The 288,358-nt window shown below is 39.7% G+C and overlaps 1 protein-coding gene and 1 long non-coding RNA gene across 5 annotated transcripts; one reads left to right on the top strand and one right to left on the bottom strand.

Moving 5' to 3' along the window:
• Positions 1-163,637: 163,637 nt before the first annotated feature.
• Positions 163,638-278,755, top strand: ADRA1A (adrenoceptor alpha 1A). 4 transcript variants are annotated; one of them, XM_014737800.3, is made up of 4 exons: positions 163,638-163,983; positions 165,255-166,803; positions 263,086-263,471; positions 267,942-278,755. In XM_014737800.3, the coding sequence occupies exons 2-4, from the start codon at positions 165,924-165,926 to the stop codon at positions 267,948-267,950; spliced, it is 1,275 nt and encodes a 424-aa protein (XP_014593286.1). In that variant the 5' UTR covers positions 163,638-163,983; positions 165,255-165,923; the 3' UTR covers positions 267,951-278,755. The 4 variants fall into 4 exon arrangements, with proteins under 4 accessions (XP_014593286.1, XP_001494636.3, XP_070112608.1 ...); XM_001494586.7 differs by lacking the exon at positions 267,942-278,755 and having other exon boundaries at positions 163,639-163,983; positions 263,086-263,734; XM_070256507.1 differs by lacking the exon at positions 163,638-163,983 and having other exon boundaries at positions 164,626-166,803.
• LOC111772504 (uncharacterized) lies at positions 189,654-195,077 on the bottom strand. Its single transcript, XR_002806396.2, has 4 exons — positions 194,884-195,077; positions 193,153-193,457; positions 191,656-191,871; positions 189,654-190,474 (listed from the first exon to the last, which is right to left on the bottom strand). It is a non-coding gene; the product is annotated as an uncharacterized lncRNA (long non-coding RNA).
• Positions 278,756-288,358: the final 9,603 nt, after the last annotated feature.

Here is a 288,358-nt window from a genome sequence, read left to right as displayed (position 1 = left end):
AAACGTTTGTGAAGTATTACTCTGTAAGCAAAAAGTAAAATTATTTAAAAGAATGGAGACTCTAAAATGTTAGTAACATTTAAGATGCATGCTGTGTAATGCATGGGACTCATGGGTGGCTCCACAGAGAGGGTGGCACTTGACGTGACTCTTGAGGGCTCGTGAGGGCCAAGTGCAATTTTATGTTTGGAAGAGGAGAGGAGCATCTATGATGGCCAAGTGTTATGGAACAGTAAAGTCTGTTCAGGGGAGAGTGAGAAATCTAGTGTGTTTTGGCGATAAGGCTGGAAAGTTAGGCTAGCATCCGATTGCAAAGTGGTATTAGGAAGCTTGAGTTCTTTCTTTTGAATAATGAAGAGCCATTGAAGATGTCACTTGGAGGAGGTAATACGATTCGATCTGACTACTGAGATAGGTAAGCTGTACTTTCTGGTCCCTCACCTCCTCCGCTGTGCCTCACTTCCCTATTCACTACTACGCTGCAGGAGCATCCTGGGTTTTTCAGCTTCCCTCTACTTTCAGGAAAGTCTCACTCTTAAAGTAGTCATGCACCTGTGTTCCCCTGAAATTCATATATTGAAACCTAAGCCCCCATGTGATGGTATTAGGAGGAGGGGCCTTTGGGAAGTGATGAGGTCATGAGAGGAAGCCCTCATGAATGGGATACATGCCTTTGTGCAAGAGACCCCAGAGGGCTCCCTCACCCTTTCTGCCATGTGAGGGCATAGTGAGAAACTGGCCGTCTGTGCATCAAGAAGCAGGTCCTTACCAGACACCAAATCTTCTGACGCCCTGATCTCGGACGTGCCAGCCTCCAGAGCAGTGAGAAATAAATTTCCATGTTTATAAGCCAGTCTGTGCTAATTTGTTATAGCAGCCTTAATGGACTAGGACACACTTTATTTAAATGTGTTTCTTTTCGCTAGACATTTGCAATTGGAATGTTCTTCACCTCTCTGACCCTCTTAGACTCTTATTTCATTTATATGCTCACACATATACATTTAGATAAATTCATTAATGCGATTATATCAGATAAGCTTTTTAGTGCATTTTAGTAACAAATTTGATTCCTTCCATAGTTTATTTTCATGCATACATAAGCATATAGTGTCACATCCACACTTAACCACATGTGTAGGATCTCTGTCATCATTTGTTTTACAGAAAAATGGGATCATATTATACACACTTTACTGAGTGTGCATTTCTTTCTCATAAATAACTGGAAGTATCTCCAAATTAACTGGCATAATTCTGTCATTCTTTTCAAAACTACACATCTTATAATTTTTATGTAATAGGTGTTCAGTCATTTTCTTACAGATAGATTTACTTTGTTTCCAGTTTTTCATCACTACAATGTAATGAACATTCTTATATATATTTGTTTCATTGGGATACTCCAAAGGCAGGGTTGCTGCATCAAAAGATAGGTGTAATTATAATGGAAATAGGAAGTGGTCAGATTGCTGTCCGAAAAGGTTACAAGGCTGCATTTCCAGGGGCCCTGGGAAAGAACACCCGCCGTCCAGGTCTCCACCAGCGATAAGAGCAGCTGTTTTTGACGGTATTATTGCCAACTTGATGAGTATAAAATGACATCTTCTTATTCTTTTAATTTGCACTTCTCTGACCTCTAGTGAATTTAGCATCTTTTCACAACGGTATTCTTGTCTACTAAATTTGCATTTCTATGTATTGTTATTTACATCTTGCTTTCCAAATTTTTATCTTTTTCTAATCCTTCTTGACACAGGGCTAGCTGATGGGTCAATTTAGATTCTGCTCAGCCTCTGTTGACTCAGTGTCCCTGAGTACTGTTAGAATTCTCATTTTAAAATATGAAATGACTCCTCTGTGTAAGTCTCTCCCTTGAGAGAGTCAGTGTGCCCTGCTCAAGCCCGATAAACTCCACGCAGGAGAAACCAAGAGAATCACTCACATCCCTCTTCTGGAGCAAAATGGGTGAACAGAACACAAATTCCCAACTCCTGAAACACCTAATGAGTTAGGTTCCTTATCAAGAAATGCAGGATGCAGCTACAGGATAAACTCTCTCTAGCTGTGTTAAACACCACCTTTAAAAACAAGAACTAGCTTACAAATCAAGAATTCCCTGGGCATGACAGGCTATCAGAATGACAGATGTGACTCTGGGCCATCTCAAAGGACCCTCTGATAGGGTGGCGAGTATCTCTCTTGTTGATTAGCCCGTGTCTGTGCTTGCCACTCTAATCTAGTCCAGCCAGCTGCAGCAGCAGATGATTACCTCGTCAATACGGAACACAGCCAACTGCCGAGGAGGCGTTGGTCACTACGCTGTCACGCAGAGCAGTCGCTGAGACCAACCCTTTCCCCTGGAGCCCTTTAATAATTAAAGCGATGTGGATTGTTCGATCTTGTCACTACAATGAAAAAAATCAAGAGACTCCAGCCTTGTTTTTATGACTAGCATCATCTGATTTTCTAAGGAGGGGTTGCAAGAGAACTAATGCCCACTAGCAATTCTCTGCTCCAGCCACCACCCAAAATCATCCATCTGCCCACTGCATCCTCATCCAGCATTAACCAAGAGCACAGGCTGCTCTAACTGGTTCTAACCTGTTTTCTCCAAAACAACTTTAAAAAGAGACCTCTCTGCTTCCTTTTTCAAAGCATTAATACTTTTAATACCAAAATAATTGTAGAACCACAGACATTAAAGTGGAAAAGACCATCCCTGTATGTTTGACAGGTCCCCAGATCAAATCAAGAGAGATTAAATGACTTGCCCAACCACAGTTAGTCGACGTCAGGATGAAGACCCTCACATGTATGTGCTGACTACAACACGAGTATTAGAACATTCATGGATGATTTTCAGGGAACACTTGAAACCTCTCCAATTGCATGAAAATTTTATATCTTCTTTTTTTTAGGAAAGAGTCCATAGTTTTTATCAGATTCCCAAATGAGTCCCCGGTTGAAAAGGAGTTGAGTTAACGGTGGGGGGAAGTTCTAGGACCAGGTACCAGGAGGGGACTCTCATGTGGATCAAGGACAAGTTAGACATCTCAAACATACACAAGAGGACCCAGGCAGCAGAAGGCACAGGAGTTTTGGTGGAGGAGCAAAGTGGATTGCAGTTCTCTTCCAACTTTGGTTCTCTTCTCTATGGGCTCTTTTCTCTCACGAGGTGAATGTGATCCGAGAGAGCTCCGAGTCTCCTCTGTTTGGGAATTTCCTTCCTTCTTTGGCGGCCGAGGGACTCTATGGTAAGGCTCAGGGGACGGAAGCCTGGAGGAATGGCCCTGGCAGTCTCCATTCAAGGTCTCTCCTGTCCTTCTCAACTGTCACTATCCATGGTGAAGAGGAGCCAGAGGCCAGCTAGACCAGATAGGACCAGGGACAGAAGGCAGAGCTGACCGGGCCCTTGTCCAGCCCTTCCTTGACCCAAAAGAGTAGCAGGAGCTGAGACTTTCATGCTATTCAGCCCAGTTCACCAGAGCAAGAGACCAGACTGAGGTTCACGTAGAAGCCTAACTAGTAATAAGGCACGCACGTTCACCTGGAGGGCCTCTCTGTGCATCCCTCGGAGGCCCAGCTCAGGAATAAGTGGCTCCGTGGGGATATAAAACTTGGAGACTGGCCGCATTCGACAGGACTAACATAATTTACTATTAATTGTCCATGGCATCTAGCTGCATTCAGGCGTCCAGCAGACATCATTAGTGGGTTGTGTGGGGAAAAGCAAACTCAGTTTAATAGCAATGCCAGGAAAACCAGATTTGCAAAGTAAGTCTGACATATATTGATGAGCACACTTTTATACACATACATGTATGTGCATATGTACACAGTCACATATTTGTGTGTGCATGTGTAAAATACTTTCCTGTGGTAAATAGGGAGAATTTTAAGCTCCCCTCCTTTAGGTGAGCCATACCACTGGTGTTCTTCAATAATGGAAATACTCAAGAAAGAGAGACTACTCTTATATCCTCCTCTCTCATTATATCTGGTTTAATGTTCAAATGCCTAGCAAGTCAAAGAACAACGTGGTACCTCCTTCCAGTAACCAGCAAATAGTGTCTGTGGCTGTTAATCCTGTGCTAGGTCCCAGGAGTCGCATGCCTAGTGGGGCTTCAGCTCCAGTCAGCTTTGGTTTTAAAGCCACTGCATCAGTATCCTGTGCCTTAAAAGATTATTCATCTATTCTATCAGTATTTATTGAGGGTTCACTTTGAGAGAGTCCCTATTCTAAGAGCTGGAGACAGAGAGCTACCATTACTACCTTTATAGAGCTTGCATTTTGGTGGAAGGAGACAAGCAAACAGATAAGTGAAAGCAATTATGTGAGATGACAATAACCGCTATGAGAAAAAAAACAGGAAAGAGAGATGGGGCTGCCACAGTAGGGAGTGATGGTGTGTGTGTGTGCCGTTTAAGATAGAGAAAGCCTCACTGAAATGGTGGCATTTGAACAAAGACCCAAAGGAGGAGAGAGTGTGCCATGTGGATGTCTAGGGAAAGAGCTCTAGGCAGAAGGAACGGCAGATGCAAAGGCCCTGAGGCAGACAGTGCATGGAAGCCAGTGTGGCTGAAGCAGAGTGACCAGAAGGTCAGAGAGGTGACAGTGGGCCACAGTCTGGCACCTGGGAGTGGAATCTGATTCTGAGCTCTATCCAATTAATTTTTTTTCCTGAGCTGCTGTACAAATAACTGAATTTTTTTCCAAAGAAGTGAAACATGAGAAAGGTAGTTTCTAGAAAAAAGTTCTAGGGTGGTTTCCTCATAATCTCTCTCGTTTCTTTCAATTCTTATCTCCTTCAGAACTTCTTTACCTCATCAGCTGTCCACACTCCTGTTACATGGCTTAAGATTTCAGCCTTCAAACTCAAAGCTCAGGGGAGACCCAGAGGCACCTGTATGTCAACAAACTGGACCCACGTGCTGGAAAAGAAAAGTATGAGCCTTTGGCCCACTGTCAAGTCATTGAGGGAGCCGCCCCAGGACCAAGGTGGTCACTGGCTCCACGCACAGCATGGACCAGGCTCCTGTGTCTGGCATCCGGAGAAAGGCCTCTTGGCTTGTGTTCACCACCCGCTGCCAATGGCCATTACTGTACCCACTGCTGCTGTCCACACCTGGTGGCCACAAGCAAATGGGATATCAGAGCCGGTCACTACTTCTGGGCTTCGTTGCTACGCCATGGTAGAATCCTGGCGAGGCCCACTTCCCACCTTCTTCCAGATCCGCTTGCCTCCCTCATGTCTTTGTAAACCTCGGTTTCTGGTTGAATACTGTCATCCCCTGTGACAGTTATCTGATCTAGAATCTGGGTGGTCACCAGATTGTGTTGACTCTTCCTTCTAATCACACTTTGAATCCATCTACTCCGCTCCGTGTCCCCTGCGGTGAGTATGACTCTCTGGTCATTGCTGTCCTGGCCAAATGACTCACGTGGCCTCCAGCTGTCTGGCCCAGTCCATTCTCTGCAGAGTAATGAGATGGTCTTTCTAAAGGGCAAATCTAATCGGATCGTTCTTAGGATAAAATCCAAAATTCTGCTTATGGTCAGCAAGGGCCCTGTGTGATTCTTTTCCTCACCTGCTTCTCCAGCTTAATATGACTCACCTATCACCCTTGTGTCCTAGGTCCCAGCCATTCTGCCTTTTTTAGCTCTCAGACATGCCCAGTTACTTCCTGCCTTAGAAACTACCCTTTCAGGATCCTCTACCTGAAACACACTTCCTTGTGGCCTCCTCTCCTCTCCTCTCCTCCTCACCTGTGTGTCTCCACAGGTGTGGTGCTTCCTCAGGAGCACCCTTCTGCATACCTGACTAAGTTAGACACCCCTCCTATATGGCTTTTTAGCACCAGGAACTTATATTTTCTGGGTGGCACTTAGCAAAATGGTCATAGATTCATTATGTGGTTGTTTATTTACTGTCTAGACTATAAACCCCATGAGTGCAAGGATTCACTCTTTCTTCTGCCTTGTGTTCCCAGCACCTGATAGAGAAAAATTTTGTTTATGATCCTTGTTAAAGATGGTAAGGCAGACATTTTTCAGGGGGATTCCTGCAATGGGGTTGGTAGTAGAGGAGAGATCAGGCTAAACTCCAAATACAACGAGGACAATGGAGACTTACAGCCACGCAGAGAGTGGGGTCAGCGGATGGAAACTTAGTAGGAGGAATCATCAGGGAGGGGGCATTATTGCTAGACCCGCTCAACAGCATTCTTGCTGCAGGCGGCCGGGGTGGTCACACAGCCGGGAGAGAGGGATGAGGAGCACGATCAGATCCCGAGGGTAGGGGACTGAGGCTTAGCAGAGCCTGGGTCAAGGGCAGAGTCTTCGTCACACCTAGCACAATGCCTGGCACATAGTAGGTGGTCAATAAATATTTGTGAAGTGAATTAAGTGGCTGAGAATCTGTTGGTGGAGGAATGAGTGTGATTAGCGAAGAGAGATGCCCACTCTAATTTTACCCCTAACATGACCACAGATAGTCAAGCTCTTCTCAAAGCCTGAAAATTGATTTTATTAATTTGAAATTTCCTTACCCACGTCTGAAGTTGAATTTTCTTTGAGTTCATTTCACTACACAGCAAAATAAAGGGCCTTGAAAAAGTATAGATTCCCACAATATATACATAATTCTCTGAGTGAGTTAAAGAAACCATAGTTATAGATTTAGAAAGCAACGTTTCCTTGTAGAAGAGTATTGCTTAAACAATGTTCCAAACTAGGCGTTTTCCTTTCTTCAAAACCAGCAGCAAAGGTTGCAAGCCTCTAACGGAAGCCTGAAATATTCGCAATTTTTCCATCAGTCACTTCAACGTTCTAGTCAGCCGAGCCAGCTGCTTTGCCCAATAAACAAGAAAGTAATGCCTCTTCCTATTTAAAATCATGGCTACAAATTTTAAAATCATTTCACGGTGTGTGGACAGCCACGTTACGCTGCAAATGTATTACTATAAAGACGCAGGGTGCCTTAAACCCATTCTGAAAACAAAGCACATTCAATCAGCTTCTGGAGATTTTTTTGTTCTTGTTTTGCTTCTGCCTCCTATTTCAAGCCCTGCAAGGTTCTAGCTCACACAGCTTGTGTCCTCCTTATGGCTTCTGGGATCGATGGAAGGTCAATGGATTTACTTTGCCTAAGAAAATAAGGCACCAGTGACCTTCCATCGATCAAAACGTGATTCCCCCAAAAAGCCTAATCTTTTTCCAAAAATCAAAAGATTCCGTGACCTCTTAGAGCACTGCTTAATTCTCAGACAGAGAAACTATTCTTGCCCTTACCTGAGCTTGCCTGCATTTTCTTTTTTCTTTGGTTCCGAACTTGTACTTTTTCTTTTATTAAGTGTTGTGTGCTTGGTTTAAAAATGCATCGTGTTTTTTGTTTTTGGAAAGGAGTTGAATTTAATAAAGCTGAATATAAAAATATTTTAAATTTATTTTATAATTGTATAGTATGTCACAGTTTATGTAAATTTTAAAAACACAAAATAATACTAAGTAATGCTTATAGAACTATTCACATGAAGTAAAGGAACAAAAATACACAAGGGAACAACACACCAACTTCAGGGTAGCAGAGACCTCCTAAAAGAGAAGAAAAAATAAGAGAAGAGGATGTGCTGGTGATTGTAATTTAGCTGTAAAATTTGTAACATTCTAATGGTATGAAAAAAGGCGATTTGCAAGACTGTAAGCAAATGTGGTTAGTGGCTCCCTCCCAGAACCCAGTCTGGAAATGTGCCAGGGTGAAAGTGGCATCGATGGACCTAAGTAATTAAAGGTTGGCAGAACCCTGGGGACATCTGAAGCAGGTTGGCTTGAGAGGGAACTGCAGGCCAGATTGAAGGAGAGCTGGGAGCCACAGTAAGGGAGAAGCAGAGGGAGCGGTCTTAACTGCGCTCTTTTCTCTCTCAAATGAGCCCCAGCAGATCAGCCCCATCACTACTTGGAGGAAGAAACCCTGAGTTTTAGCGGAATGCTGGAGCTAGGGATGGGTGACATCCAAGTGAGCAGGGGGCCAGCAGGTGGGGGAGAACAGATTACACCCGAGGGAGGTGACAGCCCTCTGGCAACATGAGTTCACAGAGAAATACAACGACTGTCCAAAATTTAGCTGGAGAACCGACACAAGGTGAAGCACAGTTAATTAATTTAAAGTAAACGAGAGAAATATTCTTCAGGAGGATGTTGTAATTTGAAGCAGGAACAAAGAGTTATAAGGAAGGGGTAATTGCAAATTATTATTACAGTAAGAAATTGAGGGGCTGGCCCTGTGGCAGAGTGGTTAGAGTTCTGTGTGTTCCACCTCAGCAGCCCAGGTTTGCAGGTTCAGATCCCTGGTGTGGACATACTCCACTCATCAGCCATGCTGTGGAGGCATCCCACATACAAAGTGAGGAAGGTTGGCACAAATGTTAGCTCAGGGCTAATCTTCTTCAAGCAGGAAGAAAGAAAAAAAAAGAGGAAGATTGACAACAGATGTTAGCTTAGGGCGAAACCTCCTCAGAAAAAATAAACAAATAAACAAAAACAATAAGAAACTCAGTAGACGAATTGAATATCAGAATGAATATAGGCAAAGAATGAGCTAGTAAACTGGAAAAACATGGTAAGGAATTCTCCCAGAAGATATCAAGTATGGATAAAAAGAACAAAATATAAAAGTAACGTTAAGAGGGAGGACAGAAGACGCTTCAGAAGAAGCGAATATAATGAATGGAAAGGAGAAAATACTTGAAGAAATAATGATTAAGAATCTCCCATAATTAAAGAAAGAAGAAAGACAACAGATTGAAAGGATTTAGAAAATGTCAATAGAATAGATAAGAAAAACCCATACTTTGATATAGTATAGTAAAATTTAAGACCATGAAAGTCAAAGAGAAGATTGCTAAGACAAAGGAACAAAAATCAAATGGATATTAGACTTTTCAGCAATGATATTAGATTGAGACTAGGCTGATATTTTCTACATGTTGAAGGAAAAAATAAATTTGAATCTAGAATGTTTTCATCCAATTGAGTTTTTGTTGAAGTGCAATAATTCTCAAGCATACAATTGTCTCAGAAGGATGAACACACAGATTGTCTCTGAAATCACTCTTGGAAGAAGTATTCCAGCAAAAGAGAACACATCCAGAAGGCACAAGGAGGTATATACAGAAAGTCAAGATGAGTAAATAACTAAAGACTATTAGTGGTTTTCTAAGTGAGCATTGGCAAACAGGGGAAGGCTAAAATAGAATAATTTGGATGGGAACTGAAAATAACTAGAATGATGGAAATCAGAAATGTTGAATTTGTATATGCTACTTTTGAATTTTCTGCTATAGAGCTAAGTGCATGGTTATCAAACTGGACCCAAACTAGACAGACTTGAAGGTGAGGACTCAGCAGGTGAGTGGTGGGAAAAGAAGGGAGGAACGAGAGGTCTGGGCATTGTGATTTAGTTTTAAAATTTGTAACATTTTGATAATTTGTAAATTGTACTTCTAGAAAATAACCTTAGGCTAACACTAAAATCATTATGTCAGGGGCAAGTGTAGTTGGAATGGTATCTGCTGCAATGCTTGACTGCCTTTCTCCTTTGCCTGAATTCTGAGCATAGAAAGTGTTGGGAGTGGCCTCACAGCATTTAATCTTAAACCACCAGTATAGATTAAAGGACTTCTATGGCAGAATTATCCATTTTCTCCTTCAGGGTCATCCCCTAGAACATTGTATGCTATCACGACACCTGATAATCAGATTCAATCAAGTTTCAAACACAGGACATCAGACCTAGGGGAAAAGGTCAAATAGCCTTGGTCATTGTTATATGGCTTAATCCTCCAGTTCTGATTTTTACATGATAGGGTTGCCAGGTGAGATTTTCCTTCAAGCCAGAAAATAACAAATTTATGCTATGTTTGCATACTGAGCTTTCTGAGTCCAAAATGTAGTTTTAGTCCATAGTACTGAAATAGGATGGTACATTGTCTAAACCAGATTTCTTTTCTTTTACTTCCAAAGTATTTTAGGTTTCAATCTTCAACTTAGCATTCTGTTAACTATCATTTTAGAATGCATTTTATTACTTAGAAAGTATCCATACTTGGTACAAAATACTTAGAAAATACAAGAGTAGAAAGAAACAAAAGTTAACGCTAACCATTCAACATTGTTGTTCATGCGCTTCAATTTTTCTTATCAATTCTGGCCTACAAAGCAATACTGAGTAGTACAATAGGCGCCCGTATCTTCAGGGGACATGTTCCAAGACGCCCAGTGGATGCCTGAAACTATGGATAGTACCCAACCCTACATATGCTATAGTTTTTCCTATATGTACATATCTATGAAAAAGTTTAATTTGTAAATTGGCACTGTAAGAGATTAACAACTATAACTGATAATGAAATAGAATAATTATAATAATATACTGTAATAAAAGCTACCATAGATCTTAGCAACCTCAATATATAATTTTTTTTCTTTCCTTCTTAAGTCAAGAACTTTCCCCATTTCACTTAAAGGAAGCATTTTATGGGCTTCTCTTTGGCATAACTGAATTGCCAGCACCACTACTCTTACACTTTGGGGCCATAATTAGGTAAAATCAGGGTTACTTGAACACAAGCACTGTGATACCCTGACAGTTGATCTGATAACGGAGACAGCTACTAAGTGACTAATGCGTGGGTAGCGTGTGCAGCGTCAATACACTGGACAAAGGGATGATTCACACCCCTGGCGGATCAGCGTGAGATTTCATCATGCTACTCAGTGCAATTTAAAACTTATAAATTGTTTATTTCTGGAATTTTCCGTTTAATATTTCTGGACCACAGTTGACTGCGGGTAACTAAAACTGCAGAAAGCGAAACTGGATAAGGAGGGACTTCTGTATACAAAGCATGAAGTAAAAGTCAAATTCTCTAGGTCTAGTTTCCACTGCAGCACCTGGCTTTGGAACGCCATCTGACTTCTCTAAGTCTTGGAGAGCTTATGCGCCAGAGGGTGAGGATTCCAGTCATGTGCCACATATCGATGTTTTGGCCAGCAACGGACTGCATATATGACAGTGAGCCTATAAGATGAGCACCACATAGCCTAGGTGTGCATCTAGGTTTGTGTAAGTACACTCTACAGTGTTCGCACAACCATGAAATCACTTAATGATGCATTTCTCAGAATGTATCCTCGTCATTAATCAACGCTTGACTGTACAATGGCACCTGTCTCATTGAGTTGCCGTGTGGATGAAGTGGGAAAAGGCAGCAAAGCATTTAACTCCAAGTCTGGCGCTTAGAAAGTGTTCAATAAAGGTTTATAGTCGTTAATATAATTATTACTAGAACATAGATTCTAGATAAAACTAAGAAGCCCTGGAGATTGTGCCCAGTAGTTCACATTTTTCCTGACTCTCCTCACCAAATCCAAAACAGTGGCTATGGCCAAGGTTGTATTTAAACAGATTATTGACATTAAATGTATTACTTTGTGTTTTCTATTCCAAAGTAGAAATTCCTGTATATTAACTTTGAAGATAACCAGGGGAGTAGAGTTACCAGAGACTACATGTTAAGTCATTTAAATATGATGCTCTTTCTCTAAAATTGACATATGATAACATATAGTGAAATGCACAGATATTAAGTGTTAGTGCAATGAGTTTTAACAATTCTGTATACCCATGTAACAGAATGTAGAACATTTCCATCCCCCATGGAAAATTCCCTCGTTTTCCTTGTCAGTTCCCCACACTGTCCCTCATGCCTCGCCACAACTGTCACCCACTGTCTGTTTTCCGTCTACATAGAGTAGTTTTGCCTATTCTGGTATTTCATATACATGATTCACAGCTTGTACTCTTTGTGTCTGGATTCTTTTGCTTGGCATAATGTTTTTGAGATTCATCCACATTATTATATATATAAATATCATCCCTGATACTTTCAATTATTCAAAGTTTCAGGGACCAGAGGGAAGAGAGTCAAAAGGGCAAACATCAAAAACTTGAAAGAGCTGAACTGAAATCCTGACTACTTTCAGTTGTGTGACTTCGCACAAATAACATAATCTCAGCGCTGGCTGTTCTCTCTAAACCTCAACTTCCCCAAATTAAAATGACCATAAAAATGCTCACCTCATAAAGTTTCTGTTAAGACTGAGATAAAATAAGCGAAAATATGGTGCTAGACACATCATAGCTGTTAAAAAAAAAAAAAAAAGAAAGGCTTGTTGCATCTGAACATAGCAGGCCAGTCACAGATATTGACCAGCCACACGTCCTTAATGACCAACCGCAGAGGAGAGGAAAAGGAGCAGAAACTGGTTTTCTCCATCAAACATGACAGTATGGACCTTATTTTCTCCCCTGGAGTAGGTTTCCAGGTTTAAAAGGGATTATATAGAAAAATAGATGATGTCACATTTAAAACAAGTGAGCCAGCAGTTAAACACACAGAGCCAGCATTCGGGCTTCCGAGGGGCTTCTTCTGTAAGTCTCATCTGTGTCCTTCAGAGTGTGGATTCGTCCGTTTCCATTTGCTTTTCCTCAGGGAGGGCGGAATTAATTTGAAAGATTTAAAGATAGGCATTCTCGTTATGTTAAAATATCGTGGTGTTCTTCAGCAAGATGCTATGACTCAAGCACAAATCTTTTTCAAGAGAGAAAAGCAGAGCCAGTGGATCTGGTGGTGTTAAAATGTACTGATAAACAAAAAAACATCATTTTTCTGCCTATGTTTCAATCAACTCAGAGAAATTCTTCCCATACACATTAATTATTCCAAGATGTGGGGGATTTAAAGGGTAATAATCATTTCCAATCGTTCGTGCTGTTCTCTAAGATCTACCGGGCGGGGGAGCACTGTATGGAATTAATCTGGGAATGAAGACCGTCTGAATACACTGAGCGTTTAAATACCTTGCAGTACGTTGACACTTTGTTAGCTGGTTTGGTGTGACAGGTCAAATTGCCATTTAGCTGAGACATTTCTACATTGATAATTCTTGGACTGGGCAGCTTTGGTGAAAAATATACTGAAGCAACCATTTTCCCTCTTGTGGTGAATTTTACATCAACAGAAAGAGATAATACAAGTCAGTCTCTTTTCTTGCACTTCCAAATAGGGTTGACCTTGTTAGAAATCTAATTATAAAACACATGTATGAACCATAATGAGCTTATTAGGGGACTGCAGCACAGATAAAGAGATGAAAATAATTTCTCTCAAATACCTACAGAGTTAAGAAAAATAAATATGCCAGTGACTAAAAGGATACTTTATATCTGTAGTCTTTTTAGAGTTCATATATATCTATTTGCTTCTCTGTAGACAATGCTAGGAAATAGGTAGAGTGAGTATTATGATCTCTACTTTATAAATAAGGAAAGGACTAAGAGTTTTCAGAGGACTGATATTGGAAGAGATGAAACTTTTTCCCAGATGTCATCACTGCCTCAAATTTTTATGGCCTACTTATCGTTCATGAAGCACTTTGACAGGCATGACTTACTAAGGTAAAAACTCAAACCAGGATAATCCAAAAAGAAGGAAATTCATTGATTCCCATAACTAGGAAACTAGTATGACTGGATGCAGACAGAATCGGACTCCGCGTTGCTGAGGTTTCTTGCTTCTTGCCTTGCCTCAGGCTCCCTCTGTGTGTAGCCCTCCTTCTCTCCCTCTACAGGTGGGCTTCCTCCACGTGCCTGGGAAGGTAAGTACCACTAGCCCCAATATCACTTTTCCCAGCACCCAGAGTACAAATGCCAGGGGCGGTCTTCTTCACTTGCTCTAACTGAAAAGCCCTGGGGGCCAAGCTTGGGTCACATGCCAATTTTTAAACAATTTCCTGAGATGAGAGGTATATGGAACTCTGATTGGCACAAGTAGGACCCCCGTCTCCCATCTGTTTGGGGGGACAGAGCACATGATTGACCATATGGTGGGAGGCTGATGAGCCAAAGAAAGGGATGTTGGCAAATAGTAAGTGTTTCCTATATCCTGGCATAGAAATAAATGGTCAGCTTAATGGGCCAGATTAGAACATCTGGAAATGGATACATGTATATATAAGCATTTATTACAGGATTTTTCTGGAAATTCAAATAGGTGGGGAAAGGATGAACTATTTAATAGAAAATGTTGTGAAAACTGAATTGATGATCTTTTCACAACATCATCAACTCAGTATTTATTGAATATAATAAAATGAATAAATGAATGAATGAATGAAGAGGTGTTCATTCATTCTGAGTTCTTTCTGAGTTAGAGTCTCAGTTCTGCACTTATGGCTCTGAGATCTTAGGATAGGTACTTACCGCTCATAACTTCCATCGTCATTGCAATTCTTCATTGCTGGAGGATTAAATGAGCTTTTAAAACCACAGAAGCTCCAGTGGAAGTATTGGCAGAGGACAAAAACACATAATAAAAATATACAACCCCATATAGAGTTAACACAAAAACTGCGCTGGGAAACGTTAATGCTAACACTGCATTTTGGTGGAGGGGCATGCGTACTCACACATCACTGACTCAAATTTAAATTGGTACAACTACTTTGGAAAGTGATTTGGCAATACTTTGCCAAAATTCAACAAACTTTATATGTTCTTTCATGCTGACATTTTGCACCTATGAATAATAGCTCTATAAATTCAGATGTAACATTATTACGATTTCATTACAATTCCTTTCTAGCATTGTTTATTAGAACAAACGATTAGAACTGACCAAAATACCCAACAGTAGGGGCTCATTGAGCAAATTATGGCATATCTGTAAATGGAAACACCATTGTCATTAAAAGTGAATTTGTAAAAGAATATTTAATGACACAAAATGTTCTCTGTATTTTTAAATTAAAACAGAGAATTTACAAAAGATAATGGAAATCATTTTATTTCAATAAATAATATGTATTTAGGTGTTTTTTTTTTTAAAAAAAAGAGTTGAAAGGGGCACCTGTGTAGCATGGACAGGTACTGCCAGACAAGGACAAAGCCTTCGCAATCTCACCAGCCTTGCTCATTTCCAAGCCTGATCTTTTCGAACCTCAGTTTCTTCTTGTTCAAAGTGGAAATAGCCATACATACCTTACTGCAAAGCTGTGCACTTTACTTTTTATTTACTTACTTTTTTAAAGTGGAGTTGGAGACAGAGTTTTCCTCTACTCCCTTCTTTTTTGTTCCTCCCCAAAGCTCCAGTACATAGCTGTATACCCTAGTTGTAAGTCATTGTAATTCTTCTCTTTGGGATGCGGCCACAGCATGGCCTGATGAGCAGTGTGTACGTCCATACCCAAGATCCGAACCAGTGAACCCTGGGCTGCCAAAGGGGAGCACATGAACTTAACCACCGGGTCATGGAGCCAGCCTCAAAGTTGTACACTTTAACTTAGACAGTGCATGACCAGTGCCTAGAAGAGTGGCCTGGAGCACACGAGTACTCAGTACATAGTATGGAAAAATTGATACACCCTCAAAGGTTAACCATGGTGCTTTGGTGTGGTTGGACGATGGGATTATTCTCATTTTGTTTCTCTGTTTTCTATAAATTCTTTGTAATTCACGTGTTAGTTTTTAAACAAACATAAAGATAAAAGTGATTTTATAAAATCTGTTTAAAATGTGAAGAACATTGTGAAAAGACTGGTGGGAAAGAACCAACATGAAAATTGTAGTTATCTTTGGTAGGTGAATTTTTGGCAACATTTTTCTGTGCTTTTTTCTCCATTTTCAAAACTTTTCATAATGAGCATGTATTTCTGTAAGTGTTCATTTCATATTCTAGTCTCCTATTCATGTCATCCTCACCACGCTTTGCTCTTCCAAGACAAAAGTGGGGAATGCAAATATGAAGGAATGGAAATTGCTTTCTTTGCCAGCAAGAAGATTCTGCTCCATCTTCTTCCACACATTGCTTCAAGCATAACAAAGTCAGTGATAACTGTAGTTTTTTTAATCCAAAAATTTGACATGCCATTTGGCATGTCTGAAATGCAGGATGGCTGTAGGACATAATGCTGAATTAATGAGTTAATGTCTGAATTAATGCCAGAAAATTGGAAGTGAATTCTCTTATAAGTTGTCTCCTTTTCTTTCTGCGTGGCACACACATTCACGATGTTCAGTCTGAGCATGTTACTGTGTCCCAATAGAAGAGGGATTATCCTTTTGCCCATTTTCCCATTACCCCTAAAATGTAAGAAGGATACAGATACTTTGTGCACAGCATAGTTTCCACACTTAGTGGGGGAAAGAGTTTACCATTTCTATCATTCCTAAAGTGTGCACGTCAACTTATTGTTACTTTATCAGATAGATTTTCTTCTGTAAGATGGTCTACTTTTACTTACCTACAGAAGATTAATTTTTAATTTGATCTTCTTAGAGGGGATTATAAAGTTATCCATCCAAAAGTACAAAGAAACAACTATGTTATATAGTATTAAGATTGCAACATAAGAATAAGGAAAGAATTTATTGTACCGTAAGTTTCTCAATTTTCTTGTTGCTAAAGAAAGTGAATGGGATTGAGGCCAATTTAAGCTCTATTTTATTAGTTTAAAAATGTTCTTTTGGTTCTTCTTAGCTTAACAGCCACAAGTTTTCGCCCACTTTTAATTTTATATTGAATTTGTCTGCACTTTTTTGGCCCACAAGAGTAGGAAGGCAGCCTAGAGAAAATCAAAATAAAGAAAAATTCACTAGTGACCTGTGTAGAATCCATAAACATTTGGTTTCTTTTTGCTTGTCTTGCCTTCTCTCTCACAATCTACTAATGGACCAAATGACTCCATAGGATAAACAGACATGGTGCAGTGGTGGGTATAAGAGTGATCTGTGTTTATACAGAAAATATGCCATTCCCAGCAAATGGACTAAAGGTCTGGTAAAGGGAACTTTCCTAGCACGACCTGTTAAGATTGCTTCATCAGTGGATGACTTTTGGCCCTAATGATTCCACTAGCTCTCACTTGTACAACACCAGTCTGTGTAAGAGCAAAAACGTTAATTTGATGTGGTTTGACTCTCTAAAGTAATATTTATTTATTATTTTTATTTTTTTATTTTATTTTATTTTTAATTGCAGTAACATTGGATTATAATATTATCTAGCTTTCGGATGTATATCATAATATATTTCAAATTCTGTGTAGATTACATCATGTTCATCACCCAAAAACTAATTATAGTCCATCCCCTCACACATGAGCCTAATCACCCCTTTTGCCCTACCCCCCCCTTCCCCCATGGTAACCAACAATCCATTCTCCATTGCTACATGTTTCTTTGTCATTGTTTTTATCTTCTACTTATGAGTGAGATCATACAGTATTTGACTTTCTCCCTCTGACTCATTTCACTCAGCATAATACCCTCAGGGTCCATCCACGTTGTCACAAATGGCTGGATTTCATCATTTCTTATGGCTGAGTAGTATCCCATTGTGTATGTACACCACATCTTCTTTATCCATTCATCCTTTGATGGGCACCTAGGTTGCTTCCAAGTCTTGGCTATTGTGTATAATGCTGCAGTGAACATAGGGGTGCAAATATCTTTATGCCTTTGCATTTTCAAGTTCTTTGGATAAATACCCAGCAGTGGGATAGCTGGATCATATGGTAGATCTAGTCTTAATTTTCTGAGGATACTCCATACTGCTTTCCATAGTAGCTGCACCAGTTTGCACTCCCACCAGCAGTGTACAAGGGTTCTCACCTCTCCACATCCTCTCCAACATTCGTTGTTTCCTGTCTTGTTAATTACAGCCATTCTGACTGGAGTGAGGTGATACCTCATTGTAGTTTTGATTTGCATTTCCCTGATAGCTAATGATGTTGAGCATCTTTTCATATGCCTGTTGGCCATCCATATATCTTCTTTGGAGAAATCTCTGTTCAGATCCTTTGCCCATTTTTTAATTGGGCTTTTGGTTTTTTGTTGTTGTGCTGTATGAGTTCTTTGTATATTTTGGATATTAACCCCTTATATCATATATGGTTTGCAAATATCTTCTCCCAGTTGTTAGGTTGTCTTTTCATTTGTTGATGGTCTCCTTTGCTGTGCAGAAGCTTTTTAGTTTGATGTAGTCCCATTTGTTCATTTTTTCTTTTGTTTCCCTTGCCCGGTCAGACATGGGACTTGAAAATATGCTGCTAAGACCGATGTCAAAGAGCATACTGCCTATGTTTTCTTCTAGAAGTTTCATGGTTTTGGGTGTTACATCCAAGCCTTTAATCCATTTGGAGTTGATTTTTGTGCATGGTGTAAGGGAATGGTCTACTTTCATTCTTTTGCATGTGGCTGTCCAGTTTTCCCAACACCACTTATTGAAGAGACTTTCCTTTCTCCACTGTATGCTCTTGGGTCCCTTGTCGAATATTAGCTGTCCATAAATGTGTTGGTTTATTGCTGGGATCTCGATTCTGTTCCATTGATCTTTGTGTCTGTTTTTGTGCTGGTATCATGCTGTTTTGGTTACTATGGCTTTGTAGTATATTTTGAAATCAGAGAGTGTGATACCTCCAGCTTTGTTCTTTTTTCTCAGGAATCCTTTGGCTATTCAGGGTCTTTTGTTGTTCCATATAAATTTTAGTATTCTTTGTTCTATTTCTGTGAAAAATGTTGTTGGAACTTTGATAGGGATTGCATTGAATCTATAGATTGCTTTAGGAAGTATGGACATTTTAACGATGTTAATTCTTCCAATCCAAGAGCACGGAAGATCTTTCCATTTCTTTGTGTCTTCTTCGATTTCTTTCAACAATGTTTTATAGTTTTCAGTGTACAGATCTTTCACCTCTTTGGTTAAGTTTATTCCTAGGTATTTTATTCTTTTTGTTGCAATTGTAAATGGGATTGTATTCTTAATTTCTCTTTCTGCTACTTCGTTGTTAGTGTATAGAAACGCAACAGATTTGTGTACGTTGATTTTGTATCCCGTGACTTGACTGTATTCCTTTATTGTTTCTAAAAGTTCCTTAGTGGATTCTTTAGGGTTTTCTAGATATAAAATCATGTCGTCTGCAAAAAGTGGCAGTTTCACTTCTTCTTTTCCAATGTGGATCCCTTTTATTTCTTTTTCTTGCCTGATTGCTCTGGCCAGGACTTCCAGTACTATGTTAAATAAGAGTGGTGACAGTGGGCATCCTTGTCTGGTTCCTGTTCTTAAAGGGATAGCTTTCAGTTTTTCTCTGTTGATGATGATATTTGCTGTGGGTTTGTCATATATGGCCTTTATTATGTCGAGATATTTTCCTTCTATACCCATTTTATTCAGAGTTTTTATCATAAATGGATGTTGTATCTTGTCAAATGCTTTCTCTGCATCTATTGAGAGGATCATGTGATTTTTATTCTTCATGTTGTTAATGTGGTGTATCATGTTGATAGATTTGCAGATGTTGAACCATACCTGCATCCTTGGAATGAAACTCACTTGATCATGATGTATGATCTTTTTCATGTATTGTTGTATTTGATCTGCTAGTATTTTTTTGAGGATGTTTGCATCGATGTTCATTAGTGATATTGGCCTGTAATTTTCTTTTTTTGTGTTGTCCTTGTCTGATTTTGGTATCAGGATAATTTTGGCATCGTAGAAGGAGTTAGGATGCCTCCCCTCCTCTTCAATTTTTTGGAAGAGTTTGAGAAGTATAGCTATTAAGTCTTCTTTGAATGTTTGGTAGAATTCACCAGGGAAGCCATCTGGTCCTGGACTTTTATTTTTTGGGAGGTTTATGATTGCTGTTTTGATCTCCTTACTGGTGATCACTCTATTCAAATTTTCTACTTCTTCTTGGTCCAGTTTTGGAAGGTTGTATGTTTCTAAGGATTTATCTATTTCTTCCAGATTATCCAATTTTTTGGTGTATAGCTTTCATAGTATTCTCTTATTATCTTTTGTATTTCTGAGGTGTCCGTTGTAATCTCTCCTCTTTCATTTCTGATTTTATTTATTTGAGCCTTCTCTCTTTTTTTCTTGGTGAGTCTAGCTAAGGGTTTGTCAATTTTGTTGATCTTTTCAAAGAACCAGCTCTTGGTTTCATCAATTTTTTCTATTGTTTTTTTTGTCTCTATATTGTTTATTTCTGCTCTGATTTTTATTATTTCCTTTCTTCTGCTGATTTTGGGCTTTGTTTGTTGTTCTTTTTCCAGCACCTTTAGATGTGCTTTTAGATTGTCTATTTGGGGTTTTTCCTCTTTGTTGAGGTAGGCCTGAATTGCTATAAACTTCCTTCTTAGAACCACTTTTGCTGCATCCCACAGATTTTGGCATGTTGTATTTTTATTTTCATTTGTCTCCAGGAATTTTTTGATTTCTCCTTTGACTTCTTCATTGACCCAATCGTTGTTCAGTAGCTTTTTGTTTAATCTCCATATTTTTGTGGCTTTTCTGGTTTTCTTCCTGTAGTTGATTTCTAGTTTCATTCCTTTGTGATCAGAAAAGATGCATGGTATTATTTTGATCTTCTTAAATTTATTGAAACTTGTTTTATGGCCTAATATGTGATCAATCCTGGAGAATGTTCCTGGGCGTTTGAAAAGAATGTGTGTTCTGTGGTTTTTGGATGGAATGTTCTGTATATATCTACTAAGTCCATCTGGTCTAACATGTCCTTTAAGACCAGGGTTTCCTTATTGATCTTCTGTTTGGATGATCTATCCATTGGTGTAAGTGGAGTGTTAAAGTCCCCTACTGTTATTGTGTTACTGTCTATTTATCCTTTTATGTCTGTTAATAATTGCTTTATATATTTAGGTGCTCCTATGTTGGGTGCATAGATATTTACAAGTGTTATATTTTCTTGTTGGATTGTTCCCTTTATCATTATGTAGTGCCCGTCTTTATCTCTTGTTACAGTTTTTGCTTTAAAGTCTATTTTGTCTGATATAAGTCTTGCTACCCCTGCTTTCTTTTCTTTGCCATTTGCATGAAATATCTTTTTCCATCCTTTCAGTTTGTGAGTGTCTGTAGGTCTGAAGTGTGTCTCTTGTATGCAGCATATACATGGGTCTTGTTTTTTTTATCCACTTGGCCACCCTATGGCATTTGATTGGAGCATTTAGTCCATTGACATTTAAAGTAGCTATTGATAAATATGTGTTTATTGCCATTTTGTTACTTTTTTTTCTGGGTGTTTTAGTAGTTCTTCTCTGTTCCTGTATTTTTCTCTTGCTCTCCTCCTTTGTGGTTTGATGGCTATCTTTAGTAGTATGTTTGATTTCTTTTGTCTTACTTTTTTCTTGCTTATTATATGTTTCTGATTTGTGATTACCATGAGGATCCTATTTTATATTCTATACATATAACAGTCTATATCGAGTTGATAGACTCTTTAGCTTGACCTCTTTCTAAAAGCTCTACTTTTTCACTCCCCTCTTCCCACATTTTATGTTTTTCAAATCATATATAGTCTCTTGTTTAGTGTGTGTTTATCCATTACCCTCTTGTCATTGAAACAGGTGATTTTAGTACATTTGTCTTTTAACCTTCAGATCATCTTCACATGTAGTTAATCTGCTATGTTTACTATATTTTTACCTTTACAATGATTTTATTGCCTGTTTTTTGTTGTTATTGTTTTTTTTTTTTGATGATAATTTTTTTTATCTCTATTTGTGGTCATTGCTTTCCACTTAAATAAGTCCCTCCAGCATTTCTTGTAGAACTGGTTTCTTGGTGATAAACTCCTTAATTTTTGCTTGTCTGGGAAGCTCTTTATCTCTCCTTCCAATCTAAATGACAACCTTGATGGATAGAGTATTCTTGGCTATAGGTTTTTTCCTTTTAGCACTTTAAATACATCATGACATTCTCTTCTCGCCTGTAGGGTCTCGGCTGAGAAGTCCGCTGATAGCCTGATGGGCTTCCCTTTATATGTCACTTGTGGCCTTTCTCTTGCTGCTTTTAGGATTCTTTCTTTATCTTTAATTTTGGATATTTTAATTATAATATGTCTTGGTGTGGGCTTCTTTGGGTTTATCTTGTTTGGAGCTCTCTGTGCTTCCTGAACTTGGATGTCTGTTTCTTTCCTCAGATTAGGAAAATTTTCATCTATTATTTCTTCAAATAAATTTTCTGGTCCTTTGTCTCTCTCTTCTCCTTCTGGGACACATATAATCCGAATGTTAGCATGCTTGATATTGTCCCAGAGTTCCCTCAGACTGTTCTCATTCTGTCTAATTCTTTTTTCTTTTTTCTGTTCTGCTTGAGTGATTTCCTCTAGTCTTTTGTCTAGCTCACTGATCCTTTCTTCTGCATCCTCTACTCTGCTATTGAGTCCCTCTAGTGAATTTCTCATTTCCAGTATTGTATTCTTCATTTCTGATTGGTTTTTTCTTTATATCTTCCAGTTCTTTGCTGATGTGCTCACTGTGTTCATCCAGTCTTCTCCCAATATCTGTGAGCATCCTCATGATATTTTGTATGGACTCTTTGTTGAGTAGGTCGCTTGTTTCTGTTTCATTTAGTCCTTTTTCTGGGGTTTTGTCCTGTTCTCTTGCTTGGAAAGTATTCCTTTGTCTCCTCATTATGCCTCTTTCTCTGTGCTTATTTCTTTGTATTAGGTGAGTCGGCTATGTCTCCTGATCTTGGAGAAGTGGCCTTATGTATGAGATGCCTTATGAGGCCCAGCAGTGTGCTTCCCTCTCGTCACCAGTCCAAAAGATCCAGGAGTGACCCCTTTGTGGGCTATTTGTGTCCTTCTGCTGTGGCAGGGTTGCTCCCACTGCAGGTACCCAGGGAGTCAAGTCTTTCCTTCCCTAGCCAGCTGTTTGTAAATCTGGTTTGGGGAGCCTCAGCACCTTTGGCTACAAAGTCTACCAGCACACTCCTATTACAATTTTCCTCTTAATTGGGTTGGTACCCAGTGTAGCTGGTTGCTAGGCTCAGGGGCTTACCGTTGCTATAGGCCTCAGGCCTACGAGGCTGTTGTCAGTTCTTTTAGGAATGCAGCTGAGTGGGGCTGCCCCTAGGCATGGAGCACTCAATTGTTTCAGGCTTTGGAAGGTGGAGCTGATCCTTTTTATGCCTATTTGTGAAGCACAGGTCTTCTGCAGCTGATAAGCCTCACCCCCCACAGGACCACACACACGTCAACACAGTCCTGGTCCCTGCAAACTTCTCAACCCCTGGAGTGTACCCCTACGCTGCACTGCAGAGGCCCTCACCTCTCCGCCAATGCCCCCCACAGTTCACCTGGTCCTCACACAGGCCCTGCTCCACCGAGGCAGACACCCTTGGCTGCCTGTAGAGGATCAATGCAGTCAGTGCAGGCTGAAAAGTACCCTGAGGGCTTGCTGTTAGGTGGGGCCAGTCCCTAGGGCGGGTTGCCTGCCCTGGCTGAACTGGATTAAATCTGTGCTCTAGTGGGCGTGGCAGACACTTGGGCTAACAGGCTAAGGGATGAACCTCAACAGAGCCCACCGGGGTCTGTGCCAGCACGTCTGGACCAGTTCAGAACAATGGCCCCCACTAATGTGTCAATCTCTGGAGAGGTCCCTCCTCTCACCAAGATCCCCCCAGAGCCCACCAGGTGAATCTCGTTTCACCAAAGGACTGTCAGCCTTCTCTCTGGTGATTTTAGGTTGCTGCAATGAGTGAGTTTGTGCATGGGTCCTTTAAGACCTGGGTCTTTTCAGCTTTCAGCTGATAGCTTTTCTGGGGGTGTCCTCACTGCAGTTAATAGCAAGCAAAGCCAGACAGTAAGATCCCCGTCTGAGTTGGGCTGAGTCCGAAGGTTGCTTATAGCGGTATTGCCCCCGCTCCAGACCTCACTCCTCCAGAGAGGGCTGCGTACCTTAGGGTGGCTCCCGCCTGGCCAGCTGAGAAGCTCAGCTGCTCCCAAAAGTGGCTTTTTTCCTCTCCAGCAGAAATTACTGCCTCTTCCTCCTTAGTCAGGACTGTCCCTTGTCATGAGGGTTCTTTTTATCCAGTTTTCAGTTTTCTCTCCAGGGTAATTTTTCCAAAAATAGTTGTAACCTGGTTGTGTTGGTGGGATGAGATGAGTTCAGAGTCTGCTTACACCGCCATCTTGACGAGATCTCCAAAGTAATATTTAAAAGGCAGAATATCTCAGAGTAAGAAGCTGGATAGGTTAGACAGACATCATCACTCAATATTTGTTGATGTGATGAGATGAATAGGCTCTAGGGATCTGCTCTACAACATTGTACCCACAGTCAACAATAGTACACCGTACACTTAAAAATTTGTTAACAGGGCAGATCTCATGTTAAGTGTTCTTTCCACAGCTATAAAAAAGAAAGAAATGGATGAACGAAGAGGTCTGAGTTAGAGTCTCAGGTCTGCCACTTAGAGCTCAGGGATCCTGGGGTAATACTTCTCTCTCACAGCTTCTATCTTGTTAGCTTGCTGGAGGATCCAATGAGATAAAATCATATAAAGCACTTAGTAAACTACATCTAAGTGCTCACTAATTACCTCCCTTTGTTGCCCTCAGGCTTCAGAAACATTGCAAGAAAAAGTAGTTACTACACCATAATGTCAGCCAAGGTACAAAAATTTCTTCTCTGGCTGGTGCCTTTTTCCTTTAGACTTGTAGCAAATGTTCTCAGGGTCGAGAGGGCATGGCGCCAAGACCTACAAAAGCTAAGTGACACCAGTAAAGGGAAAGCTTTATCCCCCAGAACAAAAGACCAGCCTCACTAACGCTGGAATTGCACCTTTCCTACAAATCAGTTCAAACAAAGAAAGGTTATTTGTCACGCACCACATGCTAAGAATGAAAAAGAAATCTAGGACTTGGAAAATAAAAACATGTTCACATTGTTTTCACTTTAAAACTGTTGCTGACTGCATTTGCACATCCAAGAACAAGCATCCCTTTTATTTACCTTGAAAAGAGGGTTGATTTGCCTCTAGAAAGATGATTATTCTCAGAATTTCTGACTCAGGCACAGGACATTCTGGAAGTTCTACAGCCACCTGTTTTCTGCCACCTGCTCCCTTCCCCCTCTTTGTGGCTTTAGATCCTCCAGGGTCACTGGTCAAAACCGAACGTTCATCTGAACTGTAGCCCATTCAGCTGTTCCTTCCAATTTTGAATCCACAGCCTGTTGCACTGCAGCAAGCAGCAAGCTCACGTTCAGGAAAGAAAAGGAACACACACAAATCTCCTGGCTTCCTTCTGAGCTGCGGAGTTGGACAGCACAGGAAGCTCAGTCAACTCAGCTTTGGTCCCCAGCAGCATAAGGACTTGGCCTCTGTCACTTACATCTCAGTGTATGTATGCGACTGGAAAACAGATTAAATGATGTCTGCAATGCATAAAGAAAGAGTGTAGCAATCCATTTCCCAAAGAGTAACAAGTCTATACAGATCTAAACAATTTCTAGGAGCAGAAAAAATACAAATAATGCATGTTCAGGATTTTGTTGCCAGGGTTTGAGGCTGGTGGGCATCTGCTGGTTTCCTCTCATTATTTCCATATTTGCGTGATATGTGAGGAAAGCCAATGCAACACCAGTGGAGGCAGATGTTTTAGGCGTCAACATTGAATAGAGCAGGGATCTCAGACTCAGGTGCCTGCTGGACCACGCAGATGCTCTGACCTCGTAAAGCAGACTGGGCATGAGCACTTTTGGTGGTTTGGTTTATAATGGTGCCTTAAGTTTTATCCTTTGACAAAGTCACATTCAGCTTGCATATAAACGTGTAAGAATATTCTTTACTTCCACCAAAATATGTGCTACTTCCCATTTTGCTTGAAACTCTTGGTCCTCTCTGTTTCTTTTGCATTTTCTCACTTTTGAAAGAGACATAGACATAATAACTATATAATTTCTTCTTATTTTTGCTATAAGAAATACAGCAGCCCATGTGTGATGACGAATGGCAACTGATACCAGTCAGTGTTGGGGAGACAGTAAGGAGTTGTGGAGACTGTGGCCAACTGGAGAGTACATGCCTTGTTCATTGGACTGAATTATGTCCCTCCAAAATTCTTATGTTAAAGCCCTAACCCTCAATGTGACTGTATTTGGACATAAGGCCTTTAGGAGGTAGTGGAGGTTAAATGAGGTCATAAGGGTTGGGCTCTAATCCAGCAGGATTCACACCTTTATAAGAAGAGACACCAGAGGGGGCTCTCTCTCTCCCCTTCCCAAAGGCACAAAGAAAAGGTCCTGTGAGCACACCACGAGATGGCCCATAAGCCAGGAGAAGCGGCCTTGGAATAAAACATACCTGGCCAGCACCTGGATCTTGGAATTCCCTCCTCCAGAACCGTGAGGAGTGTTTGCTGTTTAAGCACCCAGCCTCTGGTGTTTTGTTACAGTGACGTGAGCTGACTAAGACATTGAGACATGGAGCTAGATCATCTCTCATGTCTCTTCCTGCTCTTTAACATGTAATAAGTCCACAGAAATGACTGCAATGTACAGGTAACTAGAGGTACATTCATCATAAATTCAGGGCTGGGTGCTACAGAATAGCTTCTCTAGAGAAGAGGAGCTTTTGTGAGATTCCAGGCCTCTGAAAAAAAGACAGAACACATGAATATGAAATGAATATGAACATGAAATCAGTCACGGGGCGGGATGTGAACTGAGGTCCTGCTGCTAATAAAAACAAGCTGCCAGATTGTCTTCAGGATCTTGAGAAGCTCTGAGTTTTCCTGAGGCAGACACTATGTACCTTCTCAGGACCAGCTAGAGGATTTTGAGTGAAAGTGCAAAATGAATGAGCTCAAAGGCCTTTGAAGATCCTGATGGCATTAGACTGAGGTCACAGGCCAACACCCAAAGGTGACAAGAAAGGGACAGATTTAGGATTGAGTGAAAAATACCACTTCTATCAACTTCATTGTAAAAATACCATAAATAAACCATAATAATTAAGGGTTCAACAATTATTTCATTCTGCCTCTTCTTTAGCGAGTAATTCTTCTATCGAGAGTCCCTAACTATTGGTTGCTTTAAAAAAAAATCCAAAATAACAAAAAGTTTCAGGTTCGACTGAGACCACAACTGGGTTAGCTCATCTCGAGACTGCTGTTTGCCTCTCCCCCATGCCCTCATGTGTGTAATGGCTAATGTGCTTTAAAAACACATCACCCCAACTCTGCATTCTCTCCAGGGAGTGATTACATGAATAATCTTGTCAGAGCAAAGTGGAGCTTCCCTCCACTGCCCCGCTCACCCGCCCCCTCTCTTCCTCCACGTCAGTCAGCCCTCCTCCCTCTCTGGAGTTTATCCCAAAATTTCTCATCAGCTACCTAACATGGATCTGAAAATGGAGTCAGGACCCCATGAAACAGATGATAGTCAAGGAACATGTTTAAAAGACAGCGGGATGGATATAGTTAAGAAAGGGAGATTGCATACACAAGAGAGGGAAGGTACAGTCATTGGTGTAAGGTTTCTGAGAAGATGTGGAAAAATCCCCAAGTAGGGAAAGGGGTCGCAAAAGGGAATTATCAGATCCCCCCAACACTTCCCGTGCCCTCCTCCCCAACCCCTCCTCCCCCAGTTCCCTCCCTTCTTTCCATTACTCTCATTTCAAGTTCCAAACATGTAGAATATTTGGACCTAAGCTGGCCATTGCTCACTTTACATTTTTAGGTTTCAGCAATTTCAAGAGTGCTCCTAACCTGTTTTGGAATGATCCTAGACTCATTGGAGTCATTAAGCAAACACTATAACTCTCTTCAAATAATTGAGAGTAGGATATTCTCCCTGACTTCTGTGGGATAGATTTTATTATGGACTCATAATGTACAGGCTTTTAAAACAAAATACACGGTAAGGTCAAATAGAAAACAAGAGGAACCCCTTCCATTTCTCCACCTCCCTAACCCCAGCTCATACTCAGTACCAAAGATTGGTGACTTCTGAGTAGATACTATCAACTTTAAAATAAAATAGCCAGTTATTTTACCAGCAAAATGAGTTTTTTCAGGAATAGCAAAAGAAATGGAATTTGGGATGTTCAGACCATGGTGAACCACAGGCAAGTCCAGAGAACAAAGGAGGGGACTTTGTTTCCATAGAGAAAAAGGGGAAGTTAGGAGGGGCTGTTTCAAATGAAGTTGGTTGGAGGGGAGTAAGAGTTCGGGTGGCGATGGCTCCTCACTGGCTGAGCTGTGGTGTTTTCCACTGGCTGGGCTTGTTGCTAGGCAGGAAGAAAGTCTGCCTCCTGCTGAGTAGTAAAGTATTAGGCAACTTCCTGTTGGAGACGGAAAAGTACCTTTCTTCGTTTTCCGAGTAATTGACCATGAGTGGTTGGGCATGAGAGCTCTCTTTACAGGCCTTCCTGACTCCAATTTTAGTTGAAATTTCTTTTACTAATTTTCACAATATGCTGAAATTGGTTTTTCATAGTTGTCTCAAAAATCTATTTCCCATAATTATAGATCCTGAGGTGACGCTGAAGAGCAAGGGAGAGTCTCATGGAGTGTGAGACAATCGGACAAATTCATTGCTCCAGCCCGGCTGCCTGCCCCGGTATGGGGGCTCCAAGCTCTGATATATGAGTCTTCAGCCTCCATAGGTCATTGAGTAAATCCTCTGACTCAAGATTGTCTATTAAAAGCCTCTGTTACACATTCATCTCACAGGAGACCTCTGGGCTTTTCTGTTTGTCTGACAGTAATGCTGGGCACTAGGGTGCGGGCTGCAGATGCACTTGCCAAAGGGTGACCGCCTTGGCTGCAGCTCCCTTCTCCTGCATTGCCACACCCAGCCCACTCAGACAGGAATAAATAAATGTCTCCTGCCTCAAGGGCTGCTGCTCTTTTGTAAAACAATCTTCTCTCATTTGCATCCTCTTTAACTTTTCTTTTGAGTAAGCCAATTTTCAACTAAATTCAACTAACTCATATTGGACAGTAATAAATGTAAGATATTGTTATAGGTACTGCAAGGAACATATAGCTACATTTACTACGTGTAAGTGCCTCAAGGGTGGAAGCAATGTCTTATCCTTGTATTCTGACCTCCCAGCATAGCACCTGCACACAGCAGAGCTTTCATAAATTTATCTTGAACTGAACAAAAATGAATGTCTCAGCTGCCATCTTTAGGTAACTCATTATCAAATAGGAGGGCATAAGGCAAAGGCAAAAATTAATTATAAACCTAGGCAGAATATACTAAGAGCATAACACAGAGACAAAAAGGATAACAGTAGAGCAACCTACTTTAGGTATTAATTAAAAGGAGATTCATGGAGGAGATAGCAGTTAAGGTGATCCATAAAGAATAAGGAGATGGTGTGGGGGTGGAACAAGGAAGATAAAAATTGGACAAAGGACATTTAAGATGATGTGAAAGAAGGTGCTGAGGCCTTGGAGATGCAGATCACTGTGCACATACAGGCAGCATTAAGTGGTAATTACACGTACGAGCTCTGTGCTGCCACTTACTAATTGTGCTGCTACAGTCAGATTACTTAAGTTCTTTTGTGCCCCAGTTTCCTTGACTGCAAAATGGTGATAATGATAGCATCCTTCTCCACAAGGCTGTCAAGAGGATTAAATTTGTTCCTATGTGTGCCTGGCACGTAGTACATACTCAACAAATGTTATTTATTATTATGGTGGTAGTAGAAACTTGAACCCTGCATAAATGCTCAGAAACTTTTATCTAATTTCAACTATTTCACTATGTAAGAGTATAATCTTGGGAAATTTACTCAGTCAACAAAAGATTAAGCGTCAGTTATTTGTCTATCAGTTAACCTCACTGGGACTCACCTTTTTCATTCATTAAACAAGAGGTTTGACAAGATCGCTGTTAAGTCTTTTTTAGTTATAGAATTCTATGAGTGTGTTTACCATGCATGGATTAAAATGCCAGATATATGTAGCAGAATGAAAGGAAAACAAAAATGGACAGAAGGAGAATGCCAAATTCTGAGAGGCTTTAAGGGCCAGGCGAATTGATATTCCAGCTAGTAGAGAATTCTTATAGGGTTCTGAATGGAGGAACAACCCATTAGGTTTCCACTTTGAGGAGAGGATTTAAGGAACACAAAAGTACTCATGTGAGCCTTCTCTCTTACCTTACTGCAGCAAACTACTCCTGTGTAAATGATTTAACCCAGGGACGACATAGTTTACCATTGGTAGTGTCAATAAATCACTGCCAAAAACTTAAGTTATTTGAAAGATCCTATTACTTACTGTTTCACTGACAGTGAAGAAATCCAAATATGAATCCTAACCATACCCAGTAGCTAGTCCTATCTACAGACAGGTCATAGGTGCTCGATATACAATTACGTGTGATAAAAAAAAAATGTTCCATGGGCACCAGCCCTGGTGGCCTAGTGGTTAAGTTCAGCGTGCTCTGCTTCAGCAGCCTGGGTTCAGTTCCCAGGCACAGACCTATACTGCTCTGTTAGCGGCCATGCTGTGCTGGTGACCCACATACAAAATAGAGGGAGATTGGCACAGATGTCAGCTCAGGGTGAATCTTTCTCAGCAAGAAAAAAAAAAAGATGCAAATTGTTACATCAAAAACATAGAAGGAAGAAGTAAAAGGGTAAAGTTTTCTATGCACTTGAAGTTAATTTATCAATGTAAAATATTGATATCTATAAGATGTTTTATGTAAGTCTCATGTTAACCACAAAGCAAAAACCTACAATTGATTAAAAATTGGTAAACAGAAGGAATCAAAGCATACCACTATAGAAAATCATCAATTCACAAAGAAAGGTAGCAAGAGAGAAGAAAAGAAGAAGGGAACTACAAAATAGCAGAAAATAGTTAATAAGCTGACATTAGTATGTCCTTATCTATTAATAACTACTCTAAATCTATATGGGTTGAATTCTGCAATCAAAAAACACAGAGTAATTAAATTAATTAAAAAACAAAATCCAACTATATGCTTCCTACAAGAAACTCATTTGAGCTGTAAGGACACATATAGGTTCAAAGTGAAGGGATGGAAAAAGATATTCCATACAAGTGGAAACCAAAAGAAAGCAGGGGTAATTATATTTATATTGGATAAAATAGATTTTAGCCAATAACAGTAACAAGAGACAAAGAAAATCTTGTGTATATATATATGCATTGCTTAACGACAGGGATACATTCTGAGAAAGTCATTGTTAGGCAACTTCATCATTGTGTGAGCATCATAGAGTATACTTACACAAATTTAGATGGTATAGACTACTATACACCTAGGCTATATGATATTAATCTTATGGGACCACTGTAGTATATGCAGTCCATCATTGACCAAAACATCATTCTGTGATGCATGACTATAATGATAAAGTGTCAAATAATCATGAAGATATAACAATAGTAAATGTATATAAATACACCCAACATTGGAGCACCTAAATATATTAAGCAAATGCTAGTGGATCTCAAGGGAGAAATAGACAACAATAAAACAATAGTAGGGAATTCAATATTCCACTTTCAATAATGGATAGATCATCCAGAGGGAAAAATCAATAAGGAAACATTGGACTTGAAGTATACTTTAGAACAAATGGACCCAATATATATGAACAGAACATTCCATCTAACAACAGTAGAATATATTCTCAAGCACACACAGAACATTCTCCAGGATAGATCACATGATCAGTCATGAAACAAGTCTTTGCAAATTTACGAATATTAAAATCAAACCGAGCATCTTTTCTGACCACTATGATATGAAACTAGAAATCAATAACAGGAGGAAAGCTGGAATTCACAAATATGTGGAAATTAAACAAAACTCCTGGGGCCAGCCCCATGGCCGAGTGGTTAAGTTCGCACACTCTGCTTCAGCAGATATATGTAGCAGATATATGTAGTCCAGGGTTTTGCCAGTTCGGATCCTGGGCATGGACACGGCACTGCTCATCAGACCATGCTGAGGCAGCATCTCCCATAGCACAACCAGAGGCACTCATAACTAGAATATCCAACTATGTACTAGGGGGCTTTTGGGAGAAGAAGAAGAAGAGGAGGAGGAAGGGGAAGAGGAGGAAGCGGAAGAGGAAGAGGAATAAGGAGGAGGAGGAGGAAGAGGAGAAGAAGAAATGACTGGCAACAGATGTTAGTTCAGGTGCCAATCTTTAAAAAAAAAAAAGACTCCTGAACAACCAATGAATCAAGAAGAAATAAAAAATATCTTGAAATAAACAAACATGGAAAAACAACATATCAACACCTATGGGATGTTATAAAAGCAGTTCTAAGAGTGAAATTTACAGTGATAATCACCTACATTAAGAAAAAAGAAAGATCTAAAATCAATAACCTAACTTTACCTCAAGAAACTAGAAAAAGAACCAACTAAGCCCAAATTTAGCAGAAGGAAAGAAATAACAAAGACCAGAGCAGAAGAAAATGAAATAGAGACCAGAAAAGCAATAGAAAAGATTAACAAAACTTAAAGCTGCTTCTTTGAAAAGATAGACAAAATTGAAAAACCTTTAGCTAGACTAAGAAAAAAATCAGAAGACTCATACATATATATATATATAATCAGAAATAAAAGAGGAGACATTATAACTGATACTAAACAAATGCAAGGATCATAAGAGACTACTATGAACAACTGTGTGCCAACATTGTATAACCAAGAAGAAATGGATAAATGCCTAGAAACGTACAACTTACCAAGACTGAATCATGAATAAATAGAAAATCTGAACAGACCTTTAACAAGTAAGGAGATTGCATCAGTTGTCAGAATCTCCCAAAAAAGAAAAGGGCAGGACCAGATGGTTTCACTGGTGAACACTGCCAAACATTTAAAGAAGAATTACCCGAATACTTCTCAAACTTACAAAAAATTGAAGAAGAGGGAACATTTCCAAACTCATTTTATGAGGCTGGCTTTACTCTGACACCAAAGCCAGGTAAAGACAACACAAGAAAGGAAAACTACAGATTAATACCTGTGATGAATATCGATGCAAAAATTCTCAGAAAAATATTAGCAAACTGAAATCAGTGGCACATTAAAATGATCATACACCACGATCAAGTGGGATGTTTCCCTGGGATGCAAGGATGTTTCAACATATACAAATCAATCAAGAAATAATATACACCACATTAACAGGATGAAAGACAAAAATCATATGATCATCTTAATAGATGCATAAAAATCATTTGACAAAATACATCTTTTCATGATAAAAACTCTCAACAAATTGGATATAAAAGGAACATATATCAACATAATAAAGGTCATATATGACGAGCTCACGGCTAGCTTCTTATTCCATGGTAAAGTGTTGAAGGTTTCTCCCTTTTGATCAGGAATATGACAGGGGCGCCCACTCTCATCACTCCTGCTCAACACACTACTGGAAGTCCTAGCCAGAACATTCAGGAAAGAAAAAGAAATGAAAGGCATCCAAGTTGGAAAGAAAGAAGTAAAGTTGTCTCTGTTTGTGGATGATATTATTTTATATAGAGAAAATTCTAAAGACACCACCAAAAACCCTTTAGAACTAATCAACAAATTCAGGAAAGTTACAAGATATATAATCAACATAGAGAAATCAGTTTGTTTCTATAGACTAACAACAAAACATCTATGAAAGAAACAGAGAAAACAGTTACATTCACAACAGCATCAAAAACAATAAAAAATTTAGGAATAAATTTAACTGAGGAAGTAAAAGATCTGTATACTGAAAACCAGAGAATTCGATGAAGAAAACTGGGAGAGACACAAGCAAGTGAAAAGATATCCTGTGTTCATGGATTGGAAAAATTAATATTGTTAAAATTATTCCAATATTGTTAAAATTATTCCAAATGTCTGTACTACCCGAAACAAACTAGAGATTCAATGCAACCCCTATCAAAACTCCAATGGCATTTTTCACAAAGATGGAACAAACAATCCTAAAATTTTATAGAACTATGAAAGACCTTGAATAGCCAAAGCAATCCTGAAAAAGAAGATTTGTTGATGCGTCACACTTCCTGATTTTAAACTATCCTCAATGCTATAACAATCAAAACAGTATGATACTGGCAGAAAAATAATCACATAGAGCAATGGATAGAAATGAGAGCCTATCAACAACCTTTACATATATAGTCAAACAATATTTCACAGAGACAAGAATACTTAGCAGGGAAATGATAGTCTCTTCAATAAACGGTGTTGGGCGAACTGGATAACCACACGCAGAAGAATGAAGTTGGATGCCTATCTTACACCACTCATAAAATTAAGCTGCAATGGACTAAAGACTTAAACGTAGACCTGAAATTGTAGAACTCCTAGAAGAAAACGTTTGGAAGAAGCTCACTCACATTGCTAGTGGAAAAGGTTTTTTGGATATGACACCTAAAGAATAAAAAACAAAAGCAAAAATAAACAACTGGGACTATATCAAACTAAAAGGTTTCTGTACAGTGAAAGAAACAATCAACAAAATGAAAAGGCAACCTATTGAATGGGAGAAAATATTTGAAAACCATATATCTGATAAGAGGTTAATACCGAAAATATTTAAGGAATTCAAACAGCTCAATAGGAAAGAAAACAAACAATTTGATTAAAAAGTGGGCAGAGGAACTGAATAAACACTTTTCCAAAGACAAATAAATTGCCAATAGGTATATGAAAAAGTGCTCAACATCACTAATCGTCAGGGAAATGCAAATCAAAACGCAACGAAATACCACCTCACACCCCCTAGGATGGCTGTCATCAAAAATAAAAGATATCTATTGGTGATAATGCGGAGAAAAGAGAACCTTTCTGCACCATTGGTGGAAATGTAAACTGGTACAGTCACTGTGGAAAACAGTATGGACATTCTTTAAAACACTAAAAATTGAACTTCCCTGTGATCATTCTGAAGAGTGAACAGAAACAAAGAAACTACGTTGGGAAGGAAACACCTGAATGGAGGAGGCAGGAGAGACAGCTATATGAGTGCATTCCCATTCTTGAGGCTCTCAGCTCAGGACTAAATGCAGTTTACACAAGGCACACAACAAAGGCAGGGGCTCATGTGGAAAAACTGAATTCTTTCTGGCCTGCAAACCAGAAAAGAGAAGCTGGGAAATTGTGAAAGCTGAAGAGTGTGGGAATCTTGTAGGGGAAAAGAATACAGGGGATCCTCAAACTCCATCTGCTCAAGTCTCTGACTGATTCCCGAATCATGCTTGTGCAGAACAGATGCAAAGAAGCCTAGCTAAATAAATGTCTGAAGATTTCCGAAATTTGATGTAAGACAGAAAATTGTAGACATAAGATGCTAAACAAATACCTAGTGGGATAAACACAAAGAAGGACAGCTGAAGCACATCATAGCCGAACTGTTAAAAGAAAAAATTAAAGAGCAAATCTTGAAAGCAGCAAGAAAAGATGATGTATTACAAAAAAGTATCAATGATCCAATTAATGGCTGATGTCTCATAAAAAGTCATGGAGGCCACAAAGGAGTGGATTAACATTGTTAAAGTGCAAAAGAAAAAGAAAACCCCAAACCTGACAATCCAGAATCCTATATACAGTAAAAACATCATTTAAGAATGAAGGTGAAATAGACATTTTTATATAAAAGAACTCTAAGAATTGATCTCCAGCAGAGCTGCACTACAAGAAGTGCTAAAGGAAGTTCTCCAAGCTGAATGGAAATGATCCCAGCTGGAAACCTGGATCTTCAGGAAAAACTGAGGAGTCTCAGAAATGATAAACATTTGGAGAAATGCAAAAGACTATTTTTCCCTTTTTCCTCTTAATTTTATTATAAATCTTGCTGCTGTTTAAAACTAAAATTCGAACTGTCAACTTGCTCAAATGTAATACATGTAACAACTAAAACATAAAGGACGTGCTGAAGTATGGAATTATAATGTTGTAAGATTTCTGTATTTTTCATAAGTAGTGCTTGATTTACCATAGATCAGCTTGTGAAAACGTATGGATATATTGTATTTCCTAGGCAACCATTTAAAAAATAATGCAAAAAAAAAGAATAGCTAAAAAGCTATTAGAAAAATTTAGATGCAATTATAAAAATATTCAAGTAATCCAAAATAAGGTAGGAAAGGAGGAACAGAGTAACAACAACAACAAAAAACTAGCAGAGACAAGTAGAAAACAAAAATAAAATGGTAGACTCAAACCAAACCTATCAATAATAATATTAAATATTAATTAACTAAACCCATCAATAAAAAAGATTGTCAGTATGAATAAATAAATAACACACAAATACATGCTGTTTACAGGACATACATATATATTTCAAATGTATAAACACACATAGGTTAAAAGTAAATGGATGGTAAAAGATATGCTATGCATTAGTAAATATAAAAAAGATGATCATGACTTCATAATGAGAAAATGGTCAATTCAAGAGGAAGACACAACAATCAAAAATAGATGAAAAAGATCAAAATACATGATGTAAAAATTGACAGAATTAAGGAGAAAAAATAGTCAATCCTATAATCATAGTAGGAGATTTTTTAAACATTCTAAGCAAATAGAAAAACTAGGAAAAAATAACAGGACAAAAATATGACCTATCTTGACTTAATTGAAAGCCACACCCAACAGTGACACATTGCACATTTGGTTTACGTGCACATGGTGCATTTACCAATATTCTAGGCCACAAAACAAGTCTCAATAGATTTAAAGATATTGAAATAATATATAATATCACCATAATGGCATTAAGTTAAAAATAAAGGCAAACGAAAAATTAAGATAACCTGGAAAGCATCAAATCTTTGCAAATTACATCTTATTTCTAAATAATTATTGGATCAAATAAGAAATCATAAGAAAAATTAGAAAAGATTTTGATATTGCAAATAGAATATATCAAAATTGGTAGGATGCAGCTAAAGCAGTGCTGATAGAGAATTTTTAATGTTCAGTGCCTGCATTAGAAAAGAAAAGGGGCCAGCCCTGTGGCCGAGCGATTAAGTTCCTGCGCTCTATTTCGGCGGCCTGAGGTTCACCAGTTTGGATCCTGGATGCAGACCTACGCATCACTCATCAAGCCATGCTGTGGTGGCATACCATATACAGGAATCAGAGTGACTTAGAATTAGGTTACACAACTATGTACTGAGGCTTTGGGGAGAAAAAAAAAAAAAGAAGAAGATTGGCAAGAGATGTTAGCTCGGTGCCAATCTTCCTCACAAAAAAAAAGAAAGAAAGAAAAGAAAAAAGGCCTCAAATCACTGATATAAACTCCTACCTTAAGGAACTAGAAATAGAGACAAATTAAACACAGAGCAAACAGAAAGAAGGAAACAATAAAGAAGAGAGCAGAAATCAATAATTTAGTAAACAGAAAAACAATAGAGAAAAATCAACTAAAACTCTCTTTTTTTTAAAAGATCAGTAAATTGATAGATATCTAGCCAGATGGATCAGGAAAAAAAGAGAAAACATAAATGAACAATATTAGAAATGAAAGAGAAGCTATCAATAAAAACTCTTCAGACATTAAAAAGATAATAAGGAAATATTTACAACTTTATACCAATCAACTTAACAACTAGATAAAATGGACACACTTCTTAAAAACACAAATTGCCAAAACTGACTGAAGAAGAGATGGAAAAATCAAATTAATAATTTAAGAACTTCCCAGAAGAAACCCCCAGGTCTAGATGACTTTACTGGTGAATTCCATTAAAGGAGGAATAATTTCAACCATACACAAACTCTTAGGAATTAGAAGTGAAGGGAAATTTCTCCTACTTGTTTTATGAGGTCAGTAATATCCTAATTACAAAAGCAGCCAAAAACATCACAAAAGAGAACTAAGAACCAATACGCCTCATGAACAGAGCTACAAATATCCTTAACAAAATATTAGCAAGGGGCTGGCCCAGTGGCACAGTGGTTAAGTGCGCACATTCTGCTTCGGCGGCCCGGGGTTCGCTGGTTCAGATCCCAGATGCGGACATGGCACGGCTTGGCACACCATGCTGTGGTAGGCATCCCACATATAAAGTGGAGGAAGATGGGCATGGATGTTAGCTCAGGGCCAGTCTTCCTCGGCAAAAAGAAGAGGATTGGCAGCAGATGTTAGCTCAGGGCTAATCTTCCTCAAAAAAAAGAAAAAACCATATAGCTGACAAAGGGTTAATATAAAAAATATTTTAAAGTTTCCTGTAACTTAATTGCAAAATATCAAATAACCCAATCAAAAAATGGGCAAAGGACATCAATAGATATTTCTCCAAAGAAGACATACAAATGGCCAATAGGCTTAGAAAAAGTGCTCAACATCACTAATCATGAGGGAAATGCAAATCAAAACCACAATGAAATACCACTTCACACCTGTTAGGATGGCTATCATCAAAAAAAAAAAAAAAAGATAAGTACTGGTGAGGATGTGGAGAAACGGAACTCTTGTACACTGTTGATGAGAATGCAAGTTGGTGTAACCATTATGAAAAACAGTACGGAAGTTCTTCAAAAGGTTAAAAGTACAATTACCATTTGATCCAGCAATCTCACTTCTGGGTTTCTATCCAAAGGAATTGAAGTAAGGATCTTGAAATGATATCTGCATTCCCATGTTCATTGCAGCATTATTCACAACAGCCGAGATATGGAAACAATCTACATGCACACCAACAGATGAATGGATAAAGAAAATGTGGTACAGACATACAATACAGTATCATTCAGCCTTAAAATAGAAGAAAGTCCTGCTATTTGCAGGAATATAGATAGACCTAGAGAACATTACCTAAGTGGAATAAGCCATACACAGAAGGACAAATAATGCATGATCCATGTTTAAGAGGAATATAAAGTAGTCAAACTCTCAGAACCAGAGAGTAGAACAGTGGTTACGAGCGACTGGGGGGAGGGGAAAATGGGGAGGCGCTGGTCAAAGGGTACAAAGTTTCAGTTACACAAATGACTAAGTTTTACAGAAATACTGTACAACATAGGGCCTATAGTTAACAATATTGTATTGAATACTTAAAAATCTCATAGGGTAAATTTTAGGTTAAATGCTTTTATGGTAAAAGAAAAGAAAAATAAGGGTAGCGAGAGGAAACATTTGGAGTTGATGTTTACGTGCATGAGCCTGATTGTGGTGATAGCTTACGGGTGTATACTTATCTCCAAACTCAGGTTGTATACATTAAACATGTATACCCTTTTGTATGTTAATTATACCTCAATGAAGTGGTTTGAAAAAAAAATTAAAATTCATCACATTAATAGAATAAAGGAGAAAACCATTTTCACAGATCAGAAAAAAGTATTTGAAAAATTCAACAGCCTTTTATTACTTAAAAAAATACTCAGCACACTAGGAATAGAAGAGAACTTCCTTAATCAGATTAACAGCATCTTTGAAAAACCTACAGCTATCATACTCAGTGGTGGAACGCTTGATGTTTTTTACCTAAGATTAGGAACAAGGCAAGGATATCTACTTCACTACCGTTATTTACCATTACACTGGAGGTCCTAGCCAGTGCAATAAAGCAAATAGAAACAAATAAAAGGCATAAAGATTATAACAAAATAATTAAAATTGTCCTTATTAAGATGACATAATCATGTATGGAAAAAACCTCGAGAATTCCCAAGAAAACTACTAAAACTAATAAATTAACGAGGTTGCAGGATACAAGTTCAACTTTTAAAAAATCAATTGTGTTTCTTTATACTAGCAAGAAACAATTAAAAACTGAAATTTTAAAAGCTACTCCATTTACTATAGCATAAAAAAGGAAGCAAAATACTTAGAAGTAAATTTAATGAAAGATATGAAAATCTTTTACCCTATAAGCTACAAAACAATGTAAAGGAAAATTAAAAACATCTAAGTAAATGGAGATACATAATATGCTTGTAGATTAGAAGACTTAACAGTGTTAAAATGGTAATCCTCCCTCTATAGATTCAATGCAATCTCAACTAAAATTCTGAGACTTTTTTCTTTCATTTTTTTTGGTGAGTAAGACTGGCCCTGAGCTAACCTCTGCTGCCAATCTTGCTCTTTTTTGCTTGAGGAGGATTGTCCCTGAGTTAACATCTGTGTCAATCTTCCTCTGTTTTTTGTATGTGGGATGCTGCCACACAGCATGGCCTGATGAGCGGTGCATAGGTCCGTGCTTGGGATCCAAACCTCTGAACCCTGGGCCACCAAAGCAGAGTGCACAAACTCAACCTCTACACCACCAGGCCAGCCACCTAACAGACTTTTTTTTTAAAAAAACAAGTTGACAAGTTGATTTTATAAATGTTATAGATGGGGAAAGGACCTGGAATAGCTAAAACAATTTCGTAGAAGAGAAACAAAATTGAAAGGATTGTCTAGGTTTAAATATTCACCGTGAGGCTACAGTAATTAAGACAGAGTGGTATGGGAGAAAGGCTAAACATACAGATTAATGGAACAGAATAGGCAGTCCTGAAGTAGACCCCCACACTTCTAAGGTTACTTGGTTGTTGACACAACTGTCATGGTGATTAGGAGAAAAGGTAGTCTTTCCAAAGTGCTCTTGTAACAATTGTATATTTGCATCAAAAAAAGGAACTCTGACCTCTCCCCTACACCATATATAACTTAACTCAAAATGAATCATAGACCTAAATGTAAAAGCTAAAACTATTGAATTTCTAGAAGAAAATGCGGGAGAAGATCTTAGTGAAATTGAATTGGTCAAAGATTTCATAACGAAGACACCAAAAATGCAAACTGTAAAGGAAAAAAGCTGATAAAATTTGCTTCACTAAGTTTAAAAACTTCTGTTTGTTGAAAGGCATAGTAAAGGCGATAAAAAGCAAACCACAGACTGGAAGACATTTTTGTAACATATATATCTCATGAAGGCTTTACATTCATAATGTACAATGGACTCTTACTACTCAACAATAAAAGACAAAGAACTAATAAAAAATAGACAAAAGATTTGAAGATACGTTTCTCAAAGCAGATACATGAATCACCGATAAGCATAAGAAAAGGTGTTCAATTCAACGTCACTAGTCATCAGAGAACTGCCAGTTAAAGCCCCAGTGAGGTACCACTGCACGTTCATTGCAATGGCTAAGTCAAAAAGACTGACAACACTGTTTTGGGTGAAGATGTGGAGCAAACGGAACCCTCACACATCACAGATGGAAATGGAAAACAGTACAGCTAGCTCAGAAAACCATGGCAGTACCTTATAAAGTTAAATATGTATTTACCACATGACCCAACATTTCCACTCATAAGTGGACGAAATAAAAACATATATCCATACAAAAATGTAAACATAAATGTTCACAGAAGCGTCACTCACAATAGTCCTGAACTGGAAGCAACCAAAATGTCCATCAGCTGGTGAACGGATGAACAAATTTGAGTATATCCCTACAATGGAAAGCTATTCAGCAATGAAAAGGAATGAAATAGTAATGCACACCACAACATGGAAGAATCGCAAAATCATTATGGTAAATGGAAGAAATCAAATGCAAAAGGCTACGCATCATATGATCCCGTTTATGTGAAATTCTAGCGAAAATCTGCAGTGGCAGAAAGCAGATCAGTGATTGCCTAAAGCCGGGGCGGGCAAAGGGGATTAAGTGCAAACAATGAAATATTTTAAGGTGAATGAACTGTTCTGTACCTTAGTTGTGGCGTTGCTATATACTTGTATACATGTACCAAAATTCATTAAATTGTACATTTAAAATTGGTGAGTTTTATAGTATGAAAAAAACCTTAAAAAACAAAAAAGAGAAAGAAAAGAAAAAGTGAGTGAAGGGAAGAGCAAGGTGCCGCACAGAATCCATCCTGCTACAAAGACAGCCAGCTTTCGGAGGCCGTGGTAGAAGTTCTCAAGTCCTAGAATCAGTTCTTGAACTTTTTTGTGTCAATAACCCTTTTGGCAGTCGAACAAAACTCAGCCTTATCAGAATAATTTTTTTGTTGTGATAAAATATACACAGCATAAAATTTATCACCTTAACCATTGTTAAGTTTATGGTTCAATAGGATGAAGTGCTTTCACATTTTCGTGCAACTGTAGCCGCCCTCTATCCACAGAACGCTTTAAATCTTCCCAAATGAAACTCTCTACCCGGTAAACACTGGCTCCTCATTCTCCCCTTCCCCCATCCCTAGCAGCTGCAATTCCACATGTTTCTCCGTCTATGAATTTGACTACTACAGGTAACTCATAGAAGTGGATTCATACAATGTTTGTCTTTTTGTGACTGGCTTATTTCACTTAGCATAAAGTCCCCAAGTTTCATCCATGTTGTAGCATGTGTCAGAATTTCATTCTTTTTTAAGGCTAAATAATATTCCATTTAATGTATATACCATATTTTGTTTATGCATTCATCTGCCAATGACCAGTTGGGTTGTTTCTACCTTTTGGCTATTATGATTAATGCTGCTATGAACATGAGCATACAAATAACTATCTGAGACCACACTTTCAATTCGTTAGACTGGGCATTTGATATATACCCAGAGGTGGAATTGCTGGGTCATATAACAATTTTGTATTTAATTTTTTGAGGTTCAGAATAATTTTTAAATGAATGAAAATAAACACATAGGATTACGATAGAAACAAAGTATATTGAAATACAGTTATTAAAATATTTAAACATAAATCTGTATTATAATAATACATGTTCTTTACTAATGTACTGAAAAAGAAAGAAAATATATTCGAAATGTAGGCCAATTAAAATTATTTTTAATTGTTGAAAGACATATGGGAATGAAGACTGTTGTTAAGTTTGAATAAGAACGTCACTGTGGAGTGGTCTCTGCTAAGAAAACATGCACGCCACGTTCACATACAACTCATTTTAACTTTTGTTGATTGTTTGTTCTTTGTTTTGCTGAGGAAGATTTGCCTTGGGCTAACATCCACTGCCAATCTTCCTCTTTTTGCATGTGGGCCGCCACCACAGCATGGCCACTGACAGATGAGTGGTATAGGTCTGCACCTGGGGACTGGGCCTGGCCCACCAAACTTAACCACTAGGCCAGGGCTGGCTCCTGACGTTTTGTTTTAATAGTTACAAATATTAAAAATCTCAATTTTCAAAATATATTGTTGCAAAAGGAGTTAAAGTTTCAGAGCTCACTTTATAAGTCAAAGATAGACCTATTTAAGGAGACACCAGAATTCCCCAAAGCTTCAATTACTTCAATTATAATAGGCTTTTTTGTCCTAAGATCAATAAATTAACTTTTGGCCAGGTGAGTATCTTCAAAATAGTTTGTATCAGAAAGAAAAGAATTGTGAATCTATGATTAACTTTTATGTCATTAAAATGGGGGGAAAACATCTGAAAGGGTCCTGAAGTGTTTCTGGGGGTTTCACAGAGTTCTCTATTCAAATGCATTGGTGAAGAATTTTCTGTTTCAACTTCATTTTGGAAAATATCTCATTCAGTACTTGAAAGTTGGCAAAGGTGTTGGCCTATAATCTTTTATTCCGTATTAACAGCTTGACTCAGAAAGTTAGTAATTTTTTCGGTAGTATTCATAATGATTACTTTAGAACTTTGAATTAAGAGACTTACCTCACCCAAACAATTAAATATGTCTGCCAGGTAAGCTAATCCAGTGATAAAACACTTTATTTCAAAGTGTTCCAAGAGTATATTTTCTTTTTCTTTTAATAAGCACAAAACTTCTATCCTTGGTTCAAACAACTACTTTAAGGCTTGTCCTCTTGAAGGCCAGTGAACTTTGTCACCTATAGAAATCATAAATATTTTTATCTCACATAGTAGGGTTATTGCACATGTCTTGAAATACCGCTTACACTCATCACTATTTCAAAATTATGTCAGTGATAGACCTGCTGTCAGATCACACATGTTCACAGTCCTCCCTTCCACAAACACTTGTTTGACCAGTTGGCCAAAACTCAAGAGACTATGTCAACTGGCCGTTTAGCCCTAAATATTGAGTAGGCTTGTTTTCATATTGGTGACCTAGCCATCTATGTTGATATTTATAATTATTTGTTGACAAACACATGACTAGATCCAAAGAGTGTAGGTCAAGCAAGTCTAAATATCTCACAGTTGAGATAAATGTTGAAGTGCTCTATTTAAAATAACTTATAATTTCTATTTACAATACAAAGCATCATAACAGACCACTATAAACAATTACACATCAACAAGGTGGACAACCTAGAAGAAATGGACAAATTCCTAGAAACATACAGTCCACCAAAACTAAATCATGAAGAAATAGAAAATATGAACAGACCAATTACCAGTAAGGAGATTGAATCTGTCACCAAATATCTCCCCCCCAAAAAAAACAGACACACAGATCAATGGAACAGAGTAGAGAGCCCCAAAATAAACCCATACATATACGGTCAATTAATTTATGACAAAGGAGCCAAGAACATATAATGGGGAAGGGAACGTCTCTTCAATAAATGCCGTTGGGAAAACTGGACAGACACATGCAAAAGAATGAAACTGGACTCTTATTTTATACCACTCACAAAAATCAACTCAAAATGGATTAAAGACTTGAACGCAAGACCGAAAACCATAAAACTCCTGGTAGAAAACATAGGGAGTAAACTTCTTGACATCAGTCTTGGCAATTATTTTTTTGGGGGGGTTGACACCAAAAGCAAAGGCAACGAAAGCAAAAAAGAGAGAAGAGGAACTACCTCAAACTAAAATACTTCTGCACAATAAGAAAACCACCAACAAAATGAAAAGGCAACCTACAGAATAAGACAAACTATTTGCAAATCATCTATCTGATAAGAGATTAACATCTAAAATATATAAAGAACTCATACAATTCAGTAGCAAAAGAACAAACAATATTAAAAAAATGGATGAGGATCTGAATAGACATTATTCCAAAGAAGACATGCAGATGGCCAACAGGTTTAAGAAAAGATGCTCAACATCACTAATCATCAGGGAAGTGCAAATCAAAACTATGGTGAAATATCACCTCACAACTGTTAGAATGACCATTATCAAAACGACAAGAAATAATAAGTGTTGGCGAGGATGTGGAGAGAAGGAACCCTTGTGCACTGTTGGTGGGAATGTAAATGGGAGCAGCCACTATGGAAAACAGTATGGAGGCTTCTCAAAAAATCAACAATAGAACTACCATATGATATAGCTATTCCACTTCTGGGTGTATATCCAAAAGAAATTAAATCAAGATTTCAAAGAGATAGCTGCACCCCCATGTTAATTGCAGCATTGTTTACAATAGGCAAGATACAGAAACAACCTAAGTGTCCATCCAGGGATGAATGGATAAAGAAGATGTGAGATATATATATATATCATACACATCACAATCCCTTATCATATATATCATATATATATATAGATGAATATTATTCAGCCATGAGAAAGAAGGACATCATGCCATTTGAGACAAAATGGACGGATCTTGAGGGCATTATGATAAGTGAATTAAGTCAGACAGAGAAAGACAAATACTGTATGGTGTCACTTATATGCGGATGTAAAAGAAAAGGCCAAACTCATAAAAACAGAGAGTAGAAAAGCAGTTGCCAGGGTCTGGGGGTGAGGGGGAAATCGGGAGAGGTTCATCGAAGGTCACGAACTCTCAGTTATAAGGTAAAGAAGGTCCTAGGATCTAATGTAAGACGTGGTGACTCTAGTTGATAACAGTGTGCTGGAAGATTGAAATCTGCTGAGAGAGTAGAACTTAAATGTTCTCACCAAAACAAAAAAAGGATAAATATGTGAGATGATGGATGTGCTAATTAACTAGATGGAGCAATTCTTTCACAGTACATACATATATCAAATCACCACGATGTACACTTTAAATATACTACAGTTTTATCTATCAATTATACCTCAATAAAGCTAAAAAACATGAAACTTGTGAATATTAAAATATACAAAGTGAAAAATATTTTAAGATTGATAACAGATTGCAGAATGGGTATAGGCCATGCCCAGTGTAGTATGCTATAAGAATAGTAAAGAGACTTTTAAAATTTTCTTTCTGCTTGTATTCCTTTTTAGTTTGTTCTCTGGGTTATGAAGTAATGACATACTTCATTGTCATTATACAATGTCGTTACATGCAATGTGTGACACAAATGATATTCGCATATAATTATTCCATGAAAACATCATACATTAAAGTCATCTTTGCAACAAAACTGTGAAAACTATCAGAAATAAAACCCACTATTGTATGAAGGCAAAAAACAAAAAAAAGCAACTCTACTTGACAGCAGCTGAATTTCAGGAAGAACACAGATTCTAAACTAGTGTTTTAATCTGCATGTCAACATAAGGATTAAAAGTCTTTAAATGAATTAAAATTCTGGATAAACTGTAAAATGTACTGTATTTTGTTTACTTGTTACAAAAATTTCTTGAGGGGTCTGCCCAGTGGCACAGCGGTTAAGTTCACACATTCTGCTTCAAGGCAGCCCAGAGTTCGCCGGTTCAGATCCCGGGTGCGAACATGGCACTGCTTGTCCAGCCATGCTGTGGCAGGTGTCTCACATATAAAGTAGAGGAAGATGGTCCCAGATGTTAGCTCAGGGCCAGTCTTCCTCAGCAAAAAAGAGGAAGATTGGTGGCAGATGTTAGCTCAGGGGTAATCTTCCTCAAAAAAAAAATTTCTTGAATATCATATACTCTACATAAAATTCACATAAAATTTATTTGTTTACATAAAAATTACTTGTTTCTATGCACATTAAACAAATTAGAAATACAAAAAATTGTTTCAAAGTGTCAATTGAATCAATAATATTATTTTAAATTTGTTTATCTTTATAGACTGAATTTAAGTTGAAATATCAAAGAAAAGGAAGGATGGTGATTCCTGTAAAACATGCTTTTGCTTGCATAGTTGATGTGATGTGATGATGGAACACAAAAGCCGTAGTGTTTTCTGGGCCAAAAGGTCTTGTCAATTGAAGAAGTTGTCCAGCAAAGCGAGAAAGCACTTCACGTCTGTCCATGCCAAAAATGGATCTAAACAAGCCATTTTGGGGGAGGAAATCTCAACACAAAAGAGCTGAGACCTTCCTAAATCTTGAATTCACTGTTTCACAAAACACTTTTCTTGACACATCCTGTACAGTTGCCGAACACCAGAAGCTCCTCTCTGTTGCAGAGGCTTAAATAAAGCCACGTGTCGCAAACAGTCGAGCTGGTTTGTGAAACAGAACGGAGGGGAGACTGGAAGTGATTTTCTTTTCCAATGACAAGCTCTGGAATAGTTGATATTGCTTTTAACATTTTGAAGCAAATTATCAAGCAGTTGAGAGCCTCCTTATCCCTTTCAGTATGCAACTGGGTGAAACTACAGACATCTTCTTGTGTAATCACTCCTTTTTTATAGTCACTATTTACATGCTAATGCCATCAAAGAAAAACAACTTATTTTGAAATTACAAAAATTGTCGATATTTGGAAATGGTAGGAAGCTTTTTTGCCAAACCACTTTCACTGAAAGTAGTAGCCTCATATGCCGCACAGATGGAGCCTCTGTGACGCTTGCTAAGACATCTGGTTTTGCTACTTTAGGGAAAAAGGAAGCTCTCCACATCTTCATCACGAACAGACAGGCCAAGATTTTTCCAATATCCCCAAAAGAAGTTTGGTTGATAGCCATAAAGTCATGAACTTCGTCAGAATTGATCATGATTCTTCCTTGGTTACAAACAACTGAAACTGAATTTGAAACTTTATTAAAAAGGGAATTTTTATGAAGAGTTTGACCGTAATAAAACTAAAGAATCAGGCTTGGGCGGGATTCAAGGGAGGGGGCCAGCCAAATTCCTCTCACAGGAGTGGCCAATGGTGGTGCCAGGGCACCAGGTTCTTAACTCAGCTGCAGCCATGAGAAATAACCCCTGCTGCCCCTCTGCTTTTGTGTTCTCACTTCAAGAATATCTGTTTGTCATCCTTAGGTCACTACACTCAAGCCGTCAAGAGATGAAGAGAGGAATAACTGCCTCCCTTCAGTTTCCCTCGTGGGAGCAAAGGTACAATTTTCTAAAATATACAGCTGACCAGTGGTGAGCATAGTGCAACAAATAAGTCTGAGCTCTTTCCTACCAAATTTTTACTATATCATATTATAAAGTTCACTTCTCAGATAACAGCCTAACATTGTGGATTCATATATACCTTGCCATCCTGCATAGGTCTATTAAGAATGATTACAGTGAGAATGTATGTGTGTGTGTGTGTCTGTGTGCGTGTGTGTAGGTTTTCATGAAAAATTTCAAAAGAACTATTGGTCACACATCAATCCTTTCAGCAGGAGTAATAATTGATTTCAGTCATGTCATTAACTATCATGGTGAATATAAGCGTGCATTTTAAGTGCAACATTTTAATTTCTTCTTTCCAGGCTAGTGAAGTCTTATGCTTGAGGGAAAAAGAAAGACAGACTTCTTTTGGGTGAGATTGTGGAGAGGGTGACCGGCAACGAAGATAAATTTCCACCTCAATCAATAAACTAATTAAATTTTAAAATTTTTTGAGGACTCATGTGTACCCAAATTATGGTTGGATAACTTGTCAATGATGCTTTATTCCAGGACCGTGAAGCAAGGTCCTCAGAGTTTTGAGAGAGAAAAAAATTATGATCCAAGAATTATCAATGTAAAATTGAATTAGAAAATGAGCGACCTCTAATGACTGTTATTGATGAACACATACAGGGCAACGGGGCGGGAGGGGAGATGTTAAGAGAGGGAATGAGATGAGCTTGACGGGAGGGTGTGGATGAGAGACCCGGAGGAACGAGCTCTGACGATTTCCTGGGCCTTTATAGCCCCTATTCCCACATCAGCCTCCTCAGAGCCTTGATAAACGGTGGGCTTTCAGGAGTCACCCCAACTACCACTGCTGATGCCCTTCAGCAGCGAGGGGTGCATGTGGGGTAAGAGATGAGGTATCAGCTGGAGAGGCAGGGCTAAGGGTTCATGGTCTGCACTCTGAAGTAGGACCAACCAGAGAACCAGGCGCACTGGCACGGGTGGACATTGCTGCCTAGGAAGACCACGTCAGATGGATCTCTGCCACAGAACTAAGAGCAAAGCCAACTCTGGACATCAAAACTAAGAGTAGTCTGATCTCCACTACATTTTGCACGAAGTTTTCCATAAGTAAACCCCCTTTCACTTATGAGAAGCAGAAAAACACCTGAAATCTATAATCTGGCTCTAGTTTTACAGGGGCAAAAAACATCTGTCTTTGATAGGACCCAAGAGAAGTCACAGAGGACCTGATCGATGAATCTGAAGAGGATTTGAAGAATCTTCAAGTCAGGAGCTTTCTGTACCTGCCTGTAGCATGAGGTCAACAACTTGGAAAAGTCTGTCCTCCTGGATTCATACAGATAAGCTGGCTTTCAGTTTACAAAATAAATATATTTTAAAAAAGAAAGGAGATTTTTTGAGCTTGTGAGAACACGGAAAACTCTGAAGGATGACACCATTTGTGAAATTATTGGAGGAACCTTATTCCTCAAAAAGCCATCTACATTTGAGGTGATCTTTTTTGAGAATTGTTTTAAAAATGTTATTGAATACCTTAAGCACAATCCTGCTTTCTCTTAGCCAAAAATATTATAGAAAGTTCTTGACCAAAACTGTGAAGTCTGAGTTAAACCAATAAAACTCTTACCAAATGCAAAAGATACATTACATTATCTTGCTATAATGCTGTATTAGTGAGGGTTATGGAGAGAAACAAACCTATAAGGAGATATATATATGCAATTACGCAGGCTGAGAAGTTCACGATCTGCCGTGTCCAAGCTAAGGACCCAGGAAAGCCGGTGGGGTAGATCCAGTGCCAGTCCGAAGCCCTGAGATGCAGGAGAACTCATGGTATACGTTGTAGTCCAAGTTTGAAGGCCTGAGTCAGGCGCACTAATGATGTAGGCCCCAGTTTGAAGGCAGAAGATTGACGGCCCACCTCAAACAGTCAGTCAGCGAATTCTCTCTCTCCACCTGTTTCCTGTATTCAGGCTCTCAACGAATTGAATGATGCGCATCCGCACTGGGGAGAGCAATCCGCCTTACTCAGTCTACTGCCTTGAATGCTAATCTCGTCTAGCAACACCCTCACAGATATACCCAGAAATAATGTTGAGTCAAATATCTGGGCACCTCGCGATCCAGTGAAGATGATACATAAGATTAACCATCACAAATACATTCAGATACTGTTTTTCTAACACTTTTCTTTATTTTTAAATCAATTATGCATGCCCACAGTTAAAATTGTCATATGGTTCTACAGAACTTATTCCAAAAGCCAAACAAACAAAAACTCTTCTCGGGCTCCTCCACATGCATAAAGACCGTCTCATACTTGCCAGAAACAACCACTCGCAACTTTTTTAGCTATTTCTTTTGGTATGTATCTCAATATTTCTAAATAACATGCTTTTATTGCTACTTCTTGGTTTTTCAATCTCACACATTATCTAATGAATGTCCACGATGGAAAAAGAATATTTAGGGGGCTGGCCCTGTGGCGCAGCGGTCAGGTTCATACGTTCTGCTTCAACGGCCTGGGGTTTCCTGGCTTGAATCCTGGGCGCGGATCTACGCACTGCTTGTCAAGCCATGCTGTGGTAGGCGTCCCACATATAAAATAGAGGAAGATGGGCATGGATGTTAGCTCAGGGCCAGTCTTCCTCAGCAAAAAGAGGAAAATTGGCAGCAGATGTTAGCTCAAGGCTAATCTTCCTCAAAAAAGCAAATAGAAAGAAAAAATTTTTCTCTCTCCTTTACATACTCAATCAACACCTATTTACACTTTTTGTACCCCCTTTCTCCCAGTAGATTTATAGCATAACTTTGTTTAGGTCGATATGTATGATTATGCACATTATGAATCACATAATATGGCATAAGTGATGTTAATGTACTACAGTCTCTTTTTCTTTCCTGCACGGCTTGGTTCTTTTTTGGAGATAATGATCCCTTTGTTTTGTTGTTCTCATAGTCTCCTCTGTGCTTATAATAAATTCATCCCCAACTGCCACTGCCCTCCCTCCAAACTGTCTATCAATTTCTCTACTTTAAGATGACCTCCTTAATTCAAGACCGATAGCATTTTAGGATGCCATACAGCTGTCCCTGCAGCATCTCCCTTCATTACCACCCTGGGGATTCTCTCCTCCTCTCTATTCTATTGAGTCACCCTTTTCTTGGATCACCCATCTTTCTATCTCTTCATTTATTACATTTAATAAATGAATAGAGTACCTCTTCCAGTAACTTACTGAGAAAGGAAATAAAGGAGATACATTTTTTGAGAACTTTTGTACTTGAAAATGTCTCTATTATCACACATCATAATTCATTAATAGCTTGGCTGGGTGTGGACTTCTTGGTAGGAATCCATTTTCCATCAGAATTTGGAAATCACTGCCTCATTCTCTTTTTGCTCCTACTGCTGCTATTTAAGAAGTCTGATGCCATTATGATTCTTTATATGTTATCTGTAACTTGAAATTCTGCCCCTCCTCCCGCCTGTTTTTTATATCTTACTACTTGTCCCCATTGTTCTGATATTTCACAATGATGTGCCATAATGTGGGTCTATTTTTAACCATTCTTCTGAATACTCTTTGGGCTATTTCAATCTGGAAACTCTTGTACTTTCATTCTAAGACATTTTCTTGAATTATTTCTTTGATCATTTCTTCTGTTTTCTCTATTCTGTCTTTCTGGGACTCCCATTGTTCAGATGTTGGGGCCTCCTATACTCATCCTCTAATTGTCTGGTATGTTAATCTTTTCTGTTTTCCATCTCTGCCTTTTCCTTCTACTTTCTGGTATATTTCCTCTGGTATATTATTACACATATATGTGATCCTCCCATGCTTGTCTCATGGATGCAATGCCATTTTTCATCTCTTACAAGATATTAGTAATTGTTTTAAAGTTATCATCCCCTTAGATAATCTCTATTCCTTCCAAGTGGCTTTTTTCTGCTTATTGGTTTTCCTCTCTAATATTCTTGCCGTAATCTTTCCCCAGAAGTCTGCTGCTATCTGCCTTTCTCTTTATATTTAAAGTGTAGGTCCTTCTAAAAAGCGGTTGCAAAGCTTTATTGCATGGCTAGGGCTTGTGTACTTTTCTATGTAGTGACCTGGCTGAGATTTTCATTGTGGAACCCTTGATGTCACTTTCATTAGTTTTTATTTTGTTATTGCTGTTTAGTTTTTAGTTTTTGTTTTCTTTGGCTTGGTCAGTTTTTCCAGAGAAAAACCTTCCAACATCTTACCTGGGGGATACAAATGCAACTGCTGACGTTCCAAGAACCAAGTTAGGGAAGAAACTTGGAAGTCTCAACATGGAATAATGGATTCTGTTTAAACCCTGGTCCAGCTGGTCCGCCCTCCTTATTCTGTGTCTATTGCTTCCTCCCGCAATGTGCTCTTTCCAGAGAACAAAACTCAGTTTTATTGCTGGGATGTAGAATGTTCTCAATGCTTCCTAAACAGACTTTCAAACATCCCTCCCATTTTGGGATACCCTTCCAAGGGGCTTGGTGTCTCCAATTCCTGCGATTTGGGGTTTCTGCAATGAACATTGCATTCGTTCTCCATTACTCCTCCCACCAACTTGGTATTCAACTTTGCTGGTCTAATTCATAAGTCACCATTTCTCCTGCTTTTTAGTTTCCAAAATTTTCTCCTAATGGTTTCCTCACCTTCTTACATTGTGTGACCTTATTCCTTTGGTCACAAGTATAATCCCCTTTCTGTCATTTTCTGGTTTTGGAGGGAGCAGAAACAAAAGTTCAAGTTCCGTCTGCAATCTTTAACCCCGTCTCCATCATCAACTTCTAAAGACAGAATTTCCTTTCTTTTCTTGCTTTATTTTCCTCAACAAAATTACAATTCTTTTTCATAATGCTGCAGATAAAGCAGAGATTTTTGTTTTATGTTTTTTCCCAGTTAACTAATACTATGCTTTTTTTCTGTTTAAAATTTTTCTTAATTTTTTTAAGGCTTTGCTGCATGTTTTTAGCTACAGTAATCTCAATTCAAGAATGTGACTTCAAAACTTGGCAAAATTAAAAACTATTCCAACTCTTGGAATTCTAATGTCTGTGGATAGTTTGAAAATTATGCCAACTTCTCTCTCTATATATATTTTTTATATGGAGAGTTTAGCTCACCTGTGACTAAAGCACTATCCATGTAAGTAGTTCTGGGAAGTGATGATGATATTGAAAACAAATTGATCTGCAATAAGATTTCTCTGTAAAGAAGACCTGTCCATTAAAGGGACTACTTCCTACTCTAATTGACCAAAGGACATGAAGACCACAATAATAAAAGGGGAAGAAGTTGTATTTTTTCTCTAACAATTTTATGCATTTTCACACAGTATCCTTTCTATTCAACATTTAAAAGAAGACTAATGTGAAAATGATGAAATATCTGGTTATAACAAAAAGTGCTCAATTTTCCCTGGCATTGCTAAGCCAGCAGAGTTCATTATCTTTATTTTAGAGCCACTCATATTTTCATGGACTGCCAGTCACCACATAAACATTATGATGAACAAAGACTTTCTAAGAAGATCCTCACATCAATAAATTCAAAGCACACTTTTCTAGCCTTGAAAACCCTTTGATCTAGTAGGAGGATAATTGTTCTTAGAACTGAAATGTATGATCATTATAGAATGGAGGAAAACGTTTTGAGCTTTTCTGGCTGATGGAACACATTTCAATCTGTTGAACTCAGCTGCAATTGAATTACTTGAATTCACAGAAATGGTAGATAGGTAGATAGATGTAGGTAGAAATGTAAGAGATATGACCTCTTAGTATTCAGAGTTAAAATCTTTTATTAGAAACACTTCTATTGTGAACACACTCTGAGCATATAGCATTGAAAGATTCTGTTAAGAAATATAAATTTAAAAGACAGACTCAAACACAAAGATTAACAACTTATGGCTCTGAAGTTGGCTAGCCAGGGAGAAATCTGTGGGTAACACAGCCTTTGAGTCCCAAAGAAACAGGAAGTGGCCCAGAATTCCTCTCTTACAGTGTCAAGACCATAAAAAGTCTCCACAAGAGGCAGGAGTACAGAATCAGCCCCTGATTGAAAGGAAGGCTGCAAGTGGTCTCCTGTACTCATGAAAGGCAGTTACAAAGGTTGTTGCCCCATCCGTGCTTGGGCCTAGTGTGACATGCCTAGGGAGGCTGGAGGACACAGACACATCTCCCAGTCAGGAATGGCTGGGGTTAGTGACGAGATCTGTAGCACCTCAAACACCACTATGGGGAGAGGGTCGAAACCACTTCCCAGAGTAAGATCTGATTGTTTGGACTGGGTTCCTGAGAGGCTGGATGGAAGCGAATACATGGAAAGAAAAAGAGAAAAAGAAAAACACATAGTGAGGAGGAGAGAGGGAGGAGGGGGAGAGAGATAGAACTTTACTCAAAATGAGCTTGCAAACTAAAAGTAATAAAGAAATATAACAAAAAAATTGCCAATAAAATTTAAAATGCAGAATATTAAGTCATTTTGGATAAATCTAAACAGTGTAACAACCTGAAGAATGGCTTGAAATAAGTAAATTTAGTTTCTTGGGGAAAAAAATGTAAAAATAAAATCCATGAAAAAGAAGTAAGACTATATAAAAAAAGAGGCAGAATGAAACAGGAAACAGTGGATATGAACAGAACCAATTAGAAATCTTAAAATTACAATACTGTCATTAAATTTTACAAGTCAATGGATGGGATAAACTCTTTGCTGGGTAAAATCAAACATGGAACACAAGAACTGGAACATATTAGTGAAGAATTCACCCAGAAAACAGAACATCAAAGCAGAGATTAAACATAGGGAACAGCAGATAAGAGATATGGGAGATAAATTTAGAGGCTCTAACATACGTCTAATAAATGAATCAGAAGAAAGAATAGAGAACATTAGCTGAAAGTTATATATGAAGAGATAATGGCCATTTATTATTGAAGAAAGAATAAGTTCTCAAAGCAAAGGAGTATTCTAAATATTAAGAAGCATTTTAAAAAACTAAGCCAAACCTGGATAATGGATAGTACAATTGAAAAGCATCCAGGATGAGGAGAAAATTCTAGAAATTACCAGAAAGAAAAGGCTGACTCTACAAGGGAATGAACTTGTTTGTAGGCTTCCCTTCAGGAACAATGGAAGCTGGGACACAATGGAATAATAGAATATTAAAAATATTGAGGGAAAAGAAATTCCAATCTAGAAAAAAATACTGCAACAATCTTTTACAATTTGGGTGTCATTAAGACTGGAGATGTTGCACAGGGTTGGAGAAATGGACATGCGAATAGAGTAGAAAACTGAGATCCAGAATTATCCATGTGTAGGAACTTTGTGTGCATGAGAGATGGAATTGAAAATTAGTGAGGAGATGATGGATTTTACTTAATACTGGATACTTGCACTGCTCTTCTTCCCTGTGGAAAAGAATGGGGCTAGACCCTCAACTTCACATTAGGCCCGAGAAGAAACTTCAAGTGGCTTAAAGACTCAAATTTGTGAAGCAAAACTTTAAAGCTCTTAGAGGAAACCTTTCAATATTTTTCTCATCTCAGAGTATGGGAGGATTTTTTGAACAAGGCATTAAAAGCCAATTATAAAGTAAAAGATTAATAGAGTTGATTACATTAAAATTAAAACCTCCAGTGCAAAAACACCATAGCATAGCGAATAAGATTTAGTCTGCTTCCAATTTTTTTCCATTACACTGCTATAATGAACAGGCTTATACATATATTTTAATGCAAGTATTTTATAAAATAAATTTCATGAAGTAGATACAACTCAATATTTGGTGGTTTTTGCTCTCACAGTTTATTAATCTATATTTGTATTCACACTAATGAAGAGTGTGTTTTCCTCGCATTCTCTCCAACATTGGTTATTATGATTTTAATTTTTGTATCTACAACATGTATTTCGGTTTTCGTCTTTTGCTATCTCAAGAAGTGCTGCAATAAACAGCCTATTCATGTACATTTTTGAATTTGTAAACGTTCTATGTAAAATACAGAACTATGTAAGGTTCTATATAAAATAGCCCCAGAAATGAAATTGCTGAATCAAAAAAATGTGTATATTTTAATTATTGCCAAATTGCTGTCGAAAGAGATAGTAACCATTTGTGCTCCCACCAAGAGTTCATGAGAGTGGCCGTTTCCTCACGTCCTGGACAACATTGTGAACCCTCAAAGCTCTGCATCTCTGCCAGTCTGACAAGTGAAGAATGGTATAGCATTTTAAAGTTTGAATTTCTTTAGTTATGAGTGTGATTGAACCACTTTTTATCTTTTCTAAAGCTACTTGGACTTCTTTTTCTATGAATTGTGTGTTCATTTACTTTGCCTATTCTTCGATTGTGTTTATTAATTCATTCTGTAGTCTTATTGAGTACCTACTATGTGCCAGGCTCGGTTCTAGACTCTGGGGAAACCATGATGGAGAGGGCATGGAACTCCTGGGTGGTGGAACTTAGCATTTAGCAGTGAGAGTCAGGTAATTAGCAAAAGATAAAGGCCAACTTCAGTGTAACGAAGAAAACGAAACACAGCATTGGGACAGAGAGTGACAGGGAGCTGGCGGAGGGCACTGCTCTGGAGGAGGTGAGTGGAGGAGGCATCCTTGTCGAACCTCCTCTTCCCGTTTCCTCTTCTCATTATCTGAATTTATTATCTTCTGTACTGTCATGGTGTACAACGTTTATGATTCTGTTTGGCGATCATAATTATCGCAGAAGTTTAGCTTTGATTCTAAATTTAATGCATTAAATTCACACAATCATCCTTTCTTCCCGCAACCTTCACGTGTCTGAGTTCTCAGTTTTGATTCATTTGTTGGTTTAGTTAGATTTTGTCTTCCTGTGATTTTGTTTTTAAAGAGAGAATGAGGTGTGCTCTATACCTTAAATTCTCGCATGCCTGCAAAGGCCTGTCTGTTGAAGGACAGCCCAGCTCCGTATAAGATTCCAGGGTTGTGCTTTCTCTCCCTCCTCACTTTTCACTTGTTCCAGTGTCTTCTGACATTGACTATCTTTGGTGACTTAGTCTGAGGCCAATTCGATCTTTGCATTTCTTCAACACGACTTGTCCTTTTACACTGAATATTTAGAAGATTCTTCCTTCATCCTCGAGGTCCAGAAACACGACCGGTATATGGATCAGGGCCACATTGTTCTGTTCACGTTTTTCCTAGGATATGCCCCCTCTCCTTCAGGAATGAGTCCTTAGGAAATTTCATTTTAGGCGATTTTTAATCTTTTCAATCTTCTTGTGTTCTGAACTTCACATTCTTATTCTAATCTCACTCTTAAAATGTGGTTTTCATTTATGTCCCATTTTCCTTTTCTCTTCCACTTCCCTCCCGAACTCTGCCAGCTCACTTTCGTTGCCTTTGTGGGCTTAGCACCCCCCTCTTGACCTGTTGTACCTCTCCTTCTAACTTTCCTTCCAAGAGGCCATGTTTCTTTAATTCCTCTCCCATTATGGATGTTTTAAAAAGCTTTCTTCTAATCAAGGCCAAAATTGTCTTCTGCTTTGTATTTATTTGCCTTCTGATTTTTTTCCTGCTCCCTTTTTTAGTAGTTTATGTACATAGGAGCTGCCATAGACTGAATGTTTGCTTTTCCCCAAAATTCATATGTTGAAACCTAACCCCCAACATGATGGATGGGAGGGTGGGTGGTCTTTGGGAAGTCATTAGGGCTTGGGGTCCCACCCTTTATGAATGGATTAGTGCCCTTGTAGAGGAGGCCCGCGAGAGCTCCCTTGCCACTTCTGCCAGGTGAGAACACGTTGAAAAGACAGCCATCCGTCAGCCAGGAAGCCGGCTCCCACCAGGTATCAAATCTGCCTGTGCCTTGATCTTGGGCCTCCAGAACTGTGAGAAAGAAATTTCTGTTGTTAATAAGCCACCCTATTGTATTTGTTTTATAGTAGCCTGAACAGACTAAGACAGGACTCGTCACCCATTTCCTTCTCTTTTTTTCTCATAGTTTCTTATTTTAATGTAGAATATTTTAGGAAGGAAGGGCGCTGTGAACTGCTGCAGCGCCCACTTTCATTCCAATATGTTAATGTAGAACCCATTCTCACTAATTCTGATATGTCCTGAGGGCGTGTAACCTTAGTGAAGCAAATCTCCCCCCTTTATTTAGTAAAATTAGTGGATTTTTTTTTTTTTTTTTTTTTTTTTGGTGAGGAAGATTGGCCCTGAGCTAACATCTGTTGCCAATCTTCCCTTTTTTGCTTGAGGAAAATTGTCCCCGAGCTGACATCTGTGCCAATCTTCCTCTATTTTTTGTATGTGGTATGCCACCACAGCATGGCTTGATGATCGGTGTGTAGGACCACATCCAGGATCCAAACCTGCAAACCCCAGGCCGCTGAAGTGGAGCACGCAAACTTAACCACTATGCCACCATGCCGGGTCCCCATGATTTTTTTTTTAATATCTATGCTTTCTTTTTTTCACAACGAAATATGATGTCTTATTTTTATCTTCTTCAACACTTAGAAAATTATATCCTATTTTTACTTCCTTTGGTGATAAACTTTTTTTGAAAACCTTTCTTTCACCTGTTGTATCTAATTAACAGAGCTAAAAATGAGTGTTTTGAGCCCTTAATTTGTGATAAGTAGTTTAATACACTTTTAAAATTTTCTCTCAAAAATCCCTGCATACTGATACGCATTGTTTACTAAGACTACGGTATGTGCTGTGAGGTGTTTCAGTGCTGGGACTACCTCGATGAACAAGGCGCACAGAGGGACCTGCCCATGTAAAGGGGGCCCATGCCTATGGTGACGGACGAAAATTAGACTACTGGTGTGAGCATGACACAGTCTATACAGAAACTGATATGTAATAATATACACCTGAAATTACACAGTTATAAACCATTATGTTCTCAATACAATAATTGGAAAAAAATCAGGACCTTACCTAATGGAGTTTACACTCTAATGACAGAGACAGATAAGAAAAAAAATCAGTGTGCATACACTGTGAAAGACGATTTCAGGAAATTGTTTTGATTACTACAGCTTTGTAATACAGTTTGAAATCAGAAAGTGTGGTACCTCTAGCTTTGCTCCTCCTTCTTAAGATTGCTTTGGTTGTTTGGGGTCTTTTCTGGTTCCATAGAAGGTTTAGGATTGTTTTCTCTATTTCTGTGAAAAACGTCATTGGAATTTTGATAGGGATTGCGTTCAATCTGTAGATTGTTTGGGGTAGTATGGGAATTTTCATAATATTAATTCTTCCATCCATAAGCACAAATATCTTTCTATTTGTTTGTGTCTTCTTCACTTTTTTCATTGCAGTCTTGTGGTTTTCAAAGAATAAATCTTTCACGTCCTTGATTCAATTTATCCCTAGGTATTTTATTCTTTCTGATGCAATTGTAATTGGGATTTTTTTTAATGGTTCTCTTTCTGATAGTTTGTTATTAGTGTACAGAAACATGTCAGATTTTTTATGTTGATTTTGTATCCTGCAACTTTACTAAATATGTTTATTAGTTCTAACTATTTTTTGGTGGCGTCTTTAGGAGTGTCTATATATAATATGTCATCTGCAAATAGAGACAGTTTTAATTCTTGCTATCTGATTTGGATACCTTTTATTTTTTCCCTTGCCTAATTGTTCCGTCTGGGACTTCCAGCACCATCTTGAATAAAAGGAGTAAGAGTGAGCATCCTTGTCTTCTTCCAGATCTTAGAGGAAAAGCTTTCAGCTTTTTACCACTGAGTATGATGTTAACTGTGGGCTGGTCGGATATGCCTTTATTATGTTGAGGTATGTTTCCTCTATATGCAATTTGTTGAGAGTTTTTAATCATGACAGGATATTGAATTTTGTCAAGTCCTTTTTATGATTTTTATTCTTCATTCTGTTAACGTGATATATCACATTGATGGGTTTGTGGAATTTGAACCAACCTTGCATCCCTGGAGTAAATCCCACAGGTAAAGATATGGAGAAATTGGAACCCTCACATATTGCTGGTGGGAATGTAAATGGTGCAGCTGCTGTGGACACAGTGTGGCAGTTTCACAAAAATTTAACGTAGGGTTACTATATGACTCAGCATCCTACTCCTAGGTATATATTCAAGGAAATTGAAAACAGATGTTCACAAAAAAATGTACTTGAATGTTCATAGCATCACTATTCACAATAGCCAAGAGTTGGGAACAATTTGAATACCCATCAGTGGATGACAGGATAAATAAAAAGGAAAGTTACTCAGCCATAAAAAGAAATGAGGTATTGATACATGTTACAGCATGGATGTGGCATAAAAATATGATGTAAAGTGAAAAATGTCAGACACAAAAAAACCTCATATTGTTTGATTCCATTTATGAAGTGTTCAGAATAAGCAAATCTGTAGACACAGAAGGTAGATTATTGTCTCCTGGAAGCTGAGGGAAAGGAGCAATGGGGAGTGATCGCTAATGGGTGCAGGGTTTCTCTTTAGCAGGTTAAAAATATTCTGGAATTAGATAGTGATGGTAGTTTCACACCTTTGTGAGTATACTAAGAGCCACTGAATTGTACACTTTAAAAAGGTAAATTTGTAGTGTGTGAATCATATATCAATAAAAAATAATTCTTTAAAAATAGAGGATGGACCCAGAATGGAGAATGTATAATTAGATTTTTTAAATCAGCACTTATGACAAATCATAACATCTTCAGAGAATTCTCTAGAAATCTAATAGTTGAAGCTACTGAATGCCTGCAGCTGCTCCAGAGCATAAAACACAAACTGTCGTCAAAGCAACTGCTCAAAGCCTTTTTTTCATTTTGTTTTGTTTTGTTAATTAGTGCCTCCTTCCTGCGCAGCCAGAATAATTTCATATTAGAAAGTTTCAAACGTGATTGGTGGTAAACATTAATACACCAAAAACAATTCCAAATACTGGTGAATTAAGTGGCATTTAACACCTGGAAGATATTTTAGGTCAACTGCAATTTACTAAACAACGAAATCAGCATGCTGCTCATGAAGTTTCTCATAAACCAGAGTATAATTGAAAAATTTGAGTACAGTAAAAGCACATTTTCTATATGTCAATAACTTACCAGTAAAGGACGAATTTAGGCAAATAGTCAAGAGGTCTTATTTTCAAAGAGTAATAAAGGAACTATAAACAATTTAATATGTCATTTTGACTTTTAAAGCTATTTTATTACAAAACAAGTCACAAATACAGAAAGCTCTTCCAAACAAACGTACAGCCCAAGTGAGTTATTATAAAGGCCCTGTCGTAGCCAGCGCCCCGGTGAAGCCATGTGGACCATTTCAACCATAATCCCCCACTCCCCACAAAGTAACGGCTATCCTGACTTTTCTAGAGGTCACCCAGATGTCCACTCCTAGGGACTATAGTTTAATCTTACTTGTTTTTAAAAACGTGTTAGTATTTTATGTCAGTTTTAACCTACAGATTTCCCACCCACCCCTTTCTTTTCCTTATAATTTATTTATTGAGGAATCCAGGGCCTCTGCCCTGCAGAATACTCCACACTCTCAATTCTGTTCATCGCATACTCCTAGAACAGTTCCTGTGTCCTCTGCATTTCCTGAAAATTGGCAGCTGAGCCCAGAGATGTGATCAGACTCAGGTTCAAGTCCTCCGGCAGGACTACGCGATGCTGTGTATTTCACCAGGAGGCATCTGTCTGCTCATCTCTCTCTTTGTGGGCTGAGCAGCTGTCTATAGTCAGTGCCCAGATCCGGTCGTTCAGACGTGGCTGCAGAACTGTGATCTTCCAATTCCGTCATGTCTTTTTTATTTCTTGGACAAAATGTTTTTGCAAAGAGATGCTTTCTCTCTTCTACTGCTTGGTTACGCAGTGGTACAGTTCCTACAGAGAAGCCAGGACAAACGCGGGATTCTTTCTCTCTGAATATTTGTCTGGCTGTTTCACTGTGGGGGTAGAAAGAAATGACTTACTACTTTTAAAAATTTTAATACCCAAGAATAAAAATATGATCCCAGACTTCTACAAAAACAAAAAAATTAGAGATTTAAAATTCTGATTTATTTTTAACTTTTTGTTGAAGTATAACACACTTAAAGAAAAATGTCCATGTCATAACGTTGTAGGTCAATGATTTTTCACAAACTGGACATACCACGTAGTCATCAACCAGATCAAAACCCAGAACATCACCAGTACTCCAGGATTGCCTGGTCTGTCCCCTCCAGTCACTGCTCTCCCTGAGGATAACCACTCCCTGGCGCCCAACAGCCACTTGTCCCTGTTTTGATACTTAGATCAGTGGGATCATGCAGTATGTCCTCTTTTGTGTCTGGGTTCTTTTGCTCGTCATTCTGTTTGTGACAGTCATCGTACTGTTTACTGATTATTCTGTTGACAGGATTCAGATCGCTTCCCCTTTGGAACGGTGCTCTTACAAACTTTTCAGTGCATGGGGAACATAGATAAGCATTTCTTTGGGTTTACATTGCCTTCATTTTTAAACATGCTATTATGACCAGATAGTTTCTTGGGAGGACTTCTGAAATGCGTAAATTTATTTTATATAATAAGTGATTTGTTATTAATAAGTAGCACTATGCCTCATTTAGTTTCAATATTGTAGCTGCTGCTGCTGCCAATATCAGTCACAAGCCCCCAGCTAATCTCAGAGATGGTGGCCCTGCCATAGTCACATCCAATAACTTACTTGTGCTGTTGCAAAGTGAAAACAATAGAGGAGACAGCTGGACACTGGAGGGGAGTTTTCTCTAGCTTGTCTTTTAACGCCCTCTCAAAGCTCTGCCTATTCTGTCAGAGCAGGACCCGGTTACAAGCCAGCAGTTACTTAAGAAGATCTGCTGGGAAACCTGAATGACTTAGAAGCTTATTTTCGATTTATTTCTCTGGGGATTTATCACCTGTTCTGGGTTGAATTGTATCCTTCCAAAATTTATATATTGAAGCCAAACCCCTAATACCTCAGGATATGACCTTATTTGGAAATAGAGCCATTGCAAATGTAATTCATTAAGATGAGGTCATTAAGGTGGGCCCTAATCCAGTGTGACTGATATTCTTATAAAAAGGGCAAATGTGCACTCAGAGACATGCACGCAGGGAGAACGCCATGTGAAGATGAAGGAAGAAATCAGGGTGACGTTTCTAAAGCCAAGGAATGCCAAAGATTGACCACAAACCACCAGAAGCTCAGAGAAAGATGGAATAGAGCCTTCTCTCACATATCTCAGAAGAAACCAACGCTGAAACCACCTTAATCTTGAACTCCTAGCCTCCAGAACTGTGAGACAATACGTTTCTGATGTTTATGCCTCCCACGGTGTGGTACTTTGCTACACAAACTAGTACACCCCCTTTAGAACGGGGTACCCTAGGTCACTGCCAATTTGCCTGCTCCTTAAGTTGACTTTTAACTTGGGCTTAATGACTGACTCTTATAGCTGTGTAATCTTGGGTAAGTTATTCAAGCTCTCTAAACGTCCGTGTCCTCATCTGTATAATTAGGATAATAATCATACCCACATCACAGGATTATGGTGAGAATTAAATAAAACCTGCATATAAAGAACTTCTAAAAATATCTCCAAATAGCAAATTTTTCATAAATATTATTATACATTATACATTAAATTTTTCATAAATATCATTATTATACATTAAGTTACAACCTCAATAAACTCTCCAAACCAGAACTCGTACAAACCACATTCTCTGGAACACAGAAACATGCACCAAATAAGAATAAACTCTCCCTGATAACAAATGTAGAAAAGGGCACAAAAACTGTAGTTATACACTATTTGAAGATACAGCAATCACGACGTCAAAGCTTATGGATGTAGCCACAAAATAGTTCTTGGATAAAATTGTACAGCTTTTAAGCTCTTTTATTTTTCATCAAGGAAATTTTTTTAAAAATAAAATAAACAGGGGCTGGCCTGGCGGCGTAGTGGTTAAGTGCATGCTCTCCTTCAGCGACCTGGGGTTTGCAGTTTTGCATCTCAGGCGCAGACCTACACACCACCTGTCAAGCCATGCTGTGCAATGTCCCACAGGCAAAGTGGAGGAAGACGGGCACAGATGTTAGCTCAGGGACAGTCTTCCTCAGACCAAAATAAAAATTAAAAAACTAAATAAAAATTAACTAAAATCGACAAAGCGGGTAGCACAGGGAGCTAGAAAAAGCAACAAAGTGACCTGAAGAAAGTAGGATGAAGAAACTGATGATGACAAAAGCAGACAAAAATAATAAAACCAACCAAAAATGTCATTCTGGTAATTAACATTTATCTAGCATTTTTTACCTGCCAAGCCCTGTGCTGAATGTTTCCCCTGGACTAGCACTGAGCTCTCAGCACGATCTTAGGAGGTAGGTGCTATGATTGTCCCCATTTTATAGGTGAGGAGACTGAGACTTCGAGAGGTGAAGTAACTTGCCCAAGGTCACAAAACGGGAGGCAGAATTTTGCCGCAGGAAGTGTGACTGCAGACCCCAAGTTCTCAATGACTGTCTGCTCCATGGTCTTCTTCAGTCAGGATGCAAGTGGTGGCATTCTAGAGAGCCCCTTACCGCTTCTTGTATCCTCATCTACTACATGTCCTATGCGTGTGACTTTAGTCCTTTCTTTTTTTGTTTTTAAGCTTTCAGGTTTTTTTGAATTATTTTATTGAGATAATAATGGTTTGTAACATTTTGTAATTTCAGGTGTGCTTTATTATTTATCCATTTCTGTATAGACTGCAACATGCTTACCACCCCAGTCTAATTTTTATCCGTCACCATACATATGTGCCCCTTTACCTCTTTCACCCACCCCCCAACCACCCTCCCCCCTGGTAACTGCTAATCTTTTCTCTTTATCCATGTGTTTATCTTCCACATATGAGTGAAATCATGCAGTATTTGTCTCTGTCTGGCTTATTTCGCTTAACATCATACTCTCAAAAGTCCATCCTGTTGTTGCAAATGGGATGATTTTGTCTTTTTTATGGCTGAGTAGTATTCCATTGTATACATAGACCACATGTTCTTTATCCATTCACCCACAGAAGGGCACTTGGGTTGCTTCCACATCTTGGCTATTGTGAATAATCCTGCAATGAAGATAGAGGTGCATATATCTCTTTGAATTGCTGATTTCAAGTTCTTTGGATAAATACACAGTAGTGGGATAGCTGGATCATATGGTATTTCTATTTATAATTTTTTGAGAAATCTCCATACTCTTTTCAACAATGGCTCCACCAGTTTGCATTCCCATCAGCAGTGCATGAGGGTTCTCTTTTCTCTATATCCTCACCAACATTTGTTATTTTTTGTCTTGATAGGTACAGCCATTCTGACAGGTTTAAGGTGATATCTCATTGTAGTTTTGATTTGCATTTCCCTGATAATTAGTGATGTTGAACATCTTTTCACATGTCTGTTGGCCATCTGTATATCTTCTTTGGAAAATTGTCTGTTCATATCCTTTGCCACGTTTTGATCATGTTCTTTGTTTTTTTGTTGTTGAGTTGTGTGAGTTCTTTATATATTTTGGAAATTAACCCCTTGTCAGATACATGATTTGCAAATACTTTCTCCCAGTTGGTGGGTTGTCTTTTTATTTTGTTTGTGGTTGCCTTTGCCTTGCAGAAGCTTTTTAGTCTGATGTGGTCTTATTTGTTAATTTTTTCTTTTGTTTCCCTTGCCTGAGTAGACATGGTATTTGAAAAGATGCTGCTAAGACCAATGTCAAAGTGTACTGCTTATATTTTCTTCTAGGAGTTTTATGGTTTCAGGTCTTACATTCAAGTCTTTAATCCATTTTGAGTTAATTTTTGTGTATGCTGTAAGATCATGGTCTACTTTCATTCTTTTGCATGTGGCTGTCCAGTTTTCCCAACATCATTTATGGCAGAGACTTTCCTGTCTCTATTGTATGTTGTTGGCTCCTTTGTCAATGACTAATGGTCCATAGATGAGTGGTTTAATTTCTGGGCTTTCTATTCTCTTCCATTGTTCTGTGTGTCTGTTTTTGTGCCAGTACCATGCTGTTTTGATTACTACAGCTTTGGAGAATATTTTGAAGTCAGAGATTGTGATGCCTTCAGCTTTGTTCTTTTTTCTCAGAAGTGCTTTGGCTATTCAAGGTCTTCTGTTGTTCCATAAAAATTTGGGGATTCTTTGTTCTGTTTTTGTGAAGAACGTCATTGGGATTCTGACTGGGATTGCACTGAATCCGTAGATTGCTTTAGGCAGGATGGACATTTTAACTATGTTTATTCTTCCAATCTATGAACACAGACTGTCTTTCCATTTCTTTATATCTTCTTCAATTTCACCAGTTCTCCTGACTGTCTTACTCTGCCCTTCTAAGGGCTTTCGAAATTTGCAGTCCACAGCTTCCTCTACCCAAAAAGGATTTAAAGCCAAGTGGAGAGCAGATTTATTTTCTTCACTTAAAACCCACAAATAAGAACAAATCCCAGGGACAGAAAAAATTATTTAATGTTTATAAATCTCTGGTCTTTATCAGTTCATCAGACAGTGATTGTTTAAAAAAATTTACATCTCCACTTTCATGTCATGCTCTCACAAAACACATTAATGCAGTTAGCTGAAATATATCTTTACTTGGCTACTGTATTTTTTTCAGTTGTAACAAAAGTAAATCTTTTTTTAAGGATCTTTATACACATAAAAAGTCAGTTGGCATATACAAGACAAACCCACAAGTAGAACAAAGGTAAGTTACAATTAGTAGTTTTGTAAGCCTTCTGTTTGGAAAGCCCAGTGTTTATTTTAGCTTTGCACAAACGCTATAATGATATCGTCTATCTGGAACCGTACACATTTAGAGACCATAATTACAGCAATGCTGTGCCTCACTCGCTTATTTGTTAACCTTAGTTGAAAACTGAAGCCAAGTGGAGACAGAGTCTAGAAATAAAATTGCCAAAACAATAACGCTTTTAAAAAGAATTAAAACTGTTGTATTTTTCATCCCTTTAGAGTTTGATGCTTACTAAGGTAGAAAGCAGAAAAACAGGGTTTTTCATTGGATCTTTATTACCATTCAAGAAAGTAGATTGGGCAACTTGTTTGGGTTTCTGTTAACGTTGTTATAATTAAGGATGGATGGGACATAGTTTGGCTGTCTTTGCACATTTCATACCCTTTGTAAAAATGTTTTGTGTTCAGAGAAATTCAGAAAGTACTTCTTTGTCCTCAATACTCTTTCTTTTCATTTTTAAGTGACTATGTAACATTTACATCAGTTTCAGATTCATTTACACTTATCTCATCAACTTTCACAGCATAACTCTGGATGTACTAAAATAAAACCAAGCACTCTTGCTTACTAAAGACAGTGAATCTCTGCAGATTCTACCGGACACTTTCTTCTCAGGAGCACAAAGTCATGTTTTACCAAATATAATTAGAACAAAATATCTGCTGAGTTTTCATTCCATTTACAATTCGTTATCCCATCTGAACACTTGGGAGTGGCTGGCCTACGTCTCTCCATTCTGCATGGTTCTTGGTCCCATGTAAATTCCACGACTAAAGCCCAGTGTACTCAAAACTTGTCATCTTCTCTCCCAAATCCAGCTTTCTCTTTTGAGTTCAGTTTTTCAGGAAATGGCACAACCTTTCTCTCGCTGCTCCACCCAGAACCTGGAAGTCATCCTTCACTCTTAATTCTCTCTCCCCTCCATCCGCCCCACCAAATCCTGTTCATTTCACCTCCAAGCTTTCTAACTTTTTGCTATTTAACTCTCCTCATCTATGCAACATTATTTCTTGTCCGTATTTGTGCAATAACTCCCTAAAATTAGTGGATCTGCCTCTAGACTTGTTTCTCTCCAGTCCGTCATTCACTTAAAGCCAGGGATCTTTCTACACAGGAAGTTTGATCATCTGAATCCCCTTCTCAAAACCTTTTAATGGTCTCTCGTTATTTTTAGGAAAAATTTCAAATTTCTTAGTAGATATTACCAGACACTTCTTAACTGGCTTCTATCTTCCTCTTCACTCTTCTTCACTCTTTCCTGCCTGCCTCTCACAAAGGCAAGGAAACTTCCTTCATTTCCCCAAATGTGTGCTGATATTTTTTCCTCCAGAACCTCTATCAGTTTAGCATAATAACAGCTATGATTTATTGAATGTTTTGTCATGTACCAGGGACCAGGCACTGTTCTAAATACGTTCAATTCTACCACAACGTGATACTTGCATGCAAAAAATCACCACATTGTGCAAAATCACGCAGTGAAGACCCTTATGGAAGAAATTGAGTTGGGGCACAACACTCGAAAACTTCATCAGTGACAAATTAAAAAAAAGACAGAAAACTGACAAAAAGGTTAGCACATGTCCATATATATTAGATGGTTAAGAAGTACATAAATACTACGGTCAATATGGCACTTTACCTTTAACAAAACTTGAAATTTGCTTGTGGAACTGGGCATCAGAAGGGTTGTAACACTGAGTTATCTTGAAGTGGTAGGAGGAGGATTATCCGATATAGGATGGGAAACTGAAACAACTGACATGATTCACCGTACATGCAGTGGACTGAGGGAGATGGTAGGTGTTTGAGGGGTGTGTTGTCTGTGTGTGTGTGCGCATGCACACATTTTGTGTATTCCCACCATTCAGCTGAGTGCCGTTTTCTGTGTTCATCTACTGTTTCTTGTGGATAAAATCATGTGTAAGCAAATGCAAAATTCAAGTAAATGCTCAAATTGTTCCCTAATCTACAAATCACTTTGGGCCAAATTCCTGTTATAAAACAAGTGTTACAAAAGAACTTACAGTAAGTTAAATTTTTAAATTTATAAGCATCATAAAAGCCAAAAAGTTCTGTATTATATTTGTCTCTATTTTATAGAGGAAACTGAGACATCTATAAAAGTTGAACTAACTTGCTCAAGATACACCTTTAATAATCAAAAGCACCCAGATCAGAACACAGGCAATCTCTTGCATATCTTTGCTCTTAACCATTATGCTGTATCACTTGTGATATTGTGATATAATAAGGCAAATATACATATTTGATCTTCATCCCCATGTTCCTGATGCAGAGCTCCTAAAAGCCCTGGAATTTCCTGAGTGATAGAGGTGAGAAGAGTGTCTCCGGGTACTCATAATAAGCCCTTTTCAAGCTTACCTGAGTTTCTGTTAATGAGGTGACTCTTGGAGGACGGGAGCTCGTTACCAGAGGAATCAACTACATGATTAGAGGTTCTGAACTTTCAGCCCTCCATCCCCCACCATCCTCGACCTCCAGGGAGGAGAGAGGGGCTGGGGATTGAGTTAATCAATGGATGGCCAATGATTCAATCACTGATGCCTATGTAATGGTGCCTCTATAGAAACCCTAACTGAAGGGGTTGAGGGCTTCTGGATTGGTGAACACATGGAGGTCCTGGGAGGGCACAGAAGCTCTGCACCTTTCCCCTATACTTTGCCCTATGTATGTCTTGTATATCTTCCATTTTGCTGTTCCTGAGTTGTGTCCTTTACAAGAAACCAGTAATAGTAAGTAAAGCATTTTCCTGAGTCCTGTGAGCCATTCTAGCAAATTATTGAACTGGAGGAGAGGGTCATGGGAACCCTTAATTTATTGTTGGTCAGTAAGAAATGGTGGTGGCCCACACTTGCAATTGTCCTATGAAGCAAGTGCAGTCTTGTGGGACTGAGCTTTTCACCTGTGGGATCTGCCCTAACTCTGGGTAGTTAGTGTCAGAATTAAATTGAATTGAATTGTAAGACACTCAGTTGGTGTCTGGAGAGTTGGAGAAATGGGTGGTGTGAGAGAAAAACCCCACATACTTGGTGTCAGAAGTGTTGGTAGTAGGAAACAGTTAAAATATCACTGCATCTTCCAATAGTCTTTATTAGAATTTATATTCCAGTTGTACTGAACAGCACTTTCGAGGAGTCAAACATGGCCTGTCTTCTTGACAACTCATACCCAAAGAAACACTGAAGAATTCACTGAATCAACTGCTTCTCTCCACATCTGGATGTCTGGGGTTATGTGGTCCTGCACACCCACTGATATCATGATTTGTAGGGAAGAATAATAGGTTTGGAGTCTGACAGGTGTCAAATCCTCTTCTCCAGCGTATAATCTGTGGCCACGGAAACTCAACTTCAATGGATCTATTTCCTTATCTCATAGTGTTGCATGTAATAAAAGATATTCTAGGTAAAATGGCAAATAAGATTGCCTCAGTCTTCCTTGTTAATAGCTGAAACTTCACAGTTAAGGATTCATTTCAGGTTAACTATTGTTTTCTTCATAAAGTAAACATAGGCCACTGAATTCCAAGAAACTTCTTTCGAATAAATTTTTCAGATTGCCTTCTTCCAAGGAAGGTAGTAGAAAAGTACTAAGTTCTTTGAAAGAGAGAATGCAATCAAGGAGGAGAATGAATGCAGAAAGGTGACTGAGTTTTCTTGACAAGTTTGCCTCGAGCTGGTCGTATCTGTAGTATCAGCATGTGCCAATCATCCTCTCTGTGGCCTTAGCTTTTGATGCTGTGGTAGCTTCCAGGTCTCACAAAGGCCAAAGGGATATAAAGGGAGCAATATAATGCCAACAAAATTAGCTTCCATATATACAGTATTCATAACATCTTCAACCTTTTACACACAGCTCATTTTAGCCTGACGAGTCTAGTGAATGGGTTGTATTATTCCTATTTAACAGACAAAGAATCTGAGCCCCAGAGCTTGGGTTAATGGATTTTCAAAGAATGTAGAACTAGTTAGTGGCAAGGCAAGACCAGAAACTGGATCTCCTGTCTCCGATTCCAATAGCAATTTCAATTATTTTGCAGTTTCTTCACACAAGAAGAATAACATATTATGAAGCCTTACTCATTGGTTAAGAATCTTTTGGAATTATCTAAAATGTTCAAGCACTGTGGGAACGGTGGGGATGCAAAGACGAGTGCTAGATGGTATGCACCCTCAGCAAGGCCGACTCTGTGGAGCCTGAGAGAAGGGGCTCCTTCCTTCCCAGATCACGGAGCACGGAGGGGCCTGGGCAGGAATCACAGAATGTGTTGGGCTGGTGGTGGCCCTGCATAGAATTTGCTTTCGGAGAAAACTGGGAAGCAAAACAATAGTCCAGCTCAGAAGAGGTTAGGTTCTGGGGAGAGTATCACGATACAGAGTCAGGTCTCTGGAGGACTATTGGGTTGAGAGTAGAAAGTATGACCTGAGTCACAGAAATAAGGCAGAAGAGAAAGTACTAGAAATTGGACACAGGACTAACAGCAAAAGCAAGTTGGCTGGATGTTGAGTTCCACACAACAATGCACCTTTGATGTTGTCAGCTCCCCCTGAGGATACAGTCTTAAACTTATCTTCTAGCTCAACGGTTCTCTGCGTTGAAAAACGACCTACGCAGCAAAATTCAGGTAGGAAACTTTAAAAAACAAAATGTAATACTCAATCTGCACCTCCCAAGGGTGCTTATTTAACTATGGCAGACAGACATCATTGTTGTTGCTTTTAGTTTCTCAAGTGGTTTGAATGTGCAGCCGGGGCTGGGATCGGCTTGGAGCAAAGCTGACCTGCAGGTGGGAAATACCTGGCCGCAGAGCCACGTGGGAGCCAGGAAGGTCTTTAGCACCGACACCAGTACCTGGACTGGTTGGACTGAGTTCTCTGCAGGCCCCAGAAGTCTATGAACCTTTGATCAATAAGACTACACTGAGGAGAGGACAATTCAAGGCACCACCACATCAAACTGGGTTTGAAAGTACTTTTATAATCTCCTCAAACCAGATTTTATACTATGAATTAAGTACTGTGCTCCAAATCTATTTTTGTGAATTCTGAAATATTCTTGTCTCAGAACAACAGAGTCAGCATTAGAAAGCCTATTAAGTAGGTGAAGAGGTGTCAGATGTGTGGCAGGATTTTAAGAAAGTGATAGTAGTACCTTCAAGTGATGAGCACAGAATAGAAAAATTGACCAGAATAGCGTTATTTTTTATGCTGGTTTAAAAGATTAAGAATCAAGGTAAGCTCATGACACCAGGTTAATGGGGAAACTATCAAAAAATGTGTCATAAATTACTAAATTTCTCTATTCAGCAAAATGAGTTGGGCAGAGAACAGTGTTTTCCAGCGTGTACTTCATTTAATACTGATTTCTTACAATTTTATGGACAACGCTAGGTAAAACAAAATGAGACAGGTTTTTTTTAATGCTGGAGTTTTTTGGCTTTTTATTGTGAAGATGTTTGTGGTGAATCTCTAAGAAGGAGATGACAGTGAACTATGTTTCCAAAAATCTCTCTTGCTCTCTCTCTGTAGATTAGTGCTTCAAAAAGCAGACTTTTGGAAGTCCCAGCATAGAGGATTGAGGAAAATGGGAACCACTTAATCTATCTTTCTCAAAACTGCTTCTACTCAGTCCAAATGTTTGGTTACACTCTATACCTTAGGTCATTTCTCTTGCTGCTGAGTCATAGACCCTGCCAGGCTGGGGGCATCTGCAAGGCCAAGCTCCCTATCGTCAAGGTGCATAAGTGGGAGAAGAAGAAACAGAAGGAGCAGGAGCAAGTGAGAGCCACAAGCCAAGATGGGGACCTGATGTCAGATCTCTTTAACAAGCTAGTAACGAGGCGCAAAGGTATCTTTGGGAAAGGACCTGGGACCCTGCAGCGACTGGCCAGGAGGAGTCTTCCAGCAGACTTCATCCTGCTTTTGCCTTCCCCCACAGCACCACCTGGAGAGCAGGACAAGGATGACTGGGAATCCTAGGGAGCCACTCCTTCCACCCCTGGAACCCTGACTTAGGCTATCACCCTCACACGGAATCCTCAAGGACAGGCTCCTTGGCTTTGCCGGGTCTCTCAACCCTTGCCGCTCTGGGAGCAACAGGGGTCGTCGAGGACTGTCCCAGGTCTGTGCCTGGACCATCTCCAAGGAGCCTGGAGCCTGGTTTCTGAGGTCAAATGGCTGGGGGACAGGGGTTTGCTCTCTGCCTGGGCTCCACCCACCCTGGTCACCAGTACATTGTCCTCTTCCCTAAAGAGACTGAGATAAAAATAGTGCATGAGTCAGTAAAGAAAAATAATTCAAGAACTGAAAAAAAACCCTTTTCATCTTCATCTCAAATTAACAAGCTAACATATACTGTAACATAAATGAATAAGCTACTTCTCAATGTGCAAAGAAACAGCCTCTCTGGCCGCTGATGAAAGTAACCCACAACCTTATTCTGCAGTGATACGCTCTCCCGATTTTAGACTTGGCCATATCTGGGCTCTCTGTGGCTCTCTAATTGGTGATTTTCAGGGCTAACCGTCATTATTTTTCTTTACAATACTTCTCATCTCTAAAATGCAGTCTCTGTGTTTCCCATCAGCTTTCTAACAGGTGTTATGCAATTTAAAAATCACCCTGAATAGTAAAGTGGACAAATGAGTTTTCTGTGAGCATGAAAGACAAATTGGGTAAATGGACAAGCCTAGTCTGGGAGCCAGAACTACAATGAATTTTCCAGCCTCAAATAGAACTAATGCTATTTCACAGCAAGTTATTCTCCGTTCCATTTTAGTAGTATGAATCCTGAATTTAAAATTAGCATGAAAAAGCACTTTCTTGTAGATAGATTTCTGCTTTCAGCTGCATTAAAGTTGCAAAAGCTTTGGTTCAGCGAATACCAACCACATAAAAGCACCACCCTCAGGGTCAGAGAATGTTCCTTTCTTCCCTGCAATCTTCAGACGGCTGGATCTCCCCAAAACTGTCAGGGAAAAGAAATATTTTCTCTTCTTTCCAGGAAAAAGGAAATTCTAGAGTAAAGAGTAACCACTGAAATAAAGATCTGTAAATCTTCTCACTAAAGTTGGAGGGCAGAGGCCCCGGAGGGAGGGAGTCAGACTACGGCCACTGTGCAGTTTGTTCTTTCCTGGGGCCCTCAGGAAGACGTGTCTCCTTCAAGGCGGTCCAGTCAGCCCAGCCAAGGGGTGGGACCGAGCCCCCTCTTATTCACAGGCATGATCTAGAGCACACAAATCACCTCCAGAAGCTAAGAGTTAAGTAAATATACAAACAGAAATTAATGAATAGAAAGCCAGTGGAGTTGATAAGTAAATCCAAGGGCTCATTCTTTACAAAGACCAACAAAGTACAAGTGCTGTAGCTAATCAGCCTCTGATCCACAGCCACTTCCTCAGAGACTCCTTTGACGTCTCCACAGCAATTCCACCTGTCTTATGACTCTTATTCCTTCGCTTCCTTTAGTTTCTTCGTAGCACTACGATTCCGTTGTGTATCTACTTGTTTCCTTTTTCTTGCCCCCTCCTTGTCTGCAGGATGATCTTCAAAATGGAAGGGCTTTTTTCTGTTTTGTTCACAAAGACACCCTCAGTACCTATTAATTACAGTGCATGGCATATAGTAGGAGCTCAATAATTATTGTTGACTAGATGGATAATAAAGAAGGTAAAGACAACAATGTATGCTCAATAGTAAACATGAGAAAAAATATATGTGTTTGTAATCTTGATACACAGATACTCTATCCTATATCTATATATAGATATAGAATATATATATGAAATCTTGGAAAAATTGGACAAAAATATATAAAATAACAGTCACATGTTAGCTACACTTTATACCAGTAAGTCCCAAATAAACTTAAGATGATAATATTATGCAAAATATAGAATAAAATATATATGACTGTATAATCTTGGGTCTTGAGTTGGGAAAGGTCTTTATAGAAATGATCCCAGGGCAAGCATAGAGAAAAGATTGGTGGTTGTGAATGTCTTAAAACAAAAAGCAAACCAAACTTTTAGAAACAAACTGCAAGAAAGTATTTGCAATACATACTATAAACAAAAGATTAGCATCTTAAAAGAGAAGAGCCTTTAAAATTCAAGAAAAAGATGAGCACCTCTTTCAAAATAGGGAAAATGTAGAAGACGACCAGTAAACATATTAAAATGCTCTGCCTCCAGTTAGCATAGGAATGCAGCTTGATGCAATTCTATTTTCACCTGTTGGTCCAAAAGATAACTAATAAAGGCTAATACCAAGTCTTGGTGAAGATGTGGAGGAAGAGATACTCAAATATGGATGATGGCTTGGCAAACTGAGCCTTCATGGAAAAGAATCTCACATTTATGTATATTATACAAATATGTATAATTATAACTGTAGGGAAAGAAGAATTATTCTTCTACCCTCTAGATCCTTCTGGCTAGTCTAAGAATTAAACTGACATGAGACAGAATAATAGAAGAAAATCAAACAAAGTTTAATAACATGCATTCATGGGAGAAACCCAGGAAAACCGAGTAACTCACTAAAATGGTGGAAACCACCACCTTAAATGCCATCTTCAGGTAAGGACAAAGAAGGATGTTGGGGGTAGTGGTCTGGGACGTCAAAGAGGAGGAAGGCAATTTACACAGAAATGGAAAAGCAAATATTAGATAAACAAATGTTTGCTGGGCCATCTATAGACAATATGACTGGAGAGAGAGAACTTTGATAAAATTGGGCTTAGCAAGGATCCTCCCAGTCTATGTACCCAGAGTTGTCTATGGTGATGGCCTCCCCATCATAAATTCTTTTAGGCAGTTAGGGAGAAGTTCAAAGTTTCTGTTAGAGTCTTTTGTCCTTAAAAGTAATCAAGCCAAAGAGATATATTTTGGGGTGACCAATTCTGATCCCCCACATAACCATTACAACAGTAGTTTTACCTCTCAGAATTTGTGAGAAAAATGTTAAGGAAATCTGCCAAGATTTAGTTACAAGGACATTAATAACAAGATTATTTATAGTTGCCCTAAATTAGAAACAAACTAAATATCGATCAATTTTGAATTCATCAAATAAATCATGGTTTATCCATGTGATTCACACAGCCATTAAAAACAATTGGCATTAGATGATGTTGAAGAACTATTCTTAATGTTATTAAGGGTGATAATGAATTGTGGTTATGTTTTCTTTTAAAGTTCTTATCTGTTAGCGATACGTTCAGAAATAAGTGAAATGACATCATATCTTCCCTTGGATTGCTTTAAAATGTCCTACCCTTTCACATTCCAAAAGAATGTGGGTACGATAGATGAAAAAATCTCCTGATTCTGGGGGTCTCTACTGTGTAATTCTGAGCGAGTGATTTAACCTCTCTGTGCTACAGCCCCTATGAGACATGAGGCTCATAGAACTTACTTCTCCAGTTGTCCTGGAGGTTGAAAAGGGCAATGCAGGTACCCGGCTTCCCACAGTGTCTGCAGTCAGGTGCCTTCTGGGATGTGGAACATGCAAGATCACAGCAGGGGCTCAGAGGCACTTGGAGAACTAAAAAAGCCCTTAGCCAGCATTACCATTCTGGTTTTGAAGGGTTAGCTCTTTTCTTCCAACAGTTGCCTGGATTTCAATGGCGTAGGACTAGGGAGGCTTGGGTATGACATAACACAGGTGGGGAGAACCCTTGGCTGCTGGGAGAGAGCCAGATACCAGCGAAGAGAGCCCCTGAATGGGTAGAGTGTATCTGATAGAGAAGAAAAAGTGCTTCTTTCAAAATTCTGCCCAAAGCTTCCCCTGTTGCCTATAATGACTCAAAGGGTAGTAGTGACGGGCCGGGAGGTGGTGGGTGGTGGGCCAGTCCAGGGACTGACTTCAGAACCTGCTGTGGTTCTAATCCACTGGCTCCTTCCCCGAAAGCCCCTCCCCACTCTTGGTTTTCCTTCCTGCACGTCATCTTCATTTAAGTAGGACCTTTACTGCCAAATGCAAAGACTGACCAGTATGGGAATTAACCAAGATGGGCTCTCCAGCCCTCTAACCAACCCAGAGGGCAGCCCCAGGGCACAGGTCTGTTCCAGGGCCCCTCAGGGAAATTTGTCCTGCAGTTACTTTCCAGCTGAAGCAAACATTTGGAGCCGCTGATCCTTTTCTTTCCCAATCAGATCCTCGGGGGGCCATGGCTTAATCAACAAAAAGAATAGGGTGGGATTGGAGGGTCAGTGAAGGGTAGAGAAAAAAGGTCCTTGGTCTGCTTTGAATTAGGCTTAATAAAAGATGAAGTGCAGTAGATGAGCAGAGGGTGGAAGGAGGCCAAATCATTCTTTTTATCTAAAACATTCAAACTGACCTCCAAAGCACTGGGTAACCAGAGCGCTGTGGCTTCTAATATAGGCTTCAAGTGAGACAAGATGGAGGGGAAGATTTCGTTCTTTTAGCTCTCTACGGTTATGCCATATCCTCAACACGAAGTCACTGTTTCCTTCGTGAATGACTATTGCCAACCCTACCACGTTGCCTCTCATAGAAGCAAAACTGCACAGCTTCTCGATTTTAGTCATTCCCTCATTTAGGCACATTTTTTAAAGAAGAAGGAAGATTTCATTTTTACTAATAATCTGGGAATGTGGGCTTTAAGGAAGGCTGTTATCCTATTTCGAATCCTCCACCCACATCCTCTGTTATTTCAGCCACACCCTTAATGTGTAGAAGATGAGTAACAAAACCCCTGGAAATAGCGAGCATAAGGGAATTAGTGCAGGAAAACGCGATCATCCAGAAACACTGATTGTGCTTCGGACAGCGCAACCAGGGATCATGTGTCGGTTTCCTACGGCTGCCATAACAAAGTGCTGCAGACCAGGGGGCTTCAACAAACAGACATTTATTTCCTCACAGCTCTGGAGGCTAGAAGTCTGAGGTCAAGATGTCGGCAAGGGCGATCTCTCCTTGGCTTGTAGATGGCTGACTTCTCCTTGCAAGACTTACACCAACTTGGACTTCCCTCTGTGGGTGCCTGTGTCCTAATCTTCTCTTTTTATATAAGGACAACTGTTATGTTGGATTAGGGCTCACCATTACGGCTTAATTTTACCTTAATTACCTCTGTAAAGGTCCTATCTCCAAATACAGTCACATTCTGAGATACTAGGGGGTTAGGACTTCAACCTAGGATTTTGGGAGGACACAATTCAACCCATAATACTCACCCTTCTGGCCACCAAAATTCATGGCCTCATATGCAAAAAACTTCACCTTGTTCCAACAGCCCCCAAAGTCAACCTATTCCAGCAACAACTTGAAGTCCAAAATCTTATCTAAATATCACCCAAATCACATATGGGTGAGTCTCTAGATGTGATTCACCCTGATTCAAGATTCCTCTCCAGCTGTGGACCTGCAAAACCTGAAAACAAGTTCTCTGCTTCCAAAATACAGTGGTGGGACAGACATAGGATAAACATTCCCATTCCACAACGAAGAAATAGGAAATAAGGAAGGCATCACAGGTCCAAGCAAGTCTGAGAGATGGTAGGGAAAATTCCATTATATTTCAAGGCTCAGAACAGTTCTTGGCCTGGTGCGCTGTCCTCTGGGCCCACACAGGTGGCGCTTCTGCCTTTCAGACCCTCAGGGCAGCGGCCCTGATTGCACAGACCATGTGGTTTGGAGAGAGGAGCACTCAACTGAAGAGACACGAGGTGTGACTCTCGTCAATAACCAGCTTTCTGAACTTGAACATCATGTTCAGCATCTCAGCCTCACGGTTTCCTCATCTGTAAGATGAGATGGCTATCATCTGTGAGGCTCTTTCTTATCTCTAAAATTATTTAGTTTGATAGGGAACATTAGACTTCCTTTTGGACAATTTCTGTCCCAAAAGAAGATAGATGGTAAATGATTGCAAAATATAAAGGTGCAATAATATATAGGACACATTTTCTGTCTACGAAGATCACTAACATGATTGTTACAAAATAGTAAAGAAGTGGCCACTTTTCAGTATTCCTAATCAAGCAGTAAATCAATAAAGCTTGAAACTCAATTTGAATTCATGCTTAATACAATACAATGCAGACTTTTAAGTTTGATCCAAAAATATGAAGTTCTGGTGCCTGTTTCCAGACCTGGCGAGTACTGTAGCTCAGATTGCCACTGTGGGAAGCACTCTGCAACCAAATCCCATCTTTCAAATCTAGGGGAAAATTATGTTTCCAGTGACACTTGGCATATCCTTTAGCAATTAACTGCCTGCTCATTCAGTAATTCTCCAGTTCTCCAGTTCAAATCCCCAACTTTTGTCTTTAAGATATAGGCAGGAAATGTTTCAGCAGGGAAATTAGAAAAAATGCAGAGGAGTTAGAATAAGAGCTGATTCACACCATTAGAAAAATGTGACTCAGCAGGAGGTGAAACTCAATTCTAAGAACCCTGAGGCTGGCGAGTCTCAAAGGCTGCATGCATCAGAGTGCAGTCCTCTCGTTAGACAGCAAATTGTGCCAATGAATTAATTAGGACTGTCACTACTTACTAATACTAAAAGAAACTCAAGAAGGCCCCTTCAGCATCTTCAGCAATCCAAATCTCTAAAAGTTTAGATTCTTCTTCATTCCAAGTATTCCATCAAGTAGAATCCAGGCCATAGGTTAACACTGGTCACTGACAAAGCTGAGCACGGTACTGGGGTCTTCCGTATTGGAGTGGTGATTGTGCATATTGTAGACCCATAGATCACTGGCGTTATTGGAAATTAGAGACAGGAAGAGATTTAGAAGTTGTCCAAGTCAATATTGTCATTGAATGGACAGATCTCAGATTCAGGAAAGTGAAGCTCCTTGTCCAGGTCACCCAGAAGACACAGGAGGTCTTTTCCCACCATGTTCAACATTCTTTCAACTACGCTGACTCTACGTATACCACAAGATAGAAAGGATTTTGCCTTTTGTGGGGGTTTTTTTGGTGTTTTTATTTTATTATGAAGAAAGTATATCTGACATCTCTATTCTTCATCTCTACAGAGACCAGAAGAAGGGAGAGGTGAAGGTTTCAGCAAAAGTATAGTTAATTTAAGAAAAAAATTTATATATCTGTGTATATCTATAAATACACATTTCTATATATATTCAACAATGCTCATGTTCATGTACATATATGTGTGTGTACATTCAACAATGGTCATATATGTGTGTGTGTGTGTGTGTGTATGCATTGTTGAATATTTGGACATCCTTTATAAAAAGGATCAGCTAGTTTTAGGCCTGGAAACAGCTTTCATTTTGCTGAAATGATTATTCCAGATAAAAGGCACATGGGGGGTGGGGAGGAGTTGCATTTGGAATAAACAAACCATGGCTTGAATTTGCTCGTGTCCCTTGTTCAACAGTGTGTTCTAGCCACAGTATCAGAGTTGTTTAGAGAGTAAATGGCTGACATTCAGAGTGCCTACATAATTGCCTGGCAACCTGGTAGGTGATTAACTGTTTCCCACAAAAGAAGTATCCGTCGTGCTCCTGGGGAAGACGACAGAGTCAGCACGGTCCTCCCTCCAAGTCCTCCCCGCCTGTGCGGCTGGACAAGCGGAATGGAACAATTAGAGGAATCCACCTAGTGCTGGATCCTAGAGAAGGGAGCCACCTACTCCCCAGAAGTTTTGAGGAATTGCTTTTAGATTTCACCCCTCTGGAGCTGATAACTGATTCACAGATCCTCATATTGAGAGAGTGACTAGCGGTAGCAGAAAAGGAAAATGGATTCCAGTAGAAGGCCTCCTACAGCTGCTGACACGAAGGAACAAGAAGTGGAGGCATATGAATGGGCCTTAGGAGAAAGAAATCATCGCACCAGGAAGTCCCCTTCTAACGCAGATCAAAAGACCTGTACCAGGGGAATGCCGTTTGACCTCAGAATAATGGCAGCCACCGAAATCTAAATCTCTCCACACGACACGCCCCAAACACCTAAGATCAGCAAGGAGCGCAAATAATGCCACACATGACCAGTGCTTTCAGCACAGAAAATGTTACTACCCTCAAATTACCTGTAAGCAGGGAAATAAACACCAAATCCCAACAGAGCTTGAGCTCCAGCTGCTACTACAAGCAGCAAAATCTCTCTCTGTATTCCTCACTCCCCAAGAAAGAAAAAAAAACAATACTCAGTATTAAAATACCCAGCACAGGTCTGAGACGTGAATGTTCACAGCATCAGCTACACGTGAGTGGCTTGAAAGTGAGCAGAACTGGAGGCGGCTGCCTCAGAGAATCACTGTGTCCAGGGGAGGAGGAAATAGAGACAGAGAGGTCCTCCTAAGTGATGTGGCAATGAAGGGAAAGAAGAAAGAGAGGAAATTAAACAGGCTGCAGAAATGAAAGAGAACAAGGCATACCAACCTTTCCCTTTCCTTTCCCAACATTATCCGTTAAAGGAAATGCGTTTCATTATACTGGCTGTAAAATCCCCAGGAATAGTAAGTATCAGACCAACTTTACACAGAGTCACTGAAAGAAGAAAGCAGAAAATGAGAATTACTCCCCAAAATCAGTCAAAAAGCAGAAGAGAGAATTAAAACAATACTCCCAACTGAATTAAATACCCTCGAACAGGCATCTAAACACATTTTTAAAACTTGAATGTGCAAATTAATGTAAACATGCAAAACACAGAAAGAAACGGAACAAGAGCTAATCAAGATCAGGAAGGAAATTAAAGGCAATGCAAAAAAATCAACTCAGAAATAAAGAATACATGGTGACTGCGGTTAATAACATTGCACGGTGCACTCGCAATCTGCCTAGAGCAGATCTTAAGCCTTCCCACCACAGACAAAAAAAACGGTAACCATGTGAGGTGACAGATGTGCTAATCAACTTGATTCTGGTAATCATTTCACAATGTATATGTACGTCAAAGCGTCACACTGCTCACCTAAAATATATAAATTTTATTTGACACTTATAGTTCAATAAAGCCAGAGGTAAAAAAGAAATGAATAATAAATTAAAAAGTCCCTAAATGGAACAAATAAAAACTTAATAAAGGTTAATGAAGAAAGGCAGAAAAATAACTAACACTAAAAATGAGATAAACAAGTAAAAGGAGGTGGAGAAAAATTGGTCGAAAATAAGACTGAAAAGAAGATTCAACATATATAATTGGAGACCCTGAAGAAGAAAAACAAAACAATGACATAGAACTGGTATTTAAAACTATAATTTGAGAAAACTTTGCAGAAAGATTAGAAATAGAAATACCATATGATCCAGCTATCCAAGTACTGGATATTTATCCAAAGAACTTGAAATCAACAAACCAAAAAGATTTATGCATCCGTATGTTCACCACAGCATTATTCACTATAGCCAAGATGTGGAAGCAACCCAAGTGCCCATCAACAGATGAATGGATAAAGAAGATGTGGTATACATATACAATGGAATACTACTCAGCCTTAAAAAGACAAAACTGTGCCATTTGTGACAACATGGATGGACTTTGAGGGTATTATGCTAAGTGAAATAAGTCAGACAGAGAAGTACAAATACCATATGATTTCACTCATATGTGGAAGATAAATAAACATATAGATAAGGAGAACAGATTGGTGGTTACCAGAGGGGAAGAGGGTGGGGGATGGGTGAAAAAGGCAAAGGAGCACATATGGCGATGGATAAAAATTAGAGTATTGATAGTGAACACGATGCAGTCTATACAGAAACTGAAATGTAATAATGTAACATGAAATTACACAATGTTATAAGCCAATATGACCTCAATAAAATAATAAAAAAAGAAAAGAAAACTTTGCAGAAATAAGAGAAAACTCCAATCTACATATTGAAAGGCACACCATATACCTCAGAAAATTGACTCTGAATGATCAATTCTGAAGCAAATTCCAGAAAAACAATTAGATTTTCAAGGCAATGAAAAAACCCTCTGGGCCTCCAGACAAAAAGCCCAAACAACTAAGAAGAAGAAATTTGGGTTGGCACGAGACTTCTCGAGAGAAATATACAAAGCACAGAAACAGTGAAGCAGCATTTTTAAGAAACAAAACAAACAAACAAACAAAGAAAGTGAGAAGCCAAGGATTCTCTATCCGGCTAGGTGATTCTCGAAGTGTCAATGCTATGGGGGACAATTTTAACCCCCACATCCTAAGGGAATGCTGTACTCTATCTGGAAAAATCTGGAGGAGGAATGTCATCCTACTAAGAAATGACTGAGGAATCTTTGGCAAAAGGATTATGGTGAGCATTTAATATATTCGTTTTAATATCTAAAACTAAAACAAGAGTGAAGACTTGGATTGAAAAATTATATGCAAATATTATATTTTCTGATAAAGTAGAAACTATATGACTAAAATAGAAGTGAGGAAAACGAATTTAAAGGAAGCAAAACAAAATCATCGTGATGTATAGGTAATCCATGAGAGTTAAAGGATACCTTTAAAACTGATATGGTAGGCAGAATAATGACCCCCCCAAAGATGTCCGTGCCTGAATCCTGAAACCTATGACAATGTCAAGCTATATGGCAAAAGGAACAGTACAGATGGAGTACTGTTAAGATGGAGTAAAAATGGGGAGATTATTCTCAATTATCTGGATGGGCCCACTGTAATCACATGGGCTCATAAAAGTGGGAGAAGAGGGTAGTCTCAGTCAGAGAGATGGTGATGGAAGAAGGGACAGGAGAGATTGGAAGCGTGAGAGAGACCTGATGGGTTGTTGGCTCTGAAGGTGGAGGAAGAGGGCTATGAGCCAAGAAGTGTGGGCAACGTCTAGAAGCCAGAAATGGCCTCAACTGACAGCCAGCAAGCAAAAGACCTCAGTCCCACGATCACAAGAAACCGAATTCTGCCAACAATCTGTGTGAGCAAGGAACTGGACACTTCCTGGAGCCTCCAGAATGGACTGCAGCCTCGATGTCACCTCAATCAACAACTGTAAGATAAATTTGTTTTAAGCCACTAAGTTTGCGGTGTTTCGTTATGGCAGCAAGGGAAAACTAATACAATTAAAAAACCAGGAAATAAACAATTAACAGAAAACTGTAAAAGATACCAACATAAAGGTTACCATTTGAATATAAATACAAACCGTCACAAATACCAAAGTAAAATCTAAAACAGATCAAAGAAGACACATCACATAAACAAACATAGTAAATATAGCACAAGACACACAGGGATTATAACCTAAGGCTAAAATATTTAACCAAAAGGTGTAATATAAAATAACAACACAGAGTTGAACCCAGACACATCAGTCAATAAAATATACGAAGTTAAAAGGAAAAAAGTTTCAAATGGCTCACAGAGTAAAATCCAACTCCATAATGTATACAAGAGACATACCTAAAGCAGAATAAATAAAAAAGCCTGAAAATAAAGAGATGAGCCAAGACATACAAGGCAAATAGAAAGAATAAAAAAGTAGGGGTTGCAATCCCGTTTAAACTGGTTATCAAGCTCCACAGTGTAAGTATTCATTATTTGTCCGCTTGACCTGTCTTGTGGAATTAAGAAATTCTAGATCTGTTGTATTTCCATGTGAATTTTAGAATCAGCTTATCAATTTCTACAAAAACCGCTGGGATTTTTATTGGGCTTCTGTTGAATCTGTAGGTCCATCTGAGGAGGACTAAAATCTTAACAATATTGAATCTTCTGACCCCAAAGCACAGTAATCACTTATTTAGATCTCTAATTTCTCTCTGCAATTTTTTGTAATTTTTTGTAATATTTTTCTCTAAATATTTCATATTTTTGACACTTGTATATGCTGCTTTCTGTTTCAAGTTCTGATTGCTTATTGCTAGTATATGGAAATAAACATGATTCTTTATGTTGATCTTATAACTTGCAACCTGGTTAAACTCACTTATTATTACTAGTAGATCTTTTTGTTGTTGTTGATTCCTTAGGTTTTCCTACATACAAAATCCTGTCATCTGGGAATAAAGACAGTTTTATTTCTTTCTTTCCAACGTGCTGGTTATTGGAAAGTCTTGAATGGATGTTTTGAGAGTGGACATCCTTTTCTAGTGTCTGATTAGAGGCAGAATACATTCTGTCTTTTACCTCTAAATACGAGACTCTAAAGTTTTGTGGATGTCCCTTATGAAGCTGAAGAAGTTCTCTGCTAGTTTTCTGGGAATTTTTGTTAGAATAAATTATGGATTGCGTCAAATGCATTTACTATGTCTACAAAGCTTCCTCAATTTACAATGGGGTTATATCCTGATAAACCCATCGTTAAGCTGAAAATATCATAAGTCAAAAATGCGTATAATACACCCAACCTACCGAACATCACAGCTTAGCCCAGTCTACCTTAAACACGCTCAGAAGACTTACATTAGCCTATAGTTGGGCAAAATAGTCTAACACAGAGCCTATTTTACAATAAAGTGTTGAATATCTCATGCAATTTATTGAGTATTGTACTGAAAGTGAAAAACAGAATAGTTGTCTGGGTGCAAAATGGTTTTAAGTGTGTGAGTTGTTTATCCTGTGATCGCAGGGCTGACTGGGAGCTGCGATTCACTGCTGCCACCCAGCATCACAAGAAAGGATGTACCGCCTATTGCTAGAGCGGGAAAAGATCAAAATTCAAAATTTCAAGTATAGTTTCTACTGAATGAGTATCACTTTCACATCATCATAAAGTCAAAAAAACATTAATCAAACCACTGTAAGTGGAGGACCATCTGTACTAATACGATTGTATAGTTTTTCATGTGTGTGTGGAGGGCAGGTGGTGGTGGTAAATTACATTGATTGATGCTTTAGTAATAAACCAGCCTTCCATTCCTGGGATAAAATCTACTTGGTCATGATATATTATCCTTTTTATATAATCTTGGGTACAATATGCCAAAATTTTGTTTAGAATTTTCCATCTGGTTTCATGAGGGATGTTGGTCTGTAGTTTTCTTTTATTATGTCATTGGTTTTGGTATCAGGGTAATTCTGGCCTCATAGAAAGAGTTGGGAATAGTCCCTCCTCTTCAATTTTCTGGAAGAATTTGGGTAGACTTGGTTATTATTTCTTCCTTAAATATTTGGATGAAATCAGCAGTTAAGTTTCCTTTCTTGTAGATGTTTAAGTACAAAGTCAATTTCTTTAATAAATGTAAGACTGTCCAGATTATATATATGTATATACACACATTCCTAAATATGTAAGTCACATACCATACAATTCACCCTTTTAAAGTATACAATTCTATAGTTTTAAGTGTATTCTCAAAGTTATGCAATTATCATCACAACCAATTTTAGAACATTATCATCCTATAAAGTAAACTTGTACACATTACCATTTAATTCTCATTTCTCTCTACCTCCTCAACACTGGGCACTAATATTCCTTCTCTATGTGTAGACTGGCCTATTCAGAACATTTTGTGTAAACAAAGTCATACAATGTGTATTCTTTTGTGAATAAATTATTTGACTTGCATAATATTTTCAAGCTTCATCCGTGGTGTAGCAAGTATCAGTACTTCATTCTTTGTATTTCTGAAAAATACTTTATTGTATGGTTATAAACAAATTTATTTATCCATTTGTTACTTAATAGACATTTGGATTGTTTCCATTTTTTTTTTTTTTGGCTATTATAAATAATGTTGCTATGAACATTCATATAAAAGGTTTTGTATAGACATACGTTTTCATTCTCTTGGATATATAGGCAGGGGTAAAATTGCTGGGTCATATGGTGACTCTATGCTTTATCATTTGAAGAATTCCCAGACTGTATTCCAAAGTGTGAAGGGATTCTGATTTCTTCACATCCTTGCTGATACCTGTTATTGTCTGTCTTTTTTATTATAACCATACAAGTGGGTGTGAAGTGACAGCTTATTGTGGTTTTCATTTACATTCCCCTGACACATTTATATATTCTAGCCACAAGTCACTCACCAGATATATGATTTGCAAATATTTTCTCCCAATCTGTGAGCTGTCTTTTCATTTCCTTGATAGTTTCCTTTGATGCACAAAAGCTTTTAATTTAGATGAAGTTTAACTGATCTATTTTTGTTGTTGTTGCTTGTATTTTTGGTGTCATGTCTAAGAATCCATTGCCTAAGCTGAGATTGTGAAGATTTACTCCCATATTCTCTTCTAAAAGTTTTATACTTTTAGCTCTTACATTTAGTTCTTTGATTCATTTTGAATTAATTTTTTTTTATTTTTCTCCCCAAAGCCCCCCAGTGCATAGCTGTATATTCTAGTTGCAGGTTGCTCTGGTTGTGCTTATGTGGGACACTGCCTCAGCATGGATTTATGAGTGGTGCCATGTCTGTGCCCAGGAGCCGAACGAGCGAAACCCTGGGCTGCCAAAACAGTGTGTGAACTTAACCACTTGGCCATGGAGCCGACCCCTGAATTAATTTTTGTGTATGGTGTGAGGAAAGAGTCCAACTTCATTCTTTTGCATTTGTCTATTTATTCAATTGTCCCAGCACCATTTGATGAAAGAACTATTCTTTCCCCCATTGAATGGTCTTGACATCTTTGTCAAAACTCAGTTGACCATAGACACATGGTTTTTTTCTACATTCTCACTTCTATTCCACTGATCTATTCTTATGCCAGCACCATACTGTTTTGATTGTGTAGCTTTATAGGATGTTTTGAAATCAGAAAGTGTGTGACCTCCCACTTGGTTCTTCTTTTTCAAGATTGTCTTGGTTTTCTGGTTCCTTGAAATTTTATATGAATATTAGAATCAACTTTTCAACTTCAACAAAGAAATCAGCAGGGATTCTCATAGGGATTTCATTGGATCTGTAGATAAATATGGGGAATATAACCATCTTAACAATATTAGGTCTTCCAATGAATGACATGGAATGTTTTCCCATTTATTTAAATTATTATTAAAAACTTAATATTGAACAAATGTAAGATTTATTAAGGAAATTTTTAAATTTCTTTCAACAGCATTTTTGTCATTTTGAGAGAATAAGTTTTGCACTCCTTTTGATAAATTTACTCCTAAGTATTTTATTCTTTTTAATGCTATTGTAGATAGGATTGTTTGCTTAATTTTACTTTGGATTATCCATGCCAAGTATATAGAATTATAATTGATTTTTTGTATATTAATCTTCTAGTTTGCAACCTCGCTGAACTTGTTCATTGGTTCTAATAGTATTTAGTGAATTTCTTAGAATTTTCTATATATAAGATCATGTCATCCATGAATAGAGGTAGTTTTACTTTTCTCTTTCCAGTGCAGAGGGATTTCACTTTCTTTTTCTTGCCTAATTGTCCTAGCTAGAACCTCTAGCACAATGTTGAATAAAAGCAGCAAGGGCAGACATCCTTGTCTTGTTGCTCATCTAAAGGTCAAAGTATCAAGTTTTTCTCCATTAAAGTATGATGTTATCTGTGCATTTTTCATAAGTTCCATTTCACAGGTTGTCCTCTTCTATTCCTAGTTTCTTAAGTGTTTTTATCATGAAATGGTGTTGGGTTTCCTCAAATACTTTTTCTGCATTTATTGAGATGATCATATGGTTTTTGTTTTTTATTCTATTCTGACTGATTTTCAGATGTTAAGCTAACCTTGCATTCCTAAGATTTATCCCACTTGGTCTTAAGGTATAATTCTTTTCATATGTTGCTGGATTCAGTTTGCTAGTAGTTTGTTGAGGGTTTTTGCATCCATATTCATAAGAGATATTGGTCTTCAGTTTTATTTTCTTGTGATGTTTTGGTTTTAGTATCAGGGTAATGCTGTCTTCATAAAATGAATTAGGAAGTATTCCTTCTGCTTCTACTTTTTTGGAAGAGTTTGTGAATAATTGGCATTAATTATTCCTTAAATGTTTGGTAGAATTCAGTGGTGAAGCCATTTGGGCCTAAGCTTTACTTTATGGATAGTTTTTTGATTATTAACTCAATCTCTTTACTTGTTATAGGTTTACTCAGATTGTCAATTTCTTCTTGAGTCAGTTTTTGTAGTTTGTGTCTTTGTAGGAATTTGTCCATTCTGTCTAAATTACCAAATTTGGGGCATACAATTGTTTATATTATTTCTTTATAATAATTTTCATTTCTGTAAGATCTATACTAATGTCCCCTCTTTCATTTCTCATCCTGTTAATTTGAATCCTCTCTCTCTTTTTCCTTGGTTAATCCAACTAAAGATTTTTCAACTTTGCTTATCTTTTCAAAGTTTGAGCTCTGGTTCCCTTTATTTTCTGTATTTTTTTATTCTCTATTTCACCAATTTCCACCCTATTTTTTATTGTTTCCTTTATTCTGGTTTCTTTAGGTTTAATTTGCTGTTCTTTTTCCAGTGTCTTCAAGTGGAAGATAAGGTTATTAATTTGAGTTCTTTCTTCTTTTTCTAATGTGGGCATTTGCTATGATAAACTGCTCTCTAAGCATTGATTTAGCTGCATCCCATAAATTTGGGTATGTTTTTCCTTCATTTTCAGTAATCTCAAATTTTTTTCTATTTTTCATTTTTTGAGAATTCTTTTTTGACCCATTGGTAGTTTAAAAATGTGTTTTTCACATTTCTTCCCGTTATTGATGTCTAATTTTATTCCACTGTGGTTAGAGAACATACTTTGCATTACTTCTATCCTTTTATATTTATGGAGGTTTGTTTTATGTTTTAGAATGTCAGAGAAAGCTTCATGTACACTTGAGAAGATTGCATATTCTGCTATTGTTGGGAGTGTTCTATAGATGTCTAATAGGTCTCATTGGTTTATAGTGTTGTTCAGATCCTCTATTTCCTTGTTGATCTTCTGCTTAGTTGTTTTATCCATTATTGAAAGTGAGGTATTGAAGTCTCCAACAATTATTGAAGAATTGTCTATTTTTCCCTTCAATTTTCACAGTTGTTGAGGGCTCCATTGTTAGGTGCTTATATATTTGTAATTGTTATATCTTCCTGAAGTATTGATTGTTTATCATTATAAAATGTTCTTCTTTAAAACATTTTTGTTTTAAAGTCTATTTTGTCTGATATTGGTATAGCCAGTCTAGCTTTCTTGCAGTTGCTGTTTGCTTAATACATCCTTTTTATTCCCTTTGCTTTCAGTCAATTTGTATCTTTGAATCCAAAGTGTATCTCTTGGAGAAAATATGTAGTTGGATCTTGCTTTTCAGTCTAGTCTATATATTCTGCCTTTTGTTTGGATTGTTTAATCCTCTCATCTTTAATTTTATTGTTGATAAAGTTGTATTTACACACGCCATTTTACTTTTTGTTTCCACACGTCTCATGTCTTTTTTGTTCCTCTCTTCCTCCTTTACTGCTTTCTTTTGCATTAAGTGAATGTTATCTAATGTAAAATTTTAATTTTTTCACTATATATTTTTTTAGCTATTTCCTTAGTGGTTGTTCTAAGACTTAAATCATATACTCCTTAACCTAAAAGAAACCACTTCAGATTTACAGTAACTTAATTCCATTTAGATATAGAATTGTTACTCCTATGTAGCTCTATTCCTTCTCCCCCCTTTTTGGGTGATTGATGTTATATATTGAAATTATATATGTTATAAACATCACAATACATTGTTACAATTATTACTTTATGTAGTTTTATGTCATTTAAATGTGTCATATTACTTTATATAGTTTTATGTCATTTAAAGAGAAGAAAGGAGAAAAAGTATATATTTATAAAGTTTGTTGTATTTTCCTTTTTCTTTACGTTTCTGGTTTTCTTCTTTTACCCTTGTAGATTCAAGTTACTATCTGGTGTCATTTCCTTACTACAATATGGCTTTGCTACCACCCACCTCCTTTGGACTATTACTGTCTAATATATTACGTTTCTATATGTTATAGTCTTAATAATATAATTATATACATATTGTTTATACAATTTGTTTGAAATTAGATAAGAGAACAAAAGTGGAAAATATACATTTAAATTGTCTTTTATAGTTACACAATTACCTTTGTCTGAATGTCTGTGTAGTATCATTTGCTTTCAGTCTGAAGAACTTCCTTTAATATTTATTGTAAGATGTGCCTATGGCAACAAATCCTCTCAGTTTTTTATCTGGGAATGCCTTTATTTTGCCTTTATTTCTGAAATATAGTTTTGCTGGATATAAAACTTGGTTGACCATTTTTTATTTTAGAACTTGGAATTTGTATCCTATTGCCTTCTGGCCTCCATTGTTTCTGATTAGAAGTCAGCTATTAATCTTATTGGAGTTTCTTTGTATGTGAAGAGATGTTTTTCTCTTGCTGTTTCCAGGACTTTCTCTGTCTTTTACCATTTTCAGTATGATGTGTCTGGTCATAGGATCTCTGCATTTATCCCACATGGAGTTCACTGTGCTTTTTGGGTGTTTAGATTAATATTTTTAATCAAATATCAGAAGTTTTCCTCCATTATTTTTCTGCTCTCTCTCTGATACTTTCCAGATATGTATGTTGGTGCACTAATGGCATCCTTTCTCTGAGGCTTTGTTGCTTTTTTTTTTTCATTCTGTGTTTCCTCTGTTCTTCAGATTGCATAATCTCTGTCAATCTATCTTCAGGTTTACTGATTCTTTCTTTTGCCAGCAAAATAGAATTTACTGTTGAGCCTCTCTAGTTAAATTTTTATTCCAGTTATCATAATTTTCACTGCAGAATTTTCATTTGGTTCATTTTTATACTTTTTATCTTTTTATTGATATTCTCTATTTGATGGGACATTGCCATAATACCTTTTTTACTTCCTTAAATATGGCTTCCTTTAATTATTTGACCATATTTATAATTGCTGTGTTGAAGTCTTTGTTAAATCTGACATCTGGGCCCTCTCATGGGCAGTTTTTCTTGCATACTTTTTTTGCTGGGGATGAGTCATTTTCCTGCTTCTTTGCACATCTCATACTTTTTGTTGAAAGTTGTACATTTTTTATACATATGGTAGCAACTCTGGTTGCTGAACTCTACCCCACCCTCACCAATTCTCTGGGATTTGTGGTTGTTTGTCTATTTGTATAATAACTTGACTGGACTATTTTAGTTATGTATATTTTACCCACAGTGTGAAGGCTCTGATGTCCTTACTCAGAGGACACAGCCTTGGGCAAACACACAGTCACCCTGGGATGACAATAGTTTTAGCAGGGCTCTCATTGACTGTTTCTTTCCCTATCTCTCTGTCAAGCTATTTATCTCAGCTGATATCACATCCAGGTATTAGGTTCTACTATTTTCAGTTGATAACTTTATTGTTTGACAGTATTGTGAGGCATAAATTGCTCCCCAGTCCGATCTAATTAAATTCAGGCCCCTTTGCAGAAGTCCTTTTTGAGGTGAGTCTTGAAGGTTTGTTCTGATCACAGGGGGTTTTTCATGGCTGTCTCTTTCACTGGGTCTCTCTGGTAAAGTAGACAGCCCATAGTTTAGCTTGTTGCTCTCATTGAGCTACCAGTTTTCTCTTAATTGCCTACTACCAAAATCTCTACTGCTTTCAAGAGCATCCTTAGACTTTAACTCCCTACACTCTGTACCAAGTTAAATCAGTTCCTTTGGTGAGAGCTTTGGAGCACTGTTTTCTCATTATCTGTCCCTTCCCCTGGGCAAGATCTCTGAGCCACTGCTTTGGAGCTGGGAACAAGGATGGTGGCCCATCTCTCTTTCAGTGACACCATGATTTATGAGTGGGCACCAGGTGGGGGCAGTAGCTTCTGGTCATTTCAGCTTCACTATTCCAATGTGGGAACTATGTCCCTTGAGCAAGCAAGGGTGAGGGTGATCAGGATCCCAGTATTCTCAGCCCCCATGCCCAGGATAGAGTCTCTACCTATAAGTGGAGGTTGGGTGAAGGAAGGGAGCCCCCAACTTCTTGGCTGCACACATCTGGAATCTCAACTCTGTAACATGAAACTGGAAGGATAAGAAATGCTGGCAATCTGCTCCTTTCGTGGAGATACCATAGCCCTTGATGAGGGGAAGGGAGTCCCACGTTCTTGATCACAGCTGCACAGATTGAAACTTCCATCACACTGAGGTGCAAAGGATGGGAGGAGGGAGTGGGTCATGATTCAAGTGCCACAGACTCTTGCTGTTGTTACCAGGAGTTACTAGATTTTCTTTAATAATTGTTTTTTCATTTGTTGTATGGTCTTAGGACAATTTCCAGATATTTAAATTGTTGGACTTTTAAAGTAATTTTCTCCAGTTTTACTTGTTTTGCTGGGGAGTAGGCCCATGGAGCTCTTCATGCTATAATTCCAAAAGTTCTCTTCTATTTCTTTTTTAGTAAGTTTTGGTGGTTGTGTCTTTCAAGGAATTGATCCAATTGATCTAAATTGATGAAGGAATTGACATAGGTTGTTTATAATATTCCTTTATTATCCTTTTAATATCTGTAGACTCTGTAATGTTATCACCTCTCTCCTTTCTGATGTTGATAATTTGTGTGTTCTTTTTTATATAGTCTCTGTAAAGAATAATCAATTTGATGGTTTTTCTCAAAGAACCACCTTTGATTTTAATGATTTTATATAATGTTTATCTGTTTTCTATATTATCAATTTCTGCTCTAATCTTCATTCTTACCTTTCTTCTGCACACTTTGGATTTTATTTGTTCTTCTTTTTCTAGTTTCTTAAGTTTGGAGAAGAGATCAGTGACTTGAGAATTTTCTTCTTTTATAGTATAGTTTACTGAGTACTACAAATTCCACCTTAAATACTGCTTTAGTGGCATCCTACACATTTTGATACGCTGTGTTTTTATTTAATTCGCTGTGTTTTTATTTAATTCAGTTAAAAATACTTTCTAATTTTTCTTTTGATTCCTTTTCAATCCTTGAGTTATTTGGAAGTGTATTATTTATTTTCCAGATATTTCAGAATCATTAAAAAGATCTTATTTAAATCATTTAAATCGAAGAAACCTAATTTGCACTACTTCAATCCTTTAAAATTTACTTAGTTTTGTCGTGTGGCCCTGAATGTATTTTATCTTGGTAAATGTTTTATTTGCACTTGAAACTAATTTATTTATTTATTTTGCTGAGAGGAGCATCCTAAAATGTCAATTAGGTTAAGCTGATTGATAGTGTTGTGTAAGTCTTCTATATCCTTATTGGTTTTCTACATACTTGTTCTATCAATTGTTAAGTGAGAGAGATAGAAATCTCCAGCTATAATTGTGGATTTGTCTATCTCTCCTTGCAATTTTATCAGTTTTTGTTTCATGAATTTTGAAGCTCTATTGTTAGGCGCATAATTGTTAGGACTGTTACATCCTCTTAATGAATTGAATGCTTTATCATTATGAATTGATCTTCTTTATCCCTGATAATATTCTTTTATTTGAAATCTCCATTTGATTTTACTTAGCCACTTCAACATTTTTTAGTGTTAGCATGGTATATCGTTTTACTTTTAACCTTTTATGTCTTTATATTTAAAGTATTTTCTGTTAGCAGTATGCTTTAACCCAGTCTGACTACCTCTGCCCTTTAATTGGGGTCTTTGGACTATTTACATTTAATGTGAGTAGTGATATGGTTAGGTTTAATTGTATAATCTTCCTATTTGGTTTATTTTTGTCTCATCTGTTCTTCACTCCTTTGTCCTCTTTTCATTTTTGCCTTCTTTCGGATTAATTGAGTACTTTTAGGCTTCCATTTCAACTCCCTTATTGGCTTATAAGTTACGTTTGTTTATTTTAGCATTTGCTTCAGGGTTTAAGTATATATATTCAACTTACTATAGACTACTTTCAAGCAATATTATACCACTTCACATATAGTAAAATAACATTATAATAGTATACTTCCATTTCTCCCCTCATGGCCTTTATGTTATTTTTTCCATACATTTTACTCATACATATGTTGTACACTTCATAATGCAATGTCATTATTTGTGTTTAAACAATTATCTTTTAATGATGTTTAAATGGTAATAAAAATCACATATAATCACCCATGTAATTAGTGTTTCCATTCCTTTTGATTCCTTTGTGTAGATGTAGGTTTTTATCTGGTATAATTTTTCTTCTGCCTAAAAGAATTTCTTTATTATTTTTTGTAGTTTAGGTCTGCCGATGAATTCTTTCATCTCTTTTATATGTGGGAAAATTCTTTACATGGCTTTTGTTTTTTAAGATCTTTTTTTTTTCTGTGTAGAGAGTTCTAGATTCACAGCTTTCTCTTTCAGTATTTGCAAGATGTTGCTTCATCATCTTAAATCGTTTCTGGTAAGAAATCTTTCGTCTTTATCTCTGTTCTTTTATACATAATGTGTAGTTTTTCTCTTCTTGCTTTCAGTCTTTCTCTATCACTGGTTTTGAGCAATTTGGTTATGAATTGCCTTGCTATAGTTTTCTTAATGTTTATTTTGCTTGAGATTTGTTTAGATTCTTGAAGCTACAAGTTTATACTGTTCATCAAATTTGGGAAATATTCAGCTCTAACTTCTTCAAATAATTTTTTCTATTTCTTTCATCTTTCCTTCCTTCAGAGACTTAATTACATATACAAGCTGTTTAGCGATGTCTCACAGCTTACTTGTGCTCTTTTCATTTAAACTTTTTCTTTGTGTGTTTAATTTTGATAGTTACTATTGCTTTGTCTTCAAGTTTAATAATCTTTTCTTCTGTAATGTCTAATCTGCCGTTAATCACATACATATATTTTTCATCTCACATATTTTAGTTTTAATCTCTGGAAGTTTTATTTAGACTTTTAAAATAGCTTCCATTTCTTTATTTGACATTTTGCACTTATAGCATTCAATTATAATAACTGTTTCAGTGTCTTTTTTTGCTAATTTTCCTCATCTCTGTCATTTTTGTTTGGTTCCTATTGACTTTTTGTTTTTTCTCACTTTAGGTCATATTTCCCTGCTTCTTTGTATATCTAGTCATCTTTTATTGGACGTCAGACATTGTGAATTTTGCCTTGTTGGATACTGGATGTTTTCATATTCCTATAAAGATTCTTGAGCTTTGTTCTAGGATGCAATTAAGTATTTGGAAACCAGTTTGATCCTTTTGGATCTTGCTATTAGGATTTTCTAGATAAGACCAGAGCATCATGTCATCTAGTGATAATTATTTTTCACAAGTCAGTCAAGACCCTTCTGGGTGTTATATCCAATTCTCCATTAATTATAATTTCAATCTGGTTATTGGAAACAGGCACTTTTTCAGGCCCAATATGAGCACTAGGTACTGTTTCCTCTCATTATTTTGAATTTTCTTTCTCCAAGATCAAGATTTTCTTTCTGGTGCTGCTCTTCCTGGTGTGCTGCCCTGTACTCTGCTGAACACTGATTGGGGACCCTTTGGAGATCTCCACTACTCTCTTTCTATGCAGTTTTTTCTAGTAGTCTGTCTTATAAACTCTATCTGTCTTGTTCTACCTGGACTTTCAACTTTACATCCTCAATTCAAGGAGACTAGCATGCTTCACCTGGTTTCCTCTCCTTGTTCTGAGGGTTGGATGCTTTCTAAAGGAATTAAGCTTGGGCAATTATAGTGTTCACTTCATTTGTTTCCCATCTCTTAGGGATCATTATTGATGTCCAGTGTCTTAAAAATTATTGTTTCATATATAGTCTGTTTTGTCTCTTAGTTGTTTCAAGTGGGAGGATAGACCTAGTCCCTGTTGTTCCATTTTGGTTTGAAGTGGAAGTCTGCAGAACATACTCTTAAAACTTAGAGGAAATTTTAAGTATCATGTGGTATCTTTCACAAGGAAATTAAATAAAACAAAACTTTCAGTAAAAATAGAAGAAGGATGAGACTGAGATGATAAGAGAGCTAACAATATTTTTGAAAAGTGCAGAGACAAAAATGCCATGATAGCTTTTTAAAAATAAACATTGTTTTTAAGAACAATATTATATTTACAGAAAAATTGCAAAGATAATATAAGGGCTTCCCATTAACCCTACACCCAGTATTATTAATAATTAGCGTTATATGGTACATTTTTTACAATAAATGCACCAATATTGATATGTTATTGCTAATTAAAGCCCACAATTTATTTGAATTTCTTTAGGTTTTAACTATTGTCCATTTTCTGTTCCAGGAGCCCACCAAAGATACTGCAATCATTTTAGTTGTCATGTCTTCTTAGGATCCTCTTAGCTGTGACAGTTTCTAAGACTTTCCTTGTTTTTGATGACTTTGATAGTTTTGAGGAGTCCTGGTCAGGTATTTCATAGAATGTACCTCAACTGGGATTTAGCTAACTTTTTTCCCCCATGATTAGACCAAGCTTATGTGTCTTAGGAGGAAGAGTACAGAGATAGAGTGCCATTTTCATCACATCACATCAAGAAAACATTCTATCAACATGATTTATGACTTTTGATATTGACCTGATTCACCTGGCTGAGGTAAGGCTTGTCAGATTTCTCCACTCCAAAGTTACCATTTTCTCCTTTCCACACTATTCTCTTTGGAAGGGAGTCACTATGTAGAGCCCACACTCAAGCAGTGGGCATTTATGCTCCAGTCCTGGAGGGAAAATCTACATAAATTATTTGGAATTCTGGATGGGTGATTTTCTATTCTTCCATGTTTGTCCAATGATTTATTTAGATCAGTATGGACTCATAGATATTTATTCTATACCTGGGATATAATCCAATTTATTTATTTATTTTCTATTTTCCTGCTCAAATTGTTCTGGTTTTGGCCATCGGAACCTCTTTAAGCTGGCTCCTGTGTCCCTTTGGCACATCTCCATCACTGCAAATTCTAGTACTCCTTACTTTCTGGCAGTACAAGTTACTCCAGATTCATCTTGTATATTTCCTTTCCCAGTCAGGAATCAACTATTTCTACAAGGATTCCCCGGGGAGAGAGGTATTAGAAACCAAGATCTAGGCACTAGGTATGCTCATTGCCACTGGGGTGTCATTGCTTCTAGGGCGTCTCAGCTGACAGAGCAAGAAAATATATTTGTGCACTGACCTGGGTATATACTCATATCATAATATTTCCACATGTATCCATCTGTATCTTTATTAAGCTCTGAATTCATACTTACATTTCTAAATCTAATCCATTACCACATTGGTCATTCTTGCATCCTTCTCTTGTTTATCTTTAACTTTCCCCTCCAACAATGAGAAACCTGGCTCCCATCACATGCCATCCATTCACTTAATTATTCAGTTCCAGTATACATGTGTAGTGATATCAGAATTGTTAACTCGTACCCCCAAGAGAAGCAACTTTATCAATTAGAGTATCGTGCCTATGCACAGTTCCTTTTACTCCTAGTGCTACAGACTCCAATTATTTCCATAGGTATTTAGGTTAGTGTCTTTTCCCCCCATCACCTTCATGAGGTTGTTTTATGTGTTTGTCGTATAATTAGGTTGTTTTGTCACACTCTTCATTCCATCTTGGATCCCTTTACTTCCTGAATGATAATCTTTTAAAAATTTTTTTATTAAGGTTATGAAAGTTAACATCCTTGTGAAATTACAGTTGTACATCATTATTAGTCTTGTTGTAGGTACACCACTTCACCCCTAGTGCCCTCCCCCCACCCTCTTTCCCCTGGCAGCCACTGATCAGTTCTCTTTGTCCATGTGTTAACTACCACCTATGAGTGGAGTCATACAGAGTTCATCTTTCTGTCTGGCTTATTTCACTCAACATAATACCCTCAAGGTCCATCCATGTTGCTGTGAATGGGACAACTTTGTCCTTTTTTATGGCTGAGTAGTATTCCATTGTATATATATACCACATCTTCTTTATCCAATCATTAGTTGCTGGGCACTTTGGTTGGTTCCATGACTTGGCTATTGTGAATAATGCTGCAATGAACATAGGGGTGCATGGAACTTTTGGAATTACTGATTTCAGGTTCTTAGGATAGATACCCAGTAGTGGGATGGCTGGGTCATAAGGTATTTCTATTCTTAACTTTTTGAGGAATCTCCATACTGATTTCCAGAGTGGCTGCACCAGTTTGCATTCCCACCAACAGTGTATGAGGGTTCCCTTTTCTCCACAGCCTCTCCAACATTTGTCACTCTTGGTTTTGGATATTTTTGCCATTCTAACAGGTGTAAGGTGATATCTTAGTGTAGTTTTGATTTGCATTTCCCTGATGATTAGTGATGATGAGCATCTTTTCATGTGTCTATTGACCATCCGTATATCTTCTTTGGAGAAATGTCTGTTCATGTCCCTTGCCCATTTTGTAATTGGGTTGTTTGATTTTTTATTGTTGAGTTGTGTGAGTTCTTTGTATATTATGGAGATTAACCTTTTGTCAGATAAATAACTTGTGAATATTTTTTCCCAATTAGTGGGCTGTTTTTTTGTTTCAATCCTGTTTTCCCTTGCCTTGAAGAAGCTCTTTAGTCTGATGAAGTCCCATTTGTTTATTCTTTCTATTGTTTCCCTCATGTGAGGGGTTATGGTGTCCGAAAAGATTCTTTTGAAGCTGATGTCAAAGAGTGTGCTGCCGATATTCTCTTCTAGAAGACTTATTGTTTCAGGCCTAATCTTTAGTTCTTCGATCCATTTTGAGTTTATCTTAGTAAATGGTGAAAAAGAATGGTTGATTTTCATTCTTTTACATGTGGCTGTCCAGTTTTCCCAGCACCATTTGTTGAAGAGACTTTCTTTCCTCCATCGTAGGCCCTCAGCTCCTTTGTCAAAGATTAGCTGTCCATAGATGTGTGGTTTTATTTCTGGGCTTTCAATTCTGTTCCATTGATCTGTGCATCTGTTTTTGTACCAGTACCATGCTGTTTTGATTACTGTAGCTTTGTATTATGTTTTGAAGTCAGAGATTGTGATGCCTCCAGCTTTGTTCTTCTTTCTCAGGATTGCTTTAGCAATTCGTGGTCTTTTGTTGCCCCATATGAATTTTAGGATTCTTTGTTCAATTTCTGTAAAGAATGACATTGGAATTCTGATTGGGATAGCATTGAATCTGTAGATTGCTTTAGGTAGTATGGACATTTTAACTATGTTTATTCTTCCAATCCATGTGCGTGGAATGTCTTTCCATCTCTTTATGTCATCGCTGATTTCTTTCAAGAAGGTCTTGTAGTTTTCATTGTATAGATCTTTCACTTCCTTGGTTAAATTTATCCCAAGGTATTTTATTCTTTTTGTTGCGATTGTGAATGGGATTGAGTTCTTGAGATCTTTTTCTGTTAGTTCATTGTTAGCATATAGAAATGCTACTGATTTATGTATGTTGATTTTATACTCTGCAACTTTACTGTAGTTGTTGATTGTTTCTAATAGTTTTTCTATGGATTCTTTGGGGTTCTCTATATATAAGATCATGTCATCTGCAAACAGCGAGAATTTTACTTCTTCGTTGCCTATTTGGATTCCTTTTATTTCTTTTTCCTGCTGAATTGCTCTGGCCAAAACCTCCAGTACTATGTTGAATAAGAGTGGTGAAAGTGGGCACCCTTGTCTTGTTCCTGTTCTGAGAGGGATGGGTTTCAGTTTTTGTCCGTTGAGTATGATGTTGGCTGTGGGTTTGTCATATATGGCCTTTATTATGTTGAGGTACTTTCCTTCTATGCCTATTTTATTGAGGGTTTTTATCATAAATGGATGTTGGATCTTGTCTAATGCTTTCTCTGCATCTATTGAGATGACCATGTGGTTTTTGTTTCTCATTTTGTTAATGTAGTGAATCACGTTGATTGACTTGCGGATGTTGAACCATCCCTGTGTCCCTGGTATAAATCCCACTTGATCATGGTGTATAATCTTTTTGATGTATTGCTGTATTCGGTTTGCCAAAATTTTGTTGAGGATTTTTGCATCTATGTTCATCAGTGATATTGGCCTGTAGTTTTCCTTCTTTGTGTTGTCCTTGTCAGGTTTGGGGATCAGGGTGATGTTGGCTTCATAGAATGTATTAGGGAGTGCTCCATCTTCCTCTATTTTCTGGAATAGTTTGAGAAGGATAGGGATTAAATCTTCTTTGAATTTTTGGTAGAATTCTCCAGAGAAGCCGTCTGGTCCTGGACTCTTATTTTTGGGGAGGTTTTTGATTACTGTTTCTATTTCTTTACTTGTGATTGGTCTATTCAGATTCTCTATTTCTTCCTGATTCAGTTTGGGTAGGTTGTATGAGTCTAGGAATTTATCCATTTCTTCTAGGTTGTTCAATTTGTTGGCATATAGTTTTTCATAGTATTCTCTTATGATCCTTTGTATTTCATCAGTATCTGTTGTGATTTCTCCTCTCTCGTTTCTAATTTTATTTATTTGAGACTTCTCTCTTTTTTTTTTTTTAGTGAGTCTGGCTAAGGGTTTGTCGATTTTGCTAATTTTTTCGAAGAACCAACTCTTTGTTTCATTGATCCTTTCTACTGTCTTTTTTGTTTCAATATCATTTATTTCTGCTCTAATTTTTATTATTTCCCTCCTTCTACTGACTTTGGGCTTTGTTTGTTCTTCTTTTTCTAATTTCATTAGGTGTCGTTTAAGGTTGTTTATGTAAGATTTTTCTTGTTTATTGAGGTGAGCCTGTAGTGCAATGAATTTCCCTCTTAGGACTGCCTTTGCTGTGTCCCAAATCATTTGGTATGGTGTGTTTTCATTTTCATTTGCCTCCAGATAATGTTTGATTTCTTCTGTAATTTCTTCAATAATCCATTGTTTGTTCAGTAGCATGTTTAGTCTCCACATTTTTGGCCCTTTCCCAGCTTTATTCTTGTAGTTGATTTCTAGTTTCATAGCATTATTATCAGAAAAGATGCTTGGTATTATTTCAAGTTTCTTGAACTTATTGATACTTGCTTTGTTTCCCAAGATATGGTCTATCCTTGAGAATGTTCCATGCGGGCTTGAGAAGAATGTGTAACCTGCTGTTTTGGGATGAAGTGTCCTATATATATCTCTATTAGGTCCATCTGCTCTAATTTTTCATTTAATTCTATAATTTCCTGGTTGATTTTCTGTCTGGATGATCTGTCCATTGGTGTTAATGGGGTGTTGAGGTCCCCTACTATTATTGTATTGCTGTTGATGTCTCCTTTTAGTTTTGTTAATAGTTTCTTTACGAATTTTGGTGCTCCTGTGTTAGGTGCGTATATATTTATAAGCGTTATGTCATCTTGGTGGAGCATCCCTTTTATCATTATATACTGCCCCTCTTTGTCTTTCTTTATCTGTTTTGCTTTGAAGTCTACTTTGTCTGATATAAGTATGGCAACACCTGCTTTCTTCTGTTCATTATTAGCTTGGAGTATTGTCTTCCATCCCTTCACTTTGAGACTGTGTTTGTCTTTGGGGCTGAAGTGTGTTTCCTGGAGGCAGCATATTGTTGGATCTTGTTCTTTGATCCATCCTGCCACTCTGTGCCTTTTGATTGGAGAGTTCAATCCATTCATGTTTAGAGTGATTATTGAAACGTGGGGGCCTACTGTTGCAATTTTATCACTTGTTTTCCGGTTCTTTTGCATTTTGTCCTGATGGAGAGCTGTTACTTTGTGTTATTGTCCTTCTGCTTATCTCCTTTGTTCTGGATTTTGTAACCCCTTTCCTTTTTTTGATTTTTCAGGAATGAGGTTCTTCCTGAGCATTTCTTGAAGAGGAGGTTTTGTGGCAATGAACTCCCTTAACTTTTGTTTATCTGGGAAAGTTTTTATTTCTCCATCGTATTTGAAGGATATTTTTGCTGAGTAGAGTATTCTTGGCTGCAGGTTTTTGTCCTTCAGAGTTTTGAATATTTCATTCCAATCTCTTCTAGCCTGTAATGTCTCTCCTGAAAAATCTGCTGATAGCCTTATGGGGTTTCCTTTGTAAGTTATTTTCTTCTGCCTGGCTGCCCTTAGTATTTTCTCTTTGTCGTTGACTTTTGCTAGTTTCACTACTATATGCCTTGGGGTTGGTCTTCTTGCGTTAATAAAGTTTGGAGATCTATTGGCTTCTGTCACATGAAGTTCCATCTCTCTTCCCAAGTTTGGAAAGTTCTCAGCTATTATTTCTTTGAACAGGCCTTCTGCCCCCTTCTCCTTCTCTTCTCCCTCTGGTATACCTATAATCCTTATGTTGCATCTCCTAATTGAGTCGGATAATTCTCGGAGAGTTTCTTCATTTCTTTTTAGTCTTAGTTCTCTCTCCTCCTCTGTCTGCAGCATTTCTATATTCCTATCCTCCAAATTGCTAATTCTGTCCTCCATATTATCGACTCTACTGTTCAGAGAGTCCAGATTTTTCTTAATCTCCTCCATTGTGTTCTTCATCTCCAGTATTTCTAATTGGTTTTTCTTTATAGTGTCAAGCTCTTTTGTGACATAGCTCCTGAACTCATTGAGTTGTCTATCTGAATTCTCTTTTAACTCATTGAGTTTTTTAATAATGGCAGTTTGGAAATCATCATCATTTAGGTTATAGATTTCATTGTCTTTGGGATTGTTTTCTGGGTGCTTATCATTTTCCTTCTGTTCTGGAGATTTAATACATTTTTTCATACTGCTTGATGGCGTGGATTTGTGCCTCCGCATAGGGATAGAGTTTAGTCGCTGCTTCCACTTGTTGTGCCTGGTGTGGGGGGTGCAGCTGTTTAGACTGCACCAACCAGGAGCCCTGTCAGCTGTTACTGACTGGACCTGGACCCCTCCTCATAGTCACAGTGGTCCTGTGGGGTCCCTCATCGGTTGTGGGGGCAATCGCAAGGGGACCTCAGGCTGCTGGTGCCTACTGTTGCAGCCTACTTACACGTGCTCCCTCCTTGTGGTCTGCAGTGGTGTTGTGGGCTTTCCCAGCAGCCAGGAGCAGGATCACCTATAATCACCGCTTTGTCCCTAACAGAGCCCACCAGATCACACTTGTCCACTATAGGTCCCAGCAGAGCTATGGGTATCTTCTGCAGTCTGTCGTTGGCTCACCTAGCTGTGCTGCTTTTGCCCCAGGGCTTTCCCGCCTTGCAATTGCCAGTCAGGACCTCTCCACTAGTGCTGTGCAGAGGCTTTTGCTGAGGCTGCTGTAGGAACCTGGAGTTCCCCCCTGGGCTACATAGCCGTTTCACTGGAGCTCCACTCTGCCCCACTCCACTCTCACGGGATCTCTGGGAGCCCCTTGCCTCGTCTGGGACATGGCCAGAGTCCTTAGGCCTGGCAGTGGCTTGTAAGCTGCTGCCTTGTGAGGAATTCTGCTCTAGGGAGCTTTCTGGTGTTCCGAATGCTGGGCGGGGCGTCCCTGCCAATGGTGAGCAGAGGCCCTCCCTGCTGAGGGGGTGCGGGACCCTGGAGTGTCCCCCCGGGCTGCAAAGCTGGGTGTTGGAGCTCCACCCAGTCCCCAAGCATGTCCACGGGAAGTCTGGGCACCCCCTGCACCGACCCATGCGCTGGAGACCATGACCCAGCAGCAGCTTGCAGTCTGTTGCCGTGCCGGGGAATCCACCCGCCAGGAGCTTCCCTTTGTTCTGGATTCTGGGAAGGGCCTCCCTGCTAATGGCGAGCGGAGGCCTTTCCTGCCCATGGGTGCGGGACCCTGGGGATTCCCCCGGGCTTAGGTGTAATCGTGGGGGGCTTGAGTAGGGCTGTTGTCCCCTGTTTCCACCGTCGCTCCGCTGGTGAGTGCACACTCCCACCCTTGGTGTGTGGTGATGCTATGGGGGAGCCCGCTGGAAGAGAGCCTCCTGCAGGAACTAGGCTGTCTGGGGGTCAGGGGTCAGGGGTCGGAGAGTTTTCACCTATTTCCTCCTCCTCCCAGGGGGAAGTCCGTCTGCCTTCTGATGTATAGTAGTATGAGACTCTTAGGCATCTTGAGATGCTGTCTGGATATCCTTTGTTAATCAGTGAACGTCCAATTAGTTGTAGATTCGACAGGGGAGAGACAAAGAAGACCACTCACTCCACCATCTTGGTCCCACCTATTGGCACACTCTTATTGCAATTGTCCTCTTAATTGGATTGGTACCCAGTGTAGCTGGTTGCTAGGCTCAGGGCCGTACAGCTGTGATAGGCCTGAGGCCAACAAGGCTGATGTCAGTTCTCTTAGGAGTGCAGCTGAGTAGGGCTAGCCCTTGGTACGGAGGCACTCAGTTGTTTCAGGCTTTGGAAGGTGGGGCTGATCCTTTTTATGGCTATTTATGAAACACAAGTCTTCTGCTGCTGATAAGCCTCACCCCCCTCTGGACCACATACTCTGTCAGCACAGTACTGGTCCGTGCACACTTCTCAACCCCCTGGAGCATACCCCACCACCACATTGCAGAGGCCCCTACCTCTGCCCCAATGCCCCCCACAGTTCACCAGGTCCTCACACAAGCTCTGCCCCACAGAGGCAGACACCTTTGCCTGCCTGTAGAGGATCAAGGCATTCAGTCAATGCAGGCTGAAAAGTAGCCTGAGGGCTTGCTGTTAGGTGGGGCCAGTCCCTAGGGCAGGTTGCCTGCCCTGGCTGAACTGGATTAAATCTGTGCTCCAGTGGGTGTGGCAGACCCCCTGGGCTAACAGCCTAAGGGATGCACCTCAATGGCCCCCACCTGTGTCTGTATCAGCACGCCTGGACCAGCTCAGAACAACCGCCCCCACCAATGTCTCAGTTTCCGGAGAGGATCCTCCTCTCACCAAGATGCCCCCAGAGCCCACCAGGTGAGTCTCGTTTCACCAAAGGACAGTCAGCCTTCTCTCTGGTGATTTTAGTTTGCTGCAATGAGTGAGTTTGTGCACGGGCCCTTTAAGACCCGGATCTTTCCAGCTTTCGGCCGATAGCTTTTCTGGGGTGTCCTCGCTGCAGTTAATAGCCGGCAAAGCCAGACAGTAAGACCCCCCTCTCAGTTGGGCTGAGTCCGAAGGATGCTTATAGCAGTATTGCCCCCGCTCCGGACCTCACTCCTCCAGGGAGGGCTGCGTACCTTAGGTTGGCTCCCGCCTGGCCAGCTGAGAAGCTCAGCTGCTCCCAAAAGTGGCTTTTTTCCTCTCTGGCCGGAGTTACTGCCTCTTTTGCTTTCGTCAGGACTGTCCCTTGTAGTGGGGGTTCTTTTTATCCAGTTTTCAGTTTTCAATCCAGGGTGATTCTTCCTAAAATTGTTGTACCCTGGTTGTGTTTGTGGGAGGAGGCGAGTTCAATGTCTGCTCACAGTGCCATCTTGACGAGAACCTCCTGAATGATAATTTTTTTAATGACTTTAGATGCAGAGAATAACAGAATCAACACTGCATCAAGTAGAATGAATGGCAAAAGCCTGAGAAATTTTCTCGGTATGCAAAGGAAAATGCCAAAAACATGAAAATGATCAGAAAAATAAAGAATTTCCAAAAATAATTAAGCTTGAGTAAATCCACATAACTAAGAAAATTTTGAAAAAGTAATAGTAGAAAGCTTTTCTAAAATACAATAATACATGTTTTAAAAATTATAATAGCATTGTAAACATACAAGAATAAACTAAAAGCTCAATAGAATAAAATACAGAGTCCAGAAACCAACCTACAAATATATTGGGATTTAAAATAGTATGAAGGTGGCATTTGAAATCAGCCTCCTCTGATCTTTCAGAGCCCAGTCTCCCATGCCAATACTGCATCATGCAGCTGTACTTTTAAAATGCAGTCATTGCTATAATAAACGCTACTTTTCAGGCACTCAGTCATGGGATAGGCTGGCCTTGGCTACACAGACTGGTTTGGCTGACAGTAAAATTTCTAACCCCTATGTATAATTGGTTCCCAAAGGGAGTGACCAACCATCCATATCACTGCCCAAAGAGGCTCAGAAGACCTGTTTCTGGTTAGAGCAGCAGTAATAGGGAAGAGAACTTGGTGCAAATGATGGATCAGACAATAGAAATTCACAAGCCTCCAGTGAGAGGAAGCGTTTGAGATAAACTTCAGCTAGAAAGCCTGGGGTGGGGAAAGGATGAGATTGTCTCTGGTGAAGAGGATCTAATCTTGGTCAGCAGCATCAAATCCCCAGCACAATTTACTGAAGTTCAAGACCAGACTTAAGAGATCAGGAAACCAAGGCAGATAGATACCTGAGCATATAAAGTAAGTGAACCCAGGCCCTGAATACCAGGAATGAAGGAGGAAAAACCACTTCTGGTCTCTCAGGTCGGTGCAGGGCCTAGGGCTGGCTGGACCTGTTAGAGGATTAAATGCTCATAGCTAGCAAGGTTGGAAATTGCAGGTCTTATGCAAACGATACCTTAGAAATGGGTTGGATAAAGAAAGGTTGATAAATGAAGGAAGGGGATACATGAAGAGATACAAAAAGCTTCCGTAGAGAGTTTATCTTGTGCTTTCCTCAACAGATGTACTCATAACATACCTTCACTATTTGTGTAACTCACTCTGAGCTGGGTCTGAGTGAAATACTTTGATCAGCTATAGTCTCATAAGGAAAATCAACACGTTTAGGAGCTTTCTTTTAAGGTGGTGTTTCTCAAAGTAGGAACTCTGTACCCCAGGGCGGTGTGTCCTGCACCATTTCCTCATGTCCCTGAAGTGGGTAATAACGTCCATGCCCAGCATCCTCTTTTTTTTGGTCATTACCTCCCCGTTCTTTTCCTCTACCCTGTTCTGGTGTTCAAGAAGGTGCTGAAAGGAAGAGACGTGCCAAAGTCAAACTTGAAAGATTCAGAATTTAGACTTTGGCCAGGCCTGCTGTTTTCATGTGAGAGCCAAGAATAAACCTAAATCAGACAAAAGCCCCTTTTGGAGACAAGAAATTTTAGAATCTCAACCAGAGTAGTACAATTCTGGAAAATACAAATTGTCTTTTGCTGTCACATTTCTGTTGATGCTTCATGTTTCACATTTACATGGGGTGTGTGTGTGTGTGTGTGTGTGTGTGTGACTGGTACTACATGTACGAGTGAGACTAAGTACACTAACTTGTGTTCTGTCGTGGCTGCCTCCTTGATTCTTTGACATGAATTCCCAGATTGAGCCATCTTAATAGTTCTGATTCCTTCCACACCCATCCCCCTCTGGTTCTCCATTTTCAAAGAAGGAGCCGAAAGCTTACTTGTGATATAAATAACTTCTACTCTCTAAAAAGAAACTAACATTTATAGAGCACCTACAATGCACTATTTCATCTCACTCTAAAAATCAACAAACTAAATATTGTTGTTAATTTTACAAATGAAAAACGTTTACGAAAATTAATTTGCCTATGATCTTGTCGCCATTAAGTGGCAGAAATGATACTTGAGTATAAGAGTGTGTGCTCTCAACACTCATGTTCTTTCTGCAACTTCTCATGTTACTGCCAAAATGTAGAATTCTTTTTGAGCAGAGAGGGAACAATATGTGCCTTACAAATAACCCAGAAAACACAATAGTCAATCAAACACAACAGATTCAAAGCAAATAAGTTTCTCCAACACCATTTTGTTCATACATGCCAAGAGGAAAACAGAAAAGAAAAAATAAAAACATCTCTTCAAAAATATATTCAGCCCAAATCTAATTCATCTTTATCCATTTTTAGAATTTGACAGAGGCTGGAGGGAAAGGTGGGATATTGTTCCATGAATATGAAATACTCAGATAGAGGAAAATTAATTAAAACATTGATTCTTGACATCTATATTTTAGCAACCACAATTTTTAAAAGCACATCAAAATCTGAGAAATGTGATCCTTTAGACATTACCTATCTTAGAAATCAGCAAAATACAAGAACAATAATTTTTAAAATTTTATACACCCTTAGAAATTATCTTAACCAATTATTTTCAAACCCATGGAACCCTTAGGATTCTGTGGAAATCCTCTAGAACCATGAGAGGGGTGAGGGAGAAAAGCAGTATCAGAGGAAATCAGTGGAAGGGAGCTCCCAAAGAAGATTTTTTTAAGGAGAAAAAAGGCTGTTTAGCTTAAAAAAGTCTTTTCTCATCAATAACAGAATTCTAATCTTATTTTACGTGGCAATGTACTCAGCTAAAAAGACTACATTTCCCATCCTCCCTCACAGAGATGAAGTTTTGACCATTGAAATGTCAGCAGATGTCAGCAGAAGTATTACATGAGACTTCTGGGAAGACTCCTTGAAAGGTAGGGCCACCCTTTTGTCCCCACTTTGCTTCCTCTGTTCTGGCCATAGAATGCGCAGGTGATGGCTGGAGTTTCAGCCTTCAACCTGAACTCTCGGGGACCCTGAAGATGGAAGCTATGCGCTGAGAATGAAGCATCTCAAACAGTGAGGGGTGAAAGTGTGGAGCCACCGTACTGTATCAGTCCCAGACTGCCTGTCTCCAGATCTATTTTAAGAGTGAAAAAATAAAATTCCATCCTGCTCAAGCCAGTATTCATTCTTGTCAGTTACAACCAAATGCAATTCCTAATGATACACCACATTTAACATACAAAGAATCAGAGGTCCTAAAAGTTTCCTTTTAGGAGTCAATTCTAAAGAAGTTAAACATTTATCCACTGTTCTTTTTGGAATCCCAGTTTGAGAAACTTCCCAGCCATCTGGGTGTTCTTAATGAAGAAGTTGTGACCATGTACTAAGAAACACACTCATAATTCAAAGTGAATTTTACAGCAAGAATAGGGAATTTTTACAAGTATTTCTGTGAAGTTAGATCAATCCGTATAAACTTATTTTCAGAAACAAGTAAAATCAGTGGGCCATGAAAATAAAAAGTACATAAATTGAAATGATTTAAGGATAATAGTAAAAAATACTATTGCATTAAATCAATATGTTTTTACTTTTGGACAAAGTCTCACAAAAACTCGAGAAGAAGGAATGGACAGAAACTGCTCAATAAAATTAGCTGTAAAGTTAAAAAGCAGTAGGAAAATACATAATGTTAAGTTAAAGAGGAAGTATTCACACAATGAGTTACTGTGGATATGTCTTTTACCAAGAATATTTAAACAAGTTTTGAATTTGGTTTCGGAGCGAGGATTGCAAAAAAGAGAGTTAATAAGTAGAGCTGCCCACATATCCTGGTGAAAGCTATTACCTTGACTCCACACCACGTAATGTCTACAAATCCCCTTTTATCTGTGAAATATATGAGAATTGTATGTAAAATATAAGAGAAGCAAAATCAAATCCCTCTTTCACTACATTTCACCAAAAAAAATGGCCAACCCAGACCCATGCCTTTCTATTTTGTTTTGCTTTTGCTCTGAGAGATTGTTTGAAGGAATATTTTTATCTCTAAATCAAGATTTCTCAACCTCGCCACTACTGACATTTGGACCAGATAATTCCTTGTCATGGGGGGCTGTCCTGGGCTTTGTAGGATGTTTAGCAGCATCCCTAGCCCCTGCCCACTGATGCCAGTAGCAACATTCTCCACACAGTCACGATAATAAAAAATGTCTCCAGACGTTGCCAAATGTCCCCTGGTGGGGAAGCCCTTCCCATTGAGGACCACTGTTTAGGCTGTGTTTTACTTTAATCGAAAGTTAGAGAGCTTGCCTGATGCTAAGCAAGTTGGAAACAGGAAAAGAATGATATAAGATTCCAAGCACTCCTGCCAACTTTCTAAAACCCTTTCTCTTAGAGGAGTGGAGCAGCAGAGATGCCTCAGAGAGGCTCACCGGCCACATGTTCTTCTCATGCGAGAGTCCTTGTTTCTCTGCCCAGGCCACGACAACTTAGCACGTCTGATGGCCCAGTTGTCGTGGGCTTGGTTAGAGCAAGGGAAGCCCTCTCTCTGCTGGTAACTGATCTCCACTTATCACTCCTTGTTTCCTTCCCTTCTGCCTTGAGGGCACTTTCTGGCAGGGAAGGAAATAAGGCTTACAGATCCCATTAGTGGAAACATTGTTGGTCAGTTTTTCTCCTGGCCGAGTTGTTTCTGGCTGTAATGAAATTACCTGGAGTTACAGCAAGAGGGCCTTCACCTTCTCAAAGAGTCCATTGACCATGCTGAACAATAAGTAGCTTCCCTTTCCAGGGTGGCTGCAGAATGAGCGTTTGCTAACATTACGCAGACTCTGATTCAAGATGGAAATTATATATTTACTTACCCCTTCTTCTAGATTTCCAACTAGAAAGACCCAAGAACGAAGGACAGGTAAAAATCTATATTGGCACTGAAAGCTAGAGATGCATAGCGTCCAAGTGCCAGAAATGTTAACAGAATTCTGTGAGAAATAATAGGCTGGATTGAAAGAAGGGCCAGTTCACTTGAAAGTCACCATATGAAGAGGAAAAAGCCCACCTGGAGGCATGTGGAAAGGGTCTCCTGCGTCTCCTGGGGCTGTAGGTGAGGAAACTCTAAAGCTTGTGTCTCTAGGGGAGGTATCAGTTAACCAAGGATTACAGAGTGGAGATTTTGCTATGAGGTTAGTTCCCAACTTATATTTGGCAATGAGCCGTGCTAGGTGAAGTAAACACTGCTTTCATTCATCACTCAGTTCTCTCTCTCCCTTCCTCCCTCCCTCCTTCCTTTCTTCATTTCTTTCCTCACTCGCTTGTTTTCTTCCTTCCTTCCTTATTTATTTATTTTTTTAATTTCAGCAGACAGTCACTGAGAGCTTGTTATTGCCAGGCACTGTTCTAAGCACTGAAGATAGAACGTACACAAGACAGCAGACAGTCACTGAGAGCTTGTTATTGCCAGGCACTGTTCTAAGCACTGAAGATAGAACAGTACACAAGACAGCCCGTGCTCTGCCTTCTAAGAGTTTGTAATCAATCTTGCTGAACAGAGAACAGCATTACCACCTGGATAAATGTGAGTTACAGTGAAAGGATAAAGCAGGACAGAAAACAGAATATCTTTAAGTCTTCCTAGTTTGGGATCTACCAGATCGTAGTGGATCCAAGAGGAGTGTTAGAGAAGCAGGGGAGACAGAGAAAGTTTTCCTCTCCAATACCCCCACCAACCAGATTAGGAAAAGACGCCCCTATATAGGGGAAGAAGAGAGTGAGGGGAAGGTACAAGAGGGAGAGTTCATTGGGTTTCGGAGCAAGGAGTCCTGTTCTCCTAGGAAACAACCAGACCCAGAGAAGGAGTCTGTGAGGTGTGTCTCAGGCATACAGGGCATCCCTGGCAAGGGATCATAGGAGCCTAGGTGATAACTGGATGCACCCAGCAGAACCTGGATACTACCTTGGGGAAAAGGAAAATGTTCTGAATTAACTGAGCTTAAATTTCTACACTTCAGTGACACAAGACATAACAAAAATTAAGTCCAGTTTTAGAAAAATTAAGAAAAGTTCTGTCTCCTGCACTACGTCCATAAGTTTTTTTCTACCTAAAATAAATTAATAGAGTAATAAAAAAGAACTTTCCTTAACCCCACATCTCTCTCTGCTGTCTTCATTTGCTTCTTCTGTTCACAGATCAATTTCTTAAACATGTTCTATACTAGCTATCTCAATTTCCTTCCTTCCCAGTCACTCACCCCTCAACCAACTCCAATATGGCTTCTGTCCCTATTACTCAACCAGAAAAGCATTTACTACAGTCCTTAGTGACTTTTAGGCTTCTAAATGCACTGGGAATTTTTCAGTTCTCATCTTATTTGACCTTTAAACAGCATTTGGCACTGTTTTTCTCTTTCCTTTTTGGAACACTCACTTTCCTTGCTTCCATGACGTCACACCCTCCTGTTTCCTACTGGCTCAACCTTCTCAGATGCCTGTGTAGGCTCATCCTCTACTTGGCCACTCAATGCTGGCATCCCTCAAGGCTTAGCCCGCAGCACTCTTCTCACTCTGTCCTCTCTCCCTGCGTGTTCTCATCTCTGACGATGGCTTTGTTCAGTCATGGTCATATATATATACATATATATTATACCAATGACACTCAGTTTACTGTATCCTTATATCCAACTACTTATCTGAAATCTCTGCTTAGACTTCTCAAGAATATCTCAAACTTAACACATCTAAGATCAAATTCTTGATCTTCTGTCCTATACAAACCTGCTCATCTTTCAGAATCCCCGTATTGGTGAATGGCACCACCTCTTCACCTCATCCCATACCACTCTTCACCTTTCTCTGGCTTTGGGTCACATTGGCCTTCTCTTTGTTCTTAAAATGGACCATGCTGTCTTCTCCAAGAGGGCATGCTGTCCTCTGGAATCCTCCCCTTGCTGCCTTCCCCTAAACTGGGACTTATCTTTCTGATCCCCACTCACGCATTACTCTGCAGGAAGTTCTTCCTGGCATCTCAATGTGCATTAGGCTCCTCTGATGTCTGCTCCTACAGAACCATGCTCTCTTTGCTTCATATAGTTACACGTTCATCAGTCGGTGTCTGATGCCTCTGGATCATAAACTTCACGAAGGCCGGAGCCTTATCTGTTTGTGAACTCCATTTTACCCCAGTGCCAATATTTTTGGAATGAATAAATGAATCAATCAATAAAAAGAGAGAACTGCTTTCCCGAGCTGAGTTGCTTGCCTTTCCTTTTGATTTATAGTGTTTTCACATACTGACTTTTTCATTTTCATGAAATCTAATGTATCCATCTTTCCTACTTTAAGGCCATTTTTAGAATGGCCTTTGCCACCCCAAGATTACATAAATATTCACCAAAATTTTCTTCCAGTACTTTTATGGTTTCATTTGCAAAATTTAATTCTTAAATCCATCTGGAATTTATTTCTGAAAGAAGTGAAATGGTGCCAGTTATTTTGTTTCAGAGCCAATTTCTCCTAAATTCAAAACCTCAGCTATATCCAGTAGTGTGATGTCACTAAAGATAATAGAATTTGGAATCAGAAAGCCTGGATTTAAGTTCAACTTCACCACTTACTCACTGTGCAAATTTTAGCAAGTCAGTTCGTCTCTTTGAGAGTTATCAGAAACCTTCAGGGGAAGAGAGAGTTCAGGAATCCCCATAAACAAAATGGCCATTGAACATGCAGGAGAAAGTGGATGGTTAAGAATCTGGGCTTGAGTCAGATTATCTGGGTGTCCATCACTATGCCCCTGATTTTATCATCTGTAAAATGGGATAAAACCTGCAACCTTCTTTGTGTGGTTTATTGTGAGAGACAAATAAACTAATGAATGTAAAGCACTTAGATCAGTGTCTAGACCATGATGACAATAAGTAATAAGCAGTAGTTCTCATAGACAGGGATGTCGTTGTTTCAGTGAGGATAATGGAGAAGATACCCCCATCATCCTCCCCTGAAGAAACTAGGAAAGTATGTTGGCACCTATACTCCAAAATGAGCTAATAGGAATAGTAAAGAAAAGGAAGTAGAAACATCGGTTCACTGGCAATATGATCAAAGTGACCCTCTCCCAGTTCTAACTTCCTTTCATTCTTGAATGTTGTTTGTGATCTATTCTTAACACAGGCAGAGTAACCTCTAATGTTTTCCAGTTTTAAGGGAGTAAGCTTATTAAATTCAGTAAATTACTACCTCGAAATTTATAAAGATCAATTCCTTTGACATGGACAGATTTTAATAATACAACTGGATATGAACATCCCTCAAAAAGAACTGATAAATGTGTCACATAGGATAAGTAAGCGAGTGAGATGGGGAGAGGAGTTATTTCATATGCTCAATCAGAATGAATCTTTTCATTACCATTTTGATCCCCTAAAAAGCAGAAGAAACTGGGGAGGTAGTATGTTTTAAATACATAGTATCACAGAATGATAAACACTAAACCACCATTTTCACCTCTCCTTTCCTTTCCGAACACTTCCTTAGGTTGCACACCCTGGAATGGCCTAGCTGCACATCAGAACAGGCATGGCCAGGCTGAGTTATGCTGTGTCCAGAAACTGATTTCAGTGACGAATGGAACTGTATATCTCTTTCACTGAGTTCAAATGAAGGGATGTATTACTTGCACTGAGTTTTACTCTCTAACTTATTTGGAATTACTTATATTACAGTTTGTCACATTCCTGGATTGCATCTGTCACTCAACTAAAGATAAAACAAATCCATTTTATTGGTTTTGTTTTTTCTTTGTTTTGTTTTTGCTTTCACGCTGGAAAAAAATGTTTTCGTTTTCTAACATGTTCACTTTTATAGTAGAAACATCTTTGACTGACAAGTTCCCACAGGGAATTCAGATGCTCATTTGACTTCAATGACTGTAAATACAGTTTAGTAATGTTAAGTTCATTAAACCACAAAACAAGTTTATAAGCAGAATTCCATTGGCAATTTCACTATGATGTATTGAGTCAGGGAAGCAGTAGATATTGGAAACTTGAAAATAAATTGACTTTTACTCCCACCTATACCTCATGTTGGGGGAACCTTCACCCTTTTCCCCTCTATCACCAGTTGAGTAACTGAGGTTGGATGTGGGAGTGGGGGCTCGTGCAAGCCAAGGATATTCTCTACTACTGTGTTAAAAAGAGCAACCCAATCTTCCTTTTCTGGCTGTCTCATGTTCAATGATTAGCCCTCCAGGCTGGCTGATCTCCTAGGGTGTGAAGACCTTGCTCTCACTGCTCAGATGCCCCAGCCGGGTCTCTGACTCTTCTGGTCCAGCCTTGGGGTGGGTAATTTGAATCAGCTGTCTGTATTCACTGGGGACCAGTTGTCTTAAATTCAGAGGCAGGAGTAAAATGCCCCATTTGCTGTCAGGTTCAAGCCATATTGTCCAGTCCAGGATTGGCAACAGCACAACTGGTGCTTCGTCTCTCCTCACCCCCGCCTCCCCCGACTCCACAGCATTTGCCATCTTGTGTTTCTTTTTACATATTGGAAGCCAGAGAGAGAAAATCATGATTAACTGGGACTCGTGCTCTCGTGGCATAATATTATCAGAGTTTGCTGGATCCAGGGCACAAGACAGAATCCTCAGGATGGATGTCATCAGCAGCAGTGAAACACCAGTTTGCTGTATGAACTGAAATTTCAGTTTCATGTGAAACAAAAAACCCACTACTCTAATCCAATCAATTTTTGGTTATTCTATCTTTAATTATCTGAAACAGTAGAAAGTCAAATATTATTCTATTTTAATTTCTACTTAAAACTAGAATATAGGAATTAGATCCTATGCAGGGAATCTTTACCCAAAACAGGAGGAACAAGAGCAAAATCACTAACTTACTTCCATTGGGGGGAAAAATCAACAAAACATTCCTTTTTCTTTCATAATTGATCTCTCTTGAGTTTTCTGAAAATAACTTTTCAGATGATATTAGTGGGTTTTAATTTTAGATAAGAAAATGCGTCACTTCTTTTTGGAAAACAGATCCCAGTCATGCACTATTCCATTTCCGAATTTTGGATGGCTCTGCTGACATCCCCAGGCAACGTCAACCAGCTGGTCAAGGATTGGTGTCTGGCTCAATATTGCCCACTCTAAGTTACAATGTGTGGGTCACAACTACACTCAACAGCATTGCCAAGATGTATTATTTTTATGATTTTTACTGTTTACTTGATGGCACTGCTCAATTCATTAGGAGCAGGAACCATCTACATTTCGCCAGTTCTATTAGCTTCATAGGGCAGCCGTCACAAACTACCACATACTCAGTAGCTTAAAACAACTGAAATGCATTCTCTCACTGTTCTAGGGGCCAGAAGTCCGAAATCAAGGTGTCCACAGGGCCCTGCTCCTTCTGAAGGTTCTAGGGAAGAATCCTTTCTTGCCTCTTCCAACCTCCACTGACTCCAGGTGTTCCTTAGCTTATGGCCCCATAACTCCAGTCTCCACCTCTGTCTTCATATGGCTTTTTCCTCTGTGTATTCTTCCTTTCTCTTGTTTGATAAAGTCACTTGCCATTGGATTTAGGGCCCACCTTTATCCAGGATGACCTCATCTTGAGATCCTTAATTGCACTTGCCAAGACTTCTTTTCCAAATAAGGTCACAATTACAGATCCCAGGGGAACACATCTTTTTTGGGGACACCATTCAACCTACTATGCCTGGAAAGTAAGGAAAGGACGTGGAAACCTGAGTTAGCTGATTCTGGACTTCTGGTGTATTTTAATGATTTAGAGCCCTTTACAGACCACACTGCCTTTTTGAAGCTTTCCAGCTTACCACAGCCCAAATGTAGCTCTTGGCTAGGAAGAGGAGGGCAGAACTTGTACACTGATTTGGGAAAAAGACATTTAAAAGAAGAGGTCCAGTAATGGCAGTCTATACATTCCTCAACCAAAACCCCACTGGCGACTGTTTATTAAATGTTTCATGAAACTAAAACTACTAATATAACTCCCTCCATTGCCCTCCCCAGGAAAAACACCATCCTGTTTAAATTCAATGTCTATCTTTCCCATACATATTCCCAAGTATTGACCAGAGTGCTGACTTAAATCCACACATGCCAACAACAAATTGACATTAAACACTCGTTTTCTTACTAAGTATGTTTTCCACCCTCTAGGACAACTATTGCATACCTTCTCCTCTGTCCTTAAGAGTTCGTCCTCCAACACTCTTAATTGATGATCTTGCTTATCACTTTACTGACAAAATTGAAACACTCTTCCCATCCTCAAATTTATAATCAGCTAGTGTCTATATCCCTAATCTCTGTCTTCCCTCTTGTTACAAATGTACTACCTGTTTTCCTATCAGATGCCACTCTTTTAGGTAGCTTCTCATAATCCCCTCACTCCTGCAATTAGCCCCTCTCTTCATCAGCCCCTCCATGCTTCATTCCTACCTCCATGGATCAATCCTATCGGTATCCAAGTCTGCTCTAGTGGCCCCAGTGCCTTATAAATAAACTCTCCCTTGACTTCTTCAGTTTTTGTTGTCCTTTTCTTCACTCCCCTTTTTCACAATTCTTGTTCATTTTTCTATTCATTTTCCTTGGATTTCGCTTTCCATTACTTTACCCGTGTTTAAGTCTCAAAACTCCTTCGTGTTGTCAATTTCATTGATCATCTCTGTACTCTTAGTTCCCTTAACTTTTTTTTTTTGAGGAAAATTAGCCCTGAGCCAACATCTGCCACCACTTCTCCTTTTTTTGCTGAGGAAGACCAGCCCTGAGCTGACCTCCTTGCCTGTCTTCCTCCACTTGATATGTGAGACACTTGCCACAGCATGGTTTGACAAGCAGTGCGTAGGTCTGTGCCCGGGATCCAAACTGGCAAACCCTGGGCCACTTAAGCAGAACACGTGAACCCAACATCTAGGCCGCACAGCTGGCCCTTTAACTTTTATATGAACAAATAAAAGTCCTGTCCTTTGCAGATTTCTGCACATTCATTAAGGGTTTTATTTTCTTTATTGTATCAATGACTTCAATTTTTTTTTTTTCGCTACATCCATTTTATAAAGAGGTAAAATCCTGCAATCAATCTACCTACCTCAGTGTTCCACTTGGGGGAACTGATAAAATAAATCTTGGAGTACTGATAAATTATTCATATATCTATTTTAGTAATAGCGTTTAAATAACCCTCTGTAGTATAAAATCTATATATCATACAAAATGGTCACCGGGTTTCTAAAATCTACCAGAATGATGAACAATTATTTTAAAAATTGGCAGGATTTTTGTTTCCTGTAGGGGTAACTGAAGCATGACTTTTTGTGCGAATTGGATTGTTAAATTATTTCTTTCGAGCAAGAGAGTCTAAATATATCTCAGATAGTGCACATCTGTTTATAATTTATAGTTTTATCCCTTTATAGTTTTCAAGGAAATTTCATATCCATTATTTTATCTGACCCTTACAATAGCAGCATAAGATACTGGTATTTATCTAATTTCCACATACAGCAAGAATGAGACTCCTAGAGTCTATATGACTCACCCAACACCCTTCAGCTAGTACTCAAACCCATGGCCGTTGCCCCAGGGGCTCAACCTTGAGTGCACATTAGAACCACCTGGGAAGCTTTGAAAAGTCTTGACACTTGGGTTGCATCCCACACCAGTTAACTCAGAATCTCTGGGGGTGAGACCAAGTCATTAGTATTTTTGAAAACTCTCCAGGTAATTTCAGCGTGCAGCTAAGTTTGAGAACCAGTACATTACCCCATCTTTCCTGGAGCACTGCTGTCTCTCCAATTCAGCTCCCTCCATTCTCCCCTTTAAAAAGGAATTTTAGGGCAGTTTAAAGTGGAAGATGACCCTCTTGGGACCAAGTTTCTTGCACCATAGATATCAGCCTTTTATAAGGAACAAAAGAATGAAGGAACAATATCAGTAACTTTAGACATATAATTGTCTCTGAAGCCTCTGATGGATGGTTCTACATCTATAGTGATTGGAAGATAAAAGGTGTCAGAAAGGTGTATAGTATGAATGGAAAGTATCAAAACATGTTAGCTTACAGGTTTTCACATATCATATGGACATTCATATTCAAATTTACATGAAAGTACCCTATGAGTATCGTCATCTTCTTCCTCTTTCTAAAGGAATTACAAACGGGGCTCTGATAATATGGCTTATCTGTTTCTTTTTAATAGCTAGGGATAACGTTAGAATGCTTTGAGAAGGAGCTTAAGCATCTTAATTCTTGTCCTAGAAATGTACCCTACACATGTAAGGTCTGAGAACTGTTGGTTGTAAAATAATTTTTACATATCTACACTTGGCTCTGAGGCTGTATGAGAAAATGGCAATTATTCTGCTGTGATGATGAAACGGCTCTGCTCCTAAACATGCTCTGGGGAGAGGCAATGTTGGTAAAATGTAAACTGGTAGCACAATGCAGTTTTTCAATTATTAAGAGAGCATTTCCCTTGCAAAGTTGGGCTATGAATACAAAGTAAATAAAAGAGAAATATTCCCAGAGTACAAGTGTATTCCAAGACCGGCAGCAACATTACTGAAGGAAGAAGAATATAAAAATTGAATTAAAAATGGTGATCCTTACATAAGTTCTTAATAATATAAGTTTACATTGTTACACTACATTCTGCAACCATCGCCTCAGTTTGCCATTTGCAAAAATGGGGATATACTTCTCAAATTCACGTAAAGCCTAGAGAGTTTGTTTTTAATTTTCTCAGCACATAAAGACACGAATGAAACCAAATTTTTGTCATTACTAGATTAGTTTCCATTAGTATATTTTAAGTGAAATACATTTAATTATGATTGTTTTGGTGACTGATTATAAGGGACTGTTGGAGACTGATGCTTTGACTATTTATTTATCTCTAAGTATTACACCAAATGAGTAGACAACTCTTTCCAGAATGCTATTTTCATCAGATGAATGCCCAACTCAAGAAAGTGGCTTCCTGCTATTATTGCGTGAAATCTAAATCCCTCATCCTAATTTTTAAGGCACCGTATCTATCCATCTTGTTTCTTCTCATTTTCCCATCATGCACTCTGTTCTAGTCAGGCTGTTCTGTCGCTGCACCTACTTCTTCATGCTAATCCCCAGACCCATGGCTTTGTTCATACTGCTTTCTCAACTGGATTACTTTCTCTCTCTTCTGCTCTTGGAACAAGCACAATCTTTCTTCAAGGCTCCACTCAGTCCATGTCACTTCCAGCTGTTCTGGACCACACTCATCTTGTCATTCTCTAAGCCTCCATTATACTCTCGAAATACAACAATGGCAGCATGTTCTCTTGTGCATTAAGAAATATCTAGTCTACACAGAGACCTTGCTCTGAGGCACCAAGAAGAATGCATACAGATGCTAAACTTTGAAAGGCCAAACCCTATAGTACCTACAACTGACACTGTGCTTCCTGCATAAGGGCAGGGCCCGTGGGAACTGTAAGACAATATAGCTCATGTGCAGACAATGCTAGTTACCATCTTAAGTTAGAAGGAGCCCCACAAGCAGATTTTTAAACGTTTGTGTTGTGCTGGGGTGGTCAGCTGAGCTTTTGGTGCTGTTTAATCATCAGAAAATATGTTAGATTTAATGCTCCTCGAGAAATAATTCATCCTTAAATTTATGTGACTCTGATTTTCTTTCTACTCAACAGATGGAATTTTGCTCATTGATTTAGCACCATGTTGGCATCATTAAATTCAATTAAACAAACAGGTCGGTCCATGGCTCCCTTTTCTTCTCACCGAGCACTTTCCTGAATGACGTTGTCCATATACAAATGGCATGTCAGCATTTCAGTTGAGGTGTGAATTACGGCCTACTGTGGACTATTAGCAAGTGGTCCAGGCTATTCTCCTCTCAATCCACCACGTGTGAGGAACCACTACTGCTTGGCCCTTGTCCCCAAATCTGAGGCGACACGGAGCAGATGGAGCCCTCTTCTCCTGCTGGTACAGCAACCTGCCAAAGCTGCCATGGTTCTGTAAAGGAGGGAAGACCACAGCCTCCACTTCCACAGTGAAGTCCAGTTGGGAATATCCCACACCCAAGCCAATCTCATTTCTCAAAGTTACAGCTCACGAACGCTTAAGAACTAAGTTTGTCCCTGCTTCCAGCCCAACTCAGCTCGCCCTCTGTCCTCCAGGGATGGGTTAGAACAGATTAGGGCAGAAGTTCTCACGTCTAGCCGAACATGAGAATCACTTTGGGAGTTTTTTGGGGGGGTTTTGATAGCAGCTTTATTGAGATACAATTTATACAATATACATTTCTCCCATTTAAAGATTAGAATTCAATGGCTTTTAGTACATTCACAGAGTTACATAACTTTGCTACAATCAAATTTAGAACATTTTCATAATCCTAAAAAGAAATCCCCTACTCTTTAGCTATTAGCCCTTTAATCCCCACCCTCACCCCCATCCTCCCAGCCCTAAGCAAGCACTAACCTACTTTCTGTCTCTATAGATTGACCTATTCTTGATATTTTATATAAATGAGACCATTTAATACGCAGTCTTTTGCGACTGGTTTCTTTCACTTAGTATAATATTTTCAAACTTCATCCATGTTGTAGCATATATTAGCACTTTATTCCTTTTTATGGCCAAATAATATTTCATGGCATGGATATGCCACACTTTGTTTATCCTTCCATCAGTTAATGACATTTGGGTTGTTTCTACATTTTAGCTGTTACAAATAATGCTGCTATGAACATTTGCATACAGGTTTTTATGTGGACATAAGTTTTCAATTCTCTTGCGTATATATCCAAGAGTAAAATTGCTGGGCCAAATGGTAAATCTATGCTTTGGGGAACTTCCAGATTGTTTTCCAAAGTGACCACACAATTTTACATTCCTACCAGCAACATCTAAGAGTTCTGATTTCTCCATATCCTTCTTATCCACCAACACTTCTTATTATCTGACTTTTTGATTCTAGTTGCCTTAGTGGATGTGAAGTTTCTCATTTTAACGTTGACTTGTAACCTGGTAGCTAGTGATGTCAAGCACCTTTTCTTGTACTTATTGGTCATTTGCTTACCTTCTTTGGAGAAATGTTTATTCAAGTCCTTTGCCCATTTTCAATTAAGTTATTGGGCTTTTTATTATTGAATTGTAAAATTGCAAAAGAAGTATGTATTCTAGATACAAGTCCCTTATCAGATACACAATTTGCAAATATTTTCTCCCATTCTATGGGTTGGAGAGTTTTTTAATAATATTAATGCATCCACTCATATTTTTCCAGTGTGCCAAGTAGAGAATTCCTGCATTAGACGTCTTCCACTTTAGGGTCCCAGAACCAACTTACTTATGCCTCCAGAGCAAGGGCTAGCCCACCGGTAACAGCTATTTCCAGACCCAAAGTGATTTTATTTGGGGATTTTATTGCCCTTTGTTTTGATCAGGGTCACCCAAGTTTTCCCAAACAGATTGATCTAACTTTGAACCTGAGAAGAGGAGGTTCGGAGAATCTCCTTTTCTTTCCTCCTCTGGAGTCTCTTATGCACAATCTTTGATGACACCCCTACCCCGACCATCTTCTGCATCTCAAGCAGTTTGAGAAGGGACAGAATTTACCAGTCAGGAAGAGAAAGGCCAAAGGAGAGCGTCTTCTAACATCCTTCCTCAGAGAGTAAAATACCCCTGCCTTGTATTTATAAACCTACAGAAGACAAATCCATGCACCTTTATCATGCTAAATAACATGCCCCAGATGACCTGCTGCCGTTACCTCTGGATAAACGTGCAGTTGCAAAATTTTAATTGGTAGTTTCCTTTGCTTTAAGGCATTGATAGATAGGTGATTGAGAGAGACAGAGAGTTCTGTACCCTTCTGCACAGGTTTATGGTTTCCACCACCACATCCACTATTTTTTAAGACAGTGCTAATCAGTATTTAGATGGTCAATTCCTCATCTTTTGCTTTATAGGAGAGGCCAGCATCCTTCTTTCTCTCTCATTGGCTTTAAATGCCAGTAGCACCACTTCTAGTCATTTTGAAAACCCAAAATGCCCCCATGCAGTTCCAAATGATGCTTGTACATTACAATTCCAAAATCCCCAAATCTGCGTCTTCAGCAAGGACAACTCTGCTCCCTAAAGCCCTTACCTAAATTTCTAATTGCCTGTGCCATGGACCAGTACATGTGTAAATTCCACGGACAACTGAAATTCAACGTGTCCCGAGAAAACTCACCTTCTCACCCTCCAAACCTATGCCCCTCTGAATTCCTTATTCAAGACACCTTCCACTGTACATTCCAGCATCTTGGCCTCTTAATCCTCCTCTTGCTCTCCTCCAACTTAATCACATGTTCTGTTGACTCTACCTCCTAAAAATCTCTTGACTTCATCCCTTCAAATTCCTGCTCACTAATCTTTGCTGAGGGGACTGTTGTAACAGCTTCCAATCGTTTCCCTGCCTTCAGTGGCTTCATTGTCCAATCCAGAGGGACTTTTCTAAAAGGAAAATCTGATTAAGGGTGTTTTTGCTTAAATCCCTTTACTGACCTCTCATTAATGCAGGTGGCTCTGCTCAGCTAGTGGTTAGAGAACACCAGCTCTCTGAGAGGGTTCCAGAAGGTTCATGTCACTCACAACAATGGCATCAGTACCTTTCTAGTTTTATCAGTCAGTTAAAAGAATAAAGAATTTTTTTCAAAATTATTCAATAAATAAATCAATGATTTTAAATATTTTTCCCTTTAAAAAAGAACATTTTGCTAACTTCTCACTTCACATCTGGTGAACAAGTGTGCTGTGGCCAGTGAATTTCAAAGTGAAGAAACTCATGCTCTCCCAGTTTATTACTTAATGTGTCCAATCTATTTTCTTAAATAACATAGTTATTATAGGTATATAGTTCTGTGCATTGTTACTCTTTATATCCAATAAATGAATAGTCAGTTTAAATATATTCATTATGTATTTCCTCTTTACCTAGAATCTTCTCCTGTCTTATCATGTAAAAACATAAAAATAAAACAGTTGTTTCTTTAATCCATGGTCAAAAGAACAGTTTTTGTCTATTTTTAATGTAGTAATAAGTAGTTACATTTTAATCTACATGTTAATATACATTCCATGCCCAAACCAAAAATAACTTAGTCATTTTTAATTTATTTGTCAACAAATTGTACTTTCCTTACACAATTAACATAAGGTAAATGAAATCATGCAAATCATTGGTAATGGGAAAAAGATGGATTTTGTCTGTAACAGGACTATTATTAAAATTATGTTTTAAAAGAACTTTACAACTACAGAAGAATTGAGTGCTGCTGAGAAGTGAAGATGAGAACTTCTCACTCCTCCAGTTTCCCCAAAAACCTGCAGAAAAGTCCAGTTTACTTTAGACGATGCTATTGAATATGAAGTCAACTAGACCTCGATTATTCATTTAGCAAATAAGAGCATGAGTAGCTATCATGTTGCAGGCCGTCACGTACAACGCTAGCAAATGGTCCCTGTTGTCATGAAGTATAGCATTTGAAAGGAAAACAAACCAAGCCAAGTGAAAAAGCAATGAATTAAGTGATTATGAATTGCTATAAGTACTAGGAAAGTGTCATCTTCAGCCTACCTGAGAAGAGGACTTTGAGCTGAGACACAGGAAGTGAGGAAGACCAGACAGGAAACTCTTTGCATCAATAGCCCTGAGAGAAGATAAGCTTGGAGGATTCATGGAGCTGAAAGGAAGTCTGGCCGGGGGTGGGGGGGCGGGGGGGGGGGGGACGGGAATCAAGAGGGGGTGTGGAGCTTAGGGAGGCATGGAGGAGGGATGTCGCCAAAATGACGTTAGAATAGTAAGAAAGGGCTCGTGGTGGGCCATGGTGAGAGGTTCTGATTTTTTTAATAATAAAATGGAAAAAAATAGAAAAGTGTTTTAGACAACTGACTAACGTGATTCACTTTACGTTTACAAAATATGAATCCAGAAAGTTCTGCTTTCAGGGTAGGGGAGTAAGCTCCTAACAGACCAATCTCCCACAAATAATAGTATGAACTCTGGTCAAAAGAGAAAAAGCAACTACTTGAGATCTGTGGGAACTTAGCAAAGGTGGGTGGGCTCAGCCCCACATGGCGGCCCCCACCACCGTCCTGATCTTGTTTTTTTCACTCTCCCCCTTCTGCATCCTTCTCTAGCCACACTGAGTACACTCCAGGCTTACCTACTTACTGCCTCGCCCAGCTGGAACCCTCTTCCTGCATAACCGGCCTGGCTAGCCCACATCCTCTGCATACCTGCACAAGGCCCTTTCCCGACCATCTTATAGAAAATAACAACCCTCCGATCCTCTCTCCTGCCAGGACATCCTATCACTTCACCCTGCTTTAGTCTTCTCCATAGCACCTGTCACCATCTGACACATCATATACTTGTTTGTTTATGGTTTATTGTCCCTTTTATCCATGCATACCCACAAGAATCAGAGCAGGGACAACACCAACATCTAGAACATGCCTGGAACAAAGCAGTAAAAAGAAAGTATAAAGACTGAGTGGATGGATAAATGTGGAGTACTGGAGGGACCTCATTTGACGGTCTGGCCACAGAAAGTCCTGCTGGACGTACTGATGTCCACAGACAAAGAAGCAGTGGCTGATCAAGGGTCGCATGCATGTGGGGTCACAGGCCACTGACCCGAGTGGACAGACTGGAACATGTCTATGGTTAACGTGAACCGTAATATCCCTGAGGATCAAGCTAGCAGGAGCCTTGCGATTTGCTCATGTAAGTCCTACAAATGTGATAATTAAGACTCAAAATGTGAAATGACTTTCTGAATTCATATAGCAACTCAGAGAGACAAGGGGCTTTCTGATTTCTGGTTCAGATCTCTCCGCATGTACCCACAGCCCCCAGCCTACCTACTATGGAGTAAATAGTGTCCCCCCAAAATTCCTATGTTGAAGCCCTAAACTCCAGTGTGACTGTATTTGGAGACAGGCCCTCGGAGGAAGATTAACTAGGGTCATAAGGGTAGGGCCCTGTTCTGACAGGTTAGTGTCCTTATAAGAAGAGACACCAGAGAGCTTGCTTTCTTGTTCTCTTTCCCCCACACACACCAAGGAAAGGCCACCAAGGACACAGTGAGAAGGCGGCTGCCAATTAGCTAGGAGGAGAGACTTCACCAAGCACTGAACCCTGCCAGCACCTCGATCTTCAACTTTCCAGCCTTCAGAACTGTGAGAAAATAAATTTCTGTTGTTTGAGCCCCCCGGTCTAGAGTATTTTGTTATGGCAGCCCAAGCTGACTAAGACACTGCCCTCCCCTCCTCTGCCACTGCCTCTTGATCAAACAGGAGTCAAACCGCTAATCGACGTGACCAGGTGGTTATGTCAATCACTAAGAGGGGAATAAGGAATAAAACTGGGAAATGAGTTATAAATGATGTCTTTCCCAGGCTCACATTCGCAGACACAGCCGTCACAGGTGACTCACTCGACAAATTCAGTGGCTTAGTCTTGACATTTATAAGAGCTATCAGAACCATATCTACTTGCACATTTCAGATGAGATTTAAACAGTGTTCTCCTGCTGTCTTGTTCTTTGGGCACAAGCTGAATATGAAGGTGGGGGCAGGAGCAGTCAGGGAAAGACAAGCTATTGTTTTCATTTTCAGTCTACCGGCTTCCCTGGGTAATTCACCCAGTGCAAAAACAATGAAGCATGGATTTCACTTGTAACGACATATACCCAGGCATATTAACCCAATTATTTTATTAATGACTTACAGAGAATTTCTCTTACCTGGTGCTCTAATATTACCTTTTTATTCCATAAACTGAAAAAGAAAACTGGAGACTTAATTCTTATTTTAGAAGACTCCCTGCCAGCAAAAAATACTGATATTTAATGCTAGAGTTTGAGGGTAGGAAAGTGGGAGAGATTGCATTAGAATTCAATTCAATTCACCTAGTGCTTATAAAATGTAAATGATATGCAAAGCACTGGTTACACTGTGGAAAATGTAAGAAAACTTAAAGCCAGCTTTCTGTTATCTAATTAGAAATATGTATAACACTCAACAGAAAGCATTTATAGGCTTGTGGGGACCAGACAAGATGATGATATGTGTACAAACACCTCCTCCATCCCTATGCAAAGGATTATAAAGATTATGAAAAGACATCCAGCTTTGCATTTCAAGGAAAGATTATGTATATGCTGGTGCATTGAAGAAATCATTTAGATATAACAAAATGGAATTGGATGAAAAGAAAGAACCATCGACTACCATGCTGTCTGACCAGAAAGTAAGAGGAGGAGAGTCCAGCAAAACTCTATCAAAATTCTAGGATACAAAGGAGTGAAGATTGGTACTAAAGGGCCGTGGGATAATGTGGAGGAAGATGAGGGTGCATTATCTCCAATATTCAATATTCAGTGTAACATTGAAGAGCTGGGCGAAACATTTTCACTCTACCAGCTCCTGTGGGATGTTCTCCCAAGTTGGAGCCTCCCAGAAAGTACACATCAGGGACAAGCTTCAGGGGAACAGCTCCCCTAGGGATCCAGCCAAACTTTAGCAAAACTGGACCTCCCTCCTGAAGGGAGAATAAAAAGAAAGCTATTGAAACCATCATATTTCATAACAAGAGGAACAAATGTCATCTTCTGAAATCCAGTTATTATCAGAAACAGGGGCATTTTAAAGAAATTGTGTACTCTTTGTTCTCAGTTTCAAAAGGACACTGCAAGTATGAGATTTAAGTGGGTGTTCAAAAAAAGAATTTATTTGAGATCAGGAAGGAAAGAATGATGATGAAAATTGTAATTTCTGAATTCAAAGATTCAGTGTAATATTGAGTAGCTGAGTAGACACTACAGAAGATGTAACCAGGGAAGTAGAAGACAAGCTTGAGAGATTCCCTGACAACACAGATGAAATGAGAAAGATGAAGATAAGATATGACACATGAAAAACAAAGGGACACAGAATATATTTATAGCAGTCCAGGAATAAAGAAAAAAAGAAAACAATAATGATTTTTAAAAACTACAGGAAAAAATTTTTCTAAACCAAGGTAAGACCTGAATCCATGGGTGAAAGGAGCCTCCATCTACAAGGTCAAGATCAAAGACACTCCAGCAACTTTTTTAAATTTAGGGTCAAATAAAATGTCCAAAAGGCATCCAAATGGAAAAAATAATCACCATCAAAGGAACGAAAATCAAGATGACATCAAACTTTCCTGTAATATTAGACACTGTGAGACAGTGCAGCAATGTCTACAAAACTCTGAGATGAAATACTGTGACTCCAGAATTCTGCACTCTATTTAAACGTGCACCTTAGTAACAACAACAGAAAGATGTGTTCAGATCCACAAGGGTTCAGAAAGTACATTATCCACATTCTAAAGCAGAAAATTTACTCAGGATTATACTGCAGCTACTGACCTACATTAAATTCATAGATAGGAATAAAATAATATAGAAATGTGCTGTAAGGCATGAAACCATGTCATATACCTATTGAGTTAAATTGTAAAAATTAATACAAATGTAAGAACATGTTTAAAGAGATGATTCATAATATAATAATATGGGTCTAAACATTCCATAATGCATAAATGAAACTTGGGGAGTAGAATAGAGAATAGCAGAGGTAGTGGTGAGATAAATAAAATATGGAAATTTCTCAGGGCCAGCTCCGTGGCCAAGTGGCTAAGTTTGTATGCTCTGCTTCAGCGGCCTGGGGTTCGCTGGTTTGGATCCTGGGTGTGGACTACACGTCACTTGTCAAGCCATGCTGAGGGAGCATCCCACATAAAAGAATGGGAATGACGTACATATACTAGGGTATACAACTATGCACTGGGGCTTTGGGGAGAAAAAAACAGAGGAAGATTGGCAACAGATGTTAGCTCTGGGACAATCTTCCTCAAAAAAAATATAATTTCTCCCCTCATAGTGCATGTGTTTGGAAGTCAATTAAAACTGTTTTAAGTTTCTTTTGATTTTAGTAAAAATAGATTTAAATGTGATTATTTTTAAGAACTTAAAGATAACCAATAGTGGAATAAAATATTATATATATATAACTTCTAAATCATTACAGAACAAATAAAAGACAAAAAAATTCAAATTCATATAGAAAAAGTCAGAAAAAACAAAAAACACAAAAGCATTGATATTGGTAAACATAAACTAAGATGACAATTGTAAGCCCAAAATATGAGTAATGACAGTAAAGGTAAATAGGTAAACTCTTCTACGAAATCACAAAGAATATAAAATGATGTCATAAAATAAAAGCCAATTATATGCTCTTTTTAAGAGACAGCTACAAAAGAGATATAAAAAGGTCAAAAATTTTAAAATGACAAAGATGTATCAAGCAAATACAGACAAAGAAAAAATACAAACAATAAAAATTTCAATATAAAATGGAAAGAAACCCAAATCAAAACGGTACCCAGGAAAAAGTCATTTTATACTGGCGAAATGTATAGCTCGTAATTCAAATGTAGCTATCACAAACTTTTCTCTGTGACATAGCATTGTAATCAAATACACAAAGCAAAACCTGCTAGAAATACAAATAGAAGCCAACAGAAATGAAAGAGTGGTAGGATAATTTCAAACATACATCCTCGGTCTATGACAGATCAATAGGCAAAATACAGAGGACTTGAACAACATCCTTAACAAAATTGATTAGATAGATACAGTGCTTTACCACCTAAACACAAAAATACCTTCTTTTCCAAGCGTGCAAAAATAGTATTGTATTAGGACATAACAAATACCGAAATAAAAATAGAGTAACAGAAATTGTACAGACTACTCTTTCTCATTATAATGCAATAAAATTAAACTTGATAATAATTTAGAAAAACACAAAAATAATCTCAAACTCCCAACATTAAAAGGCAATGTTCTAAATAATTCTGGAATCAGTCGAAGAGATCAATACATCATTACAGACTATTTAGCTTATAATGAAAACACTATACATATCAAAATTTGTGGGATGCTGCTAAAGTTATACTTGAACGTGTTCTTCCAAAATGTCAAAGAACAAATTATTCCCACGTGGTATAAACTGTTCCAGAGCACAGCAAAGGATGGAAATCTTCCCAATATTTCTATGAAGCTAACATATTCTAAACATGATAGCACCAGAAAGAAGACTGCAGTGAATATAAGTGAATAAAATTCAGTAATTGTTCAGAAGAATAATAGACCATAGTTAAGGACGGCGCTACTAAAGAATGCAAGGCTGACTGAATGTTAGGAAATCTATCGACATAAACCACACCAATAAAGCAAAAGAGAAAACTCACTTGGTGGTCCCATTAGAGGCAAAAAAAAAAAAGTTTAGATAATATTCAACATCGATCCCTGATACAAACTTAAAATTAAAAAGTATGGAAATATTATTAACATAATAAAGATATCTATCTCAAACCAACAGCCAATATCATATTTGCATAAGTTTATTGAGATATGCTTGGTATTTCTTAAAAGAGAAAGAAAAATAACAATTTAAATAGTGCAAGTTCTAATACCATAAAATTACATTTTCTGTATTTTTACACAATATGTATTAATATATACACTATGTATTACTGCACTGGATTAAAAGCCCCAAACTCTGCAAACTTATTTTACGGGTGCTTTAAGGAATTCTTCAAGGTTCAATTTTGCTTTCATTTCATTTTTGTCCCATGTATCCAACTTTAGCACTTACTGCTCCCCACCCCCATCGTAAGTGACTCCTCTTGCATTTTTGCTGCTTCTCAGTAATCCACGTGCTCATCTTTCACTGATTTCCCAGGAACCTCTCCACAGCGGCTCACCTCATAATAGCAGTAGTAACCATTTATATTCACATCAGAACACTAGAAATCTTTACCCAAGACATTCATCAAAGTCAAGCATTACAAGCATGCAATTCCTGGTGTTCTCTCATTCTATTTCAAAGGAATAGATGCCATAGGACTCCTTTTCAACAATGGTTGCAAATAGAATTGTCTCCCACTTCAACAGCTTATTATTTTCATTATGAAAAGCAGTTAAATATTATTGTTAGAGACGAACTTACAATGAAATGTATGATAATATGAGACTCTGAACTAATTTACTAAAGATCAACACTGGCCTTTTCAGTTGGCATGTCTAAAACCTAGTGACAGAATAGATCACTGAAATAACAAACCGAGTTGGAGACTTAAATCCACTGGAATTTCCAAACCATCGGACCCCCTTCAAAACCACTTTTAAGTAAGCCAATACTCCCTAGACAGTCTGCAAGTGGTGGCTGATAAATATTCATAATTGTACGTCCCTTCCCTGTGCAGAGCCAGCTGAGCGTCATGCCAGAGGTGAGCCACAGTTATGGTGGGCACATGCTGCATCCACAGAACCTTAAAGACCAGAACTGGCAAGGCGTAGGGCCCGGAAGAGGAGAGAGTGGGCTGGAGTCAGTGGGGACTTGGGGGGGAACAATAAGGGGAGACTAGTAATAAACGATGGATGCGTTTGGCTACGTGCTGCAGGCTTCCACGTAAGGGGCATTCTGGAAAAGGCAAAATTGTGGAGACAGTAGAAAGATCAGTGGTTGCCAGGGGTTGAAGGGAGGGAGGTACGAATAGACAAAGCACAGAGAATTGTTAGGGCAGTGAAACTATTCTGTATGATACAGTAATGGTGGATACACGCCATTATACACTTGTCAAAACCCATAGAATGTACAACACTGAGAGTGAACCTAATGTAAACTATGGACTTTAGTTAATAACAACATGTCCACGTTGGTTCATAAATTTTAACAAATATACTAATGCAAGGTGTTAATAATAGGGGGAACTGGGGCGTGGGTGCTGAAGGGGTATATGGGAGCTCTCTGCTCAATATTTTTGTAAACCTAAAATCACCTTAAAAAAACATAGAATCTCTTATTTTGTTTTTTTGAACGGATGAGTACAAGGAACACACCATAGGGATATTGGGAGAAACCAAAATAAGAGTCTAACAGGTTGGCAGCCAAGGTAAGCTCAGACAAAGAGGACAGGTTTCAGGAATATCGAACCCTTAATAAAGAATGGAAGAGGCGGGAGTTAAAGACCCTGATCTTCACAGAAAGGCAGATGGACCACCCCCCGCCCCTCCACCGACCCCGCACCACCTCAAGAGCTCACAGAGGCTCCTCTGCAAAGCAGCTGCTTTCTGCTTGAATATCTTCATCATACGGAAGCTGAAGTCATCAATCAGCCACGAGATCTAGTAGGTGCTTCTGTAATTCACTTAAATGTATTTGCAAAGTTATCTTTAGTTGTAGAGTGAATGTAAAACTTGTATAACCTCGTTTCTTAAAAAATCATGGAGGATTGTTTCTCCTCTGATAGAGTCACGGATGCTAACCGAGTAATGGTAATCCAGGTTTTGATTTCTCTGGTCAAAGAGCTAAAGACATACAGGTGACGTTTTTAAAGTTCTAAAGTCTTAGCCTGTGGTGAATTTGGAAAAAAAAAAAAAAGATTCTATTCAAACCTGGAAAAAACTAGAATTCAATGAAATATATTGAAAGTGGTAAGAACCAGTAAAGTATCCTTCGTACCTATGCATTTGCGCTATTTAAATCTTGCTCTCTTGTTTGGATTACATTTTTAAATAGCTTTTTATTAGCCCATTGTTGCATTTCAAGGACTTTTAGTCTAACCTCGGAAAACTACGTGAAAAGTTATCTAAGAATTTACAATGGGCTCAGCACCCTTACCAGCTTTCTCCTCTCCCATGGGTGAAGCCCTGAGCAGTACAGCATTGTGGTTTGGCATATACATTTTGGAATGGATAAGTTTGGGATTCAAATCCCAGATTCTCTTATTTTTTGACTTTGAGCAAGTTTCTCAACTTTTTTGAGCCTCAGTTCTTGTATTAATAAGAGATTTCCAGAGAAACAGAACCAATAATATATATAAAGAAGAATTGGCTCACACAATGAGGGAGGCTGAGAAGTCCCCTGAGCTGCTGTCTGCTGGCTGAAGACCAAGGAAAGCCAGGGGTGTAGCTCCAGTCTGAGTCTGAAGGCCTGAGGACCAGGGGAGCTGATGGTGTAAATCTCAGTCCGAGGGTGTAAATCTTAATCATCTCCTAAGGAGACAACTAATGTCCCAGCTCAGCAGGCAGGCAGGCAGAAAGGGGACCAATCCTTCCTTCCTCTGTTTTTTGTTCTGTTCAGGCTTTCAATGGATTGGGTGATGCCCGCTCCCACTGGGGAGAGCAATCTACTTTACCGAGTGCACTAATACAAATGCCAGACTTATCCAGAAACCCCCTCACAGACATGCCTAGAAATAATGTTAATCTGGGCACCCCACGGCAACTCGGCTCCAGTCAATGATGCATGAGATGAATCATCACAGTCCTTCATCTGTAAAGTGGCTGAGGACCGTGTAGGGATAAGCGAGCAGCTCATGCACAGTTCTTAGCACAGCGTCTGCTGTGGACTGAATGTCTGTGTTCCCTAAAATCCACATGTTAAAGGCCTAACCCCCAGTATGACAGTGTTTGGAGGAGGGGCCTTTCAGACATAATCAGGGTTAGATTAGGTCATGAGGGTGGGGCTGTCAGGATGGGATTAATACCCTTATAAAAAGAGGAAAAAACACAAGATGTCTCCTCCATCATGTGAGTACACAGCAAGAAGGCGGCTGGCCATCTGAAAACCAGGAAGAGAGTCCTCACCAGACACTAGCTCTGCCAGCACCTTGGTCTTGGACTTCCAGCCTCCAGTACTGTGAGAAATAGATGTCTGTGGTTTAAGCCCCCTGTCTGTGGGATTTTGTTATAGCAGCCAGAACAGGCTGTGACAATGCCTAACACTCAGTAAGTGCTAAATAAACGCTGGCAGCTCCTCTTATGCAAATTTCCTCCCTCTGTATTCCAGCACCTTAGAGAATGTCTCCAGGGTCCATCTCTTATTTCTCTTCTGTACTTGCTTGGTTTATCTCACTAGCTCCATCTGTGGCTTCACGAGTCTGCTTTTACCTCTTCTCAATCTTTTTTGGGCCAATGCCTGATTTGCCCATTTGGTTCCTGATTCCTGTTGCCTCTGGCAGCAGTCTCCTGACTCCATGGCCAGTGGCTGCTGACTAGCTCTACACTATTCCCACTTTCATCCCCTGGCTCCTGAGAGCTGATCCAACGTCCTAGGACAGAGTTCAGGCAAAAGATTTTGTACAAAGCGTTCGTTACAACAATTGGGGAATGCATAAACAGATCCTGGAGCATTTATATGGGTAGGATATTATGCAGCTTATAAAAAATATATGTAAAGAGTTTTGAACAAAACGAAGGAAGGTTTTGCCCCAGTCAGTGTACACTAAGAGCAGATCTGGGGTGGGGAAGAGGTTACAAAGACCTGTGTGTAATTCCGGCCCCACCATTCAGTCACTATGTGACATGTAGTAGTTTCCTCGTCTGTTAGTTGGGGGTGGGAACACCTACTCTTAGGGTTACTCTGACAATTAAATTAGATGACGTGTAAAAACTTCAGCAATCAGGATATTCTGGTAAGAAACAACCCCAAATTCCCAGTGACTTAAAATAGCAAAACCTTATTTCTTGCTCACACTTCAGGTCCATCAAGAGGTGCCTGGGGGCTGTGCTCAGATCATCTTTGATTGGGGACTCAGGCTGACGCAGCCTCTGCTGCCTGGACCGTCACCTGCCACCGTGGCAGAGGGGAGGAGCTAAGCAAATCATGTATCTGACATTCAGTTTCTGCCTGAAATGTCTCATGGCTACGTCTAACTTCAAGGGGCAGAGAATTGCAATTCTACAACGTGTGAAAGGAGGAAAACCAGAAAGACAAGCTAACAGCAACCATGACTATCACAAATATCTACTACAGTGCTCGCTCCTATGGGTTTTATGTATATAACACTATACATTTTTATACATAAGCATTTTAAATGCATGAAAATGAGAACAGAAGATGTGACCATTTTAACAGCAATGACTTTAGATAATCAGATTATTGATGGTCCTTTTTTCCTTCATACTTGTTCTGTAATTATTTACTTTATATAATGTATCTATATTTATTTAAAGTCTTTTTTAATGAATGAGTGAGACTAAGAATATTTATTACTGCTTGTGCTTAGCTGTTTTCATTAAGTATTTTAAGGCATAATGAAATTTAAAAATCATTCTTCAGGGCCAGCCCGGTCGCGTAGTGGTTAAGTTCACATGCTCCATTTCAGTGGCCCAGGGTTCACAGGTTTGGATCCCAGGCATGGACCTACACACCACTCACTCGTCTCATCAAGCTGTGCTGTGGCAGCATCCCACTACAAAATAGAGGACGACTGGCAATGGATGTTAGCTCAGGGCAAATCTTCCTCACAAAAAAAAAGAAAAATCATTCTTCCCTCTCATTCTGTTAACCACAACTCTGGGAGGTCAGCTGTTTGTATGGCTAAGGCATAACGAGGGTACTACTAGTGGAAAAAAACAGATATCCAAATTGTAAGCAGAAGAACAAAGGAGGACGTAAGCAGACTATATATAGCTACTATTAAAGATTCAAATGTTCAACTGATGGCAAATGCCAAAATACGAGTTACAGACTGTACCGCAATAGCATTGTCATGACACCACTAATGAGAATCATGTCTAATAAGCCGCTTCATTTCAACTTGTTTGATCAACCCCAAAATCTCATCTTAGCTGTGTTCAATAAAATCAAAAACAGTATAGCCCTAGATTAAAATATCCTTAAGAAGCATATTAAAAATTATAACTTTTGTAATGGAAAAAGGCAGCTGGACGTCTTTTGAGAATTCCTCTAGGACTGAAGAAACTCTGAACTTGTGTCTAATAAAATAGAAGCTCCTTTAAATTACATTGCAGATTTAATGTCCTCCATTAAATTTCCCCGCATTCAGCAAGGAAAACATTTTCTTTCTGTCTCCTTTTGCAGCTATGAGCCACTGACCTTGCATCCCAGTCTGACTCCCTGAAGAATTGTGACCCCAGAGTCTGGGGACAGGAGCTGGTTGCTTTGAGTCACAGCTGTCTGAGCCAAAGATGTCAGTTGTGTTCTCTTTTGTTTCTTTCTGAGGACAGGGTTATTGGAGACAGCCTTTGAGTTCGATGGTGCTTACAAACCGATCCGAGGCAGCGTAATATTGCATCTCTACCGATGAACAGGATGCAGGCTAATAGCTCATTTGTCATCAAAGATTATTTTTTCTTCAAAAAGTTAACATCATAAAAAAGGTGGAGGATATTGCTTTGTGTTAAGAAAGAATTTTAAAGCATAACAACCCAATGAAATGCGTGAACCTTAATTGGTTCAAACAAATAAGGTAGAAAATATCTTGGAAACAAGTGGGAAAATTTGACTAAAGGTAATGTCAAAGAATGGTTATTAATTTTACTACTTTTGTTGATGGTATTGTAGTTATGTAGGCAAATGTCTTTATCACTTAGGGGCGAATGTCAAGATATTCATAATTTTAAAAAATTAAGCAAAAATAGTTAAAGCAAAAGTAGCAAAATGTTAATAGTTATTGAATGTAGGTGAGGAGTATTTAGAGGATTTTTATAACATTTTTCTACTTTTCACTATGCTTAAATTTTTTTGCATTATAAAAATTTTGGGTTTTCCAGCAGTATCAACAATATGAGACATGGGAATACATTGACAATATTGGAGAGTTTTAGAAGTGGGAATGACAGTAGAGAACATTTATTCCAACACCCTCACTTAGTGATGTGGAAATTGCTGCCTCGAGTGATTGGCAAGCTACCTAAGGCTACATAATTGGTTGGTGACAGAACCGGGTCTCCTCACCCCTAAGTACCATTCTACAAGTACATTCTGATTCCTAAATTCTGTCCTGCCACACATGACTTGTCACTAGGCCAACATGGCTATCATTCCAGAGCCACCAACTCCATTTCTTCTGTGCCATCTGTTGTGGCCTCAGGCACAGTCACACAGCTGTCCCTGTTGCTGCTACAGAATCACAGGAGCTTCAGGAAGTAACACATCCCTACGCCCACTCCCAGCTCAGATGCTGCCCCCACCAGCAAGGCAGCATTGAGAAACTAGTATAGCCCCTTCTTCCTTCAACAGTCACGTGTCTTCCACCTCTCGCTGCTTAGGTTCTACCAGAGGGAAGGGAAGGTTCATTGTCTTTTTAACAAAGTAGATTTCCTCCAAAAATGCTTCACTCCCAAGACATACATTAATTGAGCTATATTTGCATTTCTCTAATATAATGATTCTGCCTTTTTAAAGATAGGAATTTTTGAAATGTGTTAGCAATGAATACAAGAAATCACATGAATTAAATGTGTGTGTATGTGTGTTTTTTTTAGCAGGAAGACCCTGCAAGTGTTTATGCAGCCTATAAAATTAGAAAATGCCTAAAATTATAAAAACAAACTTGGTTACATAGTTCATATTGATAGAGTTTAAAGCTGCAAATTCAATTCTCGTTTCTCATTCTAGATTTACAAGGTGACCTTCCTTTTTCCTTCCTTCCTTTTGGAATGCTTTCATTTTTCTAATGAGAGTTACTGAAAGTAAAATAATTGAAGGATTATACAGAATACTGCACTCAGAGAGAGAAAGAGAAATACTGAAACATTACTTTTATTATGACTTTTCTTTACCACAAAACTTTCATCACCTATATTGTCTTTTGGCAAGAAGTTTTAGCTTCCTTGTCTCAGTTAGAGATTACTTTCATCTGTGGAATTTTCCCTGCTTTATAGTTACATTTAGTGCCAGACCTGTCCCCAGACCTGTGACACCCAACAGGCAACATATAATATGGGAAAGAGTAAATCGCTCTTGGGCTCAGAGTCCATCAACAATGCTCAGGAGTCCTGCTCTGGATGGCCCTCTCAGATGATGGATCTGAGCCCCATCTCCCTGCTCTTTCCTGCTTTAACTAGCCTCGTAGGACTTCCTTCTTCAGCTGTCAGAACTAGTACCAGCTTCCAAACTCCTTCCCATCTCCTGAACTTTTCCTGATCCTAAACCCTCCTGATCTACACTGTTTCACTGCTTCTTGTACTCCAGCAGAACAACGACACTTCATGGTTAAAACCAAACCCCCCAAATTCTGGAACTGCAAAATATAATAATCAAAATTAAGAATTTAATTAGTTTGAAATTTATGACCTATTTTACTATTATTTTAGTAGTTACCCTAGAAATTCACCAAAATTTAAGTAAATATGTTCAATATAAAATTACAAACACATGAAAAGAAAGTTAATAAATAGCATATAGATCAGAAAATTATATCAAGAAAAGAGCATAGAGAGCCTGCCTGGTGGCATAGTGATTAAGTTTGCATGTTCAGCTTCCACAGCCCAGGGTTCATGGGTTTGGATCCCAGGCGTGGACCTACACACTGCTCATCAAGCCACGCTGTGGCAGCATCCTACATACAAAATAGAGGAAGACTGGTAACAGATGTTAGCTCAGGGCCAATCTTCCTCACACACACACACACACAAGAGAAGAGCACAGAATGACAAAAGGAAGAAATCAAAGAAGAGAGGATAAGAGATGTGGTAAATTCAGTAACAAGGTCCAACATATAGTTGAATAAAGTCCCAGAAAGAGAAAGGGAAAGTGATGCATGCATAAAAATTGAAAAGATAATGACTGAGAATTTTTCAAAACCCACGAAAGAGATCCATCTACAGATTTAAGAAGCCCAGTAAGTCCCAACTGGGATAAACAAAAAAGAAACCCAAACCTATGTCCATTATAGTAAAATTACAGAAAACTAAAGATAAAGGGACTATCTTAAAAGCAGCCTGAGGTAAAAAGACAGACTGCCGTCAAATGAATGACAGAATATAGCTTACCTCTCTGTAGCAATGTCAGAAATCATAACACAGTAGAACAGAACACCTTCAAAATGCCAAAAGTAGTAACTACCAACCCAGAATTTTATACTTATCGGAAATTCCTTCAAGGATAAAATTCAACTAAAGACATTTCAGATAACAAAAATGAGGTCATTTGCCCCAGGAAGATCACACTAAAACATATCCTAAAGGAGAGTCTTCAGGCCAAAAGAAAGTAATCTCAAACAGAAGGTTTGAGATGTAGAAAGAAAGGAAGAACAACAAAAAGGATAAATATAAGGGTAAGCCTACATGAGCATTGATGGTACAACAGCAATCATAATGTCTTGTTTGGATATTATATATATATAATTGAAATAAATGGGAACAATAAGGTAAAAGTCAAGAGAAGATTAAAATAAAGCAAAGTCTTCTAAGGTCCTTTTATTGTTTCAGAGGATGGTAAAATGATCGATTAATATTAGACTTTGGTAGGTCAAGTACACACGCTGAATTTCTAAACAGTAAAATGGTAGTAAAACAGTGCATCAATTCCAAACTAACAGAGGAAATAATGGAATAATAAAGTAAATCCGAAAGAAGCCAACAATAAAAAGAAAAAGAAATACAGAAGCAGTAGGGCAAATGGAAAGCCCACACTAAGGGCTTTGGAAGGATTGCAGACCTCGGAGGCTGGTTTAAGCTCTGGAATTTTAGTGTAAGAAAACTTCTCATGATGGATTTTCAGTTGTCATTCCCTGAGATTATGGGGCCTCAAGGGAGAGAAAAAATCAAAACCATCCAGGTTCTCACGACTGGAACTTAAGGAGCCCTGATGTGCTAGGCCGAGTTGTCCCCAACCGAGTCCCAGTGACAGGAAAGGACAGCGAGGTCCCTGAAATACAGTTTCATTGAGAAAGTGGGAGTCCAAGCTGAAGATGAGGATTCAGGATAAGGACCTAAGGTTCCATATAAAGGATTGGTTTCTTCAGTGAGGCTGATGCTAGGAGCTCCCTCAGAGCAAACACCCTGTCCCCGTGCTTGTAACCTTGGGGAAACAGCCGAGCAGGAGAGCATCAACTAGATAGAGGCCCAAGTGGGAGCATCCTGGGATGAACCTGGCACTCATATACCCTCAGAGGACTTTGATGACAGATGCATTAGTTATTTATTGCTGCTTAATAGATTACCTCAGAAACTGGTGGCTGAAAACAACAAATGTTCTCTCAGTCTCTGTGGGTCAGGAATCTGGATGTAGCTCGGCTGCATACCTCTGGCTTAATGTCTCTCTTGCGATTGCAGTCAAGACGTCAGCTGGGCTAAGGCCTCATCCGAAGGCTCCCCTGAAAGGTAGAGAGAACTGCTTCTCACCTCATTCACATGGATCTTAGTAGGCCTCAGTCCCTTGTTGGCTGTTGACTGAAGGCCTGGCTCAGTTGCTTTCTTCGTGGGCCTCCCTACAACATGGCAGCCCAACATGGCAGCCATTTTGTAACAATCTCAGAAGTAGTACCATGCCATCACTTACCATTTCCCAGTCATTAGAAGGAGTCTCAAGGTCTGCCACACTCAAAGGGAAGGTATTACTAAAGAGGATGGATACCAGGAGGCAGGAATACTTGTGGGCCTTCTTAGAGGCTTCTCACCCCGGGGCTGGACCAACAAGATACACCTACAGAGAGGACAGCAGCCTCTGACTGTAGAGAACAGACTCTCATCAGTGACACCATGACACTGTGATCAGGGAGAAGCAAGATAGATGGTAAGAATAAGAACCACCATTTATTGAACATTTACTCTAAGCAAACACTAATCAATTTACAAGTTGTCATGGACTGAATGCTTGTATGCCCCCTCCACACAAGAGTCATATGTCTGAGCCTTAACCTGCAATGTGATGGCATTAGGAAGTGGGGCCTTTGGAGGGTTATTAAATTTAGATGAGGTCATGAAGGCACAGCCCCCATAATGGGATTAGTGTCCTTATAAGAAGAAGAAGAGACCAGAGCTCTCTCTCTCTCTTTACCATGTGAGGACACAGCTGGAGTCTGTCTGTGACCCAAGAAGACGGTTCTCACTAGACACCAAATCTGCTGGCACCTTGATTGTAGCCTTCCAGCCTCCAGAACTGTGAGAAATAAGTGTCTGTTGTTCAAACCACCAGTCTATGGTATTTTGTTATAGCAACTCGAGCAGACTAATACACATGTATTAACTCATTTAATCCTCACAACAACCCAGTGAAGATGAGTTATTATTATCTGCATTTCACTCTTGGGGAAAATGAAACACAGAGAGGTCAAGTAACTCATCTAAAACCACACGGCTAATAAGCAGTAGAGTTGGCCATCACACCCAAGATGTCTGGTCACAGAGCTCAGGCTTTCATTCACTACACTGCACTGAATGGATATCCTTGTGAGCACACTGAATGGGCACCAAAGTCCTCCCTAAGACTTTGTCAGCCCTTGGGGTTTTGGAAAATTTGGAGTGGGAAAAGAAGACAAATTTATCTGATTTCCTTCTAATATGGCAGGTGGGGGCTTGAGCAAGTGTTAAACTGAAAAATAGAGATATGACTGCATCTGTGCCTGTGAAGGAAAGAGCTTTGAGGTGCTATGCTCAAGTTCATAAGCTGACCCTGGGGGTGTTTATCTTCTTTGGATGGATCTTCAGATGCCTCTGCTATTGGGTAACAGTGCTGTATCTTCGGGAGCAGCGAGGTTGAAAATTCCAGGAAAGGAATCTGTGGTTTTGACAGAATTCCACCAAGATTAGCCAAAATAAAGTCCTCAGAAGACAGCCCATTTTTCTTAACGGCTTTTGGTGGCTGGTTCTTCCCTTTCCCATACTCATCCTGAAAGTACGTAATAGACAAACCTTGCTTTACGGTAACAACCTGCCAGAGAAATGAGTTGGAACAAATTTCTTCAATTGGACCTAATCTAAAAGCAAAGGAAATTTTTCACTTAGCACCTCTGAACTTCTCCCTCTGCAAAGAATGTTCTCTTCCAGTTGCCCCCGCACCTGAAGTCATGGTCCATGTCAGCAGCCATCAGTGTGTCTCCCCACGGTACAAGCTGTTTGCTGCACAGCACGGGATATGTTTTCTCACAAACTGGGAGTGGAACCTAAATGAACTTCTTCCTACAAACATGACAATTCCAAAATGTCTTAAATTAATTTGTTTTCTTTCTTTTTTTTTTTTTTTGAGGAAGATTGGCCCTGAGCTAACATCTGTTGCCAATCTTTTTTTTCTCCCCAAAGCCCCAGTACATAGTTGTATATCCTAGTTGTAAGTCCTTCTATTTCTGCTACATGGGATGCTGCCACAACATGGCTTGATGAACAGTGTGCATGTCTGCACCCAAGATCCCAACTGGGGAACCCCAGGCCACCAAAGCAGAGTGCGTGAACTTCACCACTACACCACCGTCCGACTCCTAATTTTGCTTTTACCCTTGAAGTAAAGTCCTATTACTTTTCCAATTAACTTAGTTCCATGAGGTCTTTCTTGTAGGGGAGGGGATTCTTAGTGGGGACATGCTGCACCCAGGATATGCACCCAGTAAATACTTGTTGGGTGATACAGTGAAGGACGGCCTCTGAATGCTTTGCGTAAACATAAGTTTTCATTGGCCTAAAAGTCGAATGACTGTTTTCATTTGAACTTGGCCTGGCATCAACACTTTTTGCTTCTCTGGTTTTGATACCACTGCTCCCTCTGCCAATTTCTCATAATTCATCTGGAAGCCTGGGACAACTCAAAATGTCCTGATAGCCAAAGTAACTCCAGAGCGTGAGAGAGCAATTCTGTGAGCACCAGTTGGCAACATCCAGGACTGGAGGCCAGTTTAGATGGAAGCAAATGCTCCTTTTGGAATCTCTAAGTATAGAGGGAAGTAAATTGCAATGGGTAGATTTGTTTTTGGTGTCCATGATTGTTTTATTCCAGTTTAAAGTAGAAGCTGTGACATCTGAAAGTAAGTGGGCATGACTGGCAAGTGAAAAAGCAGAGCCAGCCTGTGGTGGCAGCAAATAAAGGTGACATTCACATGGGATTCAAAACACTAAAGACAGAGCCACCCCAAGTGGCTGCCGTGTAACAAGTGTATCCATGTGCCAGTGCCCTAGTGACTTCCTTCTGCCAAACACTCACTTTCCCAAACTCGCTTTGATTGCTAGATGTGGATTGTCACTGTGTTCCTTGTAACTTCCTCAGGCTGACACAGCAGACAGATTTGATCACTGCCAGTGCCTGTCTGACTTGCCATTAAGCAGTGGTGGGATTCTTGATTCAACCCTTAATTGGAGGCCCAAGTGATTTTTGATGTTGGTGCCACTTGCCATTTATTGGTAGACAATATATTCCAAGTAAATGTTTGTAGAATTTTCTGGACCTCCACTCACTAGTCATTGATAAAAAGCTACCTCTAAAATTCATTTCATAAATAAAAAGCTGTAAGTGTTGTCAAGATCCAGACATATTGGATACCAAAAACGCGTTTATATATCTCCATTAAATCTCTCTTTAATACTTACTATAATGTGTTTACGCAATTATTTGCATTTCTCCCTCCCTCACCAGTCCATGAAGTCCTGAGGGCAGGTACAGTGTGTGATTCATCTTCATATTTCTAGCTTTGGGCGCAGTGCCTTTCACATAGTAGGTATTCAGTACAAGTCTATGGAAAAACCATCTTTAGCAACTATAGTTTTCAATTATGAGTCCCATATGAAATCTTTTAAATGATAGATATAGTAGGCTAAGTAAATATCTCAAATAGAAGGAAACCTGTTCGACTTCCTGATCCCCGCTACATTCTCTCACACAATTGCCCTGGATGAGCATGAGAAGAGGAAGACCACCCTGTTTTTGTGCTCAGTGTTGAAAAATACACCTTAGGCTACCAGCTTGATGTAGTGTTCTAAGCCAGACATTCCAGAACATTATCGGGGAAGTTTGAAATACAGAATAACTCTAAAATTGCTCTCATAAACACAGTACCAAAGGTGCATGGCCAGCCTGCCCCTGGAGGCAGAAGCCTGGTGGAAGCCAGGCCTGAACGGATTGCCTTTTTCCACTGGGGTCCAGTTCTTTAGCTTCAGAAATTACATGGGTCAATTCCTAGAAACTTTCTTGGAAATATGAGCCAGAGGTGCCCTGAAAATAGCTAAGACAACCCTCCTATCAAACTCTTAAGCCTATGGGAGCATTTGCCGTAAAAACGGGTGCCTCCAGGTATGTCTAAGACCAATCAGATCATAAAACAAGGATTAGCAAAATTTGCCTGTAAAAAACCAAATTGTAAGTATTTTAGGCTTTGCAGGTCACATATATATCAGCTGCATATTTTTTGTTTGTTTCCTTGTTTTTACAAAGCTTAAAAATATAAGGGGCTGGCCGGTGGCACAGTGGTTAAGTTTGCACGTTCTGCTTCGGCAGCCCGGGGTGTGATTTGGGCCAATCCAGATGACTTCTCTAAGCTTCAGTTGCTTCATCTTAAAAATGTGGTTAATAAATAAATGTCTTATAGAAAGACTGCAATGAGATAATGTATATGAATGTTCTTTGTAAACTATAAACTCTATTCAAGTATTAGCTATGATTACTCTTAATGTTATTGAATGCCTAGGAATCAGAATTACTCTGATGCCATTATTTTTACATATTCAGTTCCAATGACAGAGTGTGGGAAAAATCCCAAAGAAATATTTAGTTTGAATTATTAGAAAGCTCCAAACTTCTCTTAGAAGCTATTATTTTGTTTTTGTAGGAAATTACTTGCATGGAAAAGAAATTGTGGTTTTCTAACCTTCCACATTCAAAGAAGAAAAACCACAAAGGAAAAATAATTCTTTTTGTAAAAAATATTTGTAAAGATCTGTTTTCAAATGCCAAAGATTCTGTCCTCCTGAAATTAAAATATGTGGTGAATTTATTTAGAAAAAGAGAAATTGAGACTTTGCTGAAAATTAGTGTAATATACTTTGGTAAAGAGAAAAGGCACATTCCACTAAATGCTGTTAGCTAGTTGTGACCACAACACTACCTTGTTTAACACATTTAGGAATTGAACAGCTATTAAATGTCACCAAATTTGGGCAACAAACCAGACAAAAAATGAATTTTTATTCTTCCCATGAGACTTTTAAGGTATTTCTCAAGGAAAAAAAAAACAAGATTATTTAAGGACATCAGCAAATTTTGGTAAATGGGGATAGCAAATAGTGTGTCCATTTCCAAAATGTGTGTAACAAATTATCTCTAATTCCTCAGTCTTTCTTTTTTAATCCTTTGCTTTGACATCAGACCTCATTCTTTTTTTAAAAAGCTTGAAACTTTTGACATTTTACTCCCCCAGTTCTTTATTCTCTGGCTCTTTTTCTTTATCTTGCCCTGAAAACGTGAGCGTTTTCCAACATTTTTTGATTGACCCCAATTCTCTCCTCAGCTCCATCCTTCAGACAACAAAACCATTCATGCTTATAAACAGTTGTCTATATTGCCTATTCCCATTATATTTTAAGCTCCATGAGGGCAGAAACTTTGCTTTGTTCCCTGCTAAATCCCTCTGTAAGGAATATGGACCCTGGTTCCCAGTGCTCAGCTGTAACCAGTATTGTCTGCCCAGCATTTTGAGTACACTCTGCATTCTGTCACATACCTCACCAGCAACCTCAGACTCAACATATCCAAGCCACACTTATCAGCCACCTCCCAAATCTTCTCCTCCTGACTTCCTTTCTATTAATGCCACCAACTATTTTCTCAGTCACTTGATGGTATCTGCTTTCATCAAACATCAGTTTAACTGCTAAGTTATTGTCCATTCTGTCTTTTTTTTTTTTTTTTTGGAACTTTTACTATGAGTAGGGTGATCAAATAACACCACATATAAACTAGGACAATGTTGAGATCAGAAAGGAGTGCTAACTAGATGGGCATCAAAACAATAGCATAAACCTTGACTATCCTGATAAAACAGAACAGGCAGTCACCTTAGCTATGGGCTAACGCCAAAATCGTACATAATACAAAGGTACATACAATTCAAATAGTTCCTGTCTTGCAGAATGTAATTCTTATTCCAGGAGATAAAATAAACACAAATAACTACGAAATTAAGTCACAAAGTGATAATTACCAACAGAAGATATAAACAAAATTTTGGAAGTTTAAGAGAGAGATGAATTTTGGATGAGTATATTAGGAAAGTATCGTAGAAGGTGTAACATTTGAATGAGTTCTGAAATACAGTTATAATTTGCACATGAAGATATGGGAGCAAATCAGGCTGAATGAAGAGTGAGAACAAAGCTTTGTGAGAGGCAAATAATTCAACATAGCAGGGGAGAAAGGGCAATAGTGAGAAACAAGACTGGGAGATGTTGAGGATTTCTTGTCAAATTGGCACTGGGAGTTTCAGCTTTTATTTTCCCTTCCTCTCCCCAATTCCTATAAACTGCAACACTATACAAAACTTTAAGCCATTTTAAAAGCCTAAAGATATAAAGCATACTCTAAAATAAGACAATATCTCTATGGATCTAAACAACAGATACAATCAAGGCAATGAGTGAGCCTAAAACAGGTTTGTTGGACCCAGATTATGGAGACAGAGAAAAGCAAAGGCTTTATTACCCTAAAGAATGAGAAACAAAATGCACAGAGCCACTTGAAATTTTTTTCAGAATTTAGCAAGAAATTCTAAAATGTGTATGGAAATGTGAAGGTGCCAAATATAGCTAACACAATATTGAAGAACAAAATTGCAGGACTTTCACTATGAGATATCAAAGTTATTGGAAAGATAGAGGAATTAAACAATTTGGTATTGGTGCAATGATATACAAATAGACAGGTAGACCCAAATAAGGCCAGAAACCAACCCCAAATACTCAAACAATTTATTTAAAACTAAATGACACTACAGAGTAGTGAGGGAAAGGATGATCTTTTCAATAAATGATTCTGGGTCATTGAAAAATGAAAAATAATTCAGGTCATGCAAAAAGTAAGTCACCTTGATCCCTACCTCACACCACACAAAAACCTCTTCTACGTGGATTGAAGATCTAAATTTGAAAGGTAAAACGTAAAGCTTTAAAAGATAACATAGGATAATACCTTCATGACCTTGGGGATATAAAACACATTAAACATAAAGGAAAAGATGAATTCATCTGTTACATTAACATAGAAATTCTGTCCGTCAAATGATACCGTTAAAAAAGTGAAAAGACCAGCCATAGATTCGGAGAAGAGATCTGCAATACGTATAACTGCCAAAACACAAGTATCCAGGATATATAAAGAACTCTGACAAATCAATAAGAAAAATACAATCCATTAGAAAAATGGGTAAAAGACTTCAAAAATTAGGATATTCCAAATAACTAACAAACACTTTTAAAGGTGTTCAAGCTCACTGGTTAAATGCAAATTGAAATTGCTGTGAGATGCAATGCATATCCACTAAAATCAGAAAGATATTTGGAGAAATGGAAGAACTGAAATTCTCATATAGAAGGTTGAGTGACAGAAACTAGATGCAAAAGAATACATATCATATAAACACCAAAAAATAGATTGAATCAACCTGTGGTCTTAGAGTCAGTATAGTGGTCACCTTTGGGGAGGAAGGAGATATTAATAATTGAGAGTGGGCATGAGAGGTCCTACTGGGATTCTGGTAAGATCACATTGCCTAATTAGGGATTTTACTTTGTGAAAATCTAGCTAGCTGTACACTTATGATACTTCTTTTATTCTAAATACGTTATCCCTCAATAAAAATTTTATTTAAAAAATAAAACTAAATATGAAAAAAAATAGATAACTCAATAGAAATTTCAGAACAAGACCTGAATATACACTTCACAAAAAAGATAATCAACTGACACATAAACATATGAATAAAGTTTCTCAACTTCCTAGTAATCAAGAAAATGCAAACTAAAGCCATAATAAGCTATTTCTATGCACACACCAAAATGGCTAAAATTAAGAAAACTGACAACAGAGACTCTTGTACTCTGATGGGGTGTAATTGGTGCAACTACTCTGGAAAATATGTGTCAATATCTCCTATAGTAAAACATTTAGAATTTACACTTTTCTCTATGATTCAGAAATTCCATTTCTAGGAAATATACTGAATGGAAATTCTGGCACATGTGCACCAAGAGTCTTTTACCCAATGTTCATAGCAACATTATCCATAATAGCTAAACACTGGGCAAAGAAAGGATAAATAAGTGTTGGTTTATTCATACACTGAAATACCATAAATCAATGTCAATAAATGATCTACATGATTTATATGAAATAGCATGATTGAATCTCACAAATATAATCTTGAATATGTACTGTATGATTTATATAAAGTTCAAAAATAGGCATAAGTATAAAATTAGACGTCAAGATAGTGGTTACCGTTAGGGAAGGAGACAACCAGAAAGCTGAGAAGGAGGCTTCGAAGGTATTGGCTATGTTCTTTAAAAACCTAGACAATTGTGAGAATCCATCAAGCAGTACATTTACAATTGGTGCACTTTTCTGCATATGTGTTTTATTTCCATTTTAAAAGTTTAAACAAAGAATAATAGATGATAATTGTCAAGAAATAAGGAATTACAGGAATCTTCACTTTGAAAGAACACAATAGCACCCAACAGAATAGAAACAAATCACATTTTATTAAACTGATGAATTTAAAAGGTAAAAATAAAAGCTGCTAGAGAGAAAAAAGATTACTTACAAATAAATGCCAATTAGATTGATAGCAAAGTTATCAGCAGCAAAAATGAATAACAGCAGAAAAAAGATTAATCTTCTAAATACTAAAGAAAAAATAAACATTAACTTAGAATTTTATCACCAAACAATCTTTCAAGAGTAAATATGAAATAAAAATGTTTCCAAACGTACAAAGTTTAAGAAAATTTTATATCACTTACAAAACTTCTGTTGAAGAACTATCAAAGATTATATTTTAACAAGAATACAAAATCTATAAAAGAAGAGATTTTCGTCTCCTTTAATTTGAATTTAAATTATTTGAAATGTTAATAAAAATATATTGAATATTTATTGAATGAAGAAGAAAAGCGAACTCAGAGGAAAAGAATAAGCGGTAACAAGCAAAGTGAGGAAAAATTTAAAAATATGCTGGTAAATTTAATTATAACTATTAATTATTAATTTTTACTTTTAAAAGGTTTATTCTTCTATTTCAAAAGGAATTAAATTCTAGTGAGCAATAATGAGGAATTGGAAAGTGTAGTTCAACGGGTAATGAAAGCATGCTAAAATGATTAGTTTTAGGAAGAGAGAGAGAAACTCAGCATAACTCTGGCTTTTGCTTGTAAAACATATATTTAAGTACAAATAAGAAAAATTTGATTGCTACTACTATCAGAACAGAAAGAATATATACAATGTTTCAAGAAAAATTAGATAAGAATAGTACAGAATAACTTTATCAATACAATAGAAGGAGGGAAAACAGGGGGAAACGCAGAGAAAGGTGATGATAATCAGAAAACAAAATAATATGATTGAAGTAAATCCAGCTTTGAAAACAGATAAATAAATCCAAACAATTTATAATCATAATGTTTGTGGACAGATGAAACGTGCCTATTAAAATACAGGACCGTCAAATTATATTTAAGAAAAAATAAAGAAGTTTTATAGTACCTATACAAACAGCCCTATAACAAAAATATCCAGAAAAGCTGAAAATGAAAGTCTGGAAAGACATAAACCAAAAATAAGCTGCCTAAAACAAAGCTGGTGTTGGAATACTAATATCAGCCCAAATAAAATTTCAAGTAAAGATCCTTAACAGGAAAAATGAAGGGACACTGTTTTGGCAGACACATTTTCTTGGTCTGCCCCTCAGCACTCTGAATATTACAGAATGAATAATCACACGCTGGAATGACCCTGGCTACAGCATCAACATACACAGTGCAATAGCTGTCAGAATTATAAGGAGAAAATGATATATCCATAATCATAGTGGAGGATATGAAATTACTTATATCAGAAACAAGTACATCAAGCAGACATAAAATTAGTAAGGACAGGCAAAATTTTCATAACAAAATTAATATGCTTGATGTAATAGGTTATAGGAATCCCTGTGCCCAATAAACAGAGAATATGCATGTTTTTCAAGTACATATGAAACATTTCAAAACCAGCCATATACTAATTTCAAAGAGTCAATATCATATAGATGATTTCCCCAGATATCCATGTAATCAAACTACATATCAAGATTAAAACAATACCTTAAAATTTTGATACTAAAAAAAATCACACTCGTAATTAATTCATGGATAAGGAAGAAAAACATATTGGAATGTTTGAAGTGTTTAGAACTGGATGTCTATGAAAGCACTATGTAACAAATTAAACCCTGGGGGGTGTTAAGTGGAATTTTGAGGCAAATTTATTACTACAATTGCATTTGGTTTGAAAATAAATGAGTAAAATGTCCAGTGGTGCACATCCAGCATGCCAGAATAATAACATCAGAGTAAAACTAAATAAAGTAGAAAAAAAAGAGTAAAGGAAAGAGCAGAAGCTAATGGAAGAGAAAGCGTAGTAACATATAAGGAAAATTTGATAAATTGAATCTCATCAATAAGAGCTGTTACTCTTGTTAAATGCACAAAAAGAAAAGCTAAAAACTGGAAGGAATTCAAAATAGATCAAAGACTTAAACATAAGACCTGAAACTATAAAACTCCTAGAAGAAAATATGGGGACAAAGCTCCTCAGTATTGGTCTTGGCAATGATTTTGGGGGTATGACATCAAAAGCACAAACAACAGACAACACCAAACAGCAAGTGGGATTAGAACAAACTTAAAAGCCTCTGCACTGCAAAAGGAAAAATCAACAAAATGAAAAGTCAACCTACAGAACAGGAGAAAGCATTTGCAAGTGATGTATCAGACAAGGGGTTAATAAGCAAAATTTATAAAGAATTCACACAACTCAATAACCAAAAAAACCAATCTGACTTAAAAAATGAGCTGAGGAACTAAATAGACATTTTTCTAAAGAAGACATTCAAAAGGCCAACAGGTACGTGAAAAGGAGGTCAAGATCACTAATCATCAGGGAAAAGTAGATTGAAATCACAGTGAGATATCACCTCACACCTGTTAGAATGGCTACCATTAAGAAGACAAGAATAACAAGTGTTGGTGAGGATGTGTAGAAAAGGAACATTTGCGCACTGTTGGTGGATTGTAAATTGGTTCAGCCACTAGAATAGTATGGAGGTTTCTCAAAATATTAAAAATAGAACTACCATACAATCCTGGCAATCTCATTTCTGGGTATATATCCAAAGGAAGTGAAAACAGGTGATCAAATAGATATATACACTCCCATATTTATTGCAACATTATTCACAATAGCCAAGATAGGGCAACAACAAGATGTGGATTAAGTGTCTGTCAATAGATGAATGGATAAAGAAGATATGATATATATATATATGTATATATATATATATATGTTGGAATATTATACAGCCATGAGCAAAAAGGATATCCTGACATTTACAACAATATGGATGGACCTTGAGGACATTATGCTAAGTGAAATAAGTTAGAAAGAGAAAGACAAATACTGTATCGTATCTTTATATGTGGAATCTACAAAAACTCAAAGTCAAAAATATGGAAAGTGGAATGGTGGTTACCAGGGATGGGGGGTGGAGGAATGGGAGAAACCTTGTTTAAGGATATGGACTTAAAACTTGTAGATAAAAAGTTTTGGAGATCAAATACACAGTACAGTGATTATAGACAACAAAGCTGTATTACAAACACTAAACTTACTAAGAGATTAGATCTTAATTGTTGCCACCACTAAAGAAATGATAACTATGTGATGCATATGTGATATATATATGTATATGTGATGTCTATAATTATGTGATATATATATCTCAAAACTTAATCGCAAAAAAAACCAAACAATCCAAATAGAAAATGGGCAAAAGACATGAACAGACATTCAGTAAAATCACTGAAGATATACAGAAGGCAAATAAGCACATAAAAAGATGTTCAATGTCATTAACCATTAGGGAAATGTACATTAAAACCACTGTGAGATATCATTACACGCTTACTAAGGGCTAAAATAAAAACGATAGTGACAATAGCAAATGGAGAGAAACTGGATCACTCATACATTGCTGGAGGTAATGTAAAATGGTACTGCCACTCTGGAAAATAGTTTGGTGGTTTTTTATAAACTACACGTACTTACCTACAATCCAGCAATTGTGCTCTTTGGCATTCATCTCAGAAACGTGGACGCTCAGGTTCACGTAAAAACCTGTACACAAATGTTTATAGTACCTTTAACTGGAATAGCCCAAAACTGAAAACAACCTATTTGTCCTTCAAAAGGTGAATGATTAAACTGGTTGTGGCACATCTATACCATGCAATACTGTTCAGTGATAAGGAGGAATGAACCAGTGCTTCATGCAACCACTTGGACGAATGTCTAGGGTATTATGCTGAATTATAAAAGTCAATCCTAAAGAGGTCACTGTGTAATTCCTTTTATAGTATTTGGAAATGACAAAATTTAGAAATGGAAGAGAGTAGTTGTTGTCCTGGAAGCGGGACAGGTAGGGGTGGGAAAGGGAATGTAAGTGGCTACAAAAGGGCAACATGAGGGATCCTGGTGGGGATGGAACGATTCTGCATGTTGACTCCTCAATGTCAACACACTGATTGTACCAGGGTTTCACAAGACGTTATCAATGCGGAAACTAGGTAAAGAGTACATTGGATCTCTCTGTATTCTCTCTTACAACTGCGTGTGATCTAGAACTAACTAAAAATAAAATGTTTAATTAGAAAACCTAATTAATTAAAGATAAATACTGACGAAATGAAAGTATATCTAGAACTTAATAAAAAAGGAATGACATCAAACTTCTAGAATATAGCTAACATGACACTTAAAAATAAATCTATATTCATAAACACATTTTAAAACATAAAATTGAAATTAGTTACCACAAAAAAGCTAAGATATTAACTGCAACGGTAAATCTAAAGGTGGGAGAAAGAAAGAAGGAAAGAATAAAGATAATGACAGAAATTAATACAGTAGAATACAAATAAGCAAAAACAACAAAAGAGATGACCAACACAATCACAACCAGTGTTTTGAAATAAAACGTAGCCCATTTGAAGGGCTTAAGAAATTAAGAAACAGGGAGAGAAAGAGGATTTAAGACACACTAGGAATAAAAAAATAGAGTAAATATTTTCAAAGTTGTAAGACAATATTATGAAAATGTATATGACAATAACTACAAAAAGTGAGATTAAAGTATAACAAAAAATTAAAACCAGAATAAACTGCGAACTATTAAAATGTAGAAATGATAGACTAAACTTTCCCCTCCAAAAAGACATTAAGTCAAATGTTTTATACTTGAGTTTGTACAACTTTCAAATAACAGGAGTTCCAACTCATTTAAACTGTCCCTGAGAACAGAAACGCAGGAGAACTAGACATCAGTTTTTTCAGCTAGTACAACTGCAATTTCAAAGCAGAACAAAGACAAGCTAAGAAAATGCAACCATAGCCCAATCTTACTAGCAAATACCACTAGAAAAAGATTCTAAATAAATTACAAAAAATGAAACAAAATATATGTAAAAGAAAGTATTATATTAAGGTCAAGCAGTGTTTAAATCAAGAGTGGAAAAATTATTCAATATAGGAAAATCAATCCACATAATTCACTATATTAATAAATTAAAAGTGAAAAATCATACGATCATCTTAAGAGCTACAAGAATAAAAAAGCCTCTTAGCAAACTAGAACTAGATGGGAACCCATTTAACTGAGAAGATTATTATCAAAAGATATACAAACATCATATTGGAAGTCAGGAAGCATTCTCATTAAAGTAAGGATTAAAGCAAGAACTCATATAATCATCCCTAAAATTCAGCCTTATACAGGGCCTAATGAAATACAAAAAGAACAAGAAATAAGAGGTCTAAACATTTGAAAGAAAGACACAAAATTGTTATTAAATATAATTGTCTTTGTCGGAAATCCAAGATAATTCACAAATTAAGAAATCAATACTAATTTTTAAAAAAGAAAAAGAAATGCAAGAAATTTGGCAAATAAGATCAATATACAAACGTTAATACCCCTCCTATATATCAACAAAAAAAATTTTTAATCTAATAGGAAAAAGACACCATTTATAGTAGGAATAAGAACTATTAGGCATCTAAAAATAACTAACTAAAATCACGCAAGATGCTTATGAAAAATTGTTTAAATGTTATTGAAGAATATATTATGAGTAAAAGAGAAAATATTCATTGTAGCTGATAGAACCATCATAAAAATGTTAATTCTCCATAGATTAACTCTTAAAATCACAATTAATTGCTGTTGGAAACCAACAAGCTAATTAAAACTTAAATGACTCATTTAAAGTTAAATTTTTAGCGTCTGGAAACGTTGGAATATTCTTGTAATAGTAATCCTTCTGCACATTACAATTATAAATCCTGGATTATCTATATATGTGGTGTGCATATACACACTGCTTGTGTTTCTGTGTGTGTGCGTGATACACAGATACACACACAGTTTATTCTCATTTGTGGTAGTTGTATTCTACAAAGTCACTGGGAACACTCAATTAATGAATATTGAACCATTGCTCCTACAGGAAATACGAGGTTCGTTTCCTGCAAGCGTCTGGTCACATTTTCATCAACTGATAGTACATAACCTTGTTGTATGCATATTTCTGTTTAAAAACATCTTATTTAATATATATTGTTGATTCATTAACATTGAACTTGTGGCCAATTGTACTCATGGTTCAGCAAAGCTGATCTGACACGTGCTTTTTCTCCATAAGGCACATCACAGCTTTCCCGCACTTAGGAACACTACAGAACACTAAGCACTATGCTTGCGGGCCATTTTAAAAAGTGAAATCACCACCAAAAAGCACAAAGATGTGAAAAGTGTGGCACTAAATAGACCAGAAAAAGAACACTTATTTATAGTATGAAGCTGAAACAAGAACATAGAACATCACCTCGTTTGACCTAAACCGGGAACATGCACATAGAGCAATGAGTTTTGCTGTTTTCTGCAAGTCTGTGAATGACTGCAAAAGCACAGCGAATATTCACTTAAGGATTTCAAATAAATTTCAGCAAGTTCATTGATTTTCAAATATGGGATCTGAAAATAATATGGATTGACTGGATATCTACACACTTTGTGAAGGTACTACAGAGTGACCCAAAAAAGGACAGAAACTGGAGGCAAGTCCATCTTTGAAAGACGGAAATTGCACCAAGTGAGATTGTTTATCTGTGTTGTTTGCCTAAGGGCACTTCCCAGTCCTTATTGTATAGGGTGACAGAAATCTCCAGTTTTACTTGCTTGAGGTGTCAGAGGACAGAATTCAAAGCTGGCAGAGCAGTTGAAAAGTTGAGGGGAAATCCCCAAAAGGAGGAAGTCGCAAAGGGCATGAGCACTAAAATCTGCATATAAAATCTGCTCAAATTCTTGGCTGAATGCTGAATTATTGGTAGACAGGGGAGATTCCAGAGAACTCTGTGAAAACTAAGGTGGAATCTAAAATAGCTGAGAGGAAATTTCAGCTGCTGTCCACCACAAAAGAGACAGAGCTTAGAGTTGGAGTCCTGGCAAGTTAATTGCCTGCTGCAACAAAAATCCACACTCGTCAGAAGAACATAGCTACATCCAGAGTCCCTAAAATATATCAACATGGTATATAATAGAAATTACTAGACATTTGAAGAAATAGGAAAATATGATCTGTATTCAAAGGGGGTAAAACACTGAATAAAAACTAATTCCATTATGACTCAAGTGTTGAAATTAGCAGAGAAGATTTAAAATAACTATCATAAATATATTCAAGTACTCAAAGGAAAATATAGTCACAGTGAATGAAAAGTTGAGGAAGCTTAACAAAGAAATTAAGACCAAAAAATATACAATAAGACCTCTAGAAATAAAAAAGTCACTAACAAACTAAAAATTGCTAGATGGTCTAACAGCATATTAGAGATGGTGGAAAAGAAGAGCCAGTTAACTTGAAGATAGATCAATGGAAAATTTCCAATCTGAAAAAGAGAGAAATAGATTAAAGAAAATTAACATAACCTTGGAGACTAGTGAGACAACACCAAGTGAAGTGGTCTAACATACCTGCAATTGGAATCCCAGAAAAGAAGAGAGAGAATGAGTTAGAAAAATATCTTTAAAGAAATTTTCCCAAAGGTAGTGAAAAACCTAAATGTATAGACCCAATAAGTTCAGCAGGATAAATACAAACAAAGCCATACCCAGACACATCATAGTCAAGCTGCTGAAATCCAGAAAGAAAGAGAAAATCTTAAAATCAGCTAGAGAAAAATTATATATTATCTACAGTGAAAGAATGATATAAGTTTGGCTGACTTCTCGGAAACAATGGTAGTCAGAAAACAATGGAACATATGTACTCTGGAAAATAATCTTGATCTGTTATATATTTTACAATATTTGCTCCCAATTAAAGATATAATTTAACCTTGTCCTTTTTATCAAATTGAAAAGCATTGACTATTGATGTAGTTAAATTTATCAATTTTTCTCAAAAATTGTATTTTTTGTAGCTTATTTAAAAAACATTTCCTAAATCTCAGTATGAAAATATATTCTCATATATTTCTTTTTATTTGCTTAAAATTGTGTTTTTTACATTTAGATCTTTAATTTAGCTTTAACTGTTTTTGTGTATAGTGTGAGATAGAGATCGAATTTTATTTTACTTTTTCCAAATGGAGAACCAAATGTCTGAGCACCACCAATTAATCCTTCTTCAGCTGAACCCTTTTCCTTGTGCAATCTTTTTCTTGCTTAGACTCTAACCAATACAGGAACTGACAAACTATCTCACCAAGAAATTTAACGAAGATCAACAATCATTTTGGATATTTTGGTTTCCCCAATGTCCCCATTATCATCATTGCCTTGATTACCCATTTTGCTTTTTCTGACATAAATCGTGGGTAGTTATATAATTTCTACATATGGGAACTGAGAAGCACAAATCTGGTTGGAGAGGAAGGCTAGGGTTCTTGCCTTGAAGTTGAGTTTACATAGCAAGCACATTTTTTAATTTAACGTTTCAGGAGGAGCCATGGAGAGAAGGCTAATAGAGATCAAACTTTCTACACCAGACTAAATTGATGTTTAGTTTGCTTAATTAAAAACTTACTTTCTTTATCTTATTTGGAAACTTACTTGTCACTGAAAATACCAAACAGATGCTCAGGATTCTCAGCTTGCCAGTTCTTTTTTCAAATTTCTCTGTTGATAATTTAACTCTTCTTTCCAATAATGATCGGTACTTCTGATAAAATCAGATTGGCCTGGCTTCTGACGTTTTTGAGTGTTTTTTCTTATGGTCTTGTTATAACTTATTTAACTGGGCTCATTTGATTACCATAAGGGAATTAACAAAAATGATGAAGTTGGCTGCAGAAAATGAAAAAAAAAACAGTAAAAATTGCTTTGTTTTGCTCTTTTCTGAGACTGGAGAGAGCAACAAGACCATTTCATCATTTTATGTCCTATATCTTATAGAAGGCAAAGAAACTGCATTAACTGCAGGTATATTAACAAGTCTGGATTAAAAAAACCCTCCATTATCGATCCAGAACTTAAGCTTATCCTTCAATAAGAGAGAAGAGACACTCTTGTTTTAAGCCCTTAGCATAATCATGTATTTTCTGCTGACCTGTGGCCAGAGGAAATTAAGGGACCTCTCCTTCTCAATACTTACTCTATGTTTTCATTTTAGAATAATTTTAAAATTAGTGCAGACTTCATCTGCTTCACGTAGGCTCAATTCAGTCCTAAAAGACTCAAGTGTGGAAGGAAAATCCCCTGAGTAGAGAGAAATACAGAAGTTCCTCTAGCTTCTTTCATGAGGTCAACCACTCTGACCATGAAGAAAAGCACTGACTAGTAAACTCTAAAACATGCACAAAATGAAAAAAAATTTTAAAAAATGCACAAAACATAGGCAGGTTCAGTTCATAGATTGCCAAGGTGCAAATAAAAGGGTCACTTTCTGTTGATTATGGGAGAACTTAACCTGGAGAGCCTTTCTCTTTATATAAATTCACGAAATGTTTTCCTTCAAATATCTGCGACGGGAAGAAATGACAATGAATATCACAAAAGGCTAACATCCTTAATATTTGTGTTAATTTTGTTCCTCCAAGAAGCAGACACCAAGATGTGATTAACCAAATGAAAGATTTATTGTGGGAAATTCCTGTGAAGGAAAAAAGAGGAATTGGAGAAGGAGAGCCTTCTGACTGTCATCCACCTCAAAATCCCATGAAGCAGAGGGGAAGGAAGGAAGATTTGGAAAGAAAAGTGTCAGACAGTGTTGCACAGTTACAAGAAAGTTTTGTCTGACCGAAGAGAAGTCCTTGAGACAAAGTCTCCTATTCGAGAAATCCTGTCTAGTAAAAACCAGCCTGCCTTAGAACTTCTGCCATGCTCAGCCATTAGCTGAGCTCCCATATGGGATGGGAGCAGCCTATAGGAAGTGTGGCATGAGCACAAGAATGGATCAAAAAGGACAAAATCTGGGACTGTCACTCAGTTATGCTGAATTATGCAGCAGGAGATCTGAAAGGCACATTTTCATGACTGCTTTAATATACAAAGAATTCTTGCAAACCGATAAGATAAACGGAGGAAACACCAATATAAAAATGGGCAATGGACATTATAACAAATTGTCTTCAGACACTCAGAACCATTTCTTCCCTTCTATGTTCTTCTCTGCACCGAAATGGCTGGAAGAAACTGTCAGCGGGATTCTAGTTTACAAGCCACCAATGAGAGGAATTTCTGTGAGACTTCTGAGAGTAGAAGAGAAGCAGAGGCCGTTGTTCACCCTGTAACAGTGTTGTGCAAGAATGAAGGCTTCAGCCAACAGCACACGTGAGGTTTGCCAGGAGCTTCTGTATTCTGCACGTTATTAATGCTTCGGGCTGCTGAACTCATCAGTGTGGTTTCCTGATATCCATGTACTTCCAGACGTCCTGAAAGCAAATAGCAGCTTTCCCTGATCTGTTTCTCAATCTTTCCTAACTGTCTTATAAGAGTCTGATTCCTTGTATTAAATCACTTCCTGCTTGAAATACCTACAACAGTTTCTGAATAAACCCTGACTGACAGGAGCATGGACAAGCAATCACAAAAGAATAAATGGAAATGTCAAATTGTATGAAAAGACACTCATAATTAAAGAATAAAACTTTTTAATGAGATATTCTTTACTTATCACATTGACTAAGGTTTACTTCATTTATAAATACTTATGTACTTGGCAAGTGGCAAAAATAATCCAGATTCTGTCATATGCTACTTTTACAAGTTTACGTTTTCCATTTCCATTTGTAAAACCTTTCTAAAAGGCAATATGTGTTATAACCTTTCAAGTGTTCATGATTTTGACCCTTTAATTTTACTTATAGAAGTTAATCTTAAGAGAAACTTAGAGCACAACGCTATATATGAGTATCACAGTAAAAGTTATAAATCATACATTTTCAAAAAAGCTAAATATCCAAATACTAAGTATACAAATACTTAAATTTATCATGACATATACATTTAATGGAATTACTGTGAAGCTGTTATAAATCATGTTTTGGCAGAAATCTAGTAACATGAGTATGTGTTCATAAAATAATATTAAATGAAAAAGATATATAACTGTAGATACAGTAGGATCACAGTATTGTATATAATGTACATATACACAGATAGTAAATACATATATAATATATTATATATATATTTCTATGTATATCATTTATATACATAGGTTAAAAAATGGGAAAATGTACCAAATATTTAACAGTGGCTATTTCTCCAAGAATAGAATTATAGACTTTTTATTTTTATACATTTCTAACTTTTCAAAGTGTGCTATTATGAACATATATTTTATAATGAAATACAGGTCAATAAGCATTTTAGTGTGCCTATAATAGCACATCAGCAGGTGGAAAAATGAAATAAAGCATTTCTATATTTGGTACAGACATTGATTTAGGTGTTTCACTCTCCTGTCAGATGATATTTGGCAAAGGTATTGAAAAACTTTGATTGATCTGTCTCAACTCACATTTGCTATGCAAGAGCAAAGTTTTATTATTTTAAAGGAATAATTTACCTGATCTAGCTATAGGCGCACTTGGCCTCATAGTCCCACCGTAACATTAATACACTGTAGGGATGGGATGTCACCACTCATAGCTTGGAGCGAGTTATTTTCTCAAGGTGATGAGAATGAACAGAATGAATGATGCCAAAGGCAGAATTGTTATTTCATCCAAGGCTTCCTTCGGCAGTGTCTGAGCACTGTGCAGTTTTCTTACATTGATAAAGAATTAGAACACAATGCTTGTTTGGAAAATTGTGACTTCATATTGCATCAATATTGTTGTGAGCAATATTTTTCATTTTCCTCCCACTTTAGCTTTTTAAGCCTTTGGAGAATTGGTTGAAAAGCCGGGTCTTTTTGGTGGATACTAACATTAAGCCCTCTACTCTGTCACTTGGAATCATAAGTACCAGAAAACAGCTCCTAATTCCATTGTGTATTGTCTTCTAAGAGAATGATTGACAGATTCTTTTTTTTATTATTTCCTTAGATTCTCCCACACTTGCTGACTTTCTCGCTAGTCACTAGCAGAGTGCTGCCAATTGAAGGCATCGAGTGCATGTTGATTGCGAGCCTCTTTTGTCCATTTACACTGGTTCCTCCAGTGTCTTTGAACTCACACACACACACACCACTCTACTATACAACCAATATCGACTTGCCTTCTTCACTTCGCCTACCAATCTGAATCCTGCTTCTCCTGGAAGTCCTAAAACAAGTAACATCATCCCATGAGCCTTCCCAGAACCTCCCCTGCAGTGGGCTTCTCAACTTCCACCACACCTGAAGTCTACAGAGTAGCACGCTTAGGTCCAGGCAAGAAGACCCCTGCCTTGTGTTTCGGGTTTTCGAGAGCCCAGCTCTGACTCCCTCTGGCCATGGCCCTTTCCTTGGGGCAAAGGGTCCACAGGACCACAGGACTAAGGTAATATCCCTGCTTGGAGCCTGCGCCCTCCCTTCTAGATCATGCTTTGATCTAGACCCAGGGACCCAGAATCTCCTGCTCCAAATGGCCACACAGCCACTTTCAGGGCCTTTAAGCCTTTTTCCTGGGCCTATCCTCTGAAGGAGAGACCACACCACAGGTGTGTGCACCCTGAGACCCATGGCCAAGAAGCAGCTGTCTGGATGTGTGGACTGAAGTGTTCACACATATTTGCATGGCCCTTCAAGATGTGGGACGAGGGAAGTGGGAAGAAAAGGAGGAGTAGCCAGCGGCCAGGGCCAGCTCTCTCACTCTGCCATATTGGGTCACTCTGATTACATCAGTGGGCCCAGGCATAATTCTCAGGTCACTTTGCACATTTCTCCAGCTGAATATACTATGCCCATGTTAAATGTGGGATTTGGACCACTCTGGGTTAGAAGTATGTTTCGCTTTAAAGTAGCACACAAAAGGAGCAGAAAGGGAAAGGTTATTAATAAAATTAATAACAAGTAGGTCGATAAGCTCTATGAGATATACTCTCACTCAGTCTTAACAACAACCCTGGGGAGTTTTATTGTCTCCCTTCAAAAATTAGGGAACCAAGGCTCAGAAAGCTGAGTCCTTCCCTGGTCTCATAGGAGGGCAAGGACAGCATCCTTATGACTCCACAGCCTACTCTCTCTTCACCCCACCTCCCCAGGTGTTTAATCCAGCACCTTCTGGGACATCCATGTCAATCATTCCTTAAAGAGTAACCAACAGATGGACAGTTTCCTCTTTGGGAGTCTATGGTTAACTATGGAAAAATTAGTTCTGAGAGTTAGTTTCACAAAGATTGATGTTCACGAGCTGAGAAGCAGATTTGAAAGACCTACCTGGTAGCATAGAGAGGCCACGCTAGAAACAAGGAGCTGCTCTTCCCAGTCTTGGCACTAGCTATGGGGAGGGGGAGATTGTGAGTATGCTTCTTTGTTGGGGGGTGGGGAACTGGGAGTTCCAAAGACCTTTGTACGTTTTGACCTTGCAGAGCTGAGCAATCTTCAGTTGCTTTTCTTGCTAGTAACACAACTTCCCTTATCTACCATGGAACAAATTTTAATGGAAAACTCTCATTCATGGTATAAGGTTAATGAATATGAAACTAAACAATAATATCTCGTTCTGGTGGATGGGATTTCCGAAGAACAGACATTACACACATATTTGATGATGAGATGTCAGAGTCACAGGGAGCTGTACTCCAGCCTTCTCCACCTGAAGGGACTGAATCCCAGAAACAGCAGGCGACTTAGTGGTAAGAGTGAGCCCAGACTTCCTGTCTCCTCACCCGGTATGCTTCTCCTACAACAAAAATTGCAGGTTTTGGATGAGCAATCCAATTGCGTATATTTTTAATATAATATTAAAGTCCAATCAAATAATATTAAGGTCTAATCAAATGTAATAGGTGTGAATAGTACCCTTATAGATCTGCGGGGTGGAATGGCATCGTGCACAAGAAAGAAGGAGATGGAAATGTTAGGTCTTTAATGAAGTAGGGCCCCCTCATCTTCTCACTGGCATTCCTCCAAGGCCTTTTTAGACGCATTGCTATATAAAAGCCTCCCAAACATCCCCGCTGGAAAAAGCAATAACATTAATAAACTTTTGTTCAGGGGAGGGAACTCAAGTGCAAACCACTGCTCAAAGTTATCTCTTTCTTACTAGGTTTAAGGGAATCTAGTAAATACTTAAAGCACAGTGCGTTTTGTCTGAATCAATAAAGATGAGAGAAGACGACTTAGGAGATGGGAATCAGAACGGAGAAAATTCTAATGTTTTTCCAATGTCCCAAAACACGTATGGCGTTATTCAATCGCCAGGTAAACAGAACACAGAATCTACCAGAAAAAAAAGTAAATAAGCTTTTCAAATTCCAACTGTTAATGAATCAAGAGGAATTAAAGAGAAGCAACATGCCTTCAAAGGATACATTTTCTTGTAAAAACTGGAAAAGAATGTGTGGCACTTTAAAAACACTAAACTGTGTAAGAAACTAGAGTGGGACTATAATGCTTTCTAAATCTATTTGTCTAAAGAAATGAGAAGTGAATCATATTTAATAAGGTTTAGATATGCTCACTCTATCTTCCTGGAATTATAATTTTATTGTAATCAGATTCACTGAATTTTATCTGATTTTACTTGTATCTTAAAACATCTGCAAATAATATAACTTACCTGCATATTTGGCATAATAACACACTTCTTGATTTTAACAGAACCTAGTCCAAGTATTAACCGAATCAAGCTGTTGAAAAGTAACTTTATTGGGCATTTCTTTGAACACACCAAACACTCGGTAATATCCGTCTGGAGAGTGTGAATTTTTCTTTATTTTTAAAATCAGGGCATTCAAAGACGTTATTTACTACAAATAAATCCGGCCCTCCCCCCCCCCCCAACACACACACACAACCACCTTTTTAAAGTAAAGCGAGAACCCAATCCACTCAAGGCAAGTGAAAAAAAAAATTACGGCTGTGCGCACTGTGCTTGTTGCCACAGAGTAATACGGTAACAGCGGAGATTACGGTACTAGCTGGGGCTACTGCCTGTGTTACGTCAGCGAGAGCTGCAAAGTTCCTTGCCATTCTTTGCAGATGTCGGGGAGCTGAATATTAAAGGGGTGAATGTGGAGCTATTGGTTGGCTGTATTTTTTTTTCCTGTTCCTATTTCGCTCTTTATTTTAAAATCTCCAGGTAAAGCCATAGCAAGCCAAGAGCTTAAAAACATCTGTGGTGGAGGGGTGAGTCAGCGGGTGCAAAAGGACTAGAAATTGGTTCCACGAAGAGACGATACCCTCTCCCCTCACGGAGGAGGCGTCAGGGCTGCTCCTGGGACCGAAACCCCGTCTACTCCCCGTCGTGTGCCGGTGGTGGCTCTGCATCTGCGCTCCAGGTGAGTGCGCCGCGGCGCGGGGCGTCCAGCATGGCTGGGAGGGTGAGGACGAATCTCTTGTGGCCTCCCGGTGAGACTGAACCCCCACTTTCCCCAAGCACCTCCCGCTTTTTTCACCCGCTCTGTCACCGGCATCCCCACCGCACCCCGTTCCCATTCTGGGAAGTTACCTCCTAGTTAACAAGTGTGTTTTTAACCCCGTAATTATCGCCCCGAAGTAGGAGAAAACCGCTTTCTGCGCTTGCTTTTAGTATCACCTGTGAACTCTTGAACTTGTGATTTTCACAATAGCCATTGCCCGGGGGGTCTCACTTCAGGGCCCAAGCCCAGAATCCTTAGAAGGCAAGATGGGTCCCCACTCCAGTACTCCTGCGTGAGTCCCTGGGGTCGGCTTGCGATTGTGGAAATCGAGGTTTCTTAAGCAGACTGTGGCCCCCAGCCCAGAAAATCCGAGGCATCCTCTGTCCACTGGCGAGCGGGCGTGATTTTTACGCCTACAAAATCCGCAGTGACTGCCACCTGCAAAGCCCCCTCTGCAGTGATTCTCACCCCCCCGGCCCCAACTCCTCCCCCTGGACCCCAGCAGCCCTCCTGGGTGTGGCTCGAGGCTCAAGTCCTCTGGGACCGCTGACCCTGTAGCTTAGAAAGGAATCCTGGACCAACCTAGATCGCGTTCAGCCCCGGGGACCCGCCGGGCTTTGCTCGGGACCTGGCCCTCAGGCCGGCTTGGCTGGGCGAGAGACCGGCGCGCTCCGCATACCCAAGTGTGAATTCCTCGGGCGTTAGCGTGCGCGCGGTACTGGCCCTGCGGTGCCCGGGTCGCAGCGGTTCCCTCTCCCAGGCCGCCCCCTCTAGGTGACTGCGAAGCAACCTGTTCAAATGGCAACCGGGTAGATCTTCCAGTTTCCACCGGCTTGGCTTGGTGCGACACACGCGCCAGCGGCAGTCGCGCCTCGCGGGCTTCGGGGATTTTCATTTCGCCGTACCGCCGCTGGTAATCCGGCCGCGGCTGCAGCAGTTTGGGATTTGTTTGCTTGGGATCTTGAACCTCGCCAAAGGCCGCGCGCGGCGGAGCGCGCAGAGCAGGTTCCTAGCGGCGGGGACGCGGCGCGCAGTCCCCTCCCGCGCCACCTCTGCTGCGGCAGGGCCAGCCGCTCCGGGACCGCAGGTCGGCGGGCTGCCGGCCGGGTCCGACCGCCCGTCGAGCCGGGCACGGCCTCGCTCTGCAGGGCGCCTGGCTTACGCCCGCCTTTCTCTTTGCGCTCTTTCAGGAGGACGCGGGCAAACAACGCTCCGCAGCTGCCTCGGTCTTGGCAAACATTTCGCATCCACGACCCTCGGCCTGCGCGCCTGGAAGCTGGATCTAGCACAAGTCCACCGCGAGCCAGCCACACGGTGGGTAACTGCGGGCCAGGAGAAGTGCCCAGATGCCAAAAGCGCCTGCCTTTGAGAGTCGGCGACAGACCGGTTCCTGCTTGTGGTTTGGAAGGAGACTGGCGCTGGATTTTTGAATTCCAAATTATGCGCAGAATGCTGAAACTTCTAACCAGGACGGATCAGACAGTGCAGAAAAGCATACTCCCGTAACTCTGGAATTGCACTTTGCACCGTGTCTTCTCGAACTTCGCGCCAAACCTTGGGAAGGGAGGGAGTTGGGGCCTGGGGCCAGCGCAGCGGGTGGAGAGGGTCCGCGGACAGCTCCGCGCGACCCTGGCCATGTTGCCTTTAATGCCCTGCCCCTTTGCGTGGCCTTCTGAGCGTTTCCAGGGCTGGCCGGGGTTGCTTCCCATCCGCGGGCTCTCTCTCACCCCTGGCCAACCCCAGCGGGCAAGGCTCCCCCGAGCCGAGACCTTTTGACTCCCTGCTCCCCCCGTTCTGGCCTGCGCCCCCGCCCGGGGGTGGCCCTCGAGAGCCGGACCTTGTCCGACCCGGCTGGGACCATGGTGTTTCTCTCCGGAAATGCTTCAGACAGTTCCAACTGCACCCACCCGCCGGCTCCAGTGAATGTTTCCAAGGCCATTCTGCTCGGAGTAATCTTGGGGGGCCTCATCATTTTCGGGGTACTGGGGAACATCCTAGTGATCCTCTCCGTGGCCTGCCACCGCCATCTGCACTCGGTCACTCACTACTACGTTGTCAACCTGGCGGTGGCCGACCTTCTGCTTACCTCCACGGTGCTGCCCTTCTCCGCTATCTTCGAGATCTTAGGCTACTGGGCCTTTGGCAGGGTCTTCTGCAATATCTGGGCGGCGGTGGACGTCTTGTGCTGCACCGCGTCCATCATGGGACTCTGCATCATCTCCATCGACCGCTACATCGGCGTGAGCTACCCGCTGCGCTACCCCACCATCGTCACCCAGAAGAGGGGACTCATGGCTCTGCTCTGCGTGTGGGCGCTCTCCCTCGTCATCTCCATCGGGCCTCTGTTCGGCTGGAGGCAGCCAGCCCCCGAGGACGAGACCATCTGCCAGATCACCGAGGAGCCGGGCTACGTGCTCTTCTCGGCGCTGGGCTCTTTCTACGTGCCGCTGGCCATCATCCTGGTCATGTACTGCCGGGTCTACGTGGTGGCCAAGAGGGAGAGCCGGGGCCTCAAGTCGGGCCTCAAGACTGACAAGTCGGACTCGGAGCAGGTGACGCTCCGCATTCACCGGAAAAATGCCCCGGTAGGAGGCAGCGGGGTCAGCGCCAAGAACAAGACGCATTTCTCCGTGAGGCTCCTCAAGTTTTCCCGGGAGAAGAAAGCAGCCAAAACACTGGGCATCGTGGTCGGCTGCTTCGTCCTCTGCTGGCTGCCTTTTTTCTTGGTGATGCCCATTGGTAAGTCTTTACAACACCTCATCTTAGCAGTTGAGGGAATCTTGACCCTCTTTCCCTTCAGCTGTCCCAGACTCAGTCTGAGAACGAGAAGGGAACTGCGTTTCAAACGGCAAAAGTGGGAGGGTGGTTAGAAAAGGCTCCCTTGTAGAAAAACGAATTTTCATTCCCTTTCTACTCCAGTTTCATGTATATTATTTCCTAGAGCACTTTTTCAACTAATGTAAAGTGGCTTCCAGCCAATTCAGATTAATTGGCCTCCTTAGTAAGAATGTCAGCTTTTCTCACTGACTTCAAGCCTGTTTAACTTAAATACATGGTCCTCTTTCAAGTCTGGGAATCTCTGTCTGCGCCAAGGCAGGGCCTGGGAAGGCCACTTTCACCTCTGCTGCTGTGGACCGCAAATTCCCTAGGCCTGAAAGTAAGCACCATGCTTATTCTGAACAAATGTGTAATTTTATTATTAGATTAGATTATTCCTGAGGGTTAGTTATAATGGTCTGCTTATGTTCTATATCTGTGTTAATTTTATTTTCTGGATTCAGTATGGATGAAAGTGTGGTGAGCCACTGACAAGAAAAAAAAAGATTTTATGTCCAAACTAATTTAAGCCTTAAAGAATTCAACATAGTGTTTCCAATAAGTAAATACTTTTCCTTTTATTTTAATAATAAGTATTAAAGCCAACATGACTCTTTATCTGAAATCATTTGGGAAGCTGCAGATGACAGTATTTGAAAATACTACAGTAATGTTACAAACCCAATTTTTGCAAGTGCTGAATTAGCTGTTACCAAAAGCAATGAGCTCATTGTAAGATCGGCAAGCTGTCCACTCGGAATAGTCCTCTATCTCCGAAAGGCCTGCGTGAGATCCCAAAATGGTTGTTTGCTATTTTTAGTTTGTGAGCTCAAATATAGACCCACACATTGGTTATCCACTAACTCTAGCAAACAAAAAAAATATGATAAAAGTTAATAAAAGTCTGTCTCTGGCACTTTAGAGTCAAATTTAAATGGCATGTTCCTAAAGTACTTTAATTTGCAGCTCTGTGTAATAGTCACCGCTATTATTCTTTGAGGGCCAACTATGTTTCAGACACTTGACAAGGCTTTTTATTTTGTTAGTCCTTTCAACCACTCAGTGAGCTGTGCGTGATTATCCAGAAATCATAAGTCAGGGGAGAGATTCTTCAGGTTCTAGAGCTCCGCTGTCTAGTATCGTAGCCACACGTGGCTATTTAATGTGAGTTAAAATTAAAGAAAATTGATATTCAGTTCCTCAGTCTAGCCACATTTCAAGTGCTCATAGCCACATGTGGTCAGTGGCTTCTGTTTTGGACAGCAGAGATGTAGAAATTTTCATCATCGCAGAAATTTCTGTCCAACAGGGCTGCTCGAGAGGCCCTTCCAAGTCCACTAACTGAGCTTCCATTGTGCCGGCCCATCATTACTGCTTACTTGGCTCCTGGCATTACATCACAGCTTTAAATTTATTTAAATAATGCTCTTTACCTGAGCCACTGCCTGCTTACCTACCTTCCCGTTTCCCATATCCTACTTCCTCCTGAAGTTTGCACCCTTATTCATGCATCCATTCACTCGGCAGGTATTTACTGGGCATTTGTTCTTAGGATGAACAAGGCAGAAAAGTCCTTGCCAGTAAGATGTTTGCATTCTTTTGGAGGAGATAGACGTAAACAAGTAAATATATCCTAAGAAGTCAAAGATTAATAAGCACTATAAAAAAGTAACCAGGATAAGAGGATAGAGAGTGGCGGGATGACAGGGTGGGTGGTCAGGAAAGTCCTCTCTGAAGAGGTAATGTTTGAACAGAGACCTGACTGCAGTGAGGGGCAAGCCTTGCAAAGTCTGGGAGGAAGGGCTTTCTGGGCAGAGGGAACAGCGAGTATAGAGATGCAAAAGAATCTGACTTGTTCAAGGCAGAGCAAAGAGGCCATTGGAGCTGAACTACAGAGGATGAGGGCGAAGACACGTTCAAAAAGATGCTGGGGAGATAGACAAGCTCAAAGTAATGTGGGTCTTTTAGGCCAAAGTAGAATTCGCCTATTATTCTAATCGTGATGAGAAGCCATACAATTGGAGGGTTTTTAGTAGGTTGGTGACCGGTCTTATATTTTTAAAGGGTCCTTCTGGTTGCTGGGTAGAGAGTGGGCTGTTTGGCAGCAAGAGTAGAAGCAGGGAGACCGGTTAGGAGGCTGCTGGAGAAGTCACGGGGAGCGAGGTCAGGCTGCCTTACGCTCAGGTGAGACGGGTGGAGTTGGTGAGAAGTAATCACACTCAGCACTTATTTCAAAGGCAGAGCTGACAAGTTTGGACATAGGATGTGAGAAGAAGAGAGGAATTAAAGAGAACTTCTGGGTTTGGGGCCTAAACAACTGAGCAAATAGTGAATTTCACTGAGACTGGGAAAACTAGAGAATGACACGGTTGAAGGGGCTGACAGGAGTGTGAAGCACGGGTGTTTATTTTGTATAGCCTATGTTGAGAAGTGTCCGTTAGACATCTAAGCAGAGATGCCAAGTAGGCAGTTAGATGTATGAATTTGGAGCTAAGAGGGGAAGCCTAGCTACTATATAAACTTGGGGCATTTCAACGTAGTTAAAGCCACAGAAATGGAAGGATCTACAGGAAAGAAAGTATAGAGAGAAAAGAGAGATAAGAACTGAGCCTTGGGACATTCTAATATTTGAGGGTGGGGAAAAGGAGGAGAACTAGCCAGCAAAAGAAATTGAGAAGGAGTGGCCAAGGAGGTAGGAAGAAAACCAGGGGGGTGTGGTGTCCCTAAAGCCAAATGGAAATGTTTCATGAAGAGAAGCGGGATCAGCTGTGTCACATGCAACTGCTAGACCAAGTCGGATGAGGACTGGGAATCAACTTTGGACTTGGCCATGTGGAGGTCTCTGATGATATGAGGAGGTCCTTTGAGGATAATAGTTTCAGTGGAGTGATGAAGACAAAAGCCCGATTGTGTGTCTTCTTGAGAGAATGAAAGATGAAGTGGGAACCGTGAAAATAGACAATTTTTTGGAAAGGTTCTGCCAGATAGTGGAGTAGGGAAATGGAGTGTAGTTGGAAGGATCTAGAGAGAATTTTCAAAGATGGGAGATAGGATATCATGTTTAGGTTCTGATGGGATTGATGGAATAAAGTGATGCTGGTGGTACAGGCATGGGAAGAGGTGGGATTCAGTGCCCACATGGAGGCCTGGGAAGTGACGGGGCAGCCAGGTTGTATGAGCCCAGAGGCAAGTAGATATGGAGGGAGAAAGGTAAAGATCTCTTTGAAATATATTTATGTCCTCAATGAAATAAGAAGCAAAATCATCAACTGAGAGTGAGGAAGGAACAGGAAATGATGATGGTTTGAGGAGCAAAAGAAGATGTGAAATGTTAGTCTTTGAGGTGAGAGAGTAAATATATAATGGAAATTTCTTAGAGCCACCAGGGAGTCCTGAGGACATGTTTGAGACTTACGGTCATAAATTTAAAGTAAGACCTGTCAAGAAGGTTGTATGTTGCTCTCTAACAGCTAAGAGGCTGAGGATTATAGGGAATGTTGCTGATGACTGACTATATCTAAGAACCATAGTAAAGAGGGGTGTTTGTGAGGGGACATAAACTGGATCAGATTAGGGCTCATACAGAGTCAGATGGTGGAAAAAGGTCAGGAGATGATAAGTGACTGGGAGTTTGGGTCTTCCGGTGGTGACCGAGCTGTCCGGGGAGATGAGCACGATGGGCTGGGTCCTGAGGTCCTCTAGGGAACAGGGACTCTGGTCTAATCACAGCCTCCCTCTTGGATCTGCTGTCTTGGGGGGTTAGTAATGTTGAGGTGAAGATGGTATGGTGGGAGGGAGTTGTGATAAGACAGGAGCTTCCAGAATCCATGGGCTTCCTCTAAATCCTAATGACGTGATGCGACAGGAGGAAAATTGAAAACTTATGTTAACAGTGCCCGACCAGGCTGCTCAGTAGGGCAAAAGATCCCTAAACCTACCAAAAAAATGGTCTACAGTTTCTTCTTGACACCAAATGAGAAAAAGACTATTTCTTCCAGGATTTATTGACTGTGTAATAAGTACCAGGCACAGAGTTAGACAGAATAAAAACATAATCTAGTTACGGAGACAGATTAGGAACACTTATTACAAGTCTGTAAGATTGGTCCTCAAAGTGGTATTACAAGTGCTGAAGAATATAACAATAGTTCACTGTGTCTGAAGGTCACTGCAGAAGCTTCTAGAAGTATTGCTGTTGACTGAGCAGGGACTTGCAGACTGCACTGCTTCTGCTGGGCCATCAGTGAGACGTTATTTATTTTTAGTAAGTATCTTAAGTACATTTTTCATGCAAAATGTGGACGAAAGAATAAATAGGCCATATATTATCATACGCGAGGGACATGAGCTCTTAAGTATGACAAGCACCCTCTTGGGAAGAAGAGGTTATCGGTCTGCGCTAGGCTACCAGAGGACAGTGGGATTAGAAACTGAAACCAGAGCAGAGATGAGTGTGGTATATGAAGCTGAGAAGTGAAGCGCCTGCCTGCGCGTAGAAACTGGCCCAGGATGATCAGGTGAGTGAGTCCTCTCCGTCTTGTCCCCAAACGTCACTCCTGTGAGAAGGCTCTGTCTCCTTATTGCCTCCCCACTCCCCTTCTTCCTGCTCCTTCCCACCAGCTCTGAATTGGTTGCTGGACTAAATAATGTGACTGCAGGTAGGAATCTGACCTGCCTGCTCTCAGGTCTAAGTCTTACTAGTCTTGTTTTCTTTTTGCATCCTAAATGTTTGGTTGAAATTCAGAACCCCTCCAGGGGAGAGGGATTACGTTTGAAGTTGTTATCAGTCATTTATACCTTGGAGTGAATGTTTTTAAAAAGAAAAGTTTTGATCATGGTTATGAATAGAGAGAATATGAAGTTGTTAGCCTTCAACATATGAAAGAAGGAAGGGCGAAAAATGTGCCTCACACAGAAGCCCTGGCACCCGAAGAATGTGCATCCCTTTCACCTATTTCATCTTTTTCCTAGAACCCACTAGCCCCGGAGGCAATGTGCCAGGTGGAAAACATGTTGGCCTGATATTTAAACCTAGGCTTTCTTTTTCATAAACTAGGGGACGTTATACAAGTCAGCTGCCTAGCATAGTGCCTAACACAGAGCAAATGGCAATAAATGTTAATCTTATCAGAATGCATATGAGTCACACACCATTACTGACATATGTCAACATAAGGATGTTGCCATGAGGAGTGGATGCCCTTGGAGGTCTGAGAAGCAGAGGGTATCAGAAAGAAAGGGATGAAGTGGGGGCAACATTTACTGAACACATAGTTACGTGTCGGAACTCTGGACACAGTGTCTGATCAAAATACAAAGTAGGCATTATTACTGGACCTAGCCATTTCTGTTATCTCTGAATCAAAGGAGGCAGCATTGGGCTGAGCGGTGGCTCATGTGGACATAGAATATTTGAGAATGATGTTAAAACAAAAAAGACAGCAGAAAACATCGTGGTGAGAAGGAGAATGTGTTTTAAAATGGGACGCTTGGGGGCAGGCAGAGCTGGCAAGGGACTCATCAGGTGGAAGCAGTGAGGCAGAGAATGATCCGTTCATTCATTCATTCATTCATTCAGCACAATTTCATTGAGCATCGACTATTTCCAGGCAGCTGGAGAATCACTGGAGATAAAAACAAACAAACGTCTGCCCTAATGGAGCTGAAAATCTGCACAGTTAAATACGTAGCAAAGTTTCAGATGGTGAAATATGAAAAACAGGAAGGAAAAAGGGCAAGTACATATAATAACATGTAAATGACATACAATGACTCTGATCCTTGTGGGTCCCCAAGATCACTTGAGATTGTTGCTTGCTGCAGGTACATAGGGATCAGGCCCCTGATTCTTAGGGCAGAGGTTGACTCCTGAGAGAGAATGGTGTGGAGACATCTACCTCACAAGTACATCAAATAACATTTCTCGTTCATCCTCCAGTTACTGAGAACTTCCCACGTGCTGGGCTTTACGTAATGCACCAAGCAAAAACAGTCTGAGTTCTTGCCTTCTAATCTCCGTGGGCAGATAGACATTAATCAGATAACCATACAAAAATTCCAAAACTATGTACAATAAAGAAGATGTGGATGGTGCCTTGAAAACATATACTGTGGATAAGGGGGACCCTGGGCAGGGAAGTCAGCAAAGGCTTGCTGGGAAGGAGGGCTTGACTTTGAGCTGATATCTGTAGAATGAGGAGGGGTTCAGCAGCTGAAATGGGGAGGGAGGGAACAGAATGGGCAAAGACACTGACAGGGCTGGTCTGAGGTTCATGATAATTTTCCAGAAGGCCAGTGTGGCCAGAGCTGAAAGGCCAAGAGATAATTGGCGTCAAACGAAGCAGGACAGAGAGGGACCAGACCGAAATAGACCTTCAGAGCCATTTTATGAGTTTTTGTTTTTATCTGAAGAAGACCAGGAACAGGGATGACATGATCAAGTCTGTATTTCAAAATATCAAGGCTTAGTGAAAATAAGACTGTGGCTAGACCAGTTGGAGACCTTTACACACGACAGGTGAGACATATCCCGCCAAGTACGAGCCTCCTCATGTGTGGCTGGAAATCTTTACTTCCGTGAGCTGCTGCAGAGTTCTGGAATGCCTCTTCCTTCACTGCCTCTAGAGCAGATTTACAAGAAAACCTTTCTCTGATCACAAATAGGATAACCAGACTCAGCTTTGAATCAATCTGGCTCTTTCTACAGGACGAATTTGTCAATGAAGATTTACCATCATATTCAAGCTGGAGGCTTGAGGACATCTACAGTGAGTTCTAGCTGTGCTTGAACAATAGCCGACTCAAATCCGGCCACAGACAGGAAGCCGTTAGTGACAACACTTAGTGACCGAGGCATTAGTGTGTTTTGTTATTTCATAGTTTCAGGTTCGGATGTGAGGACAGTTTTCCAAGGCACTTTCCGTGTCTAGCAGGTTCACCGTGTGTCAGCCCTGCTGTTTGCGTTGCCAGCTGGACACTTGCATAGTGACTTCTCATTTCTGAATTATCTATTTCTTTACTATTTGAAAATTTTCATCCAATATTTTCATACGTCATTTATATTTTGACTTTTGTGATGTGAAATTGTTTGTGCTTTTTGGCCACTTTTTATAAAGCCATTTATTTTTATTTCTTTTCCATTTGTAAGCTCATTTTATACGTTGAAGATATTAATAGCATATTTGTTGAATATACTAGGTTGCCAGTTTTCTCATACTGCATTCAGACATGCTGAGAAAATGTAGCTTCTTTATTTTCCAAAAACCAATGTGATCTTTTTCATGAACTTCCACAGAAATACACACACACACTTTTAGTTAAACCCAATAAGCTCAGGCAGATGCAATGTTTTAAGCAGCGTCTTTCTATATTCAGTCTTTTTTGGATAACTCAGCCTTTCAAATCTGCCCCCCTAAGTTGTTGACCAGGCCTGGAGACTCCCATAACCTCATGGCAGTGGAACGGGGGATAGGAAATTAGGGTGCTGGGCTCACCCTTCAATGTGAATTTCAGTGTCCTGCACTGGTGGGGTTGGCTCAGTCTAGCAACTGGTGCTTAGACACTGGTCCCCAGCCATCTCTCTGTTATCCCTCAATGAGTGTGAGGCTGCTTGCCCATGGGCCCTTGTCCTGTCTGATGACTCAGCCCCACTCAGTTCTTACTGCAATGACAGACTCTCAGGGTTTGTCTGTGACTCCATTTGGTTCCTGGCTGGAGTGACACCTGCTCTGTTACAGTTGACTAAGGAGTCACTTTGTTCCTACAGCCCCATGATCCCCTTTCAAAAGCTCCTCAGCCAAATCCTCAGCAACGTTCCATCCTTATCTCAAGACAGGGAGAGCCCTGTGGGTTCCTTCCACAACACACCACACCAAACCACACCACACGGCACCATGCAGGCTTGCTCTCTGCCCAGCCATGCTGGCTGCCCCTTTAATAGGTGCTGTAGCCTTCATTGCTGTGCCATCTCCCAGAGGCACAGAACAGAGAGTGGGAAAAGGCACCGTCACTCCCACTTTTATCTTCTTAAATGCTTCTATGGTCCTTGTTGAGAGAGGAGCTCAGAACAAACACTGGCTGCCTCTTTCCATCACCTCCTTCCTCATTTTACCCCCGCAGTTCCCCTGTAGGAGGCAGGTGGGGAAGACTTTCCCTTCCTTTGTCTGGCTAAATAGGACACTCCTCTGAATCATGTCCTCCTGCTTTCCAGAGCGGCATCCACCTTCTATGGAAGAGTAACGAACTGCAGGTGGAGAGAGAGACAGGCTTACGAAAAGAGAGTAAAGATGAGGAGTATTTAACAATCTTATAATCCTTATACATATTTAGCAATGATTTTTCCCATTGGCTTTTTTGCACTTTATTGTTTCGTGGTTTTTACAAATATAAGGACATTTAAAATTTTTACGTAGTCGCATATTTTAAACTGTTTCTTCATGAATTGTGCCTTCTAAGGGATGCTCACAGAGATCTTCCCCAATGTAAATCAGATAACCTCCAGCTTCTCCTGGTTCTTTTAGAGCATCATTTGTAGTCTACCTGGAATTTATTTTTGTCTTTTGGTAGGTGACGTCTGTCTATATTTATGTTGAAGTTGTTACCAGATATTCTTAAAAGATTTATTGAATAATCCATCCTTTCCTGTTTTATTTGGAAAACCACTTTTGTTATATTAGAAAGGATCTTTAATCTATTTTGAGACTCCCACTTCTGTTCCGTTTATCTGTCTCTCTACTTCAGCAGTGGTGCCACATTATTTTAATTACTGTGGTTTCATAATACGTTTTAATATTTTCTGGTGTAAGGCCTCTGGATGAATATTCTTTTGCAAAATTATTTATTAATTATTTTTGAGGGCGATCAGCCCTGAGCTAACATCCACCACCAATCCGCCTCTTTTTGCTGAGGAAAATTGGCCCTGAGCTAACATCTGTGCCCATCTTCCTCCATCTTACGTGTGGGACGCCTGCCACAGCATGGCTTGGTAAGCGGTGCTGGGTCCACACGCGGGATCTGAGCCGGCAAACACCTGGCCCCCAAAGCTGACAGCACGAACTAAACCACTACACCACCAGACCAGCCCCTCAAAATTACCTTGTTTGTCTTCGTACATTTATGCTTCCAGGAAAGCTCAAACTCCTTTTGTCAAGTTACACCCCTTCCCCCACCGACACGACACGCGGGCACGCACGCAGACACACACAAATCCTATCATATGCTAATCATAAGTTTTTAGAATATATAGATAATTTGAAAAGTGACACCTTTATCATGCTGAGACCTCTTCTTAAGACATATGACATGTCTCTCCAGTTACTTCCCAAACTATTTGAACTATTGTTTACACTTTACTTTTAATCACACTTACTAACACATCCTGGAAAAGCGATTTTACAATGAAGTGAGAAGCGCTGCGTTGGTATTTCAACATTAGCTATGACATGATTGTTGGTTTTAGACCAATACACTTCATCAGATCAAGGAAGTATCTTTCTATAGTTTATAGAACAATTTTACCAAAAACGAATTTTTAATTTTATCAAATGCTGCTCTTTTGATATCCATCAATATAATCTTTTTTTCACTGACGTTAATTTGATAAATGTTTTTCATAACATTAACCTATCCATATATTCTTGGATTAAATTTTATCTGATCAGTGGCATTATTCTTTTTTGTGTTACTGCATTATACTAAATATTTTGTTTCTGGTTTGCATCTGTATTTCTATGTGAAATGAGTATATTGTTTCACTTTATTGTGCTATCTTTGTCACATTTTGGTATCAAGTTTATGTTAACTTCATAAAGCAAATTGTGACACTTTTCATTTTTTTTCTACAATCTGTAACAGTTTAAATAGCATAAGAATTATGTGTTCTTTGAAGGTTTGAAAGAACTTGCCCATAAAACATTTGGGCATAGCTCCTTTTATGGATGCAATTCTTGGAAACTGGTTTCTATTTCTTCCATGGATAGTGGTCTATTCTGATTGTCAGATTTGATAATCTTTGTTTTCTTACTTTCCATTTTCCTTCTCATGGAGGTTTAACATTTTAGTATAGACTTCTACATGAAATTCTGTAATTGTTCATTTCTTCTCTATCTTTCTTATTTCCCACATCAGGCACTTGTGTTTCGTTCTTTTTTCTTCACTGAGATATCCTGGAAGATTATCTATTTTATTAGTTTTTTCAAAGAACTCTGGTCCTGGGTTTATTAATCATTTTAATCTGTTTTTCAGTGCACTAATTTAATCTCTAGAAACTTATTTCTTTTATTTTTCTGGTTATATTTTGTTCTTTTATATTAGCTTGGGTAGAATGTTTGGTTCAGGTGTTTTAATTCTTTCCTGTCTAGGATTCAAAGTGATCAAAGCTGTGCCTTTTCCTCTCAGCAAACTTGGGCTCCTTGCCTTAGGCTTTGCAAGGCGGTGCTCTCGCCCCATTGATCTGTGTTTCCACTTTTAAGATTACCTTTGTCCTGTGGAGACAGGAGAAGATTCGTTGTGTTGTTGTTGTTTACTAATTTGAAAATAATTGGTGTTTTTAATCCCCCACTTTTAAAAATTAATTTCAAATTTACTGCATTGTGGTCAGAGAATGTGAACAAGATAATTGCTAGCTTATAGAGTTTATTGAGATTTTCTTTGTGACAATGTATGATCAATAATTAGCATATTTAATACATATATATTAACTAAACTTTTATAATGGTGTTTTTAAGATCTTCTTTATCCATTATTCTGTATCTTTACCTTTATCCATCGTCCTCTTTATTTGTCAAATATTGAGAGAGGTATAGTAAAACTTCCCACTGCTTCTGGGAATAATTCTTTAAATTACTTCCTATATTTTTAACAGGTGTTGCTTTATATATGTTGATGCAGTTGCTTGATACGTAAAACATTGAGGGGCCAGCCCTGTGGCGCAGCAGTTAAGTTTGCATGTTCCACTTCAGCGGCCCGGGGTTCACCCGTGCAGACCTATGCACCACTTATCCAGCCATGCTGTGGCAGGTGTCCCACACATTAAAAAAATAGGAAGATGGGCACGAATGTTAGCTCAGAGCCAATTTTCCTTAGCAAAAAGAGGAGGATTGGCAGCAGATGTTAGCTCAGAGTGAATCTTCCTCAAAACAAAAAAAGATTGAGTCAATAATATCTTCATTTAAAGACAGGCCTTTTGTCCTATTTATTTTTCCTCGACTCCGATATATTTTTGTTTGCATTGGCCAACATACCTTTGCCCATCTTTTTACATATCAGCTTGTGTATCTTGTGTCAAATGGATTTTTCATAGCCTATGTGTTGAATCTAGATATTTCTCTTAGTAAGGATTTAACTAATTCCCATTGATTGTAACAGATATTTGATTTTTATCTTCTCATTTTATGCTTTCTGGCTTTATGTTTTCTTCCTTTTCTTTGTTTTCTGCTTCTTACTAATTGGACCGTTTTCTTTCTTTCCTGTGGTCATTGGCTTAGTCAGTTTAAGCTGCTGTAACACAATACCACAGACTGAATATCTTAAACAACAGACGTTATTTCTTATAGTTTTGGAGGCTAGGTGCCAGCATGGTTGGGTTCTTGGTGAAGGCACTCCTCCTGGTTCACAGACAGTGGCTCTCCCGCTGTGTCCTCACATGGTGGACAGAGAGCAAGCTCTGGTCCCTTCCTCTCCTTATAAGGGAACTGATTCCATCCTGGGGGCTCCAGCCTCATGACCTCATCTAACCCGAATCACCTCCCAAAGACTCCACCTCCTCATAAGATCACATTGGGGGTTAGGGCTTCAGCATATGAATTTGGGGGGCACAAACATTCAGTCCATAGCAGTGGTGCCTACGTGCCACTTATTGCATCTAATTTAACTCTTAGAACAAGCCCGTAAGATAGAAATTGCTGTGCTCATACGGAGAAGCGGAAACAGGCCCAACAGAGATGAAGTGTCATCTTGCTGGAGCTGCTTGGCTGCCTTCCCTGGAATAGACAAGGGAGGTCTGGCCATGAGTTAGAAGCCTTGGGTTTCTCCTAGGGTCATCAATAGAAAAAGGGGCTTGCATGGAGTCAGTCGCCTTCAAACTTCTCAGCTTCAGAACTTCTTGTTCAAATGAAATCCTACTCAGAAGCCCAAGAGGTAAAATGGGTGAAAGTGATGCCGTGCCCGTCGCAGCCGCCCGCGCACCCTGGGTCGGGCCGCAGCTGCGGAGGGGACCCTGGAGCACAGGTTGCTCTCTGCTAACGGTATCTGATTCCAGACTCAGTAAATGGTATCAGAAGAAGTTCCGGAAGGAGTTCGGTTTGGATTTTCAAAGAAGGGGGGAAAGTTGACAAAGGGCATGTCAGCTGTCATTATTCTGGAATGCTGGCAGAGTGGTAGTCTTTGCCCAAAAACGGTTTGAAAAGGGAACATTGCACACTAACTTTCTTTCTTTTTTTTTATGTGCTATCCACATTTAGCTCATTGCCAGGGCAGTTAGTTGCCAGTGAGAAACCTGCTGTTTACAAGTTGATCCTGTAGTTTGACCCCTTATGTTGAGAAACGTTTTTGAAGTTTACCTGCAATCTGTAGTCGTGTTGTTTTGCAAAGTGATTTCGCTGTCATTAGGAGATAACGAAAGAACAATCTCAGAAATGGAGTTTTTTAGAGGAAACTCTAGGATAAGATGAAATCCCAGAATAACAAACCATTCCTGAAGGAGTCATAGCAGTAGTTCTCAACCAGGGACAATTTTGCCCCCCGGGGGACATTGGCAAGTGTGGAGACATTTTTGGTTGTCACAGTGTCACGGTTGGGGTGGAAGTGCTTTTTGCATCTACTGGAGAGAGGCCAGGGATGCTGCTAAACATGCTACAATGCCCAGGAAAGCCCCCACTACAAGAACCATCCAGCCCAAAATGACAACAATGCCAAGACTGATAAACTTCGGTTATACTATAAGAATTCCTAAAATCTATCAAAATCTTTAGAAACACCACATTGAAAACAGAATACCGATTTTGATTATCATTCAGATTTTTTTTTACTGTCTTTCCAACATCTTGGTTAGAGATTCAGAAAAAAAGCCTGAGGTCTCCAGATGGCTCCTAAAAAGGTAATAGTTGTCTACCCACTATTTTTTTTATTTTAGTAAAATTTACGTAACATGTGATTCACCATTTTAACCATTTCAAAATGTACAGTTCAGTCGCATTTATTACATTGACAATGTTGTGCAATCATCATCACTATCTACTTCCAAAACATTTTCATCACCCCAAAATGAACCCCCGTATCCATTAGCATCCCTCTCCATTTTCCTCATCCCGAGCACCTGGCAACCATCAGTCTGCTTTCGTCTGTGTAGATTTGCCTATTCTTGATAGTGCATATAAATGGAATCATGCAAGGTGTGGCCTTTTGTGTCTGGCTGCTTTCACGTAGAATAGTGTTTTCAAGCTTCATCCATGTCGTGGCAAGTGTCAGCATTGTAATTCCTTTTTATGACTGATTAATATTTCATTGTATTGATAGACCATATTTGATTTATCTGTTCATTAGCTAATGGACGTTTAAGTTGTTTCTACCTTTAAGCTATTGTGAATAGTGCTGCTATGCATATTCATGTAAAAGTTTTTATTCGAATACTTGTTTTCAGTTCTTTTCAGTGTATATCTAGGAGTAGAATTGCTGGGTCATATGGTGCTTCCATGTTTAACTTCTTGAGGAACCAACAAACTGTTTTCCCAAGCAGCCACCCCAGTTCACATAACTGCCAGCAATGTATGAGGATTTCAGTGTCTCCACATCCTCACCAATACTTATTTTCCTTTTTGGTTTCTTTTAACCATAGCCATCCTAGTGGATATAAGGTAGTATCTCATTGTGGATTTGATTTGTATTTCCCTTTCATGTGCTTGTTGGCCATTTGTACACCTTCTCTGGAGTAATGTCTGTTCAAATCCTTTGCCCATTTTTAAATTAGGTTGTTTTGTCTTTTTATTGTTGAGTTGTAGGAGTTCTTTATATAGTCAGGATACTAGACCCTTATCAGATACATGATTTGCAAATATTTTCTCTCATTCTGTGGGTTGTCTCTTCACTTCTTTGATAGTGTCCTTTGATGTGCAAATGTCTTTAATTTTTATAAAGTCCAATTTATCTACTTTTTCTTTTGTTGCTTTTTGGTGTCATATCTAAGAAATGGTTGCCTAATCCAAGGTCATAAAGACTCATCCCTTTGCTTTCTTCTCAGAATTTTATAGTTTTAGTTCTTGCAGTTAGGCCTTTGATCCATTTTGGGTTAATTTTTATACATGGTATGAGGTAAATTTCCAACTTCATTCTTTTGTACATGGAAATCCAGTTGTCCAAGCACAGTGTGTTGAAGAGACTATTCTTTCCCCATTAAGTGGTCTTGGCACCTCGTTGAAATTTGATCGACTATGGTATATGGGTCATTTCTCGACACTCAGTTCTTTTCCATATTCCATGTTTCTTATTCTTATGTCAGTATCACACTGTTTTGATTACTGTAGCCTTGTAATAAGTTTTGAAATTGCTCCCCACTATTTTTTACATTCCCAAAAGCTTAATGGAAGTTTTCAAAGAGACTCCTCTTTTTTTAGAAAACTACATAGAATAGTACAGGTACAGAATTCCTTTGGAATTCCCAATTTAAAAAGCTCTGAAGATGGAAAGTTCTACAATACTAATTTGGGACCAAAACCTGAGTAGATCAGAACTCATTTAGCAGCAAACCCAATCTGAACTCACATGAATCTACAGATTCTATGAGATCTATGAGAATATAGATTTCAGAATATAGAGAACATAGAATATAAAATCCATGAGAATATGCATTTTATATTCATACATTGAGTTGCAGAAAGATTTATGTGTTTGATTGAGGGGTGCTGCCCCACACCCCACTGGTGGTGTTATACTATGTGCAGTATATGACCCATATTATCTTTAGAAAATCTGAAAAATCCTGAATTATAAAACACACGTGGCTCCAAAGGTCCTGGAGAGGAATGGTGTACCTGTATTATTTAACTAGAGCTATTATTGTTTAGGGCAGCGCTGCTCATGTTGTAATGCTCAAAACTGCTGATTTTCTGTCTTTGGTTAGAAAAACGTGAGAAACCAATGATCACGATGTGTTTTATGAACTGGCATTTGTGACACAACTGATCTGTGTTAGTCAATGTGTTAGGCACTTTCCCTATTCTAGTTCGTTTTAAATCATTCAAAACACAGATTCTGTGGGGAAAAATAATAAAGTGATCTTTGGCAGTGAAAAGTTGGGAGTGGTTTTTCTGACCTCTGTACATAAATCAGGAGAGACTGAAAAGGAAAGCTCTGTCGTGGATTCAAGGTCCTACTTAGCTCCTGTGGGTGGGAAACCAAAGAAAGTCTGCCTCCCGCCGTTGGGGTGCCGGCATCTGGTCTGGCTTCTGTGTGGGGACTAGCCCCGGCCCTTTTCCAGGTGTCTGCCTCATCGCTCCAAGAGGAGGCAGACCTGCCAGGATCCCCTATCACCTCTCTGTGGCCCTCTGCAGCCATCATGGGCTGTTTGTGATTTCCACATGATTCTCCTCTTTTAGATTAGTTTACATAGTTTGGAATTTTACTCTTCCCTGAGTTATTTTGGTTTAAACATTGCCCTTTTGGCTCATTCTTTAAAATGAAAATACCCAGGCCATCTGTGAGTGCACACATTCTGCCTCTGGTGCATCTAATCCTATAGCCTTAGCTCATTATTCAAGTGTCATTCTATTTAACTCCATCATTCCCCTATAAAGTTATGAGGAGGTGTTTTTGAGGCTCGTAGAGGTCAAATAGTTTACCTAAGGCCACCAAGCTAGCAACAAAAGGTCCATCATGATTTTTCCCCTATAGCATATAACTTCCTCAATAGAAACGTATTGATTGTATGGCAAACAAAGCATGAGCTGTAGTCGCCATCTCCAGAAGAAAACAGAAAAACCTACCCTTTCTACCCTGACCGTGTCGTGATTAGCTTGAATAGTGTCCTGGATGAAGGGAATAAGTAGACGAATGAGAGGAATTGAAGCTGGAAAAAGCCAGGACAAATAGAGGGATGAGCAGAAAGTGAGGGGGAGCAAGGAGTAAATCATTAACAATGTGAGTCTAATGTTCACTGAGTCGTCAGCCCAGTACTTATCCTGAACTTGCTAATTAGTCAAGAAGTGTTTCTGAAGCACTCAGCATGTACTGTGTGCTCAGTTCTGAGCTACGTCTTATGGAGGATACTGGATATGACCCACTGCCTTCAAGTCTAATTGGGGAGAAAGGCTAAAACCCGGGAAACCATAGTTAGCAGGACAAGATAACATCCCTTATAAATGCTCTAGGAGTTCAGAGGTGAGATATGTCAGGCAGGGCTTAGAAAGTCGTGGAAATCTCTGTGGAGGGAGGGAGTCTTCAGTTAGATCTTGAAAGGTAGGATTTGAAAAACCAAGATCCAGGGAAGGAGTGAGCATGGCATGTTCATGGTCTAGTGAGATAATCCCCTGGAGAGGTGCTTGAGTGTGTGTGTGTGTGTGTACACGTGTGTGCACATGCTCGTGTGAGTGCATATGGAGAGAGCCATGGAAGGCAACATTGACCAGGCTTGGTGGGACAACATTCTCCAGGATGTGTTTTTGAAAACTGTACAAGGATTTTGTCCTTGAATTAAGGGGATGTGGGGAGCCACTGTGGGTTTGGGCGGGTAAGTGACATGGTGAAGCAGTGTTGGAATAAGATTAGACCAGCAGTGATGACAAGATGTGTTGAAGTGAGAGACTCAGGCTGATTGTTTAGGTTTTAATGAGGACCTGAACAGAGGAGTGGCCATGAGACACAGAGAGAGTGGGGATATTTCAAGGCAGAGTCAGTGAAAATCAGAGGCTGCTTATGAGGAGGCAGAGTGGGAGAAACAAAAGGTAGCATTTGTACTTTGAGTATGGGGTGGGGTTGTGATGCCATGGACAGAGATGCTGGGAGGAGGAATATGTTCTGGAACGCCTTTAGTTTTAACCATGGTCAGCTTGAAATCATGGTACTTAAGTGAAACTATCTAGCACTGTCCTGTTCAATATGCAGCCTCTAGCCATGAGTCATGAATTAAATTTAAATTGAAATTGGGAAAAATTAAAAATTCAATTCCTCAATAGGCTAACCACGTTTTGAGTGTTCAATAGCTACATAGAGCTAATGGATACCATATTGGACAGTGCAGATGTAGAACAATTTCCATCATCTCAAGAATGTTCTATTAGACAGGACTGATCTAGAGAACAGTAGCAAATGTTCACATTATGGTGAGGAGAAAGTCTTGAGATGAGAATGGGAAAATTGTGATGCTAAGTCAATGGGTCATCTCTCAAGGAGGAAAGCCTAAGGCTGAATTTAGGACATGTATGAAGTTGGGAAAAATAGGCAGACGAAGAATAAACAAAAATTGTCTGAGATTTTGGAAAAGTGGGAGACTCAGCATAACATAAAACCCTGGCAACAAAAAGAGGAGAAAACGTCAGGGAGGAGGGAGTGGTGCCAGTGTTAAATGCTGCAGAGAAGTCAAGGAGAAAGAGAACCAGGAAAAAAAATGTGTTTTTAGTAATCTGAGGTCATTTGTGACCTACAAAACTCAATGGAGGAGTGAGGGAGAGATGCAGTTAAATAGCAACGCCACCAGCTTTCTCTGAGACTGAGGCAGGAGTTCAGGACTTAGGAACAGCTTCAGTTGAGTAGTGGGGATGGAGGACTTGTTCAGGAGGATGTGGAGAGAAGAAGGGAGAGGAATGAAGGAGACTGAATTGTCACCACCAAGAGCTTCATGGTCAACTATTATTTTTTTCCCTAAGAAAAGGAAGATGAGTACAGAAGAAGAGGGACTCTTCAGGGGTTGATTGAGAGGATTGGAAGGAGAGTGTACCTGTGAAATCCAGGTGCCTTAACAGTTGTGATGGGACGAGAAAGGGGGCATGAGGAGGGGGGTTAGACTTTGGGGGACTGAGGAGATAAGGGAGAAGGGGCGCTGTGGGTGGGCTTGCTGCCGTTGTCTTTGGTGATTGGAACAGTTGCTTGAAGCCAGAGAATGTGTCGGCTTGGTCTGCATGCTTTGGCTCTCCTGTCTTCCCCACTTCCCTTCCACGGGATTCTTCCTTCTGATTGACTTAATTTTGATTTTTTTTTCTAATTAGACCTTAACATTTATGCATGGTGTTACTATTGAGCTTTCTAGATTTCTCTAAAACTGTTGCCACTATACACGTGCATTTACTATTGGTCTATGTCAGTGTCATCTGTTTTACATTGTAAGGACAAGAACAGGGTCTGTTTAATGTATGCTGTACAGAGCTCATCATACTGCTATGAACATATGGGCAGCTAATTCAATACTACTTAATTACAAAGATCAATAATTACACTTGTATTTGAAGAGCTTCTTTTAAAAATAGATGTATACAGTTGAATATGTCTGTGTGCGTGCGTGCATGTGTGCATAGTGTATTGCCAACTCCGCTGACCAAAGATAATTCGTCCTCCTTGCCACTGAAGAGTTGTTAGGGATTGATTTAATTTTGAATTTTAGTTTATCATGGGCTGAAACTAAATGCTTTGTTTGCATTATTTTATTAAGTCCTTGCAAACATTTGGAGTGATAGGTATTCTGATTCTCATTTCAGAGATGAGGAAATTGTGGCAGAGGCTGCTTAAGAAGCTTGCCCAGGGTCATGCAGCAAGTACAAGTGGCAGAGTGGGAATTGGAACCTGGTGCTCTCTGGCGTGCAATCTTGCCTGCCCTTAATGTCCTCTGTGTTCTCAGGCCAGTGTGCTAACGTGACCAGTCTATTCCTGCTATCATGACTGGGTTGGCCACAACTGTGATCATGCCCACATAAGGTCTTGTTTGCTCTCTATAGCCATAATTCTCCTCTCGTTACAAAGAGGTGGAAAAATGGTTATGGGGAAGTAACACAAATAACGCCTCCTGGTGTCAACCCAGCCTTCATGGGGGACAAAATGCTTAGCAACTCTTTCAAAGTATCCAAGACAAAACTTGACCTTTAAGCAGTTTCTTCATTTAGAGTTAAATTTGTCTTCAACAAATATGGTTTGAATAAACCAAGACCTCCTGTTTTAGCTTTTTAACTGGGAAGGTAATATTTCCAATTTGATTTTAAATTTTTCTTTTCCCAAATTCCGCATGGCAAGGAAAGAAAAAGGAATCCTAAAGTTCTTGATAAAATAAAACTTCCCAGGAAGTACATTGGTATAAGCCATAGCCGTGGTCGTCATAAATGTCACTTTTACTTTCCAAACCAACGTCTGGGGTTTCCATAGTAACTGCTTTTACCCCAGCTGGTTTGCATCACAGTTTTTGTATAGAAGCCAGTGGAGCTGGATCCAGCTATGCCACAAAGTTCAGGTGTCACTATCAAATGGATCTCCTGGGACAAATACCAGAAAAAGAAATATTGCATGCGACAGCCTCTCCCACCCAACCGCTACCTTCCCAAACACGCGCTCTTTGCTACTGTGCTGACCAAGTGCCCGGAGCTTCCCAGGGTCTGCCGTCCTCTCAAAGTCAAACCATTGGCAGCATCCAGCTGTCACTTCTCTCTATGTCGAATTGTGTGCATTGAAAGGGCATCAGAGCCACAGGCTTTTGATTTTCTAATGTTGCACCCATTGGAGTGTTCTTGGGTAATAGTGTTTCATAAGGGTCAGAATGTAAATTTGACAGTCCAGGCCAAATGCAAACTGGAGGAATTGCATATTGCCTTCCTGTGACTCATCCAGGCTTCCAGATGGAAATGATTTCCCAAGGTCACTGCAAAGCTCGGTACAAAGGTGTCTCATATGGAGAACATAAGGCCTGACAGCACAAGTGAAGTTGTGCTGAGGGTCAGGACTTCCTTTCCTGTCCTCACCCTTGACCTTGGAAGAGTGAGCCTGCCCCTGAGAACTTCTCTGCAGTCGTGGGAGAGTCACAAGAACAGCGTGTGCCTTTCCTTCCCCCAGCCCTTCCCACCACCTCCACCCTAGGCCCTGCCCCTGTTTTCTAGGTGTAGTGAAGGAAGGAACTAAGGAAGAAATGTGCCTCCTTCCACCAAATCATTTCCATTTCTTAAAATAAATCTCAGCTTTCCTCTTCTGGGAAGCCACCCCAGAGTGGACTAGGATCTCAAAATATCTTTTATTTACTTTATGCAAGAAACATATTGTGAGCCTACTGGGTGGCGGACGCAAGCAGACCCTGACTTCTAGATGGAGCCAGACAAGTCCTTGAGACCAGTGAGGGGCTGTGATAATTACACAGGCACAGTTGGGAGAGGTGGCTTTTCCATTGTAGGGGGGCAGGGTGTCAAAAAAGACTTCATCAAAGAAGTGACTTGACTAGCATGATCTGTAGCCTTCTAATATATTTATCATGCACATTTCGTAATTATAACATCGGTTTTAAATACATACATCCACGTGCAAATCTGTCTTGCTATCTCCTTAGATTACATAAATCTTGAATGTGAAAACCTGGTCTTTACTATACTGGGTTCAACCTGACTTGCTTAAAATAGAGCTGAGAACATAGTGAGGGTCGTCGTGGCCTTGACGCTGCCTTCAGAACTGCGTGGACAGATGGCAGGATCGCAGGCAGTTTATGTAGGGGACTGGCCCTGTGCAGACCGTGTGCAGACAGCTGAGTGTGCTGTGCCCAGATTGAGAAATGGATTGACAACTAAGCCCACAGGATAGGGGACTTGCATACAGTCCTTTTATTTCCTACCGTTTCTTTGATACCGTGGTACCTACGTTTTACTCGAGATTTCAAACTTTTGAATTACCATGGTTCAGAAGTATGACTTTCAAAGTTTCACACTTGTTTACTGTGTGACTTTGGGCAGGTTCCTTCTCTTCAGGCCTCAACTCTCCTTCAGTAGAATGGCGAGGTTCGCTTTGATGATCATCTGTTAAGCTATAAATTGTATTCTACAGACCTAACCTGAATCAGTCTGCATCAGCTTTGAATCCTCAGGGCCAAAGCACAGCACTAAGTACTGAATAAATATTTGTTGAATCAAATTAAAGAAACTCAAAGTCCAGTCCTACATGTGAGTGATAGCACTAGTCTGCATGAAGAGCATGGAGATCTTGATGGGCTGAGCCATGTTTTCTCTGACTGACAGAATCAAGGGTTTGGGTTTTCTCCCTGTCACAGAGCCTCGTGTAAGCCCCTTCCAGAGCCTGCCTCTCCTGGTGAGGCAGCGCCCTGGACCCTTTTGCTGACATTCTGTATAGATGCATGATTTTATTTCACACCACGGTTCAAAAACGTCTCCAGGAGAATCAGAGATTTTCCAATTAGTGACTCAAACTGAAAGATGGACATTTATAAGGTTCACACCCCGTGTTAACTCAAGAAACCTGATCTCTGTGGGTTTTACATCCCAGGGAGCAGTGATCTGATTGTTTCTGTTGGAGTGAGTCAACTTTTGGGTACTTGAGCTGAAGTGTGATGGGCAAGGTCATAAAGCTGCACCTGAAGCCCTGAAAGGAAACAGTGTATTGAATCTGTTAATTTAATGGTTAAAAATATGGAAGGTGGCCTCCTTGGTGACTTGGATCTTGAAGCTGGTCCTTCAGATGTAGATTCAAGCAAAGGCTGGCCTAGGCCTTGTGTTAAATATTTAAATAGAAAAGGAAAAAAATTCAATTATCCAAAGTAGTTAAATGTGGTCTTGTAAACTAAAGAAGGTCTCCGAGTTTCTTTTGTTGCCAGAAAAGAAAACATGGTGTGAAACATCTGTATGATTGAACGCCTGTCCTAGTTTGTACTCAGTTACTTGGCTTAACTTTACACAGCCTGAGAAACAGGAGTCTTGTATCAGTGTAGACAGCCAACTAGAACAACTCAAGCCAAAAAAAATCTGAATTGTCCTGATTGTATGTTGTAGTGCTTCCAGTGACTTAAAGACGATTCTATTTCCCTGTCCTCCGAGTTGCCTTGATAGAGACTAAAGTAATGTGTTAGGATAGGAATCAAAACCAGCAAGGGTGGGCACACTCTGAGCCATAGATCCATTTTCTCCATATGTGTTAGCTTGTTTGGGTGGGTGTTAGCAGATTCATTGCAAACTTGTTTCAGAAAGCAAACCCTTTCTTCCGGTACTGAAAACATCTCCACTGTGGACGTCAGTCAGCCCTCAGGCTATCTGGTTAGAGTAGCCACCCGCTATTGCAGACTCTTACTTCTCCTTTTAACTGTGTTTTTTCATGTAGATTCCACACCCCGCCTGAAGCTATTTTAATTCTACTTAATCAATTGGAGGCAAAAATAAATCAAAAATCTTTTTAGAGGGGGCTGAAAAGATGCAGGCAGACGCATAGTAAAGGAAGGTGAATGCTATATGCTTTTTTTCTATTCACAAACATACATATTTTCCAGCACTTACGTGCTAAGCCATTTTACAGGTATCTTTGTTTAATAGTCACAGTTCTGTTAGGCCCAGCGAGGTCAAGCCCTCTGCAGGAGTGGCAGGGCTGGGGTTCAGGACCCTCTGACTCAGGAACCAGCCCTTTCCGCCGCACAGCGCTGCCTTCCTGGGCTGGTCATCTGCTTCTCGGCGGCTCTTTGAAACTGCACTGAACTGCCTGAAGCCTGAGGGGACCTGAGCACTTATCTTTGCTATCACCCACAGCAAACACCACTGCTGGCCCCTCCCGCAGAAGGCGAGGGACAGCATCGCCTTCTGAATAACGAGCAGAGATTTTGTTAGAACTTTCTGAGATCTCTTTGTAGTTTAATTTGCAATCTTGGCATGGGAGAGAGGCCACTCATTTGCTCTTACACAATGTGCTTGCAGTTTGGGAAAACAGCTAGGAGGGGAGCAAAGCCACCTCGGTTATGGCCACGTAGCCTAAATAATTTGCTAGACTTCTCTTCGTAAAGCGTTTTTAGTGACATGGCTGCAGTTTGATATTTGCTATTATTTTTGAGAACTGTGGATCATTTGAAATTGTTCTCCTAACACAATGATACAGTGTAAGAACAAAGTCATTAGTCCAGGGGCTCTGGGTAATTTGGTGGACTTTCTCTTTGAGGATATGGAGCAAAGAAAGGTAGAAAGGGACTTTTGCGGTATTAGCGCTTAAAATGATTTATTGGCCAGAGCCGTGCGATTAGACTCATACAGTAGATCAGTAGCGAGTTCATCGCCACGTATGTGGCTCAGCTGAGGAGTGGGAAGATCCCACATCATGAACGGGAACACCTCAGGTGAGTTCCAGTGTGGTCACTAACCACTGACCTTGAGCACGTCACCAAATGTCTCTGCAAGGATCTGCATTTCTTGCCTGACAAATGGGGTTTGTTTAAAAACTGCCCCAATTACCTCAGAGTAATGTTATAGGAGAGTCACGTGAGGGAAAATATCTGAGTACTTTAAAAGGCTAAGTGCTATTAAAATATAAAACTGTCTTGTTACATCAACCACATGGCGTGAAGAATCTTCAGTTCGAGGGGTAGCCAGTCTGTCGGTGACGAGGTTGGAGCTGGGCAGTCGCTGGACAGGTGCCCAGCCACTGACAGCTTGTCAGTGATCTGTGAAAAGAGTAAGTGTTTAGAGATGTATATAGCAATATGACACAGCAATTTTGTGTCTATTGAATATAGTAGCAAAGATTGTGGCTTATATTTGCTTGGTATTTTCTTTTTCATTTCATTTTTAGTCATTTACTTTTCTTACATTTAAAAAAAGTACTGGCGCACGATGGACTTGGAAAAAACTGGCCCTTCGCACAGATGATGTGAGAAGCTGTGGAATGTGAGATATCAACAGTCCAGGAGGTGACTGAAAAATTAAAATGAGTCTGCATATTTTACTCATCCAGAGAAAGGCTGACAGGAAGTAGAAAATGTAAGAGTTCCTTCCAAATGGATGGGTCACTTTTCTCCCAGATGTTTGGCGTCCTGTAGACGCAGAGCTCAGGCTCTGGTGTCTGACCTTGGAGACTCAGTGACTCAGTGTCATTAAAAGGAATATAGATTGGAAGGTTAGGGCTGCAATTGTTGTTCCCAAGATGATGCCAAGGACCACGGGTGCTCCTGGCTCTCTTCCTTGGCTGATGGGACCTGAGTGGAAACTGCCACGAGACTGAATGGCATTCACAAGACTCCGTGGTCAACTGAGGAAAGAGAAAACGCTGATTCCCTGTGCAGACACATCTGACGTGGCTGAGTGCTCAGCAGACAGCCTAATTTCCATTTTGGTATTGATATTTATATATCAATATAATTTTAAAATATATTTTAAAAATATCAAATAGAACAACCCCCACCTCATTTTGGCTTTTCATCCATATTTATTTCTCCAGATGAAATTTAGAATTGTCTATTTCTAAATAAGTTTGCTTGGAATTCTGTTAACTTATATATTAAAATGAATGAAATTAATATCATCACCGTATAAACACATCCCATCCAAGAATGTTATCACTTCATTCAAGTCAGTTAGTTTTTGTAGATTTCTCTTTGTTTATTCTATACCCTTTTGTTAAATGTATCCCTATTTTATATTTTTATTGTCACTGTGCGTGGAATCTTGTCCCCCATTACATTCTAATTCTAATTATTGCTGATATACAAGAAGGCTATAGATTTTAATACGTTTAATGTTTGACCAGCCACCTTCCTGCTCTCTTATTACAGTTCTTTTGGGTTATCCAGATATAAAAAAAAACATTTAGTAACTCTAGTCCTCCTTTCCAATACATGTAACTCACCTGTTTCCTGGCTAATTGCATTAGCTCCTGTATTCAGAACAACGTAAATAAATGAAGACATCCTGTCAGAACATGACGGGCCGCTGGATCTTTCTTTCCATATCAACAGAAACACGGAGCTTTGCAGGTCTGTCCCAGCCTCCTCTTCCCCGCCACTGTTCCTCAAACGCTTGCTGATGGAAGTCAGATCTCGTTCAGATGACCGTGAAAGACAACCTTGGGAGAATTATGCAAGTTGAATGCATTGTCCCCACTTTGCCTTAGCAATACAGTGTAAGAAGGAGAAGGTGGGATCGAGGGACTGACTATATGTATAATCATGAGGTTCCTACATTTTTTATAGCATCTTAATTATCTCAAGAGGGTACCTAACTGAGTCACCGGGCTTCCTAGTTAGGGCTGCGTCAGAGCAATTGCCTCAATTTTACGCCATCCTGTATAGCTCTGCCTACCATGGAGACGGCAGGTGTCCTTCTGAGGTCTTTACTTTGTATTTTATACTTGATTTCAATTCGAACCCGTATTCAAGGTACCCACCCCTGACAAACAAAAGGGAGACAAGATTTATCCCTTGGTTCTATTTCCAACCCATTCAAAAATAGAAGGCAGTCAGAGTTCTCAGGAGCAGACATTAATTCAGCTGGGAGGCTGGGCGCCTGGTTTCCATTGTGACGAGGTCAGGGGAAATCATCAGGCCAGTGTTACCAGCAGAACTGCCCAGGCTGGGAGTCTCGTCTGTTTCCCTTGGTACAGAGTCTGGTTAGGCTTCAGAACTGTCAGCATTAGAAAGAAATTTAAAATCCGAGAATCAAAGAGGCTGCTGTTTCTTCTGCTTACTCTTTTTCTCTGTTCATCAGCACACACCCTATCCTTAATTTCACAGATATAAGTAAATGCGATCATGCTCCCGTGCAGCGGCTGCTGCACTGGGCCGTTGGCTCCCTTCCCTCCAGGGCTGAAGTGCTCATCCGCCCAGTGCTGGCAGTGCTGACAGCTCACAGCTCAGTCTCACCTCCTGGTGATCGCCTTCTGCTGATGGGAGCTGCCTCCCTTCTGGGGGCAGCCCGCCTCCAATGACTGGTCTTCGTCCTAATTTGGGACAACTGTCCAGAGCACTCCCAGCTCTCCTGGGATTGGCAGAGGCCCAGCTTGCTTCACTCCCCCACAGATGTGATCCTGAGGGCACATCCCCTAAACCTCCTGCAGGCAAACCTCCGTCTCAGAATTCCTTCCCGGGGAGCAGAGTCTATATCTCAATCCACTTCTCTGACCTACACACCCAGCTTGAATTTTTTAAGTGTCATTCTTTTGCTTTCTTTTTTTTTGGCCAACTCCTCCCATCTCTTGTCCTGTGAACCAGAATAAGCCCCACTGATGTCTCCCAAGAAAACACATGTTCACAACCTGTTCTGTACCTGCCTGCGTTTCTCTTCTGTTCATTTAGTTCTCTGTGAAATAATCTGTAGTCTATTGCACTCCTCTGTCAATGGCTCTCACCTGGTTTCCAAGCTTTTGCCTCCAGATGGTGCACATCGTTTTATAAAGGTGCATATGAACGTAGGTGCTTTTGCTTCTATGGGATAGACTCCTAAGAGGGGGATTGTGGCTTAAAGGATATGCGTACTTTCATCAAAAGATGTTGCCCGATGACCTTCTTAAGAGCCTGTAACACCATTTCACCAGCAATGTCGGAGAGGTCCCTGCTGCTTCTGTTCCCACCAAAGATGAGAGGCCTAATCTTTGATCAGAACTTCGTTTGGGCCTTCACCATTTCTCACTGCAGACCCAAGCTTGTCTCTTCCCTGAGGAAAGGAAGGAGAGTTTGGTGAGGGGAAGACAAGGCCAGTGGGCTTGAGAAAGTCCCTAGGCTTCCAGGTTGCTCCTTCCTCTACATGCATGAGAAATACGGCGTGGAGACCAGCAGGAGCTCTTCTCCTGCGGGCTAGCCTGGAGCATACGGCTGCACAGGGCTCCCTGAGCAGGGGCTGCTGCGGCAGTCAGCTCCAGAAATGTGAAAGGGCACACTAGAGAGCAAAGGGGGGTAAGGATGGGCCTGGGGAGGAGAGGCGTGCCGCGTGTCCCCCTGCCCTGCCGAGAAGTGTCCTTAGCTAGTTCCCTGCGAGTGCAATTATGCTGCTCTTGTCCCTGAAAACAAGCTGGAAGAGAACTAGCCAGTTACTGATGTGCCCAAAACAGGGAAGATTGAGGTGACTATTCTTAAACTGAGGGAAATCTGTTTAGGATTTGGGGGCATAGGTGTACCTCCTCCAATGTCTAAGATGTCAGATGTGACCTGGCACCTATGTGACCTATATACCCTTCCAAACCGACCATGATCAGTGACGTAGGGGGCTCATTGCCAGCTGGGTGTGGCTCTGCCTGCCTGGTTGGGCACTGGGCATGAAGCATTGCTGATTCTGTCTCTCCCCGTCTTGCCATCATCAGCATCTCATCTCCTCTTTTTGGTGTATAAAATGAGACTGACCCTACGTGCTGTTATTGTAACAGAGAATCATTATCCCAAATAAGCATTTCATAACTCAATCGATTCTTGCCAATTGTTTTAAGTCTTTCTTATTAGCTATGTTAGGCATGCTATTATCTTAATCTTCTTAACGTCCATGTGAAAGTTTGACAAGTCAGCAGAGGATCCTGCCTTAGCTGCCAAGGATACATGATTAGGTTACAGCTCCAGAGCCCCCGCCCCCTAGCAGACTCATCTCCTGAGCATATTTCTTTATAAAAGACCTCGGTCTCCTGGAGTCTGCAGAGGCACAGTGCAGCCATGAGAACAAAGACACTTATGAGGACCAATATCTTGGGCTTTCACCAAATCATTTAATCTGGTGAGAAAATAAGTAAAGAGGAAAAAATAGGGGTGTGTGTGTGTGAGAGACGGACCCCAACCAACCCCATCTGGGAGGCTACAGCAACAATCCAGGCCAGTTCTGAGAGCCTGCAAAATCATACTTTAACAATCTGAAGAAGTTAACACAAAGTCCAGAGGGAGTAGTTGACACTGTGGTCAAACTTGGACCATTCTTTCCCTGAGATCATCTCAGGGTAGGAAAATAATTGGATTTTGGCAGCTGAGATGACTGTGGGCAGAACAGCTTATTTCTCAGTTAATTCCTTAAGTAAACCATCATTTCTGCAAACTCTTGCCCTGGCCACACTGAGAAAGCTTCGACTGTGTTGTTCCTCCAGCCAAACCAGCTTTCGTTTTACCTTCTGGTAACTCCTTCCCTTTCTGTGTTAAAAGAACACTGTCTGACCCCAGAGCTTCACCCTTTCATGGCCATTTCCCTATGGTCCAGACATGTGTCATCCTCACACTCGAGAACAAAGGAGTCCTGACGACCAGGTTTGGGGTTCTCCAGACTGCAGAAGAAAGCAAGGCTCAGAACCGGGTTGACAAGAGTGAGATCATAGAGAGCATCATGACTTCACAGTCATGTTCCTCCAGGTCCTCCCCTTTCCTTGGAAGAAGGGTATCCATGGGCGCCCCAAGATTCGAGGGCAGGTACAGACGGAATAGCTATGAAGCATCTTCTGTCTGGCAGGGACAGCTCTGGGCAGGAGCTGCTATAGCAGTGGTTCTCAAACTTTGGTGAGCACAAGAATGACTTAGGACGCTTAGAAAATGTATAGATTCCCAGCCCCACCCCCAGAAATTCTGCCTCGTGCAGGCTGGAGAGGGGTCCTGTGCTTCTGACGCAGATAGTTGATTGAACTGAGTCTAGTAGAGGCTCACTCTCGCACACACCTGACGTTCTCTTCAAGCATTCGGCGTTTCTTCTCCCTGCGATACCACAATCCACCTCCCACACACACCCTTGGCATTTAGGAATGTGGAGCCGCTATTTCCCTAACGAATCAGCCTCTGCTCAGCTTGCCTGAGCCTTACATCAGGATTTTCAGTATTTCCTCTGTAGACACTTAACAAGAACATATAGGGTTGTCTGTAAGTGGAATGATGGGTGATGGAATTACTGATCTTTCTCTAGGTTTCTATTTTCTGTTAGGCTATTCTTCTGAATCCTGTTGCTGCCTCTTTGCCCATGTTCATAATGAACTCCAAATGCGGGCTCCATGTGTTCAGAAGTGGAATCAGGAGTGTGTGACTTCCAGCCACAGTTCTTTGACACATGATTAAGCATTTTATCTTATTGCCTATTTTTCATTGGTTGTTGTTTTCTTTCTCCATTTATTGAATTATCCATCTTTTCCTTGCCATTTTTTCTTGCGGATATAATTTATAACATAATTTTAAGTGCCAAAGAAAACTCCATTAGAATTATATTTATTAAAAATATGGGATGAATTGGAATCTTTGCAATATTGTTCTTTGCTTTAAGGAAATTGCATCTCTCCTCATTTTCTCATTTTTCACAATGTTCTTCAGGACTTGTCTTGTCTTCCTGTAGCTCCTTTCCCTGGCAGCTCTGTTATATGGATACTACTAGTAGCCATTAGAATTTGCCTTGTTTTGTGGTTGGTTTTTGTCAGCACTGTATTTCTTCCTCTTGTCATATGGTCTTGAATCCAGCAGGGTTTATCCAGGCTCTTGCTTTGCCAGCAGGTAAGGCAGGCAGGCTGCCTGTGGCTCTAGAGGTCCGTGTGGGTGATGGTTCAATCCCCAGGCTCAGATGACAGCTGGAAGGCACCCCCATTCCTGGTGTGTTTCCCAGCTTCAGGCAGTTATTTGTGTAGTGTGGCTCTGCTGTACTGAGATGTGTTGCTTTTGCAAAATTATTATGTGCCAGACACCATAAACTTGACATGCACTACCTCATGCATACAGCCTCATAAGGTAGGTACTGTTATTATTCAAATTTAAAGGAAGAAACAGAAATGGAGGAATCCTAAGATTAAGTGAGGTGGCTCATAGAGCTGCCATGTGGCAAAGGCAAGACTAGGATCAGGTCCTGGGCTCTAACCTGATGTCCTGCATGTGGTTATGACACGGCCCCAGCAAATGGTAGGCGTTCACTTGGGGATGGGCATGGTTGCTGTTTTCAGTGTTTAGGTCAATTGGTTATTAGGCCACTGACCACGAAGACTCAAAAGAACTAAACTTCACACCCTACGGCTTCATTTAGTAGAGAAGAGTTCTACAGCAATGTAGTCACTCTCAAACCAGGAGGAATGCATCATATGTGGCAATGCCAGTATCACAGAAAAAATATGTATGTGAAGAAAGAAACAAAGTCAGTCCTCGGTGTCCTAGGCTTCAGCACCCAGCCCTGGGATCTTACAGCCTTCCTTTCACCAGCTGGTGGAGCTGCTCCCTGGATACAAGAAGCATGGACGTGTTAAAGTGTTCACCACTGATGAAGGATTTATGCGTGACTCCTTCCAGGCGTACGGTGTTTTTGTTTTAATCAGAATAGGCACTAGTGAAGGCAGCTAGCATTCTTGAGCTTAGCGTCAAATCTCCTGGTCTCCCATGAGGGCTCAGAGGCTCTCAGAACCACAGGCGAGTAGGATGTATTTGGTTAGACACCAATCTTCCTCAACAAAAAAGGGAGACAGCCTGGTGATAGGGAGACCCGAGACGGTCTTTCAGCGCTTGTGAGGGAAGTGTTATTATAAGTTGGTTTTACAGATGAGAAAACAAAGTCTCAGAGAGATTAAGTCTGAGTTACATATCACCCAGCTGGCCAGTGGCAGCATGGGATTTGAGTCACCATCTGTCTTGGTCCAAAACCTTTCCGTTAAACCTCAACATTTTCTGTGACTCCAATGAGACATGAAAACCAGAGCCATGGTTTCATCCTGTGGTAGTTCTGTGAGAAGCCAAGTACTGTATAAACATGAGTTATTGTCATAGTAAATCATAATGATTAAAAAGTTAACATTTATTTGGTGCTTGCTATGTGCCAGACGCTGGGTGAAGCATGAGTCCTCTCCTGTCGTCCTCACAGGAATACCATGAGGGGGTTGCAAACCTTGCGCTCCGTTTTACAGATGAGGAAGCTGAGGTTTAGTGAGTTGAGGAAATTGCCCAATGGTACACAGCTGTGTCATCGATACATCCAGAGCCCTGGCTCCAGGCGCAGCACTGTGCAGCGTGCTGGCGAGCTAGCAGAAGGCCCAAGGCCCTGCTGTCTGTCCGGCTAGGCTGATGTGTGCGTATCAGGTGGGCAGGGTCGGGCAGCGTGAGCTGGGTGCCAAGGGCCTGGGGCAGACCAGCACTGCAGAGGTTCAGACCAGGAAGAGATGAGCACAGACTTGATGAGCTCAGTACCTAGGGACCAAGATACTTTTAAGGACTCATGGAAATCTTTTAATCTCCTTAAAATCAGAATTAAAAAACAAACTTTCAGGTCAAAGAAAGTGTATTAATGCACAATACATTCATCTTTATGCCAGCAGAGTCATATAGTGTGATTTTTAATATTTCGTATGGAAGAAGGGGCCCATGAGGGCAAAAGCAGCTAGAGCCACGGAAGTCACCCCATGGCTCTGCTGCTGCATCCTGGATGCAGGTCGCCCCCAGGCCTCAGAGGGCAGCAGAGCCACAGGTGGAAGGAGCTGGTAGGAGAGCTGCCTGCCAGTCAGAAACTCCCAAGTCTAACTGGAAATCAATTCAGAAAGTCATCCCATGAGATGATCGCCTTAGTCAATTACTCTAGCATTCCTTATTTCATTTTCTTAAGAAAAGTGAAGGAACTTATGGTTACACAGTCTAAGGAAGTTCTCAGAGGGAACTTCAACTTGAGCTGAGCCTTGACAGGCATGAAGTACTGGCTCAGCTGTAAGCACCCTGTTTTCATTGTCTCCATGATGAGAATAAGGCCACCTTGTAGGTGGGTTGGCTGTCTCCTTAGGAAGAAGAGGCGAAGACTGCGCTGGGCAGAATGTGTTTCTGATGTGGCCAGTGGCCAGCCCAGCACCTGGAACATTGGAGGGATTCAAGGAATGTGTTCTGTGTTGAACTGAACCGTTGCACCGTGGAAAGCTGTTTCTGCAGCTTACCAAGCTCACGCCCTCATGCAGACACCAGAGTGCAGAACTCCGAAATGGGTTTTCTGTTTTAAGCAGGTATCAAATAGGCAACCAGCTCTGTGCCCAGCATCAAACCAGGACACCTGTGGAAGATACAAGAGAGATGGGAGATTTGGTCCTCACCCTTAAAGATCATTACATCAGAATGGGGAGTCTAAATTACATGACAATACAATTCATATATAATTATGAACTAGATTTTGATTTTTTTCTAAAGAAGTGTCAAGAGTTGTATGAGGGCTGAAGTGGTTAAGGAAGACTTTCTGAGGAGGTAGCATTCACCTGGGACTTAGGGAATCACCAGGACTTAAGTAGGAGGGATCAGAACATTTTGACGAGAATAGCTTATGGCTTGCAGGTGGGGTGAACAAGCCTTTGGGGGATGCAATACCCTAGGATGACCAGTGAAAGTGCTTGTGGGCACTTCACAGGTCAGGCAGTAGGACAGAATTAGGAAGTAAAGGAGATCTGTCTTCCTCCCTACGTGCCTTCCACCTTTTTCAAAACAACCAAACTCTCTCACGTGGGTGTGTGATGGAAGGAAGTATAGTTAAAGGCAGGAAGCAGAAAAGAGAATGAAAGACAAGAAGCTACAGTGGAAAGTGAAAAACAAGCTAGGGGGTGGAGGGTGACGATTCCCAGTAGCCCTTAGTGAAGAGATCTCATAAAACTCTCTTAAAGACAGGGCTCTCTCAGCACAAAAGTGGGGACCGAGGCCCTGAAAGGCCTAGCGAGCTCAAGGTGAAACCTGTGGGTGTCAGTGGTTTCTCTGCAGCATGCAGGCATCACTGTTTTATGCAGTGCTTGAATTCAGAAAAATAAAACGCTGACAGAATGGAGCTGGCATGTTGTTACACTGCTAATTCAGTTCCACGCTGTAAATCTGCTGGCTAGTTTAAGAACTGATGCAATCAAAATCCAATGTCCATTTGGAAATGGAAGCCATTCTCTCTTTCTGTAGAAGATTAAGAAGCAAGCTTACTCATGGATCAGAGAGCCTTGCTGTCTTTTTCCCCAGAAATAAAGATGGGCTCATTTAAGCCCATCTAAGATGGGCCAATTTCTACCTGTTCTCCTGCAATTAGTGTTTAAGTGACTGTCACTGAGTATTAGTCACTCCAAGGAAATGAAATGATGCTATGGTAATTGGCCATGTGGGTTTCTTCCCTTCCCTGGGGACTTTGCTTGGCTCGAAGAGCATTTTTTTACATATGCCCTGTCTGCACTCTTTATTTAGCTAATTAGAAGGCTTAAGGGAATGAGCTGGCATTGGGGTAGAAAGAAAGGAAGAGGAGGGGCAGCATATTACAAGGGGAAGATCACTTGATTGAAACAGAATATCTGGGTTCTAGTCCAAACTAATAAATTTTCTCTTCTCTATGTGCTTATCTTTGACAGCTGTGTTACATACATTATCTCGATTAATCTTCATAATAACCCTATGATGTTGGTATCATGACCCCCTTCACAGAGATGAGAAAAATAAAGTTCAGAGAGGCTGCCCTAACCAAGGTTCCCGAGCTGGAAAGCGGCCGAGCTGGGATGGGCACTCTAATGGGCCTTAATTCCAAGCTGTGGTGTCCATGCTTAGTAGCTCCTTACCAAACAGACCTGTGTTACCTGGAAGAAGTCACCTCACCTTTCTGTCTTCACTTCCTTTAACTGTTCATGATCCCATGAAGATGCTGGCTCTTCTGGAAACTCTCAGGGCCTTTTGTTCTGAACTCACGGAAACTGTCAAGCATCCTTCCTACCTTTCTCTTTTTTTTTGATCCCTGTCTCTTTTTTCCTGCTTTTATACCTCTTTCCTAAACATCCAAACAAGGGCTGGTGTTAACAGGTGCAGGCGTTGAGCAAGGAGGGGCAGGAGAAGGAGAGGGAAGCAGGTCTGTTCATTAGGTGCTGAGTTTTTCAGCCCTGAGCAATACTTCCTTCTAAATGAGCTCAGAGCAGCATGGTACAGGGCAAAGACCCGTGGGCTTGGAGTTTGAGGATTCCGTTTTCAGTTCTGCGACCATCGTATTGTGAGGCTTTGACCAAATGACGGTCTTCTTGCACCTCTGGTTCCTCATCTCCACAACCGTAATCGTAATATACATCAGGGAGTGGTTGTTTCCTTGAAGTCGCAAAAACGTACAAGTGTCAGGTGTAAGTAGTGGAACTGCGGTCCTGCTGGAAGTCTTGGGCCATCAAGTTCTAATCCTCCATTTTACACAGAAAGAAAAGGAGTTGAGTTTCCTGGTGCCACATAGATAGCTAGTGGCACAATATGTCAAGAACCCAGGCAGCCTGATACGCATCCTGGTGCTCCTGGAGCCAGACTACTTGTCCTCACTTCCAGGGCGGAGGAAAGGTTCTTTTTCTTTGTGTAATTCACAGCTGTCCCGGAGAATAGTGAACTGTCAACAAATCTCATCTACTTTCCTTGGATAACTTTTTGAAGGGAATCAGAGATAGGGCTCCCCAGGGACCAGTTTTTCATACCAGAGCACATTCCCAGTGGTGACCTATCTCCATAATGAATTCTGTGAGGCAGTGCTCCATGAAGAAGCAGATGGAAATTGCTACCCATGCCCAGCCGCCAACGCAGAGCCAGCGTGTGGAGCAGAGCTCAGCAGGTGGCAGAGTGTGGATGGCAGACGCTGTACCGTGTGACTGCATGAGTGTGTTACAGAAAGGAGCAGGCAAGCCACATATTTTGCTTCCCGATGCTGTCCTCTCACATTTTGTTCATTTCTCGCTCGTATTTATTCTTCTATTCATGTCTATAAAAAAATGTCAGTTCTCATTGGGAAGGGGAAAAAGCTTTCTTGGCCTGTGCTCAAACTGTACTTCAGTTATGATATTGACTACACCTCACCTTAGATTGTATACTACAGTGTCTTCAAAGCATATTTTGTCTTCCATATTTTTATTTGCTCTGCATTAATCCCCTGAGGGTTATTGTTATCTTCTTTTACAACAGTGTAAGTGTGTGTTGTCTAATATAGTACCACTAGCCACATGTGGCTATTTAAATTTAAATGACTTAAATTGAGTGAATTAGAAACCTTCCCTTTCTCAGTCATACTAGCCATATTTCAAGTTCTCAATACCCACACACTAAGTCTTACTATGTGTAATTTCTTTTAGCACTCAAAGCAATTTATGAGGCAGGTACAACTTTACAGATGAAGAATTTAAGTCTTGGAGATATTTGCTCACTTGCCAAGATCATATATGGCAGAATGGTGGTGGATATTGGCCAGTCTGACTCCAAAATCTCCTCTCTAAACCACCATACTATACTGTACTCCTCATGGAGAAATAAAGACCAAAAAATTGCTTACAAAACGTGACTGGTGACTCCTGCTTCCAGGAAGATGGAGTAGATATACTTCTACTTATTCCTTCCACTAAGTACAACTAAAAATCTTGGACATCATATATAAAACAAACATAGGAAGATTCTGAAAGATGGAGAGAAGAAAGTAGACCGGCTATAGACCTTCAGCTCTGAGGAACAGCACAGGGATAAATTTCCTGGGCTTTCTTTTTTGCCTCATATCTCACGGACTTGGCAGAGTTAATTGAAAGAACATAACCCATTTATATGCTGTCTACAAGAAACTCACTTCAAATATAGTGATATATGAGAGTTGAAAGTAAAACAATGGAAAAAGACAGATCATGCTAACATTAATCCAAAAAAAAGCAAGAATGGGGGCCAGTCCCATGGCATAGTGGTTAAGTTTGGCGTGCTCCACTTTGGCGACCCAGGGTCATGGGTTTGGATCCCAGGCATGGACCTACACCACTCATCAGCCATGCTTTGGCAGCGACCCACTTATAAAGTGGAGGAAGATTGGCAACAGATGTTAGCTCAGGGCTAATCTTCCTCAGCAAAAAAGAGAAACAAAGAAAGAAAAGAAAAGGAAAGGAAAGAAAGAAAGGAAGGAAGACAGAGAGAGAAAGAAAGAAAGAATGGTTATATTAATAGCAGATAAATTAGTCTTCAAAGCATGCAAATTAATCTGACAAAAAGTTCGATCCAACAAGAAGACACAGCAGTCCTAAATGTGTATACACCAACAAACAGCATAGCTGCAAATTATGTGAAGCAAAAACTGATATAACTGAAAGGAGAAATAGACAAACCCACAGTTATACTTGGAGATTTCAACACCCCTCTCTCGACAATTAATAGAACAACTAGACAGAAAATCAGCACACATTTAGAACTCAACACACTATCATCAAGTGGGTCTAATTGACGTTTGTAGAATATGCCACCCAACAATAGCAGAATAAACACTCTTTTCTAGCACTCACAGAATATACATCATGATAGACTATATTCTAGACCGTTAAACACACATTGACAAATGTACAGTTAAAATCATACATGTACATGTGGTCTCTTACCACAATGGAATCAGACAAAAAAATCAGTAACAGAAAGATAGACACTTGGGAGACTAAACAACACGCTTCTAAATTATCCATGGACCAAAGAGGAAGTCTCAACAGAAATCAGCAAATACATTGAACTGAATGAAAATGAAAATAAAACTTAACAAAACGTGTGGGACACAGCTAATGTAGTGCTGAGATGGACAATTTATAAAGACTTACATTATCGAAAAGGAAAAGTCAAATAACCTGAACTCCTATTACAAGAAACTAGAAAAAGAAAAGCAAAATAAACCTAAAGCAAGAAGAAAGAAGGAAATAAAAAGATATAAGCAGAAATCAATGAAATTGAAAACAGAAAACCAAAGACACAAAGAGCTGGTTGTTTGAAAAGATCAATAAAATTGACAAACATCAACTGGCAAGACTGACCAAGATAAAAAAGAAAAGGCATAAATCAGCAATATCAGGAATAAAGAGGATATCACGACTGATCCTGCAGACATCAAAAGGAGGAGGGAATAATGTGAACAACTCTACACACATCAATCTGCCAACTTAGATTAAATGGACTAATTTCATGAAAAGCAAGCTACCACAACTCACAGAGTATAAAATAGATAATTTAAATAGCCCTATAACTGTTAAAGAAATTGAATTCATAATTTAGAAACTTTGGAAAACAAATCTCCAGAGCCAGATGGTTTCAGTGAAGAATTCTGTCAAAAGAAGAATTGACACTAGTCCTACACAATCTCATGTAGAAAACAGAAGAAGATGGAACATTTCTTAACTCATTTTGGAGATAGTACCGAAACCAAAGACAGAGTAAGGAAGGAAGGAGGGAGGGAGGGAGGGGGAGAGAGAGAGAGAGAGAAAGAAAACCACAGTCTAATATTCTTCATGAAAATAATGCAAAATTCCTTAACAAAATAATAGCAAATAAAATTCAGCAATATATAAAAAGAAGTATATGTCATTAGCAAGAGGGATTTATTCCAAGGATGCAAATTTAGTTTAATATTTGAAAATCAATTTAATTCTTCATATTAACACACCAAAGAAGAAAAATCATGTTAATCAATATCGAAAAAGCATTCGACAAAAGCCAACGTGCAGTTATGACAAAAAGTCTCAAAAAACTAGGAATAGATAGAGGAACTTCCTCAACTTGACACATTATCTACAACAATCTATAGGTGACACTAAACATAATAGTGAAAGAATTAATGCTTTCCGCCTAATGTCTGGAACAAGGCAAGGGTGCCCACTCTCACAACTGTTATTCAAAATATTGCTGGAAGTTCTAGCCCATGCAGTAAGGCAAGAAAAGGAAAGACAAGACATACAGATTAGGGAGGAAGAAATAAAACTGTCCTATTTATAGATGATATTACATCTATGTTGAAGATTCCAAAGATTCTATTTTTAAAAAATCCTGGAACTAATAAGTGAAATTACTGAAAAGTCTCAGTAAACAAGATAAACCAAAAAAATGTATATTTATATACTAGTAATGAGTACATGGACACAAAAATTAAAAATACGATACCATTTACAATTGATCGTAAAAATGAAATACTTAGGTTTAAATCTGACAATGTATGTACAGTATTTGTATGCTGAAAACAACAAAATGCTGCTGATGAAAGAAGTCAAAGGAGATCTAAATAAACGGAGGGAACTTTGTGTCCATGGACGCAACATGGTGGAGTTATCAATTCTCCCCTAACTGATATCCAGGTTTAACACAATTGCTCTCAAGACTTTTTTGTATAACACTCTTCTAAAATTTATACGGAAAGGCAAAGAAACGAGAATAGCTAAAAACCATTTGGAAAGAAGTTTAAAGTAAGAGGAATCACTCTATCCAATTTCAAAATTTATTTTATAGCAAGAGTAATCAAGACTATCAAAATTTATTTTATAGCAAGAGTAATCAAGACTATGTGGATTAGCAGAGGGATAGGCACACAGATCAGTGAAACAAATTGGAGAACCCCAAAATAGACTCACACAAGTATATCCAACTGATTTTTTACGAAGATGCAAAAGCAATTCAGTGGAGGAAAGAAAGCCTGTGTCAATAAATGATGCAAGAGCAATTGGACATCCATAAGTAAAAACTAAACCTTGACCTAAACCTCACACCTTATACAAAAAATAACTCAAAATAGATCATGGACTTAAATGTAAAATATAAAACTATAAAACTTTTTTTAAAAACAAAGGAGAAAATCTTTGGCGTCTAGGTCTAGACAAGACTTGACACCAAAAGCATTATTCATAAAAGTAAAAATTAATACATTGGACTTTATTAAAATTTAAAAACTTTTGCTCTGCAAAAGACCCTGTTAGGAGGATGAAAAGGTAAGTTACAGACTGGGAGAAAAGTATTTGCAAACCACATATCCATTGATAGACTGATGTCTAGAATATATAAGGAATTCTCAAAGTTCAACCGTAAGAAAAAAATCCAAGTAGAACATGGGGAAAAGGCATGAACGAATATTTCACTGAAGAGGATATACAGATGGCAAATAAGTACATGAAAAGATGTTCAGCATCATTAGCCATTAGGGAAATGCAAATAAAAACACCAGATATCATTACACAACCATCAGAATGGCGGGTTATAGAATAGTGACAACTATTTATAAATAGTTATAAAATAAAAAACAGTGACAACATCCGATGCTAACAATGATGCAGAGAAACTGGATCACTCAAATTGTGGGTGGCAATGTAAAATGATACAGACACTTAGGAAATTTTGATAATTTTTTAAAAATCTAAACACGCAACTACCATACAACCCAGTAATTGCATTCCTGGGCATTAATTCCAAAGAAGTAAAAATTTATGCTTACACAAAAATCTCCACGGGAATATTTACAGTAGATTTCTTTGTAACAGTCCCAAACCAGAAACAACCCAGATATTCTTCAGTGAATGAAAGGTTAAACAAACTGTGGTACATTCCTACTCGGAAGTAAAAAGGAACTATTGATACATGCAACAGTCTCTGGATGAATCTCCAGAGAACTGTGCTGAGCGAAAAAAAGGCAATCCCAAAATGATTACGTGCTGTAGGACTCTATTTATATAACATTCTTGAAATGAGAAAATTATAGAACTGGAGAACAAATTAGTGGTATCCAGAGGTTAAAGAGGAAGCGAAGTTTGGAGCAAAGTAGGGGTGGTATCTTTGTGGTGATGGAAATGTTCTGTATCTTGATGGTATCAATGTCGATATCCTGATTGATATATTGTAGTATAGTTTTGCAAGATGTTACCATTGGAGGAAACCTGGTAGTAAGAGATCTCTCTGTACTGTTTCTTACAACTGTATTTGAATCTACAGTTATCTCAAAATAAATTTTAATTTTTAAGATATGACTAGCTTTATACGCCTGTTACTTATAGAAACTGCATGTTTTCTGAATCTCAGTGTAATGAAGCCAATTCTCTTTTGTAACGGTGTTCACGTATTGGTGTGTGCATGTGGGCATAGGCACACATGTGCCGACAAATGCACGGCTTAGTAAGGTAGGAGGTGGTAGTAGAGAGGCAGAGAGTGTGTGGTGTGTGCCTTAGGGAAGATGGTGAAAGTCCACACAGAGAAAGGAATGTTTGTACTGTCCAACTAAGTGGATGTGCGGTTGTAGGTCGAAGAAGATCAAGGACGTTCCATCAAGAAATTATTCCTAGGGAAGAGATTTAAAGAATTTTTTAAAAGAATTTAAACAACTTTACAGAATAAGAGAAACTGATGGATGGTTCTGTCTACTAATATTTTTCACTTAAATAATTATAGTGTCTATTTCATGAGATGATTATGAAAAGTTAAAAAAATACATGCAGAAATACTAACCACAGTGCCTGGCACATACTAAGAGATTATTAATGGTTATTTTTTTAATAGAAAGTTCCCTGTGAGCATTTTATTGAGGTCTAATTTCTATATAGTAAAATTCATTCTTTTTTGCTGCACAGTTGTATGAGTTTTAACAAATGCATACAGCTATGTAACCACCAGCACAATCAAGGCATTGAAAAGTTCCATCATCCCCCAAACTTTCTTCGTACTCCTTTGTAGTCAGCTACTCTCCCCACCCTCAGCCCTTGGCAACCTCTGATCTATTTTTTGTCTCTATAGTTTTACCGCTGCAAGAATGTCATATAAATGGAATCATATGGTATATAGGCTTTTGAATCTGGCTTCTTTCACTTAGCATAATACATTTAAGATCCATTCATTTTCTTGCATGAATTAGTATATAGAGTATAAAACATGGTCTTTGAGCCACCTAGAATTATTTTTTTTTTTGAGGAAGATTGGTCCTGAGCTAACATCTATTGCCAACCTTCCTCTTTTTGCTTGAGGAAGATTGTCGCTGAGCTAACATCTGTGCGAATCTTCCTCTATTTTATGTGGCATGTCGCCACAGCATGGCTTGACAAGCAGCAATAAGTCCGTGCCTGGGATCTGAACCTGGGAACCCTGGGCCACCAAGCAGAGTGTGCGAATTTAAACCACTACACCACTGGGTGGGCTCCTAGAATTGATTTTTAGGTGTGATATGAGATTGGAATCCAGTTGAACATTTTCCCCATTTAAATAACTGGTTGTACTAGGACCATGTATTGAAACATCTGTCTTTTTCCCACTAATCTGCAATGCAACCTCTCTCATACATTAAGATTCCATATACGTGAGATTGTCTTTGGACTCTCCCTCTTTTCTCTTGGTCTGTTTGTCTATTCCTAAACCAATATAGTCCTAGCTTATTTGATAAGCTTGATAATATCTTGATATTTAGGAAACTGAGCTCCTCTTCCTTCTTCTGTTTCAGATTTTCCTGGCTATTCTTAGACCTTCCCTTGACCATGAAATAGTCTGTATGTTATAGAGTAATTTGGAGAGAATTGATATCTTTGCAATAATGAGTCTTTCCATGCAAAAACGTGATACATCTGTGATGGTTAATTTTATGTGACAACTCAACTGGGCTAAGGGATGCCCAGATAGCTCGGAAAACATTATTTCTGGGTATGTCTATGAGCGTGCCTCCAGAAGAGATTAGCATTTGAATCGGTAAACTGAGTAAAGAATATGCACCTCACCAATGCCAGTGGGCCGCATCCAATCCGTTGAAGGCCTGAATAGAACAGAAAGGCAGAGGAAGGGTAAATTCACTCTCTCTACTTGAGCTGCAACATCTATCTTCTCTTTCCTTTGGACCTTGGTGGCTCCTGGTTCTCTGGTCTTAGAACTCAGACTGAGATTTACAACATTGGCTCCCCTGGTCCTCGGGCCATGGGGTTTGAACTGGAACTACACATCTGCTTTCCTGGGCCTCCAGCAAATCTGTAGATAGCAGACTATGGGACTTTTCAGCTTTCATTATCCCGCGAGCCAATCCCTCATAATAAATCTCTTTCTGTGTATCTATGTATCCTACTGGTTCTGTTTCTCTGGGGAACCCTGGTTAATACAATACCTCTCAATTTACTTAGGTTCTCCAAAGTCTTTTTTAGAGTTTTGTAATTTTCTTCATAAAGATTTGTTAATTTTTTATTGGTTTTCTTAGATGCCTTATAATTTTGTTGCTATTGTGAAGTGTATTGTATTTAAATACGTGGGCTAATAGTTTGTTGCTAGGTATAGGAATAAAATTTATTTTTGTATATTGGCCTGATATCCAGGAAAACTGTTGAGTTTTTATGAAGTCTAATGATTTGTCTGTTGATGCTCTTGGATTTTCTACATAGCATTCAGATCATCTGTGAATACAGGTGACTTGTTTCTTCCTTTCCAGTCTGTTGCTTTCTCTTCTCCTTCCACGTGGCCAGGACCTCCAGCACAATGTTGAAAACAAGTGTTAGCAGCAGCCACCGCTTCTCACCTCCGACATTAAAGAGAATTGAAGAGAATGCTTCTAACATTTCACCACTGAGCCTGGGGTGGCCATAAGTTTTTGGTAGATGCTCTTTATCTAAAAAAGAACTTCTTTTCTTTTTCCTCATTTGCTAAGAGGTTTTGGCATTTATGGATGTTGAATTTTATTAGTGCTTCTCCTGAATCTTTTGAGAGACACAAGGTTCTTCTCTTTAATATGTTAATGTGGAGAATCATGTTAATAGACTTTTCTAATATTTTCTAATAGACAAAGCAATTCTCTAATATTAAACCATTCCTAGTTTAATAATAACAATGTGTATTATTAGTATAATGATATATATTTTTTAAATGTATATTATATATTATTATGTGTGTAATTGTAGTAATGAAACAGACTTTTAAGATATAGTTCTGGGTTCAGTTTGCTAGTACTTTGATTAGGATTTTCCCCTTATCTTTGCGAGTGCAGTTTCCCTTTCTCATGATCTTGCCTGGTTTTGTATCAAGGATACACTAGTCATATAAAATGAGCCAGGGAAATGTCACCCCTTTCTCTATACATTGTGCTTTAAGGTATTTTAAACATCAGTTCTTTGAATGTTTGGTGAAATGCACCTGTAAAATTTTCTGGGACTATTATTTGTGAGTGGGAGGCGGCAGGTATGGTTTTGTTTGTTTGTTTTTTCTTTACGATTCTAGGAAATGCTAAAGACAAAAAAACGTTAATGTTGTCTTTGGATAGTGAAACACTGGGGAATTTTTTTAGTTAATATTTTTCCTTTTTTAATTAAAATTTAACTTACATAGAGTAAAATTGACCCTTTTTTCTTTGCATGTTCTTTGAATTATGACGTGTCAGGGTGTTTTTCTTTGGGTTATTTTGTCTTTGTTTTTAGCCATTCTAGTAGATGTGCAGTGGTATCTCATTGTTTTAATTTTCATCTCCCTAAAGACTAATGATGTTGAGCATCTTTTCATTTGTTTGTTTGTCATTAGTACATCTTTTGCGGTGAAGCGTATGTTCAAATCTTTTTCTACATATTTTTATTAAATTTTGAGCTTTTTAAATATCCTGGATACAAGTCATTTATCAGATATGTGGTTTGCAAATATTTTCTCCCAGTATGTGGCTTGCCTTTCACTTTGATAACAAAAATGACAGAAGTTCTTCATTTTTATGTCGCCCAATTTATCATTTTTTCTTTAACGGCTCATGCTTTTGGAGTTCCATCTAAGAAATCTCTGACTAACCCCGTAATCCGACTAACTCCATAATCCATCACAAAGATTTTCTACTAAAATTTTTTCTAGATATTTTATAGTTTTAGGTTTTACATTTAAGTTAATTTTTAGGAAGCATAGGAGGCATGGAATGAGGTTCATTTTATTGCAAATGAATATTCACTTTTTCCAACAATGATTTGTTGAAATGGCTATGCTTTTTCTATTGAACTGCCTTGAAACCTTCATTAAAAAATGTTTTGGCCAGATATAAATGAGAGTATTTTTCTACTCTCTATTCTGTTGCATTGATCTATGTCTTTTCTTTGTCTAACGTCACACTATCTTAATTACTGTAGCTTTATAGGAGATCTGAAAATCAGATAATGTAAGTTTTCTGGCTTTGTTCTCTTTTTATTTCAAAATTATTTTGGCTATCCTAATTCCTTTGCCTTACCATGTGAATATTAAAATGAACTTCTACAAAACATTTTTCTGGTATTCTCACTGGAATTGTGTTGAATTTACAGATCACTTCAGGGAAAATTGACATCTTAACAATATTGAGTCTTCTAATCCATGAACATGGTGTATCTCTCCATTTATTTAGGTGGGATTTTTTTTTATCTTTTAAAATTCTATTTTTAGGAATAAAAATCTATTTTTCCCTTTAAAATTTTTTTTCTTTTTTTAATTGAGCCATAGTTGATGTATAACATTATGTTAGTTTCCAGTCTACAACATAATGACTTGATACTTGTATGTGTAGCAAAATGATCACTCCCCTAGTCTAGTTAACGTCTATCACCACACATGGCTACCATTTATTTTCTCGGTGAGAACAGTTAAGATCTACTCTCTTAACAACTTTTCGGCCATTTGTGACAACATGGATGGACCTTGAGGGTATTATGCTGAGTGAAATAAGTCAGAGGGAGAAAGTCAAATACCATATGGTCTCACTCATGAGTAGAAGATAAAAACACCGACAAACAAACACGTAGCATTGGAGATTGGATTGGTGGTTAACAGAGGAGAAGTCGGGAGGAGAGAGGGCAAAAGCGGTGATTAAGCTCACGTGTGAGGGGATGGACTATAATTAGTTTTCGGGTAGTGAACATGATGTAATCTACACAGAATTCAAAATATATTATGATGTACATCCGAAAATAAACAAATAAATGAAAAAATAAATAGATAAAAGAAAGAAAGAAAGAAAACTACTTTCAGATATACAGTACAGCATTATTAACTATAGTCACCATGTTGTACATTACATCCCCAGGAATTATTTATTTTATAACTGGAAGTTTAGGTGTTTTTTTTATTTCTTTCATTAATATTTTGGCATTTTCAGCTACATATCTTGTATATATTTTGTAAGATATTTACCTAAGTATTTCATGTTTTTTGGTAGTATTGTAAATGATACTTTTTAAAAAAATTCAATTTTCCATGTTCATCACTAGTATGTAGAAATGCAGTTAATTCTTATATATTGCCCTTGTATCTCATGACCTCGTTAAACTTGCTGTTAGTTCTAGTAGGTTTTTTGTAGATTCTCTGAAATATTCTATAAACAGAGACAGTTTTAGTTCTTTTACTTTTTTCTTTCCTGTCTGTGTGACTTCTATTTCTTTTTCTTCTCTTACTTCACTGGCTAGGACCACCAGTACAATGATGAATCTGAGTAGTGAGGGGAGGCATCCTTGCCTTGTTCCTGGTATCAGAGAGAAAATATTCAGTCTTTCACCATTAATTACAATGTTGACTGCAGGTTTTTGTAGCTACCCTTTATCAAATTAGGGAAGTTCCCATCTATTCCTAACATCCTGAGAGGTAGTAATAGATATTAAATACTATTAAATGATTTCTTGCATTTGTTGACATGATCATATGTTTTTCTTCTTTAGCCTTTGATATGGTAAATTACATGGCTTGGTTTTCAAATATTGAGGCAGGCTTACTTTTTTGAGACAAACCCCACTTGATCATGTTATATTATCCTCCTTATGTATTATTAGGTTTAATTTTCTCGTATTTTGTTAAGGATTTTTTCATTTTTGTTCATGAGGGATGTTTGTCTGTAGTTATTCCTTATTATTATGTCTTTATCTGGCATCAGGGTAAAGTTCACACCCAAAAATGATCTGGGAGATATTCCCTCATCTGTATTTTGAAAGAGTTTGCATATAATTAATATTATTTATTACTTAAAAGTTTGATAGAATTTTCCAGTGAAGCCATCTGAACCTGGATTTTTCTTTGTTGTAAGGCTTTTAACTTCAAATTCAATTTCTTTTACAAATATAGGACTAGTTAGGCTATTTATTTTTTCTTGAATAGGTTTAGCAGGTTGTATTTTTCAAGGAATTTGTCCATGTCATTTAAGTTGTTGGATTTATGATCCTGGAGTTGTTTGTAGAATTTCCTCACTGTCAGTTTAATGCCTGTAGGGCCTGTGGTTGTCTCTAAGTACTGCTTTAGCTTCAAACCACATTTTTTGATGTTATATTTTCATTGTCATTCAGATAAAAGAGTTTGTAGATTCTTTGTGATTTCCTCTTTGATTCATGAGTTATCTATAAGTGAGTTGTTTGCTTTCTTAGTAATTATAGATTTTTTAGTTACCTTCTCTAATTGATTTTTATTCTACTATGGTCTGAAAACATAGTAGCATAATTGTAATTCTTTTAAAATTGGTAAGGTTTGATTTATGGCCAGAATATAGTCAATCTTTGGGAATGTTCCATGTCCACTTGAAAAGAATGTGTATTCTGCTCTTGTTGGGTGGAGAGTTTCATAAATTAGGTCACGTTGTTTGACAGTGTTGTCTAGGCCTTTTATATCCTTACTTATTTTCTCTTTACTTAAGAAGAGTGTTGAAGTCTCCAATTGTGGATTTGTCTATTTCTTTTATTTCTATCAGTTTTTGCTTATGTATTTTGAAGCTCTGTGATTAAGTGTATACACATTTAGGATTGTTATAGCTTCTTAGAGAAATAGCTGTGTAATGTCTCACTTCATTCCTGGTTGAAAGCTACTTTTTCTGACATTAATATAACTCCTCCAGCATTGTTTTGATTATTATTTGCCTAGAGAATCTTTTTCTATCCTTTTGCTTTTAACATATCTATGTTTTTATATTTAAAACTGGTTTCTTATAAACAGCATATAGTTAGGTCTTGCTTTTTGATCAATCAGATAATTTATATCTTTTAATTAGTCTCTTAAGTCTTTACATTTATATAATTATTGATATGTTTCAGTTAAAATCTACTACCTTGCTAGCTGTTTTCTACTTCTTCCATCTTTGTTTTTTTTCTCCTCCGCTTTTGCCTTCTTTTGTACTCATTGAGTATTTTTTATTATTTCAATTTATCTCCCCTATTGACTTATTATTTAGGCTTCTTTTAAACTTTTTCATGGATACTCTATCATTTACGGTGTACATCTTTAATCATACTCTGCCTTCAAATAATCTTATATCAGTTGCCTGTAATGTCAGGACCTTACGACAGTGTACTCCCACTCCCTTTCTCCCATTCTTTGGAGTAATGTTGTCATATATTTTACTTTTACAAATGATATAAACTCACAATACATGGCTACTATATTTGCTTTAGTCAGTTATCTTTAGAACAATTAAAATAAGGATAAAATGGCTTTATATTTACTTTCAGTTATTCTATTTCCAGTGTTCTTCATTTTTTGTGTGTAAATTCAGATTTCTCCTTCATTAACTTCCTTTCACATTTCTTGTAGTGGGGGACTGGTGGCAATAAGTTCTCTTAATTTTCATTTGTCTGAGAAAGTCTTCATTTCTCCTTCATTTTCGAAAGATATTTGCTCTGAGTATAGAATTCTGGAGTGACTTTGTGTCAGCACGTTAAAGATGTCACATCTTTGTCTCCTGATTTGCATTGTTTCTGACAAGAACTCTGCTGTAATTCTTATTTTTGCTCCTCTACATGTCATATGTATTGTTTTTCCTCTGGCTGTCTTCAAAATGTTCTGTTTGTCTTTGGTTATCAGCAGTTTTTTGTTCTTTTTTGTTGTGCTTCACTTCCCTTTTTCTCATTCTTTCTGCCCTGGGAAGGAACCTTCCAAATAAAGCTTTAGCACTTAATCTTGCATCATTCTCTATTTTACAGGGAAGAGAGACAAATTTTTCATTAATTTTCAGCTTTCTCCTTTCCTAATAGAAGTATTAAAGGCAGTAAATTTCCCTCTAAGTACTGCTTTGGCTGCCTCTTACAAGTTTGGATATATTTAACTTTTGTTACTGTTCAGTTCTCAGGAGAGAGTTTTCTGACCCATAATCAGGATCCAGGCTGAGGCTGATAAGGTTCCCAGGCATCTACTTTTCCATGAAAGGCCTAGTTCTTTGAAGGTTCCAGCTTTCATGCAGGAATCTCAGTTTATATTCCCCCCAATCTTAGGCAGGCCTGAGGCCCAATCTTCTGTCCCCATATGGTTCACAAAACCCACGTCTCTTGATAATCAAGAACAACAAATGCCAATAAGGCAGCTTTAGGTGAGTGTTATGTAAATAGTCTGTTTTCAGATACCTCTTGTTGCTGGGCTTTCGAGAATTTTTGCTGTCTTGAAACCTAGCTGTGTATTTAAATTAGGGGCCTATTAAATTTTATCTATTGTGTCTAGATTTTCTGTTACAGGAGGTTTTTCAGTATATCTTGCCTGTCCTATTTCCAGAAATGGAAGTCTACATGTGATCTTTAAGTCTCTTTAAGACTATTATTTTACTATCTTTTACCATAGAATTTAGTCTAGTATGTCTTGATGAGAATTTGGTAGTGAAATTTTGATATTTTGTCCCATAATGTCTAGATGATATTGAAAGGAATACCAATATTCCTTGATTAGAAGGAAAAGGAATAAAACACATGTCTTTCTAAATCATTAAAATGAGTTAGATATATAATGGTTAGTATTAGGGGAGGAAGCTACCTAATAGAGAAATTCTGGTTTTTAAATTTTTCTTATAATCTGAAAAATGACATTTATTATTAATTTAGATTTAATGAATGACATTGATTAAAAGTTAAGTTCAAGAGATAAAAGAAAAAGATATATTTGAATTTTAAAGGAATGTTTTTAATGACAAGGACTGTTATTATGTAAAGATAATATGTGTTGAATACTAAAAATGACAGCAACTCAGAAAATACAAAAAAAAGTTAAAAGACAACTAAAATCCCACCATCCAGAAATAACCACCATTATTATTTGGCCAACACAGTCTAGATATCTCTCTAGATGGATGACTGGATGATGAGTAGATAGAAAAAAAAGAAAATTATAAAATTGTGTCACATATAGTGTTTTATTTTAAAATGTTTAATTTATTTAACAGAAGAAAAAAATACAATAAAGCTAACTGAAGGAATTATTTAATCCCAGAAAATGTTTCTTCACTGTATTAAATAGTAGTCACTAAAGATATTTTTTAAGTTAAGAAAAAAGATCAGGAAAATCATTAAGCACTCTCTTTTTGTTAGATAAGCCAGACTCAAGTTTTGTGTGAAATAGTCTAATGTTAAAATTTTGCAACTGATTCATTATTTTAGAAATATCATGCTGGCCAAACAAAACACATCTGTGAGCCCCAGGTTGCAAAACTTAACCTAGTAAGAATCAGGACCATGTCACTGGAAGAGAAATTATTCTCCTCCAAATCTTATACAAAAATTTCAGCTCCCAGAATTGTCCTTCGCTTTGTCTAGGTTTTGGAGTCCAGTCTTAAAAGACCATTACGTATGAAATTGCCTTGTGCTTATGGTGTGCTATTACCCAGTGGTTGAAACAACTGTTATAGCAATGAGGAATAAAATAATGAGAAGAATAAAAGAATGGTAACTTATAAAGCTATGTGTTGAACTTGTTACTTTGTCAGGAATGAGCTGGCTGCTTGTGTGAGTCTCATAACACTGGAAATAACTAAACATAGACTGAAAGTCCACAATGTGGAATACGGGTCTGGGATCCAAGCATCGGATGGATGGGTGGGTGGATGGGTGGATGAGTGGATGGATGGATGGATGGAGGGGTGGAGGGGTGGATGGGTGGATGGATGGGTGGATAGGTGGATGGATGGGTGGATGGGATAGGTGAGTGGATGGATGGATGGAAGCAAGGGTATTTAAGATCCCTTTCAACTATAGGTTCCCTTCCAGGAAGAGGCTTCATTAGTTCACTCCTTTGTAAGGAGTAGGATCAATGAAGCAGAAAGTTTGGGTGGGGAAAAGGAAAGACAAAAGGTGCCAAATATTTGTTTCCCTTCTTTCTAATCTTGCCCTGAAACGTTTTGTCCTAGTCATGTCACTGAAAATCATTTTACGTGCTCCCTTGGTGGCTTAGACTAGGTTGCCTACCACGGATATAATTAGATGACACAAATATTTATTGTTTTTGCACTTGCAGAGCAACTGGACAGCTTTCACTACTCTGAAACCCTAACTGAAAAACTTTCCTCTAGTATGTTTTACTATTAAAGCAAGTATAATATTTCATTACCTGTCTCTTGGCTGGCATTTGTAGGAAGGACATGGTTGTTATTAATGCTTAAAAATTGTAGTTAAATTATGTTTCATTTGTTTCCCATTAATATGCGTGTATCATCAGGAAAGTGGTGTCATTATCATTTAAACCTAAGTATTAGTTACTTGATTATAATTTTTTCTGGGAGATACAAGTTAAAGGAGTGTGGAGAAAGCTGGGGAAAACCCTAGAAAAAAAAGGCATGAGTAGGAGTTGCCCTTGCCAGGAGTGGAGGCGGAAGGGGAGGAAGAGGCAGGAGTGGGAGCATCAAAGACGGGGAAACAATTTGCAGAGGTTACCTCTGGATTCACCCAATCAGAGTCCGGTTTTCTCAGCTTCCCATTTCAATGGACCACAGTGTCTTCTTCTTCCAAAAAGAAAGTACGTAAAATATACCTAATTTATGAAATCAGACATTTTGGTTTTTTTCTAAAACATGGCTATGTCTGCCAAAATATATTTATAAGAATATTTGTAGCTGCTTTATTTGTAATAGCCCAACAACAAGAAACAACCCAAATGTCTGTCACCTGTTAAATAGGTAAATATATCGTATTATATTCCTACAATGGACTACTATACAGCAGTAAAAAACCAACTACTGATATGTATAACAAGTGAATGAAACACACAGACATGATGTTGAGTGAACAAAGCCAGACACAAGAGTGCATACTGCGTGACTCCATTTATATAAAATGGTAAAACTAAGCTATAGTGTTTGAGATTAGAATAGTCATTACCTTTATGAGGAACATTGACTGGGAGCGGGCAAGAGGGAGACGTCTGAGGTGCTGGAAATGTTCTGGGTCTGGATCTGGGTAGCAATTTTCTGTGTGTATACATGAGCATAAAACCATTGAGCTGGATACTGAAGATTTGGCTACTTTACAAATCTTAGGTTATACCTCGATTTTTTTTAACTGCAAGAAATTTGAGAGTCAGTCCCCACTTACATGCTCCCATGGGTTGATGAAAAGTTTTGCGAACGGGCTCTAAGTGGACAGGAGTTTAGCAGCAAAGACCAAAGAGAGATTGGTGTAAGGACCAGTTTGTCTTTAGACAGCTAGATGGTGAGCCCCTTAGAGGCAATATCCAGCTTTCTGCCTCTTTGTTTCTTCCCCAACAGCCTCACACAAAACGATGATGAACAAATAAATGCACCCAGAGGGAGCCTGTGTTCGTTGGTGGATTTAGTGTTTGACGTAGAATGCCCTGCATGGATTCACAGCCTTTCCTTTAAATTCATGTATTCGTATTAGTTAACTCCAAAAACTGGTTGAGCACAGAAGCACGTTTGGAGGAAATGATGAAAGAATAAAATGTCATGCTAGGTGAATCTTGATTTTTTTAAGGTACTTTTTCAAATAATTGGTTAATCATAGTTCAAATTAAGGCAACTCTATTTATTTTACTTTCAAACTATTTGGGGTCAGTCAAATAGGAAGCATACTAGTTAAAAATAGTTATAAAACCTGCTATCCAAGGTACAAAGATGCGTTGGCCATACATGGTTCTGTGGGAGTGAGCACGTTGGGTTTGGAGAGTGGACCTGAAATATGGGTTCTGGTCTCTGCTGAAGTTTCCATGCCGTCTCTCCAGTGAACTAATTGATTTTCTGCAAGAAAGTATCACTGGGACTATTTTAGGCTGGAACATGCCAGGTCTGCCTTGCCAGTGTGACTTTGGAGTGGGATGTTAATAAGGGCTTGCCTTCTTATTTGAGATGCTTCAGATCATCCCTTAAATACTCAATTGCCTTTAACTGAGGTTCTTGAAAGATTCTCTACCATTTCCTTCCTTGGCACACTGCTGGAGGATTCTAACAGATGCTTTCATTCAGAGTATACATGCATCTTCTCTCCCTAGTGAAACAGAGCAGCTGTTTTAAGCTTGTTGCCTGTCATCGTTCTTGGGATGGAGGAAGGAAAAAATCCACACTGATGATTACATTCAGTCAAAATTGCAGTGGGAATTCAGAAATGCAGCGTGAAATTAATGCAAAGTGGAATTTTCCTGAATTACTAGAACTTGCATGACTACTCTTTTGCAAAAATTGCTTTGGTAGTTGAGATGACCACTCTCAAATTAGTCAAGATGTTGGCTTTATTGACTTGACCTATGAGTTTAAAATATTAATAGTTAACAGGAAAAACGTGTACATGCCAGAGGAGCTTGGTTAAGGGAAGGGCAGCCAGTTTTCAAGGGAAATCGCCCTCTGAGAGCCTGAGTTCCACTGCTGTGATAAAAGTTCCAAGCTGAGACACAGAACAGAGTATAATAATCTAAGAAAGAAGTTCCATTAGCTATCTAGGAAATCTGAGGACCAAATTGTTCAAGAGACTTTGCAAAATTTATACGGCAAGCTGTTTACAGAGGTAAGCCATGACCAGGATTGTCACTCTTTCATCTTCATCTGAGTAGCTGACATCACCTTGCATTTTATGAGGCTAAATCAGTGGTCATGGCTATCTCTCAGCCCTTGAGGGAAGAGACCATCCCTGAACTCCAGATATAGCCCAATACCCAGTGTATAATAGAGGTAGGAGCTTAACACATGTTTATTTATTTGGATTTAGGTGCACTATGTACTTCACTAAAGTAGATAGGGTTTTGTGTTTTTACAAATGGTTACTATCTATTATTCTATGAGATCTTCCCTATTCTCCAATAAAAGTTGCAAAGCAAGTATCAGTCTAGCCTTCTGGGGCAAGATGTCATGGCTCACTGGGAAATAGAAACGAGCAGCTCCTGATAGAAGAGTCTCTACTATGTCTTGGCTCATGGAAGCTGGGACACCAGGATTCTAGTTTAATTTCCTCTACTTGTGTAAGTTACTTCCTTTAGGACCTCAGAGTTTTTAGGGTAATCAGATAGCACTTCTCAGAGCTTCTGAGCCTTGGAGACTAATGGTTTTTCAGTATGTGGCCAGCATGGTATATGAGGGAAGGGGGAAGAATATTCCAGGCAGAGAAAATGGCATAATCCAAGTCATGAAAGCCAAAAAGGCATATTTCACTGTAGTTCAAAGTGACTTTGGTGTAAAGTTAGTTTGAGAGATTAGCAGAAGGTAAGATTGGAAATGCCCATTGAAATTATATTTTAGAGGTAAATTCAGCAGTTGTTTACCTAGCACATATCACATGCCCCACCTCATGGGAGATGCTTGGGATAAGACAGTAAACAGGCAGGCAGGTCCCTACTCTTACAGAGCTCACAGATCAATAGAGACATCTAAGTCTCTGATTACAAACAGTGATGCACGCTTTCTTCACTAGGCAGTGGGACATGCCTCATGGCAGGAAATAATCCCATCAAAATTCTAAGGATTTGCCTCCCAAAGTTTTCTAGATGGTTATAGTGGAAAAACTATTTATATATTGTTTTTAAAAATGTCCAAGTATGAGTTAACAAGAACCTGAACTAGACAGTAGAAATCAGAATAGAAAGAAAGGACATATGCCCAAAATGTTGTACAAGAAAAACAACTGAGTTTGTTGTCCCCACCCATGGATGTAGGGGTGGAGGAAGGGAAGAAATCACAGGCAACAGAAGTTTCTCATCTTAGTGAGGAGGAGAGCAAACATGATGTCTCAGTGTATACCTTTTTATTAGGAAAACCTGCTCAGCAGGGCAAGTGGAGGGAGAAAATGAGGTCAATTTTAGAGCTGCAGTTGAGATGTTTGTGAGGGAACAACATCATCGTACTGGGAAGGCAGCTGGAACACATGGGCAAGAGAGCTGTGTCATCAGTGTGGAAGTCATCTATGGAGTCCAAAGAATGACTGAGGTCACTGAGGAACAAAAGGCAGCAATAAGTAAGAGACCAAGTTCAAAAACTCTTCAAAATTCCTAGGTTATCCATGTCCACATCTATATAGTAGGAAAAATAAGGATCAAGCTGAGTATTCAGCAATAGGGGGCTGGTCTAATAAATTGTGCTAAATGCACCCAATGGAATACTATTCAGCAATAAAAAAGGATGACAAGGTCTTTACACATTGGTAGAGAAGAGTGTACCAGGATGTATTAAGTGAAAAAAGCAAGGTGTAGAAGTATATAATCATATGCTACATTTTGTGTAGGAAATGTAAGCAAATGACACTACATAGACATACTTTCTTATATTTGCATAAAATAAAATGTTGGAAGAATGAACAAGAAACTAATCAAAATGGTTACCTGTAAGGGTTGAGGGAGAACAGAGTATATGGCACCAAAGGGTATGACATCTCAGTGCATACCTTATTGTATTGTTCTAATTTTTGAACAAAGTAAATGTATTAGCTATTCAAGTATGAACTTAAAGAAATAAGGAAATGCAAAGTGCACAGCCCTGTGTCTGGCATAAGGGGCTGGGGACTGGTTCTCTTGCCAAAGAGGAGTAGGAGGCGATGATGGAGAGAATGATCCATCTTGAGAGGAGGGAGGGGCAGAATTTATAGGTGAGGAGTGAAGGCGGGTGGGTCCCCGCCTCCCTGATCTATCTCCTTCTCAGCCAGGCCGTCCTACCCCACTTTTTCTGAATATTCGAATATGTTCCTGTTTTTGTTCATGCCACATTCCCACCAAAGGGAGCACTCTCTTCAACGTTTCCCACCAACACAAATCTTCATTCATTCCTTCAGTCAGTAAATATCCAAGCGCCTCCTTTCACTGCACACAGTGGCAGACCCCAGACCCAAAGGAGGCACAGTCCCTCCCATAAACGGGTTCACTGTCTATGAGGAGAGACAGACACGAGATCAGTAGTGCAGCGTGCCATTCTGGAACCGCGTCTCAGGTAGGTGGCATTGACTCTAAATGGTAAAAATTTCTAAGACTTGACCAGGAGAGAGATTCCCTCTGGTGAAATCAGAAAGAATCCGAGTGATCCCACTCTTTCTAACTTAATGGTGCCAATCATTTGTATTACTTTCATTTCTTAAATTAGTATTTCTAGCCACCTATGCGCTTCGTCACCCTCCTTCATTCTTGCACATACATTGTTATTTAATTGCTCAAAGAAGCCCTGTGATAATAGCTATGAGCTTTCTCATCGTATCGATAAAGGAGGAGACTTGGAGAGGTCAGTGGCTCACCCAAGGCCAGAAGCTAATTCCTCTCAGGAGGCTATGCTTAGTGAGAGGGGGTTAAGTTTGTGATCCTTATGAAGGAAAATAATTATTGTTGTGAAAACTATTACAAGGTGCTCTCTTCTTATATTGATTCTGCCTGGTTCTAGGACCTTGATGAGACAAGAGTTTCTGGAATTTTAAGCTCATTCATTGAACACATTTACTTTTGTAGCATTTTCCCCTACGTGAGTTTTACATTATGAACAAAGCCAAAGTCAAGCTCTGTCGGCCGTCAGTAAAGAAACAGACAGTTTATTATATATCAGAGCCCCAGCCCCTTCCCTCCCACTCATCTTCTCTCAGAGCTCACCAGTGTCTGCTCCCTCCTCGTCCACTCTGGTGACCCAGGGCTGTGAGCTCTTCCCTCTTTCTCCATTTACTTCTCTTAAGCGGAGTCCAGAATGTCACATCCTTTCTGTGTTTCCGTGACTGGTTCTTTCTCCTTTTCCAGGACTTTCCCTCAGGCCATTTCTAACCAGAGCCAATGGCACTGGTTTCCCTGTTTCATCCTTCAAGGCATGTGGCAGCTTGATTTAGTGACTGAACTCTCAGTTAATCCAGAGCAAAGAGAGTTGGGGAGCAACCCAGATTCTCTGGCAATATCAGCGGTTCCACTCTAAACTCTAAGCCATTTTCATTTACTGCCGCGTGTGAGGCATGACATCGTCCTACTAATTAATAGCAACTCTTCTCAGGGATGAGTTACTATCTGGATTCCCATGCACCATCTGGAGAAGAGCCTGGACACCGGAGAGTTTCTATTTTTATCCGGCTCTGGCATTGCACTCACATTCCATTAAAACTGAGCCAGAAGTCACAGAAAACTTGAATTGTGCTCCTTTTTTCCACCTAGGGCCACTGTATTAACTTGATAAACAGCGTTTACACCCTCTTATCTATTCTACTACAAGGGAAGAGTAAAACAGAAGCCTGCTTTCAATTTGAAAAATAAACTCTTTAGCATAAGTACTTAGCTTCTGGGATCAGTTTCACCACATCTGAAGGAAGGCTGTGGGGGAAATTATTTTGATACAAACACAGTTAGGAGGCTGAATGAATTGCAGCCCAGTTAAAAATAGGACAGTAATCATTCCCCAAATTGGTCATGCTTGGGGTCGGGGGAGAGCAGAGGTGGGGCAGAAGTAGGGGCATGATATAGATTTTCTCTTTTCCTTCAGAGGAAGAAAACTGTTACATTGGCACGCCGGCTCATTCTCTACAGAGAAAGGATGTGGCCACCTGTGGTGAGGTGAGGTAAGGGTGGAGAAGCTAAGAGCATCAGCTTGGGTTGCAGGAACTGAGATCCACTTCCATTTTCTTTTTGTGTGGTGTCAGGCAAGTTACTTAGCCTCTCATGCCGGTTTCCTCATCTGTAATAATACTTTACCTCATAGAATTTTGGGAAAATTAAATGAGATAATACATGGAATGCATTTAGAAATACTGGACACTGAGTGAACATGCAATAGTTTTGGAACTTAATTGACCTAGAGTCTTGATCTCCCTTCATGAACGGCAAGCAATCTGCCTCATCTCTAAAATGGAAATTATACCCACCTTGTAGATCCTAAGCAGGGAATATTAGTTCAATGTTAACTTGTTATCCAGCCCGCAACACTTTGGAGAACAAAAGGAAATACTATGGATGGTCACAATTAGGTGGTATCTAACTGATCTTTTAGGATTTGATTCTTAGCCTAAAATGAGCATCCAACTCACCAGTGGCATTAGAAAAAGTTTCGGGGCTATTCTCAGATTTCCAGAATCAACATCTCTGGAACCCGGGTGATGTGTGAGTGTGTACGTGTGTCTACACATGTGTGTACATGTGCGTGTGTGTATGAGACTCCAAAGCTGATTTTAATGCACATCCATGGTTGATGGGCACTGATGAACTATGAAATCCCAATTTTATGGCTTCTCTCTAGCTATTAATAACAAACAATAAGAATAAATTAAATTTCTATCAGACCTTATAATTGTTGTTATTTTGTACACATTTCATCTCATTAGATCTCTAATACGACCAACCTCTAAGGCATCAGATATTCTCCCAATGGGACACACAAGGGTTACCTGACTTGTCCGTGGTCATTCTGGAATTAGACCCCAAATTTTTAGTTTAGATATTTTCCATTTTATTTGATCATTTCTTCATTAAATAAACAGTGACACACGTTAGAGTAATTCAGAGCACGACTCTGGCGCTCACGGAGTCATGACCTTCTGCTCCCAGACAAACACTAATCTGTTTTCTGTCACTCTATATTAGCTAGGCATTTCTAGAATCTTGCAAGAATGAAATCACATGGTGCATACACTTTCTTGCCTCTTTCCTTTCATTCACCATGATTTTGAGGTGCATCCATGTTGTGTGTATCAGTAGTTGGTTTCTTTTTATTGCTGAGTAATACGTGTATCATAATTTGTTTCCGCTTCCACCTATTCATAAACCTTTGGACTATTTCCAGTTTGGGGCTATTACTAATAAAGCTGTTTTGAACATTCATAAATAAGCCTTTCTGTGGACACATGTTTTCATTTCTCCTAGGGGAGAAATGACTGGGTCATATGACAGGTGTGTGTTTTAACTTTTTAACTCCCAAAATATCCTTTTGCAAAGTGATTGGACCATTTTACGTTCCCACCAACAGGGTATGAGATTTCCAGTTGCTCTTTACCAACAGATGCTGTTGTCAGGTTTTTGTTTTTTTTTTAAGTTTATCCATAATAATGAGTATGCAGTGGTATCTCATGGTGATTTTACTTTGTATTTTCCTAATGACTAACAATGTGTATTATCTTTTTATGTGCTGATTGGCCATTTGTTTCTTTTTTTGGTGAAGTGTATCTTCAAATCTTTTGTACATTTTTGTTGTTGTTGTGGCATACATTGTCTTATTGAGGTGTAAGGGTTCTTTGTATATTCCAGACACATATCCTTTGGTTGATATATACGTTGTACATATTTTCTTCCAGTCTGAACTTAGTGGTTTAAAATAATACAAATTTATGGTCTTACAATTTTGGAGGTCGGGAGTTTACAATGGATCTTACAGGGCTAAGATCAAGGTATCAGCAGGGCTGTGTTCTTTATGAAGGTTTTAGAAGTTTCCTTGCCTTTTAGAGAATTCCACAGACTGCTTGCATGCCTCGCTTCATGGCCCTGTTCAGCACTCACATCGCTCTGACCTCTACTTCCATTGTCACATCTCCATCTCTGACTCCAGCCCTCCTGCTTCCCTCTTTCACTAATAAGGAACCCTGTGATTACGTTGGGTTGATTTACTTATGTATCCTAAATAGCCCAGGATAATCTCCCCATCTCAATATCCTTAACTTGGTCACCTCTGCAGATTTTCTTTTGCCGTGTAAGGTAACGTATTCCACAGGTTCCTGGTATTAGGGCATGGACATCTTTAGGGGGCTGGTATTAGGGCATGGACATCTTTAGGGGGCTGGTATTCGGCCTCCCGCATAGTGCCTTGGCATCCTTGTCAAAAATCAAATGACAATATATGTGTAGATCCTCTTCTGGGCTATCTATTATGTGTCATTGATCTGCATACCTAATGTTTCGCCAATACCAAACTGTCTTAGTTCGTCTGGCTTTCTACAGTCTTGAAATTAGGCAATGTGAATCTTCAAACTTTGTTCTTTTAAAAATTGCTTTGTTTATTCTAGATGCTTTGTGTTTCCATATAAATTTTAGAATCAACTTGTTGATTTCAACAAGCAAAAACCTGCTAGAATGAGTTTGGAAGTGTTTCCTCCTCTTAAACTTTTTGGAAGAATTTGAGAAAGATTAATATTAATTCTTTTTACATGTTTGGTAGAATTCACCTGTGAAGCCATCAGGTCCTGGGCTTTTATTTGTTGGGAGATTTTGATTACCTATTGCTGATTTCTCCTTTCTCATTATTGATCTGTTCAGATTTTCTGTTTTTTTCATGATTTAGTATTGGTAGGTTGTATGTTTCTAGGAACTTATCCATTTCTTTTCAAGGCCACCCTTACCCCCACATAAAAGCCAGACAAGGATACTACAAGAAAAAACTTATAGGCCAATGTCCCTGGTGAACATAGATGCAAAAATCCTCAACAAAATACTATAAAACTGAATTCAACAGCATGTTAAAAGGATTGTATGCCATGATCAAGTGGTATTTATCCCTGGAATTTAAGGATGGTTCAACATATGCAAATTAATAAATGTGATGCACTACATTAACAGAATGAAGGATAAAAATTATATGATCATCTAGGGGGCTGGCCCTGTGGCCGAGTGGTTAAGTTCGCACACTCCGCTGCAGGCGGCCCAGTGTTTCATTGGTTCGAATCCTGGGCGCGGACATGGTACTGCTCATCAAACCACGCTGAGGCAGCATCCCACATGCCACAACTAGAAGGACCCACACGAAAAATATACAACTATGTACGGAGGGCTTTGGGGAGAAAAAGGAAAAAAATAAAATCTTTAAAAAAAAATTATATGATCATCTCAATAGATGCATAAAAAGCATTTGACAAAATTCAGCACCCTTTCATGATACAGTCTCTCAACAAATTAGCTATAGAAAGAATGTAGCTTACATAATAAAGGCCACATATGACAAGTCTCTAGCCAGTATCATACTCAGTGGTGAAAAGTTGAAAGCTTTTTCTCTAAGATCGGGAACAAGACAAGGGTGCCCACTCTCATCACTTCTACTCAATATAGTACTGGAAGTCCTAGCCAGAACAATTCGGCAAGAAAAGGAAATAAAAGGGATTCAAATCAGAAAGGAAAAAGTAAAATTTTCTCTGTTTACAGATGACATGAGCTTATGTGTAGAAAACCCAACAGACTCCACAAAAAAACTATTAGAACTAATAAATCAAATCACTAGATTTGCAGAATACAAAATCAACATTTTGACTATCTGTTTCTTTACAAGCATCTTGTTGATTAAAGAATGAACAAAGAACCTGAATAGTCATTTTTCAAAAGAAGACATACAAATGGCCAACAGGTATATGAAAAGGTGCTCAACATGACTAATCGTAAGGGAAAGGCTAATCAAAACCACAATGAGATATCACCTCATACTTGTTAGAATGGCTATTATCAAAAACAAAAATGATAACAAGTGTTGGCAAAAATGTGGAGAAAAGGGAACCCTTGTGCACTGTTGATGGGAATATAAATTGATACAGCTATTATGGAAAATAATATGGAGATTCCTCAAAAAATTAAAAGTAAAACTACCATATGAAGCAGTAATCTCACCTCTGGGTATCTACCCACAGAAAATGAAGTCAAGATCTCGAAAAGATAACTGTCTCTCATGTTCATTGCATCATTATTCCCATTAGCCAAGAGATGAAAACAACCCACGTCCATCAACAGATGAATGGATAAAGAAGATGTGGTATATATATACAATGGAATATTATTCAGCCATGAGAAAGAAGTAAGTCTCGCTTTTTGCAACTACATGGATGAAACTGGAGGACATTAGGCTAAGTGAAACAAGGAAGATGGAGAAAAACAAATACAATATGATCTCACCTATATGTGGAACCTACCCAAAAAAGTTCAACTCATAGAAGCAAGGGTAAAACGGTGGTCACTATGGGCTAGAGGGTGGGGGGAAATGAGGAGATGTTGGTCAAAGGGATACACAGTTGCAATTATGTAGGATGAATAAGTCTAGCGATCTGAAGTATAGACATGATTACCATACTTAGTAATACTGCATAGCACTGGAAATATGCTAAGAGAGTGATTTCAGGTGCAGTCATCACACACAAAAATATGCCGAAGTCCTTGACAAGTTTTTAGACGTATTCCTAAATATTTTAGGTTTTTAGGTGCTACTGTAAATAGGATTTTTTTAACTTTTTATTTTACAACTGTTTCTTGCTGGTGTCTAAGAAAACAATTGATTTTTATATATTAATCTTGTATCCTGTGATTCTGCTAAATACATTTATTAGCTCCTGGAGTTGTTTTGTACACTCCCTGGGATTGTCTATATACACAATCATATCATCAGCAAATAAGAATAATTTTTCTCCATCTTTTCCACTCCTCTGCCTTTTATTTTCTGGGCGCAGTTATCAGGGGAAAACAATTCAGTATTTCACCATTAGCTACAGATTTTCCATAGATGCCACTTATCAATTTACTATTCCTAGTTTGCTGAGAGTTTTCACCATGATTGAGTATTTAATTTTGTCAAATGATTTTTCTGTATCTGTTGAAATGATCATATGGTTTTTCTCCTTTATTCTGACAATATGGTAAGTTTTATTGTTTGATTCTTTGAAGATTAAACCAATCTTGTATTGTTGGGATAAACTCTAATTGGTCATAATGTATTATCCTTTTTATATATTGCTAGGAACTTGTCTAATTCATCTAAGTTGTCAAATTTGTTGACGTGGAGTTGATCATAATATTATCTTATTATCCATTTAATATCTATATACTATGTGGTGGTAGCACCATTCTCATTCATGATATTGGTGACTCCTGTTCTCTTTCTCTCTCTGTCTCTCTCTCTATCTCTCTCTCGCTCTCTCTCTCTCTCTCCTTTTTGGAACAGTCTAGCTAGAGATTTGTCAATTTTGTTGATCTTTTGAAAGAACCGACTTTTGACTTTGCTAATTTTGTCTACCATATGTCAGTTTTCTATTTCACCAATTTCTCCTTTTTGTTATGTTCTTCCTTCTACTTATTTTTGAATTTAATATTTCTCTTCTTTTTCTAGTTTCTTGGTATAACCTTAGGTCATTGATTTTAGATCTTTCTTTCTTTGTAATGTAGTCATTTGAAGCCCTAAGTTTCCCTCTAAGCTTTAGCTGCATCTTTGGATGCTTTAGCCGCTTCCCACTGATTTTGGGATGTTTTATTTCATTATTTGTCAGTTCAAAATATTTTCTAATATCCCTCCTGATTTCGCCTTTAATCCATGAATTATTTATAATTGTGTTATGTAATTATAAGGTAGTGTGGGTTTTCTTACATAACTTATTGTTACTGATTTCTTACCTGGTCAGATTTTGTATGATTTCTATCCTTTTAAATGAATTGAGACATTTTTTGTGAAGCAACTTAGGGTCTATCTTGGTGAGTGCACCATGTGCACTGAAAATGAACGTGTGCCCTTCACTCCTTGGATGTAATGTTCTATGTAAATGATGATAGATTTTGGTGGTTGACAATGTTCAGAGTGCATATGGCTTACTGAGTTTTGTCTACTCATTCTTCTTTGCTGAGAAAGGACTATTAAAATCTACTTTAATTGTGGGATTGCATCTATCTCCCTTTAAGTTTGTTGATTTTTGGTTCATGGATGTTGAGAGTCTGTTATTTGGCAGGCACACATGTATAATTGTTACATCTTCCTGACGAATTCTCTCACTTATTGTTATAAGGTATCCCTCTTTATCTCTTGTGTTTGTCTTGGAATCTACTTTTTCTGTTATTAATATAGCTACTCCAGCCTTCTTATGCTTACTGACTGCATAGTACCTTTTTCCACCCATTTACTTTCAAACTCTCTGTATTTTTTAAGTATGTCTGTATATATATCTATAAAGTGTCTGTGTGTATGTTTAAAGTGTGTCTCTTATAGGGAGCATATAGTCGAATTTTGATTTTTTATCCACTCTGTCCATCTTTGCCTTTTCATTGGATGATTTTATTAATCATTAATATCAACTAATTAATATCTGATTTGATTATTTATGGAGCTGGATTTAGGTCCACCATTTTATTTATTTTTGTTTGTCCCCTGTGTTTTTGGTCTCACTCTCCTCCCTTTTATGCTTTCTGTTGGCTTCTTTGAATATTTATTGATATTCTTTTTAATGTACTTATTGGATTTTTTCTACATGTTTTCATAATTTTTTGAGTGGTTGCTTTCTATATATCTATATAAAACTCCATGAGACATTATCATTTTTGTCTTCAGCAGTCATAAATATTGACTTAACTTTAGAGTGAAAAATAACATTTATAGTTACCATTTCTGTTACTTTTCCTAAGGGTTCAGGTTTCCCTCTTGTATTATTTTCCTTTATCCTAAGGAACTTCCTTTAGCAATTCTTGTAGAGCAGGTCCACTGATGACAAATTGTCTTAGTTTTCTTTATCTGTAAAAGTCTTTATTTGCCTTAGTTTTTGAAAGACATTTTCCCTGAATATAAAATTCTAGGTTGCCAGTTTATTTCTTTCAGAATTTTAAAGTTGTTGTTTCACTGTCTTCTGATCCACGGTTTCTGATAAGAAATTTGCAAGAATTTGAATCATTGTTCCTGTGTGTAATCTTTTTTCTTTGGCTATTTTAAGATTTTTTTCTTTATCTTTGGTTCTCAGCAGTTGGATTATTTGGCATGGTTTTCTTCAAGTTTCTTCTGTTTGAGGTTCACTGAGCTTCTTGCATCTGTAAATTTATATCTTCTGCCAAATTCGTGATATTTTTGGCCAGTATTTCTTCAAATATACTATTCTGCCCCAATCTCTTTCTCCTCACTTTATGGAATTCTGTTGATGTCTATGTTATATTTTCTTGATGTTGGTCCACAGGTCCCTGAGACTCTGTTCATTTTTTTCAATCTTTTTTCTCTCTGTTCTTCAGTTTGGCTAATTCCTATTGATTTATCTTTAGGTTCTGTTACCTTTGTCCTACTGCTGAGCTCCTCCAGTGATTTTTGAATTTCAGATATTGTATTCTGCAATTCTAAAATGTCTATTTATGGTCTGTTTTTCTGCTGAGAACTTCTATCTTTTCATTCACTTCAAATATATTTTCCCTTCTCTTACAGACAATAGTTTTAACAGATACTTTAAAGCCTTTTCTTGTAATTCAGACATCTTGGTTGTCTCAGGGTTGGCATCTTTTGATTGACTTTTCCTTTGACAGTCACATTTTTCTGCTTCTTTGTATTTTGAGTAATTTTAGGCTGTATCAGGGATATTGTGAAGGTTGTGTTGTATAGACTCTGGGTCCAATTGTTATCCTGTAGAAACTTTTTTTTTTTTTTGGCAGATTGGCCCTGAGCTAACCTCTGTTGCTAATCTTCCTCTTTTTTTTTCTCCCCCAAACCCCAGTATGTAGTTGTATATCCTAGTTATAAGTCCTTCTAGTTCTTCTGTGTGGGATGCTGCTGCAGCATGTCTTGACGTGCGATGTGTAGGTCCGCTCCCAGGATCCAAACTTTTGAACCCCAGGCTGCTGAAGCAGAGCATGAACTTAACCCCTTGGTGATGAGTTTGGTCCCTGGAAACTGTCGATATTTTTGAATGTCGAGTTTCTTTGAGACTGAAAATTCCTTCTTACTTTCTGTAGGAAGTGATTCTGTTCAGTTCTCTAAGCCTCTGTTATATTTGTTTGAGACTGTCCCACACATATGCAGTGCATGGTGGCTCAGATAAAAGCGTGAGACTTCTCTAGGTTCATACAAATAATTAGGGTATACACTTCTCCAGTTATCTCTTTTTAGGGATTTCCCCCATTCTCTGACCCACAAGGACTCCTTTTAATGGTACCTCCGGTATGAAGTTTTTATAGGAAATTGAGCCACTCATACAACCACCACCATTCAGCTCCACAACTGGGGCTCACCTTGAGGGCAAAGCCATGAGGAAGAAGAAAACAAAACAAATTGGACTCTCCTCAGCTCACCCTACCCACAATTTGGAAATTGCTTCTCCAAATTTTGATACCTACCCACAATTTAGCATCTTTTACTTTTACTTTCTATTTACTTTTCTGAGTCTTCAGGTAAGTTTTTTTTTTAGATATTTGTCTCGAAATTTTAGTTTTAATCAGCGAGAGGGGCAGAGTATAGAGGGATTATGCTGCTATGTCAGGGCAGGAACTCTCTCTGTTTTTTCCTAACCTTTTATGATGAAAATTTTCAAATACAGAGAAAAGTTAAAAGAATTGCACAGTGAATTTCCATATTCCCGCCCTTACCACCTATCTATCCATTCGTTCACATAGCCTTTAATCTACTTTATTTTTCACTGTGCCTTATTTTTGTCCTGTTTCTCATATGGTTTTTTATTGAAATATAATCCACATACTGTAAAATTCACATACCTTTTTAAGTGTATAATTCAGTGGCATGAATTGCATTCCTAATGTTGTACAACCATCACCACTATTTCCAAAGTTTTTCATCACTCCAAACAGAAACTTTGTACCCATTAAGCAATATGTCCCCACCCTCTTCTCTCTAAGTCCCTAGTAACCTCTAATCTACTTTCTGTCTCTATGAATTTGCTTATCCTAGATATTTCATATAAATGGAATCATACAATATTTAACCCTCTGTGTCTGGCTTCTTTCACTTAGCATAATTTTTTCAAGGTTTGTCCATGTTATAACATGTATCAGTACGTCATTACTGTCTGTGGCTGAATGACATTTCATTTTATGGATGTACCACATTTTGTTTATTCATTCATTGGCTGTATACACTTTTTGGTTATTATGAATAATGGTGCTATGAGCATTCATGAACAAATTTTCCTCTAGCCATGTTTTCAGTTATCTGGAGTATATACTGAAGAGTGAAATTGCTGAATCATATGGTAGTTCTATTTTTAAATTTTTGAAGAACCCCAAAACTGTTTTCCAAAATGGCTGCACCAGTTTACAATCTCACCAGCAATGTATGAGGGTTAAAGTTTCTCCACATCTTCACTGACACTTGCTACTGTCCATCTTTTCTATTATAGCCATCCTGAAGTGGGTGTGAAATGGTATCTCATTGTGGTTTTGCTTGGCATTTCCCTAATGACTAATGATGCTGAGCATCTTTTGATGTGCTTATTGGCCATTTGTATATCTTATTTGGAGAAATATCTATTCAAATCCTTTGCCCATTTTTTTAATTTTGTTATTTATCTTTTTACTGTCAAGTAGCTCTCTGGTTTTGAAGCATAATTTACATATAAGTAAAATACTCAGATCTTAAGTTTCCATTTTGATGAGTTTTGACATATGCATATACTCATGTAAATTACAGGCATACCTTGTTTTATTGCACTCCACTTTATTGTGCTTCACAGAAACTGTGTTTTTTACAAATTGAAGGTTTGTGGCAACCGTGCCTCGAGCAAGTCTATTGGCGCCATTTTTCCAACAACGTTTGCTCACTTCATGTCTCTGTGTCACATTTTGGTAATTCCTGCAATATTTCAAACTTTTTCATTATTATCATATTTGTTATGGTGATCTGTGATGATACTATTGTAATTGTTTTGAAGTGCTACGAACCACACTCATATAAGACGGCAAACTTAGTCGATAAATGTGGTGTATGTTCTGACTGCTCCACCGACTGGCCATTTCCCCACTTCTCTCCCTCTCCTCAGGCCTCCCTACTCCCTGAGACAGAACAAAATTAAAATTAGGCCAATAAGTAATCCTACAATGGCCTCTAAGTGTTCAAATGAAAGGAAGAGTCTCACATCTCTCACTGTAAATCAAAAGCTAGAAATGATTAAGCTTATGGAACAAGAGCACTAAAAGAGTCATAGTGCTGAAATATAGTGTAAACAGCATTCCCAACAAATTTAAAGCACACATGAAACGCAGATTCACATTGTTAAACTTCATTGACCAAGAACCAGAAGAACTAAGGACTGAAACTAGAAATATTATTAAGGAAGAAAGCAAATAAACAATGCCTGAGATAAAAAGAAAAGAAAAATGGAGATGGATGACAGAAGAAACACTACAAATTGCTAAGGACAGGTGAGAAGCAAAAGTAAAAGGTGACAAAAGTAGGGTTAGAATCCTGAACACAGTTTTTCAGGGACTATCACATAGAGATAAAGAGAACTGTTATAACAGCCAATGCAAAGAGAAGAAAACAACAGAAAAGGAAGAACAAGAGGTCTCTTCCAGAAGATTCAAGAAATCAAAGGGAAATTTAAACCTAGGCTAGGAATGCTGAACAAGCAATGAGGAAGCACACCAGCTGATTAGGAGAAAATAAAGGGAATGTGGAAACAATATACTGAAGATCTATACAGAAGAGACAAAAAGACGATAAGATTCCTTTGAAGAAGATTCTTATAAGGAAGAACCTGTAATTTTAGAAAGTGAAGTGGAATCTGCCCTGAAAGCACTGGGAAGAAATAAGTCACCAGGGATAGACAGGATATTGATAGAAGTGTTGCAAGCCACAGAGACTGACTCTGTCAAACTCCTAACAAAGATGCCAACAAATATGGGAAAAAAAACAGTGGCCCACAGACTGGAAACACTCATTATATATATATCCCAATCCCAATGCCAAGGAGTGCAGTAGCTATAAGACCATTGCTCTAATTTCCCATGCAAGTAAAGCGATGCTCAAGGTGCTGCAACAAAGACTTTTACCTCATATGGAGCAAGAAATGCCCAATGTCCAAGCTGGATTTAGAAAGGGGAGAGGCACAGGAAATCTATTTGTTATTTGTTGGCTGCTGGAGTGCTCCAAAGGATTTCAGAAGAAGGTTAGTCTATGCTTTATAGGCTACAGTATAAGCCTTTGACTGCATTGGTTGTGAAAAGCTATAGGCTGCTCTGAATGAAACAGGTGTGCCTCAACACTTGACTGTCCCTGATGCATAATCTGTATTGTGAACAAGAAGCCACTATCAGGACAGAATGTGGAGACAGAATGGTTTCCTATAGAGAAAAGTGTCAGACAAGGGTGCATTTTACCTCCCTATCTGTTTAATCTGTATGCAGAATATCTCATCTGGGCTAGACTCAGATGAAAGAGGAGTGAAAGTTGGTGGAAGAAATATCAACTATCTAAGACATGCAAATGACACCATCTTACTGTCAGAAAGCAGCAATGACCTGAAATAACTTCTGATGGAAGTGAAAGAAGAAAGTGCCAAAGCAGAACTACATTTGAACATCAAGAAGACAAAAGTCATGATTACAGAAGAAATACACAACTTTAATGGAGACAATGGAGACATTGAAATTGTTAAAGATTTTGTTTACCTTGGTTCAGTCAGCAATTTAAATAGAGACTGCAGTCAAGAAATCAAGAGGAGACTGAGACTTGGAAGGGCAGCGATGAAAGAATTAGGAAAGATCATCAAGTGTAAGGAAGTGTCACTAGATACTAAAATCCAGCTTATCCACACTCTCGCCTTCTCAGTTACTCCGTATGGGTGCAAAAGCGTGACAGTGAAGGAGACTGACAGGAAAAAAATTGATTCATTTGACATATGGTGTTGGAGGAGAACTCTATGGATAGTCCAGACTAACGGAAAGGCAAACAAGTGAATCCTAGAGCAAATTAAGCCTGAACTATCACTGGAGGCAAAAATGATCAAATTTAGGCTTTCTTTGGGCACATCATGTGACAGCAGGATTCTTAGGGAAAGACAATAATGCTGGGAAAAGGAGAAGGTAGCAGGAAAAGAGGAAGACCAAATATGAGATGAATTTACTCCATAAAGAAAGGCATGAGCATGAGTCTACAGGAGCTGAGTAGGGCTGTTGAGCAGGACACTGTGGTCATCACTCATTCGTAAGGTTGCCAGGAGTTGGAGCCAACTTGACGGCACATAACAACCACAGTGAGGAAGGCGTGTTGAAAGCCAAGATAGACTGAAAGTTAGGCATCTTGCACCAGTCAGCCAAGTTGTGAACACAAAGGAAAAGTTCCTGAAGGAAATTAAAAGCGCTACCCCAGTGAACTCACGAATGATAAAAAGTGAAACAGCCTTAATGCTGAGATGGAGAAAGTTTTAGTGGTCTGGATAGAAGATCAAACCAGCCACAACATTCCCTTAAGGTAAAGCCTAATCCAGAGCAAGGCCCTAACTCTCTCCAATTCTATGAAGGCTGAGAGAGGAGGAAGATGCAGAAGAAAAGTTTGAAGCGAGCAAAAGTTGGTTTATGATATTTAAGGAAAGAAGCCATCTCCATAACATAAAAGTGTAAGGTAAAGCAGCAAGTGCTAATATAGAAGCTGCAGCAAGTTCTCCAGAAGATAAGCTAAGATAATTAATAAAGGTGGCTATACTAAACAACAGATTTTCAATGTAGATGAAACAGCCTTCTACTGGAAGAAGATGCCATCGAGGACTTTCATAGCTAGAGAGGAGAAGTCAATGCCTGGCTTCAAAGCTTCAAAGGACAGGCTGGCCTTCTTATTAGGAGTTAATGCAACTGGTAACTTCGAGTTGAAGCCAATGCTCATTTACCATTCTTAAAACCCTGGGGCTTTTAAGAATTATGCTAAATCTACTCTGCCTGTGCTCTATAAATGGAACAACAAAGCCTAGATGACAGCACGTCTGTTTACAACATAGTTTACTGAATGTTTTAAGCCCACTGTTGAGAACTACTGCTCAGAAAAAAAGCTTCCTTTCAAAATATTACTGCTTATTGACAGTGCACCTGGTCACCAAGAGCTCTGATGGAGATGTACGAGATTAATGTTGTTTTCATGCCTTCTGACACAACATCCTTTCTGCAGCCCAAGGATCAAGGCGTAATTTCAACTTTCAAGTCTTATTATTGAAGAAATAAATTTTATAAGACCATAGCTGCAGAGATAATGATTTCTCTGATGGGTCTGGGCAAAGTAAATTGAAAACCTGGAAGGGATTCACCATTCTAGATGCCATTAAGAACATCTGCAATTCATGGGAAAAGGTCAAGATATCAACATTAACAGGAGTTTGGAAGAAGTCGATTCCCACCCTCATGGATGACTTTGAGGGGTTCAGGACTTCAGAGGAGGAATTAACTGCAAATGTGGTAGAAATAGAAAGAGAACTAGAATTAGAAATGGAGCTTGAAGATGTGACTGAATTGCTGAAATCACATGAAAAACTAATGGGTGAAGAGTTGTTACTTAGGATGAGCAAAGAAACTGGTTTCTTGAGATGGAATCTCCTCCTGGTGAAGATGCTGTGAAGATTACTGAAATGACAACAAAGGATTTAGAATATTACATAAACTTAGTTGATAAAGCAGCAGCAGAGTTTGAGAAGATTGACTTCAACTTGAAAGAAGTTCTGTGGGTAAAATACCGTCAAACAGCATCACATGCTACAGAGAAATCACATGAGAGGAAGAGTCAGTCAATGCAGCAAACTTCATCGTTGTCTTATTTTAAGAAATTGCCACAGCCTGCTAACTTTCAGCAGCCACCACCCTGATTAGTCAGCAGCCATCAACATCAAGGCAAGACCCTCCACCAGCAAAAAGATTACCACTCGCTGAAGGCTCTAATGATGGGTAGCATTTTTTAGCAATAAAATATTTTTCAATTACAGTATGTACATTGTTTTTTAGGCATAATGCCCTTGCACACAATAGACTACAGTATAGTGTAAACATAACTTTTATATGCACTGAGAAACCAAAAAATTCGTGTGACTCACTTTATTGCAATATTTGGTCTATTGCAGTGGTCTGGAACCAAACCTGCAAAATCTCCAACAAATGCTTGTATACTCTATCAAAATATGGATTATTTCATTGCTTCCTGCCCCTTCTTAGTGAATCCTTGCCCTTCTTAGTCAAACCACAGTACTGATTTTGACCTCCACAGATTAGTCTTACCTATTCTTAAAGTTCATGTAAATACAATCATACAGTGTATACTATTTTAAGCTTGACTTATTTCACTCAGCATGTTTTCTAAGATCCATCCATTTTCTTACAAGTATCAGTAGTTTGATCCTTTTTATAGATGAGTATTTTTCCACTGTGTGAATATATCATAACTTATTCATCCTTTTTCCTGGTGATGGACATTTGGGTTGTTTTCAGTTTTAGGTTTGCTATGGATAAAACTACTTTGAACATTTGTGTACTAACCTTTTTTGTGTGGATATATATTTTTATTTCTCTAAGGTAAATACCTGGGTGTAGAATTGTTGAGTCATATCGTAGACATAAATTTGACATTATAAGAAGCCGTCAAACGGTTTTCCAAAGTGTTTTTACATTCCCATCAGCAAAGTATGAGAATTCTGGTGCTCCACCACAATTTGGCGTTGTCAGTCTTCTTTATTATAGCCACTGAAGCGGGTGTGTGGCACTATCTTCCTGTGCTTTAAAATTGCACATTCCTGATGACTAATTGTGTGGCACATCTCTATATATCTTCCTATGTCAAATGTCTATTCAAGTCTTTTGTCTATTTTTTATTGCATTTTTTGTTTTTTATTATTGAGTTGTAGGATCTCTTCATATATTGTGTATACCAGTATTTTCTCAGGTATTTATATCGCATATATTGTCCCAGGGCTGTGTTTTGTCTGTTCATTTTCTTAATGTTATCTTTTGATGAGCAGGAGTTTTGATTTTGATAAAGTTTACTTATCTGCTTTAATGGCTATTGCTTTCTAAGTCCTGTCTAGAAAATGCTTCTCTACTCTAAGATCGTAAAGGCATTTTGCTGTGTTTTCCTCTAAAAGCTTTGTAGTTTTAGCTTTAACATTTAGGTCCATAATCCATATCAAATTATTGGGTTTTTTTGAGGAAGATTAGCCCTGAGCTAACATGTGCTGCCAATCTTCCTCTTTTTGCTGAGGAAGACTGGCCCTCAGCTAACATCTGTGCCCATCTTCCTCTACTTTATATGTGAGACGCCTGCCACAGCATGGCTTGATGAATGGTGCATGGGTCCGCACCCAGGTTCCAAACCGGCGAACCCCAGGCCACTGAAGCAGAACGTGTGAACTTAACCAGTGCGCCACCGGGCTAGCCCCTCAAATTACTTTTTCTGCATGATGTAAGGTACAATTCAAGGCTCATCTTTTTTCCATATCGAATATCCAATTATTCTTGCATTGTTTGTTGAAAAGACTTTCCTTTCCTCCATTGAATTGCTGTTGTACCTTTGTTGAAAATCAGTTGACTGCACATGTGGTTTATTTCTGGCGTCTCTGTTCTCTTCCACCATCTATTAGTCTATCCTTACACTCATACAATTCTCTTCTGATTATCATATCTTTGTAGTAAGTCTCGAAGTTAGATAACATAATCCCTCCAACTTCATTCTCCTTTTTCAAGTTGTACTGACAACTTTAGATCATTAATATTTCCATACAAATTGATATATTCAAATATTCTATTTCTTTGCCCATCAGATTTGAAAATTTGTATATTTCAAGGAATTTATCCATTTCATCTAGGTTGTTGACTTCATTGGCATAAAGTCCAAAAATATTCACTTATTATCCCTGGGAGCTAGGTGTACAACAGAGATTCCAGAGGTCACACATGTGTGGACACGTTGAAGGAATGTGGAACACACTGAAGAAATCAGAGTGGAGGTGTTGTTCCATACTTGGGGCTCAGCTGAGACCCCAGAAAATCTTAACTTAGGAGCAGGGCTGCTCTAGCCCTAGAAACAATGACAAAGCCTAAAGCCAACCGCAATAGAATCAGACTAACCTGCCTGCCGGGTCTTCTTATGGGCACCTGCCCTAAGCTTGCACAGCTAAATATTTGGCCCTAGATTCAAGGGGGCACATCTGCAGATTGCTGGGACTTCCCTGCCCAGCATTCTCCTCTCTGGAACCCTGCCCTGCAGATTTCATCCATCTCGGTCTCTCTGAGCAACAACCTCCTGTCTACTCCACCCAGACAGATGCTCTCTACTTGAACTGCACTTCTCTGTGCCAGAGTTTAGAAAATTCCCTTAGGGAGAAAGCCAGGGTGAATGTGGAGCACATCTCCTGCATTTCCTTCTGTCAAGGATCAAAACCGTCTCTACCTAAAAACAGGCAATTCATATATTGTATCCAGTTCTGTCATTTTTCATGCCAGGAGAGGATGTTGATACTCATTATTCTGTCATGGTTGGAACCCAGTAATAAACATTTTAACAATTACATACATTAAATAAACAAATGCAATATAGATAACTCTCAGGATTTTTTTAGCTAATTAAATTCAACATCTGTTATTGAAACTTAGCACCGTGTAAGGCATTGTTGAGAATCACATGAATAAAGTAAAACACCTGCTCTGAGGGATCTCCCAGGACAGGGAGGGAGAACAGATAGAAACGTAGCCAACAGTCATATCCCAAAGGTTAATAAACGCCATAAGACAGAGAGCACAAGAGAAATGTTTAATTTTGACCTGGGGATGGTGATGGGTAAGTGATGTTTTGGAAAAGTTTCTTAAAGAAGTAATCTTTCATCTGAATTTTGGAGAATGGGGACTTACAAACCCCCCAAATATCCTCTTTTTGTAAACTTTAGAATCTTTAATAAGCTCTGTATCTTTTTTGCAGGCAGATACCATCCTATCTCTATTTTTTCATTAGACTCCACATCGTCAAATGAGATGGCTTTCCTACACACGTGTTAAATGACATCAAGATAACTGAATTATTATCTCTGTCTAGGGAAATAATTTGGGAATGAAAAATGAGAATAAGCAGGAGATAGTGAGAGTTGACAGTGTTTGTGACTTGTGTAAGCAAAGGGACAGTCTATCTGGATCTGCTTAATATATTAGGAGTCCTTTTTAGAACATGTTCTTTCTACATGAGTTAATAAAGCTATACTTTTCTGAGTGAGAGAGGTTCAAAACGTTGCCCATCCACTCAGCTAGAAGAGCAGATAATTTGGAGCATCACTGGAAGTTGGTCAAAACCACCTTGTCAGTGCAGATAGTAGCTTATGTCTGACTTTGAGTGGGACAGCCAGCTTGACCACCGGAAGACGTCTTGTCCCTCCTGCTTCCTCTCAGTGCCTTGGACGCAGCGAGTGCTTGATGACTATCTACTGAAGGAATCACCATGTCTTCATCACTTTTCCCTTGAAATTCCCCTTGAATCCCATTTTTTCTCCGTATCCTTAACAAACGCTCAACTACAGCAGTTCTCAAACTTTTTGGTCTCAGGCCTCCTTTACGCTCTTAAAAATCATTGAGACCCTCAAGGAGCTTCGTTTGTGTGGATTATAGCTGCTGATGTTACCAAATTAGAAGCCAAAGCTGAGAAATTTTTTAAATATTTACAAATTCTTTTAAAATAACAATAATCAACCCATTACATGTTAACATATTTTTCCGCAAAGAAACTATATTTTTCAAACTGAAAAAAAATAGTGAAAAGAGTAATAATGTTTTACATTAGTGCAAATCTCTTTTATATCTGGCTATAAAGGACAGCTGGATCCTCATATCTACCTCTGCATTCAATCTGTCTCAATAACACACGTCAGGTCACCTCTGGAATATTCCACAGTACTCTCGCAAAAGGATGAGAGTGAAAAGGAAAATAATGTCTTAGTATTATTATGAATATATTTTCCACCTTGCAGCCCCTCTGGAAGAGAGCTTTGAGAATTGATGCTCTAATTTGACTCCCTTCATTTTACACTCGATTCTAGTCTCATCTCTATAAACATTTGCTCAGGGAGTGAATAAACCTCTCCAGTATATCCTGAACATAAAAGCAAGGCTGTATCCAAGAGTTTTCTGTGATCACATGTTATGGAGGCTGCTGGATTATCACTGTATCAAATCTTAATGCCTTTGCCTGCTTTCTGGGGCCTCCTTTCATCTCTGCCCAACCTTTCTAACGTAATCACATTTCCACTCAGGTTCATTGTGACCCTGCCCTTCTCTTGAAACTCCCTCCTCCCTTGTCTCATAGGTGCACACGTTATCCATTTTCAGAGGCCACATGTAGGGTACATGGGTCCTCGAATCTTTCCTCCATGAATGCTTTCCTGCCTCACTGCTCCTCTCCTCTCATGCTTGTCATGGTGCTCAGTGCTCTGAATTACTGGTGGGTCTCTACGAGTCTTGGTTCAAAATGGACCCAGGAGGTGAGGAACAAAGTCTCACCTCTCCTTGTCCGTCACTGACCCAAACATGTTCAGTCTTCAAGCAAGATGAATTAAAGAGCAAACTCACTTCAGAGAGTTTTAAGAAACTTAGAAATGCAGATAAAAGCACAAAAATTAGGTAATGTGAACTATTTTTATAGTTATATGCTTTCATTCTTTTTTAATTTTTACATTTTTTCTTATCAAAATTATCAAATAGACACAAAAATAGAGAGAGTAGTATAATGGGGATGCTATGCCTATCACCCAATTTTAACAATTATAATTAGATATGTAGGCAGTTTTGTTTTATTCAAATTTCACGTTCCACACAGATTCTTTTGAAGCAAGTTCTAGATGACACATCGTTTCGTCAGTAAATGTTTCACTTGTACCTCTATACAATACTCTTTTTTGAAAAGCATAACCATAATACCATTATCATCTCTAAAGCAAAAGTCATCAATAACTTCTTGTTATCAAATATCCAGTCAGTGTTCACATTTCTCTAATTTTCTTATGATATTTTTAGAATCTTTTTATTTGAATTGAGATCCAAATAAGGTCCAGATATTATGGTTGGCTTTATGTCTCTTAAGTCTTTTTTACTCTGCAAGTTCTCACTTCCCCTCTCTTTTTTTCCTTTTCCATGAAAATTCTATTTTATTTTATGTGAGCAGACAGTTTTCCATGGCCTGAGTTTTGCTAACTGCATCCCTGTGATATCATTTAATATATTCTTTTTCTCCTTGTATTTCCTGGAAATTTGTTGTTGGACCCAGAAAGCTTTATCAGATGTTTGTTAGTTTGTTTTAAAATTAGTGTTTAGATGGTGTATACTTCCATCAGAAGGGACATAATGTTTTATTGGCTCTCTTTTTAAGATATCAATAATGATGGTCATTGCCTAGATTCATCAATTTGCCTTATTTGCTAGGATTGCAAAATGGTAATGTTCTAACTCTATCATTCTGTCTTCACTTCTTATTAACTGGAAAACATCTATAGGGAGCAACCTCCATTTATCACACTTATCACTTATCGGGTTAACTGAGGTGTAGATTTTACAAGAAAGGCTGGGTAAGTGCCTGATTCTTTACTGGTTTACCAATTTTAAAAATAATAAAGTGGTTATTTAGTCTCCTTCAAAGTTAGTCAGTGACCCCCTGGCCCCCAGCATCATTAAAACTTATGGATTGAAACACATTATTAATCCTTATTGTGATGATTAGTGCTTTTTCAATCCATTTTGAGTCTTAAACTGTGGCACCTTTGGTCAGTGGTAACTTCTTCAGGTTGGTTCATGAGTCCTTTTGACGTGAGCCTGTGGTCTCTCATGACTGCCCACCTGTATCTGTTTTCGTCTGTTTCCTGCCCAGACCTGGCATCAGTCATTTCTCCAAGAATTCTTGAGTTTTTCAGCGGGAAACAGTATTTAGAGGACACAATATAGTGGGGTGCTTATTACGACTGCAATGATCATTGTTTCTAGGTCTTTTAGTAGTCAAAGCTAAGAAATAGGATTTTTTTAAAGATAAAAGACACCATCTGTTTTCCAGGTAACAAATCATTAATATACAGTATGCAAATAATAAATTGTCTTTCCATTATGTGTATCTCTTGTTCAGTTCTTCTGTCATGCATTGACTTAGTCTTCTAGAACGTTGTTCATTAATTAGTATTTTAGACACTTTTGTTTATAAAAAACATTTTTAATAATCAAAAGATAGAAAAAATACTTCTGCTCTCAGACAAATGCCTGTTAAAGTAAGGGGAAAATCTTACTTCAGGTGTCAGCAAACTATGGCCCCCAAAGACAAACTGACTCCTTTTTCAGTATGGCTTGTGAATTAAGAATGATTTTTACATTTTTGAATGATTTAAAAAATCAACAGAAGGGTATATTTTATGGCACATAAAAATTATATGAAATTCAAATTTCAGTATTTTCGAAGTTGTCTGTCATTGCAATTTTGATTTACTCTTCAACTGGAAAATTTTCAGTAGATATTTTGCTATGTCTATATTTTTGTCATTCTACTTTGAGTATAGTTTTATCAATTTTTTCTAAGAGCTTTTTAAATATACACACATATACGCACATATATATACACATGTATAGACACATCTATATAGGTATTTGATATCATTTGGTATATAAAATTTAAAAATATAGCTCTATAGGGATGTGTGCCTTTTATCAAAATAAAATAATCATCTTTATCCCATGAAATGCCCTGTGCCCTGGATTCTGCTTTGTTTGATACTGATATTGCTGTCCCAGGGGTTTTTTGCCTTGGTTTGATATAAAGTTCCAAACCATATTATTCTTTTAACCATGTGATGGTATTTTGTTTTTTATTTTGTTTGTATTTTGGTTCTTTCATAAACAGTACATATTTAATTTTTTTGACTCTGAAAGGCTTTATCTTTTTTTTAATAAAATTTTTCATTTTTTTTAAAGCAGTTTTTGGTTCACAGCAAAATTGAAAAAGTACAGAGATTTCGTACATACCCCAAACCCCTGCGTGTGCATAGCCTCCCGATTATCAACATCCCCCACAGGGTGATACATTTGTTATAGTTGATGAGCCCACACTGACACATCATCATCACCTAGAGTCCATAGTTTACATCAGGCTTCACTCTTAGTGTTGTATATCCATGGGTGTGAATAATGTATAATGACACATATCCACCATTACAGTATCGCACACAATAGTTTCACTGCCCTAGAAATCATCTGTTCTCTGCCTATTCGTCACTCCCTCCCTCGATTCCCTTTACTTTTTATGAATCTTTTTACTGTCTCCATAGTTTTGCCTTTGCCAGAATGTCATATAGTTGGAATCATATAATAGGTAGCCTTTTCAGGTGGGCTTCTTTCACATTTCCCTTTCAAATGTATTATACATTTAAAGTTCTTTCATGGCTTGATAGCTCATTTCTTTTAGTGCTGAATAATATTCCATTGTCTGGGTGCACCACAGTTTATGGAAGGATACCTTGGTTGCTTCCAAATTTGGGGAATTATGAATAAATCTTCCATAAACATCCATGTGCACGTTTTTATGTGGACATGTTTTCACGTCCTTTGGGTAAATGTCAAGGAGCACAGTTACTGGATCATATAGTAAGTTTAGTTGTGTAAGAAACCGCCAGACTGTCTTCTGAAGTGGCTGTACCATTTTGCATCCCCACCAGCAATGAACAACAGCTCCTGTTGCTCCACATCCTCACCAGCATTTGGTGTTGGTGTTGCTTTAGATTTTGGCCATTCTAACCTCAATTACAAAAAAATCAAATGTACATTATTATTTGTCGGTCATCTTATAGGTGCGCCCCTTCGCCCTTTGTGCCCGCTCCACACCCCTTTCCCCCTAGAAGTTTTTAATTTTAATGAAGCCCAGCTTAACAATTATTTCATAGATCACGCCTTTGGTGTTGTATCTAGAAAGTAATCACCATACCAAGGTCACCCAGGTTTTCTGCAATGTTATCTTCTAGGAATTTTGTAGTTATGTGTTTTACCTTTAGGCCTATGATTAATTTTGAACTAATTTTTGTGAGGGTAAAGTCTGTGTCCGGATTCATTTTTTCGTATGTGGATGTTCAGTTTTTCTGACACCATATGTTGAAAAGACTGTCAGATTCTCTTTTCATACACGACTTTAAGCTGTTTACATGGATCTTTTCAACTGATATATTTGAATATCATTGTAATTTATTTTACTCCTCAAAGGATAAGCATGGAAATATTAAAAATATAAACATGAGTTAGCTGGTAAATAGTTACAAATTTATTCCTTTAATGTTATATGTTACGTAAGACCGAGTAGTAATAATCACCAATGTGTGTGACCTTTCTATGTGGCAGACACTAATCCCAGAACTCTATCATGTTAGTTCATTTGATTCTCATAACATGAGGTAAACGTTTAATACATGAGGAAACCGAGGCAGAGAGAGTTAGTGAAAAAGCACCGACTATATTTCTCAGTCAAATATTATTATAGAACTTGATAGATCTTCTTTGTGCTGCTAAGGGCGTGTCCTCCTAGTGATTGAGCACTAAGAGGGTTTTATCAGAGAGCAGTGATAAATTGCACTAAGTGCCTTTTTATATCTACCAAGTTAATCATACATTCTTTTTTTTTATCTGTTATTCTTACCTCTCAAGGAAATATTTAATAGACCTTAGGTACATTTTACAAATAATGAAAAAAGATGACCTCCCAATGGAAAAATGGGCAGAAGTAATTAACAGGCAATTTTCAAAAGCAGAAATACAAGTGACTAATAGAATATAAAAAGATATCACATTTTGCTGATCAAATTGGCAAGAGAAAATGAGTACATAGTGCTGCCGAGGGTGGGGAAGGTGGGTGTTCTCTGTATGTTGCCGTTCTAAAAGCAAGAGGGGATCCGGGTTCCAATACTGACGGCTCTTTCTAGCTGCTGTTTCATACAGGCGTTTATTCATTCAGCCTGCAAGCATGTGTGGAATTCCTCCTGTTTACCAGTGCTAGTGCTTCTTGCGGTTAAGGTGATTACATTTCATTGGTGGAAGAGACAATTAAAAAATGTTTCAGAAAATGGCAAGAGCTGATAAGGAATAAAACTAGCTGATGTGTTAGGGAGGCTGACGTGGGAACCAGGGGGAGTAGAGATGAAATGGGTGCCCCTTTACACGGTGTGCTCAGAGAAGGCATCTCTGAGGAGGTAGCCACAGAGCTGAGCTGTAAAAGAGAAAAATCTAGACATGCAAACTCAGGGGAAGAACATCCCAAGAAGACAGGACACAGGCACTGAGGCTATGAGTTTGGGAAATTTTGGCAGTTTGAGAAATAAAGAGATTCAGCATAGCTGTGAAGTGCTTTCTCGCCAAGTGGCAGAGGCTGGGTCACGCAGCCCCTCATAGTCCTCGGCAGGGATTTCCTTCTTGGCTCCTAGGAGGGAAAGAGATGCCATGTGTGATGGGCGTCATGGCACCCAACCTCAATGGGCAGATGTGAAGATTACATCAGTTGCTTCATGTGAAGAGCTAGCACAATGCTTAGCACATAGTAGGACTCATCATAATTCATTGTCATCATCATCACCATGTTGTCATTATTTTTCATTAATGTATGAGTGCAAATAGTTGTATCCTCTCCAAAGGGAAATTTGTCAATATGTATCAAAAACCTTATAAAAATTTATATCATATGACCCAGAATTCTTTTTCCAGGAATTTTTCTTGAGAAAATACTCCATAATATGCCTCCAAATCTATCCACACAAATGTTTATTTCATAGTCTATTCATAATACAGAAAACTTTGAAAGTCCAGAATTTCAAATTAGCAAGAGCGGATAAATAAATTTTGTTATATTCATATGATGAAATACTAAGATGCCATGAAAAATAGTGCTCTGGAATAAAAATAAAATAGAAAAATGTTCAAGATACACCAAGTGAAAAAAGGCTGATCACAGAATCACGTGCTGTAAATACCATCTCAGTTGCTTAAAATGTGTTCTTATTTCTAGGCTGTAACTTTATAGTTGATTTTTATTTTGTGTGTGTGTGTGCATGCGTGCATGTGGGCACACATATTGTGGATATTACAAAGTGTACAAATTTAGTTTGTATTAATTTTTTAAGTTAAAAAATACAATAATTTTTAACTTAATTGCTTTGGCCTTTTTCAAGCTGTTTTGGTGCCTAAATATGGATAAACTAATTCCAAAAAGAAAGTCGCTATCGATTTTTGCGTTAGGAAGTTTCCAGCAATTTCTTAAGAGTCGATTCAATACAACCTCGTTTTCATGCTTTGAGTCTGATTTGGGCTGTGAAATGTAGCGGTGAGCACTCAGCCCCACACAAAGAGCAGTGGTGCAGAGGTTCGGCACGTCCGGTATCGGGGTGCAGTGCAGGCTCCAGAGCCAGGCAGAGTTGGGTTTGAACCCAGCTTCACTCTTACTGGCTGACTGTTCTGTGGCAAGTTATTAAACTCTCTAAGTCTCATTTTCCTCAGTTGTAAAATGAGGATGAAGAGTATGTACCTTATAGGGTTGTAAGGAGATAATGAGGTAATGCATGAAAGGCACTCAACACAAAGCTGCTGGACACCTGAAAATGCTCAATAATTTGTGTCTCTTATTATAATTATTACTGCTAGAACTGCCATCATCACCCCCATGGTGCTCTGAAGACCTCTTGTAGGTTTTATGGGATCATGAAACTTTGAAACAAAGCAAAAAAACTACGTCTAAAATCCAATGAGCCTTTTCATCTAAAACAGACAAAAATAAGAAAGAAAGTGCCAGATGTGGTAGAAAGGCCAGATGGCTCTTCATGAGGAAGGCCTTCCAGAGAGAAATGCAATGTAGTAAACATGTGGCCCTCACTCTAGTCTGGACGGAGCACAACTTGGAAAAGCACCTATTATCTACCTAGTTAGACTCAGCCTAGTCCTGGGAAATTCTCAAGCGGGCAAAATTATCCCTTTCTTTTTTGTAGGCAAAATTAGATATTATTGGGCAGCAGGGTATTCAAGAAACGTGAACACATGCCACTGTGAATGTCCCTTTTCTCCAATACACTGAATAAGAGTCAAAGTTCTCTCGAAGTACTTGGAGATTCTCAGAGCAGCTGCTCTGAGAAAGGGACAGGTGAAGTGCCCGGCTGATGATCGTTTAAGGAGATAATCAAGTGCACAGGTTATCGGGGAGGGCTCACGGGTGGCCAGAGTCGTAGAGCCAGAACCAGAATCCCCGACGCATCTTGGTAGGAAGATAACTCGTGGATAGTCAGAAGGTCTGGTTTCTGACCTCAGAAAGTATCACTGAAGGTTAAAAAGTGACAAGATAAGCACTAATGAAGGAGCAGTAGAATGCAGTAGATGCAGAACTGGTATATATGGAACAAGAAATGGCCCAAATGTAATGACTGCTTACAGCCAGGCTCTGTGCCCATAAGCATGAGGAAATGGAGGCACAGAGAAGACAAGAAACTTGTCCTCGTCAGTGGACTGGTAGGTAAGTTCTCAGGGTTTCCTTCCCAGGAACAAGGAGCAGCTCTATAAAGCCTGTGGCAGGAATTGGTATTTTTATGCAGCACAACTGATGGTGACTATTTCCATTTTCGTCTCCTTCAACTTTCCCTTACTCTCCATGTTCGAGAACTGCAGATTTCAGTTCTCCTTTTAGGCCTGCACTTTGTCTAATGCTTATTTACAAATGATGAGTCATACGTTCTGACCGTGTCTTACCTGATTGTTTTCTAAGCATGCTTTATTAATAGAGTTTTGTCGAAAGTTTTTTGACAGAACATAATGTTCACAGGTTTTCACATGACCAACCACATCTATCCCGAACAAACAAAATTATTAACTTTCAAGAATTTATTTTTGTCTTAATGACTTGAGTTATACATGTCTCTGCTGTCTGAAAAATAGTCCATGAAATGTGTGATTAATTTTTTTGGCCATTCCAATGATTGTTTTGTTTTGAACTCTAAGTACTGTAACACTGTGCACTATTTTCACTTTAAAGCCAGCAAAGCAGAGCCCGACCCTTAGATGGCATAATCTGGAATTTAAAAGAATGAGCTTTGGCGTCAAATGGGCCTGGGTTTGAATCTGAACTTAGCCAATTTCTTTAGCTGTGAATTCAACTCCTTAAGCCTCATTTCCTTCATCGGTAAAATGGTGTTGCTATCTTCACATAGGGCTGTAGGGGGGAATTAAATTGGATAATTTTGTGAAATATATTGCTTGATGTCTGGCATATAATAAGCACTCAATGAATGTTAATTTTATTCATGAATAGATATTTACTAAACACCTACAGTGTTCCAGGCATAATTCCTCTCTTGATGAAATTTATATAGGCAGAGACACTAAGCAAATTATCCCACCAGTAATCATGCGAGAACCGTCAGGACAGGCACTGTGAGTGAAGACTGTAGGCTGCTTTGGTAGCTTTTAACAAGAGAACCTCTCCTAGTCTGAAATCCGGGCTGTGTAGATGGGTGCAAAGAGATCAGAGATAGTTTCCTTGAAGCAGAGGAATTTAAGCTAAGACCTAAAGCTTGAAGAAGAGTTAGTGCCACAGAGGAGCTTGGGGGGGAAAGAACATCCCATGCAAAGGGAACAGCAGATGTGAAGGTCCTGGGGCAGAGAACATTCCAAAATCAAGAGAGGATCAGGGTGATCAGAGGAGGTGTCATAGAAGGTACGCAAGACTGGCAGGTGAGGAAGGCAAGACAGATCGTATGGACTGATGAGTCATATTAGTGATGCCGGATTTCATCTAAGAGCACCAGAAAGTGTTTAAGACACATAAGCAGAGATGTTACCAAACTGGAGTTGCATTTCATACAGATCATAGTAGGGAAAGGGGAGGATGATGCATGCAGGTAGAAGACCGGAGAGGTGTGAGCAATGTTAGGTGGTATAATCTTCTGGAGCTATCAAAATAGGGGTATAGGGTTGACTGCCATGTTTTTGTCACAAACAAGTGAGTAAATGTTAAATGTCACCTGTAAAGATAGAGAACACCAGAAGACAAACAGATTAGGGTATGTCATTCGGACACATTAATATTAAACTTCTTGAGAGACATCAGAGTGGATATACGTGTATGGGTCATGAGCTACAGAAATAAGCAAGGACTCAAGCTATACGCTGATGTCTAAATGCTAGCCACAGATATTAATCTTGAAGGTGTCCATATTTTTTAGAGTGAGTTCTCTGAGTGCTCTCAAATAACTAGAGATATTCCTACTCTTGCAATTGAAAACTTCAATATATTAATTAATAGAATGATTTCTGAACTGGGAATCTGAAGACCAGAGTTTTTAGTCTAGTCCTTCCACTCACTGTGTAACCCTGACTAAGTGCCTTACCCTTTCTGTGTGTTCACATCCTCTTCTATTTGTAGCCCAGATGTCAGCTTGGCTCTTGGAGCCTCCAGGGTTTACAAGAGGTGATTATAAATGATTTCAACAACAATTTAGATCAAAATGTGTGTATTGGATCCCAAATAGACTATGAAGAAAATTTAGGAATTATTGAAATACGTGTAGACTAGTCCCACCCCCAGAAAAAGGTATATCATACTAAGTATATCATTTGTCAGATCCAATAATATGTCCATATTCTTATATGTGTGTGCGTCTCGCAATGCTTCTAACGCACAATTTCTTTATTGCAACATTGAAGAAGTGAGACATTCAGAACGAGCAACTTTTTCTCCCCTAGTAGTGTTTGCTTTTTCAGGAAATTCTAAAGCTTCGGCTTAGCATGTGCCGTAAAGAGTGTTTTAATAGGATGCTTTATGATGCTTGAATCCTAGTATGATAAACCTCAATGCGTGTTATCCATCCTATCCTAGGCTATTTTCATCGGTGGGAAGACCAACTTCCAGAGCAGCCCAAATCTGTCTTCCTACAGCTTTTAGCTATTGGTCAGAATTCTACACCAGACCAGTGTGCTAGTCTCCTTGTTGGTCTCCCTGCCCCTAGCAGCCTCCCTGTTTAGTCATTCTGAAACAAATGTAAGCCTAAGAAAAACTTAGGAAAATGGAAACCTGCCAGAGCCCCCGGGTTCTAACATGTTCCTAAGCCAGCCTCTTGCAAACACTGATACCTGTCTTGAGACGTAAAATGGAGCTAACTTCTAACTCACCAGAATCAAACTGGAATAAACGAAAACGATGAGTATCATTATTTTCATTTTGACAAACTATTGTACCTTTCTTCTCTTCCCATGAAAATTTTTCTGTGCCTGAGAGACAGACAAATTGACAACAACAGCCAGGTAGAAGTTCTGTTGCTTCAGCACTTGCCTGGGGAGTGAACACAGCTGTGCTGGAGCTGCTGAGGAACGCTGCTGTTCTGAACAGCACAGCCAGAAACTATCGTTTGTGGTTATCTGACGTGTTCTGAATTAATCACCTAATTTAAGCAAATATTGGGTGGGCATTTCAGAGGGGAATCACGACAGTGGGAACAACCTTTCCTTAGGAGCACGACTTTTGTTGGTCGTAGAAAATCACACCGTGTGCCAGGGACTAGTGCTTTTTGGGCAGCCTCGAAGGCACTTGTCTCTGTCCTTGGTTATTCTTCACTGTTTTCCATGTCTGTCCTTCAGTCATGTTTATTCCTGACCCAGGCCTTTTTCAAAAAGTTCTGATGCATGCTGTTACTACCACTGAACAGTTGGAAATTCATGAGTGGTTTCTACTCTCTGCCCTGGGAGCACTTTTTAGTGGACATGCTGCCTTCTGGAAGCCATGTGTTTATTCCTTAGGATTAAACTATGATATATCAACCACTATAACCCTGAACCACATCCTTGTGACCTAAAGATGCTGCATCACTCAGTTAACAATTATACAAATGTTCAAATCTTGTTGATCATTCTGTAATACTAACTAGAGTCTTTGAATGGACACTTAGATCACCATATTCCACTAACTAGTGATCCAGTAAAGTGGATTTTCAGTCTCTCAGACCTGTGGACCTAATAAGTCCTAGTACAGAATTTGTACTTTGTTTTGAATTCACTGAAGAAGAGTCATTGAAATGATTTGATTAAGGAAGATATAATCAGGTTTGTGATCTCAGAATCTCTCTGGCTGCAATATGGGAAGTGGGTTGGAAGGATGTCAGACTAGAAGCAGGAAGCTCAGAAGATAAGATGATACAGAGTCCCACCTAGAGATGATGGTGGCCTGAACTAGGATGGATGGTGACAAGGAGAATGAAGGCTCAGTGGTCTGGGCTGGGTGATTGGATGTAGTGGATGAGGTGGGAGAATGAAAGGTTGAGGATGACAGTGAGTTTCTGGCTGGGACAACTTAGGCTAAGGGGTGCCATCTGCTGAGGATGGAGCAGAGAAGAAAGAGTAGGTTTTGTGAGAGACAGTGGGTTCAGTTTGTTTATGTTAAGGATGAGAGGGTTTGGGAACATCAACAGAGGTGTCTGGTAATGTTTGTGTATGCAGGACTGGAGCTGGGGAGCCAGATATGGAGATTTGAGAGTCATCAAGGTAAAAAAGGGAATTGAAGCTGGGGAAATGGGTGAGCTTCAATGACTTCTATCTTCTCCCTTAGAGTATCAGTTTCAGTTGAGACTGCAGAAGACTTAGTTAAGTTTGAAAAGAATGAGGACGTCCTCTGCAAGCAAAACTGGGATTTCTCAACACTGCATTTATTATGAAAGATGGAGACGTAGTCAATTCTTTTTTTCAAAGACGTTTGTAATCAAAACGGTGCCATTCGTTATTGCCTTTTAAAATTAAAGAGTAAATGTCCCAAATCCATTTCTGCACTTCAAAATTGGTTTGCTCACCTGTATTTAGAAGCCATACTACAGCTTCCAAAAAGGCACCTTTTATTTTGAAAATAAGTTATTAAAATGCCTATGCATATGTGTTCTGTCAGTTTGAATACCACCCACTTTTGATGGAGATCAGACCCTCTGCTGGTCTGATCCAGCTCGAGCCCGGGACTGGGGAGAAGTAGCAAGGGTCTACAGACAGCCTCCACCCCTGACTTAACCCAGGCAAGGGAGGGGCTGTGCAGGAGCTGAGAGCGGAGAGCAAAGTGCTATTCATATTCCGCCTCGTGCTGAGCTGGATAATATTCCTGGAGGATGGCTGCAATATCAGAGAACATGCCTCTGGGTGAGCCGGTGGCCAGTGAGAGAAGCTGGAATGTCATTTCCAAGTAGGGAATTGTCCAGAGAACGCAGATGCAGGATCTTTACAGGCAGTCCAGAAGCAAAAGTCCGTCTGCCTTCTCCCCTGTTCACCTCTTACTACATAAGCACCAGCCAACTCACCCATGTCCTTGCTGGGAAAACTCTGGAATGGAACCTACCTTAGCCCTTAAGCTGAAAGTGAAGGGACATCATCCTGAAAAGCTCCTGCACTTCCCCCTGAGAACCAGTTTTCACTGTTTATGTCACTGCTTCAGATTTGTGGCGTTTGGCCTTGGATTCACGTCCCACAAATATGAGAGCCTGCTGATGACTATCGCCTCTTAATTATAGGCTTCGGCCTTTCCTGCAGGACCCTATAAAATGTCTTTATAAGTACTGGAAGTAATAATATTATGAAGTGCCTGCAATGTAGCTGTATAAAATTATTTGTAGAATGATTTTGTTTTTATGTAAATAGGAGTGCTTGAAGATCAGGAAGATAAAATGTTGGAATGTGGGTTAAGACAGGCTCTCTTTCTTCACTTGAGTATTTCCAGCTGTAAGTAGTTGAAGCAAGAGTTTTATTCAAAATGTCACTTTCTTCCATCAACAAATGTCATCTGTTGATTCAATAAACATTTATTGAGCATTGTGTTCATCACTGAGGGAGATGTAACTGAAGGATAAGAAGTAGTATGTGTCTTTAAAGAGACTAAAAGCATAAGGATTGAACGTGTCATTCATTCAACATTATTTGTCATGAGCCTACTATATGCTGTAAACATACAGTTTAAGTAGGTATTGCGGATACAGCAGTGAAATGAGCAGACAAAACACTCTGTCTTCAAGGAGTTTGTATTCAAGAAAAGGAACAAGAGAAGCAATAAGTACGGCAGATGGTGATGAGTGGTATAGAGAAGAGTAACTAAAGGTCATGCTTGGAGGAAACAGTGAGAAAACACGTCAGACTGTAATGAAGGAGGGGCCCGTAGAGGAGCTGGATTTTGAACACAGCTTTGAAGGTGGACTGAGTCTTTGAATGGATTGAGGTTTGACTGGGGAGAGGGGAGAGGGCCAGGTCACTGCAAGAGGAGCAAGAAGTGAAGTGGAGAGCCACGCAATCTGAGGCCATAGTCACCTTGGAGGATCAACAGAGTCACAGTAAAAAGTCTACCATGGCAAGAAGAAAGGCTTGGTGTTGGAAATTAATTCAGTTTAACAGGCATTTATTGGAAATACTCATAGAATGTAAGCTCCAAGGGCAGGAACCTTATGCATTTTCCTGACCATTCTTTCTCTAGTATCTACGACAGTGCCTGTCACACAGAAGGTGCTAAGCAAATTATTCGTTAAGTGAGTGAATAGTGAGGGAGAGGATTGTGTAAGGTTATGAAACCAAGTGATTAGGGACCTTAAACACCAAGGTGATGAGCTTGAACTTGATCGTATCAACAACAAAAAAATAATGCACAGCACATGTCTTGGCAGATCTCACTATCATGAGGTTCCCTTAACTGTGTTACTGAGCCCCTTGAAAAATCTCCCTTCCGTTTAGTTATTTCTGGGAATTTTCCCTCATGGTTTCCACTACTTTCTTCCCTGTCTATCCTCTCACCTTGAAGATGACCAGATGACCACTAGCCATAGCCTCTCCGGCCCCAGATATGCATGTGTGCAACTCCCGTATTAGCAAGGAGTATGGGAGCTCTGGAGCTGCCAGCAGCCTGGACCACGCCGTGCTCCACGCAGAAAAAGAGCAAACACCATTCCTACTCGGTGTAACCCACTGTCAGGGGGCCTCGGAGTGTGGCTGCATGTGCGCCTACACAGGTGTGTCTCATGACAACAGCCCTTGGGTTTCTCCTCCCAGGCCTTCTTTCCTGCCTGCTCAGACACAAATCTCTAGGACAAACATCAGGATGTCCTCCTGCAAACCTTGGGTTCCCTCCCCTCCGTTCTGCCCTCTTCCCTTCTGGCCATCTCCCCACAGGGTTCCTTAATCATCTGGCTTGACACACTGGTTTTCACTGTTTCCTATTTCAGTTTTCCTGGAAGCATATGCTTCTACAGAGGGAAAGGAGTGGTAACAATTACCTGGTCCAAACCTTTCATATCACAGATGAGGAAACTGAGGCTCAGGAAAGGAAAGTGACTCCCCCAGCCTTAAACAACCCATCTAAGCTTAACTGATTCCTGATTCTGAGCCCTTCCTTGATTTCTGAGCAGGAAAGTGGCACCATCCTGACGAGGCTGCAGGGTGATGAGATGGGTACCATGGGCTTAGCAATGAGTGAGGCTGGAAGTGAAGAGACCCCTCCACACTCTGCTGCACAAGCAGGGGTGCTGGGGATGGGGTGAAGGGGAAAGGAAAGCCTGAAAGATGTTCCAAAGGAAAACATTAGTGGGGCTTGGTGACTGGTTGGAATGTTAGAGACAAAGAGGAGGAGGAGTCAGATACACATTCTTCTTTCAGGAACTGAGCCAGGCCTTGCGCTCACACTACAGCAAGAAAGACAGCCTGGCCCCTGGCATGGTAGGGCTTCTTGAACAACCTGGAGGATGAGACAATCAAAGAAAACAAGAGAACAAGAAAACATACGGGGGGTGGGGGTGGGCGAAATGGTTGAAGAGATCAAAAGGTGCAAACTTCCAGTTATAAGATGAGTAAGTCCTGGGGATGTAAGTACAGCGTGGTGATTGTAGCTAATAGTACTGTCTTGCATATTTGAAAGTTGCTAAGAGAGTAAAGCTTAAAAGTCCTCATCACAAGAAAAAAATTTTTGAAAAAAATTTTAAGAGGAAACTTACAAACCATGATATGTGCCATGAAAGAAAGAAACCACACTAATGGGTGTGTGTCTGATGCCTACTCTTCCTTAGACGGGGTGGTTGGAGAGAGCTTTCATGTAGAGATGATTAGAGGATGTTTCAAATGTGTGAGACTCATGAAACAATGGTGACCATGAAAGTGGCGAATTTGGAAAATCAGCTGGTTTATGAAAGGCGAATGCTTTTAAGGAAACAACCTATAAAAGAACATGATGACTGCATTGCTAGCATTTTCCCGAATCAAATTATCTTTTATTAAGTAAAGGGGAAAAAATCTTGCTATCCTTTGAAAGTGTTTGAGTTATTTATTCATTTCAAAGGGGGACACACAACACAAGGAGCTCTTCCAGGAAAGTGTGCACAGCAAGTTACTGCAACTGGGTCACGGGTCCTCTCTCCCGAGTTGTTTGGGCCAAACACACTCATTCTGAGAGACACAGTCCCGTCTTCTAAAGCAAGAGATACTGAGGCTGGCCCAGTAGCATAGTGATTAAGTTCACGTCCTCCGCTTCAGTGGCCCAGGGTTCATGGGTTCAGATCCTGGGCACAGACCTACACACCACTTGGCAGCCATACTGTGGCAGCACCCCACATACAAAACAGACGAAGACTGGAACAGATGCTAGCACAGGGACAATCTTCCTCACCAATAAAAATAAATAAGTAAATAAGTAAAAAGAGAAATACTGTTTGGGGCTTTGGTGACTGAAGAAACATTTTGAAGAGCTTTCCTTCAAGCATCTTGGACTTGTCCAGGGTAAAATCTCTGATTATGCAGAGCTACCCTTGGCCATCAGAAGGACCCCATAAAGAGTGTCTCCCAACTCCAGAAGTCTGAGGTATGAGAGAGCATCTCCCCAAGCAACCTCTTTGTTTGCCTGGGTTGGAAGAAGCGGTGGTTCTTGACAACAGTGACTATGGGCCAATATACCCCAGCCCCAGGCAAAAGGGAGGCACTCCCACCCGACACTGCACAGTCCCCGAAGTGCCTGGGTGTGCTCTGTGTGTAGGCAGCACCCTACTCACCACACCCCCCCACACCTCCACCCTTCCTCACCTTGACTACTATTCTAGCTTCCTGCCGGAAAGTTCAGAAAAGACTCAACATATTAACTCTCTCAAGGGAGCAACCAGATTACTTCCCTCAGAGGCATAAGGTGAGAACTATGCTGTTTCAAGCCCCAGTTAAGTAGAAGAAAAGAGCAGGTTCTTCGAAAGAGGTGTTGACCTAACACCTCTTGCCCTGTAAGTTTGATGCTCTCAGCAGGACATATGGGCCAAGTGAGCTGTGCCAACCAGAGGTAAGGCTTGTTCTCAGTAACTGGGAGTGAGGCTTAGCCATCCTTTGTGTCTCCAAGACCGCTAGGAGAAACCCATAGAAGCTGGAGTCCTCTTCTCAGGAAAATGAATCTCTGTACATACACAGACGTGTATTTCATTTCCTGGGAAGTCTATTGATGAATCTTGGGTCGTGAGTCTAGGGCTCTAGTCTGCAGTTAATCTGGCCAGCATTCTTAGAGATTCCTGACCACCATTCTAGGTAGATAACCTGAAGACTATCTGGGTGTGAACTGCCCAAGGGTGGCCCCTGGATGAACCTTAGGAGGGCTTAGGCAAACAAGCCAGCCCAACATGGAGGCATCTATTAGACGCTGGGATGATAAGAAAATTGGGGCTATGCTTACACCCTGGTTCCTATAGTTTTTCTCTAGGGTTTAGTTCAATGGAGCAGAGTTTTCTTCCTGGCAAGAAGATGCCAACTGCTCTGGCCTAAACATTGCTTGGAACTGGAGCACCTTGGCCTGGGGAACTGGCAGCCTATTTGTGTGACAGCCTGTGTCTGTCCTCTGTTGATTGGATGTACACCAGTCACAGTGGATTGGTACCACATGCACAGAGAGACCACTGGTTGGACAAGGAGAAACAGTTAAAGGTTATTTTCTCCTATAGTCACACAACATTAGGTTCTCCTTTGGAGTCCAGAGTTTTTTAATTGGAGCCATTTAAACTCCAGTTTTTAGAATGTGATACCTTGCTAATGAGCCCTTCCGAGATCATCACCCACTGTTCTTTTTTCCAATGTCTGAGCAGCACATTATGGCTTTTTAAATGATGTAGTTATTGATGGTGCCTCTCTCCTCCTCCTTCTTCCTCATCATCTCTGCAAATTCTGTTGTCATCCTATGACAACAGCTGGACATAGTGCCATTAACATTTCTCGTGCCATTGTGGGGTTGCTAAACGGCAGAAAAGATCAGGAGCGGAAATGGGTGAAGCAGAGGAGAGTCTGGGTCTAGTCCTGACTGGACTACAAATGAGGCAGGCAATTTTGTGAAAACCACTTCACCTCCTCAGCCGTACTCTCTTCATCTGTAAAGCAGGGGCTGACAGTCCTTGCTGGTCTCTAAGTTTCTGCCAGTCTTCACATTCTGGCATTCGATGACTGTAGTTAATTTGGGTTTATCATAACACAATCTCTCTCAAAGTTGTCATTAAGATGTCAAGTTTTCAGGTAGGTGAAGTGAAGCATGGATGCTGGGAGACTACAATGAAGAGGACTGACTCATAGCTTTCTGCTTCCACACTGAGTCACCTTAATTCTGAAAGGGTTGAACTGAAGAGGAAACTTCTAATTATCAGTGCTGGATTGGAATTTGAGAACTCCACTTCTGTCTTCACTGCGTGTCAGAGTGAGCGCTGGTGGAGAAACTCACTTGGAGACTAACATTGGGAGAAAAATGGTTTTCTCTTGTATTGGGGGCATTGAGTGCAAACTTTGCTGTAACTTTGTAGCTAAAATGTGACTATAATGGCCAAGCCTTCACTAGGATGGCTCCCATTGTCATCCATCATAATCCTACGGATGAACCCCAGATCAGAAATGGGAAGTCAACTGTTCCCAATTAGGAGGACATTGAGTGATGAGACATGAGTCGTATCACTTGAAATTATCAGTTTCAGTTACCCCTTGGAATCTAGAGACCTCAACAGTGGAGTGAGGATTCTGAATCTCTAAGGGTGAAGACGTTGATGGTGTTCAGGGATACACTCAGGCTATACCCATCTCAATCTGGCCAAGGTTTAGTTGACCAGATGTTTGGAGGGTCCTGGAAAAAGAAGAGTCAGAAATTCTTCAGCAGATCAAATAGGAGAAGAAACTCAGTGAAGGGAAGAGTCCCTAGGGGCTTGGAATCTTCCAAAGCTCAGGAATTAAACCAGGCAGACTCACATGCAAGGATGACCTGATCTGCAGGGCGAGGGCTTGAGGGAATTAAGCCGGGCACTGTTTATTCCTCTTGAAGCAGAGTCTGGGCAGAGGCTGTTGAGGAGCACAGCATACCTACGGTGACAAGAGAAACAGGAGTCTCTGTGCGCATTTGGATGGTTCCAAAGTCTAGCTCTTCCTATGAAGCATTATAAGAGAAACTAGAATGTTAGATACCAGATAATGCAGAAGGAAAAAAGATAGTGAAAGATCGTCACAGAGAAAAACCAGAGGATTGAACAGAAACTGGGCAGAAAAAAAGGAAAGACAAGAGACGGAAGGCACGGGCAGGAAGGAAAAGGCTACAGCTGTCCAGGCCACATGGTGAGTCATAGAGAGGACAGGGAGATGGCCATTCATTCAGCAAAAACTGGGAGAATGCCTTCGAGATGCCAGCATTGTGCTGAGTTCTGGAGCTCCATGATCGAGCAACACTGACATGGCACCTGCTCAGATGAAACTTACAACCCAGCGACTGGGTCAGAGGTCCCCATCCCTAAACCAGGCAGGTTTAACCCTGGTGCTCCGTGCAGTGATGGGTGGAGGACAGGGAGGAGCATGATCCAGCTGCCTCCCATTCTAAAAAGTATCATCATCCTCAAGGAAAAAGGGATCTGAGAAGAATTTGAGGTTGAGAATAGAAATACTGGAGAGTTCAGAGAAGATGGTGCCTGAGCAGGGAGGTTTGGACAGGAAGAAGATAATGGGATGAGGGGCCCCTCACTGGGACAAGGCAGTGACAGCTCTTTTTCAAGCCTGATCCTAGCTCAACGTCTGCTTCCTAGGAGAGGAAAAATGAAGGGAAGAAAGATCTGAGTACGTAAATGATTCAAATGAGGAGGGAAACAGGCCATTGCTGTCTCTTCTTACCTTTTGGAAAGTTCCTGAAGGAAGTATATCTATGAATCCCTCTCCTAAGCCCAGCCAGCAGCTGCTGAAAGAGAATCACCCCCCAAGAGAGAAAGAACACTGCAAGGAAAAACGGATCCTGTGACCTGCCCCTGTGGAACTGTCAGAGTGGGAGTGGGCAAATCGTGCTAGGCTTAGACACACCTAGGTGCTGCTGCACACGTCGTGGGATAAACCACATGGTGTCATTTATGGTAATGCCTCCTGTCCAGAAGCATCTCCCACTCACTGTCTGAAAAGCCAACATCTAGAGATGTGGTTGGATTAGTTAGACAATATCCCCGGAGGGTTAAAGCTGGAGACCATCTGACATTCAAATCTTAGTGTAAATTCATTTTCACCATCTCCCTTTCTCACCCTATACTTCAGCTGCAGGGAGGAAATAGGTGTTTTGAACAGGACGCATAGAGGGGAAAGCAGTATTTACCTCTGAAGCTGTGGACACAGGAAGACGGCCAAAGCAGAAAGAGGCCAAGAGCTCGGCCCTGTGTCAGCCAGAACTGGAATTAAGCGGAGGCACTTGAGAGAGGGAAGCGGAGTGAGAGGGAAGAGACTAGAAAAAATGTTGAGATTTATAAATGCAATACTGGGCTCTGTAAGCACAAAGAGTGTCCTTGAAGGAATTATGGGAAATTCCAAGGCTCCCAAATCACTTTATTAGTATTGACATTCATGGTTTATATATTCTTTCTTTTCAATTGAAATTATTCAAATAAGGGAAATACACCCCTTTCTCTAGATGAATTACAGAATAGTGAAATACCCAGACAATAGTTTTTGGTGCACCCTGCTCATTAGCCCATTAAGCCCAGGCCAGTGTGTGCCTTTGTGAAGCTGGTTCCCTTAATCCCAGGCAATATATAGGTGTCCTAACATAAGATGAATTTTTATGTTGTTAATGATTATTAAATTGTAGGTAAGGTGTTTAGCCTAGAGCCTGGCTCCAATCAGGTACTCAGTGAGTAAGGTTTATTATTATTATTATAGGACAGCATTAAAAACTTTGGAGGGGCCAGCCTGGTGGTGTAGCAGTTAAGTTCATGTGCTCTGCCTCCACCGCCCGGGATTTGCCAGTTTGGATCCCAGGCACAGACCTACACACGGCTTATGGCTGTGGCAGGTGTCCCACATATAAAATAGGGGAAGATGGGCACAGATGTTAGCTCAGGGCCAGTCTTCCTCAGCAAAAGGAGGAGGATTGGTAGTAGATGTTAGCTCAGGGCTAATCTTCCTCAAAAAAAAAAAAGCTTTCGAGCTAGAGAATAATATTTTCTTACTTAACAACCATCGTGTGTGTGTGTGTGTGTGTGTGTGTGTGTGTGTATGTGTGTCTTAATTTCTTGGAGACCCATTGAACTTAGCAGAGAATGTGTTTTAGAGATAATAAATGCTCCCACTGACCACTGTACCATTTTGTCTTCTTTGGTTCTGCAGTATTTAAGTGTACTCTTGGTTTATATTTATGAGATCCTCTACTAAATGTTAGGGCATTGTTTGCCAGAGTAGATTTTAAGCACACCCATCAGTTTGTCATGGCTCCAATGGGTCTGTGGAGCAGAGGGAAAAAGTAAGACATAAACTCAAAACCTTAGACCGAAGTAAAAGAAAAAAGTTGTGCAGAGAAGAAAGAACACTGGACTTCATCCATCACTTTATACCTTTATCCATCACTCTATTAGTGCTGTAGCTGTCATGTTTGTGACGACCTCTTTAATCATCATTTTTTATTTAGAAATTGAGTAATTGAGTTAAATAATCCCTAAGTTTGTTCCCTTTAAGGTTCCATGGTTTTGCTATTTTGCTGCTAAGGGCTATGCGATAGTTACTGTAAAAGATGTAAAGAAACTGGATTCCTGCTGTGTAAATTAATGGATAAGACTTGAGTAGATAAAGAGAATGGGAAAGGGCATTTTAGACATAGGGACTCAACGTGAAAGGACAAAAAAGATGAGCAATGGCTTGGAGAAAATTTTGTAGTGAGCCAGGCTAAAGTAAAAGTGTTAATGTTAGAAAGCTGTTAGGTTACATCTGTGGAGGACCCTGAATGTCAAGTAATCGACAGGCATTTGACAAGCATTTGGCAGCCATTGGAGTAGGTCGAGTAGGGGAGTATACTGTAACTTTGAAAGTCATCATCAAAGAAAAATAGTCAAAAATCACTGGCCAAAAGTTGGCAAAGCCAATATTTTGTAAATTTGAGATTCTCATTAAAATAGACAATTCCAATATTCAGGAGAAAAGGAATTCATAATTATTTAGGCTGTGCCTATATAACACTGTGTCAAAGAACAAAGGAAATACTTATTAGGTGACCCAATTTTAATATGGATTATTTGAATGGATTCCAACTTATTTTTAAGTTCAGGCAAACAATTTGCATATGTCTACTCAGCCAAAATTTCATGTTTTCATTATTTAAAGCTTCATAGAAGACATCAAGTTATATTTTATCACTGAGAACTGATGCAACCCTATCTGTTGAGTCTGCTCCCATAATTGATCTTGTACCTGTGGACCAAGTGAGAATGGTCTTTGAGGATATTCACAGGGGCTGGCCAGTCAAATGTGAGATACTCAAATGCATTTGGAATCATTTGAAACTTTTTAAAGATATAAAATGAGGTTTGTTGGTTTATTTGCTTGTTTTCCTAGCCAATTGGCCTATTGGCTTGCAAATAATATGTATGAATCTGTGTGTTTTCTTGCAGGGTCTTTCTTCCCTGATTTCAAGCCCTCAGAAACAGTTTTTAAAATAGTATTTTGGCTCGGATACCTAAACAGCTGCATCAACCCCATTATATACCCGTGCTCCAGTCAAGAGTTTAAAAAGGCCTTTCAGAATGTCTTGAGAATCCAGTGTCTCCGCAGAAAGCAGTCTTCCCAACATGCCCTGGGTTATGCCCTGCACCCGCCCAGCCATGCCCTGGAGGGGCAGCACAAGGACCTGGTGCGGATTCCGGTGGGATCGGGAGAGACCTTCTATAAGATTTCCAAGACGGATGGGGTCTGTGAATGGAAATTTTTCTCTTCTCTGCCCCGTGGATCTGCCAGGATTACAGTGCCCAAAGACCGATCAGCCTGCACCACAGCCCGGGTGAGAAGTAAAAGCTTTTTGCAGGTCTGCTGCTGCTTGGGGCCCTCAACCCCCAGCCTTGGCGAGAGCCATCAAGTTCCAACCATTAAGATCCACACCATCTCCCTCAGTGAAAATGGGGAGGAAGTCTAGAGGACAGGAAAGGTCAGAAGGAAGGGGAGATGATCTCAGGTTCACTCTTCCTGGATGACAAGACAGGACCATCAAATCAAAAGGGGGACCATCTGGGAATGGGGTGGCAGAGGAGACTCAACTCATGGGCAGTAAGTAGGACTGAGGGAAGCGGGAGGACATCACACAGCCATCCAGTTCAAAATGATGATAAACAGCATTTCCTTGAGGCTAATGCTCTCTCTGTTGTCCTCTGAGCCCGCTTTCCACGTCTGGCTCTTTCAATGAAAAACACCATGGGAAACAGAATTTTATACACAATCCAAAAGACTATAAATATAGGATTATGATTTCATCATGAATATTTTGAGCACACACTCTAAGTTTGGAGCTATTTCTTGACGGAGTGAGGGGATTTTATTTTCAGGCTAAACTTACTGACAGCTTCATTGGATATTTACGGGGAGCAGGCCTGGAGAGGAAGAGCCTTAAGATGGTGGCCGATATCCAGGCACATTATTTTTAGAGCAAGTTTTAAACTCCACCATTTCTGATATTTCCAGTTTCTCAGCTTGGGTGAAACTTGACAGCGGGATTTACCTTTTGCTGCAATTTGACTGGACGCTGGTCCTGATTCCCTGAGGATGAGAGTGGGGGCACTCACTGTGTCTCTGAACTAATGGAGGCTCACCCTCTATGCTTGGGTCCAGAGAGTGTTGAAGGAACCAGTCAGGGAAGAGATGACTTTCGCTACTGGAAAATAGTAGAGATGAGAGTCGTCTTTTCAACTTAATTACTACAGACAAAATTCCATAAAGCTGTTCCAAGATCAGATGGAGGAAGGCTGCTTGTGTAACATATTTAAAGACCAAGAGGTTGGGGTAGGGGGTTGCTGATTTCATGCTAAGATAGAGGCTACAAAATTACTCCACAGCCTTTTTGACGTGGCCTCGAAAACCTTTCTTGGCAAATCACTTAGCTTTTCCAGCACTCCATTATGAAAATCCAGAGCTTATAATATTTTGAAAGGCACATCTTGACTTCTGTTTTTTTCTCAGCTGCTTCACTATTGCATAATGAATGAGGTTCAAGGTCCCGAATGCTGGTGCAGCATGTTGGAATGAGCCTATGATCCAGGTAGATCCTTCCTGAACTTTGAGAGATACAAATGCCTAAGTTGGAAGGATACTGACTGGTCACCAAAACTCATCTAAAGTGGGAGTTTGCAAACAGCTTTTGACAGAAGCTCATTTGTTTTGGTAAAAAATCCAGTAACCCATTCATTTCATCTATTCCCACTTTTACAAGAACTTGGGAAACATACTATTTTTTGCTTTATATATACACCGAATTTTGGTAAACATTAATAACTCAGTATATTAGTAAAGATGAAGATGGTAACTATATGTAATTATTAAAATATTTTTCACATTCCGCAATAAGAATGTAAAGTAAGATTTATGTTTTGGGGATAATTCTTGACTCAAATCACTGGTCTAAAACACCTGATCATTTCTGTGGCCTCTTTCACCTGTTAGGATAATTTCCTCTAAGAATTTCAAAGCAGACTGTAGCCATTATTTAACATAAATGGCAAAGGTAGCAGCCCCATCATCTTTTCCTTCTTCCCTTGCAGCAAAATGATAATTTCCTTGAATCTTTCTAAAAGACTAATATCTTTGCACACTGCCCTGGAGGATATGTTTGCATTTAGAATTGAGTTTGCTTGTTGGTTGTGATTGGACATAGAATATTACTGCTTTCTCAGCCTTTTCTGGAGAGTGTCTTCTTGTTGACCAGAAAGACACTCTGCCTGGTGCTCATAACTTGGGTTTTGGAATTAGATGTTGGCTGGATTTCTAGACTCTTCTGGTCTGCCTGCCTGTCCATAACAGCTCTCCCAGATGTAGAGGTCCTAGGATGGGTGTAGGCACCAGGGAAGGACTTGAATGTGCAAACCCCATCTCTCTTCTGCCTTGATAGGAAACATAAGTTTTGTTGTTGAGAAGAGCTTCTTTCAGAATCTGAATTTAAGAAGCCACATTTTCCAGGCTCCCCCTTACAGGAAGAGCATCCCCCTGAAGAGAATGGTAATAGTTTTTCTTCAGCAAAATATGGCTCCATGTTTGAGATGATCTTTAAACACCTTTACAGACAAATTTAAATTTTAAATATTAGAATGCTTAGGATCACCAGAAAGTTAACATTAAGGGTATCTCTAATCAAAATAAACATCTAGAAAATGTTTTGTTCATCAGATAAAGGCCACGACAATTGTATTCATGCAAAAGTATCCATAAATAATTGTCTCCTACACTCTTCTGCAAGCCTACTCCCTCCAGGGAGGCAAACTTTAACATTTTTTTCCTTTCCCATAACACAATATTACGTACAAACATGCCAATTTTACAAGAAATTGACAATGTCACCCAAGACTTCGTCAAAGTGGGATAAACATTATTAGAGTTATTTTTTACTCATCCACAAAAATCTCTGTACCTTTGAGCATGCCAAAAACTATCTAAAATTGTCACAGTTAAACAAATGATTGTCATATTTATACTCACATGTTTACTGCTTCTATTTGGAGTTTGAAGAATTCACCCGGAATAATAGTGGTCAAAATGTGTTCTCTAATGTGTTATAAAAAGCGGTTGCTTTGGGATTGTCTAAACGTCACAGAAAATCAGTCTGACATTATGGGATAAGCAAAATTTGAGTTTCTTCTGCAACTCAAATTGCATGCATTAAGAGAGACCTTGAATCTCTTTATTCAAAAATTTCTCCAAACTATCGCAAGGATTTCAGAAAAGCATCTTACTTGTCATAGTTTGCCTCCTTTTGCCTCTCTCATGTCTCATCGAAGACCGCTTCTGCCTGTAATCACTTAGTGTATGCTAACACTCTCCAAAATATTAAGGCTTCCAGCTCTCTCACACCTCTTGGACTGGTCTATCTTTGGTAGACAGTGATATGTGGGTAAATAAGTATTTTCTTAAGACTTTTTTGTTAGTTCCTACTGTGTGCCAGGCATCCACAGGGCATTTTGCACCCATTGTCTCTAAACCTCATAGCAATTCCACATTCATATTTCAGAGATAAAACTCTGATAGTTAAGAGTGATTAATGGCTTTCCCAAGGCCAAGGAGGAACCCTCATACGATCCTGGGTCTCCCTAACGCTAAGGTCTGCGTGTTTCCCCCAGCACCCCTGCCTCATAGTCAGGGTGAAAGTCCTCCATTTGGGATTGGGTGTGCTGAGGATACTAAATCATACTCAAACTGTTTAATGTTTCATTTCTTTGGGATTTGCCTTCCAATTAACCTCAGTAAATATGCTGCCAAATCTCCATCCCAGCCAAACCCCGGAGCAGGTCATAATTGGAAGGGTTTGGCGTCTATGATTCTAACTATCAGAATGTACCTCTTTTTTAGGGGATAATGGCCTGGAATGTTTTTCAGACCTTGCAAGAAAGACAAGTTAGATCAAATTGGAACAAGAGGGACATACAAGAAAATGCAGAAGAGGCTGCATTAGCCTAGAACAGCAACACAGTGTGGACACAAAACACTTCGTGTACTGTGTTGAAGTTATGGGCTCCCAACCACAATTAATTGGCACACCTTTGAAAGTGTGTCCCTTTTTAAAACAAATAAAAACAAATACGACATCACTCTCACTCATTGCTGTATTCCAACATCTTTTTTTTTTTGAGTTGGAGAGCAAGACAAGGAGTTGTAGGTGTTTCTCTAGGAATCATGCGGAGCTCAACGAGTGTGTCAAACATGTGAATTTCGTGTCTGTCACGGTGGGGAAACGGTTCAGAACGCTGATGCACGGGCAGCCAGCGGCCCAGGCAGTCTTTAAAAGTGAAGACTCGGTTGTTGGCTGCAGCATCCACTTGTTCCTGGATCTCCTTTCACAAGTGAAAGCTTTATGTCCACAGCATCTCAGCTCCCTCCACCCCCTCAAAGTGAACCGTGCCCAGACCTGGCCCAGTAGGTTTCCTGGTTGCGGCCTGGGAGTGGGAACTTGTGAGGAACTATTTGCTTGGGCAGGTAATTATTCATGCTTTAACCACAGCTACTTAATCACAGCTTGACAAACATTCTCACTTGCTTCTGGGGCTGGTTCTGCTCAGGTCCTCTTGCCAAAAGAGATGCTGCCTCTGTGTATGAGTACTTGTTGACTTAATTAAGGAAAGAGCTCTGCTCGTCAGCAAAGGGAGAAGGGAGGCCAAGCGCATGGAAGGTAAACTGCGAGCAAAAGCAGGGGGACTGAGAAGAATGCAGAGGTAGCAAAGATGGAGGCAGCAGAGGTATGCTCACTTGCTACTCTGATTTCTTTTTACACTACTAGGACTTTTAACCATGAAACCACCTGCACACAGCGCTGGTCAAGCCCGGTTGGAACACTGTCGGCACCTGCTCTTGTCTACAAACTGTGCTGTGGAGCAGGGCTGAGCCCAGACTGCTGTGGGGTCTACCATCTTCAAAAAGCAATGGCAGCAGTGGCCTCCTGGCCATCCCTGCAAGATGAGTGAGTGGAGATGACTGTCGTGGGCCTGGGCTGGCAAAAGCAAGTTAGGATTTCAGCATAGGACACCTGGCCCCTTGCCAGTGCTCCCATCAGCAGTAATTCATTCACACTCCCTCAGACCCAAATGTCATGGGGGCTGAGGAAGGACCGTATCTGCCCTGTGCAGGAAAATGTCATTTCTTTGCTACTGCAATGTGGATTACTGAGTCTCCCACCTAAAGAGAAGGCTATGGCGGTGGAGCACAAGATTTCTGCGTGTTGAGAAGGAGGGGGAGGACTTACCACCGACATCGCTCAAAGTAGGATGGATGGTTTAGTAATACTTTGCTGCAACTGATAAGCAAGGAATTGCCCTCAAACTGGTTGCTTATTCCTTTCCAAAGACAAAATAATTATCTTTCCTTTTCGTGTGGCTCAGGAGTTATATTACTTTCCCTCCATATCATAGTCAAGGTAGCCACATTATAAGCTGGAAATGAGTATTGCTAATCTATGAGAAATGCAGACTTAATTAGGTAAAAAATCTAAGAGAAAATTTATACTGTATTTGGAGAAAAAATAATGAAGGTGCTGATCAATGAAAAAACCTGAATACAGTAGGAAAATTCAGATGCAATAGAAAAGAAACTAAGACAAAAATCCCAACATGAGTTTAATATTTTGTTCTGTTTATATAACACTCTGTACTATCAGTTTTGCCTATCTCAAGTCATTCCTGTGAGGCATAAAGAGAAGAAAGGGATTGTTATCTATGCTTAGCATAGGAAGAAACGAGGAGGAATAGGGAAAGCTTTAAGGATTTCTTTGGATAGTCCCAAATCCAGCGTCTGACTCCTTTTTCCAGGATGCCTTCAACATCCCCGGGGTCCACTGTGTTTCCTGAGACCCTGGCTCTCACGTTTCACTCAGTCCTCGCTGATCCATGCTTTCAGCTCTCTTCACACCTTCTCTCCTCTTATATCTCTCCAGCAGCTGGGGAGCACAAGATTGTTCCCGGGGCTGAGTGCATATTTGTCTGTGCTTCTCTCATTGACTAAAAGACAAGCAGATGTAATTCTGCTCTTTCTCCCTAGAGAGGCAGCCACAGAGCTAAGGGAATAAGCAGGGCAGAGGTCCCTTGGCTTGCTCAACGGGTGACATGAAAGGCAAAGCCATCAGAGATTGACACCTTAAGGACCTCAGGAATGCAAAAGTCCCAAAGAGAGTTTTGGGAACGTTCCTTTTCCAGTGAGCCTAAGAGTTGGATACACCCTGATCATCATCGTCAGCAAGCTGCTCATTTCCCTCCTGCACCAGGCGCTGCACTTGGCACGAAAAATAGAGAGAGGGACAGACAGTCCCCAGCTTAGGAGCTGGATGCGTTCCAAGCTCATCTGTTGCAAATCAGGAATGCATTTCCCCAAGATGCGTTGTTATAAATTGGGGGGTGGGAGAGATGTTCCCAGATGAACTAAAAAATAGAAATCTATTTAATGTACACCAGGGATTGGCAAACTTTTTCAGTAAATGGCTAGATAGTAAATACTTCAGGCGTTGTGGGCCATATGGTCTCTGTCACACATTTTTCTTTGTTTGATATTTTTTTTTTAGACAACCTTCTAAAAATGTATAAACCATTCTCAGTTCACAGGCCACACCAAAAACACAGGTTGTGGGCCTAATTTAGCCCATGGGCCGTAAATTGCCATCCTTGATCTATGCCATCGCTAGCTTACAGTGCAGTGCAAATGATGCTAACCAGTGGATTTGGTGCTCAACATACAAGCATCTTTTTTCTTTTTTGAGGAAGATTAGCCCTGAGCTAATATCTGCTGCCAATCCTCCTCTTTTTTCTGAGGAAGTCTGGCCCTGAGCTAGCATCTGTGCCGTCTTCCTCTACTTTATATGTGGGACGCCTGCCACAGCATGGCTTGCAAAGCAGTGCCATGTCCGCACCCAGGATCCAAACCGGCGAACCCCGGGCCACCGAAGCGAAACGTGCAAACTTAACCACTGCGCCACCGGGCCAGTCCCCAAGCATCTTTTTTTTAATATGCCATTGACACGTCTCCACTTGACTTCATTAATGTTCCCAACCTGCAGGTGTTGGTACATAAAGTGACAAGTTCATATTCAGGGGTGGGGGCTGCTCCACATAACCTGCTCAGCCAAAAGACAGACTTTAGTATTTATCATTGTGATTCTCTCCGTAGGCATCAGGCTAAGAGGAAAGCACCCACTGTTGTATTCTGTAGAACTGGCAGGTCGGCAGAAGCTCAGGGGAGTCCAAGGAGGTCTTTCAGCTCTTCACCTCCTCGGCAAATTCCCCCAGCACACTCTGGCTGACTCGGAGAGTAGCAACAACCAGTAGGTGCCATTTGACCAGGGCCGATGTGAACCCTGGAGCCTGCTGAAGTGGAGGTCCCCACAGGCTTTGGGACCACGCTTGGCTCCTTGGGCAGACCTCCCAACCACAGCGCCCTGCACCAGGGCATTTCAGAGTCTGCCCTGCAGCTCACCAAGAAGTGGGGCAAAGAAAGAGGTGCTGGATGGGAGGGACATCTTCCAAAAGACAAATACTAGTTTCTAGCAGGATTTCGTCTCCTACCCCTCTTCCTCCTTGTCCTTTTCCTTCTTCTTTTCCTATTTTTCCTTTTGTTTAAGTCTGAAATTATCTAACTAGACTTGAAATGGCATCTCTATGGGGAAACATAATTAACCCTGCACTGGGACGATGAAGCCGTCTTTCTCTGAGCTAGCACTGTCGGAGGGACTTCCTTCCCAGTTCTCTCTCCAGTCCTCATGGGCAGTGAGGGGAGGAGGATGTTCCCAGTTGGAAACAAGGTGGGTGGTTCCGTGGCCTAGGACAGGGTGTCCACAGCATTAGAGATGAGACTGTACAGCAGGGTTTGGTGATAGGGCATGGAATGATAGTGGGTACAGAACTAACATGGAAAGACCTGGAAATATGGAGGCCAATCAATAATAACACCACCGCCCATGCTGGGCACACAAAGGAAGGCTTGGGCTGACACTGTGTGGCAGCTTCCCTTCTCCTCCTGTCCCCTGTCTGTCTTGATCCTTTCCTTATCCCCTCCTCTCTGTCCATAATTCCACCCTCCTCTTCTTGCCAAACTTACAAGCAATGCATGATGTTGGGGTAGATGTCCTCACTCCAGAGGTGCCAGCTCCCGTGGGAGACAGTGCTCTGTGCGTAGCCCTGGGTGACAAGATGGGGCTCCCCTCCGCTGCTCCGTCCCCTCCCCGTGTGAGGCCTGGTGCTGCAAGCTCGGCCCCGCAGCCTCCAGTGCACCGGGGCAGGAGGCGCCCACGGGTGGGGCACACTCGAGGCCCCGTCCCCAAGGGCTTTTACCCTCTGCCCGTATTGCTGTCTTTCTGTTCTTAAGCTATTTGTTCTGAATGAAGGGTGAAACACAGTGTGCAGCCACCCTGGAGACAGAGCTGGGAGGCAGGAGGGGTTTCTGTGGCATTTCTCCCCCACCACTGCACGTGCACCCCTCTTTTATCAGGTGCCACCTCTCCCTCTGACAGTTCAGAAGTCTCTCTGAGCCCTGCAAAGCCACTTTCTCTCTCTCTTCTTCTTCTTCATCTTTGCCTCTCGCCTTTGTTGTTTCTTTCCCTTTCCCTTAGGGCCTTCAAGGCCTCGATCAATCCCGTAAAATAAACTTGGGTCCACATGAGCATTAAGCGGAGATTACGCCTTCTGCAGCCTCCCCGAGGCAGAGTTGACTAGGCGAAGGCTGGGCCATTCTCTTCTGCTGCCCTGCTCCCTGGCTCTACCCCACCAGCCAATCTGCTCCTGGAACTTGCTCATGGACTCCCTCAATTCTCTCATCGTTTCCTCCTGCCAGGATCTTTTCCACTCCAAGCAAAGGGTTCTGGCCTACCCGATGTGCTCCTTCTTTTGCTGATGCAGCTCCATGCATGTGTAATCCCCCCATATTAGTGTGCTAGGACTGTCATAGCAAAATACCACAGACCGAGCGCCTTAAACAACAGAAATTTATTGTCTCACAGCTCTGGAGGCTGGAAGCCCAAGCTCAGGTGTCAGTAGGGCCTTCTAAGACCTCTCTCCTTGGCTTTCAGAGGGCCACCTTCTCCCTGTGTCTGCACATCACCTTCCCTCTGTGTGTCTGTGTCCTGATCACTACTTAAAAGGACACCCATCACATTGGATTTGAGCCCATGCCAATGACCTCATTTCACTGTAATCACCTCTTTAAAGACCCTGTCTCCAAATCCAGTCACACTCTGAGGTACTAGGAGTTATGAACATACCAAATTTGAGGGGACAGAATTCAGCCCATATTTCCCTTCCTACTCTCTCCTTTCTGCCCATAAAAATTTATCCACAATTCTTTTCCCAGATCAGAAGTTCAAATTCAGCCTTTCCTGGTCATCCTCTCCAAGTTCCTACAGCAGTTATCTATAAAATGTATTTAGCAACTAATTATGTACTTTATTGCAATCTTTCTGTTGCTTTTTACTTTTTATTTATTTATTTTTTTGCTGGGAAAGCTTCACCCTGAGCTAACATTTGTTGCCAATCTTCCTCTTTTTTTTTCCATCCCCAAAGCCCCAGTAGATAGTTGTATGTTCCAGTTGTAAGTCCCTCTAGTTCTTCTATGTGAGCCACCACCACAGTGTGGCTACTGACAGATGAGTGGTGTGGTTCCATGACCGGGAACCAAACCCCGGCTGCCAAAGAGGAGAGCACAGGACTTTAACCACTAGGCCATCAGGGCTGGCTCTTCTGTTGTGTTTTAAAATCTATATCTATTTTTTCACTTTAAAACCCACTTTACACTGTACCTGTATGTGTTCCACCTTCTCAACTAGATTAAAACTCCATTGGGGCAGGAACTGTCATTATTTCATATGCCCACAGCAGTCCTTGGCCCTGAGTGGCCATATCTGAGGACTTGGGCCCTTCCTGAGCAGGCAAGCAGACTAGGAAAAAGAGGAACAAGGGACGAGATCCAAGCACTAGGTACAGGCAAAGGCTGGGAGACCAGGTCCACAGTGACTTGGAAATACCAGATGACCTACCAGGAAGGCTCAGGTAACAGGAAGTGGGCTTCTGAAAGGTTACAGTAAGATTCTCATCAAGGGTGCAGAGTGCAGCAGTGGGGAATCTGAAGCCAGCGACCATCTAGAGTCAGGCAGGTATGGGATCCCCTCAGAGACATAAGCACCAAGGAAAGCAGAGTGCCGTCGCTGAATGGGACAGCTCCTTGGCCCTGAGAGCAAGGTGAGACAGAACAAGATGGGATCAAGAACCAAGGGCAGGACCCAGTCTTGGGAGATGGGTCACAGAGGACCACATGGGAGTCCATGATCACCACGGGGCCTAACCCCGGCAATGAGTGAATTGACACTGTTTCCATGACATCTGCCCTCCATCAGGATTAGCTTGGAAAATGGGTGCCAACAAGCCTTCGGGTAGCGTTTCCTCAGTTCTGTCTCACAGCCTAAGAGAGAGTAGAGGAAAGGAAGCTGCGCTTACTTGACTGGACAGGAGGCTCTAGACAGTTGTTCCTGCTCAAAGGCACTTTACTTCAGACCTTCTGAAGACCTCCTCCCGCTGCCACTGCCTAAACTCTCAGTGGCTATAACAGGACACTCTTAGCTGCTGCTGCTCCTGCCTCTCAGGTCGGCTGCCCATTCTGCACGGTCTTAGAGTATCTTTGCCTGGTCACCTTGCTTCTCTTGAGGAATTCCATCCCATTTCTGTTTCGCCAACCCACCCAAGCCCCTTGTTGTAAACAAATTCATTGCCCACCTGGTGCTTCCCTGAAAGCCCTAGAGTGATGTCTTCTCCTCTGCCTGGTCCCTGCTGAGAAGCGAAGCGCATTGATCCTCATTTGGAAATATCAGTGCTGCTCTGACTGCACAGCATCTGCTGTGGTGCTTTCTGGGTGAGAACCCATGGCACGTTGGTTTCCCGTCGTGCCCCTCCCTGGGGATCTTAGAGTGGAGGTGTTTCTGGTCCCACGATATCCATCACGATGGAACACCTTTGTCCAGAGTACTGTGTTTTGCCAGCTTCAATCCAATCTAGAAATTACAGGAGGAAAACTCACACGAAAAGGCAGGGCCTACAAAAGCATTAAGTGTATTTAAGGCAGCCCATCCAAAAACAGGTCTGAATGAGTGTAGCAATGGCTTATTGATTTATCCACTAAAAAAATTTGTCTTTCTTCCCACTCTGTTTCCCATTCCTTTTGCTGAACCCAGCCTTATCTTCCCTAATGAAAAGATCTCAGCTCTGCAGCTTGGTAAATTGAAGTCTCAAGAGTTGGAAAGCCCGTGGCCCATTAATCAAAAGCCGAGCATCAGGATGAATGTGTCTCAGTCCACAGTGCCCCCCAACAGCCTCTGTGTCACAGCAGAGGTGACAGTTGTAAAGTGCAGGGAAAAAGGGAGCAATGGTGAATGCATAGGGAAATGAGCAGCTTTCACCAAAAATAAGGATGCCCAAACCCAACCTGACAGTAGGAAGGCTATTAAAAAGTAAGCTGATGAAGTATTTTTAAGAAAAACACAAGCAAGTATTACAAATATTTAAATAATGATTTATTGCTAGTTTTCCACTTACTTCCTTAAAGGAGTTACACATTTATTAGGGAGCAATTGAATGAAAAAGCAGAGTCCCACGCTCGCTTTTGTCTCTGTGTCCAGCAGCTCACCTCATCCTCCTCCTTCTGAACATCACACGCAGCCCTGATGCCTCAGCCTCAGTACACAAGAGCTAACGTTCTGCAAGAGAAATTTTACTTCGGCTTTTTAAGCCTGAATCAAAACACATGCTTTCTTCATCAGATGTGAAGGGAGAAAAATAGCTACTTTTGTCTCTGGGGTATAAGAAGTCACAAGCAGTCCACTTTCCAGTATTACCACACCTACTTGACCCAGGATTGCAGACCATGGACGGAGTTTGCTCCGTACCATGCACTGGGATAAAGTATGCAGAGAGAAATCTTAAGTAGTAAAAATTACAATTTTGGATCATCTACTATGTCAAAAGCCCTTTGCACATTTTGATACCGTAAAATATAAGATTTTGCAGTCATATTACAAAAGAAATATTTTCACAGAGAACAATACAGTGATGTGAGAAGAATAAAGACAGAAAAGTCTGCAGGGAGTTCAGGAAGAAGAAAGACTAGAACCAGTTGAGCCTTCTGCGTACCTCTTCCTGGAGTTCTCTTGTCCTGGCCACCTGCCTTGCTGATGCCCTGGCCTGATCTGACCAGCTCCACGGCAGAGCCAGTCGTAGGAGGGAAACTAGTGGGAGCTTGTACGTGGTGTTGTGGGAAGAGCGGTGGCCTGGGAGCCACATGGCCTGGGCATAATTTCAGGTCCCATCTCTTTACTAAGTGACCCTTGACAAGTCATTTGACCTCTCTTGGCCCTATTTTTCTCGTCTGTGAAATGGGGTAAGCAAATGACGTGGTGTACATGAAAATGCCTTGTGAGCTAATAAAACATTTCAAATCATAGTAGACCCCAATAAATGCTAGCACTCTTCCTTGTCTTCATTTCCCCTCCCAAATGCTATGTAAATAAAACATTATTCTAAATTAGCACCAAGAACTCCACATGCAGGAGTAACAATGGAATAAGTCTTTCTGTTTCCTTTGCTCTTCATTGTAGTTCAGGCTGATATGTTTCCAGAAGTTGGTCATCACCAGTTCAAGACACTAATCACCCCTTCATTAGAAAGGAAGTCACAAAACTGTGGTGTACCATTGCTTGGGGGCCACCATTCCTAAATTTAGAGCTCCAGGAAGCAAATTCCAAGTTTTGGTTATTTCTCTCCCTACCCCGAGGAAGCTATTTTCTTTGGGTTGGAAATATCCCACCGGAGCATATTGTTTTAATTTTTAAAAATCAGACTCAGTGTACTACTTTCAGATTATAGACAACCCAGAACAAGAGTACCCAGGGCTGGTGTTGCTGTCTTTCTCATTCTCATGTTGACTTCTTACTTGGCAATAGGAAGTATTTTGTCATCATAGTGCTTCTATGAAAGACACTGTATAGAGTGCGGTCACTATACAAAGGATGTGTGTGTGTTTGTATAACTGATGTTAAGAGAAAGAGAAGTAATTTTGACCACTGGAAGACAGGAGAGCACTTGAAGCAAAGCTCGAGCTTAAAATCACTGCAGGAAATAAGGCTGGGCACCACATGGCCTGGGTAACTGTCACAAGTTAAGTGTTCACAAGACAAACAGCAAATTCCCAGTCGCGACCCACAGGCAGTTTTGATTTCAGTTGGAATTAAAGCCCACAGCATGAGAGCACCGGGTCACAGTCTCAGCTCTAATGTCAGGGTCTGCCGGTGAGAGCCCCGGCATTTCTCTGGACCCCTTTAAATGATCTCCAGGACCCTCCTGGGCAGGAGGCTTGACAGGAAAGTTCATACAGCAGGCTCAGCTCACCACAATGCAGTCGGCCAAGGGCAGCCATCCATACTCAAAGGCTGTGTTTGGCAGGGACCTGCCACCAAATCCCTGCCAAATGGTCTCTTGTGACTTGGAATCTCAAACTTGTTTTAAACAGAGGGGAAAAGTCACTTTCGGGGAAGAGGTTCTTGGCCCAACTCTGCTTTGTATAAACACCATCTATGGCTGTTTCAGTCTTCTAGGCTTCGAGAAGCAGCTGCTGAGCTGTGGCAAGGGTGAAAGGCTTGGTATTGGCCCAAATTGAAAAGAAGAGTTTTCTGTTCTTTCAGTGCAAGGAGAAGGAAAAGCGAGAGCATCAGCTCATGGGGAGCAGGACGTGACTGGGCTGGCTCACAGGGGAACGAGCGTGGGGCTCGATTTACAAAGAACCAGCCCTACCACAATCTGAACTTGTCAAAATGGATACATTGGGTTTCGAGTAGGAATTCCTACTCTACAGAAGGATAAAATTTTGTTCACATTGATGTACAATACCTAATATGTAAAAAGTATTAATATGATTCATTAAAGGTTGATCTGCCTTCTTTGTTGAGGGGACATGCTCCCATTACAACAGCCAGCTTCACGTCTGTGTGTGCTGTCCTCCCACCCACTGAAGGAGGCGCCCAGCACAGCCCCGTTTCCTGCTCCCCACCATCTTCTGAATCCACCTCAGGAGCCTGTAAGTCTTACCTGCCACGTAGATTTACATCCTTACCAAGCATTAGTCTAACTAAGGCACAAATCTAATGTATTACTGTTGTCAACACTGGGACAATAGTGACTTAAGCAGTGATTGTGGATGTAAAAAGAAAGAAGAAAACAGGTTTGGGGGACAATTAGCTCAATTTTTTGAGAGTCAGCTGAGTACAACTCCCCTGTTGCGTTCTTAGAATTTAAACACTGAGGGTCTCTTCGTGCCCCTCAAATTCTAGCACAGCCGTAGGAGCAGAAGCAGCCCTGCCACAGGGCAGAGCCAGCCTCCTCCAGGGGGAGCTGCCATTGCACACAGCGGCGCTTCTGCTCACTTATCCATTCTGTCACATTCAGGAGGCTCCAGAGGGTGAGAAAAACCATGGTGGACACATGGTCCTTGCCCTCAAGGCACCCATGAGTACAGGCAAGTCAACAGTTGCGGAGGGCACGGTATGTGACAGGCATATTCACGCCGCACCATGGGAATGTGGTAGAAGGCACCCAACCCAGCCTCGGAGTTAGGCTTCTCAAAAATGGTGACCTCTCAGCTAGGTCCTGAAAGGCAAAGTAGAGTGAGGAACAGAAGGAATTTTCTAGGCAGGGAAGGAATGAACCCATGCAAAGGCCCAGGGGCTGTGAACCTCAGGCATGTGCTGGGGCTGCCCCCACTCCAGTCTGTCAGGGCACATGGAAGTCAGTCTTGCTTACCATGGTGGCCACTTGGCTGTGCAAACCCCATCCCTCAAGTCCCCTGCAGGCAAACACACCTGCTTTCCTTCTCGCTCTTTTTTAAGCCGAGGAAGAATCAAGGAGCAGCCAATAAATGATGAGTTCAGCGGCTTTCCTGACAGAGCTCCAGTGTTTGGCTTGGCTGAAGATCAAAAGGCCTTGATTTCTCAGTTGTCCGATCCTTTTTGTTCTTGAAGCTTAGCACAGCATTACAAGTGCTAGTTAACGGCTGGACAAAAAAAAGTCCATATTTTCTCATCGTTCAAATAAACACTTGCTCAAATATGAAGTGGTTAATCCATAAGAATAACCAAGTGCTTTGGGAATCTTAACAAGCAAATCTTTATACAATGTAATTCAGTATTTTTTAAAATTGAGGAATTATTTTTTGCAGAAAATGTTGTGCAATAAGTTTTAAAAGAAAGAGTTTTTCCTTCTAAAAAAAAGGCAGAAAATAATTGGATTCCTATAGCACCCCCGAGGCTGGCTTTCACGTGCTCCATCCCCGAAGGGTCGGTCTCCCAGCTCTTTCGGGGCACCGCTGTAGTAGCACAGGGCGCCTGGGATTTCAGTACACACCCAAAGCAGCAGAGGCGGTGGGAGAAGTAAACAAAAGTGAAGGCCTTGGATCTGCACTTTTCCCATCAACTAGCAGTTCGGAAGGACTTGACTTGCTGGGGCTAAGGAAGACAAATCTGGAGGTTTGCTCTGTCTGTGAAATTACAACTGTATTTTAGTAAATAAAGCCAATGCCATTTAACCGTAAAGCCCATGACGTTTCTTACCTTACTGCAGCTTTTCTGCTCATCTCCTCCTTAGATCCATTCAAAACACAAACACGCATTTCCACACTGCCAGAGATGCAGATGTGGGCTGCCTGGCTGATTTTAGCTGCTGTGGTTTCCCTGTAATCCTTATGATTGTTGTGGCAAATAAGGTCTCTGTAAGGTACAAGTTCTACCTTCGCAGTGCTGGTGAGCCCACCTCGTCCAGGTTGTGGTACTTGGTCAGTTGAGCTGATCTGACCTCCTTCCCCTCCAGGTAACAAACAGAGCTCATCTGAATCGCATTGAGTTTGGGCTGTGCTCTCTGCTATAAGAAGGAGATTCTCTCCTATGTCTATAGTGTGAATTGTTATACTTGAATTTACTGCACCAATTTGTACAGATGCATATATATGACACCTAGGCTGCCTCCAATGGCTTCTAAAGTATTTAATTCCTTTGAAATGGACTCAGTATCCTTGGAATGTGCTGTTTAAGTGTTTATGAATTTTCTACATGCCATTTTTACAGGTCCATTTGTTTATGATGTGATGTGGTGATCAATCACGTTATTTTGTGGGGTTTCTTTTTGAAGAAAACATATATATATATTACCAAGCAGATGAATAAATTATTGAAATAATATACTTTCTGGATAATGCAACCCACTGTTAAAAAGGAATTTATTTTATTTGTTTAATAAAGTGACTGTTCAAATTATAAGCATTTATATTGTCCTTCTAAATATGGATGCCATAATATTTAAGTGTTGCTCAATATTGATGTATGTTCTCTAATAAAATATTTTAACCCTCTTTCTTTAGACACATAATGCCCCAGTTCTTCAATCTAATGTATTATTAATATGTCTTTTGAGTGGAGTGTCTCCTTCTAAGGAGAGTTGGTGCCTTTGGCGAGCTAAAGCAGGTAGATTGTACATAAGATTTGCTAGTTGGAAATATTCAAGGCACAGGTGAGAGCCAAAACACAACAGCATCATCAGGTTTAGAGCCAGGGGAAGGTGACAGTGGAAGTCAGACACACAAAAACGTTGAATGTGTTCAAGGCTGGATGTATTAAGTGGCCCAAAGCCAAGACAATAGGTTAGGGGGGCTAGCAGTCAGAGAAAGTCATGGTCATCACAGTTCAAGGAGAGTTCTTGGATGGAGATTCCTGTCTGACTGTGCTTTCAGAACTGGAAGGCCCAGGACTACCCCTTCAGCTTCCTTCCCTCAGTGGGACTCCTTGGCAGCATGGTGTCATCACTGGGGACAAGAACTCTGGAGTCAAATCGTCATAGGCTTCAGATTCCCTCAACCACTTGCCACCTCTACTATCTCAAGCCAGTTATTAAACATCTCTAAATCTTATTTTCCTCTTCTCAAAAATGGGGACATCACTATACATCACTCAGAAGGTTGCTGGGATAATAAAACAATGCATGTAAAATATTTAGAAAAATACCTAACATCTAGTTAGCACTCAGCAATTATTTTTTACCCAAAGCCCTTAGCATCTGAGTCAAATGATAGTGCCACATCTCCTACACTGATTTGGGTTTTGCCAAATGGTGTCATGTCCTGCAGATGTTCTGCTGGTCACAATCCAGGCTCAGTTGGCATGACAATAGCCTGACTTCCTGGATCCCAGGTGGAGAGTAGAGGACAGAGCAGAGTGAGAGGGCATCCTAAGATACACAAAATTTTGCAGTTGTTCAGGCTTTCTTTTCATGGAGCTTGGAAGTGGCACAACTAGTTCATAGACCAACCTCACTGGATTATCCTGGTTACCTTTCTAACTCAGATTTTGCCCCAGGATATAGACTATGGAAGATGGATAATGGAGAAATATGGTCAGTTTTGCCACTCATTAGTCCCTATGGAGGTGGAGAAACAATTTGAAAAAGATGGCTATAAAGACATTAGGACTGGGTCTCTGCTGTGCATTTTTCCACGGCTGACATTTACTAAGGAAAGAGCTGTTCTGACTGGTTCAAAGACAGCATCTCATTTAGTCCTCCTAACAAGCCTATAAGGAAGTCCAGGAATCACTTAGAGTGTCTTGGCCTGAAAGGAATAGAATGCCCAAATAAAACTGGCTCACACAGAAAGGAAATTTATAATACTTTTATCAATAATTTGGCACAAAAACATTCATCGTTGCCAAAATGCTCTGTAATCAAACTGCCTGGGTTTAAATCCTACCCAGTGATGTGTCCTTAAATGTTTAGCAACCATATCTCAAGGAAAAAAATAACGAAACAAAAAAAGCCACACGATTAGCAGCATTCGTCAATTCTATGATATAAATTCTCCCACAATGACCATATCAAGCTGCCAACATGCTGTCACTGAACACTGTGTTAGGGAGAAATGTACACAGTTGTCTCACTGGAGCCTGTATGGGCCGACTTCAGCACACCACAGATCCACCCTGCCCCTAGGAGTGTGCGACCTGAGCCTATGTGTGTGCTCATTTCCTAGTGTGTAAAATGGGATGGGAATAGTTCCTTCCCATTGGGCTAATATATGTAAAGAATGTCTGTGCTTAGCTCACAGTAAGCATTCAGCGGATGTTAGCTATTACTGTTGTTAATATAATACTGCTTCATGTAGGCAGAAAGCAGAAGTGATCTCAGAATAGCACAGGTGTTCATCCTTACTCATTTCCTAGTGGAGCAACTCTTCCGAAATACGTGTGGCAGTATTAGGACCCTTTTTCAAACATTCGATAGCAGCTGACTCCTCACCCCCACCCACACTGAATTTGTCAGTGTCTGTTTCAGACACCAAAGTTTGTCAGTGATAATTCCACTTCTTTACATTTTTATTTTAACCAAAGTATTTAATGATTCTATGAACCAATTTTCTCAAACATGGAGCCTTTTAATGCCAAATCATTCTGCCAGCCAATTATTATTATCTCTCCTGTTATACAAATTGCCTTCAACGGAGTTTATGAAAAGTTATTCTGTTGTGTAGGAGGACAAAACCCACCATCCCCGTGCTCACTCCCGGCTTTGTGATTATGTTCTGATCCACACGCTCTTTTCAAAGATAACACATGCACATGGTAAACGAAGTAATAAAAGCCCTACAGTGTCACAGGATTGGGAAGGGTCTGGGGTTCCTGAATGCCAGCAAACGCCACCCTGCAGTTCTCTTCTTCAGAAAGACAAGAGCCAAACGAAAAACAAAGTACCACTTTTATTAATCTCCTCGAGATTAGTAATCACTTGCTTGATTCTAAAACGTCCAGGTTTAAGGAAGAAACCCCAGTGGCCACTGCCATCCAGCCCCATGAGTAAGGCACTGGTAAGAAAGCTGAAATTGACAGTATAAATATGGCACACCTACTTCTAGAAGTGAGGCCTCGATTATAATGCAATGCGGATGCGAAATGGTCCAGAAAAAGTGGAATCCTGCCCACTCAGAATACAAGTTCCAAGAACAACCAGCCGGAATGTGCATTTCTCTTCCATTTGGCCAGGGTGGGGGAGGTCAAAAGGGCAAAGGACGACAGTGTACAAAGCCAGAAGTTTCTTCATCTCTGTAGGCAAAGGTACAAGTACAAGGAGAGAAGCAGACATTCTTCCCACCCTCCCCACATAAATACCATATGTGGATATAAGTTAAAAAGGAGTAGTTCTGTCAGCCTCCAGTCCTACTCTCCCGAGGGAACCACCATACCAGTTTCTTTTGAATTTTCTTCTGAATTCATTCATTCAACACTTATCTGTTGAACGTACAGCATATGCCAGGCATCATCTCTGGATACATTAATGAACAACACAGAGGGAAAAAGGCTTGCCCCACAAAGCCTCCATTCTAGAGCATCTTCTAGAAATGCTCTATGTACATGCAAATATATGGATCCTTTCAATATCTTTATAAAAGCAGAATGAGCCAGATATTCTGATGGGTTACATTGTGCATTTTTATATGTCTGTGATTGAGTAATTGGTCAATCCCTGATTATCTTAGATCTCTGAAGTTTTGCCTTAACAAATACCCCACAAAGTTAATAAAGCAAAGTCCAGTCTCCTGCCCTTTGGAAAGTTACAATTTAATATTACGAGTCCTACAAAAAGACTTAGAGAGCTTATTTTAGAGCTTCTAGCATTTTTAGGGGCCATAAACTTATTTCAATCATGTTGTCACTGCCTGAAATATTCTTGGAACTCTTTTGAGATTGCCTTTGGAGTCAGTTTATGTGTGGCACCTCACCCTTGAAATCCCACATTATTGATGTGTTGCTGTAAATAGTACCAGCCTTGACCATGAAAGCTCTTTCTCAAGCGCAGAAGGTGAGCCTTTCAGCTAACGGGACAACTTCAGAGGTCCTCTCTGTTTGACTCTGTGTGTGATTGGTGCCAATGCTTTGACCAAATTGCTCTGTCATCCTGTTGGCCAAAAACAAGCCAGAAGAGTCAAACCACTATAAAAAGCCGTTCTGAATAAATTCAGTGGAAAAAATTAGGTCAATGGTTTTTAAACATTTTTTTTTAAACAGTGAAATCCTTTCTTTGGATGGAGTCTTATGCAGAAGCCCAATATATAGAACAAAGAAAAGCAGAGCAGTTCTGGAATAACGTGGGGAGTAGGGTAAAACTCGAGCCACTCAGGCACCACCACCACTCCCACCATCTCCCTGTTGACCCCTGAGGGGTCTCTACAGGACCCTTAGGACTCCCCCGCCCCTACAGCAGGGTCTAAGCAACCCTGAACTACACGTTCTTCTGGCCGGTGGGCATCTCACCTTTGCATAGACTTGGCACACAGCAGTCGGCCAATAAAGGTTTCCCAAGGGAGGGAGGAAATAGGTAGTAAATGCTGTTGCGGGTGAGGTGTCTTCCCATAGGGCTCAGTTTTTAAAGAAGCCTGCTAAAGATCAGTGGAGGGCCACCAAAGGAAGACAATTACCAAACAGGGGTTCTTATCTGCAAGAACGATTTCCTGAAGGTTAAAATGCAGAGCAAGCAGAAGTTTATGAAGACTGCAGAAAGACACAGAGAAGGCACACTAACTCTTTGAATGAATAATGTGAACGAGTAGAGGTCCACAGCCTAGATGAAAGATGTGATGATGACGGAGGAGAATACAAATACTCAATTTCTATTTTGCTCCCTTCTCCAGCAGAGAGAATAACCTATTTAAAAACTAGCAAAGGAATGCACGTGTGTTTAAGGAAGTCCATGGGAATCGTCGCCAAGGCAGGTGGGGCGGTCAGGAGAGGCTCTGGCTCCAGAGCAGTGGTGATGATGGAGGGGACCCGTGGAAGAGCAGGAACTAGGATTGGGTCTCTGAGGAGCCCAGGACCCACCATCCTTCTTCCCAGAGCAAGTCCCAAATAAATTGATAACTAGGACCAGGGAGTGGCAATTGGTTAACACCTGTTTACTACTGACTGGGGGCAGGATTGTTCTAAACATTTTCCATGTACTAACTCATCTAATGCTCCCAATAAACCTATGAAATAGGTTGTGTTATTTGCCCCTTTCTGTAAAAGAGAAATTGAGGCCCAGCAGGGTTCAGGGGCTTGTGAAATTTACTGGTAAGTGGCAGAGCTAGAATTGGAGCCGAGTTACTCTAACTCTGGAGACCAGCGTCTTAATCAAGATGCCACGGTGCCTCCAGATATCGGACTGTCAGTTTTATTGCTAAAAAAGCTTCAAGTTGGGGGATACAGCTTCTATCAGCAGGCAAAAGAGTTTTGTGAGGAGCTGCCCTGTAGGCAGGACAGGCCCGGGGCATGTCGGGTGGGGGTGCTTCCCAGGAAAGACACAGGCTGCGGAGCAGAAGGAAACTGCTGCTCTGTCGGGCAGCTCCCTCCCAAAAGAATAAAAAGAATCTGAGCTGAGCCTGCCCAGTTTGTCTTTTCCAAATTCTCCAATCAAATTAACCTACTCAATAGGATGGATGGAAGGAAAGACGAATAGGGGAGAGCTACTCCCTCTAACACAGAGCACACAGGCAGCTCAGAAAGGTCAGGGCAGCAGTGGGCCCCAAAGTCCGGTAAGAAGCAAAATTCAGGGTGGTACGAAGACCCAGTGATAAAGCATGGTGGAGGGGCTCACGCCCTGCAGATGGTCTAAAACCAGGAGATATCCTGAGATTCAAGAAGCTGCCAAAGAGGGAGCCAAGGGGTGGGCATTCACTAAGTGCCTGCAGACGCCTTATGTGACAGGGGTGTTACACACACTGCCCAGCCTGCTCATAAAACCGGCCTTTTGAGCACACAGGATGCTCCTTTCATAGGTGAGGAAACTGAGGCCAGCAAGCTTGAGCACTTGCTCCCAGTTCCCCAGCTGTTGAATGCTGGAGTCGTGTTTCCTCTTTGTACCTAACAAACCTCACTTTTTGGCAAGGAACTTGCTGCAATGCAAAATATTCAAATGCTACCCTAAATCAGAACTCTGCTTTTAAAATTCTCCACTGTGTATAGTAAAGCTTTTAATAAAATGTTTAATGTGGCTTCTCTACAAAAGCACATTGTCTACCCACATTCTCTCATCCCAAAATTAGGACACGCGATTTTAAAAATGAGACAGGCCGTTTCCCCATGGGAGCACCCCCGGACACACGGTTGCTGAACTCTGCTGATCCTCAGGTCCCACAGCAAGCGTCGGCCATTTAGCTCCCCCCTCTGCTCAGCTACATTCAGTAACCCCTCCACTAATTTCATGATCCCATGAGTGAGCTGATACAGTCTGATTTCCTGACTTTCTGATGAAGAAGGCAATGAGAAACCAGCACCAAGAAAATGTGGATGCCAGCATCGAGGCGCTGAAAATTATAATTCCTTTGCAGCCACTTCTGGCCTTGCTGCTGGACGCCTCCTTAAGGACTCAGATCTTGAAATTCTCCAGATGGTGAATATTCCTTCCAGAAAAATTTCCCCCTAGAATCCATCTCAGTAACACTTTTTAATTACTTGCAAAAACAGCCCCAGAGTTAACACACTGGCCCCCAGTTGGCTGTCTGTTGGAGAGCTGCTGATTTAATCACTGTTTGCTACCCACATGAAGCACCAGAGGAGGCCTGTCCCATTAGGGTAAATATTCAGTAAGGAAGTAAGTATTCAGTAAAGAAGAGACTCTCCTGTCCAGCTCAGTACCCTGTGGACACTCGAGAACATCGAGGTGTGAGAAGAATTCACACCCATATTTGGAAGAGACATCTTCAAGTTGTGCCTGCCACTGTGAACCTAGAGGAGAAAATACTAGAACAAAGCAGGAAAGAGAAGATTCTCATGTCTCAGGCACAAGGTCCCTGTGCACTGCCTTAGACTGCAGTTGCCTGAGAAATAATCAATAGAAATGAAGGCAAATTACACTGACAAGTGCCACCTTCCTTCTTGCTTGGAGTTTAGAAGCTGTCTAAGCAGGCAATGGAGTCCTCAGCCTCCACCTTCCGAGGCCTCTCTTTAGATATGGCAAGAAATCCATGAGGCCAGGTGACCCCCCCCCCCCCCGCAGCCTTCTAGACCACGGCCCAGGTAGCCTGGAATGCCCAAAATGCCCTGCCCAGTTGGCCCTGAGATTGCTTCCAAAGCATCCCCAGGCCTCCTCCTTAATCCACACACTTAAGCCCAGGCAGTGGCCAAGGGGGCTTGTTTACAGGGTTGTGGGCAGAGCCTGGACCCACAGTCCAGGGATCCAGACACAGGCACCCAGTAGAGCTGGAGGTGGAGAAGGAGAAGCGAGCTGCAGCCCAGAGGCAGCTCTCCGGCACAGGCTCGGTCGTTTGCACCTGCCCCCCAGGTCATTCTGAAGGTATATTTGTCATGGTAGGAGGAAGAACACATGGTCAGTTCCCATTATTCCCAGCAGTTATGTTCTATAAAGTCACCACAAACAGTGAATTAGCGAATCCTGAACCATCGCCCTCGGGGGACACAGGGTCAGGTTCCTGTGAGTCTCTGGTCACTACTTTTTGTCAACTGATCAGTACATAACCATGTTTTATGTGTGTTTCTGTTTGAAGACTCCTTATTTAACACTAGATATTGTTGATTCAGTAACCTTGAACTCACGGCCAACAGCACTATAACTCATGCCTGAACGAAGTGGGTATTTTCTCTGTAAGGCACATCCCAGCCTTCTTGAACTTCAGCACTCTGCTTGGAGGTCATTTTAAACAGTGAAATCCCCAAGAAAAAGCACAAAAATACAAAAAACACGTCACTAAATATACCGCATAAAGGAAATTTGTTGACAGTATGAAAGCTGAAACAAGAAAGGAGAGGGTTGCCTTGTGCGACCTCAGCTGGGAATGCACGAATGATTGTGAAAATGCCACGAGCATTGATTTGGGAGTTACAAATACATTTTAGCAAGTAGACAAGTGTGCAAATACGGAATCTGGGAACAGTGAGGATGACTGTATCTGATTTAAGATGATGGCATGTGGGCCTCTGTTGATACAATTGCTTGGTCCAGAGATGTTAAAGGCGAGCCTGTAGACAAGAAATAGATTCTTCCAGAACTGTATTCTAACTAGTGCCCGGCCAAAGGAAAACTATCTGTCCACTCATGCAACTTTAAAATGGTGCTTCTACAAAGAAAAACAACATGACAGGTGGTTTGAGTTTCAGAACTTTCATCAATGAGAAGGCAGAGTGGACTCCTGGGGCCAGGGCAGAGCTATTGGCCAGTGAACAGCAGCCAATACATGGACAAGCCTGATCTTGATGTAAGCAAATCGAAGGCCATGTGGATGACTCCTAGTGTGCTTGGAAATATCAAAAGAATCATCTCCATCTCTCTTGATGGCTCCAGGCTCTCTCTCCCTTTGTGGTCCTATTTCTTTCTATCGTACCTGGAGCCCTGGACCAGAGGAGCCCTCAGTCCCCTGGCTCAGTCATCCTTCCCAGCACAGCCCAGCAAAACCAACCATCCGCCTCAAAAATAATCATTGCTACCACTTATGGAGTACTCCCCATGTGCCAGACAATATACTAAATGCTTTACAGGCACTACCATTTCTCGCTTGTAGCAATATTATAGTAATTACGGTAATCCACATTCTACATATTAGAGAACAGAGGTTTAAAGAGGTTAAGTAAGTTGCCCAGGGTCAAACAGCTAGAGAATCAGCAGTGTAAAACAATATGTATTGATTGATGAGTTCCAATTTGATTTAGGCCCTCAGCCACACTTGTCCTGATCGGCATCACTCTCCTCAGCTGCTGCTGCAAACCTTTGACATGCTTTGAGTCCCAAAACAACTCCTTCCCCTTTCCTACAGTTTACGTTAGTTGGACATGTTCCAAAACAAATAATAAATCACTGAGATTTTTATTCAAATTGTCTTAACTTCATAAATTAGTTTAGGAGAGGTTTTTTACTATGAGCCTTTCTTCCTGGGCAGGGGGGGACCCTAAGCCCAGCCAGGCTGGAGGTAAGAGCCAGGACTGGCAAGGTGTCTACATGTCTTTCAGTGGGGATACGGAGGGGGACAGCCCTCCAAACACTTGCCTAACTGCAGCAGCCTCACAGAGGGAGAGGAGAGCGCCCAAAGCCGTCTGAGGCAGGGCCAGAGCCAGGGAGCTCTCATCCCGCATGGCGTGGTTTACAGGCCTTTCACACTCCCAGGGGA

The sequence above is a fragment of the Equus caballus genome, chromosome 2 (assembly GCF_041296265.1).
Source record: "Equus caballus isolate H_3958 breed thoroughbred chromosome 2, TB-T2T, whole genome shotgun sequence".
Classification (NCBI taxonomy): Eukaryota; Metazoa; Chordata; class Mammalia; order Perissodactyla; family Equidae; genus Equus; species Equus caballus.
The sequence above is the reverse complement of the archived record's forward strand: the minus strand, read 5'-3'. Positions and strand labels throughout refer to the sequence as shown.

What these genes read in the sequence shown, in the direction of transcription:
- ADRA1A (XM_001494586.7), top strand. Translation starts at nt 165,924, where the DNA reads ATGGTGTTTCTCTCCGGAAATGCTTCAGACAGTTCCAACTGCACCCAC. An exon ending in TTTCTTGGTGATGCCCATTG is followed by an intron (nt 166,804 to 263,085) that starts GTAAGTCTTTAC and finishes GTTTTCTTGCAG; the next exon opens with GGTCTTTCTTCCCTGATTTC.